This window comes from Embiotoca jacksoni, unplaced genomic scaffold (assembly GCF_022577435.1).
Source record: "Embiotoca jacksoni isolate LCO1_2020_lvr unplaced genomic scaffold, fEmbJac1.0.p SCAF_24, whole genome shotgun sequence".
In the NCBI taxonomy this organism is placed as follows: domain Eukaryota; kingdom Metazoa; phylum Chordata; class Actinopteri; family Embiotocidae; genus Embiotoca; species Embiotoca jacksoni.
This window is the reverse complement of record NW_027185375.1, coordinates 7769014-8057371: the sequence shown is the minus strand read 5'-3', so window position 1 is coordinate 8057371 and position 288358 is coordinate 7769014. Positions and strand designations below refer to the sequence as shown.

The following is a 288358-nucleotide window of genomic DNA, read 5'->3' as shown; positions in this document are numbered from 1 at the left end:
TAAAGCTGACATGTCGGATATGTTAATTGGTGCAATATGATGGCTTAAATGCATGTGTGTGACGATAGGTCTGTTGTGAACCCACACACACACACTCTGAGATGAACACTTCACACACCCAACAGTGTTTTGTTTAAACAGACCCTTCTGGTGGTCTCTCTCTCTCTCTCTCTCTCTCTCTCTCTCTCTCTCACCCCATCACTCCTCTCAATCTCTTGATCGCCCTCTCCTCCTTTTTCCAGCTCTCGCTGTTTCTAACCTCCCCCCTCTCTCTCTTCCTCGCTTGCTGCGTCATCGCCCCCTCACTCTCTCTCCCTCTCCCTCTCTCCATGTCTGTCTGTCCATTCCTTTCTTCTCTGCCTTCACTCTTCAGAGGGCTCTTCATTTCACTGGAACGATGGATGAGAGGCTGGGGCCATCTGCAAGAGCTGATAAAACCACCCTCAAACACACACACACACACACACACGTAGAGACACACACACACACACACACACACACACACACACACACACGTAGAGACACACGCGCACACACACACAGATACTGACATACATACATACAGATGCAGAAACAAGGAAACAAACTCGTACCGAGATGCAGATGCATCACTAAACCTGTAAAACGCACACACCGCAACGCAGACACACTCCAGCGAACACACATAGGAAAAACCGAGTGTAAACACAGCAGTAGACACAAGCACACGCACACACAACCTGACTGCAGCCAGACAGTGGTTATGTAGGACACATGCGCTGAAACGCCTTGGACGTACTCTGCATGTCAGGGGGAGAGAAAGAAAAGAAAGAGAGGGGAGAGACGAGATGAAAGGAGATGCAAAAGAGTGTAAAATTTATTAGATGAGAGATGGAATAAAGATGAGCAGGGAAAGAGCTGAGGAATCGCGGGGGTCGGGAGGGAGCGTTAAAAAAGAAAAAAGATGTGGGAGAGGGAAGACGGGGAAGAGGAGCGGTTGATGAAGATGCAGCAGGAGCGAGAGGTGGGAAGTAAATGAGGAGTGGACGCGGACAGCCTGGAGGACAGATTATGCAAATAAAGAGAGAGATGAGAAGGAGAGATGAAGGGAAAGTTGAAGGGTTGGTCGGCAGGTCGGAAGGTGAAAACACACACACACACACACACACACACACACACACACACACACACACACACACAAAACTTCCTAAACTGAACCGCTTAACCTGAGCTGAAGAAAACACACAGAAGCACATTTGCATACATTGAGGAGCTAACTGCTTTGGTTTCTGTGGAACCAAACTCTCAACTAGGCTCATTAGCAGCGTATACACAGCATCTATGCTCTGAGTCCCCAGCCATTGATTGATAATATATTCTATCTGCATTTGTAACCCACATGATAAATAATGATAAATGTCATGTGTTCTGCAGAATCAGTGAGCCATTGAAGCTGCAGTTCTTTCTAACTGAATGAGGATTCTAGTCCAACACACACAATTAATTCAGTGTAATTCTCCTTTTCAGTCATCAGAAAGCCCACTGACTGATGTGCGAGCTGCTGCACGAACAGACACTTGCTCTGCATTATAATACGCCTGCTCGTTTCAACTTTTGAGAAAGAAGGACGTGCTCAGGCTCCTGTCGTACTAATGCAGGGCCACTGAAGGACACGTGGGGCCCTTTACGATGGCTATCGGAGAAAATAATCCACGGGGCCCTGTTCTGCTGCGCCATTAGCATGCAGAGAATCACTCGTCTGCCAGTCCGACTCGTTTGCTACGCTCTCAGAGGAAGCACGTGGCTGTTGTCACTAATACCAATTAAAAGTTGTGACTTTGCCTAAGAAAATGAGGTCAAATTCACGTTGTGATTAGGCTGGCTTTTCTCTGTTCTGCCTTGGCAACCATGGGTCACAGAATGTAAAACTGGCCTCAGGAGGAATTACTTTAAACCGGCCAACTTGGTCGGTTTACTGGTACAAAGTGCCGCTGTGCCAGATGTGGCCGGATGTGCTGCACAACATTTGGATTTTGCGGCTGTATCCAACAGCATTCAAAGTCTTTCATCTTACGTAAAATCACTCATAAATGTAAGTCATTGTTTACCATCTAGTTATTTAAATCTCACATATTTACTAGAAAGTCATGCTTCAGATGGCGCTGGATGATATTTGTTGTTATGCTGCTTTAATATAAATAATTAAGTCTCAAAGTAAAACTAATGCTTGCCTTGTCCTATGTAAAGCACTAGTAATGCTCATTTGATATGGATCATTACTACAGCAGACTTTCAGTGTAGGTGTCTCATTTCATGCCATTTTAGAGCGTGTTGTTTCCACTAAGTGTGATCTTATCTCCCAGTATCACCACGTATTCATCTCCCTTTTAAAACAAACCACTTTTACAACAGCCTCATCATCACAATGCAGCAAAAATATTATTGGTAGAAACGTCAACTTTCTTCAACTTAATCTTGACCAACTTTTTGTTCATCACAAATTAGATCAGAGTTCAATATCTTGAAATCCATAAATGAAACTGTCACTCAAGTAGTCGGGGGGAGGCAGTTTCTAAAAAAACTACAAGAACAAATTTTGACTATTTCTATTGAAGGATGTTTATATTTCATCAAATAGATCCACCTGATATTTCTTCAGTCAGTCATAATCATTCTTATTAGAGTGACGTAACATTATAAATCTCCTCGGAGATACAAAATAAATTTGAAAAGGTTCTTAGTTTTTGTCACTTCAAGGAGGATTTAATAATGTCCTCAAAAACTTATTGTTAAAACAGGATGCTGAGAAACCAGCAGTGTCTGCTTGGAGAATTCAGGGACACTTCCTCCCTCCCGTTAGCTTGCTGCCTCATATAACTCCAGCCCAAGAAAAAACAACTAATGGGGCACGTATACAACTGAGAATTGTTTCTAAATTAAACGCAGCCATTATGCGCATAGGGCGCACAAAACCCTGACTTGCAAAGAGGCAAACCTTTCCCACTGTACAAGGATTGATTAAACTCCACACACAGCGCAGACATGGCAAGTCATCATTAATGTAACTGTTGTGTATTGTGTTGTTAATGCATGCTAGCATGTAATCTTCCAGTTTATCTGTGAAACAGTTTGAAAAAAATACAGACTAGAACTGTGAATATGAGGACAGAGAAAGAAAAACAGAGAGGAGGACAGAGGAAATGTCAGACAGGTATAAAAAGCAAAGCAAGAGAATGACAAATAGGGCAATGCTGGCAACAAAAAAAAAGAGGGAGGTATATTGTAAAAAAGAGGAAACAGGGGACCAGGTGTACACAAAGAGGAGGGAGAGAAGGGAGGAATCCAATTGAGAAATAAACAAGTTGGGGAGGGGCAAGCAGGATGGAGGAATGGGAGACTAAGAAGTAATAAATAAGGAGATTTCCATGGAGACAATGAAAGTCAGGAGAATGAGAGAGGGGAAGGATGTAAGGGGAGTCTATCGAAGATGTACCAATGAATGAAAAGGGGAGGGAGGAATAAGAAAGGAAATGACAGAACAAGAGTGTAAAAATTAGATGAAAGGTGGAGAAAAAAAGCAGAAAGTGAAGGAAAACCTGCAAAAACAAATCAGTAACACGAGAACAAGGGAGGCAGAAATCAGGGAGGGGAGCGAGGAAGAGGAGACAACGATGTGAAAATAGGGTGAACGCAAACATGGAAAGAAATATGAAACTGCAAAAACAAATCAACTAACGGCACGCGGAGAGACGGAACAGGGTGCACAAGGGAAAGATGAGAAATGACAGAGAGAAAGAGTGAATAATAACTAGAAGGAAAACTAGCGTGGAAGAAAATATGAAATGGAAGAGGGGAGATGGGAGGGAGATAGCGACGGAACAGATAGAAAACAGAGGAGGAATGATAAATGAGAAGAGTTAGGAGAAAAGGGAGGAGAGCGCGGATCAGCTGGAAAAACAACATGAACGACGTGAATATGAGGCTGCGAGGAGGCTTGTCAACAAGCAGGCACATTCAATTATGGGCACGCTATAACACACACACACACACACACGCTGCACATCTCCGTGCACGTGGAGACTCAGACTCCAACACACCTGGATTGAAAGCAGCACCCACATACATAAACATAGACACAGGAAAAAAAACAGGAGGAAATTGATTGTGACAGCAGGAAGTGGAGAGGGCAGATGGAAATGGCTCCAGAGAAAAGGCTTTTAGGGATAACAGGAGGGAAAAGATATAGAATGGCAGAGGAAGAGACGGTATGGAGGAGAATAGGATGGCCATTACTGTACATTCACTTATACTGACGGAGGATGAAATATGGGCACATGTGTAGCTGGTGGTCTTGTCAGTTTTCTCTTTATGACAGTCAGCAGGATGCGTTTTTTTAAAAAAAACACATTTTCACTTTGTCATTATCAGCTAATGTGTGTAAACTAATGAAAAATACTAAATGTATCTATATTAAATTGAGTCTCCCACACAGTGGAGAAAATGAAGGGGTCTGAATACTTTGGTGGTGGAGCAGGTGCAACAGCCTGCAGCTATGGACTCTACTGGTAGTCTCCGGTTAATTTTTCAATTGTTTTCCAATTTATCGTTCCTCCAAATGATGAGTTCTGCTCGGAAAATACTGACACGCAACTCATTTGTTTTCTATTATATTCCTCTGGGATGCATCCATTTACTATTCCCTTCTGCAATAGACCAATTTACCAACAGGAATTATTTAACTTGTCTCTAATATTCTCTCCAAGAAATGGAAGTAGGTAATCGTTAATGCTCATCATTACTGGGAGGAGTTGGACTTCATCGCATGTGAAAGAACAAACAGCAAAGATCCATTTAATCGGTGTCATCGATTGTCCGTAATAGTTGGGATTTCCTGTACAACATGAGGAATCTGGAGCAGTTCAGCTGAAAATTGAGAGTGTGACAGACCATTTCAGAGTGTGCACTCATGCATGTTTCCCCAATTTTCAATAAGCTTTGGTCTTTGAATGACAATAGATTTCTCCTGGATGAGCAGCAGGAACAAAGCAAAGCAATTAGGATGCTCAAACACTGACCATCTCTCAGCACGTTCCACTGTTGAGTATCTGTTATTAAAAATCTCTGACTCATTATATTAATGATTTCTATATGGGGAATATATTATTAGCAATGATTTTTGTCTGGCTGTTATGATGAATTGAATTACCAACGACGGTGAGAAGAAGCGTCAAAGAGGCAGAGAGCGGGAAAGAAAGTGAGACAGTAAATGGACAATACCACCCAATGCATGAGCGGAGAATTGAGTGGAGGGTGAACTAATAGAAGAATTGGAGAAATGTCACCATAAAATACTGGGCCAGTTTGGGCCCATAATTACCACGGCGATGAGTGTGAGACGGAGCGGGGAGGAGGGGGAGGGGAGCATTGGGTCTTACTGAATACATGAGATGTACCCAGAGATTATGCGGACAAAAAGATACACAAAGGACAAATGTGATCGTGATGTGTTCTTTCTGTCAAACAATATACACTCACTCTGCATAGACAAACACACACACAAGCACTGCATGAGTAAGTCAGATAACACTGGTAAAAAAAAATAAAAAATAACACGCACGACCTTCTCACGGTCAAAGATTATTTTGTTGGAAATTACACCCTGTACAGCTGCGCGCGTGTCTGAACCTGCGATGCTGCAGGTTTGCCCCCCCCCCCCCGCAGGTCTGTGTTTCAGGTGTGCAAGAGGTCCGAGATGTTACAAGGGGGCAGGTGAACTGTGCACGCCCCTAACTTTCTCGATAGTTCTGCATTCTGTGTATATTCTTTCAAAGCTTTAGCGTTTGTGCTTTTACTTCTATATAAGCAAAAGAAATCCTTCATACACACGTATTGCCATGGTTGCAACGTTACCTTTCACTTTCTTAATTAAAAAGTATGGATTAAAGTATGGAATAAAATACTAAAAAAAAAAAAAACAGGTCAAGTCCAGATCATACGAACAGCGTATGACAAAGAAAAATCCTAAATAAATTTAGGAAAAAATGCTTTTTATTGATATCGACTTTTAAGTTGGGATTCAAACTGAACAAACACGGGGCGTCTCTCCTCACCGATTACATGGTGACTGACAGTATTGGTAATGGCAAAGAAAATAAATTAGATTATAATAGTGATGACTCTGCCAATGAGGGAGAACCGGTGTGGAGTACAGGATGTTTATGGTGTGCAGTTGAAGGTATTTTTATAATGACAGGCGAGACAAACACATTTCCTCTAATTAGGCCCCAACCTATTTTTATAATCAGAATTCTTCTTTCAAGGGATGAGGGATCACACACACACGCGCACGCGCGCACACACACACACACACACACACACACACACACACACACACACACACGCACACAGCGAGACAGGCAAGCGTTCACACCCGTACATCCACAGCAGCATTGTAAAACATATTATTAATACATTGAGTGACGCATGCAAATGTGTTCCAATAAGAGAAACAAAATAGAGAAGGATGCATGTTGGGGAGGGGTGGTGGAGAGAGGAGACAGATGTGAGTAAAGCCGGTTGACACGTTCAGAAAACGAGACAACTGATTTATGGGATGAATTATGGGATGACGGTTAAATCCTTTTCTGATATTCAAATTTGGACCGATAAGGAAATGAAAGCGAGACGAGAGGATGAAGTGCGTTCTTGTAGCTCCCTGCAGGATAAGAATACTGTAAGGGTTTTCCATTCCCTTGGCGCTAAATGGTTTGGATTATATAAAAAAGAAAAAGTCCACAGAAGAGCACACGACAGCGGGAAGGAAGGAAAGGGAGGAGGCAAAGTAGGTGAGAGGAAAAGGAAGGAGGGAAACGAGGTGGCACGTAACAGGAGGAGGTGGAATAATAGGAACACTGGAAGGAGACAGGAACAACAGGATTTGGCCTCATTAGATGCATTCTGTTTGTGGAGCAGGAGAACGAGGAAGTAAGATAGAAGGAAGAGGATGACAGGCATGTAAAGAGGCTGAAAAGATGATTGACAGATGGACGAGTGAACTGATTGAGGGAGGAAAAAAATGTGGAAATGAGGTACTAACAAGAGAGACATTAGGCAATCCCTCCAGGAAAACGAACAATTCAAGGCAAATTCAAGAGATATTTGCAGGAACTCGCCGTTTTTTTAATTCCCGCGATTCGCCCACAAAAAAGGCCGTCAACAGAAGCGTTGCTATGCTCCCCTCCCTTCCCCATATTGTCACTTTTATTAGGTTTTTGTAACTTTGTGCCCTGTGTTTATTATAAATTACATTTATTAATTAATAATAATTAATATTTCTATGATGTGCAGCATAATTAGTATCACAGGAACTGATTACATATCATTGTTTATCAGGTAGTGCTTAAAAATTAAAAAAAAAAAAAATAAATAAATAAAAACATTTCCTCTTGCAAATTTCTTCACACAATTTTACGCAAAAAAAAAAAAAAAAAAAAAAAAAAAACACTTCAAACTTTGCAAACAACATCGCAACTTTTGAGGAAATCTGCCAAAAAAAAAAACCTAACATTTTTGATCACAACAATAACAAAATAAACTCCGTGAAATCCTGGAGGGACTGATTAGGGGAACAGTGTGATGTTGGCACTGGAGGAAGGAGGAGAGCTTTGGGAAGATGGAAATACACGAATGAGAAAGAGACGGTTGGCGATGACGGAGTGATTCATTAAATACAAATGGAGATGTCTGAAGAGATTGATGGATAGATCAGCAGGTAAATGGAGAGACAAGCAGGGTGATCGCTGCTCCCTTGTTAATGCTTTCAGATAAACATCACTTTCTTCATTCACTCCTTCACTTCTGAAGCACAGTATGAAGAGAGATCAGATTCCCCCCAGCTGTGCACAACAAAGTCATATTCCACACCCCCATCTTTATTTTACAGGAGTAACGTGATTTCAGGCTTCAGTAAATTGTCTTCATCATCCACTTATCGCACTATGGGAGTAAAAGGCTTTTCCACTGGTGCTTCTTGGAATCACCTTCACATCGCACAAAGCTAAACTGATCACCCAGCTTATGCGCCGAAAAAGGCTGGTGGATACGGCGATTGTGACGAGTGCCCGCTGAAGAAAAATAGATCAAAATACAAAATGTCAAGTTGCTGCTTTAATACTCTCCCTCTCGCCTTCCTTCCCTCCCTGCCTGCTTGATCCCAAAGCATGCACTCCATTCCTCGCTGTCATCTTGTCGACAGCTGCTGCTACCCCCGAATAACGACATCCATCACTCCTCGTCACTGCCTTCCCTTCAAACCTTTATTTTCCTTCGATGTACCTCCTCTCGCTGTGCGATCCCGTTTGCCTAAACACTGCATTTTCTTTGCGTTGTGCTACGTAGGTTAAAGCATTGACATCTTTTTCCAGCCTGTTCCACCTGAGTTTAAGTGAAGAATGTGAAGCACAGGAACATTTTCAACCACAGATATTACAGCATAGTCGAGTAAATTATCTTACTTTAAAGGTGACATGAAACTACATACTACCCGCAGCTAAGACATTTCTAATGTGATTTACACTGTTTGAATCTTTCTGCAGCGTTTCCACACAGTGTTTTGCTCCCAGAGCAGCAAAGCTCCTTCACACACACACCGCCAATTAAAAAACGTCTCCGCCTTTCTGGTCCTGAGTATTGCATGAAGCTGGTTAATATTATATAGAATTTGTCATATTCATATACATGTTTAATCAAACTTAATTATAAAATGTAATTATTGACTGTAAAACAGCCTAAAATATATCTAGAATTATAATTATCAAACATTATATGAAACCAAACGTTTTTTTCTGTGAAAATATACTTATATACCGGTGTTCTGGTGGCCTATTTAATTCATTGGTAAATCCCAGTGTCTCCATTATGCACCAGCAAACAGATCTATGAGGCATCTAGATCAGAAACCTGCCTGAGAGGGACTGTGGTGGTGAGGAGACAAACTGCAAAGACCAGCAGGGTTCAGTTGTAATTTCGTTCTATTAATAGCAAAACACTGCACACAGATTTTTAGTTTACACGTTTTGCTCTACGTAGGAGCTGTTATATTCCTGTTTTCATTGCTTCTCCATCTACATTCAGAGTTTACTTAGTACACAGTCAGAAATAACTGATGAAGTTTGAGTAGTTACACAATGGAAAACTGACTGCAATGCGATGAACAGAAGCAGACATTCACAGTACAGACACGGTGCAACAACAGGGGGTGCAACACTGCAAATGCGTGTCATGTGTATCCTCTTTGCTTTCCGGCCAAATGGCAAACCACCCCTTGGTGTGTGAACTGCTGTTTTGAAGCCTCCAGTCTGGCATTTTGGCTCTCACCGTTGTGCTGTTTTGGACTTAGAAATTACCATATTTGGACAAGAGGGTGACGCTGGAGAGGACGAGGGGTGGATCTGACAAAGAATCCAAGGACAATATTTCCTCCCACTTGTCCCTGCGGCCTAACTGCAGCCCAGGCATGTCAATCAAACCAGGTAGGCCCCAGACATCTCTCTGTTTGAGGCCTAATATCTGTATCTATGTTTCCAACTCATGTCCAGTTCCTTCACCTGCTCTAGAAGCTCCATTAAAAGACAAGAAAACAAGATAGAAAATAGGGAAGGGGTATTTCAAGCAAAAGTACTATTCAAAATTCACACGTAACTAAGTTTACATTTAGTTTCATCTTTGAAATGATGGCCGTTGTTTGTGCTGCACATCAAACTTACTTCGTCTGGCCATTGATTATTGATCAGTGGATGGAACGTCTGCTGTGTGTTTCACTCTGGAACTGTTTGACGGCTGTAGTCGTCCTTATGTTGTTTAATGGCGGCTGGCAGACAGCTTATAGGCAAATCACCGCCACTCCCTGACGGGAGTAACGCATTACAGCCAGTTGCCGGTAAAAACAGGGGAAATAAGAAAGAATGATAATCGCACAATTGTTATATTCGTATTACAATGACTATTAGAATATTTGAAAATCATGTCCCATCTCTAATAGAAAACTGTCACATGATTGTTTCCGCTTCTTTTTTCTCCGCAGATACCGAGTCGACCTGTTGGATCTCTGCTTCAGTTTCACTCACCCCTCACTCTGCTCTCTCTACATAAAGAAGGAAAAACTGGTTCCGTGTGTTGTGCTCTTCCATTTCTACCAATTTCATCTCTTTTCCTCACCTCTCCTATTTCTAATCTTTACAGCGAGGTGTATGACCTCTCCTGTCTGATATGCTGTAATTTTTTTTTTCCATGCTTTTCTAAGCTGGAAACATATCTGATACTCCGTCGCTGCACACAGGATAGATGATTTTGGTGCTTTACGGAAGTAGCCTCCTCTACCAGTGCAGTTTGTGACTCCTGCTGCCACACAGCAGCTCTTTCACAGAAATTAACACATTGAGCGAGTGACAGGCAGCTATTTCAGCGCTAACGCCATGTGAGTTTCAGTTCAAAGTTTGGTGCCACTGCAGATTCGCACAACAATCTGCTGAGTGAAGCTGTTTTGGGCGTCATGTTGCGGGGTACCTGTATCAGCTCTAGAAAACAGCACAGGAGCTTCTCAGCCAAATTATCCAACTCGTCTCAGGCACCTGAAATGTCTAAAAGCCTGTAACGGGGCAGCGTTGTCCTCCTGCCCTCCACCTTTCACTGCACCACTCCATTTCTGACCTTGTCCTAGCTCGCCACTGATAATTTATTCATGTCTCTCAAATGTGGCATTCCTCCACCCAAGCTTTTCTGTGCCGATTGTGTTTGCTTCATTCATATTGCATGGTGATGGTGGAAGGGTTGTTGCAGTGTTGACCTGTGTATGCGATGTTTCCAAGCTCAACAGTACAGATAAATGGAGCAGGAAGGCGATAAGAAAACAGACGGTGAGGAAGGGTTAAATGGATGGAAGAGGGATAAGGATGTGAGATATGTACTTTATTTTAAGATGAGTGGTAGGTGTGAGGGAGGAGCCACGCGGGGCGAGCTCACGACAGAAAAATACTGGGTGGAAAAGAGATAGAAAGTCCTTGAAGTGGAAAGGTCACAAGCTACTCTAGAGCTATTCCTCCTGGACAGTTTGCAAAGTGAGAAGTGATGCACTCAGAGTGAGAATGCCACATAATGGGATGTTATTTGAACAGCTTTTATGTTTTGGCCTGTGAACCCACAATAGATGTGAATTTAAAATGTATGCTGCGTATTTCAATAGAGCTAAAAAAAAAAAAAAAGAAGCTGATTTGTTAAATAAATGTGTTAATAAATTTGGTCTGATTGTTAAGCCACATATACTGTTAATAAACTAAAACAACTTCCCCAGGGAGGTAAATTGATGGACTCAAATCCAATTTAAATGAATCCATGTGCACAACAAAAGCGATCTTTTCCTCCCCCCCTCCATTATAACCATGACACAAATGATTTGTTTGATTAGAAAGCCACTGGTGCAAGTCCAATTCGATCACATTCAAGGAGTCAAAAATCGCTGTGTTAGGTCATCAGGCAGCACTGGCAGTGTTTTATTCACAGCAGCCTCGACAAGTTGGGCGAACAGAAACCAGAGAGTCCAGGAAGTTGCAGCTTCCAGCTGCAGTAAATTTGACATGCAATCAATAATATCACAGTGATCAGCTTCCCTTGTGCTTTTGTGCACTACTCTTCTACGGATTTCTGAAGGAAACGGCGCACTTCGCATTCCTTGGTTTTCAGCCTCTCTGTATTGTCGAAGAATTAACTTGTAAGCAGAATCCACTTGTGTTTGCCAGTCTTGGCTGCACCATGCTGCGCTGATGTCAACATCAACTGATTCTCTTAAGATTATCCATTTGCAAATCAAAGGTTTAATTTGTTTTTAGCAGTGTTTTTATTAAACATCGGTTCAATTCTAATCGGCCAATTTAGAGATCTAAATTGTTTTTCATTACGATTTCATTATTTGTAAAGCACTTTCTAACACTGTTAGGGCCAATAAAAACTAATAGACAATCAGCAAGGAAGCACATAAAAGAAAAGGAAAGGATAGAGGATGGGAGAAGAAGAGATACACGAGGAGAGGAGTGAGTGGGTGTACAGTCCAGGGTGAAGGGCGAAAGGACCCGACAGCAAAAGCAGCCTGGAATCAGACCTCATCAGCCACAGGGAGATTTGTAGAGTCACAATAAACAATGGCTTATATGGTGCGTGGATGTACAGGATGTGTGCCTGTTGATGGATACACACAGCACTAATATTGTGACCTTTGTGTCCTCTCATGTGTGAACACTGTCAGAGTCACTGGTCCTCTCACACACGAGCACACGGACACACTTTCCGTATTCGTTGCCACGCCGAGTCTATACAAAGACCACTGCGGATATGCAAACGCGCAAAAACATTTATAAATTAAATATAACCTAATGCATGAATAATAACATGTATGCACCCCGAGGAATAACACAATTGAATAAACAAAGTTATGCAGAAACCCGCATGCACACAGGGACATCATTTAGAGACCTCACCTGACAGTAAGTGTGTCGACATGGACATGTGTATCACAGTTATGAGACCTGGTGTGGTCTGGTGTCATATTACAGATATGACATTTGCATGCCACAGAAAGATCTGGACATGCTGGATACATGAGAAATACACATGTCCTTGTTACTAGTACAGAGTTGCATTTGTCCATTTTACAGCTATAATTCAAATTACCAGGTATGTTTAACTGTCATTACCGAAAGACTTGTATGCGTTTCTGTCACATCACTTCACAACAAGTACTCTCAGAAATGTGGATTTATCAAAGAGAGAATAAGGAATTGTTTATTCAGGGTTCTGAAATTGTGAGATGGCGACCGACACCCACACACACACACACACACACACACACACACACACAGAATGTGTTGCACTTGTTCAAATACACACAAATAGATGAGGACATTCTTGTAACATTCATTTCATAAAGCTCCATTATGTGAATTATTTTTTATATCAAGACTGATTGAAATGGCTGCATGCCATGATAAATAGACACTTGTAGTCCAGATCCCACTGAGAATCACCATCTCTCTGGGACTCTGCAACTCTCAGCCCATTGTTTGGATTTTTGTTAGTATGGATGTCTTATACACCCATATAAAGAAGCCTAAATGGAAGAAGTAGACTATGTTGGATATTTCTTTATAAATGCGGAGTCTACATGTGGCAACAAAGACAACTCAAATGTATCACCATGTTGTATCATGAGCCAAGTGTATGCCATATAGTTTAAGCTACAGTATTAAACCTACATACAAGGTAATTATGATTTAGAATATATTTTCACAAAGTCGTCTTAACTTGCAGACAATCTCCAGACCTTGGATGGAGTACTGACCACAGTACAGCAAAGGCCTTCAAGTCATTTCAAGATAAAAGTCTACCTCAATCCTGCCGGTGTCTGGCTGGAAGCCTCTGGATGGGTCTTCGGTCGTCACTCTGCACTGGATCGCACAGCCGTTCACCCGGATCTTGTCTTGTTTGAGGCCGAGCTCTGGCAGGCTACGACCTTCGCACACGTGCAGCTGGGCATGCACCAGGTCCACACTGTCAAAGAGAGGGAGGCGAAGAGGCGAGTAAATTTACTGGGAACCTGAATATGGTGTGAATAGCCCTTATTTTACCACGATGTCACTGCGGAGGACATATTTTTCCACTAACACAAAAAAAAGACCAAAGGGCCATTTATTAGATATCAAGATTATTTGGCTGTTCTTGGCCTGAATATCCAATACCTCTTAAACTTTAGTCATATAATGATCATAAAAAAATGATTTTATAAAATCAAAAAAATATCACAAGACAATATGTTCGCTGCTACACATTAAGCGCAAAACATTTTATTCACACAAATCTAGAAATGCATTTTCACCCAGGACCAAATGCATACACCCACACAAATAGCAGTACATTATGTAAATTTATATTCAGTAATTACCCAATGTAAGAAGGACCCTAAACGTAGGCGGGACAGAGAGACTATATTTTCTTCCATCTCCATGAGCTGTAACCCTTAACACTGATTTTGCCTCATTTGTATGCATTTATTTAAATGTAAAGCTCAAATGAGACTCGCTGGGTTATGCTTCACGACCTTGCACAGTCTGACGCACAGCTGAAATGTATAAAACTACTTTGTCCTTTTTGGGCCCATTTTAAATGCAGCAGTGGACAGACACAGTGGGAGAGAACCCATAATTCTTAAATGGCTCTTCTCAGGCGACCCACCCGCTGCCAGACATGAACACACTCAGACAACTGGGAGACCTCTTTGCCTTGAAGGGTGAATGAGAGACAGAAGGAGCACACATTAGCAAACAAGCTTATATTCTGGACACTGTCTTGGCATCTGTCTCCTAAATGTCTCAATTATTTTGTATCCACATTCTGGACAAACAGAAGGACAATTATGCATCAACCTGGTGTGAAATGTGTTGGTGGAAAGCGCAGATTCTCCGTTGATAACTTGGAACGGTTCGAACGTCATGTTTTTGTTACGGTTTCATGAATATGTCGGAATTTTTGAAAAGGGACAGCTCCACTCGCGTCTTGAAATAATGAAAGGATGAAATGAAATGAGCCACTTTATAAGATATGCCCCCCAACAGTAATGATGGAAATTGTTCTCAGTTTCACAGTATTATATTATCTAATTAGGGATACCAATCTGTAACCAGGCTGAGAATAGTAACTAGTGTTCATGGGGTTCGCCACTTTGCCAGCTCCTTGGGGCTATAGCACATTCATAGGCAGAGCATATGGTAAGATTTGTCTGCCTTTCCTTCTCTGTTGTGAGAAACGTGAAAGTGTTAAATATTTTGGAATAAAATCATGTCATGTATGTCACTTGTAACAACACAATGCTTCATTTGGATTTACTCATCCACTCATGCAAATTTGCCGACAATAATAAAGAACACATCGTAAAACATGGTCAAAGTATTTGTTGTTCATCATTATATTCTGTTTGCAGTCCAATAAAAGTAACACAGTATTTGCATATTCATGAAAAACGGCACTTAAAAGACAAATATAGGTGGCAAATTAGTGTGTTGTGATGGAAGTACTTTAATATCATGCAAATAAACACATTTCAATGGCAAACGAGACAACAGCAGATTTTCTGAGTTCAGAGTCAAACATTTGCCATCCATACTTAGATTTTCTTTTATTACATATGAATCAAGTTTGGCCTAGTTTTTCTTCCCCTTGCATAATTCTTCTACTTTGAAAACATAAGGCAACACTGATTGAATGAGGCCCCTGGAGGGCTTATGAAATACATTGTATACTAATTTGACTGAAACAAATTAAAGGGCCTGCAGCAACATCTGTCCCTCAGTGCAGCCAGTTACAGCAAAAAAAAAAAAAAAAAAGTCCCTTGTATCATTAGCAAGTTCCTCAAAAAGGCCAAGCTACACACAGGAAGAGGATGAGTGTGATTTGCCTTTGGTAAAGTAAGACTTGCACTACAGCAGATGAACACACTCGTCTACAACGTGAATGTGATGACAGTAAATGTTGCTGGTTGTAACCGCTGGCAAAAGTCAGAGGATTACCCAAAGACGGTGATTAGGATTGACCTGAAACATCTGTAGAGAAGCAGAGCTGGGTGGCATCAGCACGGATGAGACTTGGCAACTGAGACACGGGAATAATGTAGTTAGCTCCACAGTGTGACCTGATACAGTTCTAGATTATATAACTGGGATGTCACAATCTCAGAAAAGATTATACTTCCTCATTTCCATTCTTCAAATTACATTACCATGTCTGAGAATCAGCATTTCTTCCACAAGAAGTAAATCCTCCCACTGCTATCCAAACATCAAAACTGATATACAGTATTTCTGAAACATTAAACCATTCAAGATGAACATGAGGACAGTTTTTGAAGTTGTTCTATGCTTTAGGATCCTTCACTTTCCTCTTTTGTTGGAGAAAGATTGTTTCCTGCTGCTAGAAGGCAAGACAGACCAAGAACGAATGACCACTCAACCTACATCTAGCTTTACTGACTTAAACATGTTATATATGCCATGTCAGAGATTTATTCACGTGTTTCGAACGAGAAGAAAATCAGGTTAAATATACTGCATATGAACAAAACAGAAATCGAAGGGCAAAGACAATTTACATTATTATTCTACGGATCATAATCAATGGTCCACGCTCTAAAGACGCTGGAGTCCTCTTGGAACGCTCTGGACTGTAGTATGTATTATTTATGACTAAAAGTATTGGGTCTTGGAGATTTCAAGATCTTCAGCAACAACTGAACTATGCTGAGATATTAGCAACTTTTGGAATATATTATTTACACACACCATGAATAATAACTATAGCGACTATGAAAGATAGTTTTCCTTCCAAGCCAAAGTGAAGACAACTAGACACCAATATCAAAGTGTTCTCTTATTCCTTCTCATACAGATCTTAAATGTTTATTTAATTAATTGCTCCAATAAAGTTAGTATTTCATTTTGATTGTATATTTTAAATCAAATCAATCAAAGAAATGGACATCAAGAGAAACACAATAGCTCGGTGTTTAATCCCAGATTCATTCTCGAGTGTTTTACTGTAAACTGAGTTTCCTTTTCTTTATGTTTTGTATTCTCAAACAGTTGATCTTAACTAAAGTTTACAAAATCTGAAAGTTATCGACCTCCACTTCCTTCTCCATATTGTTTATGTATCCTGTCGTCACACACTCTGCACACAACAGACCGCACATGGCAGTTTAATTATGTTTTGCCTGGAGCCCCACAAACTAAGAAGCACTCCTGAGCTGCGACACAACCTCGCCCAAGGTTTGCTGTGTCAATTAGTTGTTTGGAAATTTGATTAAAAAGAAATTTAGTTAGGAACATGCAGCATGTAAATGTGAAATAATGAAGGTCTTAAAACTAGATTCAGCATCTCTACAGTGCCGAGCCTCAAGACAGCATTAGGTAATAATGCACATTGTGCCTTAAGGGCCTTGTCATTATTGTTGATATGTAAGTTTGGCAGTGCATATATTCCAAGAATTAGCATATAATCAAATTACAACAAACCAAATGCAACACAGTGGAAAAGCTTCCACCTTTTTCTATTATGCAAGAGGGCAAGAAGTCATGGAAGTACAACTTGTAGCAGGTTTTAAATTTGTTTTTGAAATTTCATTTGTTTGCAACTGTTTATTTAGGGTGCACTGCTTCTGAATATTTAACAAAAGTCTCTTCTTTCCTTTGAATAACAATGATCATATTCGATATAACTGCATGTTTATCCCAACCTTATTTAATGTTTTCCTAAAAAACTGATAGAAACTCAAAAATGTCAAACTAAATATTGTGTCTATTATTTGCCTTCAACTTTTTCAGTGTCTCCTACGAAGGCGCCGCAGTGTCTCACTTTGCGGTTTTGATGTGTCAGGGGTGTGAACTTATTCTTTATTTCTGACAATGCTAAAGAAAAAATAACTCCTTTAAGATGCCAAACCCAATATTGCATGTCTTCCTTCCTGCCTGGCACCTCTGACTGTTTGCCAGCTGTGCCTTTGCCTAGCTGAGGGTGTCTGAATAGCTGCCAAATTCAGATTTGATCTCTGACAATCTGAAAGAAAAATGGAAAACCCTCAAGTGTCATCCAGTCTGCTGTTTGAATGTCTTTCAGTAGCTTTTACCTCACAGCCAAATACATTATTTGGCAACAACCTTGCTTTAGGCTACTGATGTGCTCGTAAATATCTTGCATTTACTCCCCGATGAGATCTGCAATCTGCTGGAGATACACGCACTAAACTGCAGAACCACATGGAGGTCCAAATTATTCACAGCCCAGCATTGGCTCAAGTCCCATATTTTATTAGTCGGATTTTATAGTAGCAAGGAAAATATCTTTTCAGGAAATAAGCAGCGTAAACCCTTTCCTGTCTGACTGACGTGTGTTGAGAAAAAAATATTTCAACATGGAGACCGCAGATAGCCAAAACAGTCTAGACTATTAAGGCAGGCAAAAACTCGCACAACCAATCTTATATTTCGGTTTAGATGGCTTATCACACATCTTGTGGCACCTTGAAATTGAATGAGGGAGTATGTTATAGTTCTTTCCGACTAGTATGTTTCTGTGTGTTCAATGGCTGTATACCATTTCTGTTTATATCCTTAAGAAAAGAAAAAAAGATTTAATCCAAAAACAAAAAATGTTGTGTTTAAATGTCATTCTTAAGTCGGCCTTATGTTTTGAAGAAAAGTCCTGGTAGAAGAAATCTCAGTGCTAAATCCCTACTTTATGGACACCAAGACAAATCAGCTCACATGGTCTTGGCAAAAGTCTAAACTCCGACTGAACTCACCAGGTCTCCCTTCCAGCAGCTTCAAAGATGAGGAAAACCCTTTCATCTGAGGTCCAGGTCAAGGCCATGCACATATTGTTTATCCACCGATGCAAATCTTTTATGCAAGCTAAAGAAAGTCTTCACGGTCTAACATACTCAAACTGACAGAGGATTTCGTCGTGGCAGAACATGACATTGACATTAACTGGGTCAACTTTAACATCTGATTATCAACATGTCATGTTGGATAGTGTAAAATATTCTCATCAAAGACAATGCAGCCCCTTCTTTTTCCAAGACAACCAGCACTATAACTGAGAGAGGCTTGGCTGTGTCAAGTCATATTATGAAGCCACGAACGTTTAGATGATGTACTGAGGGAATTGTGGTTGCTTTTAATCTCATCTGTGTTCGTTTCCTCTGTCTATTAAATGATATGCCAGTCATGTCAGAGCTAGAGATGCTACGCCTCTTTAACAGGTCACAGTTGAAAGACAAATGTTTTTATGATAAGTGTTATGCATATGTAATGCCACTCAAACATAAAAACAATTCAACAGCAAAAACAACTTGGGATTTTGCATGCACAGCAGTGTTTTCCAAATGTTTGTCAAAACCACAGCGGGCGTCCACAGTTATTCATTTATTGTCTACCTAGAAAACGTACACCCTAAAGTGCTTTGTGTTACTATGACAACCTGCAACTATGAGCTGTCATGTCATTAGCTGTACCCTACTGCATTATTATTTATATTTAATGAAGTGATATTATAATTTTTTTCCTTACATTTGGATATATTTGATCATGTATAAATATTAGGGTTTTGAATAATATTTAACATATTTGCGGCGCTAGTCTAGCTTTTGCAACTCGTGCTTTAAATGAACTTGCATTAAAGATTGCTGCTACAAAAAAAAGGGAATGAGCTAAAATCCCTTTGTATCACAGTAGGCTGATCAAAAAAAAGGCTTCCATATGACCCAAGGACGGATATGCATTTCAAAAGGAGAAATTTAAATTCTCCTTTAAGAGGCGATCATGGCGGAATAACTGCAGGTCATCTCCAGAGTCAAGAGAGCAATGAAGCTTTCATTAAAATGTGATTCTATTAAAATGAATTATCGTGTCTGCCCTGAGTCAGGTTAGATTGCCAGGGTTGAGGAGATCAGAAAAGAGGATGTATAGTGGACTGACCTGTGACTGAGGGGTGAATACCTGCACACACACACACACACACACACACACTCCTTCTCATTCCATTAAAGTCTCTGATATGTTCTTAAAAATCTGTAAGCATCGACAAATACCTGAGAAAGTACTCATAGTGTTTCCTCCATGCATGCACGCACAGACATGCATGACTTCCCCTCACTGGACACACCATTAGCACAGTACACGGAAAGTACATTAAGCTAATACTGGAACCCGAGAACACGCACCATCTTTGCACACAAAAACTGTCTCAATCTGTCACGTGTGCACACACACACACACAGAGAGAGAGAGAGAGAGAGAGAGAGAGAGAGGGAGAGAGGGACCATGAAGGCTGAGTCCTAATTGCATATCATTTTCGGTGGTTTCACTCAGAGCTCGTTAGCGAGGGAGAAGGGGGTGGCTGTGCGCCCAGAACTAAAAGTGGGAGAGGAAGAAAGAACGAGCAGAGCGAGGGAAGGAAAGCAGCTTGTTGTGGGAAGAAGAGATGAGGAAAGAACGACGGAACAATACGAGCAAATATGACAAACAGGATGGGAGGTAAAGAAAATGCTCTCCTCCACTCTCGAGATCCAAAAGGAGGAAGGGAATTGAGAGATAAATTATTTTTAAAAAAAATTTAAAAAAAGAAGACACTATGAAAGCTATACTTTGCCTAGTCACGGTAAGAGAGTGAAAAATGAAGTGAGGGGAAGCACAGAGAGTGGGAGTATGTTAAAGGATGAAAAGCTGGATGCTAAAACTGAAAGAGCGAGTGGGAAAAGTGGGAGTGTGGAAGAGATTGGATTTGGCCTTGCTCAAAAGGAAAGAGGGAACGAAGGCGAAGAGGAGGTGGACGCGAGCGAAGGTGGCGGGCAGAGGCAGAGCATAGAGGGAGGGAAGTCAGGATCGGAGTGGGAAGAAGGAATGGAGGGATAAGATGGATAAATGAGCGGGTGGAACGAGAGGGATAAGAAGGGGGAGGTCCATGTCGAATTAAAAAGGGGGCCGCGGGAGCGAGGAGAAAGGAATGACTCAGCGTACGGGGTGGAAGATGGTGAAACAGGGAGAGAGATAATAAGGACCGAAGGAGAGGAGGAGGAGGTGGTGGTGTAAAAAGAAAGAACTTCTTGCGGCAAAATGAATGTTTAAGGAGGAAAAAGCAGCTTAAAGGAATTGGTCGACATTTACAGTAGGTAAATACGCTTAACGGCTTTCTTACTGAGACGAAGATAAGATTGCTACCACTTTGATGTCTGGATGCTGAATATGAAGCCAAAGATACAGCCGCAGCTGGTCAGTCGAGCTTATCACAAGGACTGGCAACATTGAAAAACAGATACCCTGCCCATATTCAATGCATTTGAAGTGAACAAACAAAACGATATGTGAGCTTTAGAGGTACTTTGAGGCACATTTTTCTACTTTTGAACCGTCTAGCTGCCTCTCCATGCGAGGCTAACGGCCTCCTGGCTATAGTTTCAGATTTAAAGAAAAGAGATGAGATCAATCTTCTTATCACAGCTATACGAGCCCATTTCCCAAAGTGTGAAACTACTCCTTTAAGTTTAATGTAATTAGAAGTGAAAGGGAGTGTTGAGGAGGGAAGTGAGAGCCAAATGCAGAGATGGTATCCTGTTTACCTCTGTTGCATTTTAGTTTCACTTTCTTCCTTTCTTACAAATTCTGCCTCTTTCCTTCCATTACTGTTTTCCTATTCGCTTCTTTCCTTTTCGTCCTTCTCCTTCCTCCTGTTCTTTCATCTCCCATTGTATTTATGTGGCCTCCACATGCAAAACATTTACTCTTTTTGAAGTGAACACTTGATTTTATAACTTCATTAGTGCGCTTGTGTTAGTCCACACTGTCTGTGTCTGTGTGTGTGTGTGTGTGTGTGTGTGTGTGTGTGTGTGTGTGTGTGTGTGTGTGTGTGTGTGTGTGTGTGTGCGTGTGTGTGTGTGTGTGTGCTCATGTTCCGTGCAAACCACGTCTCCGGTAAATACATTTTTCAAGATGGCTCCGGGGCAAGTGGTAGAAAGCAAAGTAGAAAAATATTTCTCATTTCGGCAAAACTAATGCAGACTCTTGTCTACTAAATGTGCACACACATATCGCACACACACAAACAAACATGCACACAAAGACTCCTTGTCTAAATAAATGACTGGAAAAATAGCCAACACGCTTCCGAGTGAGGCCTGCAGGAATGGAAATGCAGAAAAACAGAGTGTAACAGAGAAAGTGGTTGCAATGGATGGCGAGGGAATAGCCAGACTGATAAACACATACAAAAGGCAACAGAAGAAATCAAGAGGGAGAAAAAGAAGAATAGGACCTGGGAAAAAAGGAGATCCAGAGAGAGAAGGGACGAGGACAAAGAGAGATCGAGGAAAGTACGAAGGACAGATGGAAAGGACAATAAAGAGGGGGGAAACGGAGCGAGAGAGAATATGAAAGAAAAACAAACGAAGATGAAGCAAAAGACAGGCAGAGAGGACAGCGAGGAGGAAGCCATCAAGCCTCACATCTTATTTTGTGTGAATTTCATTAGACGGTTTTAGACAGCAAACAAGAGGAAAAAGAACAGCCTGGGCAGAGGAGGTGAGATATGGAGAGTGAGACAGGGGGGATGAGATGATAAATTTGAATGTTTGTGGCATGAGGATGGCATTTTGATATCAATTTAACTGGCAGCCACAAGACTATGCTGCTTGTTCGATACATAAATGAAAACAGAACATGGCTGGAGTTGGAGGGCGACATTATATTATTATATGATAATCACAATTTGTCAGTGCGGGGAGAGGGAGGGGGGAAAAAATGAGGAGGAGGAGGGATGAAGAGGAGAGACAACAGAGGAGAATTGACTCAAAAAGAAAAGAGTTTCCCCAATTAAAGTAGAAATCGAGCTCATTAAATATATGTGTGAAGAATTGTTTTGTATGCAGGGAAATATAAAGAGGAGAGAAACAGTCGGAGTACATAAGTTGACGAGGACGAGGCAAGGAGGCAGTAGGGAGGGGGGGAGTGGCAATATGGCCCGACACAAACACACTGCCCCGGCGTGCGCACACACACACACACACACACACACACACACAGGATCCTATCTGATTAGATTCCCTCTCCTTTTCTCCCCTATTTTCTCAGGCCTCACTATCAGCCTATTAATTAATTCCTGCTTTCCTTGTTACGAAGCAGATGGAGGAGTGAGGAGAGGAATGCAAAATAACTCCAGCGTCCAGACGGCAGCGAGGAGCAAGATGAGAAAGGCCAAAAGGAGAGAGAGACAGTGCATGCAGATAAGAGAAGGTGGAAGACGAGCAGGAAGGTAGACGGAGAGGAATTCAAAACCGACGGCAGAGAGGGGAAAAAATATACGATATTTTTAACAATACTGATGCCTATAGAATATATAACTATGTGAGGTCAAACTATAGAAATGGTCTCATGTCAACTTATACCTGCAGTACATAATATAACAACACGGTTATTCCAAAGAATGAAACTAATTATCTAATAAGCTTCCTCTATTCAGTCGTAGAAGCATGTCAGGGACATTTGAGGAGCTTCAGAAACTTTCACAATGCACTTTACATGACTTGCAATCATCTATTGTTTTGTGGGACCAAACTGCAAGATGGTTCCTATTGTCTATGTTGTGTTTCTGGGGCAAGCAGAGCAAGTAGTAATGTCAGCAGCACAGGCTTTACGGGATATGAGGCCTTCACTTTGTTATTAAGATACACATTACTGTCATTCAGTAATTTAAACAATTATTATATATTGAATCACTTACTTATCAGAAGTCGGTTTATACTTATTGACTCATGGCTGATTACTCATGAACGGATTGTTTAGTCTATAAAAACTTAAAGGAGTCAAGAGCCCATCAAAATTCCCCTGAGCTCAAAGTCTAAAGCTAGCACGTCTGAAAGATAAAAAATTTCAATAGATGTTATTTATTACATGTGAAACCTTCAAAAGTCCTCAGATTTTACTTCTTGTAACATGAAACCTATCAATAGATTAATGAGTCTCTTCGTGGCAAATGGTTGACCTCCCCGAGAAACCTTTTTATTTTATGATTAAATAAAAGAAAATGCATTGATATTCAAATTATTTCAAAAATATTTTCAGCCTCGATTTGACAGCCATGCATCTTTAGAGAAAGTTGCTGTTGTGTCTCCGGTCACGTCCCTCACACTTCCCCTCTTTTACACTTAAGATTTTAAGAAAATGGATGCAGAAAATCTAAATTACATTTAATACTCCTTTTTTTCAAACATAAAGTGTCACCGTTGGCGAGATCACAAATCTAATTACAATACATCGTGGATTTTGCTTGGCTACATGTAAAAAAATCAGTAGCCTCCTCAAGTAGAAGGTTTACGTGCAGCACCGTAAGTTGCTACGGTGCTGCACACAAACCTCTCCATATGTCACAGCAGGTGTTTGGACCATCAGCTATCAAAAGCATCAGATTTGATATCACTGACTATTTAAGTTTCTGCAAGCAGCACATCGAGAGACAAGAGTCTCTCTTTATTTACATCGGACTTGTATCTTAACATTTAACTTTGCAGTGCACTGTGCTTGAAGGTCCTTTTGGGGTCTAGTATGAGTGCGAGCCTGAGCACATACTGCCCAGATTGATGTGTAAAATTGATGTGCTGAGGAGCATTCAAAGACACCACGCAGGTTGATTAAAGTTAGATATTGACCTGATGTCTATGTCCGCACCTCCATATTGACTCAACTGTGTTGGTGCTCCTGGGTCAGAATCTGATTTGAAATGAAACCCTGCCAGAAACTTCATTTACTAAGGTGGTCTTGTGCAGGAGAGGTTAAAACCTGACCCAAGTCTCCTCTACATTAAGCATTGAGTCGTCAAGTGGGCTACTCCAATCACAGATTTTACTGCGAGTTGGGTCAAAAACACAGCCATAGGGCTAAACATAATACTCTGAAGTCCCAGCAGCCCTCATGAACCCTGAGAAAAAAAAACACTCGCACACCTACACAACACTGGAACGTGTATTTATACTGTGAGGTTATCTGTACTCAAGGTATTGCATCGTAGAGCGAAAGGCAACCATATAATAGCATCCATGTTATTCTTGTAACCTTGGAAAGAATCATCTCGTGTAGATGAACATACTAAAACAAATCCTCCTCTCCTTGTAGCTCCTACTGCTTTAGGGAGACGCATGTTATTTTCCAATTCATTATTACTGATTAACTGCTGCAGAGTTAAGGGTCAGAAACGTAATATGATGGTATTTGTTACTGGAGTAATCCTCCAAGTCTGAAACCAAAAGAAAAGTAGTTTAATAATTTGTCCAGGAACTTATTTGAATACTGTGAACAGTTTCTAGATGGGTAAAATATTATATAAATCGCATACATGAAACCACAAAATGTTTTGAGCTGTTCAACATATTTAACTAACTTGCTGCATTTATCACTCAGAAATACATTTTAAAATAACTGATTATTCTTTGGCCTTGAAATATAATTTTTTTTTTTTTTTTTTTAAATCACTAAACCTCTAATAGAGGGTTGGACCATTTAAATGAAGAGTTTAATTTCAGAGTTGACAGGGATCTGCAAGAGAACAGCTCAATAAATGCACACCAGCAGACACACAAACCAAAAACAAATGCAAAAGTTCATACAGGCCTGATAAAATGCAATCCAAGTTCTCTCACTCGGAAAATTGCACAGTGGAAGTCACAAATAGAGAGAGAAAGGCAGAGGGAAGACAGATAAATAAGGCCCCCCTCAACAACACACACACACACACACACACACACACACACAGAGAGAGAGAGACAATATATACAGGACATACACACAATCATGGATATGTGCATCAACACACTAAATACACATGTAGTTAAAAATGCATCGGCTGCCACGCTGCTTATTGGCACACCCACAGAGATATCCGACAAGAAGCACACACAAAATGTTTGTTATGAAACCCACACAAATACACAGAGATATACACAAAGAGACAGAAGGCTATGACTCACAGACCAGCCCAGATAAGGTGATAAGTATAAAATATGAGCTTGTGGTGGGGGGGGGGGGGGGAGAAATGGTAGGGAATGAATTCGATATGAAAGAGAAGAAAGAGGAGAAGAGAGTGGAAAAAGTGAAGCATGTGTACATAATTTAACAGAGAACCACAAGACAACATGGTAATATATCGGGGGGGGGGGGGGGGGGGGGATGATGGTGAGGAAAGAAGGATGAGTGTGAGGAGAGAAAGAGAACAATGAAAGAAATGTAAAAGAGAGGTTGAACCCTGTTTGAACCATTTTTAAGGAAAAGCATACTCATCTCATGACACTGGGTCATACAAAAGTATATTCGTTAAGCCGTTAATAGTTCAAAATTACATATTTGTGACGGCAAGACAAATTGATCCGAGATGTGGGGGGGGCGGGGGAATTTGGTCGCAAATGTATGGTTTCATTATGAAACAAGAATTACTGCTTCTGCTCTCGAAGTTGCAGCTTATATGCATATCTCTCAAAACTCAGATGTTGCTGCAAAGAAGCTATAAATTCTAAAATGTGGACGCTTCACACAACTTCAATCCGGACACAAACATTCACTCGGCATTAAGTTAATGTTTTTGCCAGGTTTGAAGAAATTCCCTCAAGACATTCTTGCGATATCACGTTCACGAGAACAGATGAGAGAAATGTGAGGTCAAAGTGACCTTGAGCTGCAGTGCAGTGTGGGATTCACTCAAAATAAACTACACTGGCAAACTGATGTGTTTTTCATCGTATTTGGTTTTGGATGAATTCACCATGAAACAGGACAGTATGAAGGTATTGGGGTCACATGGGATTCTTCTACAAGTATCAAAGCTCAGCAGGAAGTCATCCTAATTAAACCCAGTGCTGTAAAATGTGCCTTCAATGTAAATGTGTACTTCATGTAGCCTCATGAGAGAAGTCTCTCTCGCCACACGAAAAGGAGATGGAGGCACACGAGACAATTTATGTTCAAGCCTTATTAAATGAAATGATCTTCTCAACAGGGCTCCCAGCGTGATACACCAGTAGGTAGGCCTGCTGCATGTGAGACAGCCCGGCAAAGCAGCAAAGCTTCCTTTATGTCTAGCTGGGAGGGATTTCATCTGTCATTTCACCCCATTATATTCCACTCACAGCTCTCTGAGTAACAGGCCGGTGAATCATTTGAATGCAAGCAGTGGAGCTTGGCATCCAGTCTGCTAGTTGGTGTGTGGGAGTGACAACCTAACAATATTGACAAACATAACCTGTGATTGGTCGGTTCAAAGAGACAACACTCCGGCACCTCCTAGCAGGCTTCAGTGGGTCGAATGTACAGTGTCACACAATGTGAATCAGTGCTTTGACAAATCCCTCGTGGTTCGTGGCAGCACAGTCAAGTCAGAAATTAAACTGACGTCTTCATTAGGGAGTATTCAGCTCCATCCAAGCAGCTTTTGCTTCTCCTCTTTTGGTGGCAGACTCGACATTTGAAGCTCAGAAAATAAGTAGTATAGTTGCTTGTGTTTCCAGCTTGCGAGAAGAGTGATGTACCCCGAGCTCCGCACCCCGCTGCTATCCCCCAACGCACGTCTGTCCCTGGGCCTTACCCAGAATACGCCTCCTTTTGATGCTGAATCCTTTGGTTTTAGTCAACTCTTTGATAGGAGTCGGCTAGGAGGCCCCAAGCCTGTGGAAAAGGCTTAGGAGGAAACCAACGGGGATTACTGGACGAAACATATGGAAATTACAGTTTAATTTATCATTTAGGTTATGGTAATTAATGCAAATTACTATTTTATTAATTCCAGCCTCGGGTTTAAATGGTGTTGCTCCTGTACGGGTGTGCAGCCTTGTCACGATCATATGTGAAAAGGATAGTGAGGTGGCACGGGGAGGGTACAGTAATTTGTATAAAATTTTAACACAAAAGGTCATCGCTATAAAAACACCTTCTGAGACATTAAAATGTGTCTACATGAGAAAAAAAAAAAATACAGGACTGTGTTGTGCTGATATATTGGAAGTAAGTCTGAATCGCAAACGTGGCGAAACCTCCGGGGACACAAGTACCTATGATTTCTATCGGAGTTCATGTCCTCAATCTGTTTAGAAATCACAGAAAAACAACACTGGTGAAAACAAAAACAAAAAAAAGCATTTAAGAATATATATATTTATTTATTTATTTTTACCTAAAAGGCCATATAATAGTACTAAAATGCAAGGGAAAAGGGAGCTTAAAGTGAGCAAGAACGCCTCGGGCTCCAAGGGCTTCTAGGTCTCACATCCTGCTGCCGTGTCTAACACCTCCTTATTGTCCTTTGATGCTCAGGTGATTTAAGTGGTGCAGTTCTGCTCTGCCCAACTAAGCAGGATCAGGCCATTCCTTTCCTCGGCAGACTTAGTAAAGGTCACACATGCTTTTATCTCTTTCAGACTTGGCTGTAGCGGTGCACATTATTATGGTATCAGCAGGCGAAGCATCCAAAGACTGCAGTTGATACAAAACACTGCTGCTGGGCTTTTAACTCGTGCAAAGAGAAGCGACCACACTGGCTACCTTTGAGTTTTAGAATTGATTTAAAGAGTTTGCTGCTTGTTTTTAAAGCCTTCAAAAGTTTGTCTTCTGGCTATATCTGCTAACTCCCAATGAGCATGATCGCTGCCTGAGCTGCTCTAACAGGGCCCTAATTTACTAATTGATTACCTTTATTTTTATGTCATTTTTATTGCTTTGCCTGCACCTGTATATGCTGCTGTAGCGTAACAATTTCCCTTTGAGGGATTGATAAAGTATCTATCCAACCATCCATCCATCTAACAGTGGCTCCAACATTGCAACACGTCACAAAAGGTGAGGAAGCCTTCGCTTTTCGGGCACTTAAACTGTGGAAAACTCAGTATCGTCCTTTAAATATCTTTTTAGGAACAACCGGCAACCACACAGTAACAGTAACATCACAGATTTGAAATGCCATTCTCAAGCCTCAGGTAGGTAATTTTGTCCAACACCATTTTGTTATTTCGGAACAGCAAGTGACCATATTTAAATGAGCTGGGGAGGACTGAGCAGAGGATCTGATGCGATCTCAGAGGACGCTACGCTGCCCACCTATAGTGAAAACCTGAATGCACCACAGACCTGTCAATCAAACAGATATGCCCCCAAAAATACCTAATGCATTACTTACGTATTTACTTTTTGAGGCCTAATATCAAATTATGGATGGAATTAATTTCAGATGGACCGCTGGAAAACTAAAACAAGGAGTCACTTTGGCGAATAACATCATAACGAGTTGAGGAAAATATTGATCTGCTTTGTATTTCATGAGAAGTTTAATGGGAGTCTATGGAGCCAGAGCCTTTCTGGAGCCAACCCCTCGTGGCACTCGGTGGTATTGCACTTCAAGACACTTAATTTTCTATGGTTAAGAGACTCACTTTTATCATGTGGGTTTTTCATAAGTGACGACATTTTTTGTGATTATTCAAATGATTTTAATTTGTTCATATCTTAAGGTCTGGATCCCATTTTCTTCCTATTTTTTTATAGAGCGGCACTTTATAACCTTGTTTGTCAAATGTGAAATATAAATAAAGCTATTAATGCTATTATTATTTCCTTGTTCCTAACAATTACCTCCATTCATAAATGATGATCTGTTTATGCTTCGTTTTACTGTACAATCCAAATCTATTAAAGCTAAGAAATGTCATGTTCAAGGCTTTAATGTGACGAAAAGCTCCAGTTTGACCGTGTGCATAAAAAAACATTTCGTACAGCTACAAACAATGACGGCTGTGATTATAATAGTGATAAGCTATTATCATAAATAGCCTCCACTCACTCACAGAAATGAGGTTCTCCTAAGTGTCAAGACACAGACGTACACACATGCATACAGCTACATTCCTCATTCTTATTCATCTGCTCACTTCTCAATCACACACTGTACGCTTCGCTGCACAATTATAATCACCTTAAAATGATTTTATGACGTGCTCACAAAACCAAACAAAACTCCTCAGAGTGCATGCACACACACACACAGACACTTTTACAAAGACACGGGAGTACGCTTTAACACACACAAACAAACTGCACAAAATGGCTGGATTCAGACGTATACTGCAGTGCTTACAGACACGCATTCATTGGAATTTTTTTATAACAACATCAAAGCATACTGTAATATAAAATCCTGATTCAGGTAATCACCATTATACACACAATTTACTGCAACATACACATAATTATTAGAACCCTTATCTGGCATATTGCAGAGAATCCAGGCATGTCATCTATGTAGCTCAGCAGATTTTCCTTGGCAATGGTTATTTTATGGACACGTGCACACACACATGTTTGTACAGCTATCTTTGTGAGGACATTCAGTGATATAATGCATTGTCTAGTCGCTTACCCTAACAACAACCATCACAACTCTGTGCCGAACTCTAACCTTCACCCTAAAAACATGTCTTAACTTTAAAATTGCACTTTAAAGTTGCGGGAACTAGCCTAAATGTCCTCACAACGTATGCTGGTCTTTAGAAATATGTTTGTTTGTTTTTTAACCAAAATTGGTCCTAACAACTATAAAAAGGCACACAAACAAACTCTGTGGCCAAAGAAAGTGTCACCTTGGATTGTTTACCTCTACATGTGTTTCCATGTGGTGTTGAGGAAGACAAAGGTGGACAGGAGAAAACGGAGAGGACAAAGGAAAGGAAGAGGAGGAGGTAAAGGAAAGAGAGGAAAGATCAGGATAACGGGCAATAAGAATACAAAGACAATATGATATGATACAAATATATGGATGAACTCCAAAGGAAGAAGAGAGCAGGAGGGAAAGAGGTTAAAAGAGGACAAGCAGAAGAGGAAAGTGATGACAGGAAGAAATGCTGGGACAATAAAATGGGGAGAATTTCTACAGAAGATGAAGGAGAAGAGGAGATGAGAGGATCAGAGCGAAGGGAGGAAGAAATGAAGAAGAGATGATAGTAGCCATTTAAAAAAAAAAAAAGCATGCAGCTTGGTTTCAGTACATTGAACTAAAAAAGCAAATGTATAATGACCCTGAGATGACCTTCTCTTGAATATCTTTCTATACTATATATGCCAAGAAACACTAACAAGCGTGAAAGGGCTGGGAAAACTAAAGCGGGAGATGGTGGAGGGGGTTGGGGTGGGGTGGGGAGGGGCGGGGGGATTATTGCTGATGTGGCAGCAACTTCTCCAACTCCCACGTCGAGAGAGGAAATCAAAGCCAAGAGCGGAGGAGCTGGAGATGCTGGCTGCTGCATGCAACATTCAACAAGGAGGAAATGAAAAGGAAGAAAGGAGACGACCGAAAGAGGGAACAACAGGAAGAAACGACTTGATTAAACTGAAATAAAGGATTGTATGACAAAAAAATGAGGAAAGAAAGACAAAACAAAAGGGGCACGACGACAAACTGAAGGACAGAAAAAGGTTATTATTATGCATCGCAGCAAACGGCTTTATGGTCAAATAAATTAATGCAGAAATTCTCCTTCGACTCAAACATATCTAACCAATGCAGACCTCACACTTTGGTCCAGCAGGCTGCTGTGCTTTATTCGTATGGCAGCTCTGGGTCGCTCTACTCATCTTTTAATTCACCTCATGTCCCTCTCCCTTCTCTGCATTTCCAGCCCTCGTTTGTCAGACCCTTCTGTCAATTAATGCGAGCCATTGTTTCTTTCCGTCTTTCCCACTCTCGCTCCCTCTCTGTCACTCTTTCTCAGCCTGATGAAGATGGAGAGTGCTCATTTAAGACTAATTAGCTCGCCTAAACAGACAAATAACCAGGTGCAGCGCACACATTTTCTCTTCAGCACCGATATATTAATGCATGCACACATTTCTGCACATTAAAGAGGCGAGAACAAACGGTGGAGCACTTTCTCTCCAGCACACATGCAGGCACACACGATCCAAAGCAATAAAGCCCAAAAATATTGCTAACTCGGTTTCTCTGACGCACACACTCTTAATTCCTCTATCTTTGTCTGCAGAATTGTCAAAATAGAAGCAATAACATCCAGATAATGTTCTTGTTTTCGGCTTTAACAGACAGCCACAATCTTGTTGCAGCACTTCTACATGGCAGCCTCTTCATCTGCTCATCTCATTGCTGCATTTACTGTACAGCTAAATGTAATGAAGGGGCCCCTCTGAAGCACTGCCTCTCATTCTCTCTCTCTCTCACTCTCAAACGGCAATACTGCATGGCAGGCAATTTATATAGTGATCGCAATTTTTTTTCTTTCCTGGCACAAATCAGCATTAAACATGAAGTATGAGATAATATGAGGGTCTGATTTTATTCCTCACTTACACTGAACACTGCAGTAGATTCACAGTATTAGTTTGACATCACTGAAACAACCTGAGCTAATGTCATTCAGTATGGTCAGCCTTCACTGTGATGGATTTTATGCAGCTTATGTAATAATATTACCATTTAAGTGATCAATAATACATTGTCAAAGCGATGGATGCCTGCTGCCTATACAAGCTATTAACTTGAAATGATTCACATGTGAGACCGAATCACAGCCAACACAAGCATGCACGGACAGGTTTATTATGGTCTGCACTGTGGTGTAAATGTAGATCACACTAGAGTCTGCCATTAGTCTGTCAATACTGTACATCTGTGCGCTATTGGATTTTTGTTTAAAAATGAGCATCGACCACGCCGAGGTCTCCATGATGGATCTGATGCAGTTTGTTTAATGACCTCAGAGATTTTTCTTTCAATATTCTACTGACTGTCTGTGGGAACAAGTTGTTCAGTAGTATCTCACAATGAGGGACATTTTATTGTCTCTTCCTGTGGCTTCAAAGCTGTTTCAAAACTTTTTTTTTTTCTTTTTATGCCAAAAATGGAAAACTGGCTGAAATAAAAGATGCTCGACCAAATATAAAGGCTTCAATCCAAAGTTTTGTTAGCACGCTTTCGAAAGCCCTCGTCAGTCTAACCATACTGCTGATATTTAGTAATGTGTATTTTAAATCATGACCCATCACTCTCATATGAAACATAGTACACACGAGTGCACAGTACACCACTTTTTATACAGCTCAGTATGTGCTGGTATCCTTTATTGGCAGAAAAGTGTACAAACACTACACCCTGTATTCTGAGATGCATTAAAGGTGGGCATCAGTGTATTAAAGACACATTGGTCTGGGTTGCTTTAGTTTATGGATTTGGATGTTGAAATTATGGCCAAATCATTATATCGGTCTGGCCAGTTAGCTGCTTTTCACTTTTGTTGTTTAAAGGAAAAATGTCAACAACAAAAAAAAACTGTTGAGCAGATTCAGCAGTTTTGCCGTTCTCTGATAGAATATTGCAGATAAAAATGCAGCAACTGCAGCAGCAAAAACTGCAGCACAATTTCAGAATCGTTTGGAGCCATTTCGCAGTTTAGTGATGAAGACTATGAGATACAGAAAAGCTCGTAAATCGACCTTGAGCTTAACATATGTTTTCCTCACATTCTGCATATTTTCTTTAAAGCTGTCTTTTTAGATGTTGTGTCCTGGAGGTTCTGGAGGTAAGACCAATCAATATGAGACCGGGGAGAAGGGCGAGTAAACAAAACAGCCCTCATTTTATTTTTTTTAACTAAAACAATTAATGCATTTAGCACTAAAACTAGAAATTAGAGCCTCAATACACACTCAAAGAACAGCCACATCTCATTTCTTATTTTAGCATCATTTAAAAGTGGGGGCAGGAAAATATAGCTTTTCAAATGAATCTCACAGACCATTTAGTAGCTGTTCTGCAGCTATCAATTATATCATGAGTTCAGTTGTCACTGAACTGTAGAAGTGTAAATGTGCATTTTATTCTTATCACTTCATGGACTTTTTGTCCATATTTTTTAATAAATTGAGTTTCAAAGCTCATTTTTGTCCTTGGAAAAAGGGGCCGACAGAGACCTTCGAGGTGAAAGGTCAAGAGTGAATTTTGAAGCTCAACTTTAAACTATAATAACAAATTACACAATAAAAGATCTGAAGCATAAAATTAAAGCGTACTCCATTCAACAGTGCAATTACCTGAGCGTTAATGAGTCCAGTCGGTGAATGTTTCTGTGTTCATCAGTAGCTACAGGAAGTGGAACATTTGCGATTTTTTTTTTTTTTTTCTTCCATATTGGACCCAGAAGCCGGTGCTTATTGTACCCCAAACATGCTCCAAAAATCAAATAGTTAGTCTTATTAAAGGTTAGACACGGTCCAGGTATAAATTTAGAAATTGTATTCTGACATTTAAATTGAGGCAGCTTGACGGGGCGATGCAAAACCTGGGAACATGGGTGGGAGCACCGACGGAAAATTAAATATTTCGGGGGAAAGAAATGTTTGTGGTTCATTTGTCAGAATTTCTTCCACACTGGAAAGTTTTGCAAATTATCCAACAGCTGTTAGAATTTGTTTTTGTAAATTCCTGGAGGGCTAGGACTGAAAATTTGGACTTGACATGCAAACATAGAAATTAAGGAAGTCTTTACCCCCCCTGACATTTGTCACTGATATGTGGTCTCTGTTAGTTTAAAACATTTTCTCCTCATGTTGTTTAATCCAAACACACCCACAACCCTTCGCTGTCCCCGCAGCATACACTTATACACACATTGCACCGTGAGCCTGGGGGTATAATTACATCACTTTAGGATCTAAAGGACTCCTGTCCACCAATCTACCAAATGTGCAATGTCCCTGCGGAGCGTGCATGCGTGCGTGCGTACACACAGGCTCTGTGATATATATATATATATATATATATATCTCAGTGGCGCACACACACACACACACACACACACACACACTGAGAAACACACACTCGACGCACAAGGGAAAGATCATTTACAACTAAATTATAGACAAATTGAACCTTGCGAGAGAAGTTCAATGGCAGAACTGGAGCTGAATGCAAAGGCGGTCTCCCTGTTCCTCACAAACACTCTGTCCTTTGAGACAGATAAGCGTCTTCACACAAGCATCACCCCCCCCCCACCCCCCACACTCCCCAACCCACCCTCATACACATACACACAGGCTTTGCCTCCAGGACAAAATACATGTTCCATGTATCTCACATTTTGTCTGCCGCATACAGTCTGACGCATCAGATAGAAGTGCCTCTATTGTGTAGGAATTCAGTAAAGCAGGAGGACAGATGAATAGATATTCACATAATGTTACCGTGCAATGCTTTCTGCTTGTGTGTAGTCTTTCTCGATGCCTTTGGACATCCAAATTGTTATATATGGGGGCGTGTTCTTTTGTGCATCTATGAATGAGAGTGTGTGTGTGTGTGTGTGTGTGTGTGTGTGTGTGTGTGTGTGTGTGTGTGTGTGTGTGTGTGTGTGTGTGTGTGTGTGTGTGTGTATCCTTTCTGATTACCGATTATGGTATTCCACCTCCACACTGACACTTGTCTATACACAGAGAAGAAGCGAGAGAAGCAGTGAAAAGTTAAAGGATGCTTTCGCAGTCAAAAAAGATACCACCTTGTCACAAAAGGTGACGAGATAAGACAACAATCAAGGCAGTATGGTGAGAAGGTGGAGGAGGAAGAGCAGCAGAGGTGGGAGGACACATGGAAAGGAGACAAAACACGTTTTAAAATGGGTTTGTTTTAAGTTTATGGTGTTGACATCAGACTTGTAAATGCTATTCTTCTCTGCAGAGACAGACCGTGTTTGGAATAACAACCTGACTTAACACATATTCATTAGTATTAGCCGAACCACAAACCTGACCTGCAGAAATGCCAAAAACCTATTTAAAGTGCAGGTTTTCATGATTTTAATCTCTACGAAGTATCACAAACAAAACTTAGGTTGGTCTGATTGGATTGGTTCATGCCTCCCTGTGTTGCTGTGTCCCCATCCGTTACTACCAATATTGACCTCCACAGACGACAACTGTTTGGAGGTGTTGATTGAAATGAGGGATTTCCCAACCTGATCTCAAACATGGGTATCAGGGCCGTTAAAGGCATTTTTAAATGGATCGCTGTCGGCTATATTCAGCTCTGATCCTATGTTTTATGTCAACTGTCACGCAGGTGTCATAAACCCGAGAGCACAGTTTGTGGCAATATGTAGAAATGTAATGTGGCATACGTGCAGCTAAAATGTCTGCAGTGTGTTTAAACAACAGCCATTTGTAATGTCTGCAATGCAGCATTTTGTGAGGTGGCAGTAACAGAGCCTACAACTAACTTCATACGGCACCTAAAAAATAAACACTGAATAAAATGCAGTGAGTTGAGTCAGGTAACTGTGACAAAGTGTAATTGTGATTTTGATTTGTTGTGACCAGTAATGTTAAGTCCAGTCAGACCATTCAAGACAAAACTGATTTAGATTGCTGCAGGGAAAGGTTGCAGCGGCTATACTGGCTCGACTCAGCTCGACTCAAGCCAGCTGAGTCACCTGTGAGTCACCAGTGGAGCAGTTTTACAACGCAAGGCACGATCGGGGTTTTGTTTTTTTTCCTCTAAATGACAGAAGGGCTCCAGAAAAAGACAGAAGAAAGCTGCACAATTTGCATAAGGGTATTCAGTCGAAGCACCCATGGGTGGCTCCAAACTCTCAACCCTTACCATCACCCTGCTCGTTACAGGATTTAAGACGCTACAGATTACATACAGCTACTAAGAAGCCTAAAAACCCAGACACGTAAAACGGAAGTACAGATAGTCGTTACAGAGAGTAGTTGCACTGTAGATGTCTGAACTTGTGTATTTTATTAAGAATCAGTCTTGCACTATAGAAATGTCAAAAAAGTATTCGTACAAACAGCTTGGGTGCCAGCAATTCTTTTATAATGCTTTACAGACCTTTTCAACTGTCCGGATTTGCAATATTTATTTTAATAATACGAACAAAAACTAAGTGCACACTGTGCAGCTGTATTATATATTATAAAGGACAATACAAGTGTTGTAAATATTAAGACAATATTAAATTGAATTAGGAAGAGGAGCAAACGGCCTTATTGTGATATCCCAAATTCAAAAATATGGCATTTTCTGGGATGTAATTTGCAGTTGTGTTTCACTGACTGACTGTTTTCATTAGTTTGTCCATTGTATTTACTGAATATCAAAGAATGTGCTAAATACCAGAAACAGAAAATACCAGAAAATTTGTAAAATGTTATCTTGTCCTTCGCCCTCATTGAAAAATCAAGCATCAGTAATCATACAAGTATGTGTTATTTGAAAAAGCAGAGTGAAAGCTTCCCTCTTTGACAGATGAGTGTGAAAACACCCTTAGCTTCAGACTCTGCACGTGCATCCTCCTGAACAGTGAAGGTCAGACGTTAAGTTGATTTAACTAAATTTTTCAGAGGTGTTATTAAAGATTTTGCCCTACTGTATACAGAACGAGCTCCTCCAGCAGCTCCTGTATTTCCTTTATGTATTGCATATAAGCACAACCCCAGCAGCAAACACAGAAAAAAAAAATAGCCTTTCTCCAAATGTTAATGCACTGCTTGCACTTTACCTTATAAACATAAAAAAGGAACAAGCTGAACAGTGTTTGTGGTGTGTTTAAAAACTGAGGGCACTCTACTATGTCAGATGTCAGTACTTAGTAACCAACGCATCAGTCAGTGGGTTTATTTCAACCTGATGGCTTGTCTGTCTGCATATATACAAAGCTACAAATCTGAGCTAATTCACAGATAAAATAAAAGTCCTTAATTTATCTCTGGGAAAGTTTGTTGTTGTTTTTTTGTAAGTGCCTGATCATTAGCCTGGCCCCACTGGACTTGCTTCAGTTTTCTTTGTTGTGCAAAAGCCACTCTAAATTACAATGACGTCAAGGGTTGTTCTTTTGTTCCTTCATGTAGTTGCAGCAGTGGCGCATATGGTGGTCAATGCCAATTGGTCAAAGGCTGCTGCAATAGCTTTAAAAGTAGCCGTGGTCTACGTCCAGTAGGATACAATGAACCATATATTAATGCAGTGAATTTGGGTCACCAGACTTTATAAGCAGCCATAGTATCAAAAAACAAAGGAAAGGTTGAAGGGATCGAGTGGCTGAGGTATGCATATTCTGCTTTGGAAGTATCGCCAGTGTCCCCTGGACCACCCAATTGCCACAGGGTATTTCGCACACAGAGTGGAGGCTGGTGCTGTCAGTCTGCTATTGCAGTGTCATTGCAGCATAAAAGTCTCTCGCAGATAATCCGATAGCCGCTGGGAAGAAACTGTTGAGGAGGCGCTTTGTTAAGGTAGACACCAGCTGAGATACTACTGACCAGAGAGCACGAGAACAAACACAGAGAGTGTCCAGGGTGATGTGGGTCTCTGAGAAAGGCCTGCAGTTTGTTCCTGTAGCAAACAGCGGGCCATTCTCAGAGACCCTTGATGTGTAAATGTGCTTTAATTATTTCAAAGTCACTCTTTCAAGCCGTTTAATTTTTTCTGTCACCTGCACTAACACATGAAGGGATGGAGCCAGAGACAAACGGAGGTGGAGAGCGACAACTCGGCAGAGGGCAGATGGTGGGCGCGACGACACAAAAGGACAAGTTCATAAAGAGACAAAGGAAAGATGAGTCACAGTGGATGAGGCAAAGGTGAGGTAAAGGACAGAGAGGAGGAGAGATGAATGAATGGACAGGGTTGAATGCGAATGAGAGGAGAAGATGACAAAGATGAGATGGATGAGAGGGAGGAGAGAGGAATGAGAGTGGAGGAGAGGGAGGGTTGGAGAGGGGTAGAGATGGAGTGATGGGGCTGACAGAGTGAGAGGAAGACACAGAGGGAGAAACTGACAGTGCTGAAAGGATGGTGGAGGGAAAGAGGGAGACAGAACAGGAGGCAATGGTGCGAGGAAGAAAGAAAGACAGGGAGGATGAAGAAATGGACAGAGGTGGAGAGATGGATTCACCGAGTTGGCTGAGGACAGACGGATGAAGGGAAGTGCTTGAGTGAGGGATGGCGGATGACATAGATGGGTGTGAAGGAAGAAGGGATGGATTAAGGAGAGAGAAAGAGTGGGTACTTTGATACCTGAATGCGTGTATTACATTGACCCTCACTGCAGATAACATCCTATTACCTATTACAGATCAGCATCTAATCACAGCGAAAACAAGGCGACGTGTCCATTTACAGCTGGTATTAGAATGTAATCTGTAACTAAATATCTTATCTGGGTAATGACATTTGTTCACTGCCCTTTGCATTTAGACGTGACACCGGAGTTATTTCATTTCAGCTTGCACGGTGGATTGCTTCTTCCTATCTGGGAGTCTTTCAGGCAACTTTAGAAACGCATCCCTGGTGAACGTAAGCAATTCAGGTGTATCGGTTCTACTTAGTTTGCCTTTGAAGAGGAGCGAGAGGTCGATAGCTTTTTGCTCGAGAAAGCAGGAGGAAGAGGAGATGGGTGGATTTTTCTGACCAAACTGCACATTTAATTTTCCCCAACCCATTATCAGATCGCTGTCAGAGCCAGGAAACCTCCAGATGTGCTCGGACTAATCTCATATGCAGATCTGTTGGGAATATCTACTTTTCCAGGCATTTGGTCAAAAACCAAAATGGTCCAATTTTGAGACATTTCACTCCGAGACAAAAATGTCAACCTGCTGGTGGCAACAGAGAAGACGTCAGGGGATAACCAACGTAATTTCTATACACCATTTGAGAACCTTGAATGTCTGCTCCAAACCTCTAGCCAATTTACCCCAAATTAGACAAAAGACACAACATTAATGCCCAGTATTGTTTTTTAGCCACTCTACTGTTTCTAAAAACCAAGAGAAGTAAGAGAAAGAGTTGTCCAGAGACAAGCCAGTTTCACGAGCAAACATGTGATAGCTACATATTAGTGACAGAATAATGGCCTGCAGCCACATCAAATGACTGTCCAACAAAACTTTCTGGTGTCTAAGACACACTCACAAGGTGCCAAAAGTTTAGGGATTAAAACAATGGGGTTGGTTTTAGGAAAAGATCATTGAAACTATTGGAGTAGCATTTAAACAGTTGGCACTGACCACCATAAAGTCTGTGTTGCACCAAAATTTATTTAAGCTGCAAACAATGGAAACCCTCCCCCAATTTGAGAAGATGCATCAGCATATCAGTAAATAGCCACATAAGACTTTGAAAACTCTGGCTTCAATTCCTTGATATTTGCTAGACTCGTATCGCTCCATCTAACTCTACCACGACAATCATCATTAGAACATATCAAAGCAAATGCCTGACTTCAATGTCTTTCCTACCGATAACTTCTTTCTCTGATTTACATGTCAAATGTAAATATCTCACAATTTTGGATCCATTAGTGAAATTGTGTTTTGCACTGTTGACCAACCTAGCTATTAGACTATTTTGACATCAGACTGGGCTACAAGAAAAGGAGGGGAAGAACTACAAGTGTAGAAAGAAAAAGGCTAATAAAATCATAAACAAAGTGACAGATGTTAAACAAATAAAGCAGAGCAAAGAGAGGAAGTTTGAGGTAAAGAAACAAGTACTTAAACACTAAGGGTGGGCTTTCCTGGTTTGGCAGCCACTGGAACTAAATAAAAAAAAATTTAAAAAAAATGTTGAATTTAAGTCTATGAGCCACCTGTGAAAAAGAATTAAAGTAAAAAAATAACAAGGTCAGCTGCAAGTCGTTTGTATAAAGAGTTAGCAAACTGAATGGGGAATTAGGAAAATGACTGATGACAAAAGGAATACAACAGAAGAGATGAAAGTGAGGGGAGGAGTGTTCGGGAATGAACAGCAAGTTTAGAGTTTCACAACTCGGTAGAAAAAAAAAAAAAAAACTCCCTGACAAGTCTATTAGTAGAACAATCTGTTTGAAGCGTATGAAAACGAGAATAAATGTGCTCACACACCTCAGAGAATGGAAGTGCAGTCGAGTGAAACAGAAAGCTCAAAGACTAATGGACATAATGTTCAAATACAACCACAATACAGTTTTCACTTTCGTCATTTGCGCTCAAATGTAATACTCCTTGTAACGAGTACAATTCCCCTACAATTTAGATGGATGCACGTTGGGTTTCTTTTCCTGAGATCTGTTCTCTTTCCAGGCGTCATCTGTGGCTGCTTGGAGCTAAACCTCAGCCCGACATGAAAGCTGCGCTTGTGACAGCTGAAACTTTCAACATGTGTCATTTCACGCAGGACGCTGCCCAGATTCAAGTAATTACTGCACTACTGCCAATTCAAATGACCCCAATTCCCCAAAATGTCAGCGATGTGCGGTTTACTCTGCAGGATCAGGAGGATATGACAAACTAGAGCATTGCTGGATTGGAAGGGATCTGTAATACATGAGGATGCCGTTCTGTCAATTTACTGTCTTGCTGGTTGAAACAGAGGGAAGGTGGATGTGGTGCTGGCACAAAGTTGTTTGGGAAGGATTTTGACTGTTTCTTTATTCTGTCTGTGTTCTCACAAATAACACAGCCTGACATCCTTGGTGACTTGCAACTCGATGAAAATATTAATGTGATATTGCCAGAGCCTCCATTTTAGCCCCGTTTAATTTTTACATGTATTACACATGACACTGCATTCAACAGCAGTGATAGAAGAGAAAGGAAATAATGGAAAGTTTACATTATAGGAATATCTGTTCTGTGCACAATAAATACACGAGTTATGATACATATCCATCTTCAACCTACATTATTGCTTTTTAAAGCCATCCCGGTTGCATATGCGATAGCAAAACTGAAAATATTACATGGAAAAAGCATAAAATATCAGACTTTTAAAACAAACAAAATACTGAAATTAAGATTTGTTAATTAAAGGCCTCTTTCAGCTTTTTATTCTCTTAATACCCTCTACACTGTGCTAATTTTCCTTTTAAAATATGATCTTTGTGTCAAAGCCTTGAGGAGCTTTTAGCCACTAGCACTTACTGATTTTATTTGTGTTTTACACTGCACTCCACACCGAAATTTAACTGTTCAATAAGCCAAAGACAATGGAGTGTATGTGTGCACTGTGAGTAGTAAGGAGCCTTAAGCCACAAACAATTTAGGTAATAACATGTTTCATCAACTGGGCTCCACTGTTGGCACACTGACCAGCTCGGCCATGGCAGGTGTACCTCTTCTCATAGATGAGAAAAACATGGAAAACTACATTCCAACAGAGAAACACAAATTGATGTTTTCACCTAAATTATGGCAAATTTGTACTGAAGACAGATGTCATGCTGTTACATTTGTCTTTTAGATAATCATAATCATTACACACATTTTAGGGCTGACATAAATATCTAAAATCTAAAATGATTTGAAGGCAGACAGTTTTGCTCAAAATAACCAATTTATGGTTTTAAAAAACGACTTATTTGTCGTGAGTGATGGTTGTTTGACTTAATGATCGCACGGCCCAACGTTTACTGATGAGTTGTTTTTACTCATGCAGAGTTGATTTAGTTTACTGCGGTACAATGCAAATATTTCAGGTTGATCAAAGAGCTTCTTTGAGAAAAAATACAATGCCATTTAAAAAAAAAGAGAGAAGAGATGAAGAGAGCTAAGACTGATCAGGATAGCGAGAGAAGACAGACGAAATTGTCATTCATGTTCAGTTGCCATAGGAACAGGTGATTTTGTTTCCATGCAGAGCTCCCCACTGCCAATAACTTGCTGTATTAATTGCATTAGTTTGTTTGTGGTTTGTTAGTCTCTCAGCTTAATTCATTAATTAAGCAAATTATTCAGGATATCCAAATATGAATTAGTGTAATTGTGGTTTTGTGCGTGTACACAGATCAGCGCTGAACAAAGATTTATGGGTGCGGGTGTGACTGACAGCCTATACATCTGTGTCTTTTTATGTGTGTTGATGCCTTGTGTACGAGTCAGAGACCCATCTGTGTTGTTTCAGCCGAGCAAATCTCACAGGTCATCAGCGGAGCGGAGTGCTATTTATATCTTTCATTATCCTCTCTCTCTTTCTCACCTCTCTGCTTCAGTCCTGGTGTCTTTCACCCACTCTGACCTCATCTTTCAGTTTCTCTCATCACTGAGTCCACCTGTTTGGGCTCCCTTCTGATTCCCAATCTCATGTCTCTTTGATCTTGTCATCTTTCTATCTCTTCTTTATGCTCTTTTTTTTTTTTCCTCACCCTGTCCATTTCTCCATCTTTCCTCCTCTCTGTCCATTTTTGCTTCTGTCTTACATTATTCACATCACCTGCACTGTTTTCGTGATGCCGTACAGACTCCTCAAACCTTCTAACCTTTAAGCTGCACACCTGTAAGAGGACAGATGATACCAAATAGATCCACATGCAAAATGACAAGCGCCCCAACTACACTGCTGCCCACCAGCCTAAATCCATCTGTAAACATGTGCTACTTACTCAGTGATTTCTTCGGTGACCGTGTGTTCAACCTGGAGTCGGGAATTGACTTCGATGAAGTAGTGTTTGCCGTGTTTGTCCACCAAGAACTCCACGGTCCCTGCATTCTCGTATCCCACCTGCAGCAAATAAACAAGGCAGGAAAGCAGTTTTATAACTGACTTATCTATGTAGTCCTGTTTTTATGTACAAAAAAAAAATATCAAGAAGAAGCATTAATTAATCTTAATGAGCCATGAAACTAAAAGAAGAAGAAAAAACCTGCCCCCTCTCTACGAGCAAATATGACTCCATAAAATGGGTAAAGACTAAGCCTTGTGTATTATTTCGTGAGAGAGGTGGGCAGTTTTCATCATTTTTGTGGAATGCAAAATGAGATCATTAATCAAGGAAGATTAACTGAAATCTCATCATAAAAGAACCATTTTCTCCACCACCTTTCAGCTTCAAGACAGCTATTAGAATCACAATCAGTGTCATGTACAACAAATAAACAGGAATTTGTCTGTGTTGTTGGTGCAGGGCTGTTAATATGACCTCTGAATGATGCAACATATGGCACAAGGAAAACTGTCTTTATATATTGGTGTATAATTAGCACAAAATAGACAAAAGGCTAAACTGTATGTGTTGCTCTGCAGACAATATACAGTGTATTAGACCCTGTTACCTAAAAGGTAGACTAAAACATAATATTTACTATGCAAATCAAGCTTTGTCGGATGACTTTTAAATTATAAAAATAAGGCAAGGAGTTTATTTTGCCAAACAATTTGTAATTCACTCAAAATAATCTCAAACATCCATTTACACAATTTCGGAGTTTTCAGCAGCATTTCATAATCTTAACCCTTTCTCAAGTTAAGTGCCAATTTATTCTGATCGCCCAAAATCATACATTTAACTTCAAGGGTTTTATGGTTTGTACAGGCTGTGACATACTCTCTGTGTACTTACACCCACAGTTTAGTTAAGATTTTCTTTTTTTTTTAAACATAACTAATAAAATAGCTAAAATGTCTCTTCTTGTACAGATACAAACTTTAATAAATATATACAGTGTGGGCAGAAATAGCATTGAAATATTTACAGCTTATAAAATGGAGGGACAATATTCTGTAAATGATAAAAATATAAATCAGAGCAGACAAGCTAAACATCCACAGGCATATGTGCAAACTGTTCATTACTTTTGTCTCCACTAAATAATCTCCACAATAAATCATAATTAAGATGTTTGTAGTAACGCTTAAAAATGCGGTTAAAGAGAGGAGATCACGGTTAAATAATGAAAATATAAAAGAGTGGGATGGAATATATTGAACAATACACATCACATCTTTGAAGCTACAGCTGTACAGCGCTCAGAATGGTGGCAGATATAATTTAGTTTTTAATGTCCATTTTAAGTTTTAATTAGGGCTCTTACGGTGGTAGCTTTTTCATTATTTTTTCTCATTTGTCTCCACATGGAGCTGCTCTGCCTGCAACACTTTGATGGAATTTAATTCTTAGTGAGTTGATCCTTATAACTGCATTAAAATAAAATACCAGTATATAATCACCAAGAATAATTAGCATACTTTCATAAGATTGTAACACCCTGTATGGACTGTGCATTTGATTTGTACATGGCAGCATTCAGGGTAAAACATGATAACTGTGAGGGGAAATAAGCATGTTAGTAGACCAACATCAGCACTTTCCATACTCATCCTTCAACACTCCAGTTAGGGTTGTCTCCCGTGTAATTTCACCCAGTGGGAGCTGCATGCACAGTGTAATTACTATATAAATAAACTTTATATTTATCATCATAATTTAGAGACTAGGCAGGTTTACACAAATTACACTCATGATTTAAGCAAAGCAATCTGATTGGTGTTCCCACCATGTTCACCAATTTAACCAATCAGGACAGCTCATTCCGAGTTCCTCAGATCAGATCCAGCCACATCGCTGATTATTCCAATAATCAAAACATTGCCATATTACGAAACACACCCCATTTTGAGGAGAGAAAATATTGGAAGAAAACAGCATCCAAACATTAGAATGAAATTAGAGGGCTGCCAGCAATCAAATGTCCAAAACACAAGCTGCAAAGCCGTAAATGGAATTTCCCCAGAGGGCGCAGATGTGAGAACCCAAGAAGAGGCAAGAGCTCCATCTACATCTGAAAAAAATCTGTCGAAACCAATTTGATGAACAGACAGTTTGTGTTTTGGGTTTCTTCCCTTTTTGTGGAAATCAGACAAGGTGAACAAATCCGGAGGTAGTTTATGATCTAAACCAATGCTTTCAGTCCTGTCTTCAAACAGAAACATGCATTTGTAGTTCTTAATTGTTAAACCAGCCAAGTGCCTTCAGGATTGATTTGATTTCCATTTGGCGAGCATAAATATTAAGACTTTCCGATGGACAGAGGAGAAGCCAGGGATGAATTGCACAGACAAAGATTGCCCAAAGCTAAAACAGCAGCAATTAGGATTTGGCAATTAAACAAGCACAAAAATATTCCGTTTTTTTAGAGATGCAGTTAGAGTGAAAAACCCATCATGCATAACACGCAGGCATGTAAACAACTGGTTTACATGAGTCAAACTACACCTGTTCAGAGGTTCTCTTGTCAAACCCAGAACTATAAGGTCTGAGTGAGGAAAAGTCATGTTAAGAGGCATTTGGACACAGATCAGGAGCACAGTAAACACCCACATGCAACACGTGTATTAATATTGACTTTCAACCTATAAAAGATTATCTGTATAAAATATCCAGACGGTCTGCAGAGTTTTCTCTGCAGAGAAATTAGTCCCATTTACAGCATCTGCAGCTCCTCACAGTTTCAACCAAAGGGAATCATTAAAGGGATCAAATGCACAACTCATTGCTCAGCCTGACTACACGTACGGTGCACACTTCAACAAATGAAACTGTATGAGGTCTCACACACACACACACACACACACACACACACACACACACACAGGAAACCTACGGACAAAAAACCCCATCGACACTCAGTTCTGTAGTCTCGTTGTCCCAGCGGACATGAAATAGAGTCTGGCTGAAATGGAACAATTCACATGTGCGTGTGGTGTGCGTGTGTGTGTGTGTGTGTGTGTTACCTGTGCTGAGCTCCTATTACCCAACTGCTGGGATGATAAATACAGACCCAATGACCTACACAGAATTCTCCCGAGAATCAGACAAGACAATCTCACAAATGTACACCAGACAGTTGCAAACCCATATGCATGCATGCATGCATGCATACACATATACGATACACGCATGCAATGTCTTCAACCCTGCATACACTGCCCTTAACCCTAACCCACTGACTGTACAATTTAGGCTTGCAGCGAGGCTATTCAGTTCTGTGCACGCACATGCACTCGCACACAAATTCACAAAATGCCAATTTTCAGCCCGAGTCTCTTAACCTTCTGTGTATAGCACACAAGGCCTCGCTGATAAACAGAGAAAGACAGAACCACAGTGGAAGAGACAGCCTTCACACATAGGAACAATAATGCACAGACACCTCCATGCACTTCAAGGATCCACTAATTCACACACATAATGCACCAATATGTGTCTCTCCATATTGCACTCAGCCTGTCTCACTAACACACACTGAGTCAGTGAGTGAAGCAGCAGCCAGTGTAACAGATTGAGTGGTCAGTGTTTTATAAGGTCTGGCAGCCAAGTCAATGGACTGTACTACTAGCACAAGGACAGGTCACTGGGTTGCTGAACACACACACACACACACACACACACACACACACACAGAGAGAGAGAGAGAGAGAGACACACTTTTAGGGCTATTTCAAAGAGCATAAAGTCGACTTTAGCTCCCTGCTGCTGTCCACTGTGTGAGTCCGATTGTGCTTAAATGATCCCAACACTGATGAATGTACACTGGTGTATAGCTTTGAATAGAAAGTGACAGAGATAGATAGCCGGTACTGTACGGCACAGAAAGAGCCAGAGCGCGAAACAAAAATGCATTAAGAACAATTGAGGACTACAGGGAGAAAACGGGTGAGCTTAGACGGATGGATGAAGGGAGGGAGGGGAAGAGTTAAAGAAAGACTGATGGATGGATCTCATGAGGACAGAGATGAAGGAATCAGAGTGTTCAGTGGGAGTGGGGAGAGAGGACAAAGACACACACACATACAGAGTGAAAGAGTGGATTAGATGGAGTAATCAGGGAGTGGTAGAACAGCAGAGAGCGTTAATGATGGAGGGACTGTCACTGGGTTTTCTCTCTCTATAAGCACTTCAGCTTGAAACCATTTGCAGCGTTGTTACAAGATGTCAAAATTCTAATTCAACAAGGGCTCTTGACAGTCTTTTTTTCCCTCCCTTGCTGCTCTGCAGTGCCTCACTGTGGCAGAAAGTCCCCTAAAGAGTACACAGCAGTGGAATCAAGAAGATGGAGTGAAGTAAAAGCAGCATAAAGACCCAGAATGCAAAGGGTCATTTTTCCCCAACACAAAGCATCGGATAAAAAATGTCTCTTCTTTGGCCTCTGTGAGAGTGTGTGTGTGTATGTGTGTGTGTGTGTGTGTGTGTGTGTGTGTGTGTGTGTGTGTGTGTGTGTGTGTGTGTGTGTGTGTGTGTGTGTGTGTGTGTGTGTGTGTGTGCGTGCGAGCGAGCGTGCGTGCGTGCGTGCGTGTGTGTGTGTGTGTGTCCCGTGTCCACCAAGCTGCCTCAAACCCTCAAGGATAGAACAGCTTTTTTTCATGTCTACGGAGGACAGGGAAATTGGTTGAAGGTAAAAGGCAAACTACAAGCTCGGAGGAAGCAGTTTAGGACCAGCTGTGGTCCACATGAAGTACAAGCATCCTGGGACAAACAAAATGATTTGCTCTTTAGTGACTGGATACCAGGCCACAGCAGATTTCACTCCTGTCTGCACAAAGGGGAGGCTGCAGCAGGAACGTAACTGCCAGAACTGGTGGACTCGAGGAAAGACAAAATTACTTCTTGATCTTACTGCTGCAGGATCTGTGGGAAGGTCAGAATGGGGGGGAATATGTGGGCTTTCAAAATATGACGGTGCAGTGACATGATGTGACGAATTTTTTTCTCGGTATATGTCAGGACACAAATGCTATTAATAATAATGTTAGTGTTTCACAAAAAAAAAAATACATATTACGGAACATTTAAAAATAAAGAAAAGAAATGAAATGCATAGAACAGATCAAATACAGGGATCAAATTAAAGGTGAGGCTGTGGCTCAGACGGTAGAGTGGGTTGCACACTTATCGGAAGGTTGGTGGTTCGATCCCCAGCTCCTCCTGTCCACATGCCTCAGTGTCCTTGAGCAAGACACTGAACCCTAAGTTGCTCGTGTGTGAATGTGCTCCTGATGGCAGCACCTTGCATGGTGATCTGTCTCATCAGTGTGTGTGAATGGGAAAAAAGCAACATGCATATTAGGCGCTGTAGTGCAAAGTGCAGGCAAGTGTAAGAGAGCTTCAGGAGTTGCTAGTTAAAGGCTGAAATAAAGAGGTAGTTTTAAGCTTTCTTTACTATTTACTTAGCTTCCCAGATATGTACAGGTAGTGTGTTTCATAGATTTGGCGCATAACTGACAAAAGCTGAATCCCCAATTTTCTTTTACCGTACACTTGTCAAATGACACCGTCTGGAAAGATTTCAAGGTCAAAACACAAGATGTAATGCATTATGTATTTTTGCACTTTTATACATATTGTTTTTGTAATCAAGTCTCACCTTCTTCCCACTTTTTAATTGTGATTTGAGCCCAAATCAGGTCTGTAACAATGTTAGTCACATTCGGGTTATTCTAAGGATATCAGCCACTGGGTAACATTTACACCTTCTGCATTTTGAGAGAAGACAAGTAACAGAGTGCAGTTCATACAGTAATTGGTTGCTGAGGGCTACTTTACGATTGTCTTCTGTAACTCAAAAAAAAAGTCTTGAGCTGGCAGTATTGACAACTGCTCTCAGCATCCTTCGGTTTTTTTGTGAGCATTTCGTATGAGGGCCGTGTTTTCTGCTGCCACTGCACATTGTGTTAAACTGTTATCTTCTTTGCCTAAGCAGAGTGATGTTTGGGATTCAACTTGTACTGACTCCAAAGTGCAGACGTATTACCACTGTGATCCCTTGTGGCTCCCGAAACCACAGTATGTTTGATTAAGCAATTTGTGATGAATAAGTGCTATTTAAGTTCATTGCTTTGTTGTGCTGCGGAATAAACATACATTCGGTGAGAGCGTTCCACAGATGACACTGTTCTCAAATTATTCTATAAAATAACATGGAGTTTTTTCATTTGTCACATAATACTATTTAAAACGTTGCATTAAATAGCCATTTCCTGAGAGGTGGGTTTTCTCGGACCAAGGTGTCTATAATCTACTGCATGCTGACAGTTATCAGACGAGTTTTTATTATGTGTGGAACCTCTTCTTTATTTGAGGACTTTACTGTAGTTTCATTTCTGCAAGGAAAATAAAATAAAATAAAAAAAACAGCCGATGAAGGTTCATTGCACAGAACAGAAATACTGTTTGATTTTGAACTCAAAGAAACCTTGACAAGTAATTACCTGGTTTGGGTTTGTCATTTGTCTTTTTCCCCCCCAAGATCTTTTTTTCCCTCAGATTTTCAATTGAGATGAGCCCTTGTTCAAAAATTTAAAATACCACTACTTTCACTTCAATGCCAGTTCCCGAATAGTACCTTTTTACATACCAACTTTATAAACTCCATTTTAGGAAAAAGAAAATTAGAGTTTAGAGGGGGAGAGTGTTAACCAGGTGGTTTTCTGTTGCTACAATTCACACGTCACTTATACACTGCCTAAACTCATTTAACGGTAAAAACTCTGAAGCAAAAATGATGTTTTAAAAGAAAAAATTATTTGTATGGATGTAGCTTATTGGTGTCAGTGTCAACGCATTTTTTTATTTTTTTTTTTTTAAACTTGTTGAAGCAATTCGGTCGGTGCCATAAAGCTATTGCAGCTCCACTCAGTGATCATCAGATCTGCACTCATGCTACACTCACACTGTCCAAAAACAAACCGTGTGTATTTCTCTCGAGGTTGTTACTGCCAGATTACTGTTATGACATGCAAATCCCGCAAGGAACAGCAATACTGATGATTCACTGTACACCTCACACAAAGCCCTCCAATCACCTGCCATCTCCCCCATACCCCAAGTCCACCAGTCAGAAAGCAGTGCATGCTGGGTCATGGAAGGTCCAGGGCCAGTCAGAGTAATGTGGTACAAAGCTCCTCAGCTTTATGTGTGATGTACATCACATAGCAGAGGGAACAAAACAATCAATTGCTCAATCGATGGTACTGAGCTGTTAAATGGTTATGTCTGGTAGTGTGTGTGTGTGTGTGTGTGTGTGTGTGTGTGTGTGTGTGTGTCTAGGTTGCAGCGCTGCATGTCAATTTACTGCAGTGTGACTAACAGAAGCAGTGAGTTTAACTGTTTTTTTAAACACACAATCAATGCATTGCTGTTATGACGCTGCCTTCACATGTAAACAAAAAACTATTTTAAAATTCCTTCAGGAAATCTGTAGAAGATGCAGAAAAGAAGGTTTCAAGACAAAACAAACTTGATCTGATGTGCACAGCAGTTCAGCTGCCTTCAGGGGTTTTTTTTGTTTTACAACTAAAATTATTTAGATTTTTAGAAGATCTGATGTAGTAAAATGAAAACAACATCTCTAACCTTGTATTGAATTATTGAGAAAATGAATCAAAGAATATCGAGAATGCAGCCATTACTCAAGAAAAGTCTTCAGTCAAAGTGGGAAGCTGGCCACATCTGAACCTAATTCATCTTGTGATCAAGTTACTTTGATGCTTTGCGTGAATCAGTGCCACTGTACTTTCTTATTTTAAGATTAACGTTTCATTTAATAAAGTTTGATTTTGATAATGAATGCGGTGGTGGTATTTCCTTTTAAACTCTTCTATGACTAACCAGATTCAAAGCTGTAAAACTGCTTACACTCGGTCCAGGAAAAGTTCAAGTCAGGCCATAGTGAAGTCGTCTAACTCCGCCTTGACTATTGCTCACAGCTTCAGTTTTCACTGTAATCATACTCTGAAAGGTGGACTAATCAGCGACCAGTGGGGGTGGCTCAGTGTGATGACATTGGAGTGACGTGTTTGTTTGGAAATGTCATTCCAACAATGGGAGCAACTGTAGAGCCTGACGAAGCAGTTGTAGCAACACTAGTGAAATAATGTCTAAAATAAAAAAAATAAAAAAGGTCTGCATGGCCATTTATCGACATGGCGTTGCACAAATTTTTTTATATTTTTCACAGCTTTGTGAGTTTTGGGGCACAACATACGGTGTATGGTGGTCAATGCTAATGAGTTAAATGCTGCTCCAAAACTTTAAAAGAACCATTAGGGTCTACATGCCCATTAGGGTGGAGACAAACACCCATGGAGTGTGGCCAGATCCACATATTCATGCAGTAAATTTGGGACTGGGAATATTAGGCTAATAGTGGAGTCCGGCGCTGCCAAAAAGTCTCCGGCGACTGAGCTTGAACTAGGGTTTATTCAACATCCCCTGCTGGGTGACTTCACATCCCCAAACTGTGGGAGCGTTCACTTCTTTCAAAACAAAATATGCTAAGGCAAAGCTTCTGGCGTTGCCAAAAGGGTGGAAGGAGAAAAACGGGTGAAAAAAAAATATCACTACATTTTCATTTCCGGTAAATCCCAAGAGAAGACACGCAGAGACAACAGAGACGAGGAGGAGAGGAGTGCTACCGTCTTTGGTTTTTAGCAAATGTGAGCCTCATGTTGAAACCAGCAACACTAACAGTCGATGCCATGAGACAGATCATATAGAGTGATTCTTCTGCAGGTTTTCTTTTTGAATAATACACAGGGGCATCATGATCTGGAAATAAGAAGCTGTTTAAAGGTACTCCACACAGCAACTTTAGAGGCACACAGTCATGTCACAGTCAGCACTTATTACATAAGCAGATCCCACAACACATCTCACTCTACCCTCATCTCATCTAGACGTTGTTGCTGCTTGTTCTCTTCAACTGCAGCTCTCTCCTCTCTTTCATTTCTGTCCTCTCTTGTGGGGATTGGAGTTAATCTGGTGCCAAGATGTTTTCTGTAATCTGATCCAATTCCCGTTCAGACTCGCGACACACACACAAGTCTCATCCGATTCATAGCCGATACGACCGCAGAGGAACACCACCAGGCGCGCGCATGCACTCACAAGTAGATCAGCTCCATTTCAGTGGTGCCACCTCTCTAATCCTTTTGCTGCAGGCAGCTGCCAGAGCAGCGCAGCTCACCCACCCAAACACACAATGCACGACCAAAACGCAAAACACACACACACACACGTAAAGTACTGCACACATATCACATAACATGCCAGCAGTCACACAGGACTCCTGATCATAATGAACACTAACATATTTACACACACACACACACACACACACACAGTCCTATATGCATTCATGTTCATCCGAGCCGTAATGGAAAAGAGCTTGACTACTATCCGTCCATCCATTTTCTGATTCATGTATTCACCCCTTCATTCCAGCTGCTTCTCAAGTGATGCCTGTCCATATTCACACTGCTCTCGTCTGCCTCTAATTAAAATTCAGGTCAACCTCCCTCCTTCTCCATTTCCTACCACTCGCAGCTTCATTTTTATGCCAAATCATTTGCGAAATATAAAGAGGACAACAAGTTTGGTCTTCAGCGGGAAAACAAGCATACTTCAGGGCAAGTGTGAGGGATGCAAGCACCATTACAGATCTGTATGGGGGGGATAGAGCAATTGGAAATTGAAACTAATTGCTATTTTCATGAGAATTTAACTCAAGACTTCCCTCTATTTGAAAATTGTACTTGTATTTGATTCTGATGGAGTATTGAGCTGTGATAAGGCTCCCTCCTAAATTGATGCCCAAATTACCCAGAGTCCTGAGCGTGGTCGTTGTATTGTGTGATGTAGACTTTGTAGGTTTTCAATTTGAGAGGAGAACATCCAAGCTCTGCTGAAAATGTGTTTGCTTCTGTGGCCTTATATGCTATTTAAATTCTGGGGGGCTTCTCCACACACAATGACAATGCTGATGTTTACAACCTTAGTTTATAGCATGCAACAATTTCCTGATTATAAATAAGCACACAGTGCAGCTGAGGTTGATAAGAAATGTCATTCGTTTAGTCATATTACTCCAAAGTGTTGGTCAGTTTGTCCAGAGGGACACAAATGTCTGTTTTTAGTCAAATGCCTTGACAGTTAATTGCCATTAAATCTGGTACAAATGTCAACCTCAGACACAAGAGGAAAAGTTTGGGGAACACCAACGTCAGCAGAAATCAGCCTCTGCACACCATGTTGATATCTGTACTAAACTTTATTGCAATCTATCCGAAAGCTATTCAGTCATTTCAATCTGCACCAAAATGGTGGACTGATCCCTCGAGCTACGTTGCTAAAGACTACTAAAACTAAATTATTAAAGCTATATAATAAGTCCATGTATCATACCTCCTCCAGCTACTTATTCTACATCGATCTCTGCTCCAGTTTACAAATTAACTGACAGGTCAGAGGTGAGGGCTTAGAAACTAAATCCGGTGGAGACTTAATGACATTCTCAAGGACACTTTAGCAGCAGAGCTGAATGCTAAGACAGAAGGTCCTTCATTTGGAGGGATGCATCCTCTCTTAATAGACCACTCTAATGCCAACCACCATGGTTATTCAGTGGAAGACGAGGATGACACCTCCATCTAGTCTACCTATAAGAGGCAAAACGCTCACTTCCTTCTGAAGTGTGAGCTGTTCACTTCTCTGGCAGCCTCCCTCTGATCTTTACCTTTGCTTTCATCTCTTCATCATTTTTCTTTTCTTCTCCATGGCAACAAGTAAAAAGAGTAACTTTACCCCAACTGTCATCTCTCTATGAGGCTATTGTACTGTGTACTGTGGTCCCCTTTCATCGCTCTCTTCGTCCTCTGCCTTTATGGTTATAAAGCCTTCAGAACTTAAGTCTTCCCAATTTCAAAAATGTAAGAAAATCTGAAGAAGAAAAAGTGTTGAGTGACAAAGGGCCGCAGAGTCAAAGATGGGCAGATGGCAGGAAAACAATGGACAGGGCAGCGGAACAACAAAGGCCTAGGAAAAAAAATGAGGTCAGGTAGACGGTGAACAGAGCAGATGGCTGGACAACGAACAGAAACGGAGGGAGAAAAGAAGATCTATAAGCACAAATCAAAGCACCTGTAGATTTACAGAAAGAGAAGCTGACAGGGTGGTAGCAGGCCCGGGGATGAATAACGACGCGTGATGTAAGAGTGATGAAAGAAAAGGCCACAGCAAGAAGCAGCGTTAAAGTGTTTCAAGCTACACGTACGGTACATGATATACGTGACTAATGAAGCAAAAATGACAGTTTAGAGAAACTGAAGCTGGTTTTAGACATGAACGAAGTAGCACTGCTGTTTTTGACTGTTAACAGCTATCAGACAAAGGTGTCAGTTGCATAAATGTTCACTGCGGCTTTATTTAGACATGACTGTTCCGTGTTCGCTCACCGGCTGCATCCGTGAAGGTTTATGAAACATACTAGAGCCTCAGTAACCAGTCAGTGGAAAGGATGTGTCACACGCATCGGTTTCATAATTTATCCATTTATTTTGTAATGTCTATTTTATTCTTCTGCCTAGTTTGTAACACTCCACACAGCCTGAGAGTAGAATGAAAAGACACATGCTGTATGCAGGTTTTTATAAATAAAAAATATTCATGTAATTCTGGTGTCTGTACTTTTAAGATGGGTACTAGACAATCAAAATAAACATCAGTATAGAACGTCAGACACAAAACATATAGTATGTGGCCACTAGAACATATTTTTAGATGCACTGATAAAAGGTTAAAGAGCTGCAATGACTCTACCTGCATCCTTTCAAGTAGCTATTTGTATGACAAACAAATTAGCCATTCTGTACCTGCAAACAGTTTCAGCCTGATTTCACAGTCATGACACCACAACAGTGATGTGGATGCAAAAAAAAAAAAAAAAAAGGAAATCGATCTACTGGTTTTTCCTCACATTACGGAGGGATCCTGTGAAGCGAATAGAAGCTGGAAGGCCAGCAGCGTAATGGGAGCTGGATGTAGCCTGGAAGCAATGCAGCTATAAAGTGCACATGCAGAAGCTAGAGAGAGAAGGAACGGTAGAGGAAGAGGAAAGGCAATACGGACAGATTTTAAATCAATACAACCACAGAAGACAACTAACAGGAATTTACAGTCCACGTGTGGATACGCAGCATTGTGGGCTCGTAAAATCTGATGTTTATTGTCAATTATTAAAAAAAATCAAAAGACATAAAAGTGCAACGTGAAGCATTAACTTTAGATATACTGAAGGGGCAGAAAGGAAGACTTCCAAAAAAGTTTCTATGGGTTCATTCGCTGTCAGTGAGGTAACCCAGACTGTCACATTTTATGACACTAAAAAATAAACTGCCATACAGTGAGACTATATATTTGTGTGCATGCTGCATATTGTTTTATTTCCTCTACTTTTCCTTTACCTCTTTTGCCATATAACCTTTACCTGTCCAGCTGGGTTTCCTACAGTATCTAGGGTACCTTCCAGTTTCTTGCTGAAATCCCATTTGGCCTTTTATGAAATGTCACTAAGAGCAGGCTTAAAAATGTTTCTCTTTGGAAACATCATCATCTCTGTGTGTTAGGATAAAAAAAAAATTAACTGCAACAAATCTACAGCTTTATTTTATGGCTTCCATTAAGTCATTTCAAAGAAAAGTATTAAAGAACCAACAGAACAATATACATATAATGAATTAAGCAATTTTTTTTTTTTTTTTAAAACAATAAAAAAGCAAAGTAATACAGCTTCAAAACATCTACCAGGTAACTCCCCTCTTTCATCTTTCTGTCCCGCATCTCTCTCAGACAGCTGCGATATACAGTTTGAAGCCATAACATTTTATAAGCGTCTTTGAAAAACTCTCTCTTCCATTGCAGGTATCCGAAACCCCACACCCGCTAAGATAATTTCAGAAATGTTTTGGTACATTTTAAGAACAATCTTTGAAAACACAGTCAAAATAAGTGTCGTGCTTTCTGATCAATAAATGTGGTATTGCATCAAGAAAATAAAGATAAAAGATTTCTATCAACCAAACATTCTCTCCAAACAAACAAAGTCACATTTGTCGGCTATTGAAGACACACATTATGTGTTTTGGTGGGAAATAGTGGATACAAACTTACAAACATCTGCAAACTCTATCTTTGAGAAATGGGACCTAATGGACTCTAACTTCCTGGAAAACTGAAATCACCCTTAGGTCATGCTGCACAGTCGGCATTAACATACAACCTAAACATTCAAACCATTTGCTTTTTAAAAGCAGACGTTTTGTCAAAGCACAGGTGTAACTACTTACATCGACAATGGCCAGGATCTAAGACAGAGACACAGTGAGCCAGCTTGCACGATGCAAGGGCCGTGGAAACATAGACTACATACAAAAATCGACAAGTCTGCAGGTCTGAAAAGTGAAGGCAATGTGGAAGTGCAATACCACTAAGTGGAACTCGGGACTGGCTCCACTTGGACTAAGTCAGAGTCGCCCCTCATTCCTTCAAAAACAAGATGGAGCTTTTGTTATTAATGACGCCAAAATGTCTGCTGAAAAAGTGTCTGCTGGTTTACAGCTTAGATTAAGTTTATGTTCTGTTAGGATAAATGCCATTTTATTGTGTCTTTCAAATGTAATAACTCACATTTGGTAATGCTGAGGTCATTCAAATTAAGCTTGTAATCAGATGTCGGTAGTGAATTATATTTTGTCAGTAATCCTTTCTCATCATGTTTGCTCAATGCTGATTCTGCAGAGAAAAAAAAAAAAAAAAAAAAAACGGAGGAGGGGGGGGATTGTTGAGACTTGCTAAAAAGTTGAAACTTTATATCCTATAAAGTGATGAGTGAGTGGAATTCAAATTGTTACACGCGTTCCAGGTCAAAATGTTAACAGTCCTATTCTCAAAGTCGTACGCTACACCTCCATCTGAATTCACCCTCTTTTCTCAAATCCCTCTTTTCAAATCTTACTTAGATCCTGCTACAATTTAAGACTTCACCTTTTTCTACACTGCCCCCCCCCACCCCACCCCATCTCATATCTCTTTTCACCACATCCAACCGCTCCTCCTCTCCACTCCTTCCCTATTTCCAAATCGTTTTTAATATCCTGCATTATCCATCAATTTTTGGGTAAGTCAGCTTGTTAACCCCCCCCCCTCCACTTTGCTTTTATTTCTCTCATTCAGTCCCCTCTTGTCTTTCATTCTGCCCTCAATCACCCTTCGCTCTGTCAGCACTTAGTGGAAGCATAATGAGCTTGTTGTCTATAAAATGATGAGGAGTAGGAATGAATACAGCTGCCTAATGATCAAAGAGAACAGGGCAAAAAACACAGCCGCACAAAGGAGGGTACACACATGCCTTATACACAAATGTACACACGGGTAACACGCACAGCCTTTAAAGATCAATGCCCACTGAATCACAGACACAAACACACAATTCTCTGCGGAGATACACTTTTAGCAACTTAGACCTAAAATCATTCGCACTCCTTTCACAGGGTAGTTGGGACAGAAATGTGTTTTCTACTTCATAAGACTGCAGTTGTGTGTCAGCCTGAGATTTGGCTGTAGTCCGTGCGACAACACCCACACTAGCATTTGACACAGCCGGAGGGAGAGACGAGCTGAGGACAGAGAGAGAAAGGAGGAAACAAGGAAAGCAGAGATGACAAGAGTGGAAAAAAAAAATGCAATGCAGAGGGACAATTTTCAGTTTGACACCAATTATCCACGTGTGTGTGTGTGTGTGTGTGTTTTTCTTGTCTCGATCCACTTCCATGTTGTTGAAAAATGTATGTTATCTTGTGTCACTTCAAATTTGTCTCGGCGTAATATATTCCATACGTGTGCAATATGCATGCGTTATGTCTGCATCCTGCTCCGAGGATATGTTATTGTGCATCTACAGCTGCACGCACAAATATGCCATCACAACCCTTCTTTTTGTCCTCTATATGTGCGAGTATAATTTTCAACCCAACAGCCAAAACGAATGCAGAGCTAAAAATCCGTTTTACATTCCCACAAACATGATATCAGACTCAAATACATAGAAATGTCATGGTAACGGATGTAAACACATGGGAGGTAAAAACAAATATGGTACATTTCACTTAAAAAAAAAAAAAAAAAAGGCTAATATCATAAGTAGAGCTTCGTTTCCACAAAGATGGCTCATCTTAGCTGATGTCCAATCAGTTCTGTATGCATCCCAAAGCTCTGGTTTGTTGGTTTTACTGATGGACATGCAGCTTCCTTTTTCTCTGCTGGTACCGGCTTTACTCTACTCACTCATGGCACCAGGTATTTCTGGATTTTGGTTTCCACAGCGGATAGTACCCCCTCAAAATGTTGTCTTTACTATGCCACAGAAAACTGCCATAGCCTCATCTTCAACAGACACTTGCTGAATCCTTTCATCAGCAGCCAGACACCTCCTCAATTAACCACCGTGTGGTTTTATGGGTGGTAATTAATTAAATGGTCCAGTGACTAAGAAATTATTATTGTATTTTTTGATATGCTACTGCTGTAGTTGCTTGGCTATTTAACAATGGCAGGGTTATGTCCTGTTTTGTGCTCACAGAGGCACAATGATGACAATTCTCTCTGACTGTTTAGCATCAGATCAGCTTCCTTGGACCCTCAGTGGAGGTGATACCAAACGTAGTGCCGGGTACTAACCACAGATTTTGCCCACTGGAAAACAAAACAAAAAAAAGCAAGTAGAGCCGAGCTGAGCCAACATCAGCAGTAAAAAAGACAATTAATTTAAATGAAACAGGTTCAAATCAATGTTATGCAAATATGCACAAAATAAATCTCATGTATATCCATCTACAGATATGCCGATATGATGTAATATGCACGAATGTGAATAATTCATTTTGCTTTGCTTTTAATTAATGTAAATAACCTCATTTTATGAAACAAAACATTAAATAAGAATATGATTTCACTGAAAGTTGACAAAGGAGTAGAGAATTTAAATGTGTTGAAATCAATTTACTCCCAATATATTTCATACAAAAACATTAGTTTTAGAAAACACAACCAATTAACTTAAAATACGGACACACTCTGGCACCATATAGAACACATTTGCTGGTGTAATACAATGTGTTAATTGCTTATCTACACTGGAATTAATTCACAATTAATAGCGCGCTTTCAGAAATATGCAGCAAAGCTTCAGCTGGAAACTTAGAAAACAATGTAAACAAACTAAATAATAATAAGAAAAATAGCACGTGTTTTTAATGGGAAAGACGGAGCACTGAGAAGTATAGTTTGTGCACAGACAGTGACAGTCCAACAGAACTGGATAGAATAAGCACACAAGAAAAATTAAAAAAAATAAAAAACATTTAAAGTGAGCTCAAGTTTAAAAAAAAAAAAAAAAAAAAAAAAAGGTAGAGTGGGGATATGAAAAAGAAAATGAGGAGTACCGAGAAGAAGGTCGAGTAAATTGACTGAAGTATTGTATTGTCCTACATGCATAATAGAAAACTGCTGATGCCACTGATTTGTGCGTGTGTGCGCACACACACGTGTCCAGGCCTCTCTACATTGAGATTTCCACTTTTATTCTGCACCAACCATAGATGGACCAAAATGGCTTGTGTAGTTGACAGAATATTCACGCAGTGATTTGTCTGTGAAAGAACGGAGAAATTGCTCGCCTACAGTTCGTTCGGTAAAGACACTTAAAAACTTTTCCTGTCTTTCCAATTTAATTTCCCCATAGGCATTGTTTTTCTTCTATCGCTCCTCATCAGAGATATTCCACTTTTCACTGCATGCAGCAGCACGCATGGCTACGATTCCTCTGCCCGCGTGAGGAGACTTGAATGGAAAAGTTGTTTTTTTTTCCATTTCTCGTTTCGGTCTTTACAAGGCGGAGCTGGCAGAAAGCAGGAAGGACAGTTGTGCACCAGGGCAGACATATTTAGACATACTGTACATCATTAGGATGCTAAGTAAGGGGTAATGTAGCGCGAGCTCGTCAGTACTGCAAAATGAGGTCTGACAAGGAAACACCCCAATGTGACGCTGATGATTTCATTACAAGCGAAAGTGTAATTTACAAGCTTCTGCCAAAAAGTAGCCCGGAACGCCTGTCGGGGACTAATGTCTTTCTGGCAAAAGCTGTCCCTCATTAATTAAATTAGAAATTAACCGAATAAATGGACTCCCTGACTGCAGAGTTTAATGTCAAACTGTGGATCACTGCGCTCCACTAACCGCCTCAGAATATGATCAGTAGAGATGTGTCGCTAAAGGCTGCTCCTCGTGCTTTATCTTCCAAAAACAACTTAATCCAGACTGCAACCATACAACATTGAATGTTTACGGGTAGCATATGTGGCTTAAGTGCAGCTACAGAACAGTGGAAACAAAAACAAAGTCACCAAAAATCACACCCAGCCTCCCACAAGCAGTACAAAGTTCTGTCCTTCCTCTCATAAAAGAATCTGCATTAACTGAGGTCATTCGTTATCTTGTGCTGTAACTTGGTTGATTTAAAATTTAAAATTATGGTTTTAGTTTTTTACTAAATATAATATATATATGTAATGCGAGTGTCAAAATGCACACAGCCCGTATTTAGCGGCTGTGCCATTTGGACAAACCGTTTAGACTTCCTTAAGCGGTCATTCTGTCGCAGAGATAACAAGCTACAAGACTGAAGAAACCTGTGGTAGGTGTGGGCGTGTGTCACTCAGAAAAGAGTCAGTCAATCGGAGGGGAGGGTTAGTAATATAAACGCACATTAAAGACAAACAAAATAGCATGTCCTTGGTAGAGCTCCAAGAAAAAGCTTAAGAGGAGATGGGAAAACAATATTGAGATGAAATATCGTTTTAGGGATTTGCAAATAAAACACCTGAAAAGTGTGAAATATATTTAGCATTCTAAAAGCTCCTGTATATCTTGCGTCTCGTTTCTGTCTAAACGGGTTGGTCAGACTGGAAATTTCCCAGGTAAAATTTACATTTCACTCGTGGTGTGGCAAAAAGCAAGTTGCGAATTACAACTTAAATAGCTTCTTATCGAACACTTCCTCGGTTACTGTCCTTGAACTCACAACAACCAAGCACTACCTCTCCTCTGCAACCTGTGTAGTTTTACCAACAAGAATTTAAACAAATATTTGTAAAAAAAAATTAAAAAAAAGATGATTTTCACCCCACTCTCAAACTGGCTGACGACTGGAGAACATTGCAGCTTCCCATGAAACAAACAGCTACTTATACTTTTAACAATGGCTCCATTTCTTCAGTGAATCAGTATTCACGACGTGAGCAAAGTGGAACGGCCTCATTCCAATGTGACCGTTATTGATGCTCTTAACTACACCTGTGTTTTTCCTGATGTCACATTACAATCAGACATGTGGTTTGCCAATTGCAGCACTAACCCATTCGCTCTTTAATGTGTTATTATTTTATCTATCGTTTGATTGTCTTTTGAGCCGTTGTACCTTTCCATTCCCGGAGTTGTTTTATGGGTAATTCAGTGAAGGTTTTCCAAATGATCTCATCTTTGTTTGCTGTCTGCCGTGTGTCAAATGTTTGGATGGTCTCATCGTTGAAGTGTTTTCATTGCTAGTTTTGATCTCTCCGGTGTAAATTAACTGCATCTATGTTTCTGTTGTCATCATTTCCTCCAACACTTTAACATCCTGCAGCTTTTCACAAACAATTGAATATTTGAGGGTTTTTTTTAGAAGTATAATCAAAATCAAAATGAGCTGCTTCAGTCACTCGGCACCTGTACCAGGCACTGCTGTGACTATTTATTATTCATAAGCACTTACTTTTGTCTCGTGTTATTATTATACATTGTGACACACACACACACACACACGGAGCCAAATGCTGGCTTTCTGCTCTCTCCCACCATTTTCTCCTGCATCCTCCAACCTTCCATTGGCTCTAATTTCAGAAAATCACAGTTGGCTTGAGTTTCCCCCCCAGCTGGCGGAAACAATCAATACCTCTTCACTTTTGTCTTCCCCTCACTTCCTCTCGTCTCGGTCCCTGCAACATCTGAACACCTCACTTGGTTTCTGTATGAGTCCATTTTTTTAAAGTCTTCCTCCTCCTTTCTCTTTATACGCTTTCACCCTGCACCCTATTTTTTGCTTTGTTTGCCTCCAATCTCCTTCGATACCTCTTTTCCTACCATCCCTCCATCTTTGTTTCCTCTGTAGACCGTCTCAGATCACCGACTTTCCTGTGTGGGAGATTCTATTCTCAACAGGCTTTACGTGTTCATCCTAACACACAGACACACTTCTATTCATAATGATCAATAACACAAGGCACTGTCTGTTTCTGTGTGTTAAATGTACAAACGCATGCAGAGCACACAGACGTGAAGAGTCTGCTGGTATGCAGAGATACGAGCCACGGGTGCTGAAAATAGCACCCATCCAATGACGAGGGACAATGTCACCCTGACATGCAAGATCCCTGCACTACTTCATGCATCTGACATTACACACACCACAGCAGAATCTGTCTTGGGTCTCTGCACACAATGCACACCGTCCTTACACGTGGACGTGGACTAAACTAGAAGAAAAAGGAGGAAAGCAGAGAGTTTTAAAGAAACGAGAAGAACTATTTACTACTTATTTTTGATTATAATAAAACCATTTAGTGTTAGCTTTTGGCTACAGCTTCCATTTTCCACATTGAATTGTTTTTTTATTTTCTGTTGTGCTTCTGCAGTGAGCATCCATCAGACCACTTGTCAGTCAGATACTGTGGGTGGTACTTTGACTCTTTATTTTCCAGAGGCTTTCGGAGACACTTTCCATCGATATTTTTAAAGAAAAATAGCTCCCAGACACGGGGTGTTTACAGCAGCTCTCGTGAGGGGTTACACATTGAATGGCTGGCTTACAACAACAGAAAGGATCAAAAATAAGTTTATTCATATGTAAATTGAAGCTAAATACTGGCACTGATCTTACAATTCAATTCATTTTAATCTAATTTGATTATGGGAGAGAGACAATAAATATGAGCTCACTTATTGAACTTAAACGTCTTTTCTTCCCACATGCACAAAGCTTCCAAATGTTGATAATCTTTGTTTATCTTTAAATGTAATCTTCATTTATGTGGGAATAAATTGGATTGTTCACACTGCAGTGCCCTAGTTATATAATTATGAACACAAAACATTTACTGCTAATGAACTGGTTCCCAACGGGAGAATTTGAGGCCCCGCGGAGGGTGACGAGGTCATAGGATGAATAGCAGAAAAATTATATTCTTTATCTATTCAGGCCTCTAAAAACTTTGGAAATGCATGAACCCACTTTGGTTAAATTGCATACAAACATACGCAAACACTGACCAGTGCAAACATATTCACTGAGAAAGGCTCTGAAGGACAGGTTATCTGGAAATGTTCAGAATTGAAAGTGGATATATTTAATCATCATGACTGATCATATAATTTCTGTCTTTGATACACAAAGATTGTTCATTTTTGTATATTCTTCAGCAATGTTGACCTTCTAATATTAATTGTGAGAGTGCAGAGGAAACAAAGGTTGAAAGAGAGCAAATAAGTTTAGCAACAAAGTGGAAAGAACCAAATTTGTTTAGATCCTAACGAGTATTTAACGTCAAAGAGAGAGACAGAACAAAGACAAAAAAAAGCACAGCAGTAAAAGAAAGATGAACAACAAAGAAGAAGTTGAGACAAATGAAGAAAGATAGAAAAACATGACAAAACTTAAATAAACGAGTGAAAATAAACAAGATGGAAACTGACTGATGTATGAGCTCACTGGGAAAAAGAGCTGGATATTTTCATCTACCCCATTTCCAAATGCTTCTTTGCCTGATTGAATATCTAAGTATGCTTTCAGGGCAAATCATACTGGAGGTTTGGAAGTCAAAAAATAGAGACACAGAGTGTGTGTGTGTGTGTGTGTGTGTGTGTAATACTTACAGTGCACTGACCACCTCCAGAGACAGAGTGTCAATCGGAGGTCCTCCTGTGTATGTGCGTGTCTACGGGGGACATGATTCGTCTGAGCGAGAGCGTGTCGTCTCTTCGCTCACCGTCGCTGTGGTGATTGACAGCAGAACTAATTCCATGTTTAACACCCTCAGTGGATTGACAGACACGTGTGTGTGTGTGTGTGTGTGTGTGTACACACAAACAGAGCTTTACAGAAGGACACGGAGGGAGAGGCCTGACAAAACAAAACATACAAGACGACACGGCAGAAGGCCCCAGCGGGCGCTCCTCGTCCACACCGCGGCCATTTCTGACTCTTAGCCCGAACATCTCACTGTAAACTCTATATTGTAGTGACATCCTGCATTCGTTCGGCTAAACCTATATTTATACAGAAAACAGTGTTATAGCATGTAATCTTCACATTTACAGCATTTCACCATTATATTGTTATATCATTTCGCAAAGCAAGGCACATATGGCACTTTATCCACGCTAGAAGTGTGAACTGTCTTTTACTGTGCCTATTGTCCTGTTAGATATTTTTGTACAGTCTTTCACTGTTTGCTTTGTACACTTGTTGTTATGTTGTTATGCCCAAAATGCAAAATTCTATCATTTGCCCAAAAAAGATGTCTCAATAAAGGGTACAATAAAGTATATTGATTGCATCGCAGGTAAGTGTATGTAGGTCTGTGTAATCTTAGTTGATGTATTATCATGTAGTTTTGAAGCACCATGTTCCTGAAGGAACTGTGTCTCATTGTGTACTAGCTGCAGTAGCTGAGTGTGGTTGACATGAAAATAAGGCCCCTCATTCAGATGGTAGCAAAGACAAATTCACTCAGAAGAAGCATTTCATGTCACAGACACAAACGTTCCTCTCGAAAACTCAGACACACGAGGTGCTATTATTTAAGGATGACAGGCTGCAGACACTTTCATACCAAACATTCAAGACACACAGAGGAGGAGGAGGAGGAGGTAGAACTGGGAATCCTTCTGTCTCTTAAATGAATGTGCATCCTACAAACAAACAACTCCATGTATTTTTAGAGCTTCAGTGTTGTTGGAAAGCACATATGTACGATATACAAAGTTGTAGATATGCATTAAAAAAATTGTCACAGAAGTCAGTGATGCTTTAAGTTACCACTATCTACAGTGCATCCAGACAGTATTCACAGCGCTTCACTTTTTCCACATTTTGTGATGTTAGTTATTCCAAAATGGATTAAATTCATTTTTTTTCGTCAAAATCGCAATCAGGAAACAATTGCAAATATAGTACAATGTCCTGCTGTTGCAAATACCCATTAAAGCAACAAATGTGCATTAATTTGTGACTGAAATTTCACATTATACTTCACACTACACATATTTGTGACCCAATTTTGAATGATTCTCATCCCCAGCGGGTTTGGGGATGAAAGCTGCACGTTAGAGTAGGGAAGATGAAAAGAACTGAATCTTTTTGTGGGATTTTCTTTCAGAAGAAAAATATAGAACAACATGAGAGTTACTCGAAAGTATTTTTCAAAAACAAAATCTCTAATTCAAACCGTTTAAGTTTGATTGCATAGTACATATATACGGGACTCTGTTTCACAGAAAAATATGCACTTGTGTTCTGGTGCTGAGTTGTGAACATATTTGTGACTCTGAGTAGTAGTTCTCTCCGGTTATAAAGGAAAAACAAGTAGGCAAACAAACAAATTACTGAACACACTTATTTCCCCCCCCCCCCTTTTCTCCAATACTATCCACAAATGATGCTCCTCTTCAAATCTTTGTCACCTGATCTCCTTCTCTAACTCGCACTTAAAACACAGCAGAAAATTCTACTCTTCCACTCAAATAAAGTTAATATTGTTTGCTCATTTCTGCCAAGAAAAAAAAAAAAATCATCTCCCATCTTTCCACTAAGAGAAAAAAGCACAGTAACAAAACTGAGTGGGTGAGGCTGCATCATGCACAGAGTAAAATGCAACAAAGTCGTAATCGTCGACACTGCGCATCCACACAAGTGCCAGACTTGAATTCCTAATTACAGCTGCACAAAATATCTGACCATAACCATGTCTCCTCCCCGTCTTAAACCGATAAATACACCATGAAACAAAAACGGCAGACGGCAAGGTCTCGCTGGCATTAAAGTCACTGACAAATGTACACCTACTTGTGTTTTCCCTCATACACACCGTGACAAATGTTTAGCTAATTAGACGGATACTTTTGTCGCCCGCAGACATCCAAGTTGAGCTTGGCGTGCATACTAAAATGAGATCATTTAGCTTCCAATCATTCCAGGAACTGTTAACTGCTTCTCATTTTGATGTTACATGTCCTCTGCGAGACACATTTTGTCCTTCACACCTACGGTCTCATTCACTAAGATCTCAAATAAAGGCTACTAAATTGTGTGTGTATTACACTCAGATGTCCTGAGGGCAAGCGTACAGTTTCGAAAGAGTCGAGATAATCTGCAACTTTTTGATTCCAAGGGGAGACTTTTAAGAGAGAATATTACAAACAATTGATTGTAAAAATAAGAAACCATGCTCTCAAACTGAAAGAGCATGCTCTTGACTTATGGCAGTGATACAGCCCCATACGAGTGCTCGTGAACCTTATGAAGCTACCTGTGAGTTCCACGGGACACGACATTCAGGACCTGTGACAGCACACCTGAATAACAGGACTGGGTGGGATATCCAAGCAGCGATACATTGGAATGACCCAGAGACATGAAAATATCACAAGATATTTTTTAGTTGTTGGTGTTTCGTGGCTCCTCCTTGTTGTTGGCTGTCAATCATTCAATTCATTCAATATCTCAGAAATGCCATCGCTGGACAGACGAGATGTCTAAATAACCTTTGCCTCTGACACTAAAAATTTTTCCACGGGTATAAAACCACATTCTCTGCGTCTCCGTCTCACCACAATAAGAGCAACCGTCTCTCCAGATTTGCGCACCTGATCAATACGTGCCTTTCAGTCCTACTAAAATACACAACAATCACTTCTCCTATTTTCTACTTTCAGGTTTAGTAAATGTCATTGTAGGTACTAAATGTATCTATTTGCATTTCCCCTCCCAGTATGGACAATGTGTGTTAAATTGCACATTTGAAAGACGTAATCCTCACTGCACGTCGTCAGTAGATCAGCTTGGACATGGTTTTGAGGGTGGTGTGAAGTTTGCATGTGATTTTACAGATGCAGACTTTTAGTAAATCAGCCCCTTACAGCGTTAATGCACTGGTGTGCCTGGGAGCAAGTTCACACTGACGAATCAAGTGAACCACATTTATTCTACCAGCTTGAAATGCTTTATCATCACTGATCACACACTTGCATTTTCTCATTTGCTTGTACTCCTTCACAGCGGCTACCCCTGCCAAGCCCCTAATATGATAGAGAGGCCTGAAAACAGAGCCGAGCCCGGCTGCCAAACTGCAACATGAAGATAGCTCAAAGATTCACTGGAAAAAAGCCAAAAGTGAGCAAGAAACTGTGCAGCACAATACAGAAAAAAAGTATGTAACATGACAAAAGGCAGGTTCAGTTGTATTAATATATCTGGACACAAACAGAGAAACACATCTTCACAGTAAAGGTCACCACAAGAACCAGCCAAGTTAAAAAACCTTAGGAACTGTTGCCATTATTAAGCAACATTATGGCAAAGCCCACCAAAATCTTCTCTCAAACATCCCCGCAGTTAAAATTGGAGTGAAATTTATTTCCTATACAGAACTTGAAACATTACGAACCTGTCAACAATTCGATGGCACAGTGAGATACTGGAAAAGTTCAACGATATTGAACCATTTCTTTCCTTGCTCCATAATTCTACAGAGGTGACGGAGCTCTTTTGTAGTTTCACTTGTTATTCAGTAACAGTTACACTAAATCAGTTTGAAGCAGTCCATGTTTGCACCATGGTAGAAAGTGATAAAGGGATTGGAGCAAAGGGAAAAGGAGAAAATATACTAACTTTCTAAAAGGGCAATGTTCCAAATAAAAAAAAGTAATATGAAAAGAAACCAGACAAGCTTCCCCCTTGCAGAAAGAAGCCGCAGCGCCAGCCGAAGGCTTTATGGCAATGAATGACTCTGGACCGTTTTCACACTTCAGTTTTACAAGGGGCAAACACTCCTCTGAAAGAACGAAGGAGAGGACATCCAGTATTGAGCCCTTCCTGCTCAGTCATCCAGCAAAACCAAATGGGAACTAATCTGTTGTCAAACAACAGTAAACATCTCACACATGATTTATGCACAGCCGATCAGCAACAAGTACACCACTTTGTCTTCGCTTGTTATTGACATAAATGTCTTGTGGCAGTCAGTGCAACTTTGTAAGTATGAGAGCACAAAAAGATGTGTCAAGTGTAATGTGCAGTGTCTGAGCCTTGTTATTTCATGTCTACCCCCTTATATATATCACAGGATTGTGGAGCATAGGTGTAGAAAACGACATCCCATTTGTTTCCACATGTTGGATACTTACAAACAACACAACAACCTGTTGATGGTTGAGAAAGGAGGAAGACGCGTGCATATTCAACCTCACTTCCGGTCATCAAAAGCAGCTCTGTTGACTGTATTCAAACTTTATCAACCCACTGAAGATTGAAAATTACCCAAGACAGCAGCTGCAGATCAACACGGATATTAAAGAGGCCAAAATTAGCACATGGAGCAGATCAATGAGTGAGCAAGCAAGGACGCAGCCAATCAGGAGACCAATCATTTAAATATCACACTGCTATCATGACATGCATCATTCATCAAACCAATCAGGACGGACTGAGATTTTGCGCGTGTTGGTTAAATGAAATGTCAGCCACCGTCCTCCCACTGAAAGACAACAAAGCATCAACATGGCAGCCAGACAATCACAGATGAAAAGATTTTTTTTTTTTTCCAAACGAGTCAACAAAATCATCCGTTTCAGCAGCAGATAACAAATAACAGCACAGTGGGCCTTTTGACAACATCTCTTATGTGAGGTCTGGCTTCCTTTCCACTCTGAGCTCAAATCCTTTTTTTTTTTTTTCCCTCTGAGAGAGCAACTTCCTGTAGCCGTCACTGTTGCCAGGCAACTTTGTTCTCTAGTACACTCTATCAGGAAATGTTGTGGCCTGCAGTGAGTTCAGACAGCGTTGCTTCTCTGAGAGACTCAGATGGAGGCTGCTGATAATGCGATACGTACAGATGGCGAGATGAAGGGGGACAAAGCAGACAGCGCCATTAAGACCACATAAGAGCCGAGAAACAGCAGGTGTGTGAAGGAGTAGGAGAACCCCCTCCTGATTTCTTCTATTTTTGTGTGTCACGTTCTAATATCTGTCAGAAAAGCAAGCTAAATTTAACAACAAAGGCACCAGAGAAAACACAGTGAAGGTTTGAAATAGTCATTCTGTTTACTGAAGAAAAAAAACCAATGTGAAAGAGTAACTTCTGTTACAAAACAGTTACATTTGACTTCAACTCAGACTCATGATCCGATGTTCTTCTTCAGGATTTTCTGGTAGCGAGAAGAATTGAATGTTTCCCTCAATTATGACAAGTTGCCCTGAAGCCACAAAGCATCCTCACAAAATGAATCCACCTCTGCCATGTTTGACCACACGTATCACCTTCTTTTTGTGGATCTCTGTGTTTGGTCTACGTCAGATGTAACATCTCACAAACAGGTTGGGTCATCAGGGTGGGTTGTGGCAAAATTCAGCAGTTTCTTAATCTCCTTTTAAATTAACAGTGTTTGTTAGTCTCACTGCTGTCCCAGGGATGTCTTTCAGATAAGGATTGATGAACACTCAAATTTATTAAGGAAGATCTGAGAACGGTCTGCAGTTCCTTGGGTGTTTTATTTAGATCTTTTGAGACTTCCTGGATGATTTGTCACTGTAGTCTTGGATCAATCTGGAAGGTCAGACACTTTAGGGAAACTTTACTATTGTAAGTCTTCTCTGTCTGTAGATAATGTCGCTCAACGTGGGTCTGTGTCACAAAGTTTGTAATCCTTTTTCCAACTCTTTTATCATCAGGGAAAGCACAGGTGTATTCATGATGGCTCAGTTCCATTAAGTGTCCCATTAAGCCATGACAGTGAACCAACATCCACAAAAGCAGGACCTCCCCTAAGTGGGATGCAGCCATCATTAATACGCTGTGCTTACACTTCACTGACCAGACAGAATGTCTGCCGTGAGAAAGCGCTATGTACTCTGCCATTAGATGTCAGTGAGCTGCTGATTACAATGATACAGACTGAAATAACACTGCAAATTGAACTCATTAAGGTGTCTGAGTGCTACCTTTCAGGGCAGGACTGAAAGACTTTGAATGTCTCATCAAGAATAGCAAAGGAGACAAAAGTGAAAGGGAGAAAAAGCACATGCAATGTGTAAAGTGTGTGGGGAAAAAAACATGGCTATGTGCAACACATGTGCTGCTCAGGTGTACCATTGTCTGAGATTTTCTGTTCTAGAAGGACCATATAAAAATGAATAATAAGTGTTGCTTTGCATCATCTCTTGCTTTTATACTCATAAATGCACAGGTTGTAACAAACACACACGTACGTACGTACAAACACACACACACACACACACCAAAACACATTAATCATCCCAAAATAAGTAGCAAAGTTCATCCTCTGCGCTGCTTAGGGAGCATGTTTCAATACCTGCGGTGAGAGCTGGGCTCAGCTCTGAAGTGGAAGCCTTCACTGTGGGGACTGACTCAGTAAAATGCAGGCACACATAGCAGGGAAATGGAGGGAGATGGATGGAGGGAGGGGGATGGAGGGAGGGAGAGAAGGGTCTGGAACTAGAAAAATGAAAGATGAAGCCGGGAGAAAGTGAGACCCCTGGTGATACTGTGCAAATGCTGCAGGTTTGATCCCTCAGCTGTGTGAGACTTCATGTACATGTTTGTACTACCATATTTTCCATTTACTATACTTGTGAGGGCTTATCCAGTGACTGCTTTTACTGTCAGGGTAGAGCGAAAACCACAACATTTACACATTCCTGTAATTTAAAGAGGATACTCTCTCACTCTTTTGTTCGAATGTGGAAATACCATCCGGTAGAAAAACATTACCATGAAATGATTCTTAAAGTACAGATTTTATACTTAAAGTAGGAACATTTCCAGCTGTACTTTCATCAAATGTGAAATTGGTTTTCATCTCCTCATCCAGCTCATGTCATGAGAGCAAATAAGAAAATTACTGCAAATCAAGCTGTTCTTTTAATGTTGATAAAAACTAGAGAGATCACTATTTATATTTTCACTGTCAGTACTATTATCACTCATATGGCTACCATCCTTTTATGACTGTTTACATGTATATTTATGATAATCTTTCTTTTCCTCACTTGATGTGCCAGTGATAGCTTCCGCTCTCTGCCATATTTTTCTGAGCATGGAACATGCTGCCGTCCTGTGCCAGACTCAAATCATCTGTTGCTAATCATCACTCGTCAGCAGTAAGTATGTTTGCATTCATACTTGTAATCAGTACTTTAATATGTAAAAACAGGGATTTTTCTTTCGTCTCTATGTTGCACAGCCTTGACAAGTAGAAATGGACTTTTTTTTTTTTAACTGATATATGCAATTATGCCAAACTGGTGCCTACTGTATGTGAACTAAACACTGAAATCTGACTGCAAGTAGCGTTTGACACTGAAATCATTTACTTAAACTCAAGGTGTATAGACCAAAGAGAGTTCTTCTCCTGCATGCAATCTCAACAGTAAGTGATCTCACACAGACAGCCTGGTAATGGACCTCAAATGTGTCCTTGTGCTCGAGTCAGTAGATGTCCCTCTCAAGAACAGTAAATGGATATGTGCCTGAGCATTCATGGTGTACTGTTGTCGGTACCCGTCATCAGCATGCCTTCATTTAAAGAGCAGCATCACTCTTGTTTCCAATGATAATATGCGCAGTGAAGTCATGGACTCGAGCTCGCCTCTGCTGCTCTTAAGCACACACAAAGAGATGCGGTTTGTGACTCTGAGCAGACGAGCTGCGTGATATGATCATTGCAGAAAAGAAAGCAAGGTCACATCACGAGTCTCACATCAACTTTCTATCTCTCTCCCTGTCTTACATAACCATCACTATCACCAAGGTCATTTCTATAGCAAATCACCATCCTTGTTTCACTCCTCCCTCCCCTCTCCTATTCATTCCTCAACTGGGCCATTACCTGAAAAGGCCATTTCTTGAAATCTCCTCTGAGAGATGAGGCTTGACTTCTAAGTGATGCTGTCACAGTTGAGCCAACTTGTCGGCAACGCTGAAGCCAGAAAAATTATTTTAAAAGGCTAAATACAAGGTGAACTCTCCCTTTGTCGGGAATGTTTTTTTCCTTTTTTGCCAGAGCAGAATGCACAATTGGTAACAATAATCATAAAATTGTCATCAACAAACGCACTCAAAAACTGTTCAAACACTCATTTCCAGAATTGCAGTCACTGTCTGCACTGTTGACATCTATTCCCAGCCACTTCACAAATTACATTTTCATTTCCACAGTTTGGCAAAGCAATAATGCTCCCCTCATTTGAATTGCAGGTAGATAGCACATTAAAATTCCTGGGGAGAATCTAGTTGTTTTGCAGACCAATTATAGATGGAAGAATGAAGAGCACTGGGAATTTGCTCAGACTTACGAAAATACAACCCAGGGCTCGAGAGTCGTCGCCAGCAAAGCCGTTTCAGTTTGCCATTTCTGGTCCAGTCTGCCAACTTTTCTTAACAAGTGGTTCAAACTCCAAAACGGCAAATTCAACATGCTGACACCCGCTACGACAACGTTGAGGAAATACTGCTTCCTCCTGAATAAGCTGCTTTAACAGTAGGCTACAGCCACATGAATATTTTAAATTATTTTAATACAAACCTATTAATTTTGTCCGCTCAGTGATTAAAAAATGATTAAGTAGGGTTTTCTGTCATAATTCCTTCTTTCCATTTATTCGGCCACATTTCCCCTCATGTAATGATACGGTCTGGTTAACCTGAGTTTTGGGGTCAAGACAAACTAAAGAAAACTAGGAGAACGGGAGAGCAGAGGTCACAAGAGGTTTGTGGCTGGTTGTTAGTGGCTTTCACACCAAACACAGAACAGTACCTGTCTGGCGAGGGTGACAGCATCGGCGTGAAGTCGGTCTCTGAGATGGGGGTCCAGCTGGAAGGCGGGCGCGATCTCCACAACCTTCAGCACAACAACAGATTTCAGTCATACTGACAATGTCAGGGTAGCAACAGTTGCACAATTTAACTTCATGATCGACACATTACATACAAGGCTGAGTTGCTGATTGGTTGTAATAATTCATCAAGACACTTGTGGTGCAATCTAAAAACACTAAATTGCAGCACTCGGTTCCGTTTCATTTAACCCGACATTAAGCCTGAAAATGTGCCTCTCCAAACTCACTTGGATATTAGTGCTGCTTTTGACACACTAGATATTCAACTGATTTTATTAATGTACCCCTGATGTTTCATTTAAAACTCAAACAGTGTTTAAAGATAGAATAGTTATTAATTCTGGAAAGTCATGCTATGCTACCTTGAATCTATTTCATCTCACTGATGATAGATTATTTAAGGGATCTTTAGAAACAAAGTTAGGAGAATGGCCACTGTATTCTCCAACATACAACTTGATCATTGTAGAACATGATCTATTAGGTTGACCTCTTCTGAAAGCCATTTGGTGCTAGGCGGGTAATGTGCAGAAGATTTATTTTCATGGTGAAACTGGTGTTGAGTGAGTGTGGACCCAACAATAAAGCTGTGAGCAGTAAAACCAAAACAATGAGCTAAAAGATGCTAAAACGCTACATCGGGCTGCAGGGGACCACAAAGTTAGCAGCTACAGTTATTGTGTACTACAAGTGGCTCTCTTCCCATAATGCAGCCATTTGATTCATTGTTTATATAAAAGGGTGCTCCTTGAATTTTATTACTCCGCAAATTTCGCAACTGAAACCGACAGTACCACTTCACCTATTAACGTTTACTCAATGCTATACTTTGTTTGATACTTCAACTTTAGTAAAATAAATAATTTCTAGTTACAATCAGCCTTCTATTTAATCTGGCTGTGGCTGCTGGGTGGGTGGGGTTCAATGTGTTTGAAGCTGATCTGCTTCGTTCCACTATGTCCAACAAGTCACCCAATCCAAGAAAAATACCAGAAATCAGCTCAAAACAACATGACCCGTGTCCGATTGAACTCAGTTAAAAAAAATTTAATCAAATCTTATCCCCTTCTAGTATGAATAGCAATTCCACGACATAGAGAAAACTAAAAATATCCCATCAGTGCTCCACCACCCCAAATCTATTTCAATGAGCGGCTATTCTTGTTTCGGAGATTCAAAGAGATCTTAGATTAAGGGCGAAGGCAGATTAAGTCTCGCAGAATCAAAGACCTGCAGCTCTGGCATGAACAGAGCCACTAATATGATTATCATCTATAATTTGATTAAAGGGAGAGGAAGAAAAGTGATGAAAACACATGATTAAAACTGCTCTGAGGTGACAATATGTAATGAAATATTACACGATAATCAGCTTCCTCTGATGAAAACATTGTTACATTGAGTGACGATAAGATGACAATTTCTATTCTCTCTTTCATGTCATAACACAATTTGGTTATTTTGACAAGCAGGTGCTGCTGTAGGACCTCATTTCGTTTCAGTAACAGCACCAGGAATCTGGGAGAAAATGCTCTGCCTAATGACTGAGAATCAATTCAAACACTCAGAGAAACTGATATGTTTGATCCAAGTTGATTTAGAGGAGGATTATGTAGTTACTGCAGTTGCTGCTAAGACTCTCATTCACACGCCATTAGCTGTGGCCAATTTGTATTGGAATAATGTCGTTTTACCTCGTGCAGCTCCGAGCACTCTGATGCTCAGGGCCACCTGCGCTTAATAACCATTCTTATAATCAGAACCGTAATCACCTTATTTATTATTGTATTGCTATTAATTGGCCCGTTTGCCTAAATTGATGAGAAATAAAACACTTGGGTCATCTGAATATTCAGCACACAGCAGTGCTTGCAGGTGTGATTCCTGCGAATGACCATTGTTTCATGTCTGCCCAACATTACCATCCACTTCATGCTAATCTGGGTAAAGCACAAGAAATGCCATTAAGATAATCTTAAATACATTCAAACATTACATTGGCCTGGATGACTTTGAAAATGAGGACTTCACCTTTTGGTGTCTCCGCTGAATGGAGCAGTCTCTCTCGTAGAGGTGGATGACATTACCATATTTATCGCCTGAGGAAAGACAAAGAGAAGTAGGTGAGGAAATGACAGCGGGAGAAACAAAGAGAATTAGATGATGAGCAGGAGGATGAAGAGGACTGGCTGAATAGTGAAGTTGTATTCAAGTACAGGAGAATAGACAGAGACTTTCTTTGTCCCCGGGGGTCAGTGTCCAGTAATAGATGATTTAGAGCAACCGAACACAGCCGGTGTCAAAATTCTGAGTAACCTTTTTCACACCTGGCATTAATATCTGTCCCGGGTGATCGGATCGCAAGTGGTCAGCTAAAAGTACAGGTGTGAACACTGTGCTGGGTTCCAAATGACATACTTCCTGTAGTACCCTAACAAATAGTGCTCTGCCATGTTATAGGACTCTTACTTGTATAGAGCAGGAATTTTGACAGAGTAGTGTTGTTTCAATCCGTACAATGCTGTTCTGCACTCACAGCAAATGACCTCATCACGTGAACACATCACCCGCCAAAATATCTGCAGTTTAAATTATTTTACAATGCAATGGCATATTGTAACTTTCCAGCTCACCTCCAACACTTCTATCAGTGTATGGGGTGCTTGCTCAGCTATGTCTAGTGAAGAAGGAATCCAGTATATGCTCAAAGTGCAGACCCACTTTCTGGAAGTGTCGGAGTTGGATATCAGTGTTTGCAGAGTTACATTCACTATAATAAGAAATGATAGCTGGAGAATCCTCAGCTGGCCAATAAATCTCTTTCACTCTCATTGTTCATCTGTCTCTCTTCCTCCCACAGAGCTGCTACCGAGTTCAAGGATCTCTGTGCAGTTTGCTTTCTTAATGAAACCCGGTCAATTCACAAACATAAAACAGAGAAATAGTTGGCAAGGCAAACGCAAAGGAAGTGGTAGAGTGCACTTACCAAGGATCTGCACTTCAATGTGTCTTGGCTTTTCAATAAATTTCTCAACAAACAGGGCTCCGTTCCCAAACGCCGTCAGCGCTTCAGAGTAGGCCCGCTGGTAATTCTCTTCCAGTTCCTGACAAACACACAAGGAAAATCCATACATGTTAGAGTTGCTGCAACCATTCAAGAGGCAAGAGAGCCACAGCAAAGAATCTGAAGGCTTTCAAAGAGTTTTGCTGCTGTACATACTTCTTCTCCAAGTCTTGTAATCTATGAATTATGCATGTTTTATTTAGTAAACTCTTATTTTCTGTTATTTATTTCTTCTTCCCTTCCCTGTCATTCACATGTGACATTTTCTTCTTGTTTTCTACATTTCTTTTGACACAAATGTCTACATGCCCGGAGGGAGCAAGATGCTGCACAAGATCTCTGGGAGATCATGACCCTGCATGTTGAAGGTCAGGACTCAATCTGTGTTTGTCAGTCTGTGACATGTTGCCAAGCCCATCCATTCTTCTCTCCTGGAAAAAGACTGAGTCACGACCATGGCCCCTTCTCCTGAGCCTCAGGAAAGAAAACTGGAGCCCATTCTCAGCTGTCATCTTAAAGCCTTGAGAAATTATGCTCTCTGCGGAAAACCTAGCAGGTTTTTGGGGCGACTGCAGACCACATCAGCATGTCCAAAAAGGGCTCACGCTTTTGTGAAAGCGGCAGCTCAGAAATCAGTGCAAGCAGGCACCTATGAATTTGACAGAAATCCACCAACTGTGTGAAAATCTCTAACATTGTCTGTTCTACATCTGGTCAAATTACATGAATCACACCAATAAGGAGCCAATCGTAAGATTTATCATGATCAGGGTTCACCAATTGGCATGTGTTTCACACACGGGGGAAATCACCCTTCAATTACACAAGGATCACATGATTATGTTCCACAAATCCAGTAATTTTAAGACAGGAAGAACCCTCGAACAGAGCTCTGCTTTGATAGTTCAGTTCTTACCTACAGCATCACAACCTATATTATCATTGTACATTGTAAGAAAAAAAAGGACTTCTGTTGCTGCGTTATCTTCCACATACCAGAACTAAAGAAATAACTGGATCTCAAACATCTCATCGAGGACGTGATTTGTTATTTGTTAACTGGGGGTTTGGCCCAATGGGAGCACTTGTCAATACAAGGCACAGATAGGCCATTGACATTTCAGAGCCATAGAATTCTACCTGTATAAACCTCTGCCAGATAAAGGATCAATGAGTCAGGCAGACTAGACAAACATATTCAACTAAACTGCCACTCTGACCTAAACTTCAAAAGGAACATAAAGACAAAAGGAAAATCAGCTTACTACTAACCTAAAAACACTGCAAGAATTTAAGAATTTCTGCCAAAACAAGACAGAGAAAAACTTGTTGACTGGACTATTGTAATGGTGCCTTAGTTAAGAAAAAAAAGAAAGAAAGAAAAAGAATCAACCACAGCCGCCAGAATTCAGCTGCCAGAGTCTCTCCTATTATCAAGAAAGCAGAGCACATTACACAACTCCTTAAATCGCTGCAATGGCTTCCTGTGAGTCAAAGGATAGGTTTTAAAATCCTATTACTCATCTATAAAGCATTAAATGGTATTGGGCCTAAAAACATCTTTGATTCACTTGTACATTCAGAAGCAACCAGACCTCTCAGGTCACGTGGGACAGGTTTACTCAGTGCTCCCAGAATCAAAACCAAGCAAGTGAGGCAGCTTTTAGCTTCTATGCTCCCATCCTCGGGACTTGACTTTTAATTGTAATTTAAATTTGTCATTCTCTACAGCCTTTTAGATTGTGTCGAATGCTAATGTGTAAATAGACTTGCCTTGTTTCTCTCTGCCAGCAGGGGCTAGAGAGGTAGGTTAACAAGGGGGACGCACTTTGATCAGTTTGCTGATGAGGGAAATGGGGAAATGCCACCTGCTAGTCTTAGCTTGTAAAAAACATAATTGTAACCAATATCCTACAACAGAAAAAGATGAAAACTACCGTGACAAATAAGGTTCAAAATAAAAAGTCACTGACATTTATACTGATGTAGAACTTGCACTGAATTATACATGTTAAGAAAGGGAATTCAAAGTCACAGACCTTGGAAAGTTGTCAAATCATTTTTGCACCTGTAGTTCTGTAAATGACAGAAGACTTTTGAAAGACTAAAAGTTCGGAGGATTCCATTTGTACTCCCCCCACATCACTTCAGTCTGTCTGTCAGCTCTGGCCACTGGAGCTTTGATGCGTGCTGTTCTCCTTTTTTCCTTTCTACACTTTCTGAAAGCACATCACGTCAAATTTTGAGGGAAAGAAAAAGCCCTACAATCTGGTTACGCATCTCGTTCTACAATATGTTGAGAGTTCGCCTCACTCTGTTAATTCAGCATACAAATGACCAACAAGCTGGCCTTAATGGAATTATAAATCAACCTCCGCGTTGTTGCTTGGGGCCCCAATAGTACGGAGAAATCTCTTTACAATTTACCTCACATCTTATCTGCTGAAGCTGCTGCGGCCCCAGTGACTCAACTGAATAACTAGAAATGTCAACAGCTAATTAATTAGACTGGGGTACAACTCAGAAAAGGTCAAACTTTCCAATGGATTGCGGACCTGTGAGGCTCAATGACTACAGTACAACACAACACTGCCATTTCATGTGTAGATCAGTGAGTAAGGCTTGAAACTGCTGTGGTCATTTGGTCACCAAGTAATTTCAAATGTGATGTGTTTCTCTGGGTTCAGTGAACGTGATGTGCAGTGGGGCTGCCCTGACAATAAAATGACAACAAGAGAAAGAAAGTAGAGCTGGTAATCAATTAGTCAACTAATAGAAAATCCATCTGCAACTACTTTTTAAGCAAAACATTCTGTGGTTCCAGGGAAGCAATAACTTCTGAGTAAGTGACGTTGCTTCGATCAACATCAGCGTCTTCGCTGAACATCGCTTTGACCACAAGTGCACGTGCATCAGCAATTTCACCATGAACCTGATACTTAAGCAGAGAGGCTACATCAAATTTTGTGTCCGATTTTTGGGCAACAGAAAGAAGGTGCAGGGGGCAAAATCCGGCGTGAAATTTGTGCGGTAAGCATGCGTGTTGTCATATAGGAAACCCAATGTGCCATTGTGGCACAGTTCAGGAAGTTTGCACTGAAGGTTTTCCCTCGCACACCTCCGAAATGTCACACTTGAACTCCGTGTTGACAGTCTGACCCTGAGGGACAAATTCACAGTGCACAAACCCGTGAATGTTAAAGAAAACCCAGCTGGTTGCTCCGGACATGCGGCTCCTTCTTTGGCCTTGGAGAGTAACGTTCTGCCCCTCTTCAAATGCCACTCAAACCACATCACCCAGCTCATTGCTTTATTGCTGTAGACTTTCAGGCATTTCAAGTGTTTTCAGAGCTTTAAACGCATTTTGATGTGCTCTCTGCTTAAATCCATGGTGAAATCATAAATGCGCACGTGCCAGTGGTCACAAAAATACATGCTACACAGGTGCTGATGTTGATCAAGCAATGCAAACTTGGAATACTTAGTCACAAAGGTTATTGCTTCCCCCTGCAACTTACTACTGCTGCGCTTCATTCGTGAACAACAGGAACAGTCTCTGAACATTTTGATCCACCCTCAATTATTTCAATAAATACAGTTTGACATGGTCTAATTTGTGAGGCAAAAGTAAGGAGGAGGGGCTGTGGTCCCTCTTAGGGTAAGCAACCACACACTCCCCTCCAGTGCCCCGATGCTGCAGCAAGCAAAGCTGCCGCCAGGCCCACGCTGAAATAAACAGGGGTGACACCTTGCCACTTCCTGGTGTGACAGTTTTCCCTTTGAGACACATCATTTGAATTGAATCATCCACTAAAGGACTTCTCAGAGGATCCCGTTAGTTTTATTTCACCATTAATAATTTCCATCATTTTGTAATGAAAAAAGAAAAGAAAAAAAAACAATTACCCTGCCGTTGAACCATGGAAACTTCAACTGTATTAGTGGCCCTGCCTGGCCCAGCTTCCAATAACAATCAATTGAGGTAAATAGTGTTTTCCTTCAGGAGGTTAAAATACAACTATTCCGAATTTTCTACAAGCATTTCCCAAAACAGCCCTTACACTGTTGAGCGGCCATGTTGAAAAGCGTAATGAACATAACTTGGCTGTGCGTTTAACTGTCTGTAACTAACACACAACATCACTGAATACAGATGAAACAAACAACAGAAGCATAATATATGCAGACTATTACCACACTTATTCAATTATGAATGACCAATTATATTGCTGAATATGTAAAAGCTAATAGACAGTCTGTTTATACTTTTCTGGACTTTATACTGTGACTGTCGAAGTGTGAAGATGAAGTACAATAATATGAGAAAAGTGATCTTGTTTGAGGTTACTCAGTCATAAAAATGTCACCAGTCTTTTTTAGCCAAGACAAAAGCCCACATACACACACAGTAAAGCTAACAAGATAAAGATAAAGATCTGGAAAATGAAATCTTAAAATGAAAAAGTGCCATGTTGACCAGACAACAAAAAATGAATTGTTTACTACACTCCAGAGGCATTGCTGTCTGGGTGAGGGCGGCCTTTAAATGGCTGAGGAAGATGTTGACAGTCACTGCATGACCAATATCAAAGTATTAATGATATTCCTTTAAAAAAAAAAAAAGAATTTCCCATCTAAAGCTTCCCACCTCTTTTAATATATACATACAGACCAATAGATTTTTTTTTCATGTGGGTATTTTACAATTTAAAAGGTGGCACATGATGGAAACATGACGTACATGTATGGTGCACAAAAGATGATTTTATGATCACCTTCACATTGAGATGACTTTTGGAAAAGAACACCGTGGACAGTTACAATATGGAAAGACGTTTTCTAATTACGCTCAACTGATGGAAAAAAAAAAAAATGTGTGTCAGATAAACACCAAAATCATTCAGGCTTCACTAAGTGACAGAGGCAATTTCAGAACACGCAGCCTAAAACACACAGAGTGACTGGCAGCCGGAGAGATAAATGACCAGGTTGTAATTTACAAGCAATTTCACCTTGATTCAACACAAACTGAAAATTAATGAATATGAAAACCAAAATTTGTCATGAGGCCTGCCAGTCAACGGGGTGGGTTTGTTTTCTCTTTGCCGGACAAGACGTTCGTCGTCAGAGCAAGCGGTTAAATTACACCTGGTAGAAGCGCTCACCTCGTACTCTTTGACCACCCTCATGCCGCGACCGCCTCCTCCGTAGGCTGCTTTGAAGATGATTGGGAAGCCGTATGTTTGGGCGAACACCTTCGCCTCGTGCATGCTGGCGATGGGGGAATCTGTTCCTGGGACCACCGGTACACCTACACAGTGGGAGTTAGTGAGAAATATGTGACTTTAATGTACTTGTACTTATGAAAGGGAGAGTGCATGATATACTCATAAATGAGACCATCAAAAGGTTGGCAGCCAGTACTACAGACAACAAGGAACTCTCACAAAATCGGATTTAGTTTAAAAACATTGTCAATCACATTGTTTCGTGTGAAGAGGTTTCTCTTCATCTTGAACAAAGAGAGCATCATTTTTCACAGATTCTTGCAGTGGCAGATGGAACAAGTAAATCATGAAAAAAAAATAATAATAATAATAATTGGGGAAAATGTTCATTCAGTAAAGACAAAAAGAAAGCTCAAATGCCCTGCTAGCAAATGCTAACAAAGCAATGCCAGGGTGAGAGGCGGAGGGAAGAGAGGGAATGAGTCATCGTCGCGGCAACAAGTACCAGGGCAAACGTTGTCTAAACTTTAATTACAGTAACTAATAACACCACAAGTGTCTGATACATATTAGCAATCTTTTGGCATTTTATCACAGTAAATAATAAACTACAAGTATTTAATGGTTATAAAAGTAATAACTAAACATACTTTAGTACTGTAACCGATATTTAAATCAGGATTCTTCCCTCTGAAACGACTTTTCTACGGTCTCTTCAGTACCTGCACTGATGGCCAGGGAGCGAGCCTCCACCTTATCTCCCATCTTGCGGACCGTTTCTGGGGATGGTCCAATAAACCTCACCCCGGCATCCAAACAGGCCTGGGCGAAGTCGGACCGCTCAGAGAGGAAGCCGTAGCCGGGGTGGATGGCATCCACTTTGTTGTCCTAGGAAGTGAGAGAAAGATGGACGGAGAAAGAAAGAAAATAAAAAAAAAAAAAAAGGGTCTGCTTATCAACTTACCTAAACCCATTTTTACAAGTTTGGGCTAAAATACTTTCAAGTGGAGCCCATGGAAAGTTAATTTAGTCCAGCTAAGCAACAAGAGCTCTGTTAAACAGGGAGCCACTGCGGGGCCCCAGTTAATACTTGGCTGATTGTTAGTGAGAAAATCCAAGAGTGATGACACACACTAACCGGCCTGCTTTAGCACACACTGTCCTGTGGCCACTGCAGACGATTTATGCGTCACTTACAGCGAAGGGATTGTGAGCTAATGACGTATTTTATTCTCATTCTATCTTAGCTACAATCGCCCTAATCATCATCTGCTAGATGGACATCAGTAGGAGACTCGGTGAACAGACCAGCACACTTAATTTGAGGGTCAGGGGGAAGGTACCCCCCCCCCCCCCCCCACACACACACACACAGGGTAACAGACAGATACAGTAGCTGCCGAGTCTGACAGATAGAGCCATCTCTGGATCAGTATTTGCCATCTGCTCTCGGATACAAGGCAGACTATAATTATGGGCTGTCCCGTTGTTAAGGGAGCTGTTACTGGCAGACCAGAGGAGGTATTGAGCCACCCACCCACCCACCCACACACACACACACACACACACACACACACACACACACACGAGCAGGTACGATCAAATGCACAGAGACACAGACAGTAGATGAAGGTTCACACACAGACTAACACAACACCCCAGGGTGCACACACTTTCATAGAAGCGAGATCATACACTCGCACACGCATCCAACATAGCTATAAAAACACAGAAAGTACTGGGACAGAAACGGATGGTTATTTTGTTCACACAGTAAAGAGAGACACAGTGGGAACAAGAGGTAAATATACTCTGAATTTAAAATAGTGAGAAGAGGAGAGAAAACACACACACAAACACACAAACACTTCTCCCTAGCATGGGGTGGCTGGGCTCCCAGATAGGCAGACGGATTTTGAGAAATGAGTTGGATGGCAAAGGCTCCCTGACTTGGCTGGCTGACCACGTGCCCAAGTGGAGAATTATAAATCGTGGGAGATTGATCAGAAAAAATGATAGTGATCAACTGGCAGTGCATCCTGGAGGGAGGACAGAAAGGAAAGGAGGTAACAAGGAGCAGATTTGTTCCACACAGTGATAAGTGGCAGAGGGAAGAGAAGGAAGATGGAGGATGAGGAAGGAAGGGAGGACAGAGGCGGGAAACAGAAAGATGACCAGGAGGTGTTTGAGGGAAGTAAGGCTTCTTTTTTCAAAATCCACATTTAGGGTGAGCAGAGAGGACTAAAAGGGATTTGTCTGTCCTGTACTAATGACAGCAAAGGACAAAACGAGACCAACTTCAGGAAGGAAGCAGGACTTTTATAAAAGTTTAATAGTCAGATGAACCGCCTGAGAATATTTTTTTCAGCTACTGAAAACTCTTACACAAAAGATCAGGAAAACACCAGTGCACATCATTTTTTTTCTTTCTCTACCGGTTAAATAAATGAGATGCAACAGTATTCCATGAACTTCACAAGTGTTGCTAGAGATATGTTTTTCCTCTGAACACAGCCAGACAAGCCTCGCCTTTAATTACCAGGCACAGCCATGTTACTCAAAGCAAAGTAGCAAAATGTTGAACTTTTCCTTTAAATGATGAATTAATTGTCCTTACAACTCAACTACTCCACACAAAAAGTAGCCGGGTGCTTATTTCAGAGCACCACTTTTGTAACAGTATATTCAAGATTCTGCCAATAAGACAACACAGCAATTTTCATGACATGTTATGTTGTCTGGAGAGGAGCCAGGGCTCTAGATTTTTATTACTGAAACGCAGCGTTGACATTTCAATGTGCATGAAGTCTGCGAATACCTGAAATAGTTTTTTTCATTTCTGTTAGATGAGATTCAAAGGTGCACCACAGGAATGCAGTATTAAACTTGTATAAAGTTCAGGCACCAGCAAGACCGATTTAAAAAATAATATATATTTTTCCGTCCCCTAATATCAGTAGACTTTCAAAGGTGCTGCACGTCAAGAAGATTCCTCATCTCTGTCCACAACCCTGAGTTTGTGATGTTTGGTTTCTAATAAAGAAAACTGCAGTCTTAAAAGCTCAAGCAGAGGAAGTCCTAATGGTTCATCCAAGGCCAACTTAAAGCTCCTTTCATAAGCAGAGTACTACAGTACTGACCGTGACGAGTTAAGTTGGAACCAGTTTCCTGTTAAAGTGTTATTCTTTAGTAGCAAGTTTACTTTTTTTATACGGAGAATTTAGTGGTGAATGTGCTTACCTTGGCGACTTTGATGATGTCTGGAATGTGCAGGTACGCCGCTACAGGTGGCAGACCTTTCCCTATCAGGTAAGCCTCATCTGCCTTCTGCCTGCGAAGACAAGAGTAAAAGATTTCCTTTAGCAAGATGGACGAAAGCCAGAAAATTCAGACAAAACAATCAGATGTGCACACACTATTACTGCTTTACTTGCATTTACAAGCTTAGCATTGACTAGAGAGGAGTACTCAAGTCACATGATAATTATCTAAATCACTATTGCAACCAGCCGTTTTCAGTCTCATGTTATACTGCAAATGAAGAGGGGAAGATTGAAATAAGGGGAAGGTGGCGTAGAGGCAAAAGAATAAAGGAGGAGAGGCATCTTAAAAAACAAAAACATTAAAGAGTTAAAGTGGAATAAAAAAAAAAAGCTCAATGTTTGGCAGATAAGCAGTGTGATTGCCTGAATGTTTGTAATGTCGATACAACTATACTTATGTCTACATCTAATACAAAGTGTGAAACAAAGAAGGGACCCAAAGAGTCAGAGAGAAGAAAATTGCTCCCAGGCTTCCTTTAATTACTCAAATCAGCTGTTAGTATTCGATATCTAACAGTTGAGTTGTGTAGCAAAGAGGTCCACCCGCTGTGCTTCTTTTATTTCACCCACTGTGGTCCTTGTTTTAATGTGATGCGGCAGAGATTATCACCTGTGCATCTGACCGGTGTCCTGTTCGGAATAAACGGCCACGGTTCGAATCCCCAGCTCGGTGCAGGCTCTGAACACTCGGATAGCGATCTCACCTGGAAGACAAGAGGAGGAAACATACACTGCTCAAAAAAATAAAGGGAACACTTAAACAACACAATGTAACTCCAAGTCAATCGCACTTCTGGGAAATCAACCTGTCCAGTTAGGAAGCAACACTGATTGTGAATCAATTTCACCTGCTGTTGTGCAAATGGGAACAGACAACAGGTGGAAATGAGAGGAAATTAGCAAGACAACCCCTAGAAAGGAATGTTTCTGCTCAAACTGTCAGAAACAGACTCCATTAGGGTGGTACAAGGGCCCGACGTCCACAAGTGGGGTCCGTGCTTACAGCCCAACACCGTGCAGGGCGACTGGCATTTGCCAAAGAACACCAAGATTGGCAGCTTCTCCGTCGGCGCCCTGTGCTCTTCACGGATGAGAGCAGGTTCACACTGAGCACATGTGACAGACGTGACAGAGTCTGGAGACGCCGTGGAGAACGTTCTGCTGCCTGCAACATCCTCCAGCGTGACCGGTTTGGCGGTGGGTCAGCGACGGTCTGGGGAGGCATTTCTTTGGAGGGCCGCACAGCCCTCCATGTGCTAGCCAGAGGTGCCCTGACTGCCATTAGGTACCGGGATGAGATCCTCAGACCCATTGGAAGACCACATGCTGGTGCAGTGGGCCCTGGGTTCCTTCTGATGCATGACGATGCTCGGCCTCATGTGGCTGGAGTGTGTCAGCAGTTCCTGCATGATGAAGGCATCGATGCTATGGACCAGCCTGCCCGTTCCCCAGACCTGAATCCAATCCAGCACATCTGGGACATCGTGTCTCGTTCCGTCCACCAAACGCCACGTCACACCACAGACTGTTCAGGAGTGGACTGATGCTTTGATCCAGGTCTGGGAGGAGATCCCTCAGGAGAACATCCGTGGTCTCATCAGGAGCATGCCCAGGAGTTGTAGGGAGTGATACAGGCACGTGGAGGCCACACACACTACTGAGCCTCATTCTGACTTGTCTTGAGGAATTTCCACAGAAGTTGGATCAGCCTGTGATCTTGATTTTTCCACTTTTATTTTGAGTGTGATTCTGAATCCAGACCTCCATGGGATAATGATTTTGATTTCCATTGATTATTCCTATGATATTTTGTTCTCAACACATTCCACTATGTAATAAATAAAGATTTTCAACTGGAATACTTCATTCATTGAGATCTAGGATGTGTTGTTTAAGTGTTCCCTTTATTTTTTTTGAGCGGTGTATACAAGAGATGGATGGTGAAAGTGGCTTTGTTTCCATCCCTTCCTTCCTTTCTTCAATCTTATACCCTTAATGTCTTTCTTTTTGATGTATAATTTAGCAGATTGCGCGTTACATGTGTGTAGCGGGAGGCTGTAGTTCTCGCTCTTTCATCATAAGCACACACCTTATAGCACTCTATCAACATCCTGTGGCCCTATTTTGCTACTACTAATGCCTCCGCTGAGAGCAGAAAATAAACTTTGAATTTTTCATGCCATACCACATGCCATGTGAAAACAAGACAAATCCATCTGGTGTACTTCATCACACTGTGCACAAAAATACAGCGACAACAACAACACACTGCAACAAGTCAACTGATTTTTTTTTTTCTTTTTCTAAACGCAGTGTAAAATCTCAGCTTTAGACAAACAAAACATTCCACGACTTTTATCTTCCTGTCATGAGAACCAAATGCTTGTTTTCCAAGCAGAACGGTATTTTGGGGAGAAATAAAAAAAAAGTTTAGTTCCTTGAAGAGGAGGACAGCATGCAGCTTTGAAAAATGGAAAACACAACAATATGAACATACTGTAGATGGCATGAAAATATGAGAAAGGACAAGGAGGAGAGAATGAGATGGTCTGAGAAAAGAAACGGATGAAAAGCAGCTGATTTAAAAGGAGAAATGCAAAAAGAAGATTTGAGAACAGAGGAACACAGTTTGACAAAGTGACAAATAAGTGGAGAGGGGGCAATAGCGGTGGAGGGAAATGAGGTAAGGAATAAAAAAAAAAAAAAAATTTAAAAGAGTGAAAGGGACCAAAGTCACGGGGTGGGGGGGGGGTTGGGGGGGGAGAGGCCAGTGGCTTAGAGGAAAATCACATCTGACAAGTGCTGCAAAAGACAGGGGGAGGTGAGGGAGAGAAGGTGGTGAGGGGGGGGAGAGAGGGAGAGAAGAACGCAGAAATGAAAATAAAAGGAGGAGAATATTAGTGGAGGAGCAGAGAAGCAATGGCAGAGAGGGGATGTGCTTGGTGAAGTGGAATCTGGGTTGATATGATATAATGGTCCAGCTCCTCATCTCCACACACACACACACACACACACAGAGAGAGAGAGAGAGAGAGAGAGAGAGAGAGTCCCAGTGCACTCCAGTGTGATGAATATGATCTAATGTGATGTTGATATCACATCAGTCTGCGTGCGAGTCTGCGTGCGAGTACGAAGCCGAGACCGCGACCTATTTGAATCAAACTGATGGATTAAAGCAGCTTGGTAAAGACTCTACAGGTGATCAGGGTAAACATTTCAACTAGCAGACATCCCCATCAAACTTCTTCAGATGATTACTTGGGTTCGGAAAACAGTTCTTGTTTTTTTTATTATTATTACAAGTTTTCTGAAATGCTGTGCTTTGATATGCAAATGAGTGCTTAGCTGATTAAATATGAACCATTTTGCATACATTTCGAGAACAAAAATCTGAACACCGTATAAAGCCAGATTTAAAATTCTTCTTTCATTTTTGACATATTTGAGTCAAAGATTTTTACTGAGGGAATTTTAGATATCTCTTACGGTCAAAAGCCATACAAAAATTCAATTTTCATCATATTTTTTTGAAATAATATGTCATACAGGAGACTATGAATGATATGTGAACAAACCCGTCTGTAAAACCTTCAATTGGGAATAAAACTGAAAAAGCTTAAGTGCTATTGAAGTGGAGATTTCTGGCTCAAAGTACAAGAAAAAAAACTCATTTTGAAGAAACGGTTACATGTATTGTAAAGGCTATTTCTTTAAAAGGAGTTTTTTTCTCCTACTCTGAGACAGAAATCTCCATTTCAGTAGCACCTACACACACACACACCAAACTTTGCAGTTGCATCTGTATCTATATTCTGAAGGGTTTTACAGAGGGGTTTGTTCACATCATTCATATAGTATTTTATATAGGCTATCTTTTTGTGATTTTAGGAGGCATCTATAAACACAGTGTAGTAAAATAAACACCCAAATGTGTATTATGGATATTTTCTTTACACTATTCTGGAAGAAGACATGCTATGGAAGCATATGTGGAAGTGTATATTTTTACCTGCAGTGTCTCACCTTATGAGAGGGTGGCGGTGAATCCAAGATAGTAGGGCTGGGCAATAAATCTATATTATACTGATATTGTGATATGAGACTGGATGTTGTCTTAAATTTTGGACATCGTAAATATTTTCTTTTTCCTGGTTTTAAAGGCAGCATTGCGTGTTTGAGCTTGCCAGACTGTTCTAGCTGTTCTATTATTAGCCTTTAGCCACTTAATCATTACATCTACATTACTTGTATTTATTTATCAAAAACGTCATTGTGCAAATATTTTGTGATAGCATTAGTAGTCATCTCTAAACTATCGTCAGAATCGCAATATCAAGGAATTGAAACCAAAAATATCAACATTGATTTTGTCCATGTCACCCATCCCTGTATGCGTGCATGCAGCAGGGAGCCTATAGAGCCCCACATGTGTCCAGAATAGAAACAGTACTGAAAGCCAATGCACCAATCAAACTGGAATAATTAAACGATGAACCAAATTCGGCTTTTTAAATGTGTCCACACGAATGGATCGAATGGGAGGCTCTAAAAAGTAATTAGGATAAAAGGCGTGAATACATTTATTTATCACTCAAACACTCAGTGTCAACTGACAGAGCTAATAATTGCACCCTGACGGCCTTTCTGGACAGCATTAGCATTAAGAGGAAGGGGTCCTGTGATAAGAAGTATTGCCAGAGTACATCAGTGATGTTTATGCTGCGTGTAACAACCACTGCTTTGTGTTTAGAAAAGTACCGGCTTCTCTATAATTATATTCCCATTCAAACCCAGAGAGGAAGAAATAAATACCTTCTACTTTCATGCCAATTTTTATTTAGCTTTGAAAACCTGTTTATCTCTGTGACTGTGTGTGGAGCATAAAATTAAAAAGTAGTTCAGTACACAGCTCCTGGTAGAACAGTGGTGGTGGCGGCTCCACATCGGTTCCCACTATTTTCTGCCAGCCCACTGCTAGGTAGCGTAGCCGCCCCTATAAAATGTGTGCTTAAATATTAGCACGTGTCAAGACAAACTGAAAACTTGGCATTCAAAATTTAGACATCCGGGAGTCTTTGTGTCCCTCAGGAAGCTTTTTCCTTCCATTATAAATGAAATGGTATTAAACTATTTAATTTAATGGTGCTGTCTGGATTGCTCGTCTTCTTCCGGAGGTGAATTATTACAGTTATGGTGGGAGATGAAGGTTTTTACCTCTGTTGGCCACCATGACTTTCTTGATTGGTTGATACTCGTTGTGCGGGGCGGAGTGGGCGGATCGGGAGAGAACACATGCCCTCCTGACGGCCAACAGGCCGAGTCCACCTCGGACTGCAGCAAACCTCAGCATCCTGAGAGGAAGAAAAAAAACACCATGTTTAGTACACACGAACGATGTCTCTATATGATTCAAACTTAACAGCAATAGGTGAGGTAATAGGTACAGAGATTATATACATTATGTCACGCTCTTAAGCAACATCACATTCAATGAATCAAACATGTAAATCTACAATTCATACTTTCCCTACAGTGTCTATGTAGTAAATTTGCTAAGTTTAATTTCTCATGTGACTAAAGACGTTTTTAAGGAAAATAAGAGGATAATAATGCTTTGAAGAACCAGGTGTGAGCCTTGTTTGGAGAGATTAAATCTACAAAAGCGCCGCTTAAGCTGCTGCCGAAGCTTGTGTACTCCTTTCAGCTTTGAAAATGTTACCTGGCCTTGTGCTGATATTTACAAGGAATCCTGGATTTATTGTGGTAATAAGGAGGAAAGAGCTGTATTATTCACAAATGGTTTGACGCCCGTTGCTATGGAAGTTCGTGACAACAGTGTTACCATCTAATACACATTTGGGTATAAGCAATTTGCTATCAGGATGACTGGAAGTATTATAGATAGAGAAACGATTAAAATAATAAAGATTTCAGCCCTATAATCACAGCATGATGAACACTAACATGGGTCAGAATCTATACATACATGTAACACTTGTCTTTGGTAAGATATGTAAAAAAAAAATGGCCAATTTTCATTAACAGAAATGATGATCGCTGATCATTACATGATAAAAGGGCTCTGTAATCACACCAAGTGGTCTTAAAATAAAAAGTTATGCATTAAGGCAAATTATGGGACTTGTGGTATACTTTGAGGTCGTGATTATAGTTTGAAAAAACACTCATAAAAGAGTTTAGTACGGCGGGAAGGAAAGCTTACGGCTGACTGAGAAACAAAAAAGTTACACCCAAACAGGCTCCAAGACAGCAGCGTTAGATATTCATAAAAAGGAATGAGGGAGTTAGACAGCCAATCAGCTGCTGCTGCTCCGCTTACCGGCAGCCAATCAGCTCCAAGCGCGCCCAATTAAAAGAAATGAGTTTCCGGTGTGTTCGTTTCACAACACGAAGGCACAAATTGCCAAAGTTACATACAACCATACGAACTGGCACCATTACTAATCCTCCGAGACTTCAGTTGTAGAAGAAGAAACAAAGAACGTGCACAATTTTTATCTTTCAAAATAAACAACCTGTTTTATACATAATACTAACATCACAGTTCGGTGGCAACATTTTACATCAACAATTCCCCAAATGTAATTATCGAACTAAAACGAAGCACACTGCTACCAACAAGCTGACAACATGTAACAGCCACATAGCACAGGTGCCCAAATATATACTTGTACATTAACGCATAGGCACGCGTGTGAAAGTGCAAAAAAAATTCAACTATACTCATTTAACGTGGGGAAACTGGCAGGTGGTGCTCCAGAGAGGATGCTGCTTCTTCTGCTCTGACTATAAACCTGCACTTCACTGGCAGTCCTTGGCTGCCCCGCTGTGGTCAAACACCGGTACTGCAGTCAATTGAAGCTAACCAGGAATCCTTGAATTTGGAAATAATTAAATAAACCAAACTAAACACATTTACCACATTGTATTTAAGACTACATTTATCTTATTATACGCTTCAGGACTAAAGCAAAAACAAGCCAAAAAAAAAACTACACAAGCCAGGTCCTAAAATCAAACTTTAATCCTTCTTCAAACACTCAGCTTTTCACAGATACACAACAAAAAGTCCTTCTCTGAGCCATGCACAGTCATTTCCTGTTTTTGACTCATGGTTGCAGAGTTTCACTTAAAGATGCATTATGTCCAGTATTAATGTAAAGGTAATGAACACTACTATTTGTCTATTGTACTTAAAATCAACTAACAGCATCAACAAACATCAATTCAAATGTATACCGATGTATTAGACCATCTAGTTTTAAACTTTTTAGCATATGATAAGATAAAATTCAACCTATCCCATCATTCTCTGGGTGAAATGCAGGGAGATACTGTGGGCAAGTGTCAGGCAAGTGACATATTCACAGATATTTAGAATTATGTAAAGAAATTAAACAGAAATCACACTGATTTAGTTACATGAAACTAGGAGGGGGTTCCCGTTTATTACTGCTGTGTTAGAAGGCATATTCAGTGTCTCACACAGGAAGAGGTGAATAGTCTGACTTGTGGAAAGAATGTGGACAGACGGCTGAGACATTAGATCACCCAGATTGGATGGCATTTGAATGGCAAGTCAACACGGCAAAGGTACTTTTTCTACTCAAGTTCTCCTTTTCAGGAGGAACTTTTATTCCGACTGACAGCGTTTTAAATGGGTCTGGGAAATTAAAAAAACAAATTAAGAATCAACTGAGAAGAACCGAGTCAAGAATCAATGAATCGATGCATTTGCCCTGAAACTGTCTGAACACAGCACGCAGTGGAAACTCAGGCTGAAACAATATACTGTAGCTACACAAAAGCACCAGTGTCACAGTGAAACAGATACAGTTTCCCTGATTACAACAGGGACACAACAGCAGACAAGAGCCAGACACACATTCAAAATGAGCCTTTCTTCAAAAGTTATTGCACTTTTGCTTTTTATATTGTGAACTTTAAAGAAAAAGAAAATCGACTATAATTTGTAGCATGTGCAAAAAGATCATCCACCATTCTTCTTGAAGTCTAATGTCTCAATGTCAATAAATCATGAGGCCTTATTGGACCTGTCCTGACTGGTAAGCAGTGCAAGAACTATCATTAAGAATTCAGCAGCCATTCAGAGCTTTATACATTTTGTGACTCTTTAAATCTTGTGATAACCTTAAACGTTTTGCTGCCATGTCTTTAAAAAACAAGATCTGGAAGACAGAGAATGTAAAGTGTATTTGTATAGCACCTTTCACAGATATAAAATCACAAAGTGCCTCACAATAATAAAACAGCCCACACGCAGCATGATTTTGAACAGTTAAAATCACTACAAATGACAAAACACGCGAGGACACAAGATGGGAGATAAGCCAGTAAAAGGTTAATAAATAAAAGAAGCTATTTATACAGGCTAACTAAAAGCCTGTCTTAATAAAACTGTTTTTCACTGTCTTTTAAAAAATGTCGCATGAGTCGAGAGATCATAGTGGCAGGGGGAGAGCGTTCCAAAAGCACCACAACCACTCACAGTAGAGTTGGGTTGGGGCGGGACTTCAAGTTGGCTCTGCAGAGCCCCTCTGAGAGAGTGAAACTAAGAAGATACTGGCTTCTGCAACAGAACGAAGATCCAAAGCAGACTTCAAAATCCACCATGAATTACTTCCAGAACTGAAAGCTGGGGCTGCTGGAGCGGCTGTCACAGTCCACTGACCAGAACATCATCCCTGGTAATCTGCATGGGGATCTTAAAACATGCTACGTGTGAAGTACAGCCTAAAAATATGCCAGAACTGAAAGTGATCTGCAAAGATCATAAATCAAGGATAGAAACTCTCAGCTGGCTGAGTCTGAATGCTTCTGCCATCTGCCAAAGGGGGGGTCACTAAGTACACTACTGACCGCTGTGGGATATGCCTACTGTGTAATGCCAAGTGCCATGAAATAACCTATGTTGTGATTTGGCGCTATATAAATAAAGTTGAATTGAATAATGTTCATGCACTAAATAGTGAAATAAATAGTGCATTACCATGAACATTTGAGGACAGGCTCATTTTAATGTGTCTTCACTGCAGGGGTCGTTTTATTTCTGATTTCCCACTTCGAAAATCAACGAAATGTGCAATTTGCCTGCGGGTGCCCAAACCTCTGCATACATCTGTATATATTGTAAAAGCAACGTGGATATGATGGCCAAAGAATAAATTCAGTAGAGGTATTATTGGCTGCCAATTTCTCTCAACAGAAACAGAGATCTGCAATAAATTCTTTAAGGACCCATGAATGATATTTTAAGGATGTTACAATGAAATGATCAAATCTGTGCACAGCTCCTCTATAATCAACCCAAACTACTGCAGGGACGTCACTAAACATTTCTATTAGTTTTATCGGTTTCCTGGTGGGTTTTGTAGAAAAATAACCAATAACAAAATCAGTCACAACCCCAGCAGGCATTGATTCAGGACCATAAATGACATGTACAGGCAACAACATTAAAATATTATTAGCTGGCAGCCCGATGATGGTTAATTAGAAATGTGATCCGTCATCTAAAATTTTCTTTGATCTCCAAAATGTCTGGAAATCTATAAGGAGGTGACGGGGACGTGCGGAGGAGAGGAACGTCCTGACCTGGAATAAGTACAGCGTGAAGCTTCCACAGATCATAAACGAACCGAGGTGTTGTAAATGACAGTTGATTTAAATCAACCCAAACCACAAGTTATCCTGCTCCTCCTAGAATATGGAGCAGAGTGACGCTGAGTGACGCTGACAGACGAGACAAGTGGAAGTGTGACACCAATGATCAGGCCTCTATCTCAGGTAATACGGATACACTAGTGTTTTTAACTGCTCATAACCATCCGCTGTAGTGATTACCATGCATGTACTCCCGCAAGACCACCAACCTCCCCTTTAGCTCCATCTTCAGCATCCTTCTCCTGATATACGCAGCCTCTCCTCTCACAACCTGACCTGCATCTCCTCATTACTGCCGACAAAATATCTTTGCATCTTCAGCTCTTCACCTCCAGCTCCACCTACTGACTTTTAATCAGTACGGCAGCCTGCAAACAACCTACTGATACTACTATCTTGGAAACCCTCCCTCGCACTTTTGCTGGTCCCTTTCTGTCGTAAATCACTCTTAAAACTTTTACCCCGCCCTGCCGCCGCCCTCCTCTTTGAAGCACTCTTTCCTTTCTGCGTTACACTCCACGTGTTTGTAATAGTATAAATCGGTACTTGAGACAAATGTAGCTCCCTGTTTTGATTCAACAAAAGAACGGCATCATTCAAGGTTTCACTCGAACAAACAGAAAACAAACATCATCATTCTCTGTTTGTCATCTCATCACTTCTGTCCTCTCACATCATTCTCTCATTCTGAGATCTTGTCAGTATCTTTACTGTCAACTCTCTCTGCACTTACGGATGCGTCCAAAAATAAAAACAGCCTCAGGAAGTGATTGACAGGTTGTGTGATTCACATTGCCAGAACACAATAGATTGTGGTATAAGAGAAATGTCAGATGGCGGAAAAGTCCAGCTGTGACGCTACAATTTGAGTGTCATTTTTGGTTTGGGCACCCGAGTGTCATTTTGCTCATTTTGCTCCAGATCTGACTATAAATACTACACAGATACAACTGGTCATGGAAAGGATTAGTGTTTGGGTTAGCTGCTAACTTACTGCCAAAGTCTTGACAGCTGAAAGATCACTGAAGGTGTGTGTATGCTTTGAAAATGTCCACGCTTGAACACCTTCACAAACAACTGGTGAAAATAAAACGTAAGGCTGTGCAGTGATTCCCCTTTTTCACAGTTAATGTAGATAATGAAAACTGTTGAATGTGCAAGTGACCACAACATTTTTTTTTTTTTTAAATATGAGCTATACGATGATGAAAACATTTTACAGCAGGACGTCTTGGTCTATTCTGAGGTCTGAGTCATAGTTTAACTAACAGAGAGGGAGTTTGGACTTGTAACACTTCAAAATTAAAGAGCACTCTTAAAATGCTGTTTAGAAAGTTGTGTGAAAGCCTCAAGGGTTTTCACCTACCAATGACTGACTGACTGATCATTTTTGGAATAAAGACAGCGATGAATAATTTCTTACAGGACGGTAAATTTAAATCAGGAAAGTTTAAAGGAAAGGAAAACAGAACTAACAGAAATTAAAATGTCATTATTGAGCAACAAGACATAAGCATGTGATCAACAGCGAGACACTCCAGACAACATTTGTTGTTGACTCATGTCCAGTAATTGGACAGAAGGATGCAACACAACAGCCTGCCGTCTTTTCATGAGCAGTTTCTGTTGCTCTCACTGTCACTGTAAATCCAGGTTCAATCAGTGTGACCAGACAAAACGGCATCATTGCCTTTTCTAAAGTCCAAACAAACATTAACAAAGTGTCTCCATCCTGCGGCCAACACAAGAACAAAGTCCACTTACAGTCATGTACTTTAATCATGCCTTAAAATAATCCAAATTATTCCAGCGTGTCATCAAATATTACCCGAGTGAATACAGTAAAATGCAACGTATATTTGAAACAGCTCCGTCTGACATGGAATGAATACACTGCAATGCTCCAATAAATACATCTTCAGTCAACAGTGGAGTTACTGCCATCAATTTCCACTTGGTGTCTGAAACACTGAAGCAATGCCGATCAGATATATTGATGGAGTGACGTATAAATGGGTCAATGTCTTATAATCAGTTATTGTTGATCTGAATGGCTGACAGCTGTAATGTTGTCAAACAGTCTGACTCATGTCAAACATTAACTGTATTTTTTTGACACTCTGTTCAAACTCCACCTGATACTTAAACAGCCCAACACACACAGAGATACATAAAGAGTGGACAAAATAACAGGAACATTTTGCAGTTTTACCCACACTGAAACAATTCTTGCGAAATGCACTTCATCGAGAGACTGTCCTTCTGAAGAGGATATGTGAACATGCACGGATTGCATTAAACGGTTTTGTTATGTGCATACTGTGTGGAGGAGAAAATGAGAGAAGGATCTACAGTGATTTAATTAACGGAAGCAGAATATCCAAATAACCTTTACAAACTGAACTGTTTCCGAAAGCTCACATCGGGATGGGTTTCGTAACAAGATCACAGATCAGAGAACTCACGTGATCAAAAGGTCACAGTAATTTATCACAGTAGTTTATGTGAGGTATAATAAACGGGTTAATACGCTTTCTTGTGATAGCAGCTGCAGTTTAAAAAAGCTTCAGTATCACCCATAAACAAACAGTGGATTAACACCCTGTTTCAGCGGATCGTAAAGTACCTGTTTGTTTTAATGAATAAGAATCATTTCTAAATTCTTGTTTATATTTTCCATTTAGAAAGTAATGGAGTTGTTAAGTTTAAAGATAACTATAAATAATCCTTTGGTAAATATTCCACTGGCCCCGATTACAACACAGGAATTCAACCATTGCCTTTTACCAAGTCCAAGAAATAGTGGAAACGTGTTAGTTTAACTTCAAAAGTTAATTTAGTTCACCTCCAGGTATCAATATGTAATTGTTGAAGCATCAATGCTTTCGGTCTGTAATTGAAGTCAATGAGCAATGCTGTTTGACATTTATTACAAGAACGGCACTGTGAAGCTGTCCGATACCATAAAAACTCCTCACCAGCCAAACCCTGAATGTCACAAGGCAACACAAGGCCTGAAAGAAATTATAGCTGGAGAGGAAAATGGAATGTAGATATTTTTAAGCCAAACGTACTCCATGACCTTCTGTCTTTCTGTTGTCAGTCTCTAAATCTTCCTCACACCAAACACAAACAGGCACAAACAATTCCAAGTCTCCCTAAAAGCAAACCGAATGACCAAAACCTTCTTTAGTTTTCAGTTTATATCTTTCAGCACAGCAAAATCACTTAAAATAAGCACTCCCACTGGCGTGCACCCGACACTCCTCTGTCCGAGGTCAAACGTCAGAGGCTACTGAGAGCAACTGCTGCGTACCCGGCAGCTTTAAGAGGACCACAGTTCATACATTAACTTCTTACAGATCAAAGTTCTGCTCTGTTTTGATGCACACCGTCTGCGATATTGTGACACACAAACACACATTAGTCGCTTCACAGTTTCAACTTTGGCCTATTTGACGGGTTACAGGGAAAGTCCCAGCACTTGTGCAATAACACAGAGTCCAGCTTTTCACACCTTTACAGCACCTGTCTGGTCATTCAGAATTATCACCGCAGGAAAAACTCATCATGGACTGTATGCGAGTTAATCTTGAAAGTATGAGATGATACTACCTCTCCTACAAAGGGTGAACATTAGATCCTTTGGGACAGGTTTTTGTGGGCCCTTCCCTTCCTTATATACAAAGCCCTGAATGAGACAGCTCCATCACATCTTAAAGACCTCATAGTACCATGTTACATGTATTGTGGTTCACAGTTTCCAAAAGTAGGCTGGGAAGCAGAGCCGTCAGCTGTCAGGCTCCATGTCCTGCTGAATCAGCTCCCAGTTTAGGTTAGAGAGACAGACACCCGCCTTTCAAGATTACAACTTTCCTTTTTGATAAATCATATAGTTAGAGACATCCTGTAGTTATGCTGCTATAAGCCTCGGTTGCTTTAGCATTGCTGTTTTAATGTGACTGTTTATTATTTTATTAGCTTGCTGTAAGCTCTTGAGTGTTGGGACCATGTTGAATGGTGATTGTACAATATAAAACAAATTCTATTGAAACACACTGGTTATCTACAGCTTCCTTTATTACTTTAACCTTCCTTCCTGGTGTATTTATATTCCATGGTGCAGCTCATAATTCAAACTAAAAGGGCACTCGGAGAGCTCCAGTGCACTCTTCTATGATCTGACCAGTTTCTCTTCTCACCAATGAGACGTTGTCCCCGAGTGCTATAATGACTGCTTGCCGTGTTAAGTTTTGGCAAGTACATGTGTAGACAATTACTGGTACTCATGAATGTGGATTGAGATGCAGTCATCATATTTATGGAATGGCCTGTGTTTTGGCTCTATTAATCTTTACTGCTATCTGTTGGATTTCACCATGTGTCCTACCTCCCAAATTTAATGAAAGTGAAAAAGTATCACTGATTCAGATCCGCTTCAGAAAGTAAAGAGGTCCTGAAGTGCTTCATCCTTCCACTAGGTTTTATGAAAATCGGAATCGCTAGTTTTCCGGTAAACCTGCTGACTGACAAACAAACAAACAAACAAACAAACAAACACGCATAACCTCCTTGACGGAAGTAACTAGAGAGCCAATAAACAAAAAAATGCTTTTAATATAAGACACCAAAATGCACAAGTTCTATCAAATAGCTTCAAAGCACAGCATATACTTTTTCTCTTTGCTGCTGTTATACTGTATGACCATGATATTGTGACTTTGGAAACCTTGGATCGAGATGTAATTTGCTGATTATATTCTGCTGGCTTAAATTATGCATATAATGAGCCCACCAGTGGGTCAGATAGAGTTAAACTGTGAATCCAGTGCATGTCTTTAGCTTCCTAGTGTAGAGAAACAGTTAGGAACACTTTCTCAGACGAGACAAGAATTATAGGACTCTCACTTTACTTCGAATATACAAGACAATACATTGCAGACAGCTGTGAAAATGCACTCTCAACATGCAAGATGACAAAGAAGTCTGGCCTACAAAAGTTTAACAAATCAATCTGACACACATAAATCTTTTTCTGCAGACTGGCTAGAGATAAAAGTAATTTCACTTCAGTCCAAATGCTTCCTACAAAATCGTTTTTCATTAGGAGAGAGAGTGAACAACAACAACAAATGGAAAATAGATGTGCATCCATCCACGCTCCCTTCCTTCCTCTCTCCTTCCAGCTCAGCAGTTTCCTCTTCTAACCTACCTGCCTCTGAGCCTGATGGGCAGAAGTGATGTGACTCGGAGTGTGTAAACTGGGACAAAACAAATCTCTTCGAACATGAAAGCAGACAACATTTCTCTAATGGTTCTATTAAAGGTTTTGAGCCATAATCTGAATCTGAAAAATGCAAACAGGCAGCCAGGATGTTTGTGTCCTCGCTCTCTTACACTTAAAAAGAACTTTAGCCTTAGCCTCTCCAAGACTGTGCAATAAAAAACTGAGTAAAGAAATATAAATCAGACTTTAAGCTGCCTGAAGGCGGTTATCCTTCCACAAAACCAACCAGGGATAAAAGTTTAACGTAACACAAACTCACACAGTTGGAACAAGGTTACTACCAAAGCTCACTGAGCAGACAAAACAAATACTTGTCACTTGACTAAAAAAGTGGGCATGTGGAGCCAGACAGGTTAGAACATATCGAGCTTGTGGAAAGATAGATTACCGCATTGAATTCACAAGCGGAAACAAGAAACACTCCCATCCTCCAACAGCACCTGGAAAAAAGTTGCTCTAAAATGTACTATTCAAAAGACATTTCACTGACTTTACACTTGTCAACTCTAATTCTAAATATTAACAAACCCACAGAGATGCCGTTACTTATTTGAACGTATCAAAGTCAACAAATACACCAAATGGTGTTGGACTATAACAAAGTGTTCCCTTTTGACTTTCCCTGTCACGCAGCATCTGCCGCTTTAGCAGCTGTATCAACATGATGCTCCATCCTCCTGCTGCGGCAGACGTCCCCTTTCGGACACACTATAAGTTGGAAAAACAAAATTTCTTGAAAACAAATGTTACTTTTTTTCTTATTTGCACTGAACTGCAGCAGTTTAGTAGAAGCCAGGAATTAATTAGTCCCGTTTTCCATTTTGAGGATCTGGACCGTATCAAAAACATGCAGTTGTTCTCCAGCTGTTTTAAGAGAGAGAGCTGTGATTTGTAGGGTTTCTATTGTTAAGACAAGTCTTTAAATTGTGTGTTGTAACGGGAGCAGCAGTAAAAAAGAATCGTTAGCTTATAAAGACAATATGGAGGAGAAAACTAGGAACCCAAGATGATCTTAATATCACATCCCTCAGAGGTTAATTGGTAGAATCAGAGTTACTGTTGGTTCAATGGCACCACTTGTCCCACATTCTTCTTCTGGCAGTACGAAAAGAAGGTCCAGTGTTTCTGAAAAAACTATAAATAATGCCACTTTTCAGTCTTCATTTCTTGGGAGCTCTTCAATAAAAGGTCACGACCCCAATTAACTGAGAGGTCTGAAGGACCAAGAAAAATGCTGAGGGCATCCTGAACTGTCGTCTTTGCAATCTATTCTATTTTCGTGACAACTATTGTCTACATTAGGGAACATTATGTTACCATTAGCACATGTTGTTTACAACATCCATCTCTTATCGAGCCTACAGGGTTTGTTAACAAAATGTTCCAGGTAAAACATGACATATCATGGAATGAAAAATATGTTTTTATGATTCAGATATATAAGATGAGGCAAGAAGACAATGCGAATGTGCAGCATCCTAAACCAGACACCCAGGTACACCAACATGGATGAATGTCCTTTTTAAGTGCACTTGTTGGTACCACTTTTGATGCAAAACACTCCAGTTGTCTCTGCACTTTTCCCCAACAGCGAGAGCTCCATCATTTCATTTATACTGAAAACCATTTCAGGAAATAAGATTTAAATGGCTTTTTTAAAACATGACATACAAATCAGTGAAGCCTCGCTTCTTGAAATAGAATATTCTCTGACCATCCCAGATCTCCTTGCATCCTGCCAGAGAAAATCTAAACTTAAGGGCTACTGCGGCAACAAACACAAACTCCTGATGGTAGCAACACCATACAACAAGTATTGTCAAATAATAAAGTACCCGGTGTGACGGTCGAAGGTGTAGCTGATCGTTCAAAGGGGCTACAGTGACTTTGCAGCGCAACAACTCCTGTTTTAGCCCCGTCTAAAGCAGTGGTCTCCAACCAGAAGATCGTGATCTTCCCAGTAGATGATGGACCTCTCAAGAGGAAAAAAAGGCTGGAGACCCAATTTAAAGGGTTTGTTTTTGCCACTGACAGGTTCAGACCTTTAATATAATCGTGTGGCAACATTTTGAAAATGATCCCTAACCCGAAACAGAAGTCCCACTCAATTCTCCCTCAACACAACAACTTAAGCTGCAGCATCACCTCCACTTTATGTGCAGGAACAGTACTTGCTATTGGAAAAAGCTCTTTTGTAAAAGATTTCTTCTCTTTGTAGCCAGAGTTGGTCATTCCAGTCAAAATAGTCATTAAAGCCCCAACGGTCTGCACGGTGCAGTCTATGGACAGGACTGTTTGCACCTATTTTGTATCCTAACAAGCCGCAGCTTCAGTGTATGCCTGTCCAGCTCAGGTAGTCTATGAAAGCTGCACAAAGTGTTGCGCGATATTTGGTTGGCACAATTTGAAAAATGCACAAACCACTTTCACCACAATTTCTTCCCGGCACTCCTCTCTCTCTAACCCTCATCTCTTCAACATTATCTTCCATTCAGTGGATGTACGGCGACAGGACAAAGTATTACATTAACAGGCCATATTGTAGCTGCAGACTGATGCGCTGTCGTTCAGCAGTGGACCAAATTCAAGAGTTTTTGTCCCCTTTTCCTTGCGTTTCATGCGTCAAACGAGCATCGTTGTAGTTCCAAGAGCACCTCGTGTTTTTGCGTTCTCCGTGTGAAATGGAAATAAAGTAAGTTTGCCTGTGCACGTCAAGAAACCTCTGCATCATTAACTTAGGCATCATTGCAACGAGAAACGCCATCAAGGTGAACGAGCGAACGTGCATCAAACATACGAGGCCGCGGCGGTCACTTTAGGAGGCCTCAGACATCCGCCTGCATGTTTCTGCTCGAGAATAAACTGCACGTTCTGCTGATGACTGCATTAAAGTGACGGTCCTGCGCATGATCACTGCACAGCTCCCACTGTGCCTCGCTGAAATCCGGGACGGGACAGCTGTTCGTGTACATCAGGGGTGTCAAACATGCGGCCCGTGGGCCGGATGCGGCCCCCCAGGGGGACAAGCTCGGCTCGCCGGATGACTTTGCTAAGTGTGAAAATTACAGAAAGACATGAAATTGCATTTCTATGAGAATATGGAGGTTTATGAGTACAAACGTTTTGTAATTTTTTTTTTTTTTTTTTTAAATCGATCCAGTAATTGCTTCAAAAACAGCGTAAATGCTCCGGAGGCAGCAGCGCTCGCTGCTCGCTTTGTGACGCGTTTGACGTGAAACGCGTCACAAAGAGATCCCAGGCAGATAAACAGTGGGCTGATGTCTTGAGTTTTTGGTCTTTATGTTTCTAGTTTATTGTAGAAAATACCTTAAAATAGGGTTTATCATCCAAAAACCTTCACCAATGATTTAAACACAGAGAGATATTGTCGTTATGTATGCGTTATTGTTAAGAGAAATTACTCAAGAGGCTTGCTTCAAAATCAAAACACATCGGACATTTTATTCTTGCAAGAAGGAGCAACTACATGCACCCTCAAAGAGAGGTGTGCAGCAACGCTCCCAGATCTCCTGCTTTCATAACAGTGTGACAAAACAGTTGACAGTCACCCCCTTATTCCCTTTGTATCTGCTTTCGTATGGTAATTCGCAAGATAAGGACACAGGGGAGTCAATTAGATGCGGAAAGTAAAACAAAAAGGAACCACTTGCAAATAAGAGAGAAAACAGAAGAGACTTTCCGGAGCCACAATGCAAACGAGAGGAAGAGACAAATCTTTTTTTTTTTTCCCATCAGTTATTACGCTATGATTTTACTGGTCTGGCCCACTTGAGATCAAAGTGTGTGTAGTATGTGGCCCCTTAACTAAAATGAGTTTGACACCCCTGGTGTACATGCTTGTTTGATGTGGGGTAGAAAAAAAAAAAAAAAAGTTGCTTGGAGGATGGCACAACGGTGAAAGAGCAGAAACCGAATTTCTGCATTCACAGAACCAAGGAGAACGATTATTTACACACAGTCGCAAAGCTCCCTTTTATGCGTGGTTTACAAGTAAACAAGCATTTTTATGCAATCTGCAAGTTTCAGTTTGCAAACAGCTAATTCCCCTCCTGTACACGAGCACGCCGGGAAATGTAGTCCTCCCTATTGGTACGCTACCTACCTTCTGGTACGAGAGCTCCACCGTTCACGTTTCATTTTAAACGCTGCAGGTGTGTAACAGCAGCTGAGGGGAGCAGTGCTGACCAACACCACAGCATGCCACGAAATAAATGGCGAGTTAAACGTTTCTGTGTGCACATTATAGTCAAAGTAAACAATGACATAAATCCTGTATAGCTAAAAAAAAAAAAAAAAAAAAAACTTTCATGAATAAAATACATTTTCTAACAGTATATATATATATATATATATACACACACACATAAAGAAAAATGTAAGTTCCCGACTGTAAATACCAACACAAATAACTCGACTTAAAGAACTCGGCGTGTACTTTGTGGACAAGTTTTGTTTGGTTCAGGTTTGGTCACACGCAAAGTTGCACGTTTCCTTCTGCAGCCGTGACAGTTCACTTACACTTTCAACACCTTGACAGCAAGAACACACACACACACCTGACGGTGTCCTCCCGTCCAGCTACTCTGGACGAAAAGGGAAATGCTTTCATTTTTTTTTTTTAAGTCAAATGCATTCAATGGCAGCCACACACACGTTGTCCATCAGTACTCACATGCTGGTGCTCTGCCGGTATCAGTAAACGCTGCGAATCCGCTGCCAAGTAATCGGACACCGACTGTAACCGGTCGACAATCAAGAGAGTGTTTATAGGTGTGCGTTTTCCTTTTTTGCTTGCCAACCTCACACACACACACACAACTGCAAGACACGCTGCTCGGAAGAGGAAGAGGGAGATAAGTGGGTTTATATGTACACACGAACACACGGAGCCACTTCGGGATGGCGGAGCGGGCGCTCAAAGCGTCGACACGCACGCTGTCACGCACACGCACGCACACGCACGCTGTCTCTCTCTCTCTTGTTCAGTCCCTCATATGTAGTAAAGGCGCTAAGGGCTTGAAGCTCGTTGCTAACTGTCTACTGTGGCTAACTGAGCTAACAGCTGGCACCGTCTGCGTCCGTCTGGCGGATGTAGGAGTCTGCTGCTGCGCCTGCCTCCCACTGCTAATCTCTCTCTCTCTCTCTCTCTCCCGCTCTCTCTCATGCTCTCTCGCTCCGTAAAGGTTTCATCCCTCTCTTTGGACGTGACGCAATCAGACACGCCCCCCGCCCCCTCCTCTTCCCCCGCCCCTCTCCGCTCTCAGCCAATCACAGAGGATGACACGGCAGCACGCAAGTGAGCGGCACGATTTAAAGAACTCCAGATTTAAGGAGGACCCCCAACGCAGCATGACGTAATTACAACGCCACAATGTAATAAATAGCAGGTACGGTGTGGTAACAACATGAAAGGGACGCCTCTGCATTGTGAAGTCTGAGTAAATGCTGTTTCTCAGTTATTAACCCTTATAAAACACGCCCTTTTCACTGCGGACGTTTGACTCGTCAAATTATGAAAAGCACAGGGGTTTGAAATTATATTAATGAGGGGCCTGTATTAAAGTGCACAAGACAAGGGGCTTGAAACTAAAAGATTCTGAGAAATTCTAAGAGAAACAGAACTTGCACTTGTTTGTTTCTGGTCCTGTAAACCTTCAATATACACTACAGCGGATGATAGCAAGGTGTACTGACTTAATTTTGTCAGGTTTCTAGAAATAGAATCCAGGTAAAGTACTCTAACTCGTAGATGTTGTATTTTACTGAATCCATGTCGGTGTGAAAGAAGCAGTGGCGCTGAAAGAGTGATATAACCCACCTTCTGTCAAAAAGTGATGGATGGTGACCTTTGACCTGACCTGTCAAGTGATTTATGAAGTAAGGTGTTTATGGTGGATGACCTCACCATCCATCACTTTTTTGACAGAAGGTGGGTTATATCACTCTCTGTGCTGTCTCATACTAACACAAAATTCTGTTGTAAAGTCGAAAAAGTGAAATTTTCATATGCACATTTTACAATTTATTTACATTTTACAATGGAGCTGAGAAAGAAAGTAAGTGAACGTGTATACTTTAAACAAGTCTTGTTTGTTTCAGGTATACACACTAGTTTTATGTATATATATATATTGTATGCTGCTGTAGCGAAAACATTTCGGGGATTAATAAAGTAACTACCTAACCTAACCTAACCTAGTTGCAAATGTCTTGAAACAACTGTGCATTTAGAGAAAATAAATAGGTAAATATTTACTATTATACAAATATGTATTGGGTACTTTTCTACAGAGAAACATGCAGTACAACTGAAGAAAAATCAATTTTCCAGTCATAAATGAGTAACAAATTCATGTTTATACTGGCTCATGTGAGGGGAAAAAAATCATCAGAAAAGTCTGCTTCAAAGCTCAATAGAGATAACTCAAACATCTGCCCCATTATTAACCCTGTAGTTATTACAAAATTATACAGATTTCTCTAACATGCTTTCTTTTAAATAATTCTGAAAAGTTAAGCTGACCACTAAAAGAATGGTGGTGAGTCTGTTTTTTGTCTTTCAAAATTGTTGCAGTTATGGTAGTAAAGTCTGGGTGTGTTTAAATAAGCACTGACGAAAGAAAGAAAGGAAACTTCATACTCACTTTTTTTTTCTTTTTTTTTTAATATACCAGTTTGATGTATTAATGTGTTTATTCTTCCATTCATTTTATGTTCGAGAAACATCCGTTTCTTCTCTTTGTACTTGTGTTTAACTTTCATATCTGAGGTAACTGGTGAACATTTGAAAACTAAGCACTTATGCCAGGTTAAAAAGTTGGATGAAAAGAAGAAGCTCAGAGTTTATGTGAAAGGAGAGAAAATCTCTGGATCAGGGAACAACTGAAAGGGACAGGATTTGATTACAGACTCCTAAAATGGTTCTTTGTAGTCCTGCTTTGTAAAGCAGACAATAGACTATCGTTTTATCTCAAGAATCATGCAGTATACTGACAAAACTGTGAGGACGTTGAATTAAAGCAATCCATTCATTACCTCTTTTATCCCAACATATAAAGGCTCGATCCTCCTCTAATTTAAAGGGGAAAGACAGAAACACTAAAAACTTATTATTGTGATATTTTGATGACAATTAACAGTGAAGTGTTAGAAAAATTACTCAAGAGGCTTGCTTCAAAATCAAACATATCAGACATTTTATTCTTGCAAGAAGGAGCAACTACATGCACCCTCAAAGAGAGGTGTGCAGCAATGCTCCCAGATCTCCTCCGTAGGGCAGCTTTCATACAGTGTGACAAAACAGTTGACAGTCACCCCCTTATTCCCTTTGTATCTGCTTTCGTATGATAATACTGAGTTGGTTGTAGGTCACAAGATAAGGACACAGGGGAGTCGTCAATTAGATGCGGAAAGTAAAACAAAAAGGAATCACTTGCAAATAAGAGAGAAAACAGGAGAGACTTTCCGGAGCCACAATGCAAACGAGAGGAAGAGACAAATCTTTTTTTTCCATCATTAAGTCAGGAAGAAATACAACCAACACTCTCCTCAAGAAAACCAGAAGATCAAAAATTGATTTTCCTCTTAATTTCCTTCAAAGTATAAACATACTCAACATCTATACGTGGTGACGTGAGGACAGAAGTTCACTAACTCTCACACACACACACACACACACACACACACACACACACACACACACACACACACACACACACGCAATTACATCCAAGGCCCTGACACAGTTACACACATAGATGATTGTTTCTCAACTTCTGTTTGCTCTGTTATCAGCTCCAGAAAACACAGTCTGTGTCAATGACATTTAATGACTGAACTAGCAGGGGCAGCAATTAATGTGCACATCAGTGATGTAGTCATAGCACTTAATTAGCGAATCCAACGTAACACTACGCAACAAACATCAACTCAGTTGCAGTGAGACTGGGATTCCTGATCCGTTCATATGACCTACCATTTGTCTTTGCGTTGACCTACTTTTTTTCTGAGCCACAGGATGCCAAAGTGTTGCATCAGCAAGCGCTGGTGTAGTCAGGCTACACTGGGCCCCGCTATAGGAATTTCTATGGGGTCCCTTTCTTCTTTAACAGACTCTCAGTATGGAGTCTATCTTCATGTCGGGCAGTATTTATCATTGTCACCTTTTACTTGAATGGGCAGTTCGTTTCTGGAGAAAAAATGTTCAAAGTGATTAAAGCAACCTGCTTTCGTAAAGTAAGACATGCTGAAAGAATGTTGATATTTGACATTAAATGTTAACGAGACAGCTTTCAGTAAGTACAGCAACTAATGTGATCAATATCAATACACTATTAAAGGTCCCATATCTTACATTTTTCGGTTGTTTTACTTGTAGTCTTGATATCCAGAAAAATATATTTATGTGCTTTTAAAGATTAAAAACCATCTCTATATATTTCTACATGTCCACTCTTGAGATTCTTTCTGAAGTTCTAACAACAACAACAGGTTGTTTTGTGTCTGTATATTTAAGGCACATTGATATCAATGGCCTTCTCTTCTGATTGACTGACTCTTTCCTGAGTAGCGCACGCCCAGGCCAACCAGAGGCTTTCTTTGGTCTCACAGCTTGCTGGTTCTGCTGTGTTTTCTCCTTCACATAAAAGGTAAGACAATAGGCCATGCTGAGGGCGGAAATATGATATGAGCATGAGTTTGTGACATCACAAACAAATGGAAGTCTAAACGACACAGTTGCTGATAATGGGCTGTGTGCATTTCTCTGGCGACTGAACATTTTGAAACTTACTTATACATTTTGACGCTTTCACACTATTTACAAAGCACCTAGACCTGCCTTATTGTCAAAAAATTAAAGGAAATCTGAATTTATACAATATGGTACCTTTAAGTGCCAGCAGTGGATGGAAAGTGAAGAAAAAGTTCTCAGGTTTTTTTTCATGATAATGTGATGGCTCTTCTGCCAGATATTACACAGCCAACCTTCGAACGGTGTTCGACAGACTCTGTCCCGTGTGTATTATTCCACAAGTGATAAAACTTTAAGTTTTAAAGCTTTGTTCTCATTTGTCCAAGAAGGGCAAAGCAAGTTCTCACTTCTCTCCTTTCATGAAAAGGGACTGAATCATTATGTCAGCTGTCCAAGCAATTTAAAGTCACTTTCTTTTGCAGTTCTACAAGTTCGGCTTTTCTAGTGTTCGTGAAGGACAGCTACTTTACACTCAGAGCACACTTTACATAGCATTGCCTCTCAGTGAGATGCATACATAACAGTGTTACACGCATTCCTGCTATTGTACATGCAGTCTTGTGTTTTTTAAGTGGAAAAAGAGATAATGTCTTTGACAGAAGCTGTGATCAAAGATTGTTGCCTCACAAACACAAGGGACTGCCGTGTTTTGCATTACATGTAAAGCATATGAGTGTTTGTTGATAGGACATACAAACTGTCAATTTTTCATATGAAAAATATATTATGTTTTCTTTTGTTGTCACTTGTTTTCTTGTTTAGCACTTTCTGTTTGGGCTCTTGCAGTTATATCTGATTGGCGTATTCATTGTCAACATTACTTCTGAGTATGACAATAAAAGTGCATTCCTTTGCATGTCACAACAGTGAGCTGACTAAACAGGCTGTTATTATTTCCTGTTTTGGATCAGGCCTGGGAAACACAGGAGAGCAGCACATAAGAGAAAGTGGGGATGGTTTGTGGTGGTGGTGGGGGGGGGCACATGCTCAGTCAACTGTCAAAGAGCTGCCCGCTATGAATAGGTGAATGGCCACTGCTCTGTAACTTCTCTGTTTGCTCTCTCCCTGGTCCCGCCCCCCACCCCCTTCCCATTGGTCTGGTCTCCCTCTCCCTCTTTATGCTTGTGCTGTCTCTCTCTTCTTATTATTCTTCTCTCTTTGAAAAATGTCAACATTAAACTCTGCTAGTTGCTCCTGTCCCTGTGCAAAACCAAAAACCTGGTACGAGAGCAACGGCACACCTTCACACAGGGATGGGATTTCAAGTTCACCAGTCTGACTGCAGCAGAAGTTCAAATCAGTGCAGGCTCAGTCTGTGTGGGAGGAAATTAACACTTCTTGTGCACATTTATGAAGCAGCACCAGTTCAGAAGTGGGAGGTTTAGACATCACGCAGAAAAGAGGGCAGACAAACTTTTGTCAAGGGGAAGAGCCACTTTTTAAGACCATTGTTCACTTTTATCAGGTGCGCACGATGCTGCCACATGCATGCATGCAGACGGACACATAAAATCCTACATGAAGAAAGCTTACTTACATGTTATCTTTTCAAGGCCACCAAGACGGACCGCTTTCACATTATACAATAGTTGCATCAATGAAGGAGCATACATACCACACCTATACAAACACCGTTATCACTATCATAACTCTCAGGAAGATATAGGATCAAAGAAGATTTACCAGCTTAAGAAATGCTGCCAGATAAAAGTACATATCTCAAAATACATCTTCTCTACAGCATGCAAATTAACTTGTCCTACAGTTTAGCACAGGATAAATAATAAGAACAAGTGAATGAAGTGAACAAAATAAAGATTTTCTTTAGATTGATACATTTTGTAGCAGGTTTTTGTCTTTATAAATCATTTTTAGCTGACCTGCTACACACTAATCCTCCACAAACTCAAAATGCCCATTTACTGGCATCTTACACACGCATGCGCAAACACACACACACACACACACACACACACACACACACACACACACACACACACACACACACACACACACACACACACACACACACACACACACTGCACAATTACTGTAGTTAACCATCAACAAGATTATTGAGCACTCAGACAGGCTGTAAGTGAGAAGATGGTCTCCCAAGGTCAATATTAGCCCATTATGGTGTCATATTGAAACCTTTGGACAACATGTGTGTGTGCCAGTCTTTGTGGATGTGTGTCATTATGAATTTGTATCTATGTGGGGTCAATTTACCTGAGCTTTCTTCTTCAAGGGCATTAGAAATTATTTGTATTATGATTACTTTAAGAAATACCGTTTTTGTTGTTCCAACAGCTATACGGAGTTGAATTAGTTGATATTATCAATAAGCTCATGTTCTCCTGTTAAATATGAAGCTACAACTTGACATTCTTTAGCGTAGCACAAAGGCTGTTTGTTTAATCCAGGTAACCAAGCTCAGAAACATAAAAAAAAAAGTGTCAAATGTATAAGAAACATTTAAATATGTTACATATTTAGGTACAAAATTTACAACAAAAAAAACCTTTACAAAATTACCATCTTTTCTGAGAACGTTTGAGGAAAAGTACTGAAGTTTGAGTTTGAATAACAACACGCAGTTTGAAAGGTTTTCATTGGCAGTAATGCTTTTGAGAGGGCTGAGCACTACTGCCAGTTGATTGGCTCTTTTCTCTCCACTGTCCCACCTCCTACATCCTCTTTGCTCTCTGGGTTGCAGTAGAATGTAGCTGGGTCTGGAGCGTGTCCAAAAGAGGCCCATGACTGGTGGAAAGGTATCCCAGCGGTGGACTCTGACTCACCGCCATCAATGTTGGCGATTACATGAGAGTCTGGAAGAGCGATGTTGCCATATGAAACAGCTGTGCGGAGATTTAGGACAATGGCATTGCTAGGAGCGATGGGGTTGCTATTGGTTACGGAGTTGTGGACACTGTCTGCATTGCTGCTTGACGTTCCTGAGAGACCAGAGGGGGGAAATGTCAGAGCTGGAGCCTGAGTTGGGAGCACATTACCGCCCAGGATGGGCATGAGGCTGGTGGGACGGCTGGCGGTCAAACGCTGGTTGAGGAGGTGCTGCTGCAGCCGCCGGCTGCTCCAGTCCTCCTGAGGCTGCCGGTGGATCTTCATGTGAGCGTTACGGGACTTGATTTTATAGAACATTCTGGAGCAAACAAAGAGGAAAAACACAAATGAAAAAGAAGACTCGGAAATCTAAGCCATCTCTTGGCTCGCCCTGCGGCCAATCACAGAGAGAGTGTTTGTGTTGGGAGCTTCCTTCTATTGTTTACTGGTCCTACTCACTTGCCACACAGCTTACAGGGGAAGAAGCTGGCCAATGAGGGCACAGGAACTGCCTCCTCCAGTCCAAAGTGCCTCTCCACTGGCTCACGGATGGGCGTCACCTATAAAAACAGGACCGCTTATATGCGAGCACGCTGTAATCGACTTGTTGAGCTGCATTCCACACGGGATAATCATGTCGTGCATTTAAGTCATTACACAAGAGTACTCAAATACTCCAAATACAACATATTATTTCCCTCAGGAAGCACACTCTTCTGTTCTTTTAGTTTCTATTGAATATAATCTGTGATCTGAGTGCTTCACAGTGGAGTCCACAGAATATCAAAAGCATTTTTAAACCACCAAAGGACAACAAGAGGAAAACAAACACAAAAAGACAGAGAAAGAATGATTTCTAAAGCAAAAGGTGGATATTTAAACACACTAAAGGAAACGTCAGGGGCATCAGTGGGATACAAGTGTCAGATAGGACGTCTCAACAAGTGGAAAGAGTTAAACGTTTAGTTCTTGACTGCCCCTTCCAGAGTATTCTTACACTTTTCTGCTGCTCCAGCTCTCCATCTCTTTTCTCCTCATCTAGCTGCTTCTTCTGCTTGTCCAGCAGCTTTTTGCTCAGGTAGTAAATCTCCACACACTGGCGTATCTTCTTTGTCCTCACCTGCAACATACACACACGGGCCACTCTCGATTTATTGCACTACAGCGTTTACAGGGTGTTTAAATGTCTGACAGTGATACACAGTTAAAAATACCTGTAATTGTTTAATTACAATTGTTTAATCTAATAAATAATGTATTGATCAACATGTTTAATGAAAGCTGACACATTCAGTTGCACCAACCAATTTTTTTTCCATCCTTTCAGGGGGTTGGTGAATACCCAACCGCTAAATCAAGTTGCAACATGTAGTTATTTCCCCACTATGCCTGAAGATGTGGTATTTCTTAATAGGTGCTAAGTTTTAATCAATGCACTTTCAGAGTCTGATTCCACAAATTAACCACACATGCAGTAACCACCACTTTCAGATCACACTGAAAGGGAGGGTCCTCGTTGGTGCTGGATCACAAAGAGATTTTTTTCCATCTTCTGTGGGTGACTCAAAGTTTTAATCTGTTTAATTCAGTGTGTCACTGTCCTCTCACTGAGGTTCACAGTGAGTCACCAAAAGCTGAACAGGTTCAAGAAAGAAAAAAAACACTGCACATACTACGCCACAGATCAATACTTCTTCACCTTTATGTAATGATCCAGCAGAAAAAAAGAAACTTTTACATTAGGATGAGCTCAGAATAAACAACCAACGAGTGGTGTCGTGGTCGAACATGCTGCAAAAAATGTCACTTTAAGGTCACATTGAGAGGGTCACCATTAAATGAATGAAGTCTAAAATGCGTGAGTGATTGTTTTACCGTTTTCTCTAGAAGTTTAAAGTCTTTTCCATAAGTCCCAAGAGCTGCAGTGAAGAGACTCTTTTCAGTGTCTGTCCAAAAATCACAGCCTTGCATAGAGACAGAGAGGGAAGAGGAGGGGGAAGAGAAACAATAGCAATTAATACGCCTGAAATGCATGAAATGCACTGGGATGGGATGCAGCCACTGCAGTGTGTAGCAATTTCATAGAAACTATTTGAAAAAAAGAGGAGCCAATGAATGTGAGGACTGTTATTGTGAATTATGACTGCCCACTTTAACAAAGCTACATGCCATGTATCTATGTATTTGTGTAAAATTGTTACAGGTATGTGTGGAATGATTGAGAGCTGCTAAATTACACAGAATTTAGTTTGCTTAGAGGACACACACACACACTTCACACACACACACACACACACACACACACACACACACACACACACACACACACACACACACACACACATACACACACACACACACACACACACACACAGACTTAATTCAGCGAGCATCAGGCAGACCGGGGGTCTTTGTTGGCAACGATGAACCTGCAGTGATTCAGACTGTTAACGCTGGAGGGATCTGGTTTCTGGAACATATCGGGAATCCGAGACATCTTAATAATGGTAAGCTGTTGTCAGGGGGGGTTGAAACATGCAGCAGAACCTGTTTACAGGAATACGGTGGACTCTACTCTGCAGAACAATATCTGCTCTGTGCTTTACACGGTGCTCTGTGGATTTAAATGCATGTGATGAAAAAGTAGGAGGAAGTTTGTGTTTACACAAAGCCTTCTATTGTACATACAGTGGGAATGTATTGTTCTTTGCTGACTCATTTTTCACAAGCATACAAATGCTGACTGTTGCAGAGAAACATTAAAGAGAAACTTTTCACTGCAACACTGTTTTTGTTCATTTTTCTTTCCTTTTTTTGGACTTTTTAATTTGACAAAGTTAATGGTATTCGCAGTCGTACGCCTACACCAACCTGTCAAGTTGCAGGTTACAACCATATCTGCGCAGACTCATATGATATATGTGGATATATATTATAATAATATACATTTTAAAATATAAACACATTGAAGGAATTCTGCCAATGAATCTGATTCTGATAGATCACAAAGTTGTAGCCATGACAGTAGAAAATGCTTCAAGTGTAGTTGTGCAAAGAAGCAACAAATTCTGCAAACTGGAAGCCTCACACACATTTTTCAGCCTGCCAGCAGAGATTATCCATCCGATCAGCACAGTTTCAAGGTGGACACCAACCATTAATCTCACCAATTTACTATCTGAATAAATGTTAAATACACCCAGAAAAGTGTTTATGGTGTCACAGTGAAGTTGACCTCAAACCTTTTGGATATTAAATGTCATCATGTATGTACAGATAATCAATGAACCTAAAGTTCTTTTGCTCGTCAAAAATGTCAACGTAATAAGCCGAAAGTAGGCTCATACCATTTAAATGAGGATCAAGTTATTTAGAGAGAGTGATTTAACTTTAGCTAAAAACTCAAGAGTCATAGGACCATCAGGTCAAATTTGAGGAAACCCAAGAGCTAGAGTGAGGGCAAAGGTACCAGAGTAGTGGTAGTCTCCTGTTGGTAAGGGCTGTGAGAACAACAGCATCTCCAGTGTAGCCTGCACAGGAAGGAGTGAGAGAACAAACAGATGAAGCATGCAAAGGTGCTGAAGGCAATGCACTGGATATGAATGGTCGTATGACTTCTCACCATTGTGTTCCCCTGACAGTAGTGCAGACAGTGCAGAGCCAGCTCTGTGTTACTGCCCCCTCCTGGCAGACAGCTGGAACTACACATGGACAACAGCTTCTCCACTGTGAAAGAGCACACAAAATATGAGCAGTTGGGGCAGTCAGTATAAGAGACAATTTGTTCATTATAGAGAAACCAACACATCACGACCTTTTACTGGCTGTTTGTAATGTTAAAGGTCAGAGAGTTCACCGACTTTTATGTGTGGAATCATTCTGAGCGGGCCTTGGCTACAGGTTTCGGGGACGACTACTGTATTTTTGTTGCGTTGTTTACCTTGGGCTTGTACGTTATCACTCTCCTCGTCCCACGGTTTCCACAGTAACTGTTCCCTGGGGGATTCTTCCTCTGGTGACCAAACCTCTGACCATTCGCCACCAGCAAAGCATGGAGGAAGATCTGCCTGGAAATCAGGACCCACGTTTACGTACCTGAAGAGAGGGAAGCAGAAAGAGAAACAATATTAAAGTGAGTGTGAAAATAGTAAAATGTAAACTCGAAAGTATCTAAAGCTCCACTGATGTGCTGGTGCTTTCTGAATACTGAAATATCTGTAGATCTATCACCATTTCTTTTCTTCTGTATTTGGCCATCAGTTACTCCGTATTACCATCAGCCTATTTAATTATTGCTTTACTATCTTCACTCTAACCTATTTCCTCTACAGTCCACTGATGTTCAGTAATCACAGTCTTTCTTTATTAAATCTTCTGGATCTTCGAGCTTTTCTTACGGTAACACTCTGCAGTCCTCCTCCTCTTCTTCCGCACATGCTGGTTCTTCCTCTCTGTGATGGGGAGATGAGATGGAGGAGTAGAGCCCCGCGCCCTTGCGGACCGGATTGAGGAGTGGCAAAGGAGTGTAGTGGACCCTGTTCTGAACCCGGCTAGAGTGAAGGATGCTGGGAAATGGTCTTCCAGTGTAGACTGGAGTGGTTTGTTGCTGCAAGAACGAAAGGAAATGTTGTACCGTTATTCCTAGCCAGCATGGATTAATACACAGTACAAAACAAAAACCTGTGAAATAACTGAACAACTGAAGACGTGAAAGCTGCAATGTTTAGACAGTGACGGCAAACACATTTTTGGGTGGTTTGAGGCATCTGCACGTCCATCTAAATGAGGAGTGATGGGATCAAAATAAAACGGCATGAGCCGAGGAGCAACACAAAATCTGACTCTTTCACACACTTCATCTATTCAACGTGTCTAAAAATAAAAACCCAGACTCTGGCTGTGGTTTTAGAAGCAGTAATGCAGTTGGAGCTACCGTAATTTCTTGACAAACAACCATTTAAGCATCCGCCCACTGCAGAACATCTGCACAGCTGTACCGCTTACCAGCCACCTGTTGATGGTAGAGTGACGACAAACCTGGCAACACAATGGCACTTTTGAAACATTGGTTGTTTACAAAGAAGAGCTCCAAAAGCACAGTCGCAATTTGACATTTAATTATTCATCATTATTATTTATTTTAGTCTCAACTCTATAATAAGACATGAAATTAAACTTATTTTTTAGTAACGTGTTGTACAGATATTATTCAGTTTTCTGCAAAAAGTACAGGTTAAGTAAAGAGTAACAAAGACTACCAAAACTAAAAGTCGACCATGTTTACTATTTTAGCATGTTAGCATGCCGTCATTTGCCAGTTAGCAATGAACACCAAGCAAATTTGGTCATAAATCGAAGTACTATAGAGATCATATTGGAAAGCTAAAATCATATCAAGCTAATTGGGGAAATGCATTATCTTCTCTTACGTACATATTATCACAACCTGGCAAAAAGGGATTAGCCTTGATTTTGACCTTGAAGCAGGACCTCATAGTTCTGGATGCATAAAGACAAAACTACCATTGGTTTTCTCGTCTCACAACCAAGCAAGTTGAAATAAACCAGAACAATTCCCCAAACTGTTCTCCAATTGTTTCCTGTGGCGATAAAACTGTACCTGTAGGTGTGATTGGTTCTGATTGGCTGGACCGTTCTTTACTTTCTGGATTACTGCATGACCAACTGTCTTTTCCGCTGCCTCGTGATGTTGGACAAAGAAGTGAGACGGAAGTGAGGGAAGATGGAAAGATGGATGGAGGGAAGGGCTGCTGGGGGGACAGAGGGCTCTGGACGGGTGGAGGGACGTGGATGTGTGGAAGGATGGTTCAGGAGTCTGAAGGATGTCGTGATTGGCTGTAAAAATTAAAGCAGGTGGAAATGGAAAGTCGAGGATAAAAGAAAGTCAGGATAAATCAGCATTTTAACACTTGATATTGTCCATAATTCACTGTTTTGTTTGACTGTTTTGTTCTGTGGCACGTAGGCAACAAAAAACTAATGAAAGTGAAACTGTCATTTGCATATGGGAAATGGGAAACTACACGAGCACACCTACGAAAACTCACATGTCCCGTAAATTTAAATGTGGGTAATCACCTGTGGTTTTTATAAGGAGGGAAAATAAAGATCATCTAAATAATTTAATGTCTGCACTACAGTCTGTTTCATTTACATTCACAAACAGCTATGACAGACTGGATAAACATCAAGTTTTACATCATTCTTTCATATTTTCAGTCACTAAATCACACAGGCGATACCTTACCTGTTATGTTGCCAAAGTCGTCACCATGGGCGGATGTGAGGTTGCAGTCGGTGTTGCCGGCGTCGCCTGACGACGGCTGAAAGCCGTGAGACGTCAGCAGTGGAAGCGTCCATAACATCCCGGGCGAGTGGACAGATGGCACAGACTGAAGGTGGGACGTGAAAAACTGCAGCACACCAAGAGATTCTCCTCCCTGAGAAAACGAATGTCCGGAGCTCGTGAATGCACCGGGAGAGTCCATCTTGGAGGGCGAGTGTAAAGGAGGAGGTAAAGGTGTAGGAGGAGGACTAAGAACTGAAGACATGAGGTGAGGAGACGATGTAGGAGGAGAGGGGAAAGGTGGGAGACAGGGATGAGCGGGCGAAGAAGAGGAGGATGAATGAGGCAGGTAGGAGTCTGAGTCAAAAGCACAACTTTGCCTTAACTTGACCAACTCGGGCGTTTCTCCTCTCCCTGCTCCAAATTCCCAGATTTGTCCGGAGGAATCTCCACTGGGAGTCACAGGGAATCGTCTCTTCCGCTGGGAGAGGAAAGCCTCTGAGAAGGAGTCCAGTTTCTGAGTGTAGGTCCTGCTGTTGAGGCCAATAAGTGATCTCTGGGGTAAACCAGCGTCTGCTGCGGCTTCCCTCCACCTCCCTTCGCTCTGACTCGAGGGAGACACGCTGAGCCAAGGCCCTTCAACCTCTGCTGCTTGAACCGGCTCCTCACCCGAGCCACAGCCGGACCCATAATCCTCTTCTCTTCCTAAATAATGATCACCCACTCTTGAATCCGTCCTACAATAATCCACACCGCCGTCATTAAAGCTTCCTGCTCCACTTGTGTTGTAGGAAGCCGTTTGTTTCGTAAGGTGGCTCACGTTAGCCTCCCCGTTGTAAGCGCTTTCACTTTTAGCCTCACAGCCGACACGTGTGTAGGTATTATGGTTTGCTCTGACTCGACACCTCGCTCCTTCCTCGCTGGTACAGTTAGCTGCGTAAAAAACATCATTTGCGTTACCGTAGCAATCACCGTTGGCATGAAAATCGTCTGCAGGGCTTTCGCAACTCTCCCCATCATCCCAAGCTTCCTTTTTGCCACCGCCATACCAAGAGTCATCAAAATGGCCGCCTAACCCAGCCTCTCCATCCAAACTGCTGGCACTGGTGTTCAGGAAGACTCTGTCACCCCCACTGCTGCTCCTTCTTGCCCCAGAAGAGGTGTTTGATGTCAAGAATGTGATTGTGGATTCTTCCCTTTGACTTTCATGCAGCTCCAGTGAACCCTGTGCAGGCTGAGAGGACGGATATCCCTCTTCAGAGCTTTGAAAGCTGGGCAAGGTGATGGGAAAGAATGGGCGGTGGCGATGGTGGTGGAGGTTGGAGAAGGATTGTGTGGATGAATGATCCTCCATGATGGCTCGATGGGTTTTGCTAGACTGCCTAGAGAAGACAGGAACAAAGCGTTAGTTTTTAGTGCTTCAACAGTTGACACTACAGAGTGTGTGTTACACCAGATCCTGTGACGTGGGCATTTTTTAGAGCTGTTTCCAAACATATTGCCTCCATACGACTGACACTACAGCTCATGATAACACAACTATTAACGTTTTAAACTTTTACTGATGCCATATATTTATGGGGTAAATTTATATCTTTTTGGCTGTGACTTTACCTATTAGTTTGTGAAGTGCTATTTTGAAGCCTCAAGTCTGGCAAGTTGGCCATCAAAGCCACAAATGACCACATACGAAACCTGACTGCACCCCAGATATGTCATTCAAACCAGGCCCGCCCCCAAACATATCTCTCATTATTGCCTAATATCTAATTAATGATGGAATTTCATTCAGATGAACACTGATCAGAAGGAGAGACTTTAGAGAATGACACCATAATGACTTGTGGAAAAAATTTCATTCACTTTGCATTTTACGAGAGGTTTTTGGGAGTCTATTGGAGTCTTTTGGAGCCAGCCCCTTGTGGCCCTCAGTGATATTGCACTTTAAGGCACTTCCACGTTTGCTTAACTTTTCAGATCTGGAGACCGTACGACCATTTTTATATAGGTGGCAGAATTTTTGCTACAATCAACACAAAGTAAGTGATAAAGTGTAACAAAGTATTTACAGCAGTAATTTAGCTGGCTCATTTAAATTGGAATGCAATAGGTCACAGCATTAAGTGTGTAAAATCACTTCAACTCAGGACAATAACTTACTCTATAACACCATTTTAACCCTTAACAGTCTCATGATTTGTCACATTACTGTTGGTAAAATTCAGCTGTTTGACTCACTAAATGGTGACTTCAAATTAAAAACTATTATGCACAATTCATGACACTAAGGGCTGCATGTCCACAACATGCAGGCTCGGATCACTGGTGCCTTTTTTAAATCCCAAATCAAGCACTTTTTTTAGCATTAATATTTCAGTTGAGCCTTCATGCTAAAACAATCTCATGCCATTAGATTTAGTTTGGCATCTTCAAAACAGCGGCAGAGTATCCGAGGACCAGCGAGTGTAACATAGTCTGAAGAAAAATGCATGAACTCCTTCTGCAGGAGAAACGAAGAGACTGGCGAGAAGGTCATTTTGCAAACAACACAACGCTCCGATCAACAAAACTAAATGTACAATTTCACAAATGTTAGATGAAGCCCTTTCTTTTTCTGTCTTTACTGAGTGACAGTATGATTTTCATAAATTCAAAAAAACAAGTTTTTAAATTCACATAAGGACGTTTACATTTTGTCACATAAAATCTTTGCACCTTCATTGGTTTTTCTTCCATCTTTCTTGAAACCTCATTCTGCTCTTGATAGAACACTGAATGAGTCACCAAGAGAAAAAAAACAAGATGAAGAGACAAATAGACATTATACATTTTGAGGTTGTTGTTTTTTTTTACCAGTCATTGCCGCTTAGTTTTCTTTTCACATATGTTCATCCTCTGTCGTTCATGTTTTCGGGTTCTTATTGTTCCTGAGTCTCCTCATCCTTCTTTTTGACCTTTCAGCTCTTTTGCGCTCCACTGCCTCGACTGTTCGTCTAATTATTTCCCCCTTCAAATTTTCAACCTCTCATTTAGTCCTTCCTATTTGTATCTCTCTCTTTACTGTGCATCCTTTGACAGCACACGAGCACACACACACACACACACACACACACACACACACACACACACTGCTTGTCGCACGTAACGCAAAATGGACACACATAACCTTCCATAAGCAGACCGCATACATTGTTTTAGGTTACACACACACAGACACACACACTCATTTACTCACTTATTTACTGACTGAAACGCACACAAACACACGCACAATCTGTGACTTTCATAGTCACACACACTTGCAGGTGTCAAAGAGGACCAGCGGGTAGTAATGTTACCTCTGCCTTTTCGTCGTCGTGGTAACCACATCCTGAGGAAACAAACGCTGACGGATCTCCCTCCTTTCAGCTATCTTTATCTCTCTGCCCCCCTCCTCCATCTCTGTCTCTCTTTCCGTCTCTTTGCCTAGCTTCATCTCTCGCTGAGTCTCTTTTTGTCACTGAGCGCCCGACTTTTTGGTCTCAGTTCCGTCTTTGTTCTTCTGCTTGTTCTTTTAATCTCTTTGCTTTTCTTTCTCTATGTTTTATCATTTGTTTTCTACATCTGCTGTTTCCCACCCACTTTTTGGCAATCTCCTCCATTGGTTGCAGTTTTTTTTTTTTTCCCACAGTTCGTTTCTTTTCTCACATAACTATGCTGATGCTGAGTTCTAAAACACATTGAGGTGTGTATAAAATGCATTCAGTTCCAGATACGTTCTGATCTGCAATTTAAATAAATACATTTTTCACTTTTTATTATACACATGCCGCAGTGATGTATGCCTGTACATCTACACAGACAGTGGCCTGTGTGGCTGTACAGGCATACATCATTGCTGCTACATACACAACACTTTATAAGTATGTGTGTGTGTCGGTGTGTGTGTGTGTGTGTGTGTGTGTGTCCATGCGTGTGCAGAGGCAGCAGCATAGATGTTTACCAGATCAAGATTCTCTGGCTGAGTCAGCTGACAGGAAGTGATACAGGAAGAAAGACGGCGACAAAAGATGAGGTTCAGGGAACCCTCTAAACACACTTTAGCCCCGCCCACTCACCCACCCACTTACCCACCTCAAACGCATACACACACACATACAGTAAAGAACGCACCTTTAACATGCCAATATTTTGTTACCTTTGTTTTGTCCTTAAAACACCCACTTAGCCCTAATGACAGGTCCACAAGTTAAATTACACTTTGCTACTTGCACACACACGCTCTCTCACACACACACACACACACACACACACACACACACACACACACACATACACACACACACACACACGCACGCACGCACACACACACGCGCATGGACGTCTTAATACAGATGAGACAGGGAGCGATCAAAGAGCTTCAATTACTTTTGTAATACTACACTTAAGTGCACACTTGCAGACTTTCTGTCTGCCAACTTTCAAGGTGAAAAATATTTGTATTTGCTGCACAGTTATAAAAAATAAAACAGAAGGAATTTTAGGTTTTAGGTTTTAGTCTGGTGTTTTTTTTGTGAAGTTTGGCTTTTAAAGCAAGAGAAGATCACATTTTCTTAAATATTGGCCGTATTTACAAAAAAAAAAAAAAGGTTCATTGTATCCTAGAAATGTGGTGAAGTAAAAGGTACAAAGCGGAATACTATATATGTATATTTATACATACAGTATATCTACTATTACATTATATCAAGTATAAGATGTGCATCGTGTATATGATCAGCTGTAAAATGTAAAAAGTTCATAAAAATGTGTAAAATCTTAATGGAAATACACAGGGGAGAGACAGTGCCTGGCAACAACACTACTTGTGTCAATGTACTTTATTATTTTAAACGTCTCGAAAGCTGTAACTATTGCATGAAAACTGGCAGCATCTGTTGTGAAGAACTGTAGCATGCATGAACATCTTACTGATGATCAAATCAGCAATATCGTTGTTAAACATTCATTTTCTGAGAAGCAACCGTCTGCTTTGAAAATGTTGTGCTCGTTGACTTGATGTCAAACTGGTAAAGAGATTTGCTTCCTGGGATCTGATCTTGCAAATCAGATCATTTTTATCTCACTCAAAATAACGTTAGACTCCGAAAACAAAAAGGCTCTACTTGATCCTGCGAGATTCACAAATCGATTTGCAATTTGTGGGTGGAGGTTGTTTGTGAAACGTGACGCTGCAACTGTTTACGATCTCGCGACTTTAATCATTTTTGTGAGGTGGGTTGAATAAAGTCCTAAAAGTGTTCACCAATTAAATTAGAATCTTAAATATAATCCTCGGCGAGGAAACTGATTGAAAATAAATAATTACTGTTAGAAGTAGTGCATGAAACTTATTTTGTTGTTTATGATCCGATAAGAAAAAAGTGCGCGTGTGTCAGAGTCTCTGTGTCAGTGTGTGTGTGTGTGTGTGTCAGTGTGTGTGTGTGTGTGTCAGTGTGTGTGTGTGTGTCAGTGTGTGTGTGTGTCAGTGTATGTGTGTGTCAGTGTGTGTGTCAGTATGTGTGTGTCAGTATGTGTGTGTCAGTATGTGTGTGTGTCAGTATGTGTGTGTCAGTGTGTGTGTGTGTGTGTCAGTATGTGTGTGTCAGTATGTGTGTGTCAGTGTGTGTGTGTGTCAGTATGTGTGTGTCAGTGTGTGTCAGTGTGTGTAGGTGATCATGTTAATGCTGAGGTCACTTGTACAGTGTGACTACATCTCATAGCTGGAAACCTCAGTATTAACATGCATTACAAATAATAATTTAGACAATATGTGCCTGACATTAACTTCAATATTCGTATATACTGTACAAAAGCTTTGTCAATATTTCATTATTACATCACATGGTGTTCTTTGAAATAAACTGAACCCTCATCATAGCACATTGTACTTCATGTGCAGAGAGTTTCAGCTCCTGTTAAACATTTACTTGTGTTATTACAATACATATTGTGGATGTGGATATCAAAGTCATCTTCACATTGCTGTGGGTCACTATCGAGAACCAGGAAGACGACAGAATTCCCTTTTTTCTCTATTAACACTTTCAACCAAACAGCATGCAGTTGACCGATGGCCTGAGTGACATTCTGCTGCTCACAAAAAAGTTCATAAAAATAATCAGATATCATAAAAATATACACTTAAAGGGACTTAACACATCATATTTCTCTTTACATGCTCACTTAATGTTTTTCTTTACTTGGCCCTACTTTATTGAATTCGAAGCACCGACTGTAAATTCTCTAATCTCTCATTAAAATTGTGTTAAACAGGAGTAAAAATGCAGGAAATTAAATATATAGCCGTATAAAGAAAATAAGAATATTTATCGTTTTAAATAAAGCTTTTTATTTTTTTGTTTTGCAAAGTTTAATTCTGCACCTCAGGATGGTCTTCAGTGTTGCCTTCAAAAGCCTACGTTGAAGGAACCTCGAAGAAGCTTCTTTAACATGTTTTGAATATTTTTTATCGTCGTCCGTAAGTTTGCCTGCGTCTCCCGTGTGCGAACATTTGCACACATTCATGTTTGTGTGTGCACAAAAACCTTGAGGCAACAGCCGAATAAAACATGCATGAATGAAAAGTCGTGAGAGGATGGAAGGGGAGCGCGGAGGAGTGCATGTACGGGGGAGACGCTTCTCTAGTTTTCTCTCAAATTCACCATAAAAAAAACCTGCGGGAGCAGAGGAGGGGGAAAGAGACGAGCACTTCTGGACTTTTTCGCTCAAGTTTTTTTTTTTTTTTTCGTCTCGCCGTCTGTCGTCCTTCTCTGAGACGAAAAAGTGATGACTGGCGGGAACGGAGGAAGAGAATGGTTGAAAGACCTGTGAGCGGCAAAGGACATGAAACTTTATTTCAAAAAGTTCTGCTTCTTGTTTGCCAGCAGTGAAACAATTATTCAAATGTGTTTGTGGAACAAGTGATTCACCCTCGATAACCTCGTGCTACGGTTAGACTTAATGGACGGTATAGCAAAAAGCATGACGGTGTAATAAAATGAACACAAAGAAGTGGCCGACTTTTCTTTTAATGCTCTTTCATACATGAAACAGACATGGAAGAACATCTCAGAAGTGTCTACTTGTGTCAAAATGATGTCCTTTGTCGAGAGTTGAGGGAAAAGCCGTCAAAGGTTTCTGAAACATTGTTTTAAACATTGTCAACCAGCACAGCACCGTTTTATAGAATTAAAGCTAAAAAGAAGACAGAGGGTTTCCTTTATCTCAATTGGACTTTTACAATATATTAGGATTTTTTTTTTTTTTCACAGATTCAGCGCAATGACATTCATGACGTATTTTCCTTTTAGTGTATTTTGCACTCCCGCCATGCTTCTATAACGGAATAAAAGCAACGTGAAAAGTAGCATGACAGCTTGACTATTGTTCAAAAACAAGATCAGAGGCCTGAAAATGTTCAGAGCCCGCTGTGCACACACTTGCTGCAGTACAGACTTCTAAAGACCCCTTACAGACGTGAAACGTTTGTAATTTCTGTCGGCTCAACAGGCGGACCCACCTGAAAAATGTTTTGAAAAGTATCTAAAAGATTGGAAACAATAATTATTCATTGTCTCATAGTATGTGTTGCCACGGCTAATGTCAAGTGATTAGTTTGATTCGTTTGTTTTCAGTCATTAGAGGCCTTCATTTATCAGTACAGATGGTAAAATGTGCTTAGAGGTGGGTATTGCAGTCCTGTGGAAGCTCAGGATATAGGTGACGATAGTAACCCAGAACACAAAGCAGCACTGATTGAGTAAAACTGCCTAAAACTGTTGACTGCAATGTCCCGATACGATAAGTCGACTTTTCAAGAGCTACGAAGGTTGACAAACTCAGTTTAAGAGTAACAAAACTTGCACACAGTGTTTTAGCGAAGCAGTTCGCACACTGAACTCTAACTCCAGATTTTCTGCTACAGGGTCTTAGATGTCCATAAGTACACAGACTAATGGCAGCTTTACAGTGCTGTCCATTTAAAGTCAACTGAAACACATCAACAACAACTACTCGACACCGCTGGTACAGTATGTTACTGATAATATGATCATTTCATTCATCGTCCCCGTATTCAATGACGTAAGAACACCAGGAATCATGCTTCAAAGTAGCGAAGGACTGAATTTTAAACTACTTCTATTTAAATAAAGGTCACAGAGGTCAACTGAAGGTGAAGCGAAAAGAATCCGCACAATGTTGTTTAGAGAGCTTCTTAGACGATAGAAACAGAATTATCTTCCTTTTCTTTAACCCCTTAAGCCCGAGGCCTTTTAATAAAACAATTCCACCAGATAAAGCATTCACAAATGAAGTCAGTAACAGCCGTTCGTCCTTAAGAAACCGGAGAACGTTGTTCGTGTCGTCCTTACAGTCGCAAGAATGATATGAACAACCTTGGACTCGATAGACGGGAGAATTCCCCACCACCAGGCCAGAAAAACAGTTTCGCCTTCACCTAATCAAAACTACAAATTAGATAGAAAAACCGCCGTCATTAAACACATGCAATGACCCTTTTCTAAAAATCCTCAACTGCAACTCAAACCAAACTGGATGCAGGAAAAATAAAGTTCAACAATGATGCAGCCATTTTAATCACAATACTAAAAGGTGGCCTCTTTGTTAAAAGTGCCACAATCTGTGTTGTGTTTTAATAACAGATCCAGTCTGGTGCTGGTAATAGGACCTCCAGAGTGGAACGGATTCAGCTATAGCAGAGTTAAAAACTAAGAATGGACTTACAGTACTGAACATATGTAATAAAATACACTTAATTTATTATTTTCGCGTGTGGAAAATATTTAGCATGTTACTACATATCGAATCCAACAGGGATTTACTGACAAACATGTTAAATATTCTGACGAGTGAAGTGACTACGCTGATAAAAAAAAAAAAAAAAAAAACGTAGTATCACGGAATCATTTTTGAAAAGCTGTCATGTCAAGTAATCGAACTATTTTGTAAAGTTTGCTCAAGGTTCAGGAGCTATCCTCTAATTTCACTGGAACAAACACAGCACAGAAGAACAGATGAATATCAGCCCGGTCAATGGAAACAGATCACAGGTAGTACACGAATGATGAATACATATCAGACAAAATCAACTGTGAGGAAGCACCTTGAGTTCACATCTTCCCACAATTTGTCTGCTTTTTATTTGATGGATGTATTTCAGTATTTATTTCTGACGAATGATAGATATAACTTCTTATAACCCCGCCTCTGCACGACTGGCTCATTCCTACGTTTTCTTGCTGTTTTACACTCGACAATGACTTTGGTGTTTGCATGACTACAATAACATCACAAAGCAGCACAAAGTAATCTGAAATAGCTAAAATGTTTCATGTCCTATTTTTTTTTTTTTTTTTAAACTTGAAATCACTGTGGGTGTAACTCGGATTTTCGGCAGTGAACTGAAAGAATGGTGAAAAAAAAAATACCCAGTATGAAAACATATATCTCTACAAACTGGTCAAATTAATTTGAATTGTATAACGCTGAAAATGTTAATAATCTCCGCAGCCAGTGAATTTAGAAGTTGTCTAATAATTTGAATGGAGATGATCTGAGTGTAATGAAAGTGTTATAAGTGAACTTAAGTTGCATGCGCACACACACACACACACACACGCACACACACACACACACACACACACACACACACACACACACACACACACACACACACAAGCACACACACACACACACACACACACACACACACACACACACACACTCTCAGAAGTACAGTACTATGGTAAAGGAGCATTCTGAACTATGATACATATTGGTTACTAAAAAGTACCTGTCAGGGGAAGAAAATAAGGTCATTTGAAAAAAAACATGGCAGTGATCTGCCTGAAGTAAGTAATGATGTTCGAAACACTGTACAATAGGCCACCACAGGGAGTGACAGGTTTCCATGCTTGACGAGGGAGACACTGTGCATACGACGAGTGCTTTCCGGATGCTTCACCAGCCACAGCTTCATGGCAAAGCGAAAACCGCTGCCGAAAAATACATCACATGATATGAGGTAAAGCTTTTGAAAGGAAACGAAGTTGTACAAGGTTCAACAATGGGACCGAAACAAATTTGGTCTTTTAACTAAAACCTGTGCCTAATGTGGCGGAATGTCCCCATTTGCCCCCAAGGTGGAGGAGAATGTGGATGAAGCAAAATGCAGAGAAAACCTGCTTTTTGCAGAAGAAATGACTGCAGAGAAGATTTGTTTTACAGCAGAAAAATGATCGTAAGCTCAAAACTACATGCAAATGATGAGACTTGTGTTAATGGTGCGCAGAGGCCAAGTCGAGACGTCCAACCTATACAGAAAATACAGCAAGTCTAAAAGTCTCTGTTCACTCGCAGACCCCCATGCAGCTTAATAAACCCTTTGCAAAGAAGATCGGGGAAATATTGGAGCAACATGATGTTTAAAGCTGATTCCAACCTTTTACAAAGACTTCCACTGCTGCCAAAGGCACCTCAACTGCAGAGGAGTGAGGAGAATGAATTTGTATGCAGTAATTTAGTTTTGGCCCATTGGGAAGTGTTGAATACTTTTTTTTCTGGTTGTAAAAGCCGCCTAAAGGACCTTAAATGAACGATGGGACATTTGTTTGAATCCTCCTGAACTGTTCCTCACTTCGTTCCTTCTGCCAGACCGAGACGGCCATAGCAATGCTAGTAAAGCCATTTAAAGATTAACTTAAAGATGAGTCCTGTTGGAACGGGACAGCGACTTTACCCAGTTCTGGTTCCTCAAGCTTTGGTTTTCATGCTCGAGCAGTTAAAAAGTTCGAAACAGATGTTTTTAATTGAGGCCTGCGTTGGCACCGAAGTTGAAGTTTGACTTCCTAACGTTAAAAAAAACAAAAACACAAAAGCAGTTGTTGTCCCCGTTCTGTCTGCAGATGTCAAAGAAGGTCACAAGATCGAAGGAAGTCAAAAACAGTAACAACAACAACAAACTCTTCATCTAATGTTTTGTCCACTTCCTTTAAATCAACGGAGACAGACTGAAAAACTATAGAGTCAGAAATACCATGTCCTAATATCGTCCTGTCAACGCCTCGCCAAAGCAGCTTCACAAAAATTGTTTGTATTGGAAAATTGACAGTGAACTGAATCACACTGTTATACAATCAGTGATGAACATGATCAGGTCCAATAGTTCAAATCCATGCACAATAATGACCTGAATATGTCTGACTGTAAGCTGAGGCCTGATTTATTTGATGGTTTTAAGGTTTTGCATGTTTTGTGTGAACACCAACATGTTGCAGGGAACATCGCTCAAACGCTGCAAGTAACATTGATGATTTGGGGATTCGTCATTACAGAAAAAAGTATGATTTTTGTCATTATTTGTCCAATATGCATTTTTTTTTTTAAACATGTTTTGTACATAGATTTAACAGTCTGATTGAGATATTCAACGTAAGCCTATTTTTTTTTTTTTAATCAAATGATGCTTTCATGGCAAAACAAAACAAAACAAAAAAACAATATTGGTCCAAGTAGTGAGTGCAATTAATGTACGAAATAATATTAGTCGCTTTCTAATATGGATTTGAAGCTTCTTATTCAAGTAAAATGCACATCTCAGTGCCCTCATTACAAAAATGTCTTTTATGATTTAAAAGGGCAAAATGAGAAGTACAAATCAAATTTCAAAAATGCGCACCTTTAATTTACATTTGGCTGCCTTGTATATAAGTAACTGTTAAATGATGCCAGATGAACTGGCAGATGAGGACAGGTGGGTTTCAGTTGTGTGTGTGTGTGTGTGTGTGTGTGTTGCTAACAATGCTAATGTTTGATCCCTGGGTGAAGTTCGAGTTTCTCTAGATGTGCTCGGGTAAACTCTGGCCTTCTTTGTGTTCTGCTTTAACAAACACAAGACATTGGAACAGGAATAAAAAAAATTTAAAAAAAAAATGTATTCGTACCTGTGCAGTTGTCATTACCAGGAGAGATGTGTCAGCGGCAGTGAATTTCATGAGTGCGAACTGCTGGTAGGAAGATGTGTGTGAGAAAAGGGGAGGAGAGTGAACGAGACAGAGATGCAGTTTCACGCAAGATGTTCGGCCCTGTCGCTCTTTCACTTGTTCTTTTAGTCTTTTATCTACCTTGTCATAACGCCACTCTGTGTGTGTGTGCGCGCGCGCGCGTGTGTGTGTGTGTGTGTGTGTGTGTGTGTGTGTGTGTGTCACAAGCTGTGTCATAATGATGCTGGAAACAAGACAAAAACACCCGAGTGTGGCTTCAACCTCACTCACACACACACACACACACACACACACACACACACACACACACCACACAAACACACACACACACATACACACACACACACACACACACACACACACACACACACACACACACACACACTCACACTCACACTCAGACACACTCACACACTTTCAGTTTGAGTGAGTGTTTTTTTTTTATCTCATCCCTTATTCTCTCTTAGTTTTTAAAGGGACACACAAACACACACACACAAACTTGCTAACATCTTAAAGTGCGTGCAGCAGATAGAAAAAGAATAATTGTTATAACCAATTTTTTTTTTTTTAACGGCACATGCGAGATATCCCGTTGCTGGCTGGCTAACTGGAAGAAATAGGCTACGGCCTATTTTAGCCAGAAAGCGGTACATTAAAATCGTGTTATCAAAGAAGGTAAAACCATACTGTGATAATTACATATCAAACCAATGTAAAAAGTAGCCCTGTTAAACTGTCTTGACTTCGACCAGACAGTTTCAAAAACAAGTCTTCCACATGCTGACATTAACTGGCTAACTAACTAGCCAGCTATTTAGTCTTTTTTGGGGTTTTTTTTTTTCTTAAGAAAAACTCATAAAAAATTAATAAACAATAACGATACGTAGAATTGTGGCGATTCTCACCTTTATATTGTTCTCGCTTCTTGCTTGCGCTGCTTCCCGCCGAACTATTTTGTCAAAACTCCACGGCGGACCGAGAAACTCGTGCTGTGTTCCAGATGTTGTACTTGTGCACTGACGCTCACTATTTTGAGTGCATCGGTACAGAAACATGCAGCGCACGACGAGCATCAGGACGATGCACTCAAAACACCCCGAAATAAGAAGTGTGAAATGCTGGACACTTTCCGCTCTTGAACGGTCGACATCTTGGAGGAAGGGGCGGGGCGTGAAGAATTTTTGAAATTAAGGCTCTGGGGGACGCTGCAAATGTTCCTTTTCCAATGCTGCTGCTGGAAAACAGAGTGTTAGACAGAGAAAATAAAAACAGGTTCATTTCTGAGTGAAATGGATTGAAGCTGCCGATATTTCGGCAGGTGATGTGTTCACCTGACGAGGTCATTTCCGGTCAGAGCAGAACGGCAAGTGTGCGATTTGAAACAACACTACTGTGTCAAAATTCCTGCTCTACGCAAGTAAGAGTCCTAAAAATGTAAGAGTGCTATTTGTTTGGGCACTGCGGGAAGTACGTCAACTGGAACACAGCATTAGTGTTGGGTTAGTGTGTAATATCATGCATGCTATCCTGTACTAGTTACATATATCGCGTATAGAGAGCAGGCAGTGCTTATTCCATCATGTTGGCAATTTTTCAGGGGGCGCAGTGCGTTTATTACTGCAATTAAACTGCAGTTGATAATGTTGTTGCTTTAACCATGTTTAAATGAAAGTAGTTAAAATTGACACATCCTGCTGCACCAGAAAAAGGACAGTGACACGATTCTGTTGCTGTATGCTTCCAAGAAAAAAATATGTCAAGAAAAAAATATGTCAAGAAAAAAAATGAAATAAAACGTGAATAACTAACTGGCTGCTGGCTGTAGCTTCAAACTTACTCTACATGTACAAACGAGCGGTATCAATCTTTTCATCTTATTTTCTATAAAAAAAAAAAAAAATTTAAAAAAAGCAAATACATGCTGCATGTTGACATATTCCATGTACTGTATATGATATATGAAGTTTTGTCAATGTATTTGTATTATTGTATTTGTATAGTTGTGATACAATTATATTTGCACTGATAAGGCCAGGGACTCATTACTGCCCAAGGGCCCCGCTGCCGTGTTAATCAGGCCCTGGGACAGTAAGAGTAATTAAAGTCAGAGGCAAATGAGTCAATAGGTAAATGGGTATCGCTCTCCTCTCTGAGCTTTAAACGCCCTTGAACAGAACCTCAAAATATCCCAGAAGACATGAAATGTGGTTTTGGAGAACATAGACGTCTTCTCAAAGTGAGATATTTGTTCAGTATAAATGGAGCAGACTTTCTCAGAGTCATTGATCATTAATCAGAGGGAAATAAAAAATGTATTTGGTCATAAAGCTTACCAAATTAAATGCAGCTAGGGGTGTCTTTCATACAGTATATATACATATTTGACAGAATTGTTCCGTTTTCAGGCTTTCTGAGCTCTTTTCTACAGAAATCAGAGTGCACATCATCATCTCTGTCCCGACAGTGTTCCATGAAAGCCGATGAAAGGTCATGTAACTGCATGTCACTGTGATGTAAAAGCTGCATGTGTGTATGTGTATATGTCAGACTCAGACTGAGAGTCAGTCATGAGTGTGCATGGCGGTGGTTTGGTTTCGCAGCGGCGTGGGGTGCACCCATAGACGGGCTCTGATTCCCGGTATCATCAACTTCAAACCTCCCCTGTGATACCGCAGTGAAACGGCGGCCCTGTATTGTATGAAGACCCTGAAACTCTTCTGAGTTGAATAACGTTGTCAGAGTAGCTGTTTGACATTTCTATGAGAGGAGTGGGTTTAAAACTGGTTTTCCTCCAGAAATGGACAGTTTTTATGGCATTTTATTACACACTTCAAATTGAGAGCGTCTGTGTAGTTACTTGCATCATTTTTTTAATTGACTAATTCATGTATTTTGTACCAAATCCAACATTTTACCAATCCCACGTAGAAATGCATGACACCTTTAAAGAGGAAAAATCCAAATTTAAAGGATCATAAAGTACCACACATTCACAATGTAAGGAATAACTTGAACCATATAGTGTCACGTTATACGACGTATTTTCATCATTAACACTGAAAGCAGTGTTATAAAACGAAAAGATAAAACACAGCTACTTAAATTAAGTAGATGAAAGAAAAATGCTTTTAAAAAGGATATTGAAAACACGATAGTCATTTTTTTGTGTTTCAGGTGGGTTGTCACAAAGTCTAAATTCTTTTATTTTAATTATTAAAAGAAGTCCCTTGACTTAAATCGACTCAAGTAAATATAAAACAAAAGAGTAAAAACTCAAAATTTTGCTCAAATAAAACAGATTTATTATCACTAATGGTGGACTGTAGCTAAATACAATTATTTACTCACTGTATTTGAATACAAGTTTGAGGTAATTTTGAGTATTTCTTTCTGCTTTATACTTTAATTTTACTACATTAAAGAGGCAAATATTACACTTTTTACCCCACAAATAAAATCTAAATGCAATGCATTTGATAGACTGATGAAACATGAAGCACTGTTAAAGATTGATCTTGACAATATAACGTGGTTAAAATTTGCCAAACCCTAAAATAAGACATTAATATTGATAAAAGATTAACGTAATATGTAATGGTAAAATATCCTCTGCTTTGAGTAAATTTACTTTTGATACATAATAAGCACATAATGGTAATTATTTGTCAACCTTTTCAACGCAGGACTTTTAAGAGTATTTGTTCAGTTATGTAGTGCTGCTTATACTTAAGTAAAAGCTCTTTCTTCACCACTATTTGCTAGCAAACTTTGCATAAAATATAGATATATGCAAAAACCGTACTGAGTAATAATATAAACAGCAGTACCAACTGATACTGTTGAGTTGTTTAATTAAAAAAATCTATAGACAGTATTGAGTAAATGTAGTTCTCATGAATGAAAAGTAGTTTAAAAGTACGTTTAAAGTCGGGTCACAGACTGGAATGGTTCGCCCAGAGACGTAGCTCGATTCCAGTTCATTTCAAGTACAGTGTGATTAACGGCATAGTGATATTGTAATCCGGAGTTTTTCTCAAACAACACGTGTAATTGTAAAATAAAGTCAAACAACGACTGCCAGACAATGTAAAGAGCAAAACCACAACGGCTGATGATAAAGACACATCACCTTAATGGAGACAAGAAACCGTCTTCTCCACGATCCTTGTTTTGCTTTCCTTCTGTGCCTGAACATGTTAATACTTAGAACAACACAGAAAATCAATTGTGCAGAAAAATGTAAGAAAAAAACTTGTTTTACCGTTTGGCTCTGTTCATCTTGTATCAATGTTTTAGTCAAAATAAGACTACTGCTTATGAACCTGATTCTGCAGCCATCATATAAAACATCCAAAATAAATCATTTAGGCAGCAAAAACCATGTCAGGTTTTTATTCACAAGTCCACAGTTTTTCTCTCAAAAAGTGTCCTTTCAAGTTTTGTGTACATAAACCTCACAATATACGTGGGATATATATATATATATAGATATATATATACCTATATATATATCTATATATATGGGAAATACGGTACGTACAGTAAGAAGGCGAGTATCTCTAATTTCTCATCCATCTTGCTCATTTTGTCACTGCTGATTCATCCATCAGAAAATCATTAGCAACATTTTTTTTTTTTTATTTAAGGAGGATACTTTCAGACAACGATGAAACATGCTGTACTGAGAAACACTTGTATTTTTGTCCAAAGTATTTTACGTGTTGTGTTGCAAAGTCCAAGGTCAATGTGTTGCCCAGCATTAAAAGTTTAAGGGCGTTTTGCAATTTGAAATTGTGATAGTTTATAGGGGACTTTATGTTACTTTAACAGACAGGTGTATGATTCATTTAATGAAACGATGTATATTTTAGAGTCGAATATCATGTCCCTATAAAACCTTTGTGAGGATGGTGATAAAATAAACGTCTCCTCTGCAAACATCTGTGACACACTTTCACACACCTGTACGCACTGAAAACAGCGAACGGCTCATCTGATATCATCTTCGCCATGAAGACGGCGAACATCTCATCTGATAAAAAAAAATGTCGTCACGCACACACAAAATAGGAAGAGCACACGGGATTCAGAGCAGAACTTTCTATTTATTCATTTCCAATTCAGTTCACTTGACGAACTCGAGTCACCACAAATCTCCAAAGTCAGCTTGGTTTTTTTTTTCCCCCCGTCTTTCAGTGAGCCCACAACACAAAGTAAAACAGTCGCTAAAAATGAATGTCTTCGAATTTATAAAAGAAAAAACCCACCAGGACTGCTAAAGAAATGCCCAAACAACAGGGATGGAATGTCTTTCACAATAAAAGTTCACAAAAGGCTCATGTCCCGAGTGCCGATCTGAGGCTGTTGTATCTTTTCGTAACACAGAAAAATGGCAAAAGTCAACAAAAATAGAAAAATGTGGCAAGTTTTTAAAAACCTCATCCTGAACAATGTTGTGCTTTAGCAGATTTTCTGTGACTCCGTTAATTTTTATTTTGGCTTGAGAAAGTTCTACTTGCAACTGTAAAAAGAAACGTCCTGTATCTTTTCAGTACATCATTTCATTCCTACGGATTAGGACTGACCTCTGTATCTTTAAAAAAAAAAAAAATCTGATCTAATCTGTAAGTGGCTGACCTATACGTCAGCGCCATCTTTAGCCTGTATAGGGGAACTGCAGGAGGACAGCTTGTCCTGGTGCTACAGTGACTTTGTCCAGGCTGATGGTAGAGTCTACCACCAGGGTTTCATCCGTTGACATCCTCACCTTGGCTTCCTCTGGCAGCTTGACTCCATCTGCATGAACAAAGGTCATTATGGTTAATAAAAAAAAAAAATTTTTTTAAATGGACAGAAGGAACCAACTACAGTTAATGTTTCGTTGCATCTTAAAACTGGATATTTCTGTTGAACTGCAACTTGCCTTCAGATGTCAGTTTGAGTGTCAGTGTCTCAGGAGCTGCTCCCCAGTTCATAGCTGTTATGTATCTGTCGCTCTGGTCCCACAGGCGGAGGAACGAGAGGGAGGAGGCGGAGGAGTGCAGAGGGTAGTAATCGCCGTGGAGGAGAGAGCGCTCTTTGCCTCGCAGGTCGCTGAGCGATTTGAACCACTTTCTTAAAGCGACGCGCTCCTTACGCACAGCCTGTAAATGTGAGGTTTAAAAAGGATTTTAAAGGACACTGAAAGCAAATGGACGCTTGCTGACGGACTCTCCTTTCCACGCCGTGAACACACTCGTACCTCGGCAGCCTCATCGACGGCGTCTTCTTTCGAAGGTTCCTTCTCTACGTCCCAAAACATTTTAGTGGAGTTTGTGCCCTGTGAGGGGAAACGCAAGCGGGTTACACTCTGTACCAGCTGGACGGTCGTTTCAATATTTGACCATCTGGTTGGCTTTATGGCTGACCTGCGCTGCCGCGAGGCCAATCTCATCTCCGTAGGTAAACACCGGGGTTCCCGGCATGGTGAAGAGGAGAAGCTGGTAGAGATGAATCAGGCCCGAAGTGGCTGCCAGTTTAGACAGATGGTCGTGTTTGGCTGCACCGAGACTCCAACCCACACTTCTCTGCTGAGAGTGAAGGGCGTCTATGGCCCTAATGCGCTCCACACCTGCAGATAAACAGGGAATATTATCACCTGCTGTGCACCCCCTCCCCCCCTGAATTGTACAATTTTAAGAAAAATTAACACCGCAGCATAAGCCTCATTACTATGCAGGACTGAATAAAGTTCACCAAGAAACCAGTCAACAATTATTTATTTTTTGAAATGTTTAAAAAAAAAAAAAAAAAAAAATGGAGAAAATAAAACCCAAGTACAGCGGGACAAACAAGCTACACCAGCTTACCGTCAGTTTTGCTGCTGAGCACGTCAGACAGGAGAAGATCAACACCAGTGGTATTGACCAGCTGAGACACCTCTGCAGCTGCCAGACCTTCAACCACACCCACCAGAGCCCTGAGAGAAAGAGTCGGTTCACGTCAGAACAGGGAGGGAGATGGACTGTGCTGCCGACGCCATTTAAAAAACGGATTCACGTGGAGAATTGAAGGTTATACCGGAGTTAATTCTGACTGCGTTGTTCCTCAAACCCTCCACAAGGTGTCGTTTTACCACTAGAGAGTGGAAAAAACGCCACTGGCCTGTGGAGGCTTTTCTTGCTGACCTGTCTTTTACTTAACCCTCCGGCACTGGAATGCTTTTGATCTCCGTGTTCGCTCAGTAAACATAATATTGTCAGCTGAAAGCTAAAAATGACTTGACTGAGAAAATCCAGTCCTACAACAAGTTTCAAATCTCCCAGTCCCAGCTTTTATTTTTGAGCTTCACAGCAAGAAAACACCGAATGAAGCTTCTCGCAACTAATAAATCATCCTTATATCAGGCCGGTTTCAGTATTTTTGTTCAAAATAACTTTTACCGCAACTGCAATAGCTAAATAATATAATACAGCTCAAATATTCTGTATGCTGAATCCCACCGAGTCAGAAAATGGCAGCCATATTTACTTCCTCTTGGTGTCCTCCTCAGTGCGGTTGCCCTGGACAGCAGCTAGCAGTTTGGACCAATGCTGAGAGTTGGAGGCCACAGTGAAGTCCGATATCTTAATGCCATCGACTCCCAAATTCAGCCAGTGCTCTGCTGCAGCCTGGAAGAAAACATACGAGCGCTTCAGCGACAAAAAGCAGCAAAGACCAGTCAACTGACACAGAGTCAGTGGATGAAGCACGCAGTTGGAGTTTTAATGGCGAACTTAACATCAGGCCCGGGGGACATCAGGCTGTCACTGGTACATTTACACTGATGCTGATTAATGTGCATTGCACATAAAAAAATTAAAGTAAATAAATAAATAAATGATGTGTCTGTTTCCTACCCTGACTTTCTCCACAATGTCATCATGGTCGGCGCTGAACCAGGGAGCAGATCCCAGGTAGTTTGGAGTCAGGTCGAGCACCACAGAAATACCTAAAACAGACAGGAAACAAACTTTTGCTTACTGAAAAGCCTAAAACTCCACAAAAATCCATCAACAAATAAGGTGTTGCTGTGGAACTGCTGACGATAAACGAGTCAAGCGTTCGTTTTACCTTAAACAACTCATCTCACTTACCCTTCTTGTGGGCCTTTTCCATCATGGCAACCAGGTCTTCCTTTGTTCCCTTTTCCGGGTCGATCTCTTCGAGTTTCAAAGCCACCGGCTGGTCCTCCTGGAGAACGTGAAAAGGGCCGAGAACCAGGCCTTTCACCTTCAACTGGTTTAGGTCGTCCAACTTTTCCTTAACACCTAGCAGAAAAGAAAAAAAAAAAAAAAAAAAAAAAAACAGACAGACAGGGAAGAAGAATGAAATGCTGTGTTAGTGTGAAATTTCACGTCGGACAAAAAACGACCAGGAGCTGATGTGTGAAATGTAACCGGGTCGGGGAGGTGTGTGTGTGTGTGTGTGTGTGTGTGTGTGTGTGTTCGGGGGGGGGGGCAGAAGGCTAGAGAGACATTTTGATCGTTTATAACACAGCAAAGCACAAAATGAGGAAGGCCGAGGGCTGTTTTAGCGAGGTATTGGCTCAAGAAAGGAGCATGTGAATGATGAAATCCACACCCTCTGCTGGCCGTGAGCGGTCCGAGCACAAGGGGGTCCTTCATGTGGGAACAATGCCGGGTCACGTGTGGTTTTTGGAATTCCACCCCAAGGCCGTTGGAAACTGGAGTGCTCACTACTAATTCACTTTAAGAACAACAGCACAATGTGGACTTCCTTCCTGTCTCCTATAAATGACTGATATATAATGAAAATAAAAGCTTGAAAGTAAATAAGTTGTTTTGATCATGCAAAATATCTGGAAAAAAACCCAACAACAAAAAACACTTGTATGTCTTTACACCATTAAAATGTACAAGCAGCTCAACTTCAACTCAAATATGAAAAAAAAAAAAAGAGATATGAAAGAAATGACTCATTCATTTCCTAATGTCCTTTAGACCTTTGGTTACTCTGTATCTGCCCTGTCAGCAGTTTGGTATCTAGCCAGCCTACACGGGCCAGGCAGGACTGAGGAAACCCAAGACGCTGTCACAAGACATCTCTCGTGTGCAGGTTAACCAAAAGAAGGTCAGAGCAATTTAAAAAAAAAAAAAAAAAAAAAAGTAACCTCTCAATCTTATTTTGGGAACGAGGATGTCAGCGTAAGCAAAAAGGTGCAAAGAGCAGCAAGAAATGTCATCAAATATCAAGAAAGATACACGTTTATTTTAAAACCTCAAAAATACTCTACCTTTTATTCCATCATTGAAGGCATCGAGGTCAGAGATCTGGTACAGAGGCCCTTCGTTCCACCAGTTCATCTCGGGGATGGGCTTGCAGCGAGGGGCCTGGACTATGATGACTATGGCTCCGGCCAGCATGCCGACCCAGCCCAGCCAAAACAGGATGAGAAGCACCCAACGGGTTCGCACCCATCTGAACACCAAGACGAGTGTGGAGGGAGAGATGTTAAAATGAGTTCAAGTGACGCATCAATACAAGTTCTGTTGCTCTGCGCAGGTGTTTTTTTTTTTATTGTAACTTGTTTTCAGTTGTGCTCACCCTTGAGTGCCGGCCACCTTCATCAGCTCCTCTTTAGACAGGCCGGTGAATGTCACCTCGTCCTCGGGGACCTTTAACTTGACGCTGCCATTTTTCTCTCCACCTGCAGCCGGGCCGTCGTCCGTCATGGGCTGCTTCTCGGGGTCCAGCTCGTTGAGCTCCACTTCTTTCATGTCGATCTCCGTTTCCTTATTCATGGTTTAATCTGATTTCTGTAGGAGGTGGAAAACAGGGAGGATGATGATGATGATGTCCTCAGCAGCTTTGTTTCACTGGATTAATACTCGAGAGCTAAAAGAGACCAAAAGCTCTGAAAGAGTTGGGACATATCTTCACGTGTTTAACATTGTGTTCTCCTCGACAGCACATGCAAACACAAAGGCTGGACTCCTTAAAACGGATTTTGTGCCAAAAGCAGAACTGAAAAGGGTTTGAACTCGGCACGAACCTTTGTTTGCGCAAGACTTTTGGACAAGTACAAATTAAACTTAACACGCTGTAAAAATGAATGAGTTGTACTACTACGTGTTTATAATAGGTGGTTTCTGTAACACACTGTCGAAATACTGTAATCCGTATTTATAATGTAGTCAACAGCTGTTACAGCCGTAAAGATTCATTCAGCTTTAATCGACGGAAACAATGCAGCAAACTTTCACAATAAGAGTGAGTTCGCTTTATTAAAGAAAGAAGAGCAAAAAAAAAAAAAAAAAAAAAAGACGTCGTTGCAAGCTTTAAGAGGACGGAAATTAGCGTTTACGGTTCATTACTTCTGCTTTATAACGAGTTTTCAGGCACAATATTAGATATCTATAGACGACGATGAACTTTTATTTGTTCGCTCTACCGGAAGTCTAATAGTGGATTAACTTGTTCTTGTTCGTTTTAACGTTAATTTAATTTAAACTCGTAAAAAGGCGAATAATTTAAATACCCGCTTACCTTTAATCGAGGTGCGTCAAGTTATAAAATCGACCGAATACAAAAACTACCCTGAAAAGAAGTTTGATGTCGTGAAATCGGTCTTCTATGAGGCTGATGAAATCAAACGCGTCACTACGTCATTTAACCGACACGATGCAACGTGCTCTTCACTCCCCTGTCAAAGTCCCTTCTTTTCAAGCAAACAGGGCCATTTTAACTTGGTCAGCGGCGACGGAGAGGAGGAAGTAAATTCAGTATTATCTGTAAAAAAAATAAAAATAAAAAAAACCCACCAACAATGTAAAATCCGTCCGTATTTGTTTCCCTCCGTCGTTTATCCTACGGTGTGCTTCTCCTCCAGAGACTCGGAGCGCGTATTTGTAGCTGCCTCTGATTCTCCGCCTCCTGAGGGACGACCCAATAATCTCTCTCTCTCTCTCTCTCTTTCTCTCTCTCTGAACCAACCAACAAACAAACAAACAAACAAACAAACATTATTAATAAACCAATATAACTTCATCTCAAGGGCGTGTCAAGGGCGTGCCCATGTTCCCCCGTGATGAAATCACTCTCCCTTCTCCCACCCAAAAGTCTGGGGTTTTGCACCGTTTTCTGTCAAGGGAATCCACGTTTTATAAGATTAATTTAGTTGACTAGTTATTCTAACTTGATATGAGTGTAGAGTGTAATTTCTGGTTTGTGTTGATATTATAATTCTATATGCTTCGCCCTCCAACGGGCCGCACTCATATGTCCAAAATGCCATGTTGGTTATTATTAATTTGTACCAAAAAAAATAATTGATGTGATATAAGTAACAAAGAATATATTATGGAATCCGAGGCGCGTTGAAAAGGCTGTACAAGTTAATACAAAGGTTAAAATACTATATTATAGTTTATAATGTAAAGCATAGCCTATTGTGATGTCATATCAGATATTCATATAAGATCAGCCAAGGAATCATTAATGAGTCTATCAAATTCCAGTTTAAATGCATCATCATAAATCACTGGTAAATATAAAAATGCATTAATATCTGACTAAAAAAAAAAGATTTAGTTGCTGTCGAGCACATTAGATAACTGCCTAAAACTTCTCCTACAGATAATATAATCAATCTTATGAGCAAAGCCAATTAATATTGATTATCCAAGCTCCTGGTAAGACTTTTTATCTTTTCCTCAGTGGCGACTGCTACTCTGTTCATAACTGATCTAATTTAACTATCTATCACCCCCTTCTGTTTTAACATACATACTTCATTTACATCACTTAACACATGATAAACATCCTCTGAGTATCTGGTCAGAGTTTCACACATGCTCACACATCAGTACAACAAAATAAAGTAAAATCCCCTCAGGACTGAAGTGGAATTTTCTCTTCTTAGCCGAGTTTAAGAAAGTTTAAATGCTCCTCCGTAAGTGTATAAACAGCTTGTTTACCCGCTCTCCAGGATGTAGGGTTGTTGTTGACGGATCTGATGTTTATGTGAACGTTTTTGATTCAAGTTGACCAGATTCATGTTACTGATAGATTAAGTCATAACTTTGTAATGTTTAAAGTAAATCAGAGAGGATATTTGTGAACAGCTACTCGAAAAAAAAAAAAACAAGAACCTCCTCTCCCTGCTGCTCTACAGAATTCACCAGCTGTTGCTGACCTTCCTAGAGTTACAGTAACGACACACTTCTAGGAAAAGCCAAATCAAATCTGAACGTCATGTACATCATGAGGTGGCGTGTTTCTGGCCTTGTTTTGTAGAGTTTGTTGTTGTCTATTATTAAGATATATAATAACGTTGTTAGAAGGTATGCAGTGCAGGTACTTGGATATGGTTGTTGATATTACCAACATTAATCCTATTTCTCTGCGTTCCGTCTGTTGTAATGGTTGGGAGGTTTTTGACTCACAGATTTGGACTCAAACTCAAATTCAAGATTTGCATTTACATAATAAAGACTAATTGGATTTGCTGGCACAGCAAAGAGTCTTTAATGAAAGAAGTCAGAGGACAAAAACAAAAAATGTTCATGACTGACTAATGGCAGAATGATATGGATGATTTCCTTACTATTTAATGTTAAATACTTCCCTCATCTTTTCCCACTTTGTTGTTGTTTCATCTCCGCCATATCTGTGTTGTCTTTTTGTCCTTTACCCACCTGTTGAGCTTCTTTTTTTTTAGATCTCTCTGTCTGTATGTAAAGACAAGTAAACCTCGTCATCGTGCAGTGACAGGTGACTGTAGCAACACACCACACCACTTTGCTCTGGTGTGCCTCTGCATGTGTGAGCTTGATCTGTGCATGTATGTGTTTTCATTCTACTCTATTTACAGTGACATAAAGTGCTTTGACATTTTTTTTTTTTGTGCTATTTTTCTATGACAAATCAAAAACTACAGAAATTGCAATTTTGCTAAAAACTATTTTAAAATAATTTTGACATTTTGGTGAGCATTAATATGTCTGTTCTTAGGCTAATCGTGTACATCATACATATAATTCAGGTTTTGCTCCTGCTACACACTCACAACAACTTTTTATGGTCTGACTGTAGCTGGGTCTCAATCTTAATCAAAGGGGGTCTCACATAGTGCTGTGTGTCTATTTTTGCTTGTGTGAGATTATAACCATTTATAACTGTGCTCTAATTTAACATCGGTTATTGTGCCGGGCTTCTGAAAGTGTTGCTACATGATACCACCGGCAGCACAGCAGAAATTTAGACCTTGAATCTTAGAAAAAGTCATTTGATGGCGAGAATAAAATATGGGGATTAAAAACCTGAGTTTGGCTTCTGTATGTCTTCATGTAGGGATGGTGATATGATAGAAACCATCTTCAGACAGACGCTAATTAACACGCTCTCTCCTTATAACTCGGTATATACGTTGAGTCGTTGGTATCTTACGATATCAGCTTTAAAATGAAATATCTGCATCGGCCCAAAATGAAAGTCTCTGCCAATATGATAGGCCAAGAAACGATGCTTTAATTTTGCCGAAATGTTCAATGTGTGACTAAATGCATGTCCGTAGCGCAAGGGTGCTGTTGCGTCTCCTGGGTCAAGTGTTAAAGAGGGTGCAACAATATGTCTGGAGTTTTTTTTTTTTCTAAGTGTCTGACACACATAGCAAAGTTGCTATTTGCAGTGATTGCTCAGCATTGGTCATGCCAGGAGGAGCCACATTACGTTCCTTCAACGCTACAAAATTTGACTGTCCATCTTAAAAAAAAACGTCATCCCATTCAATTACACAAATTTGTGAAGAATAAAGAGAATATGTGCATGCATCGGCATTGGCAATCAGTCAAAAGAAAAACCAGCGTGTCAGATATCAATGAATGAAATATCGTGCAACACCATCTGTTTCTGTTATTACCTCGGCCTCCTGAACATGTGTGCGTTTGGCCGAGTCAGCTTGTAACAAAACTGCTGTGTGTTGCTGATTGTGAACACTGTGCTGTCGGTCTGGGAAGGATGTGGAGGACATGAGGAAAAAGGGATAGGAGGACATTTGAGTGGGGGGGGGGGGATGAGGAAAGAGGAATGAGGGGGGAGTGGTTAGATCAGGAAACAACAGTAAGAAGGAGGGAGGAACTGGAGGAATGAGGGGAAAGGGCAGGCAGTGGAGGAGGACGGGGCCGGGATGAGTAAACATGTTTATGAACTGAGGGTGCTGAAAAGTTTGGAACAGGTATTAATGGAAAGCCAGCGCTGAGCTACAGAAACCCTGCTCAGGTCTTTTCCAAAGTCTGTTCCCACATGTTGTCTCACACAAGGAGTCCTCATGTCTGTTACGAGCAGAATTGACAGAATAAACAGCTCCAAGTAGCAATTCAGTCTTTGTGACTCTGAATCTTTTGCAAAATGGCGGCAATGTCAGCCACCAAACAGTAGAGATCACAAGTTCATGGAGGGCACAGATGAAATTAAAACTGCAAGCCGTGATACGTGGGCCCTGGCACGCTGCACGTCAGGGATCGAGCTGGTCGGGGCCGCCGGCTCCCCGACGTGCAGCACGCGAGGGTCCACATATTCCCCCTTGCAGTTTACTTTTTTTTTTTTCGATCTCATTCCTTCTTATTCTTGAAAAAAAAATTGCCTTTTTTTTTGGAGGCTTTGAACATCTTCAAAAACTCATGATAGTCGGTACCTGACGCAAGTTTCGTGAGGTTTGGAGCATCGTTTGACCTTAAACATCAACTTCCTGTGTCATGGCAAAACATCAAACGCCCTGGCTACACTATATACAAAAGTGACTTTTGGGTCACATGCTACAGTATGACTTTTTATGGACGACATACAGTATGAATTTTGTATTATTTTTTGGAGTATGACCTTTTTTTGAACTGACATGCAGGGATCGATCAAGTGGGGATCGAACCCAGTTACATCTCACTGTGAGGAAACTGCTCCAAACACGGCACCACTGTGGCATGTTGTCTGAAATATGATTTAAAATTTTTTTTTAAAAAAAGTCTTAGTATGTCATCCAAATTATGGAAAAAAAATTCATATTATACCATTAAAATGTATTATTGTAATATATTAACCTTTATTTTTTGTTATTGCTTTTTATTTGAGTTTTTGTATAAGGGTTTTGTTTTGTATTGCTGTTGACCTTTGGTTTTAGTATGACTTTACAACGCAAACCCGAACCAACCATGTGCCTTTGATATAAGTTTTAAAAAAAAATCATACTATGGCATGTCATCCAAGTTATGAAAAAAAAGTCATACTATCGCAAAAATGACCCAAAAATGACTTTAGGGTCACTTTTTTAACGACAGTATGACTTTTTAATCACATTTTGGATGACATGCTATAGATAGATAGATAGATAGATAGATAGTTACTTTATTAATCCCACAAGGGGACATTGTTTTGCTACAGCAGCATTATAGATACAGGTAAAGCAATAAAAGCAGTAAAAAATATTAAATATAAATATAAAAATGCACAGTAAAGTATGAAATAGTATGACTTTTGGGTCACTTTTTGGCAACCACGCCACGGGAACACTGATCTACAAAAACTATTTCTTTTGATAACTTTTAATTCCAAACGTGTTAAGAGTGCACAGACTACATTTCAAGTCGGTCCGACAAAATCTGTAGGAGTTCGTTAAAGTACAACATGTGTGAATCACCAAAATGGTGACTAAATTAAAAATGGCGGACTTCCTGTTGAGTTGATGTAATGCTGCGTTGGACCTTTTTTGTACATCTCGGTGTGATACACATGTCCACCGAATTTCGTGCGTGCGGAGAATAATGGTAATCGCTTGAATAACAATATGGCTTTTGCAGCATCGGCGCTCAAGCCCTAATAATTCACTCCTAGACTTGTCCTGTTGTGGGGCCTGTGTTCTTTGTTTATGCCTTTGGCAGGAGAGGAGCGGACAGTATCACAGTCTGAGTCTGTAAGCCTGCACACACACTCACAGAGAAAGGAAATAGAGGAAAGTTGCTGCAGAATTTGTCTGTGTTCTCTAAGGCGGGAGCCGAACAAGCAGACAGGACTCGTGGTTCAGGGTCACAGTTTCAGAGACATGTCATAAAATGTTGTGCGATCAGATCCGAGTATGCCATTCAGGTGAGACACAAATTTAGTGCGACGTACTTCATTCATTGAGTGTATTCTCAATGAGTTTACAGAGCACAAAAGTCACTCAAAAAAAAAAAAACAGGCTGTGCTTGAAATACAGATAAAGTTCAGAGCAATTCATCTGGGCTGGAGGGACGTTCACATGAGCGCACACACACAAACACACACAGGGCCTCACTATAAATCCTCATCTGATCCTTGTGAGAGAGTTTATTTTGCAAGACAGCGGGAGCTTGGAGGAAAAACAAGCAGCAGAGCAGACCGTGGACCAGTTCAGACCAGTCTGGCTAAGCACTTTTCAGAGCTTTCATCTCATTGTTTCAGGATCACTGCAAAGAGCAGTCTCATTTTACAGGTTAGACTTCTGTCCAGGCTTTCATTTCTTTAAAAAAAAACAAAAAAAAAACACACACACCCAGCAAGACATGTAGAAAGATGATTTATTTTAGTTTCCTGCAGACTGTAAAGTGTAGACGTATTGGACTAAAAGAAGAATCCACATTTCATAAGTTCTTGCTCTACACGTGCATTCAATCATGTCAGATTGCACTTGGACTTTGAGTCACTCTGTACCACTGATATCTTGCAGGTGCACATTAACCTACTGCTCATAAATTGTTCTGCTACCTCTTCCATTAGTATTTCCTCCCGTTTTGTTTTTTTTAAGTTCTCCTTTTTCTCTGTGGAAAAGCATGTGGCCTAGTTTTCACTCTGAGACAATGAGGAGCCTGTTCAAGGCCCCATCACTAATGATTGGGCATGAATGGAGCGATAATATGGACAAAGCAAACACAGAAGACAAAAAAAGAACACACATAATGCTGTTAACACGTGAAGAGTTTATGTAGTATTCCTTGGTTACGGCACATTAAGGTAAATGAGTCTTAGCTTCTATTACAGTACTTCTTTTCTGTATTTTACATCTCCCTCTTTCCTGTTACAGCCTTTTTTTTCCCTCTCTCTCCTTTCCACTCTCTCCCCTCCTCTGAGCCTCTCGATCTACCATCACCTCCTTTCAACAATGGCTGCACATTATGTAAGAACGCTCCTTTCTGTGAGGAGAATGTAAAACGGCTCTGTTCATGGTTGATGAGGGTTTTCTGCAGCGTGACTTCACATCTGAGCAGAGTGGCGCAGCGGAAGCGTGCTGGGCCCATAACCCAGAGGTCGATGGATCGAAACCATCCTCTGCTATTTTGACTGTAATATTGTCTCCATGTCGTTTACCTATGACACAGTTTGACGTGTCTTTCTAAAAATCTGCAAAAGACGCTTTACGCGGACATGAACGCTTGCAGCATGGGCACAATACTGTTTGACCTGCTGCTGTCGTTGAGCCTGTTTAGTGGCTCGTAGGTAAATGTTAAACCAGACTAACTGGTCATCTCATTAAATATTTACCTCATTTGTGTCTGCTGCACGTTTTCCCTTCAATTTAACAGGCAATTACCAGAGAGGAGAGCAGCACCGGGAATCGTGAACACTGAACTTTGAACTGGAGGCTTTAATTGCATCACATAAAAACACATGACACGGGGATCCTCTGAATATTTTAACAGTTTCAGTGCTCCTTGTCAGTCTGTGAATGAGTAAATGAGGCAAAAAAAAAAAAAAAATCAAATTGATATTGTGCAGCATGTTCCTGTGGCCATTGATCTATCATATCGTAGAGTTTTAATGGTGGAAGGGAACGTTGCACAATATGCACAGCTGGAGCTTCCTCCGCTTTGTACTGATGTCTGTTGTTGCATTCTTTGTTCTATTGTTTCAAACAGGGCATGTCCACGACTTGTATGTGCTTCACATTGTCAGTTTATTTGATGCAGTGTGAACACAGATTCACGTGAGAGGAAAAAGTATCACGTTGTCAAAAAAAACGTAAGTTGTTTCAAAAGCTGTGTTGTTAAAATCGTAGAGGCTAAATCCATGACCGTAGAGCACCCCCTGGAGTCTTCCACTGCTCACTACATTTCTCAGACGAGAGTTTTGAAGAGTCAATGACCAATTTTAATTTGGATGAAATAAAGATGTGGACAAAAAAACAAATCGAGATAGGTTAGAGCGGGTGGTCCGAGTGACATTATAAATGTTTATGGCTTCATGTGTGCACAAAAAAAAATCATTGTCATGTCATTATATTGGCTCTGTTTTTGTAAAGTTTTAAAAGAAACAGAAACTCTTTAAGATTCAAATTATAGTCACACTGAAGGTAGTTGTTTTTTTTTAAATACTTTGGTGCCAAATTCAAATGTAATTGAACTTTATTTATAAGTATTTGGGTGAAGAACTATACTGGAGATGCCTAGAGGAAAAAAAAAAATAAAAAAAAAATCACTATTTGGTGGAGCTGTTAACAACTCATAAACATCTGAAATATGGCTCTGAAGTATAAAGCACTGTCAAATAGAAATACTCAAGTAAAGTACAAGTAGGCTCACTCAAAACTTGACTTCAATACTTTGGGAATAATGTTATCACAGCCTTGGTGAATTTAAACAACTACTAACCTAAATGATAAGAGAGAAGAGAGGAGAAAACGAACCTAAACTACTTCAACGTCGCTTCTATCAGACGTAATCACGCATTCGCCCGCGTCACCAACCAGGAAATTAGTGCATCTACAGAGCGAAGCGGGACTGGAGAGTCACAACAAGAGCGGCTCGCCGTCAAAGCTCCAGATAGTTCTGTTCTGTGTCCGCTAGAAAACGCGTCGTTTTCCCCCTGTTATTACCGAGAACTGACATGTCACGGAAACCCAAAGAAGAATACTACCGCTTCTTCACGGTTACCGAGCCACGCGCCCACGAGAAGGGCCACACCGAGTACAAAGTAACAGCGAGGGTCAGTTCACTCTCTCCATCTCTCTTCGGCCACATTGTCTTTGAATTGAAACGCTAACTTTAGTTGCAATTATGTCGCCGTGCCTTGTAGCTATTTTTTTTTTTTTGCTTTGTTGAATTTCGATTTGAATACATAACACGTGTTTTGTAACATTTACCCCCGGTTTGGTCAGTGACGTCAGTTTAAAGTAGCGAAGTGACTTTGTTTTGTTCCTCGATTTATGACACGGTGAAATCACAAAAGGCCCAGACACAGATACATATACAATGGGCCTTTTGTTATCGGAGGCAGTGGTGCCCGGTGATCGCTGGGGTGATACAGACAGAACATGTGGCACCCCCATGACCACATTAATGCCCCGTGGCCGAGACAGGCATGCGCACAAAATCAAAGAGAATTCATCTCCTTCACTCATATATATCAACAAACAATACCTCTCAAAACCTTTCCCCCCCAAAACATACCACCGCCATTGATTTCTACTTTGATACGTGTTAAAACAAACCCCTCCTTCTCTTCTCCTCTGTGGTTTGCAGTTTGTGTCCAAGTGTCATCCAGAAGATGTGAAGGAAGTGGTGGTGTGGAGGAGGTTCTCAGAGCTGAAGAAGCTCCACGGCGAGCTGGCCTACACGCACAGGAACCTGTTCAGGAGGCAGGAGGAGTTTCCACCTTTTCCTCGTGCTCAAGTTTTCGGTAAAAGACGGGAGACCGACCCGTAAACATCCCCAATTGAATTGGGTTGCGTAATGTGCTGTGGGGAATATATGAATGACAGAAGTAAATCATCGTAGTCTGCTGGCGTTTCTTTACATGATCAGAACTGTTAATTTACCCTCAAATGATTTATAGTGTTTTTATGCAATCGGCCTGTTGAGTGTGTTTTAAGTCATTTCTGGTGACGATCTGCTTATTCCAGATTATTGTGACATTTCTTCTCAACACGTGGCCTAATTTTTCAGTCGTTACAACTGCAAAGGCACCAACAGAGTGGAGCTGCATCATTTCACGTTGATGGCAGTCAATCAAAGCTGACTTGCTGCATCTGAAGACAAACTGCTTGACAAAGAGTGGCAGCAGTTGTAAACCTCATTATTGTTAACACCACTTCCTCTATTACAGCCTCACGAATGTTTATTTATGCTGTCGTTTTTTTCATTATTTTTTAGCACCATCATCTGCAACGACAACCCATATATACACGTTTTAATGTGTTATTATGTTGTGTGCTTCTGTTTTAGGAAGGTTTGACGAGGCTGTGATCGAGGAGAGGAGAAAGGCTGCAGAAACGATGCTTCTGTTTACCACCACAATCCCTGCTCTCTACAACAGCCCACAGCTCAAGGACTTCTTCAGGGTAAACCAGATGTGTAATAGCCACACATAGAAACACACATGCTGGACCAGGAGTTGTTAGGTTTCTGGACCCTTCCTCCTTCTACCCCACAACCTCTCCTTCCTGTCCAACTTCTTCTCAGGGCGGCGAGGTCACGAGGCCTCTGGATCCCACCCCTCTGTCCTCCGCTGGGCCTCTCCCGCCGCCTCTCATCCCCCTCCCCAAGCGGAGGGCCTCAGACTGTGAGCCCGCTGAAGAAGAGGAAGGGAGGGAGGCGCCCACGTTACCCCAGGATTTGGGCAACAACCTGAGCTTAGAGGTGGGAGAACCAGAGGTGGCAGCCGAGGCTTACAGCGAGATCGGAGGATCACCGAGAGAGGAGGAGCGAGAGGAGCTTAGCGACGTAGAACTCGACGACAGAGGTACCGCTGCCAGAATTCGCATGGGTGTGTGCTTTAAAAAAAAAAATTTAAAAGTCATTCTTATCCTTCTTCTTACTTTTTGGTCCATGTTTCCACCTCCAGTTCCATCCCCGTACCTATCCCCAGCCAGGAACCACCAATCAGAAGAGACCCAGGAAGAATTTGATTCGCTGTTCGACTCTGTGGCAGAAGAGCAGCTTCCATCCCCAAAAGAAGAATGTCCTCCGCCATTAACTGATAATGACCTGGCTGCCTTTGATCCCTGCTACAAAGGTGATGTGTAAATAAATATGAATTTGAATCATATACAGTAAAACTGCTTTTCCTGCTCCCACATCTCTTACTCTAATATCTTAGAACAGACTGGTTATTCTATGTGGGGTAATTTGATCTAAAAGAATAAATCAACACTTTGACATAATCTCCCTTCCCCATTTAACATTTTTACTCTGGCTTTGTTTTGTTTTAATATTTCCCATGTTTAGTATCGCAGAACTTCCTGCCAAAGATGGATGTCTGATGGATGAGAGTATCTGTATGATAAGCAATGTTTAATAATGTTGAGGCCTCCTGATTGAACTTCTCTTACTTGTATTGATCAGGCTGCAGTGAGGCTAAGTGGCTTTACATAGAGTTGATATTAGCACATTGTGACCGTATGCCGTGTAATATAATATGAAAGTCAAACGTTTATCTCTCTTGAATCGACCTGGTAAGATAATATAAAAAAAAATTAGTAATCAAAAATAAATAAAGACACAATAAAATGGAGCATATAGTTAGTGCTTCCTTAGCATCTATATTTTGGGGATACTTTTTTTCATTCACCCAATTGAAATATTTTTCTGATAGTGGTTCTCTTGTTGTGAGTGGTAGCGTGGCCGAGCGGTCTAAGGCGCTGGATTAAGGCTCCAGTCTCTTCGGGGGCGTGGGTTCGAATCCCACCGCTGCCAGTGAGAAGTTTTCAATCACACGACTCAGGCCACCTGTTCCTCACGGTGATTGTAGTCTGCAACCCAATGCTGTATTTCAAATTGCATTTTTTACGTTAGTACGCTCAGATATAATTATTCACATATCAAAATGACATGTTCATTGTGCTTGTTTTGTTCAACCAGTAGTCTCAAACCGGAAACTTTCCACAAACATATTATATCAGCCAAAGGGCATTAGAATTTTTTTTTTTACATCTAAGCAGCTGGAACCAGACGCATTTTAAGACATTGTATTTTGATTGTTACAAATAGGAAATGGAATTTATTTTGAACCTGCTGGAAATTTTCTCCTTTCTCAGATAGAACATCTCCTTTTCTCTCCATTTCAGACAGATCCAATTCCTCCACCGACCACTCAGAATTGTTCTCCCTGCCACCGTCCGGTCTAGATGGAGGGGACACGGGTTACTTGAACCAAGCAGCCATTGAGCTGACAGCTGCCATGAAGCGGGAGAAGGAGGGAGAGTTTAGTTCTGCCATCCGTGGATACAGGACAGCGGTGGACATACTGATCACTGGAGTACAGGGTGAGTAAGACTGACCTGGATGTACAAAAGGATGGATGGGTGGATGGATAAAGATGAAGAGAGGGGAGTATTTAGTTCAGCAACACTCCAGTAATAAATATAAGCCCCAAAAATACTGATCACAGAACCGCATGCTTGGAAAACAGCAAAAAAAAAAAGATGAGTGCACTGTTATCGGTTCTCTCTACTTACTTTTATCATGCAATGATGTGAGTTCATTTTAAATATAGCATTTTACCTGAATGCACTCTGTCCTGTCCATTACTGGATGAATTATGAACCAGCTTTGTTGCTATAGCGACAGACAATGAAGTCACGTCTTCAAATGCAAAAACGACAGTCTGCGTGACGGTGCAGATCAAAATCATACAGTCCCCTCAGTGTTTACAGTTGTGTTGACATTATTTACTCAGCCACTACACATTTTCAGTGCTGATGAATGCAGTGTAAATAACTGATACCCACACTTGCACGCATGCGGGAAAATAAAAGGCACAGCAAATCAAATATGGGATGTCAGCATGTGATCTCATCTTAAAATCAACCCTGCTATTTCAATCAGAATTTACAGTCCTGCTTTCGAAAGGGTCAACGATGTGTTATGTGGACATAAATCTGTTGTTCACCGCTAATAGGTGTCTCGTCAGGTCAGTTGCAGCTATTGTCCATTTAGGAAAGGTAGTATGGCCCTTTCTGATGTCACAAATGGCAGCCTAAGTAGACGTAGACATAACAGTATGTGCAGATATCAAAATGTTGACTGGACATTAATATGTACGTGTAAGTGCACTATTTGCAGTTTTCCCCTCTGAGTACATAGTATTGATCCTTTTTTTTTTTCCCCCTCCGCAATAGAGACACAAACATTCATTTGGATTTAGGAATGAACTGGTTAGATTTTGGTGGTCATGGGTCAAAGGTCATTGTGGCCTCACTAAACATGTTTGTGTGTGGCTATAACTCGAGCATTCACACACTGATGATGAAAACTTTCACACAAGGAATGAGGAATCCATTTTTAGAATTTGTTGCTTCTTTGCAGCAACAAGATCGATATTTGAAACGTTGTCTGCTGTCACAGCTACTGTAAACAGCAACTTGTAAACTTAACCACACAGGCCAACACAAGTATGTGTCTGACGCTGTAATGGGTTGTCTTTGGTTACCATGAACCGATATCCAGAAGGGTGACGTTGGGCAACCCTCTCCTATTACACGTCTGACAGGCACGGTATGTGGTAGCGTGGCCGAGCGGTCTAAGGCGCTGGATTAAGGCTCCAGTCTCTATGGAGGCGTGGGTTCGAATCCCACCGCTGCCAATGTAGAGTTTTTCAGTTCAGCAGCTTTCTGGGGGGGATTTAATCTCACTGTGATTGTTCTCTGGGAACCCAGTGCTCAATCCTGTGGGAATCCTGTCCTGTCCTCTCGTCTTCTCACCTTTGTCTGATTGTCTGTCCACCTGCGTCCAATTGTCTTCCCTCCCTCGTGTGTGTTTTCCTTTGCATAAAAGGAAAAAAAAAGTGGGCCATGCTGACATGAATGAGTTTGTGACATCACAAACTTACAGAAGTCCAAACAGCACAAATCCAGGCTCTGTGCATTTTTACGTGGAGTGAGCCATTTGCCACTTTTCCCAGTATTTATCGAAAAAACAACTGGAAGTCAGAATTCCTTCAATATGGGACTTTTAAATTGTTCAATTAGTTAATCAGTTTTTTTTCCTTATTAGAAGGGAAACGTTTCAGAATCACACCGCTTTTCTTTTCCCATCTCCTTTGCACGCCGTTTTAAGACAATAGCAACATATTTACACTGTTGAGTAATGACACTAATCTTTTTCATCACTTTGTGTCTCCTCAGGAGACCCAGATCCGGTACGCAGGGAGTCTGTGATGAGAAGGACAGCTCAGTATCTGAAGCACGCTGAGCTGTTGGTCGACAGGCACTCCTCACCCAGTCACACTCACATGCCTGAACACACACACGCACAGCGCCCGTAGACGCACAACATATAAAAACAAATCAAAGACAAAGAAGCTCAGGGTTGTGGAATCCACGTAAGTCACCCAAAGTCATAGGAATACTCACGAAAACACACAAATACAGTGGACACGCACACATGTGCACATCTGGTCATATAGAGCACGCCGTTCCCGAATACAATCACATCGAGGTAGTAAACTACTACTGTTTATGGCACGCGCACACACACACACACACACACACACACACACACATATAAACACATACTCCTGAGGTACACACTACACTGTAGACTTCTCCTTTAGTTGCCTTTGTTTAGTGAAAAATATGTGATTTATAAAATCTAAATATATGAAAACTGAAGGTAACTGTTAATGGACAAATAATCCTTCTACATTTCTCTCTATCTTGTTTTTACAATGTTTCTTGAATACATTAATGTCTATGTATATCAGTGATTTGCATTTTGCACAATGTTTTGTTAATAAATATGATTTTAATTTAAGTCAAAAAGAAATGCTGTTTCCTTGGTTACATTTTGAAAAAGCAGTTTGCTCCAACCAACAGAGGTCAGCTCTTTTAAACGCAGCTGCTCAGATTCACTTGCTCAACATGTAGAACAGAAATGCACATGATTTCTTTCACCGGCAAATGATATCATGCTACTGTAGCACAGGAACTGCTGGTACACTTCTACTTTACAAGGGCAATAAGCTTCCAATTGGAGGTGTTTGTCAGGTGTAAAAACAATGAATAGAATAGGAACACCATTCAATAAGCTTTGATGGTGTAATCTAAAATCAGCTTCTGTAGTGATTTCAGATAGTCAGTCTAAGTCACTCGTTGCAGTAAGTACACAATAATGGCTCAAGTAGCTCAGTAGTTCTTTTGCATTGTTGCATATTTGCAGTAACGAGGCAGTGCCTCTCGGAGGCACTGTTGGCTATTGGATAGTAACTATAACTCATCTTCGGCACTTGTTTTCCTCAGCTGGGCGACTTTAAGCACAAAGCAATAAACTGTGGAAGAAACTACAACTTGACAGTTGATGAGCTCTTCTGCCTTCAGCTGCAGCACTCATAAAAACAGCTGCCACTAGTTCTGTTTTTTCTCATCGTAAATGTACCGTAGGAAACACACGAGAGAGTCGACGGCTGCAAAATGGACCTTTAAATGGATGATATACATTTGACACATAATTCACCTCGCTGCTATCTTTTGTTTACTGATTTGTGTTTAGCCCACCTTATGGTTATTCCCATACCGCTGGGCTCCCTTTTCCATGCTTTACACTACAACTGGTGAAATAATAGCTACAAGATGTTTTAAAGCAGTAATTTACACCATGTCTAATATACATTACATGTATTCCAGATAACATATTGTGCTAATTCACGCATATTTTGTGCATCATAATACTTCTTTATATCATGGTTTCAATGTGTATGCTTGAATCAGACCTAGCAGCTTTATTAGGTTAAGTTTTGGTATTTTCAACACTGTATGAAAGAGGACAGCGGTTGGTTGGTTAGTTGAGGAAAAAGAGGAGGAAGTGGCAGCGCGAAAAAGAGGAGAAAAGAGGAAAGAGCTCACCGCCATACAGCAGAATCCCTTCTCTGGAGAGGAGAGAGGGATGGACGGAGGACTGGAAGGACAAACAGATGGAGAGGCGACAAAAAAAAGGAGGAGGGGGAGGCCGGAGAGAGGAAAAGGCTACCCTTCCTCTCAGCAGATGAGAAAATGAGGGGTTGCAGGGAGTGAGAGATAACAGAGAGGATAGAGGAGAGGGGAAAAAAGAAGGGATGCGATTAGAGAATAAACAGAGATCATCCCTCCATTGTTGAAGGGATGGAAAAAAATGGACCCTGCCTCTTCCTCTATTTTCTGTACCTCTTTTTTTTTTTTTTTTTTTTGCATGCTTTGTTTTGACCATTGTGGGGAGCTTGAAGTGGATGGAGGGATGGTGGAGAAAGCAAGAGATAGCATTGCTCCATCCTGTTACATATCCCTCTTTTTGCTCTCATCTCTCCACCTCTCTACCTCCATCCCCCCTCCCCCCCGAACCACCCCACCTCATTCTAGCACTCCACCTGTGAAAGGCAGAGGATGTGAGATAGAGAGGAAGATGGAGAGACAAAGAGTTGGAGGGAGGGAGAGAGGAGAGGTTTGAAATCACTGAGAGGAGGAGGGGTTGGGGTGAGGGGGGAGAGTGTGTGTGTGTGGGGGGGGGGGGGTAGAGCCTCACAACATTAGCATGCTGAGAGTGTCAGCACTCTCCTCTTTTTTCCTCTCCCTCCATCCCCATCCCTCTTTCCACCCCTCCCTCTGTCTCTTTCTCCTCACTGGTCACTGCAATTATACCATCAAAACACTCCAGCCTGAGAGCATAATAGCTTCCCTCTGTGTGTGTGTATGTGTGTGTGTGTCTGTGTGGTTGTGTTGTCATGAGAGATCAAAAGAAAGATGTGTATGTGTGTGTGTATTTGTGCATAATTTAGTACCATACATGGTGCATTACGTGTGCATGTATGACAGGGAGGGCAGCTGTTGGTGTGTGAGTGTGTATGCCAAAAACTGGATCTCCAGCATGTGTGGGTGCACATGAGTGTGTGTGTGTGTGTGTGTGTGTGTGTGTGTGTGTGTGTGTGTGTGTTTAAGTATCTTTTTGAGTCCCACCGAGTAGAAAAACTGCTTCTCCAACCTCTGACCAAACACACTCTTAAATGCACTCTAAGAGACCCACTTTACATGTGTGTGTCGAGTGAGTTTCTATTTACACACACACATACACACACACACACACACACACACACACACACACACACACACACACACACACACACACACAGGCGCTCGCGCTAATGGAGGCACATGGGCATACAGTCATGGCTTGGAGACACAAACCGTTATGACCTACATGCCCAGTGGGTCATCATTAAGCCAAACAGCACACTGTGACACCTTTGGCTGTCTACACACACACACACACACACACACACACACACACATACACACACGCACACACACACTCTCTCTTTGTTTTTATTTTTGTTCTCTCAACTTCCTCTATCCCTCTTCCCTTCCGCCCTCTGTCTTCCTTTTTTTTTCTCTCTAACACACACATCCCCCCTCCATGAGCTTGTTATCCCTCTGCGTCCGTTCGTTTCTCTCTGTCACCTTGCCCTCAGCTATTTGAGTACACTTCTGTCTCTCATACTCCCTCCCATCTCTCTCTCTCTCTCTCACACACACATAAACACATTCATTCTCTCTCTGTCTATCTGCCTCACGCTCTGGTCCAACTTGTCTCTCTCTCTCTCTCTCTCTTTTTCTGTTTCTGTCTGTCTTGACATGTGCGATCATTCTCTCAGTGTCTTCTTCGCTTTAGCTCCGGGCCTGAGTGATATGTGAGGAGCATCACTGAAAGCATAATTAGAAAATTAAAGGGCAGCTCCAACAATTTTACACATTGAGCTAAGTTCTTTTTTATTGTGAGGAGTGCTACACAGCCTGTGACAGCAGTAATATTTTTTGCTCTGGCTTTGTAGGGAGCTTTCCAAAGTCTGAAAAAAAAAAAACGTCAACCCACTGTGACATCATTATTCATCACTAAGGCAGAAAGCCTTGCAAACTGGAAGTATGCAGTTTCAAATAAGAAGGTGTTAAGGGCCAGCTAGTGTCTAATTAAAAACGCTTCTGAGTTGCATCATGGGAAATGTGGGATTCAGTGTTTTGCATGTGTTTTGGTAAATTTGGTTGACAGTTAAGAGAGCGGATCAAAGCAGTTGTAAAATATGGAAACCAAATAAGCTCCAATATTTGTCTTGTAAAACACATTTTATAACACAGTGCACACATGCATGCTGCAGAGATGTTCATCATGGATACCACCCTCGTGAATCATCACATGTTGTTGCCTCACATTAGAGCCCAAATTACTGCTACCCAGAGTTCAAGGGGCAGACACATCTCAACACTGAGCTCGAGGCGCACTTAACCATTATCTAGTTTGTGCTTATAGCGGGACCATCATTTGATAATGACCCAAAACATCCTTCAGGTTCTGAGGAGTTTTGACAAAGAAGTGAAGGAAAAGCAGCCAACGAATGCTCAGCATATGTGGGAACTCATCACTTCAAAAGCATTGTACTGTGTCTCGCTGAGAGAAAAGCCAAGTGTACAAAGCACAAGGTGGCTCCTTAAAAGAATCTCAAATTCAAAACATATGGTACTTTGTTTTCTCATTTTTGTGGTTATGACATCATTCATTTGTGTTATGGTGTATTCAGTACTGATCTAGAATACAGAAAACAATTAAAAATATACCCTTGAATGTACTTTTTATTGGTACTGTATGTATGTGACTTGTTCACAAGTCATCCAGGATGGCCAAAAAGAAAAATATAAAAAGGTAACAATACGATAACCAAACCGACATCACGCCAAAGCCTGCAATACACCTGACAGTCAGCTAGAGATTAGCATACCAGTGTCACGTGTTTGCCTCGCGGTGACCCGAAAAACCATGTGGTTAGCGGTTAGGGGAAAAGAACAAAGCCCATTTAGACATTCTGCAGATACATAACAGCATTTGGATACGTGATTCTCGCCACTTGATTAAGTCCAATAATCACTCTTTTTAGCTACGTTTTTGGCCTCCACCACCTCCAAAAGAAAACATCTGACTCTTCAGTGGCTAAATTTTCCACAAACTAGTTGCTGAGTTTGTCTCTCAGCCAGTCAGTGCTCATATGAGAAGTGATCAGTGGGTTTATTCAAGATTTTTCACTGAAAATTTGTTGCCAGAAAAAAAAACTATTTGAGTTCGCGCGTTCGAAAATCAAAACAACGAGCTAACAGAGGCTTAAAGCACACCACAGAGCTGACGGAAACTTGCCACTATGAGTTGACCTCTTTCACACTGAAAATACTCATTTGACCCACTGTTAATATGAAAGTATTGATTAACTTTAATTGGGTTTTCATATCTATTTCTTCCTTCCCCTCGCACTCGCTGCCTCTCTCAGCTCCGTGTTTTGTCCGTCCTCTCTTCCACACCCATCTCTCTCTCTCGCGCTGTAAGTAAATCAATGAGCATACACTTTATGCCATTTATTGATCCGTTCATATCTAGCTGCCCTCACCCCCTCCTGTTCTTGCCCTCTCCCTTTCTCCCACTTTAACACTCCACTCCCCCCCCCCTCCCCCCGCCCATCCTATTTCTCGCCCCTTTCCGCCTCCCCTTTGAACTGATAATCTCTTTTCCCTCTCTTTCTCTCTCTCTGTCAGACCCTTTCTCTTTATATCTCTCGCTCTGGGATATCCTATTTATATGGCTGGCACCTTCATGCTTCTACTGAAGTGTGTGCGTGTGTGTGTGTGTGTGTGCGAGAGTGAGAGAGAGTGTTTGATGTTAGTCTAAGTGGTTAACATAATATGAGCCCTCGGAGAGATGACGTTCAGGCACTCACACTCACACATACACAGTTTCAGGCTTTTTGTAGGCTTTTTTTTCTGTGAGCAATTTGTGCTTTTTAGTATTCTCCAGCTTGTGCAGCAGATCCATGTATTATCTATCAATTGCATTCTCCCACTCTGTCCAAACACACACCTTTGTTCCTCGACCGACTTCCTCGAACGAGAAAAAAACCCAGAATTATCTTTTGTTGTTTATTATTGCAGATGGAGCCATCATTTCATGACCTCGCTGTCTCCTGTCCTCCTCGCTCTGCATATGTTTTTATTTATTCAGACCTCTCTCCCTCTTTCCTGCCCTCTCCTCCTCTCTGCATGTTTATGTTTATTCAGACAAATCTCCCTCTTTCCCCCCCCCCCCTCCATCTCTCCCCCTTTTCTCTCCTCTCTGTACCCATGTGTCCAGCTTTTGTTACCAGCCTTGTTTCCATAACAACTGCGACCTTTCACTCAGTGCATAACCATTTTTAATCAGAAGTAGAGAAAGAAAGAGATGAAATGAGACACAGAAAGAGAGAGAGGAGGGAGCGAATCATAAGGGGAATGTGATGCACTAGATAGATGAAAAAAAACAACAAATGATCCCCAGGAAGAGATAAGAGAAGGAAGCAACACAGTGAAGTGAGGATTGGAAACAGGCTTTGGTCTCACGGTGAGATCATGTGAACAGTTTGGAAACATTCAGCAACAGTGAACAGTGCTGCTCAAGTTCAAGCCTCTACTTAAATGTTTTCATGGATTCAGGACATCTGTGACTACAGAAACACGGATGAAGCAGATCAAGGACAGCATTAAAAAGACCATTGTGGTGCACTGACCATGGGTATTTTTGATCTGTTGCTTCCAAATGGTAGACCTTATAAAACCCTAGTGGTCATATATTACTCAATGAAACTGTAGTGCTTTAAATCATTAAGATACAGAATATATATTTCACATCTCTGTAAATTTGAGTCATGTTATCTTAAAGTTATCAATAAATCTGTTGAAATGTGATTTACACTTGACTCATAATTTGACATTTATTAAACCTAATAAAGACTCCCTGTTCTGGAATCAGATGTGATTTGTTAACTTATTTATAATAATTAAAAAAAATTTAAAAATTTAAGATTTTGGTTTTTAAAATTGTACTGTAATTGTCAGTTCTGTGTTTAGTCTCAGTAGCCAGTTTCAGTGTTGGATCTAAAAAAAATATTCCTGTGGTGAGATTAGACAGGTAATGAATGACTAAGAGACCGCAACTCCACTTTTATAATGCAGTTTTAGTCATGGCTCGCAGTAGAAAAGAAGAAGAGCCAGCTGCCTTTTTCACGTGCTGGCGTGTGCATCAGCCAGTATCAGCAAATCATTAGATGTTACATTCTGAATTTCTACAGGGAATAAAAGATACGATATTGCTGATGTTCAAGGTGTATTTAATCACAGGGAAAGCCATTTTAATTATTATCGTAACCAGCGGGTACAAATTTAGGCTGTATCTCAAATTGTGTGCTTATACTACAAGTCCAATCACACTGTCAAGGATGGAAGCATGTGGTGCACTAGTACCCGGACGGTGAGCTCTTATTGGTCCACAAAATTCATGTATGAAACACTGGACACTTTTCCAGCCAACCGTCACCACCGTGGCTTCTTAAGTGAAAAAGAGGGATCGCCATTTTGGAGGCCGAGGAAGCTGCAGCTGTCGTAGAATACCAGGCTATACAAATACTTTGCATACGTTCACACAAAAGTGTTTATTTTTCACAAAGTATAAATATACTGTTGTTGGATAGAAGCCATCGTACGTTTATTGTCTGTGTGCAACAGAGGGCACAATAACATGTTCATTTTTAAGTACATTCACCAAATTAAACCAGCAGATATCGTAGCAGGCGTTGCATTTAATTGTTAACGGTTATGTGTGACATGTGCAAGACGGCAGTTTGCAATTTGAACTAATCCTACACTGTCAAAATTCACGCGCTGCACATGTAAGTGCACTAACATGTTTGACTATATGTAAGTGCAGAAGTATGTCAATTGAGACATTACAGCGGAAGTGTATGGCTGGAGGCGTACAAAACAGCATAAAGGGATTTTAATTTGAAACGGATCACATAATGACATTCAGACAAACACTGGTAACCTCAGACATTTGCTTTTAAAAAAGACAATCAGCTTGAATAGTTCATGCTTGTGTATATTTACCAAGCACAAGACATTTTTTTGTTTTTTTTGGGGGGGGGTGGGCAATAAGTACCATTATTCATGAGTAAGATGTTGACATATTTATAGTAATATTCTGGGGTTGAACTGAAATGTAACGGCAGCTGTTTTGCTGACGCTAATGTTACACCAACAGATTTGTCTGCTGGTTGCACAGGTGCTGACGTCGCTGCTCCTGGCCTGCATCCACCAGTCCAGGCCACCGGTTGGGTTTGACTTCGAAGTTGTCCTGTGTCATCATCTGACCTTTTGGAGTGAGCCCAACATCGTTGTGAGGTTGACGTGACGTTGACTACAAACAGAGAACATACAGGAAGTGACAGCTGGAACAAGTGAGCACCGCGTAGTGTCCCCTGGGCAGTTTACTTAGTATCATTATCAGTCATACAAATAACCCGGCGTTGACTGGGAGGAGTGTCATTTTAAAGAAACGTCACGGTTAACACCCCGGACTCCAGAGTAAAAAAGCGCCAGTAGGCCTGTCAGTGAGGACAGGTTTCAGCTCTAATTGAAAATGCTCCTCAGTCTCGGTCAGAGTAGGCTTCTCACGTACGAATGTGCCTCTGCGGCGCAGAAGAAGCCATCTGTAATAAACTGTTGCTATCATGAATAATCAACTATCAATTATGTGTACGTGCGCGCGCGAGACCGCTTGTGTGTGTGTGTGTGTGTGTGTGTGCGCGCGCACACCAACCGGGGGTCATGCCAACATGGGAGGGACCGGACCGTCAAGTGGACAGCTCTCCTGACCGCCCGCCCACCGCGCGCACCACTCTGCACAGGGAGCAGCGCGTGAGATTTGATGCCAGCCGGAGATAGATGGATTGGCGAGGGAGGTAAAAAAAAACCTGCACAGTGACACAACTCGAGTAAAGAGGAGGCGTTTGATGAGTGAGAGTAAAACTGAGAGAGTTACGGAACACGGGACAAAATACAGAGGAGGAGGAGGAGGAGGGGGGGAGGGAGGGAGGGAGCGGGAAATAGGCGGAATCCTGCTGCTGGCCGGTGTCTTTCTGTCCGCACCGATGTCTGAGGCCCTTCTGGTGCCAGTCAGCCGGAGTCAGCCCGAGACGGAGCGCACAGGAACGGCCGCTGGAGTCGAAAGCTTCGGGGGAGCGGACACCGTTGGAGCTCTTTCTCTGTGACTGAGGGTGAGTTAATTTTTAAACTTCACACACAGCGTAATGTTTGAAAAATTCCACGTTAAATAAGCTTCGAAGGTCAGTGTTTGCTCTTCTCGTGTCTGTGTTTATTTTTTCTTTCATACTGCGACATTAGTCCACCGCTGCCAATTAGTCACAGGACGCACCGCGGGCACGCGCGCACACTCGCACACACACACACAAACTGACAGCTCGCGCGTCAGAATGGCCAAAGCGGATTCCTCTCGCGTGGCAGAACCGGCAGATGTTGCCACGAGGAGGCTTCAAACGTTATATGATTTATTCAAAGTAACGTAATTATACCATAGATAGATAGATAGATAGATAGATAGATATGAAGATAGATAGATAGATAGATAGATCACAGGATAACCATGAAATAAAAAAAATAAAATAAAAATAACTTAAACCAAAGTTAGCTTTTAAACAAGACAAAAAAAAAAAAGTATATGTATATATATATATATATATATATATATATATATATATATAGCTGACTCAAATGTATTCAGAAATAGCCTACTGTATATTTTAGATCTTGTTGAAAGACAGTGCGTACTTTCATCGCTGACCATATGTGCAGTTAGGGTTTATATTTATATCCTTATGTAATTCAGTTTGATCACAAAAACAGTTTTTTGATAAATGTGTACTGCATCCAACAATATAGGCCTGCAACTATGAGCAAATTCTTTTTTTTTTTTTAACACATGTGGATAACCTGTTGGTCTATGTGATATTTTGTCCCCAAATGTTAGAATATGCTGTTTAATTAATTTGGATATAAATTTCCAAAACCTTTCATGCATTAACACCAGTGATTTATGTGTGCTTTATTTCATTTGCGTTTCTCGCTGGTCAGTTTTACCAGTGACAGCTCCAGCCGTCCAAGAGCACCATCCTTAAGCCTAATCTAGTGGTTAATATCTTTCATTTTCATTGCGCAGTGTTCATATTTTGTGCAGCTTTCCACTGGCTTTGAAAAGCTAATCTGTCCCTGATATAAGCGCATTGGTTGGCTTGCCATCTGGGCTGTATTATAGTAGAGGAGAGGGCATTTGAATAATTGATATTTAGCTATTTATAGGAGGATTATTCTCTTCATGTTGCACAAGGGGAACTGTGATCTATCTATCTATCTATCTATCTATCTATCTATCTATCTATCTATCTGTCTGTCTGTCTGTCTGTCTGTCTGTCTATCTATCTATCTATCTATCTATCTATCTATCTATCTATCTATCTATCTATCTATCTATCTATCTATCTATCTATCTATCTATCTATCTATCTATCTATCGTTCGTTCTTAATGCTCAACAGTGACGATCAAGTGACTCATTTGGTCTCGGATGTAAAACTCTGAGATTGTTCATGTTTTCATTTTTTTTTTTTGTCCAACTACCGTCCCTCTGTCAGTCTGTACTTACATCTGTCCATTTATCATCTGTCCATCTTTCTGTTCAGTGAGCTGTAGTGTATCCATCTGAAGTGGATTAGGGGTGTTATCAAAGCTAAGTAGGACTACTGTTCACACACACACATACACACAGTACACACACACACACACACACACACATATACACACACATATACACACACACACTACACACACACACACACACACACACACCACACACATACATACATGCTGCTCTCACTCCATTTCACTCCACAAGGACCATTGACCATTGTTAGCCCTCTCTCAAGCCTCTTTTGCTTTTGTGTGTGCATGTGTGTGTGCGTGTGCATGTGTGTGTGTGCGTGTGCATGTGTGTGTTTGACGGTAAACACTCTGATCAAACAGTGCTTAACAAGCTGCCTGAACTGATAACAGAGAGAGAGGAGGAAGAGAGGATGAGAGAGGAATAGAGAGGAAGGAAAAAGGGGCATCGGCAGGGAGAGGAGGTTACATAGTGAAAAAAAAAAGAAAAGGGAATGGGGATGTGTGTTTTTGATCCTGATTAAATAGTGAAATGTAGTGCTGTTATTCATTAGCCCAGTGTTCACAGTTCTCCACTTTACAAGCTTTTCCAGGTATTGTCAGGAATTTCATGTAGAATTGCATACTGTGAGTGTTGCAAGTACCCAAAGTTTGCAGCACAGGTAAATAAAAGAAACGCAGCAAACAAATGGTCTGTAATTTTTCTCACACTTTTATTTTTGTGCTCTGCGCAAAGATTCATGTCAAAGTACAATTGTCTTCCTCCGTTTTGTCATATATTTAAATGACGTTTGTGCTGTCTTGGAAGCACACATTCAAGAGCAACAGGAAGGACAGTATGAAGAGAGGAGGGTGATAGGTGATATGTGACAAAGATCACAGGCCACATGTTAACCCAAAACACAAGCAGCATGTAGCCTGATCCCCAGTCTGTAGACTTGCACTGACATCCTCTTTCTCTCCGTCTTCCACTGAATTTTTGTTCTGAGCTGCAATGTTTTTTTTTTTTCTATGATGCGTTAGAAAGTCGTGGAAAATAATATCAACCCAACTGAGCAGCTGACCGTCTGAGAATTCATCTGTTCTGTGCATAGTTAAATGTACTCTCTTGAACACTGTCACAATGGATGCTTATATTTTTCAGCTTTGTGCAAGGACGGTGCAGCTCATTGTTGTCCCTGTCAAAGTGGAAGTGGCTGTGTTCTGTGATAAACCGGTGACCTGTTTTGCTGTCCAGGTAAGCGTAAGTCATGTTTCAGTCACGTTGTGATGGCCATCTATTCCCAGTGTAGTCACGAAGGCCGTGGAGAGACAATTAAAGAGACCGATTTAAAACCAACGTCAGTGGTCAGTTCACACAAATGACCTCAATTACAAATCCTCATACCGATTTCCTCATAGGTCGATTTCAACTGACTCCCAATACGATACGACGGTTTTTAGCGACCTCTATAGGACTAACACGTCCACGCGCGGAAGAAGCAACTTGACCATTGGCTGCCAGACTTTTGTCGTCATAGTAACAATTATAAACACGCGGGTGATGCTCTGACATCGTCACAGTTAGGTTTAGGGAAAATATCATTGTTTTGAGTAATATAACCATTTCTACGTACTTGATGTAACTTATATTATGTACGTGACATAAATTACGTTATGCGGGGTGCGCGCATTAAATGGATCGCACAAGAGGAAATGAGCCAACGTTGATTTTTGTTTTCGCACAGGATACAGACAGTTCTGTGTTTTTTTTCCATCCAACCACTCCTAACATGTCTCCCTTTGTTCCTCCCATTTTCACTCTTTACATTTCGTCAGCTGACTTCCTCCATTCCTCCCATTATAATTACTACGTACACGAGAGGTCGTAATAAATGTCAATATGGGTCGTTTTAACACCCTTCAACAATCGACCAGTGTGTTCATTTTCAGTATGTGGACGGTCTCTGCCTTTTACTTCAATACAGTGGAGCTGAATGGAATCTCATTGAAAATGACATTGAAAACAAATTAAAAGCCACTTCGCTCAGATTTTTGTTTTGCTGGGTAATCCACAGAAAACACTATCAGCCATTTTAAAAAGGCCTGTTTTCTTCTGCATAGAGTGGTTCCGTTCAGTAACGTTTCCATTGATTTTTTTGAATGTCATTTTTCAGAGCTTTGAGCACTACCAACAAAACTCCATTATATACACACAGGTCTTTTTTTTTAAGTGTAAGCTAGTACAACCTGGCCATACCAATGGAAATGTGCTGTTTATGTAATCATTTACAAAACACTCAAAACCTATTAAAAACAAAACGCACACATCAGCAGCAATAATGCTCATTGTCTCTGTCTTTTTCTGTCTCTCTGCAGTGATGGATTCACCCACAGATCTTTTCGAGGATTCTGCTCCCCAGATACATACTTTTCCTCCCACTCTCAACTCAACAGATCTGCCCGGAGTTCATCCTCAGGCCAGCGCCGGTCGCCCGAATCCTGCCTTCAGACCCCCTGGCTTCCCCCTCATCCACCACCTCTTCCAGCCGGGTGGAGGCGCCAGGAGGATCGCAGGGCTACTCAACACCAACCTGAGCACGCACAGACACCTGGAAGACAGAAACCTGGAGGAAGACGAAGGAGAGAGGGATGGACAGGTGGATCAAGGGATGGAAGGAGGAGAGGAGGAAGTGATGGAGAGAGAGGACAACCTGTTGGGGGTTAGGAAGAGGCACAGTGAAGCCGCTCTCACGGCCGAGTGGAGTCAGGACGTCCTGAAAGTGAAGAGGATGAAGATGGAGAGCCGACAGAGAGATGGGGATTTAGAAGAAGGAGGCAAGAGGCGTGAGGGAGGGAGGGAAGGGAGAAAAAGAGAGCGGGAGGAGCTGAAAGAACAGCTGGAGGAGGCCAGAGAGAGACTGCAGGCTCTGCAGGAGAAAGTGTGGAGGGCTTTTGGGGAAAAGCACTTAGTGCAGGAGGAGAAAAAAAGGAAGCGCAGAAATGGAAACAGTGGTGGAGGTGATGGAGGAGAAGGAGATGTGGGGATGATGGAGGAGGAGGACATCACAGAAGGGATGTATGATGAAGAGGACATTGATGGTGGAGAGATGGAGAAGGAGTCTTTATCCCTCCTTTCTGCTTCCCCTTTTGACAACTTCCACAAACGGAAAGAGGAGTTGCAGAAAGACAGAGATGGGAGGATGGAGAAGGGAAGAGGAGGAGGGTTGCACTTGGAGGGCGTGATGGAGGGATCTGGGTTGTGGTTGGACTGCGGCGGGCTGGCGAGAGGAGACTGGGATGGAGGGATAGAAGAGGAGGGCGAGGAAGGAGGGCAGAAGTTTGCTCAGGCTCTGAAGCTGGAGCTCGGCAGCGCCGTGGCCCGAGTCATCGACCGAGTCCTTCGCCTTTACACCGAGATGACGGATTTCACTCCGTCCTCGCCTCCGGCCGCCGTCTCTTTTCTCCCATCTGATGCAGGGAATGCTGGCGGGAAGGAAAGAGGAGTGTGGATGGGGTTGCTAACGAGAGGAAGACGGGTGGACATGACAAGAGGGAAGGAGGAGAAAACAGGAGGGCAGGACGGAGAACGACAGAAGCAGCTCCAAAAGATGAGCAACAGCAGCACTCTGCCTCCTGGACCGCCGCATCGCGCTGAACCATCAGACCTGACGATGCCATTGGCTGTTCAGAGGTCACCTGACACACGAAAGGCCTACCCACTCCTGGGCCCACATCTCTCTGCTCACCTGAACCCCTCCCACCCAAACCTCTCCCTGCATCACCCCTCTTTAGCTCGTCCTCCCCCTCTTTCTCACCCACCCCTCTTACCTCCAGCTTCACAACCCAAGGACCCCTCCTCCTCCTCCTTCCACCCATCCTCATCCTCCTCTTCCTCTTCCTCCTCTTCCTTCCCCGCGCCTCCCCCTCCTCCTCCTCCTCCGCCTCCGCCTCTCCCTCTCCCGCTGCTCCACTACTCCATGCAGCAGCTCTTCTCCCGCTCGCTTCACCACCACCAACTCCCCCACCTCCCCCCGTCCCGCAAGGACTATTTGAACTCTGACCCTTTCCTGGAGTTCTCGTCTCACCCCTCCTTCCCCCCGCTGCCGTTGCTCGGTCACCTGGACCCGTCGCTGGCACGCCACGCGCACGGAGGCCGGGAGAGGGGAATGAGAGGAGACGGCGGCATGAGAGGAGGAGGGATGGATGGAGGAGAGCTCTACCTGACAGCTGGGGGGATATCCTTTTGTCAGCATGCTGGAGGGAATGAGGGAGTGTGTGTGTGTTTATGTGTGTTCATGACACAATTATCACCTTAACTGGCCTCGTGTACGCCCAAGAGGGCTTGTCCCCCTGCCACCTGAAGAAAGCCAAGCTTATGTTCTTCTACGCGCGCTATCCCAGCTCCAACACGCTCAAGACGTACTTCCCTGATGTCAAGGTGTGTGTACCCCATCACAGTGCTGGAACAAAACTTTGTCAGCTGTTTAACAACATTGAAGTCAAAATCACGTGACAGACCTACTATTACAAAAGGCTAGTCACGCATATCCACCGCTTTCTTCTCCGTTCACGAGGGTTAAGTCTGCACCAGCCATTTTTAATATTTAATAGGGCTTGACTGACGCTATTGTGACAGTAAATAAAGTCTGATAATGATATATCGGCCAAAATTAATGGTTTTACATGAGTTACAGAGACATTGAAATTACTTTATTTCATGGAAATGATCACTCAAATTTGTCATGAATAGTTATGGTAAAAAAAAAAAAAGACTGTGTATACCAGTCAAAGGTTTGGGTACACCCACTCATTCAACTGACTACTTTTTGCATTGGAAGGCAAAAATGAAGACATGCAAACCATAAAATAGCAAACAGGCCTAATGGACAAATTCTTAGAAGGTCAATCAGTCCAGGAAATTTCAAGAACTTTGGAAGTTTTCTTAAGTGCAAAACCATTAAATCCTGTGATGAAAAAGGCTCACGCCGCAGAGTTCCCAGCCTCAGAAATTTACAATAAACAGCACTTCAGATTAGTGCCCACATCAATTCTTCCCAGAGTTTAAGGAGCAGACGCATATTACCATCAACTGCTCGGAGGATACCGGATAAAAAAAAAAGGCCTTCATGGTCGAAAGAAAACACTGCTGAGGGAGACCAAGAAAAAAGGAGAATAGCTTAGACCAAGAAACACAAGGGATGGACATTAGACCAGTGGAAATCTGGACATTGGTCCAATTAATCCGAAACTTTTTTGTTCCAACCGGTATAATGGTATCTGCATGTTGTTGCTTCAACCATGGAGGAAGAGTTTTGACGGTGTGACCAGGCTTTGCTGATGACGCTGCTGTCAGAATTCAAGGCAACACTTAACCAGCATCTGATTTTCACTGAGAGGAACCAATAATCCAAAATGCACTTCCAGGCTCTGTAAGGTCTATTAGACCAAGATACACAGTGATGAGTGCTTCGCAATTTCACCTCGCCTCAAAATTGACCCAACTTGAGTGAGTTGAACTACATAGTGAAGCAAAAGCAGCCAACAAGTGCTCAGCATATGTGGGAACTCCTTCAAAAGTAGTCAGGTGACGACCTCATGTAGCTGGTTGAAAGCAAGCCAAGAGTGTGCAAAGCTGTTGTCAAAGCAAACCGTGGCTACTTTGAGGAATCTAAATTAAAAACACGTTTACTTTCTTCAGTTCTTTATTTTCTTCACTGTTTTTGACCACTACATAAAAATATATCCATATTTCATAGTTTGGAAGAAAAACCCTTGAATGAGTTGTTATGTCCAAATGTTTGACTGGTACCGTACTTAGGAAGATTATTTTACATTTGAACAACAAACTGCAAAAGGTCACAGTAACTGTAAATCTGTTTATCAGTTATTTAAGTTGATTTAAAAAAAAGTTACCACTTTTAAATAATGACTTTTGACGACCTTCTAACCAGTGAAACAACACAATATCCAATATACAGTGGATTGACTCCATAACCAAAGCATGAATGAAGAGGTGCTCCTTATTTGCTTCAGGCTCCTCCCCAGGTAATCTTTTTTTTAAAGCTTATATTACGCACAAGTCAAAGTGAAGATTTTTTTTTTTAAAGATTTATGTAGGAAATATTCAGAAAGTTCCTCAGAACTAGCATTGTGTTTACTGTGCTGAAGCCTTGATTGGCCGTGAGATCCCATGACTTAAGAGTTTCGTAGAGGTTATTTAAAAGCAGTATTGGCCCGTACGGGGATCGAACCCGTGACCTTGGCGTTATTAGCACCATGCTCTAACCAGCTGAGCTAACCGGCCATGTTTAATAGGCAATTATGTATTATTAATTCTGCAAAATGAGTCCAGAAATGGTAAATATGAAAAACTCTGTAACCATTTCTGAACTAATTTTGCAGAATTAATAATTCATAATTGATTGATGTTCACTCTCAGCTGAACTAGCATTATGTTTACTGTGCTAAAGCCTTGACTGGCCATCCCATAACTTAAGAGTTTTGCAGAGGTTATTTAAAAGCCGTATCGGCCTGTACGGGGATCGAACCCATGACCTTGGCATTGTTAGCACCACACTCTAACCAGCTGAGCTAACCAACTATGACTTGCTAATAGGAACATGGTGCATTTTTGTGCAATAATAGCCATCATCATTACTTGACGTGTTTTTTTTTTATTTTTATTGACAATCAGTACAGCCAGTACACTCTCGATAAGAATCATATTAGAAGTGGACCTTTCAAATATGCATGCAATGCAACTATTTTAATTTATGTTGTGTTGTGTATCCCTAATTAGCTGATATGTTCAGCCAGTCAATATTATATTTGTGAGGCATACGCATTAGGGAAACACAACTGGAGTTTCCATCAACTATTAGATTAGATAGGACACACTTTTATTGCCCTCAAAGGGAGAAACTACAATTGATGCTCAAACTAAACACAAGCAGAAGTTCTGTTGGCAGTCAAATGTGTATCGTCATTGTAAATGGTAAAAAAAACTGTTTTTTATCAAATATTCACGTCTTCACCTTCTCACTTCCTCTCCTGTTGTCCAGTTCAACCGCTGTGTGACTTCCCAGATGATTAAATGGTTCAGTAACTTCAGAGAGTTCTTCTACATCCAGATGGAGCGCTTTGCACGCCAGGCTGTCCGTGAGGCTCTCACCCGGTTGGTTTGAGTTGACGCTGGTTCACGTTCAACTCATTGTATTTGCAAGACTTTCATTGTGTGACTGGGTCTGGAAGGAGCTGGCACGTTGGCATAGGAGATTTACATCCAGTTGGATTCATGCATCAGATGCTGTCCATATATTTTTTTTCTGCATATTTGATCTATTGTAGACAGAAATAATGACTAAATGCAGAACGACAGTAATTTGTTGTATCATGCCCAAACCCTTTCCGGTTTCATGCATCACTACAGCTTCCTCCCCGACAGTCATCCACTTCTGCTATAATAAACTATAACAAAGAACCTGCAGATGAAAGCGGTTAATAATTTACATGGTATCTAGATCTTTTTTTTTTTAATGTTGAAGGAAACTTTTAATAATTTGGTAGGACGTTTGGGAAACAGCTTATGAATCATTTCTGATGTGAATTTGTGTGTATTCAAAGAATTTGCTGATTTCTTGGTAATTACTAGAACTGTTCACATCTACCACTCCTTTCTTCTGCTGCACGTGTTCTGCTATGACTCATCATTCGCCACCCATCATTTAACCGAGTCTATCTGTGTGTCTGTGTAACCCAGGGATGGTGCACCTCGTCTGGGCAGAGAGACTCAGCTGCGAGTGGGTCGTGACACGGAGCTGTACCGCATACTGAACATGCACTACAATAAAAGTAACATCTACCAGGTGAGGAGAGCATGTCAGTGTGCACATGGTCTGTTTTGCACTTCAGCTGTAGCTTTCAGCCTGATAATTGTCTAACTACATATAGTGCGTGGGTGGGTGCTTTTGTTATAGTTTGAGGACCTTGAGTCTGATTGGCTCTCAGTTTTCCCTCATGTCACATTTTGGTAATACAGGAGCAACACAGGGCCACATGAATGATTTATAATGCATAGATTCATATATAAATAGGGAATACATCTCAATCCACTGCCTGTAATGATGTGACCTCGGTAAGTATGCAATGCAAGATGACTCCTGCTCTGCTGTATTTTCGCTATGTGAATTAGATGATGAGCAGAAGCCAGAGCATGCCTTTAGAGAGACTGTAAAACCAACAAGATAAAAGAGGTGGTCATCTGCTGCCTTTTTAAATATACGAGGGTAGATCATAAAGTTCAGAGACGGCTCCTGTTGCTCCTCTTGTGTTGTTTGATCAACATCAGCGCCTGTGTTTCACGTGTTTTATTGATGTATCTGCGATTGTCACCGTGGACTTGATCAGAGAGTGCGCGTCAAACTTCGTGTCAAACGCTGGAAATCGACAATGGAGACCCTTGAAATGCTACAGGAAGCCTGCAGTGATGAAGCAATGAACCAGGAGGGGGGTTATGAGTGACAATTGTGTTTCAAGAAGGGCAGAACGTCACTGTCCAAGACTGAAAAAGGAGCGTCAGGGCCGGAGCCAGCAGGTGGGTTTCCTTTGATATTGGCTGAGATATGCACCGTGAATTTGTCCCCAAGGTAAAAAAAAAAAAAAAAAAAAAAAAGATCAAATATGCATCTCTTCACCTTCTCACTTCCTCTCCTGTTGTCCAGTTCAACTGCTGTGTGACTTCCCAGATGATTAAATGGTTCAGTAAGACTGTCAGCACAGAGTTCCACTGTGGCGTTCTGAGGCGTCTGAAGGAAAAACCGGTGGCTCTCCGGTTCTCCAACCTGACAACATGGCCGCTCACAGTGGGTTAAAAACGTGGAGGTTTCTCACCCCTACTCGCTGGATTTGGTTCCCTCCGACTTTCTTTCTGTTCCCCAAAAATGTGTCACATACTTTGATATGCTCTCAAGTTTCAGCTCCATGATGACATTGTAAATACGCACACACCCGTGCTCACAAAAATGTGTGTAACTCCGGTGCTGATGTTGATCAAACAATGGAATCCTTACTCGCGAGGGTTACAGCTTCCCCCGGCTCCGGTCACATCACGCTGCTGCGCTCCATTCGCACGCAACAGGAGCCGTCACTCAACGTTCTGATCGCCATTCAAATACAGCTCCACCGACACAATGAGCACCTTCTCCTGCTGAGGTTGAATGTCTTTACTTTTACCGTTTTCTCCATTGCAAAACACTGAAGACATCAAAACAATTGAAACCCTCATATAATTCTGTAGTCAGCAAGTATGAAACAAATCCAAAATCTGTCGTGAATTTTAGATTCTTCAAAGCAGCCACCTTTTGCTTTGCGAGATGTCTCGCGGCCAGCTTCGTGAGGTCGTTGCCTGGAACGCCTTTCATGGGTTTACCGCATATGCTGAGCGCTTGCCGGCTGCTCTTTCTTCACTCTGTGGTTCAAGCTCATTCCAAACGGTCTCGCTTTGGTTTTAGTCGGATGGTTGTGACAGAGTCCAGGTGATCTGAAGCAGCACTCCATCGCTCTCCTTCTTGGTCAAACGGCCCTCACCGAGCCTGCAGGAGGTTTTTTTTTAGTCGTTGTCCCGTAGAATAGTCTCTGACAGTGCACCTTTTTAAGCGAATTAATCGCCGTAGCGACCCAAGTCTTGGCAGTGTCTTCAGATTTATTTCAAGGACTCAAACCCTAATAAACTTTACCTGTTGTGTGAGTATATGAGTGAATACAATACTCATGTCCCGACCCAACTCTTCCTATTAGTGGACACTCAGCCAGCCAAATAGTTCGGCACCGGTCACTGAGCGCAAAGCAGAAGGGTGTTGCTGCAGCATGTTGTGGTTTGTTTCACAGTTGCCTTGAATTCTGAATAAATCACCAAATGTTTCTGCCACTTGAACTCTGAAGCTCTAATGTGACATGTTGTTAATTGTCCATCTCTGAGACTGGTCCCTCTCAGCAGCCACTGCAGCAGTAACTCTGTTCCCTTTACTTATCTGAGCAGTTCTTTGTCATTGTACGGATCACGACAGCAGCTGTACAGAACCTCTTTGCTATATGCCAACACACTCTCTGCACTACACACTTCCATTACCTTCTCGAATGGCAAGATAATACCAACATAGTGCAAAGCTGCAATAAAAACAAACGGTGGCATATTTTGGTGTGTTTGTTTTCGGTTTACTACTTAATCACATATGTAGACATGTTTGATGCCTTCAGTATTGTTCGACAATGTAGAACAATCTTTCTCCAACAACAGCAGTCATAAAAACAAAGAGAAACCCCTGAATGAGCAGGTGTTCCCAAACCTGGGACTGGTACACCGTATTTGAGACATGCATGTAGGCGGGGTTTGGATTTTTGGTTCCTACAATAGTGTTCAGAAATGTCGACCTGTGAGTGATGGGGACTGAGTGTATGGCTGAGCTTCTCAATATTACAGTTGACTACGGATGAACCTAAATACGTCATTGTGGCGGGAAAATCAGTCACAGCTTAAATGAAAAGATCTCGTCTTATGTAGAAATGAAAATGAGGTTCATTTTCTCTTTCTTGAAATGAAATATGCTGAGATTTTTTTTTCCTTTATTTAGTGCAAAATGCTCCCAACTATTCGGGTGCATTCAATCATTTTCACTTGTGAGAGGTTGTGCAGGAGAAAGACACTTGAAGTGGCGTAATATCTCGCTGACCTTCTGAGGGGGGGGAACGTATGAAAACAACCATCTGTTATTAAGTCTCATTGGATTTATATACATCAAATTCTCCAGATGATCTGTGGTCAGTGAAGCTTCAGTTGGTTTCATGAGGAATTAAAAAATACGATCAATTCTGTAGCTGCAAAAGAAAATGTCAAAGCCATGTCAGGATTAAACACAAACTAAACTGCCTCTGTGTTGTTCTCACACACACACACACACACGCACACGCGTGTTGTGAGTTTATTAGTTGTTTGTGTCTCACCTAAATTGAACCTGTGCAGATCTATGCACTGGCCTCCTCAGGTCGCTGCCATCGTACATGCTGGCTCACCGGTCCGCCTCGCTTTAATGTTTATCAATGTAAGCGAGTCATTATGTAAGGTTTTAATTTAGACCCGTCTTGTTCTCAGTACAGTACAATAAGTCAGAGCACTGTTCTGTCATTACTCCCCGCAATGATGAAGCTGTAAAGTTCTCCGCTTGGACAGGAGCAATAAAACCAACGGGAGCTTCAAGGACATTACAACCATACACAGAGATCAAATCAGACAATTCGGTGAAAACACCTGCGTGGATGCTCTGAATGGTAATTATAAAATGCAACGATAGTATTGCGCTTCGTATGAAGGCGTACAAAAAATGATTTACTGCTCAGAAATGAAGAGATAAAACCCCGTCGATACTAAAACACAGGTTTATACCGAATTTCCCCAGCGTGGGATTAATAAAGTCAAATCTGATCTAATGTAATCTAATGAGAACCTCCCAACCACACACACAATTTACTGAAAACGGCTCCTCCCGACTTTGACTAAATCTTTTCTGACAATAGCAGCAAACTGGAGAAAATACAAGAACGTATTTCTTGTAATATTAAAACAAATCGTGGTCATACAGTTTAGGATTAAATTGCTGCTTACAGTTATGATTACACGTGGTGGCTGAGTTAGTTGTTCGGCATCATTTCTGCTTTTTCAGTCGAGCGCATTTGTAAAGTTGATTTTCAAAAGCATCCGCAGTTTGAAAGATGTAAACGTTTACACCTACAAACATTTCATCCTGAGAACATATCTTTGTGCGCAGGTCCCGGAGAGGTTCATCGAGGTGTCCGAGGTGGCTCTGAGAGAGTTTTACTCAGCCATTTGGAGCGGGAGAGACAGCGACCCCTGCTGGAAGAAAGGAATATACAAGATCATCTGTAAACTGGACAGTCCCCTGCCTGACGCTTTCAGACTGCCTGGTTGTCCAGTCGGCTGATGACTGAGCCTCCTTTCATCTGCTGCAGATACACAGATGCATGCTCAAACATGATTTTACTAAAAGAAAGGGAACTCTATTAGAGCATTTATAAAGTGGTCTGAGGCAGCCCAGTTTAGATCTACAATTCAGTTCAGTCGCTTCAAAAAGGGGGAGTGGGGGGATATTTGGGAAATTAAAAGCATTTTTATTTCTTGGCTTAGTTTGCCGAGGACGACACATAAACGCCGAAAGCGACAGTTTCACGGGCTCAACGGTCGACTGACGCACTCGAGCAAGCAGCTGCCATACGAGTCTTGTGAACGCACTTATGGAGGAACGTGACCGTACCATCGATTCAATATGGACGGAACAGAAACTCCCTCTCCAAACATTCCTGAGGCAGTCAGTTGACTTGTGAAATCACGGCGCTTTGACACAGGTCTGATAAAACTATCACCAAATTTTTTTTTATTTTTTTTTTAAATAAATAAAAACCAGAGAGCTGAAATTTCAACGTCACGAAATTTATGCATCGCTGCTGTGGGCGGTTTGTCACCAAGACCGTAAGGTGGCTGCGTTTCCAGATGCGCCGGCCACACAATGTTTATCCACGTGACAATATAATGTGCATTCCCTGACAATCCGGTGCGAATTACTGCAATTCATGGAACAAAAACACACACACACACACACTGTGCATCCATTCAGTGGGAAAAGTACACGTTTCAAATACTTTCAGACAAAGAGTCCACGACCTGAGTCCACACCAAGTTTCTCCGATTAGATAATTGACCTGGTTGCCCTCAACACCACAGCGAGCAGCGTTCCCGCTCAAAATATTCCCGATTCGTCTCTCGCAGTAGTCTCCCTCAGGGGTGCTCATCATTAAACGTGAAATATTATTGTTTCACTCGAAATGACCTTTTTATTGTTGCCTTGTGTGGCCGCCGGGATGATTTTCTTTTTCTTCCTCCGACAACGCGAGGCTCGTTTGTAACGTCAAATAATGTGTTTGGTTAATCGTGCAATTTTTAAAAGATGGAAGTTGTTTCATAGCACAATCTGGTCGGTGGGTTTCTTCTGCTTGTAATATCCATCTCTCTGTTCAGTATGAAATTATTATAGAGCTTTTGTACATGACAGCACAATGTAATTACAATTCTGCCAAGAGGGAAAATATATTGAATTCAAAATAGTAAAATTAATGTTTCGTCGTTTCCTCGGTGTACTCTTATTGTTGAAATATTTACTTACGTTTTTGTATTCTTTTAATGTGACGCTGATAAATAGGCCACTTGCACAACGAGTATATATATCAACATGTGTTTTCCCAAAGAAGGGAAACTTTCACTCTGTATATCATGACTCTTTTTGACTGGAAGAAACCTTCATGAAAACGGTGGTGAGCAGCCCAGAACTCTTTGTGACGTGTTTCCAGGTGCATGTTTCCTAGATTTGCATTTTGTATCGTGATCTCTTCTGTTTCTCTCACCGCTCTCTCTCTTTTATACATATTGTATTCTTTAGATCTGTGCCTCGTTCAAAACTTTTGGTGAATTTTGATGTTTCAACTTATCGGCGAATTAAAGTGATACCGGGCTTGTGTCCATAACTTCTGGTTACCTGCTCGACACACACACACACACACACACACACACACACACACACACACACAGTTTCTCTGGCCTTTTTTTTTTATTACTCACAAGCTGGACAAAGACTCCTGTTAAGTGAAGATACATGTTCCACACGGCAGGTTTAGTTTGGTATTTTGAGGGAATGAAGAGGTTGCTCTCGGGAACAATAGACACAGGATGCACATTTCAATATAAATGTCCCTGAAGTGTCTTCTTTTGGGACTTTCTGCGTCCACATTTGAGAGCCACTTGGGATCGTAAGACATTTGAAAAGAGCGCATCAGTTTCACTCCTTGAAACACAAAGTACTGACAGGTTTTTTTGGGGATGGGGGACTCAGCAGCACCCGAGTGTGTTTTTAACAGACACATTTGAGGGTTTGTCAGATTTCGGCCAGTCAACAAAATACGTTCTCGCCGTTATTATCTGTCCAGGTATTAAATTAAGAATTAAGCTTTATTTCCATTTTAAATCATTCAGTCCTCTATCCATCTATCAGTTTATCACCCTCAGCTACAAGCTTCTTGTTCACATGCACATGCTCTAAACAGCTGCCTCTTATCTTTCGCAAATGTGTTTATATATTTGCATTTATATCTTTAAAAAAAAAAAGTATTTGTGTAAAACTTACCACTTTTATGTGTCACAAGTACAACTAAAGGAGTCTGCAGTGGTCTGACAGAGTCAAGAGACTGCATACAGCCAGCTGTGTGAATTATACTAACACACAAAAAAAAATGCTGATTACTTCTAAACGGAAACTCCAACAGCAAAAACTTTAGGTTTCATGTAGTGCAATCTGATGGGATTTCCTTTAAAACACGAATGATGTAACAGTGGATCTGTGTCGGGAAGGAGTGAATGGATTTATAGTGCAGAGGTAAATTTGACGGTCAGATGACATATGTCACAAGGTTTGATCAAGCATGCTGGAAAGGAAGTAGCAGCAACACACACCCACATGCACAGAGAGAGGCAAAGTCTAATTGCAGGATGACATGCCTCACCCTCCAGGAGCTCAAACCTTTGACTAAGTCTAACCACCTGATCCTGCATTAGGGGCGAAACACGTACTTTTAAAACGATCGTAACTGATACATCGTGATCAAAACTATAAATAAGCTACTGCAGGATACAACAAGTGTGCAAAAGTGAGTGCAAAAAAAAATAAGTCAGCAGAGTTGCGTAATGGCGGATTGATCGTTATCGTCCCTCTGATCTCTTGCTTGCTTCCCGCAGCCTTCACTTGATCTTTCTGGGTCATCAAGTTGAAACTACGGACCGCGTCCGGAGAAAATCCACCCGTATGACAAGTTGATCAACCCCGCGGTGTGACGGGTAAACGATGTGTCACGCATTTTGTGTATAGATGTGCTCAAATATGCGGCGGGGCTCCAAAGAAGCGGTGGACATTGGCACGACACACGCGTGGATCTCGAACGCGGGATTGTCGCTTTCTTTTTTTTTCTTTTTTTTTTGTCCGAATGAAAATTAATTAAGTTTATAGTTCTTATAGCAAAATATCACCGGAAATCAATCACTCTTACCTTCAAAATATAGGCGTGGCGCTTATCCCGTCGCTGGAAGAACAAGCAGGTGAGTTAACAACGCGGGAATCTGTCTTAGTAATTGCAGCTTTACAGAAAGTTAAACGATGCGTTTGCAATTTAAGACGAGGAGAAAATCAGTGGCGTTGTTTTTCCTTTTTTTAAATTTATTTATTTTTTATTTTTTGGATTACAGGCTGCTTATTCCAACAGTAATTTAGGGATTTTCAGATACTTAGTTGTCCACGATATGTCTGTTAAACTATAATCTTGACCTTCAATTCGGCGGCGCTTCACACAAACACTTAGCGGTAATCGTAAATCCTTCTCAACATGAAAAATTAACCGGAGTGCTTTTTTTTTTTTTTTTTTTTTAATTGATTTATCCCTCTGCACGTGACACACAAATTTGCCTTGTTTTTTTTTTTGTTTTTTTTTACCACGCACTTCACGCTCATTATTTTCACACGAGCACACGTCGGTTAAAACTAATACCGAAGCGACACAGGGATTCTTCGGTGAGCCTTTTATTTTGAAAGACTCTGTCGGAAGCTGTTGGTCTCACTGCGGCTGCCTTTCAGCTGGTCTCCCTCCGGACTTGGGGGGGGGAAGCTGCCTGTCGGATGATGGCGTTAACGGGGCTGCTGCTGCTGGAGTTGGGTCTGTACGCCAGCTGTTTCGTCTGCGGGATCGTCACCGCCGCGTCCATCACCATCGTCCAGGTGACTTTACTCAGTAAACTATTTCACCAACGTCGTCGCTACTGTTTACCTCCATCCTCTTCCGGGTACACTCACTTTTTTTTTTTAAATTTTTTTTTAAATTTTTTTTTAGTGCGCGTGTCTCAGAAAGTTTCCCAAAGACAGAAAAAAAAGCAGGTTTTTTCCTTTATTTGTGGTGTTCTTTTGTTACTACCGAGTTTAACTTTTTATTTTCCTTGAATTAATTAATTGACAGTGTCATAAAATTACCATTTGGTCTATAAATGGCTTGTTTTTTCCTTTTTTTTTTTATTCGACACACGCGCATATGTTTCTGGGTGTTTGCCAAAAGCAGGAGCGCGAGGAGCTTAAAAGAAGACGCGTGCTTTCACTTTTTTTTTTTCTCCCCCCCCCCCTCCGACGAGTTCCTGCTACATTTCCGAGCTGAAGTCCCATTTTATTGTATTTATGTGTTTTCGGATGAATACTTTTTTTTTTTTTTTTACTTTTTCAAACGCTCCATCGACTTTACTCGGTGTAATAAGCGCAAACGAGTGTAAACGTGTTGACTAACGCTGCCGTGAACACTTAACGTTCATTTGGAGACTTTGTCCTGATAAAAAAAAAACACAAAAACAAATCCGGGAATGAGCGCGTGCGGCGCGCGTGCGGCGCGAGCGCGCGCGCGTAATAAGAGAATCTCGTGTCCAGATGCTGCCGCGCGTCATGTGAGCCAGACGCTCCTCGTGCCCCAATTTATTCCCCCCCCCCCCCCGCCTCTTTTATAGAAGTCAGTTTATACGGGCTTGTTCGTGTGCACGCCGTCACCTTTATGTCCCCGTTCAAGGTTAAACGGTGTAACCAAAAAAAAAAAAAAAATTCAACCAGCAATCGAAACAATAACTGTCTCAAATAAGAAGAACAACGAGTTCACCTGTTGCTCTTCTCCCTCTTTTTTGTTTGTTTGTTTCCCCCCCTCCCAGGGTAACTTCGGAGGTGTGTGTATGTTGTACGGCCTCGTCAGCTACAATGCCACGTCGGACCTCATCAGAGTCCAGTCGTCCAGCGCGTCGTCGCTGTGTTATTTTGTGTCGGCCGTATCCATCACGGTGGCCGTGGTGTGTTTCTCGCTGTCTCTGTACTGGACGTACACTTTCTGCATCGACGGGGAGATCAGAAGGTGACCGACCGTCTTTCTACAGGGTGGGGGGTGGGGGGTTGGGGGGGTGTTTTATGTCATGATTGAATTGTCCTCGCTTGTAAAATCGGCTGCGGTTTATTTACAGCCACTGAGCCCCAAAGCAAATTGTGCCGTGTTTATCCTCCAGCTGGACTGAGGTTGTCCACGCTCGTCCGCTAACTTTTGATTAATGATTAATCTTGAACTTAACTATTTAATGGCTACTTGAAAGCGAACTTTTACGCAGCCGGCAGAAGGTCAAACCAGGATTTGGCTGACTTTTGGATTCGGGGATAGATTTTGAACACACACGGGGAAATATTAAGGCTTCTTAAATAGCCGCGCAGCTATTTCTAACAAGCGCGCGTCAACAAACGACTAACTGAGCAAACATGAACTAATGCTGCGTTCAAATAGTGTCGTACTTATTAATGCCTACATGACATGAGCCCGCGTGAACGGCGCTCAGACGTATTGTACCTTATTTAAAGGGAAATATAACCGTTTTTCCTTTTGTGTGAGATGTTACGTGCAGGTGCGAATAACATTCGGGCTCTCGAGCTTTCTAAATAGACCTGTCTGAAAGAGTTGTGAATCATAACTGTTGTAAAACAAAACAAAAAAATGGCACAATTAAAGCGAGAACTAAAGAAAAGAGGAAGCTGAACTTGCAGCAATATATTTCACGCGAGCGGTTGTGCCGGCGTTCTCCTTCGGTGCGAAACGGCGTCGGGGGACGCTCGGCGGACAACGATAAAAGTCCTTTTTGTTTCGCAACGGCTCATCGTCGTTCCTGCGCGCTCTCTCTCCGTTTTTGTTTTCTGCCCCCCCCCCCCCCTCCACCCCCCCACAGGGAGCGCCTGTGGATGAACCTGATCGTGGCCGTGTGTGGCGTCTTCCTGTTCTTCCTGCTCATCTCGGGCTGCGTGTTGAAGATCGGACGCGACTCGCTCTGCAACTCGGTCATAGGAAGCGTTCCCAACATCACCAGGTGGCACGCACGCACACACACACACACACACACACACACACACACACACAAACACAAACAAGCACATGCACAGACGTGCCCACACAGAACCAAAACCTTTCACAAATGAAACTAAAAACAACATTTGAAACCCAGTGAGCTGCACTTTGTGTTTCCCTGCCCTCTTGATTTCTCCTTGTTTGTGTGTCTTGGCTACGCAAATCTTGTTTTCATCTCTTTTCCGCCAGCCTCATTTATCACTATTAGAAATACCTCCCCTTTTAGTCGTAGCATCAATATGAATGCAGATGCATGAAATGTCATTTCGTTCCCGCATTCACGTTCCGCTCATCCCGTGACTGCCGCGGCCTGTTTGGAAGCTGTCCCTTTCTTTTGCAAAACAAAAAAATGTCATCAGCTCTGTGGAAGCTAAAAAAAAAAAAAAACTGAAACAACTGCAGTTTTTTTTCATTTAGAAATGACTCGGCCTACTTTGTAACGCTCTGAAAGGGTCGCCACTTAAACGCAGACTCGTGTGAGGTTGTTGGCTTTTAATTGCTTGTTCGGAGCTCCGCTAACCTTCATGTTATTTATATACAGTAGCTGCAGCGCGCCATTGTTCATCCTCTGAGCAAATCGGCTTCGGTTGCTTTTTAGTTCAGCGACTCGATGAACACTTAAACGCCATTTCAAGTTAACAAATTTGTCGCCCGTTTTATAAATCCGGAGTCAAAATGGATGGAAAGAGTATTTTTTTTTTTTATGACGGCTTTAAAGGAACTTTGGCGGCTTAGAAATCGCCTGTTTGACACGGAAGATTACATGAAACGCAATCTTTTCTGTTTTCTATCAACTGTCTGAAATAAAGTCTTGTTTGTTTCCGTCTGTTCAGATGTGACGAGGCCCAAACTAAACAGTGGGCCAGCCCTCTTAAAGGAGGACGGTTCTTCAACAGTCTACAAAAAGCTGAGGTCAGTATTTCATTTCAGTCATTGGACTTGTTCCTTCCGGTATCACGTAGAAGAATGATTGGTTTGGTCCCAGATTCATTCCTGTCATGTAAGCGGGACGTCGCAAATTTACTCTGATCGCAGACACACGGAAGGAACATTCACGTCAGGAACCATCTGATCTGTGGCGTAGCTCATTCAGCCAGCCTCACTGTTAATTCTTCATTTCAGAGTTTCCTTACGCAGCAGCGGCAGCTGTAAAGCTTTATTTAGCCGGGGAAAGTCGGTTCAAATGTAACGGCGCACTCTCCCCCCTGACTCCTCCCCGCAGATGTCGGTGTGGGTCAACTTCTTCTTCTGGCTCATCATCGGGGTTCTGGTGTTTGTGCAGCGGCGTCAGAGTTCGGGATCGAAGGTGATCGTCGGCGGGCCGGCCGGAGGGCTCTTCGGCGACCCGGGGGTGACGGCCGCAGAAACGGAGCCGTTTTTCAACCGACCCGCGAGGCTGCAGTGAGAGCGGGAGGGGGGGGGGGGGGTTGCAGATGCACATACGCGACGCGATTGCGTGGGAGTGAATGTGGAAAAGGGGTAAATGCTTCTGTAGCGTACACCGACTCGAGCTCCAGGTATTGAAGTGAGCTGGTTTTTTTTGTGTTTTTTTTGATGTAACGTATGAGAGCGGTTGCGGCGCGTGGAATTTAATCAGATTCGCCTTCAGCACAGACGCAATAGGATTGAGCACCGACGAGGATGGGATTCGAACCCACGCGTGCAGAGCACAATGGATTAGCAGTCCATCGCCTTAACCACTCGGCCACCTCGTCGGCTGGACGGTGCTCGATAAAACCAACGACTCGCGGAACGTCTGGGCGTCTTGTCCGCTCGCGTCCCGACACGCCCGCCGTGTAATCCACGGAGCAGAGTCTGACATGTGCATTTACCCGTTTCCCACATTTCCCACTTCTCGCCTACCGAAGCCATCTCGCATGTAACTGCAGATCACACAGAACTGCGGATCTGTTCAATCGCAGCGCGCCTCTGCTTGTTTACACGACCAACAAACGGGAGCGTGTGTACTGCAGGCATTCAGTGTGGATTTCAACCGATGCACAGTCTTTTCCTTCTCACTCATTTTACAAATTATTAACTTCATTATTTTTGAAATGTCAGAAACTAAACAGGCCTCAGCATCTCAAGAGTCATATTTTGTAAACCTGCTGAAAAGACGGAGGTCTCTTCAGATTCAGCGGGATTCAGAGGGATGTCTTTATTCTGTATTTATGATGAATTATTTTATTTCACTTTGAAGCTGTTGGGTTTTTTTTTGTTTTGTTTTTTCATTTTGTCTTGAAAGATTTGTCATTCGATCTCTGGTGTTCACAACAGCGATAACAAACGACGAATTGTCCACCACGACCTTCTCTAATATGGCGTCCAGTCAGAGGTGTTTATCAGACACAGCTCCTGTGTTTTGGGACGCCTTCCTCCTCCCATACCTTAAAAGGCTGAACGTAGAGACATCAACCACTTTGGTTAGTGGTGCTGTTACCAGACACACACTGTGCATGCTCCTGTCTATAAGAGGGAACGGACAAACAAATGTTGAACAATGTCTCCCCCTGCTGACTGTCTCATTTGTACCAGATATACATTTATAACTTTTTTTTTTTTTTTCTTTTTCAATTTTAAATCCTTACAAAAGTGCCGTTTTCATAGCTATTTGCAGAAAGGTGTATGTTGTGTAATGCTGCATACTTTAATTTTTTTCATTTTTAATAAAGCCACGGTCCATCGGGTCAATTTTTACGGCTAACGATTACGATGAAAAAAAAAATCCTGTTTTGTCTTTATTCTTCATCCTGTAAAATCAAGTGTCTTCATCCCCATGCAAGTCATGAGCAACGATGATTCAAACCAGAACAGCATCCCAAAGAGACCAGACGGGGCCATTAGGAAGAACACTGTCCGTCGTGTTTACTGGTTATTGAACCACTTAGTCTCACCACACTTGAGAACATCATTCTCGACGCCAAGCTGAAAATCCTTTCAGACCGTTGTTGTTCAGAACAATCGTTGGTTAAAACTTGGCCCAAGTAATAATAATAATAATAATAATCATAAATAAATCGGCAAACGTCTTTTTCCACAGCCGACGTTTTTAACATTTTCACCCGTTTCAGCAGGAAAAGCCAACAATGGACCTCTTCCATTGAATGTCCCAGTAAACCGTGACGGTGAGGAAGACGGCACAGTTTCAGGATCCTTCAGCCGTCTCGCCTAAATGGGATGCGGATGCTTTTCGCGTCACGAATCGCAGTTTTCCTGCTGAACCCAATCCAGAACATCAGCCGCGAAAAAGATCTATTCATAGAACGTGACTTCAAGCGACACTCGTTCCCCATCCGGTGACCCGACGGATTAAAATAGTCCTTCTCCCGTCCCTTGACTGACTTAATCTCCGCGGATTACTTGACCTCACTTTGAGCCCCGAGGAAGAAGATAACTGTCGCCGAGGAGAGAAACGGAAGGAAGAGACGCGACACCGGTGGGGAAGAACTGAAGGGAACGCCGGAATCGTTTTTGGACATTTTAAAGGAAGAAAAACACTTCGCCGGTCCTGTAAGTAAAACCTCTAACCGTCTTTTTATTTTTTTTTTTTCACCATCTACACCTGAAGGTGGACTCCTCCCTTGGAGTTACCGTCTCTTGTTTGTCTTTTTTTTTTTTTTTTGTACACAGGACAGCAGCAGACAGACGGTGGGGGGACGGGGACAGAGGGTTCGCTCCGGAGAACCTCCAGCGCTGCTCTCAACTCGACTCTCGGAAGACGACCGCGCGGCTCGAGATCAGTTTGACGATGGAGGCGAGTGAGACGTCGTCGCGTGTCGCTCGGCTGTCACTCTGTGACTGCTGATTAGAAGTGTGGGGGGGGGGGGGAGAAGAAGAAGTATGGGTATAAATCGGCGTGTAAAGAAACGCGGAGAGACCGGCTGGTGTTGAGGATAAAAAGAGAAGCGGCGGACACTGTAGACCGAGCTAAGCCATGAAAAGCCCCTTTAAGCTACTTCACTCTCCGCAGATCAGATGTTCTGTTTTTAAACCTGTTGATCTGCGCTGCACTTCTGACGGTCAGCTATTGATTCACTTTTATCTGCTGTTTTTGGCAGGAGGGCTCCGGTCCGCCGCCAAATCAGACAGACGCTGCAGAGAACGCATTTGAATCACAAAAGAGCTCTTCAGCTGGGATATTTTAACCTTTTATTGTCCTCGTCAAGAACAAAGCGATTGAAAAAAAATAAAAATAATTGTCTTTGTAGTTTTTAGTTCTATTGTGGCAATAATGACAACAATCAACGTTTTTTGGGGTTTTTTTGGTTGTTGTTTTTTTAACAGACCCCACATGTTTTGAAAAATTGGCATTGAGAAGTCACTTTATGATGAAAGGTTTTTATGCTCTTTAACTCAGACTTGCTCTTCTGTGTGTTTGTGCAACAGCAAACGTGGTTCTGTGCAGTCGATTCCACTTTAGTTTTGATTTCTGACGTTATCTAAAAAACAAAAAGGAAAACAAAATGCATGTGCTGCTGCAAGGCTGGCAGTATGTTAGTATACCAGTATATGTCGGTTTGTCACACATGACAAATATTTATTCTGGGTTTTTACCATAACTGCAGCACTTGACAAATCATGCCAATTCCATTTTTTTTTCCACTTTTGATTAAATAAAACAATCGAATAACTGAATATATTCAGAACAGTGAACGCCTTTTCATCTCATACATTTTGTTTTACCTTTATTATCATAGCATCATTATTTTCCCCCAAAATGACAGTTCAACTGTTCAATTTTTTTTTGACAGCATAATATCAACGCTCATCAAATTATTTCAGCATATGTATACTGGAATAAAAATATATATATAATATCTTAACAATAATGAATAACCAGAAGCTTTTTTTTTTATTGTGGAGTAAATACTTACTTTTAATTACATGTGCCACGCTTCACTGCTTTTACCATCGAGAGACAAACCAACCGTTTGGTGGCGCATGTGTTTAGAAAATTCTTGGGACACTGTGATTTGATTCAATTTCCTCCAAACACCATTCTCATTTCTGGAGGACCTATTTTGTTGCTGACTTCTGGTAAGGGATACCCGGACACTCAAAAGGCGCAGTATTCGGAGACGTGTTTACAGCGGCAGGTAGCGATGGATCAGTTCGGTGAAATTCAACACGTATTTTAATAAGATTATGGGGGACTCAAAATGCGCTCCACCAAATGGTGGAGCAGAACATTAAAGGGTCAAAGCTCTATTTCAATCATCTGTCTGCTTCGGTGTCCCGTTCAGCTTTGACCTCTGACCTCCGTCCGTCCGCCCCTCCGTCATCTCTGTCCAGGACCTGTCAAGTGACCAGTGTGACTCGGTGGCGGTGAGCGTGGAGTCCCTCCTCAACGACGCCAGGAGGATGCAGTTGCAGTGCCGCGAGCGCAGCGAGCAGCTCTCCGTGGCCGGCACGCAGCTGAGGGTGGAGTCGTCCGCCCTGAGGGAGCAGTGTGAGACCGCCCAGCTCGACATGGCCCGAATCCGCCGGCAGCTGGACGAGCTCCTGGACACCAAGGCCGCCTTCGAGGCCCGGGAGAGGCAGGCCCGTAAACTTAGCAAGCAGCTGTGAGGGGGTGAGGAAGATGCCGGTGTCGTGAACTGCGATGCAGCTCCCCGGTCAAACTGCTTGATTGGCACCCAAGACAAAGGAGAGGAGGAGGAGGAGGAGGAGGGTTTGATCTTTAGAGATTTCGGGAAGTGGGTGAGGGGAGGAAAAGAAGATTAAATTAAAAAAAATAAAATAAAAAAAAAACCAGAAAGGAAGGAGGGGAACGATGAGGAGAGTGTATAAAAACTAAATGAAGAAATGAGATACAATTTGGTTTTGAAAAACGGTCACTTGAAAAACTGCCGTCACCCTTAACACATCCAAGAATGAAGTTCAGGACAGAATATTGGTTAGACTAGATAATTGACCTCGAAATGATTTTGCTGAGACAAGTAAGAAGCCAAAGAAAAAGGAAATCTCTGTGGTGTGTGTCATTTATCCAGGAGGTGAAAGATGGGGGGGGGGGGGACTTTATCAACATCCTCAACTCTGTCTTGTTCCTCTTGGCATTTGCTGCTATGTCAAACGTTAACATGTCTATACGCACATTCCTCCTATTTCCAACATTCAAATAAACCCTTTCCAAACTCAGTCATGTCTCCTCATGCCCGCCGGTGATCTGACTTGTTTTTTTTTTTCCTTTCTCTTGAGGTAAGCCCTACCGTATCGGGTGTATGTGAGGTTTTAGTTGTTAAAAATAGTGCCGAGTCTGAAGGTGACCGAGCGGGAGATTTATCTGTGCGATAAGAGGACTGCTTCTTAATCCACGGGTGCTCTTTTCTCTCTGAGAAGTAATTCTTGAAACAAAACAAAAGATCAGATTTAGTCCGTGGCTGTGACGTGGCATTCTTCCCAACTCCAAATTAAATCGTGTTTTAATTGAAAGTTTAAAAAAGAAAAAAGAAGAAGTTGCAGATTGCAACCATACCGAACACCCCTCACTTTTTACCTTTTAGATGTGGGAGACAAATCTACGGGCGGCCGCTGTAGGAGCCAAATACCACAACGCAGTTGTTATTCCCCGTGTGTACACCGGGGGTCGCTGTTCTCATTTACAACGCTTTGTGCATAAAGGGGTATAGAGGTCGCTGTTGTCGACAAAGGTGTTTGACCCCGGAAGGGCAAAAGGTTTATTTGAGCGCTTTGGCGCTGAAGTTTGTCCCCCCCCCCCCCCCCCAGCTGGGAGTCGTGCGCTGCGTATTATCGCAAGAAACTGGATATTTATGCGACGTGGGAGAAAAAAAAAACACACACAGAGAGAGGTATGTGCAAAAACTACACTTTGTAATAGCCGTTTTAAATTGTGTGCACACGTGACTGGATATAAATTTAAAAACACGTGTTCACGTGTGTGGACTGCTTGCAAACCCCCCCCGCCCCCTCTCGTGCGCCTTGAAACGCATAAACAGCACTTGCTGATAAACTTGCAAAAAAAAAAAAAAAAATCAAAGTTAAACAAATCAAGCAACATATTTCAAATCAAGTCTAAGTTAAATGTTCAAGACTGACACCTGCTGTCGGCTACTTGACTAAATCTTGGTGCTGGAGCGTCAAAATAATGAGGCACAGCTGCACACCAGCAACACAACTCACGTTTTCACAGAGGACTTGTGAACATAAGACACAAGTGTGTAGGTTGAGGATTAACAGATTAATAATAAATCACTCGATTGCGTCATTGATGTGCGCTGGGGGGTGGGGGGGGGGGCTTTTTGTTTTGGTCTTTTTGTTTTGTGTGGCTTTTGCAATCTGTTGTGGTTTTTTTTATATTGTTGTTGAGTTAGTGAATGACTTGGTGAGATCAAGTAGGTGAAGCAGATTGTCTCTTGTTTTTGTTTTATGTTCCGGTGGCTCAATTTAAATGTTGTGTTTTGCTGTGAAGAGAAACTGGGTTCATCAAATGTTTCTTACTTCATTAGCGTACTTTTTTTTTTTTTTTTTTTTGTCAGAGTTGCTTCTTGGAAGACCGCAGCCTGAGTGTGCATCAGTGTTTCCACACCCTTAAAAGGCCCTTTTAAAAAAAAAAAATATTATTATTGCTGCACGAAACCCTACCACTGCAGCCACAGCCAGCTTTACCCAGCCTCAGCTGGAGAGTCGCCGTCCATCACAAACCGTAGCAGTGAGAGAGGCTTTCAAACAGCAAACCGCATCCAAAGAAGAACCTGAAATCTGCAGCCTTCGTGAGAAGTACTTCCCGCTATCTTCACCAGTTCACCAGCAGACAATTCACACCGGAGGGAAACCGTCGTATACGAAATGGATTGTGATATTGTGCCTGGAGCCACACACACACACACACAAATAAAATAAATAAATAAATCCCAGTAAACATGGAGTAGAAACAAAACACCACGGAGGACCTGCTGTTTGTGCAGCGCTTGTGTTCACAACAGACGTCTGGGGTTCTCGGTCAACTTATTTCTTGGCTACTGCCTTAAAGTCAGACACAGTGATCAAACAAAGTGTCTGGTTTATATTACAGACAGGTCAGTATGTTTCAGTGATTCAAGAAAGGCGCAGACAAAACACTTGTGTCATAAAAGATTAAAATTTTAATCAGCATTATAAATCATTCTATAAATACATGGTTGTCATATCATTAAGAATTTATTTTAAATAGTAATAGATAACAAACAAGCAGTGGGGTGGTTGGCGGTTTGGGGGGGGGGGGTCAAAGGCGAAGGGAAAAAAACAACTCGACAGTCTGCCGGGTTTTAGAGGGAGAAGCCGGGAATGTGAGTGCGTGTTGAGTTTGGTGTCTTTGCTGCCAGGATACTCCTCTTATCACCGCTCTGGAAGACAAAAAAGGAGACAAGTTGGAGACGAACCCCGGCAGTATGCTGTGTTTACACTTTCGGCGAGAAGTGGACCTACTTTCAACTTTCTTTTTTAGAGGTGTCAGAGCCGCTTTGGCCTGGAAAACACACAGAAAATGATGACGGGACTATATTTGCTGCAGATATCTTTAAAGCAAAGTCTTCTCAAACTGGAGAAATTTGCAGAATAAAACAGAAACGCAGGTGCTACCTTCTTAATAGCGGTCCAGTCTTCAAGGATGTCGATGTCTCTCAGCATGTAGACGATAAAAGGACCTGCGGCACAGAGTCGGTTATCAAATCAGCTCAACATATTGCTTTGTTAGTCACAACGCGAATTACCTTCGCGGAAGCATGTCTGTCGGATTAACATCAACGAAACGGAGACGGGAAGCTCGACGCGTGACCGAACTACCGCTCGGCGTATTTTTATATATTTTTTTTACCTGAAACCAGAGCGACTTTCTTCTTTCTCTCGGAGCGCCCCAGCAGGTTCTTTCTTTTACACTTCTTGCCTCTAATCTCATCGCTCCACTCTGGAAGCAGAAACAACAGACCATCTAATCTCGGTTAAAAAAAAACAACAACAACCCGTGCGCTGCCGTGCGTCTCTCTTTCAAATGATGTGCCCCAGCCCCCTCCCTCATAGTGCCAGTGGTCAGTGATTTACCCGAGGTGAGGTCTATATTCTGTCTGTCCTCCTCCAGCCTCCTGATCTTTTCCAGCAGCTCCGTCTTCATGGCGTCAAGCAGTAACGTCCGCTCACTCTGCAGCACGCGCAGCCGCGCAAACGCAAGTCCGTTAGATTGGGTGCCATTTTGTGGGGCGACGCTGGTTTAAGTGTGTGTTTTATATCACCTCCAGGTGCTGCCTCGCTCCTTGTACTTCACATTCGTGCTTGTGCTTGATCACCTGCAGACACAGCTCTCTGTACACTCCTGCAGACGGAGACAAGACAGACAGACAGACTTTACTTTCAGAAGCGACGTGGGGCTTTACGACGTCCCACGACCTCCTTAATTGTGTCCAAACGCCGACCGGAGACCACGTTCATTATTAATTACAAGCATGAAGTGCACAATGTTTGCTCACAGCACCTGGCGTGTTTTTATTCCACTGTATCGTTAAGTCTCGGCCTTTTTAAAGGCCACTCGTGTGTCAGGAGTGCGCCGACCGAAACGCGCTCATCTGCACCTACGACGTACGTCTCCCTAGAAAACACAGCAGGACAGCACTTTAGTACTCGCCAACTTCTAGCAATTTTAGCATAACTCCTGTCCTGACCCGTGTCATTTATAATACATTGTTAAGGCTGCACAAACGTCCAGACGTGTCCGTCATCCCACCGGAGAGGTGCAAGCTGGGTAAACGGCTCCACCCGGTGGCGAGAGGAGTCACATCACGACAAGTGCATCGCCCAGCAAATTTCTGTCATTTAACTCGCCGTCAAGAATCGCATGCAGGATACGGAGCGAGGTGGTTTACAGCAGACTGGTCAGGGCGCGTATCCCCAGACCGAGCGGACGTTTACTGCGCGTCATTCCCCTTCTCTCTTTCCCAACATTTCCTGTCAACCGCCACTCTTGCTGTCATACAAAGGCATAAATATGACCCAAAACATAATCATTATTTTTAATAGTCATTTTAAAAAAAACAACCGCATTTAAACAAATGTGCAGCTGCTGAATATCAGTAGCAGAGGTGAAATTTTAGCACGAGTCCAGCACTGCAGCAATTTGGAGCAAAACCCGGCTGCGATTTCCTTGTGCCGTCGTTCAGACGAGGTGATATCAGCATGAAAGTAGCCCGACCAGAAAGACGCAGGACGTCACAACTGCAGTCTGTTGTTTTTTTTATTTATCTAAATTATGAAAATGACCATTTTAAGTGTCATCTGTTTTGAGTATATCGTATTTATCTGCAGCCACTGTTTCAAAGAGGATCAAATGTTTGCTTGTTCAGTTTTCCTGAAAAAGTCAACAGGTTCCATGAGATGAACTTGTTTTTTTTTCAGATGACATGCCTATAATATTTTCAACTGCATAACACAATGTAGTGTACTATGAGGCTTTGTATTAAGAGTTGTGTTGTTGTTGAGATGCAGCGCCCGCCTGTAGAAAAGGTTTCTAAAAACGTGAACCGTTCCCTTCCTCTCTCTTAAGCGCCGTGTGTTTTCCTCACCGGCCACTTGTGTTCGTATCTGCATGCTGTTCTGCAGAGCGGCCAGCGGCTCTCTGTACTCGCCAGCCTTCCCCGTCAGCACCTCGTCCAGCTTCACCTTCACCTGGTTGAGGCGCTCCCGGAACAACCTGCAATCACACGCTGCAGTCAGACTTCCCTTCTCTTTTAAAAATTTTTTTTTTTTTTTTTTTACATCTATTAAGACTTCTGAAAGACGCGGCGTGTAGCTTCAAGGTACTTCTCTTTCAGATCCTGAAATTGTTTCTCCAGGTCCAACATCTCATCGAGACACTCCCCCCTCCTCCGCTCACAGTCTTCGTCGTCCATCTCTGCACGGAGCGGAGAAATAAAACCAACCGGTTACCGACTGCGTCCTGATCTCTCCTTTGCTTTTATACAATCGGCGAACAAGGCAGAGCACTTGGGCTGATTTTTCCACCTGAACTCTCCTCCTCTTCCTCCTCCTCCTCCTCCTCCTCCTCTTCTTCCTCTTCGCTGTCTTCCAAGTCGCTCTCCCTCTCCTCCGTACTTTCCTCCATGGTCTCCTCGCCTGCCCCACCTCCACCTCCTCCTCCTCCGCCTCCTCCTCTTCCTTCATTCTCTCTCAGCTCCTCCACCTCTCCGTTGGCCTCGGGGAGCTGCGACTCTCCCTCTGCCTCCATCTCCTCCTCCGGCTCCCTCACGGGGGGTTGGGCGGGCATGGCAGGCTGGAGACACAAAGTACAATATCACCAGACGCTGGACGTCAGCAAATCAAGGGACTGTTTGTTTTGGATCACTAAACATGCGAACCACGTTTCGCACGATTACAACATTTTCGTATGTTTTTTTTTTTTTTTGCGTCAACGTGTTGGAGGAGTATCTTGATGTGAAGAATTCGAATCACTTGATAAGCTGAAGTCAGCGCTCCCGTCCTGTTTCTGTTCATCCACAAACACATTCTCAAGTTTTTTTTTTCTCCCCAAGAACATTTATTACATCACCATATTGATATTGTCATAAAATGACATTGAGTTAAGACAATTTGATCAATATCACCCGATCCTATTTTGTGAGTTTCAAAATAATATGTTTAATATCACAGCTATAATACTATTCAAATAGGAAACTTTATATGCATTCACCGCTGAACAAAACACATTACCATTATTGCATCAGACAGTGTCGCTACCAAAGCTGCTACACTGTCGCTTCGACCGTTCAGTCCGGTCTCAGAAACAGAGGTGTCATATTTGACCAGGCGAGGAAACGTAAAACACCCGACCCGTACACGTCCTTTCATTTCGGGAACGGTGCCAAGCTCGTCCGTTGTATCGCACCTCGAGCAGCGAAAGATCAATACACTCTTTTATATCGTCCCGGCCAGACTACTGCAATTCTCTTTTCATCTGCCTCAGCAAATCCTCCCTGGAGCGTCTGCAAATGGTCCCGAGCGCTGCTGCTGCTGCTGCTGCTGCAAGTCAGCATGCCGTCTCCACACTGGCATCCCATCAACTTCAGGATTCGGCCCACGGTTCCCTCTCCTCACCGTACAGCGCAGAGCCCCGCGTGGTCGGGCAGCTGTGCACGTCGGCGACCAGCTCCGTCCTTACTTCACCTGCAGGCGACTGGGCGTCCCTCGGGCTCGACTAAAAACACGGTCGTACCTTTTGAAGTTGCGGGTCAAACACTGCGGGACGCTCCTCCTATAGATGTTTGATGCGGTCCCTGTTGGCTCCTTTTTTAAAAAAAAAAAAAGACTGGGCTTATTCTCGCCTCATGCTGCCTAGTATTTGTGGTTTTAAGGGTTTTAAGTTGTTTATGTTTGATATGTATATATATATATTTTTTTAACTGTTTTCTAATGTGCTCACATTTTTTTTAATGATGGTTACCGTCTTCATTTTTCATAATTGTAATACTGTGAAGCGCTTTGTTATCCTAGATGTTATACTTTATTATTTTTACTTTCTAAAAAAAAAAAAAAGTATCACTTTAAAAAAACAAAACACAAAAAGCGGACACGGAATAAAACACGTGACACTTCGGGTAGAGCAGACACCCGCCGTGGTTCACAGTAAAGTAGAGTACACCTTATTCTGCAGAACCAGCAGAATGGGATTGAATGGCAGACTGGGATCGTGGGACACAAGTCACCGTGTGGCTTCAATAATCTGTAAAGCGAGCTGCAAAAACACAGCACGGCACCGGAAGTCCCCCGGTTTGGCTTCACGAAATGCTGAATATAACAAAGTGGGGGGGGGAGGGGGGGGGGGGGGGACTAAATTATTTTCCTTAAACTGCACTACAAACGCGTTTAATGAAATTGTTGTGATATCAAACATCACCTTAAAACGTCTTCTACCATTTGGATTCATCTGTTATTACCGCTTTCGTTTTGTTTTTTTAATTTTATTTTCGTACCGGAAGTCGCGTCCCCCCCCAAAATCTGCCCAACTTGACTTCTGGAAGCTTCCGTGATGTCATAAAGTGAAATGATAAAACGTTGCGAGGGCGACGGCGTTTATTTAGACTTAAAATAAAAAAAAAGACCGGAAATCAGTCTGAAGCACGTTTTTTTTTTAATTTTTTTTATTACGTTTTTTTTTTTTTTACAACCGTTTACTTTCCAACCCTGCTGCCGAAACTTAAACCGAGACTCGTCGTCGCGGTTTTCTCTTTCAAATAAGCGACACACTTGTGAAGTCAAGTGCAACCATAGCGAACAACTGAAGTCCCACACGGCGACACCGTCCCGACCACTTTTATTCACCGCTATATTTAAACAAAAAACAACAACAACAATATAATCCAGAGTAGCTTTCACACTGACCCCGTCTCCCTGTTTGCCCGCACGGATTATAACGCGTAACGTCTGTGCAAAGCGGGCGATGCTGTTTTGTAAACAAACAAACAAACAAACCTCAGCTTGCACGTGACAGCAACCATTTAAAAGACGGCTTACCTCGTCCCTTTTGTTCAGCGGAAGAAAGTTGAAGTATGATTTCCTATATTCCCATTTTTTTTTTTTTTTTTTTTAAAGTGCTTCCTCTTCGCCTTTCAGTCTTCTTCACTTCGACACTTTGCCGGACTCTACGATCCGTAATTCCAGCCAATCAGCGACCGGACATACTCTTGGGTTATCCAATGAGGGCGAAGATACTGCAAGTCACCCGACCAATCACATAACTAACACGGGTTTAGTAAGCCAATCAAAATCCAGTGTGTTATATACTTGACATACACAGAACTTTTATTTTTTTTTTAATGAGATACACAGTTTACAAAAGACAATAAAACCATGAAGTCCCTCACTATAAACAACTTTAAAAAGATGAAAATCTACATAATATTTGCACATGATATTTAGTTATTATTTTGTGTTTATAGAAAGCTGACCTAATAATACAATTCAAGCTCTGTGATGTACACAAAATGTTTTTTTGTTGAATTTTTGTACATCATGTAGAATGGTATTGTCATTATACTGTGTAGTGAAGCCTAGTATATGGTGCCATATAGTGGAACAATTGAAAATAGAATTAAAAAAAAACACTAAACTACTTACTGTTGTTTTATTGTATTTTCAATTATTCTTACCCCGTCGGCTTTTTACAGAAGCTTTGGCATTACTCTACTCAATTACAATCTTACCAGTATAATACCTTTGAATTTGTAAGACACTGTGACTCAAGGCTGTGTTGTAATATTGTAGTTATACCCCAAACATTAGAGGAAGGATCAAACCTTTCCTTCAACTCCTGCTGAGGAGTTGTCATCAGCATGCTTGCTGCGATGTGACATGGATCGTTCGCCCTTAACTGACTGTCCTTGAACATGGCATGGCTTACATTAACCTCCCTGCAAAGACTATAAAATATAATTCGCTTTTGCTGCTTCTGAGGATGTAAAATGTAGTCGTCATATTACAATCCACCACAAGATGGCACCAGAGTAATGCAGAACGTTTGAAGAGCCACGCAACCCGGTAATAGAGGGAATTTGGTCAAATATAGTCCAATAAACTGGTGTATCATTTCTAAAAAAAAATCTTCTGAAGAGAAAAACAGTCAACAAAGACAGAAAAAAACCCTCCATTTTACATGTTTTTATTAAAGTTGCATAAAAGTGTAACAAAATTGGGCAAAAACAAGACCTGTTGTTGATATTGCTACATTTGTTTGTTGGCTTGATCTAATCATTGTCCAAAAAAACTCCAAACAAAACACTCCTCCGATCTGCATGGTTTTAGCTCTTGTATTTAGCCTCGATGATAATAATCAGTGTATATATATATTTTTTTTTTTGCAATTTTCCCCAACAGTAAAAAAACAAGACTTCTCAATAACAGTCTCAGAAGGTAGAATCCAAACCTGGATTTAAAAATGAAAATCCACTCAAATTCAGCATCTGATTGAACTTGCCTGGAACAATCGGACCAATGAGAGTGTCTCCAGAACCGGCTGCCGGTGCTCAATTTGGAAACACCGGCAGGAAGGCAAAAAGCAATCGCACCAACATGTATCTGAATGGATTTTTGTTCAACTACACGTTAACCCAAGGCCTGGCATCAAGAAGTGTTATGATCACAATAAAAACAGACCGGTATTCAAATGGTAAATGTAAAGAACATTATCTAAACAGAATCACTGTATCAAGGCCTAAGTATTAAACACTCACTTCTAAAAAAAAAAAAAAAAAACTCCAACAGAATCTCAGTTTGTTTTCCAAAAAAAGAAGGAGCGACAAAAGATCCAAGGTTCTCCTCACGCCGCAGTTCTGCTCAGTAACGCGTGTTTTTAGCAGTTTGCGTTACCTTTTTTTTTTTTTTAAAATGAATGTCTCCTGTTTTTTTGTTTGTTTTTTTTGGTTTGTGTAACATAAATAATACCTAAGGCAACATCTGTTTAAAAAAAAAAAAAAAAAAAAAAAAAAAAAGGAAAGCAATGAAAGGAGAGAGAGAGAGAGAGAAAGGGTGGACAGAAGGATGGAAATGGATGTGAGGGGGGGGGAGAGAGGGGAGATGCCAGGGAGAGATGACAGAGCAGCGAGATGAAAATGGGCCAGTGTGTGCGTTTGTGTGTCTTTGCATACGTGCGTGTCGGTGCCGAGAGAGAACGAGGCAGACAGGTCTGCTGTCACCGCAGGTGTTAGGAATTGGTCACAGGAACCGCAGCAAATGTTCCCACTTCTCCCGTCGGCCAATGGGCCGCGGTCTCTGATCTGATTGGCCCAGGATCAGAAACAGATGGCTTGCTCTCGGAGATGATTGGCAGCTGCAGCGGCACCTGACAACTGTGGACCAGCGTCCCTCTCCGTTCTCTCTCGACTGTGCCGTGAGTGAGTGAGGAAAAAGACGAGTGAATGCTTTTAAAACTGCTTCAATTTGAAACGGCGGCCCACCGCCCATTCAGGCGTCTTATTGGCTGACACGGCGGGCGGGGGGGGACGGAGTTCAAGGATGTGACCGCTCTGAATCGATGACTGCAACAAAAAAAAACAAAAAAAACAAAAAAAAAGCAATGTGGTAATCTAAATAATTTCTTAGGAAAAAAGGAGAAACAGTGGAAAAGAGAAGGAAAAACAACAAAAAAAGGCAGCTTTGTTCTGGGTCCCCCATTTTGGACTGTGTGTGTGTGTGTGTGCGTGCGAGTGTGCGCATGTGACAAAATGCATCCAGAAAAAGAGAACAAAATAGGAACCAGTCCTCTACTAAAAATCTAACTCGTCGTACAGAACAGCAGAATATACAGGCCCAAAAAACACTCCTAAAACAGATGTTGCTGTACATTATGTAGCAACAAACACACCTAGCATTTAGCAACACAGACATACACCCAGTATGTATGTGCAGGCTGGACAGCAGCGGCTTCTGCGGAGCCTCTCTCGTCACTGCGCTACGCATTCGAGGGAAGAAAAACACACCCTTTTTTTTTTTTTGCTCCTGCAAGAATTGCAACTTTCGTGTTATGCGCATCCAGCCTTCAAAAGAAGATCAGCGTTTTTAAGTCTAAAATTAGCTCCCGGCCGTACGACCACTACAGCCAACCAGTGACTTTTAATTTTTTTTAAGCTTCAACCGCTATTTCCAGGCATCAAATTTTCCTCTTTGCTGGACTAAAGATACACCGTACTTTATTCTTTGTGGTCACAGGGTCACGTTTTCTTCCCCAAAATGACATGGCGCAGATTTGTTTTCAACAGACACACAAAAAAACCCAACAGTCTTTAAATGCACCACTGCAGCAATGGCTCTGATTAAAATGGGGGGGGGGATTAGCAAAGACTGTACTGACCCCTTACCCCCCCCCCAAAAAAAAAGTTAATTCATTAAAAAAAGAAAAGAAAAAGGTATCCCTATGTTCTCAAACAGAACCAGGAAATAGCAGAAGAATTATGATTGGTAGCTGGGTCCAAGTTTAAACCCATTATAAAAAGAACAACATAGGGAATCTCATTGGTGGAGACATAAGCAATGATTAGGCCCTGCTTCAAGCTGATTGGCTGCGTCCTCCTTTATCGTTCCACTCTTCTTCTTCTTCTTTTTTTTTTCTTTTCTTTTTTTTTTTTTTGGGGGGGGGGGGTGTGTGTGCTCTTTCTCTTGTTCTTCTTCCCACTCGCAGCTGCTCAGTAATTACGGGAATCATCTCAACTCCTCTTCCTCCTCAGACAGATGGAGGGCGGTGCAGGGGAGGGTGGGAGGAAGAAGAGCAGGATGAGGAAGAGGAGCGGAGGCAAATGATGGCCAAAGGAGGTGCAGGGGGTAGAAAAGGAGAGGGAAGGAGAGCACCTGGATTGAGGCTCATGTGTCGCTTTTATAATTATTTTTGCTTTTGCTTTTTTGCTGACCGTTTTTATGAACGAGGTCCGACAAACAATGAGGACCAATCAGGACAAAACAAAAAAAAAAAGAAAAGAAAAGCGACACACGAGGCTCAGTCCAAGTGACTAGAGGGAGGTTCAGCTCCAACATTTCATGATCTTCAATGGAAGAAAACTGACATCAAAATAAAAGAGTGGGGTGTGGGAGGAAGACGAGGGGTGAGGGCTGAGGTGGGAGGGAAGAAGAAGAAGACGAGGAGGACGAGGGGATGCCATCATTTCTTCTGAGGCGTGGAGAGCTTCTGCATCCCTCGGATCTTGTCGAGCAGCTCTGAGATGAAGTCCTACGAGGACACAGGGAGGACAGAACAGATGAGGGGGACTCAGTATGAACAATGCACACTTCATATGTGTGGAGTCGGGAGAAGGAGGGAGTGAAGGGTGAAAAGTGTCCGTTTACCTCGGTGGGTTTAAAACAGTCAACCAGTAAGTCCTGCAAAACGACAAAACACAGCGTGAAATGAAGCTTAGTGTGTGTGTGTGTGTGTGTGTGTGTGTGTGTGTGTGTGTGTGTGTGTGTGTGTGTGTGTGTGTGTGTCCTACCTTGACCCTGGCTGCCCGCTCAACGTCACTGGGCATATCAAGCAGTTCGTCCACGTCTATCTCCAGCTCTGGGATGGCCTCCTCCTACAAGAGACGAGAGCACGGTAAGAGAACTGGCTGCCAACGCACACACACACACACACACACACACACACACACACACACACACACACACACACACACACACACGCGCACACACACACTGATCGGTGGACCTCTTTTCCCTGACGTGGAAAGAAAGGCTCATCATCCTTTCTATTCTTGGTGCCTGTGTTTATGTTATGTGGCTGTCTGCAAATAGACCACCGAGCTACAGGCGTTCCTCTCTGCATGACGTCCTAATGGCTCGTTACCGTAGTGAACACTAGAGGGCGCTGCGCTCCCACCATCCCACACGTTGAGGGACAAAGAGAAAACCGGCCGTTTTTTTTTGTGGACACGGTATCTTGAGCATATAGACTTTTTAAGGACGGTAAACAGACGAAAAGAAAACGTGTTTGCCTTTGAGCTCACGCTGTCCTGCGTGCACAGGGCACTTCTGCATTTGTTCATGACCAACCAGCGTTGACGGTACAAAGCACAAGTTCAAATGCTTAAATCTTGCAGGACATAATGGAGAAGCAGCAGCAGTGGGATGACGGTGTTTCAACAGCAGGCGCTACGCTGTAGAGGAAAAACATAAGAGGCATCACATAAGAGGCCGACTTCAAACATAACCTGGTAACAGAAGAACAGCATGTGGCCAACACTGATACAACACGTGTCTGAATTCATTTCCACGTCCACTCTTCTGTTTTTAAAATCTCACGTTTAATACGACCTACATGTTTTTAAAATCGAGGATGGAGCTGGGATGCAGGTCAGTACGTGGCTGGATTTACTGCTATGAACCACGTGTGACTGTGTGTATTAGAGATGAGCAGGAACACTGTGGGTGGGAATCACCAGAGGGCCAACAATACAATGTTATCACGATAAATAAGTCGGGATATGATAATATCGCAACTTCAACCATTTTAATTATTTTTGCGTCAGCATATACTGCGATTTATTAACTTGTTTCAACTGCATAATATGTCCTGAAAAAAATGTTAAACATGTTTCATCTGATTTATACAGTCAAATATTGATACTTGGCAACTGTGCAGCAATATAATATTTCCATTCAAAATATGGGAATACCGTTAGCTCTAACAAAAAAACCTTAAATCTGCTGTGAAAAATTGGTTCAAAAAGATTTATTTTAAAAAGACGCATTCATTGCTGTTATTAAATGTTTTTCCTCAGAGTTTGACACCGACTGTCACTGTTGCCTCGAGTGAGAACTGAAATCTGCTCCTTTAACTCATCAGCGTTGGATAAATTGAATCTGTTTAAAATTGGCCTGGAGTTCACATTTACACTGAAATAACTACAGACACATATTTTTATGCTTTTAATTTAAGCAAATCGATTATTGCCCGCCTCTGACAGGCTGACTGCTAATGTGAACGCACGCTCGCCTCCAGGAAGGACAATCATTGTTAAATAAAGAGCAGAAAACCGAGTTCACCGCCAGTTCATGTTTGTCGCACTCCTCCTCTCCTCATCCAATCAATTTGATTTTCTGATTAATGTCGTCACTCTATAAAACGTGGTTTCACAGTCTCCCTCGCTTTCAATGTTTCTCTATCTGGCGCACACACACACACACACACACACACACACGCACGCACGCTCGCTCGCTCGCTCAATGTGTTCAATCAAAGTGCTTCACCACTGGTGACAAGAGCACACACCCGTACAACCACTCGTTTCCTGCTCTCTTCTGCAGCTCCCCGATATTCATGTCGTTCTCGAGGAATCTCTCCCTCGCTCTCGTCCTCCCCCTCGGTTACAGTTGCCCACACCAGCTGTCTCTGCACCTGCCCAAATGCCCCCTATCACATCTCACTCACACTACACACTACACACTACACACACACACACACACACACCACACACACCACACACACGTCATGTAGACTCACACACACAGACAGACAGGCACATCATGCTGCGTGTGCACATTAACTGAACGGTAGGTTTTTTTCTGTCGTGAAAACTCCCTCTCTCTCTCACACACACACACACACACACACACACACACACACACACACACACACACACACACACACGGATTAAAGAATTATAAAAATGGGCAGTAGTAAGACTGAGCTGAAGTGTGTGTGTGTGTGTGTGTGTGTGTGGTTGTGGATTTAATTCAGAGCAGGACAGCCTGTATGTGTGAGATAGAGACTGGAAGTGACAGACTTACTGTCAGCATATCAACACACACACACACACACACACACACACACACAGACATACTACAAGCATTAACGCAGACGACATTGTGCAAAAAAGACTGACACATGACACACTAAATAAGACGGAGGAAAAGTCTGCACTGCTTACACACTTACTCACTTAAGCACACACACGCACACACACACACACACATACTGTGATTCTCACCGATTTTCAAAATTAAAGCTCAAAGACAGACACCAATGTACACGCACACTCATAAATACACTAATGGTTTCACTGCAGACATATTAAAGCTGTCTGTGACGCATACACACACACACACACACACACACACACACACACACACACACACTGTGAAGTGTGACACAAAGACTGATCTGCACATGTGGGCTCCATGTGCTCCTACATGCAGTAAAAACAGCACGAAAGAAAAAGGATGAAGAACAATTCATCAGTGGATACTTTTGTCATCCACTGATGACATGAATCTACTTTGGGTGTGTAATTTATGAAACTTGGTATCTTTGCGAGCCTCTTGTTGTAAATGTAGCGTGCGAGGGCTGAAAAGGAGAAATGATCCTTGTTAATTGCAGCTTACTTGAAAATGATTTTAAATGTGTGAGGGGGAAGGGAACGCCAAGAGGAAGGAAGGCAAGAGGTTAAGGAGCACATGGAGGAGAGGGAGCAGCTGAGTGGAGCCGACTGAAAGAGGGAGGACGAGGAGGGGGGGAGAGGAGAGATGGGAGGGAGATGTCGAAAAAGGCCGGAAGACAGGCTTCACAGAGGAGACACAAAGAAAGCGGGGAATCACAAGGGAGGATTTCCAAAACAAGCCTCCAGACTGACTTACTGAACCAGCGTGGAGTCTGGAGGGGGTTTTACTGCTGGCTGCAGATGTGCTCTGGAAGAAAAGGTGGCTGCAAGATATTGGCACACACTGCCGGTTCGTAAACAAGGCAGCGCACTCTGCAACAATTCAGAGAGGTCTGGAGGGAAAGGAAGGAAGACGTGCTTTCATCCCGGACTCTTTTCAGTACAGAGAACATTCGGATCCATGTCTGGGTGTTTGATTCAGGTGGCTGTGAAATGAAGCTTAAAAACCGAACAACAGAACGTCTCCGTCGGGTGTCGGGCTGCCGGGATGAGCTTCACCGCTCCTCCATACAGACGGTACAGGTGTCTGACCTTGAATGTCCTAAATGGCCGCTGCTGTAGGTGTTAGCGGGAGATCCGATGACGCTCAGGGCCGTACTGATGAGTCACATATGTGAACATCGCTGTCTCCTACACAGATATTAAACTAATGTACAACAGTATATATATACATCGTGTAGGACACTGAATGCTGCCTGTATTGCCATTACTGTAATGTAGAATAAGGAAGGGTTGCTGTATTTGCCAGAATCAAGGCAGCAGTTCATCTCCTGCTGGAGTAGCAAATGTACAGTAGGGCTGGCCAATATATTGATATCATTATAAGACTCCTGATATTGTCTTAGATTTTGGATATTTTATTGTCCTACCTGTTCTCATTCTAGGACATAAAACACTGCTGTTTTTTTGTCCCAAACAGCTGCCGTCTCAGAAATGCACAAAGTGCTTTTTGGTTGAGGCACCATGAGGGTTAGGAAATGATCACAGTGCGAGTTGATATAATTCATTTCATGTGAATAATCTTGCGTACGTCATGTATAAGTCACATTACTTTAAAGAAACCCTCGTTGTCGACTCACCGACTCGAACAACAGTTTCATTGGTGAAAATTCAGTGTTTATTCCTTCCAACCATCTCTGCTCGCCGCCCTGCGTGAACTCTGTCAGTCTCTCTGCTCCGTCACATGACCTCCTTCCTTCTTTGACCCTGGTGGTCACAGTGCCAACGCCGAAAGGGCACTCGGTGCATTTCTCTGTGACGCCAACGGCTCGGACGAAACGGCAGCGTTTGACGCCCTGGGAATGAGAACGGGCTGACTATCATATGACGGATCGTCTTTTCCTGGTTTTAAAGCCTGCGGCCCAGTAAAGTGATGTCATTGGCTGTACTTATTCAACTTTACGAGCTGTTCTATTTTGAGGCTTTACCTACTTAGTCAAATATCCACATTACTGATGATTATTTATCAAAAAAAAAATCTCATTGTGTGAATGTTGTACGAGCACCAGCAGTCATCCCTACAATGTTGTCTCGGGATCGATACCGAGGTATTCGATCAAAGATATCGTGATGTTTGATTTTGTTGTTAAGCCGCAGCCCAGCCCTCATGTGCACTAAGTTTTTAGTTGCACCGTAGTTAAACGGCAACCTTTTTCTGAGTCATCGCCAGCATTACCTGGAACACAAACAGATGCTGTGTTGCGTATTGTTCTGTTGTGTTCTCGTGCTCTTAAAAACTTTTACTACACTCCTCCTGACACCGCCAGGCCGAGAGAGAGAGCGAGCAACAGACAAGACGCCCTGTTCGTCTGGGGGGCTTCCTGCAGAACGGAGCCGAATGAGATGTGACAGTATGAGAGCGTTCTGTGTGTGTGTGTGTGTGTGTGTGTGTGTGTGTGTGTGTGTGTGTGTGTGTGTGTGTGTGTATAGGTCGTAGTACAATTTCTCTCGCAGGGCGGGGTGGAGGTTGGAGAGCTGTGTAGCTGCTGCAGGCTCGGACAGATCACATGACAGATACAGCTCCCTCACCGGAAAAACATAAGCCCCACACACACACACACACACACACACACACACACACACACACACACACACACACACACACACACACACACACACACCCAAGTGGGTCAGTGTCCTCACATTACAACAAAAAGGCTAATCATGGCTGCTGGAAATAATCTGCGGAGAGACAAGTAATGAACATCGCAGAGGCAAAGTCAGTTTTCATTTTGGCCTTGGTTGATTTCATTCGACTCGAACTGACCTAAAATCTGATTCCGATTAAAACTTCCGACACTGTGACTCTGATTTACTTTTATCTGTAAAGAGTTCAAACTAATGCAATTATGGGGAATCTCAACTGTGGAGAATTTACAGTAAAAAGACGAATCAGGATTCTCCACAGCTGCCCGTCAAATGTACGACGGAGTATCGGGGCCACATGAAGGACAACAAAAAACAAAGAGGAGGAAGATTTGTTTTTTAATTGAGAGAATGAAGTCAAAATGTCTGGAATAACTTATAGTAATGTAAGTTATTAATGTAAATTATAAGGAGTATGGTAATAATTCAAGAACTCAAGTCAAAATGTTGAGAATAAAGTCGACATTTCAAGATTAAAGTCTAACTTTTGAGAATAAATCAAACTGCTATGGTGCCTTCAGTGTATATATGCTTCTACATAATGCCTTGTGCCCGGTGAAATTATACTTCAGAAAGGATGTTATTTAATTTTTAAGGCAGAGACCACAGTATGGTGATAAGTATTTTGAGTTTGAAGAAATTGTGCAGAAAATTGCATCTCTTCTGAAGGAGAAACCAAACAAACTTGAGGTGGCAGCCACATTTGTGCAAACTGAAATGGATGCAGAAGTATCACTGATTGCACCCGTGTGCAATACAGAGAGGATATGCTGTGCCTATTCCCCATGCCTCTTGTCAGTGTGCAGTTGCACCCGGCATCCTCCCAAGCCCACAATGGATGTGATGACAATAGACAAAAAAAAAAAAAAAAAAATGTCCTTATCACTAAAACTGATTCTGATGTACAATTTCAGCGATTCATCTGCGCAAGGCGTTTTGTACGAGTATGCTTTAAAGCTGGTTGTTGGATTCAGAGTGCAACTTTAATCTTGAAATGTCGACTTTCAAAATGCAAATAAAAAAAATGATAATAATAATAATTCTCCTGAATGTGGCCCTGATTCCCCGTCGTACAAATGCAAGTAAAACTGTACCGTTAGTGCCTTTAGACACATGGCTGATTAAATGACAAAGCAGGTCTATAATGAAGGTGCATGTCCTGTAAGTCAATGCCTCGTCTGTGGAAAGCTTCATGTAGGTCACAGGCGCTACCTACAAGGATTACACAGCATGTGCTCCAGTGATAACACGCCACAGAACTGGTGTATTTGATGGGATCTGTGTACACTGTGTGTTAGAGATGTAAATGTAAAGAAGTACAGAAAGGCTTAAGTTTACGAAAGGCTGGATGACGAACAGCCACTTTTCCTTTTCTACTGACTCGGTAACAAACTGGGATAAAAATAACTCCACTTCAGGATGGCCAACTGCCCGTCCTGCTACAAAACACAAAAACAATGTTTTGGCTGGGTATGATACAGGGAGACCGAGAGAGAGAGGGGTTAAAAGGAAGATGGAAACAGGGAAGTGATGGAGGAAGGGAGGAAAGGGAAGAAGTAGAAGTAGGCTGCGTGGCACAAAACAATGACACTCACTCCGGTTTCCTTGTGTGTGTTTGGACTTGTCGGGCTAACTGACACTTCATGCATCCATCAGGTCAAAATTCATCATTTTTATTCTGTTGACTGCTTCTTTTATGGGCTGCTCTTGTTGAAATCTTTCTCGGTGGTGCAGAGACAGGAAATACAGATGGACAGAGAGGTTGACATGTGATCTGCATGTTCCAACTGCCTAGCAAACACTAGTGCCTCTGCTTTGCAATTCTACCTACGAGGACTCTTTGTATTGAGGTCAGTCCGAGCAGGAAAGTGTTTTGCTAAGTGTTTAACTCTGTGTGTGCATTAGAGAGAGGGCGAGCGAGCGTGTGTGTGTGTGTGTGTGTGTACTCCATTAGAACTATTACCCTATGCTGACTCGGCACAGTGACACGGGTAGAAAATGTGCGCGAACGCTGAAAGTGACAAGCTGCACACCAACTCTGCAGGCAACGTGAGCTCAGGCGCTGTTGAAATGATTTGACCGTTCCTGCGTGTTTTGGTTCTCTCACTGGTTTTAGAGCTCTGCATCACCAACACACGAGCAGTTTCAACTGGTCCAGAGCTGAGAGTGAAGTGGCTGAAACACTGTATTTTTAAAAGGCCAGAAAAGTTGTGCATGGAGGCTAAAACATGATCCTGAAAAGATTCACTTAATTATATTGAAATAAGGAGGTACAGTAGCAGTTCTACAGGCACCACAGTTCACTAAGTCCCACACATGAACCAATAAGCAGACCTTCACACGCCTACATGTGATGCGTATGTCTACTTGGACGGCCCGGGTAGATTAAGATCCACTCGATGGGTAAAATCACTCAGTTTTAACTTGGGTAAATCTTACATTAGAGTGGCTTATTTTACTCTCTTTAAACTAACTTATTTTTGGCCACATACCTGTCTGAGTTGTATGCACTGCAGTAACTGAGTGAAGACTAGTAACTACAAACGATAACCTTAATGAAGAGCTAATATCGCTCACATGCAGCACCATCCACCACCACAATTAAATTTCCGCCTGTTGAAAGCACTGAAGGATATGAAGTGGAATTACGGTCGAGCCAAAATCAAACATAGACTGTAACACAGAAACTAAAGACAAAGGCCCTCTTTCCTCCCAGAACTCAACACTAAGAACACTAAGCTTCGTCTGCAATTATGAAACTCATCCGTTATACTAAGTGGAGAAATTAAGGTAATCTTGGTAGATAAGAGTGGAAATATTTGCAGACGATTCTTGTGCATGGTCATGGATATGCTAATATAGACCCATGTAAATGTATAAAATTACCAACTAGCCCATTTAAAAATAAGGACCAGCACAAAAGTTACAATATCTCCCTTTCCAAACTAACAGACAAGAAGCTGGATGCTAAAAAAAAAGCTGCCTGGAAGCCATTTTGAGGCGGTACTTCATGACACCCTTGTGACTGATTTGGTAATTTGGTCATCTGATTTACACACACACACACACACACACACACACACACACACACACACACACATGCGCACACAAACAAACACAGGATGAGGCGAGCATGGAAACAGTGGAAAAAAATCCTGGGATCGAACCTCTTTCCTGCCTTTCTCTCCCTCCGTCCCTTTCTCTTTACATCTCCTTTGATGCCCTTCCTCTCCAGTTGGCATCGCCTCTCAGTGCTGCTCTGGTACACAGATTCACCCGCGGTGTGTTTATAATTCAGCGGCTCATAGCATTATGGGCCACCTTACTGCAGCATGAAACCATTTGTGAGAGAATGAGGGTAGAGAGGGTGTCACCGAGAGGGCAACAGAGGTGTAGGGACCAGGGATGCATTGTGTCCGTCATCACCTGCTGCTTTCCATCTCCCTCATATCTCCTTCTGTCTCACACGCGTGGTCGCTTATCAGGCTTCTGCAGGTCTTACAATAACAAGCACACTAGAATAGTCAGCTTCCTTTTTAGCATCTCCTCTCTGTTCAGTCAAATAAACATGTGTTGAAAATGTGGGAGCAGAAAACATGGCTTTATAAACGGTCTCTTGTTCTCTTCAACACTGAAGGGGTTAAACCACCAGAGGACCCGGCTACTTCCTGTCTCGGTCTCCTGACCTTGGGAGATAACGGGGAGGGGAGGGGAGGTCTAATGATATCCGTGTGTGTGTGTGTGTGTGTGTGTGTGTGTGTGTGTGTGTGTGTGAGAGACAGAAACACTGTAGGAGGGCAGAGTTGACTGAGCGACATTAGCAGTACAAGTGTGTGTGCTCAATTAATCTAAGTGGTGACTGGCTGCTGCAATGAGTATGCGGCCTCACACACAACCATGAACCATAAACCACAGTGATCCACAATCAATGCAACGTACTTAATCCAATCTTCTGTGTGTGTGTGTGTGTGTGTGTGTGTGTGTGTGTGTGTGTGTGTGTGTGTGTGTGTGATACTGTGTACCTTTTGTTTGTGTGTGTGTGCTGTTGATCTTCATCTCTATTGCACATCTAATCAGTTGGATGTACTTCCTCCCAGGAAGAATCTGATGTCCTGTTTTGGATCATAGGAAAAACAGGGAAAAAGACCTGCAGGCAAAACAGATGAAGAAAAGCAGCCTCTTTATGGGCAACAGAGAGTAGAAAATATATTTTAATGGTCTTAAAAAGTCAGATTTTCTTTATTTTCTCCCACTTTGTAATTGAGCCTGCAGTGTGGATTTGTTCCTTTTACAAACCGTGCAGATTTCTTTATAAAAATGAACTCGTTAAGTCTTCCCTACATGCTTGTCTTGGTCCTTAATGATACTGTTCCATAAAACGTCTCCTAAAACAACACGTACCCCTCATTTAGCACATCCTACCACTGCTTCCGTCTGTTTTGACTCTGCTGCCCTGTCAGCCTTCCTCCTATCCGACTACCAGATAAAAATGCAAATGGCTCTGTCATGTAAAGTGAAAAGAAGCAGAGCCTCTGGAGTCTGCTGATAGTGATGTGGGCATGCTAGTGCGGGTCCCGGCGCTGTGTGGGTTGTTTCAGACTTCTTGCGGGAGAAAGCCAAACCAAACCGGCTCCAAGTACACCGAGCGAATCTTCATATAAAGCCAGGAAACATTCATCACTGTAATTAGGACTGAGCCACGGTGGTTTTTATTGCACTAACACTGCAATTAAGTGACAATAGAATAGATATAGCAGCAGTAGAAAGACAGACACACACCATAATAAACAGTAAAGTGATATATGCTGCCTTCAAATGACCCTCGGAGACTTGTGGATACAACATGGGATGTCGTGTGCATGGTATTCTTGCTGTTCAAGTGGTTAAATCACGAGAACGCTGCTGCCAGGCAACAGCAACATTGATTGCTTCCAGAAAGCCACAGAGGCTAACAATTTAGCAAACTAGCAGGCAGGCAACGTAATGAAAAGGCATAATGAGAGAAGGAAGAGATGAGGCTGTTAAGAACATCATTATTTTACTCGGATGTGAAATTAGATGACAAAAGAAACCATGCGACTGAATTTACCGCTGCTAGACAACAGCAACAATTAGACAACAGGAAGAAAAAAAAAATAATAATTACAACTGAAATGACAAAATAATAACTACCATCCAACAAAAAAGGAAATTAAATGGCCTCTGCCATTTCCAAAAAAAGTCAGCAAACACGTCACAACTTGTGAAATCAGAGTTTTCACAAAATGAAAGGTACTCTAATGGACTCTTCTCCTGAACATGGCAAATAAACCTCAATTTGAAGGCAGCATTATCAAAGAAGGTTTAAACCAGAGCCTACTGATAAGACATGGGTTGGCCCAGCCAGTCGGTACAAGAAGTAGCATTGTCCTCCATGTTGTCATCACAGCAATGAAGCATCTCGCATATCTACAGACAAATCAGTATTTTCTTTTTAAGCAGCTATCGCGATTCAAAGCAAAATTCAAACACTCTTGTTTGTCAAAACTGCCACGAGGCGAAACTGGTTCAAGTTTAATGTTCTCTCGCTCGCTCAGATTCCACCCAAAGCGCGCGCACGCACACACACACACACACACACACACACACACACACACACACACACACACACACACACACAGATAAAAATCTATTTACAGAGTGCAGTGTTAAAATGTCTGTCACCCAACCTTGACCCCCCCCCCCCCCCCCCCCCCCCCCCCCCCCCCAAAAAAAAAAAAAAAAAAAAAAAATCTGCCTCCACTCAGGGCTGCTCTCTGCACGGTTGAATGATTCACACATCGGCTTGTTTGGCCTGAGTGAACGCTTCGCTGCTTTCTGTGTGTTGACTGGACGTGTCTGTGCTGCAGCCACTGCTGGGAGACACTCTGCGGTCCCTCGGGGTCACAACCAGCCCCGGGTGGACGTGCACTGGGGAGCGTGCGGCGCTGCCAGGGCTGGAGCTCTGCCGCTGTGAAATGCTTTCTAATAACTACATGAGGGCTCAATTTGTCACTTCTGTTTACATCCAACAGTCGAGCAAATTCAGGCAGAGATCTGAAACATATTCACATAAATCAATGCTCATCTGCTCAGCACAAGTAGAACAGCGGGCATTTAACCTTTGGATTCTTCATGAAATCTTTTATCACAATACGAAGACTTCCAAGTTATTTTACTTTGTCACTGGTGGTTTGTTTGGAGTAAATATAATGATGAAATAGTTAGAGCTGTGATTACCGACAGAAACTTTGAAGAATTTTTTTTTTTTTTTTTTTTTTTTTAAAGATACCAAAGCACAGCAATTTGATTGACAGCTGATCAGAAGTAAGTGGAGAGCAGCAAAGAGGAACAAATGGTTTGCACCAAAATGTTGAATTAAAACTGAGGGTAACCCAAAGATTGTGTGTGTGATAGCATGAACACATCTGAGTTAGCAGTAAACACAGCTAAGGCTAATTAAGAATGTTGTTTGGACGATAAACCAAAGCTCTGGAAAAGTTTGATCATGGCAAAGTATTAAAAGTTAAAAGATAACCAAAGTCAACAGAATTCATCCTCTGACACCATCAACATTTGTAAAAAAAAAAAAATAAAAAAAATGATGGCAATCCACCTGGTAGTTGTTGATATTTCAGTGGACAAAGTGTCAGATCGACCAAAGGACAAATTGACATCAGAGAAATGTCACACAAAAAAAGAAAATCTGTTTTTTTCCCAGTGAGCTGAGTAAAAGTAAATATTACGTTAGACGACCACAGCTGGGAGTTTGGAAACAGCCAGAAGTGCGAAACTAACTTTTAGCTGCAAACTTCCCATGTTGCTTCTGTCTCTGTGTGTCACAGCTGGGGTTGGGCCATTTCTTTTTGTTCTCGATAATATCAATCCAATTTTTAATATGATTTCTGTGCGTGTGTGTGTGTGTGTGTGTGTGTGTGTGTATGTGTGTGTGTGTGTGTGTGTGTGTATGTGTGTGTGTGTGTGTGTGTGTGTGTGTTTCACCGAATAGATTTGTCCTTATTCTTCAGTCAATTACTAATTGTCATTGTTACAAATAAGTAATAATACAAGATACAGGCAATAAAGAGAGGAAAGAGACACGCACGCACACACCATCTAGAGGCCAGAAGAGTCATTACCACTACAAATGGACAGAAAAACGAGATTACGTGCAGATTGAAATGAGAATGCATACAAACGAGGATTACAGCAGATTATCATTATGTCACTCTTGGCTGGTACTACTAACACAACCGAAGGGCTTAACGTTTACTCGTTCATTTGCCGTGTCTTTCACTGAATGAGTTTTCTTTGAATGTCTTTTACGCCGGTAGTTTCTGGCAGGAGGGGACGGAACAAGGTCGTAAATCATTCTTTCACATCAGTTTTCTGCCACTTTTACACAGCAAACTCCAGGTTTACTTGTGCAGCCTTTTATTTCAATCCGCCATTATTCAGATTTAATCCATATGGATTTCAAAAGGGATTGGAGAACATTATTATGATTTATGAACAAGCTTTGACCTGTCCAACACTGGCAACACGTCGGGTAATCCGTTAATGCTTTTCCCCGTTTCCATATTCCGTCAATCAGCTCCAGGATATAAAACTCAATGTGGGACGCGGCATGATCCAAAACATATAGAAACATATTTCTTTCTGTTGTACCGACAATTCATGACCCATGAAACATCTTACAAACTGTCACAAAGAACAACTTGACCAATCAGTAATGTGTTTAAGATTAAAATATAGTTTATAAACGGGTAAAATAGAAAAACTAAATCTGTCACTTTCACCGTCCAATGAATGGCCTGTTTTACTTTCATCTTCCTTCAGTTTGGACGATGGTTTTGCTGAGTGATAGAGATACTATGTGTGTCCCCACATTGACATTCATTCATGTGTGACTCATCTCTGAGGTTTGAGGTTTCACTATGGTTTTGGTGGCACAGAAACCAACAGTAATTAACCAAAGTCTTCCCCCGTCGGCTTTAACGGCGGCTGGAGAGGAAGATTCTTTTTTTTTTTTTTTTGGCCTTCAATACATGTTGCTGGTTAGAGTCCACTGTACCTGTATGCTTGAGTCGACCATAGCGGCTGAGGGTCTCTCATTGTACTGAAGCACCTAACTTGCATGTATTCTGTTCCCCCTTTCCTTGATCTTTGTAGTATCGTCGTCAGATTTTTTTTTTTTGAAAATGTGACAGAAACAACAGGTGAATGATTGAACTCTTACTCTGAAGTTCAACATCACAAGAATGTGTAGCAGAGTGAGGGAGAGACTTGCTCACTTCCTGATGAATCGACTAGTAATCATTCCCGTGTCTTGGAAACATTGCCCAAATATGGTCAGTCGTTCCTTCCTGCTCGGGAACTAAATGCAAATTCAAAGTAAGAGTTTTAAAAAAAGATGACAAGGAAATAGTGGACCATCTATTCATGATGAATTTGAAATCTAACGACATCCCTCCATCTTTATTGCCAGTCTATTTGTCTATCTGCGTACCAGCTGTCTGTCCATCTGTCCAAACATCTTTCATCCATCTATTTCTTGCCACAGACATGAGCAGTTTTTATAACAGCCCAAGAATCCAGACAATGTCTTCCACACAGGACGCAAGAGGCCAACATGGCACCTGCTCTCAAACAGGAACGGTCTGCCAGCCTGAGACGGACGTCAGGTCAGGAAGTCACTGGCAGTTCTAACACTGTCCTACAGCTCTGAACTATTTAATATTAAAAAAATCACATCCCAAGTCTGACATCATGTTATGTATACAGGGAGGACATCGTCTCCTGGACAGTCTGTAATTGGCATACAAACATTATAATAAAGACACTGTGCACACATACACAGACACACACACACACACACACACACACACACAGACACACACACACACACACACACACACACACACACACACACACACACACACACACAGTCAGACTCTGTTTAATAAAGACATAAACTTACTTACGGTTCTGTGCTGCCAACCAACAGTTCGCCTGGCATCTGCTCTAATGCACCTCCTGGGACTAAAATGCCCCCGAGTGGATCAGTGTTACTGCACTCAAACCTCTAGGCAATTGGCATCACTCACAAAGAGACTTCATGATAGTACGACTCCACATTGATGCTACATGTTCGTCGACTCCCGACTGTTACACATATTAAGACAGCGATTTGACCGTTGAATTGTTTTAATATGGTTTAAACGTGGAGGCCGATAAACACGCATCGCCAGAAACTCATATTCACCTCTCATTTCAAAGCACTGTTACAAAAACAACCCCCCCGGGGCCACATACGGTACGAACACGAGCCTGCGTACCAAACTGCATCACCATTATGCTCCCTTTAAAAAGCCTCCTCGGTGCAGGAGCTCTCAGAGCAGCTATCAAAAGCACATGTATAGTCTTAAACTGATTTAATAACTAATAGCAGTTTGGTGAAGACCAATAGGATCACTTGTTTGAATCTCAGTGAATGATATTGTAGATCATTCAAAATAATGAGCAGGGAAGCAAAGGGGTACTTCAACATGAATTATGTTTACAAAAGCAAAGACATTAACAGCTTGCGTGGTTTACTGGGTGGCTCTTAAATGCGCATATACAACAGCAACAATTGTTTCACAGGAAGATATGAATAGATAACAAGCTTTCTCATGACAATGAACAGGCAACTGCCAGCTATTAAATCTATTAAGTTTCATAATCAAACAATGAAAGTAGTCCTGCTTGACTTTTAGCTAAAATGGGTTTGTTGAAGTCTTTATTCTTTTAAAGTCTTCACTTGGCTGACAACCAAACCCGCAGTATGTGACGGAGGCTAGAATGACGAGCTCATCAAGTTGAACAGAAACATGATGCATCAGGGTTTACATGGTGTTTGGCAATCGGTTTATAAAAGCTACTGTGGCTGACGCATGACGGAACACATGCCGAGGATCGAGACAAAGCAGGGCAATAAACAAAGAGAGAGTCTGCAAAAACTCACACACACTTACTGTATACACACACACTGTTTATTAGGGCTGTTCATCACCGACATGCTTCTCAAGTTTTTACGACTTTGGCACATTGGTCAGCTTCAAAGTTAAAAGTATTTGTTTGAGTCTCTGTTAAACAACGATTACTCTACGAGCACAGAAACAAACTACAGCTCCCAAGAAAGAACTACAAGCACGGCAGCGCGGCTACTTGCGTCACTGTGACGAACATTCCCATCCGTAAGACTCACCAGCGCTCTCTTCTAAAAGCATTTTCCAGCTTTCCAGTTGTAAACTCAACACTGAAGTGTTCACTTCTCTCTGTCCCGCTGTTTTACAGACACGTCTGAAACAACTGCGTCCACTCGACTTGCTCGCGAACCTCTGTAGAGTTGTGAAGTTCAGCCTGCAGATGTCGAGGGATTGTGGGAAATAATGACCAACAAAGGCCGCTAAACATCGTGTGCATATTTGAGGCCTGACAAATGTAAATTCATTTCAGTTCTCAAAACATTTTATGAGTCAATTTTTTTTTGTATTTCAGAAACATCATTTGCAGTCTTTTTTCATGCCTTTTTTTTTTTTTCCCCCCTGTGTATTGCTACGTTTCTTGTTACCACCACCAACTGTCAACAAGTGGAAAGGCATTTAACACATCACCAGAAATCTAAATCCAAACGTACACGTTGTGGACATTCATGCCTGTCTGTATGTTAGACAAAACAGCTCTTCTAATATCTGCCCATTAGTAAAAGTTCCATTAGGCATCTTTAAGTAATAAATACCGAGGATATTATAAATATTAGGCACCTGGCTGCCAAATTATTGCTTCCTTTCCTACTTTGCTTGTATGTTGGAATAGATATGAGTGACAAATGATTAGCGTGATCAAAAGCAATGTTGTTATTACGTGGAGATGAGTCGGGTTGACATTTTCCTCTTCAAAGGATTTACACCCAAACAGTTGTCTCTTGATAACTCAGAAACATTCTTCTCCACGTTACACTAAAATAGTCGCATATATAGTTTTAAAAGTACAATTTTACTTTGTGACACCAAGTTGTGACTGTGTGTGTGTGTGACTCATCAGGTGTGTGCTGATGTGGGTGGTTTTGAGGGAAAGTAGTGTGTTAATGTTGTTATCTTTTCTATGTACTGTGTGTTTGTCGCACTCCTTCCTTCTCACACACACTTCCCGTGACAACATTTATAAACATTCCTCTGAATGACTCGCATCCCTCGTCTTCCTCTCTCTTCACATCCCTCTCTTTTCTTCACCGCTGCCTTCTCTTATTTGGTATTCTTAACTTCCTTCCGGTCGTACTCGCGCACTAACCAAGGCACACGCTTGGTCCCCCCCACCCCCCACCCCACCCCACCCCACTCCCCTCGAACACGGCTGATTTATTCACTCGCTGCTTTCAAAATGTCCACATAGTCAGTCAGTGGGTCAGGCTACAGTACACCCCGATCAAACACTAAATCAACTGTGTTTCAACATGTAGAACCACGTGTAATCTATTAACAAGATGTGTGTAGGTCCATCAGTGTGCATGTGTGTGTGTGTGTGCGCACTGGTGTGTGTGTGGCGGGGGGTGTTTACAAAGACACAGTGGAGTCTTTCACTCATGCTGTGTAACAACCACTCTTTGTAGTCTCTCCCACACACACACACACACACACACACACACACACACACACACACACACACACACACACACAGAGTGAAACAGGGTATCGCTGATTGGTATTCAGACTTGAACGTATACCGTTTAAAGAAATGTTGCACACTCTGTGTGTGTGTGTGTGTGTGTGTGTGTGTGTGTGTGTGTGTGTATATGTGTGTATATGTGTGTATGTGTGTGTCCTTATACAGTGCGAAGGGAGTGACTTAATCCTTGGCTGGGAAAGCTATGAAATTGCAGCTGTTCCCACAAAGTGTTTCTCTTGCGCAGACACACAACTCCAGGATGTGTTTTGTGTATTTACTGTCCTGACTCTAACCGTCGCTTCTCTTATTGTCTGAGCGCACAACAGACTCAAAGTGAAAATCAGTTGACATGATTAAGGAACAATCCACATACAAACTTCCTCATGAGTACAAAATATGGCCAGATAAGTAGGTAATTTAAATACAATGTGGAGTGTGTATGTTGCTATGCTAAATAATGAACAGGGTTTTAAAGTCCGACATTGTCCCGTAGATTTTGCAGATGCTTTTATTTTAAAGAGTACAGATAAACTACTTTTCACGTGTTATTTTGTTTTTAACGCAAGTAAATAAGCTTTAACGTTGAATCAGTACATTTTCTATGGAAACAGAACATTTTAACAAGGAGAGCAACTGTTTTATTTTTGGATTTGTGATGTAACGCACACAGCGAGCACCATTTCCTCTTTCACTGGAGACATTTCCATGGAAGAGTCACATTTTTAAGGTCTTGTTTACTTCAGGTGCTTTTGTGTATGTAGTGTATGGGGTGTTACACTACCTTTTAAACAAATGTAAATATATTTCATGCCTAAATATTTAAATTGTTTTGTCTACTAGGCAACACGGCACAGAGTGATGTCATCTATATTAGCCAATGTTTCGTTCCAACAGATCAGATAGTCGTTACGAAACAAAGAAATCCAAAAACACCACCATAAAACATTCAATAGCTGATGAATGACTGAAAACATATTTCATCAGAGATTCAATATTACAAATCTAACATGCTCAAACAGGATTTCTAAATTCTTTAAACTGGCAATCATCTGAGACTTGTGAGCAGGTCTTGTTTTGTCTCAGTTTTACAGAACAAGCACTGGGGTTGAAAACTGCTTTTTGACATATTCAAGCAGGATATACGCTGAACTGGGCTGCCGGGCTTGTGATATATGTGGGGAATCCCTGAGTGATAACTGCAACACCATGCTCGGGGAAAATGAGACATGGGCGCCGTTTCCTCAGACATATGCGATCTGACCACAGGTGGCCAGCAAAAGTACAGGTGGAAACACACCCAAGAAGCATTGAGCTCCAATCACAGCCAGGTCGCATATGTCCGGATTGAAATGGCCAAATCTCAGTAGTTTGGCTCATCAACTCATTTACTGCTTCCTAACAGCTTTAATTTCAGGTGTGAAAAAGCACTCCTTTTGTTTATTCAGCTGTTTGCAGTGCCTGAGCCTACAATTAGAAGGAGAACTTTAATGGTCATCTCACTTTGGCAGTGTGTATAACGTGCAATAACAGGGGATACATGTTGTAAAAACACTTTCCCCCTGTCCGACCTCCCTGCCTACTACTTTTTCCTTCTCCTCTTGCCATCCCGTCTGTTTTTTTTTTTCCCCTGCCCCCGTTTATTGCATTCCTGCTCACCAATCTTGCCTCTGTTCTCACTTGTGTGTGTGTGTGTGTGTGTGTGTGTGTGTGTGTGTGTGTGTGTGTGTGTGTGTGTGTGTGTGTGTGTGTGTGTGGCCACGTTGGACCCTGGAGTTTGGGGATTGGTCCGCCCACTCGCTGCACTGTTAACGCTGTAGCTGCCGGTCAGCTCCAGCAAACTTGAGGAGAAAACACGGTGAACTGCGGGAAAACGAGGCTTTGCTGACAAATGCAAATTTAGCAGGACAGTAACCATGGAAATGATACCATGACTGGAGTGAGATTTGATTGTTTTACTAAAAGCGCAGCTGCGGGTAACCAACACTTTTCTTTCCCCCCAGAGAAGGCTCAAACTCACTTAGTACCTCATACACAGAGCCGCTAACAGAGTGGAGCCTCAATAACAACACAGAAAAAGTAGACCATTTTTAAAAAGCACCGAGGTTTGAAGACACTCTCCCTGATTGTGTTATGTGCAACATAACACCCTTAAATCTTATATTTACTGCCAGTTTAATGTTTATGTTTTCACCACAGTTGGGTTTAAAACATAAACTGTGAGATGGGGATTGTGGGCCCAATCACATATTTAAACGATTTATCCATCAGTTTTACCCCAGTGTTTGGATTTGGAACTTTGTGGAAGAGTGGAGCCAGCAAAGAACCCATAAACTTTTAAAGCAGATCTGAATCACGGGGCAAATCCACAAATTATTTTTCACCTGAATTAATTTTGCAAAACATAGTGCCTTTGGCCTGCTACATGCGACACAATTTAAAGTCCAGTCGATGGCAGTAAAGTTCAGTAGTGACAAAACATAGGCCATTCTAGAAATAGGATGGTTCTGTGTCACCAGTAATCCTCTGTGATACACATGTACTTTCTCAAACTGAACACAGTAAGCAGTCGTTTTGAAGCACTCGGGCACAGTGGTTTCCTGGGTGAGAACCAGAACTGGTACAACTGTACCGACACCACAGCTGTTGCATATGATAAGAGTGGACTAATGGCCTTGGTGGAGGTGTGCGCTCTCCGACTGCCCTTCTTATATCAATTAGAATTGCACTGCTTATTTCACTATTTCCCCACGTTCCCTCTCACGACTACAGAAGTGAGTATAAGTAACCTTGGTTGAGAATAACTTCTCTATTGAGTACCCTTATAAAGCCAAGTAGTGTTTCCTCAACAAGCAAATAGCGCCAACATCAACTGCAGGTATTCACTAAAGCTGCTAATCATAACTGAAAGGTTCCAATTTTAATCTTGCACTCATGAAAACGGGCTTTTTGGAAATGAGGCAATTTAACGTTGTTTTCTTTTACTAAATGGCCGCAACCTTTTTTTTTTTTTTTTTTTTTTACCAATGCACGGTTAACCAACATAAACCCTTAACAAGCCTTGTTGCCATGGAATCATACTAAGACTCGGCTCCTCACTATTACCCATAGAAACTCTGACTGATAGGCGGACTAAGTGGCTGCATGAATATCTGACAAGCTGGCTGGCAGAAATGACTGGCTGACTGCTTGTCAGTTTAAAGGGTTTATGTTTAAAGGGATTATATGAATGGGAAAATAGCTCCTAACTAATTCCCTGCTGAACAAACTCTATGTGGTTATATTACAAGTCGAAGTATGCGTCAACAAAAGGAGGAGGAGAAAAGGGGATGTTGAGTAATAGGAAATAATGAAGGAAAATATGGATCATGAATCTAGTCAGAAACAAAAAGAGAGACAAGGTAAGATAAATAAGGAAAGATGAGGTGAAAAAGGAGAAAATCCCAGGCATGCTCCGTGTCTTTGTCTGCGAGAAGGGTTCTCCCCGTAGCCGCTCGGCTCCCTGACCGGTTAAAGCTGCCTCTCCAGTTACACTGTTTAGGAGCACGTGCTCCACATCTCGCCATCTAAATGAGCCCAATGTGTCTCTATCAGAGAACCGACTGTAAATTAATCTCTTTGTTGTCTAACAGCCCAGGCAGGGACTGGATCGGGACAATGAAAAGAGGGAACTACTGTGGGTGGGAGCCAAAATGAAGCACCATCATTAGAGATGAATGAGGTACGCGCGTCCAAAAATGTGAAATAAATCATTGATATCCCATTTACATGAGTATAACCTGATACGCCCCGCAAGCTGACCATGACCGAGGATTTATCCTTGCAGGGCTCAGGTCTTACTGTCTAGAAACAACAGAGATTGTCATTGTGCATCCAGTGATGTTGTTTTGTTTTTTTTGTTTGTTTTTTTTACTCTTGGTGAACCTATATACACAGTTGAAAAGCAGACTAACTACAAATCATCAGTGCAGTAAAGCATGCATGACTGAAAGACATGGCAGTTTGGGGAATGAGAGACAGACATGGGATGGTTGAAAAACAAGTCTACACCGAGAGAGAAATGTCTGTCTGCTATCAGTCATTAGTATCCTGGGGCACATAATGGATGAAAAATATGTCCAAACAGATCTGCATTTAAAAAAAAAAACCACTTTATCTAATCATAATAAAAAAAAGTCCTACTAGGAACACAGTAGTGCGAGGCTTTTCCCCTGAGCGCATTTACTCAGATTTGTTGGACTCTGCAAGGTCTACATAAAGCATATTAAGCCAGTATTGGCAGTTAATCAAAGCACATTGATTTCAAAATCCTCTCTTGGGCCTTTAATCACCTCGGCTGGCTTTTTATAACTCTGCGGAGTCATTTCTCATAAGATATCCCCGTCACAATGTCCGTCAAGAGAAATCCTCTGTTGACAGGATGAAGAAATTAAGTAGAAACAAAAGGCGTGGCTGACAGCAATCTGTTTTTTTGGAATCGCATGATTAGTTTATGACATTCCCTGAGTGCATTTATACTCGTGCTTAACTGTGGCTTGGTACAATATCTTGTTGCAGCTTGTCAGTGCATTTGATTTTGGACTGCTTGGTGTAAATACAAAGAGAGCCCTGAGGAGCCACCAGTGTTGATGACACAACCTGTCTGCAACCTGACAGCAACTCCACCATTAAGGCAACCTCAGTATGTTTGTATGTGTGTGTGTGTGTTAGAGACAGCTTTGAGAAGAGAGGTCGGTTAAATGTAGGAAAGGGCAGTAACAATTAAAAGACCATAACTTTCCCCCCATTAAATAAAGACTGGGAAAGCATCTCCTTTCGGTTTGCCTACTAGGAATTCTCCGAACCTGTTAAGTCGTTGTATTCCTCACGCTAGGAATAGAATGTGGGTCAATGTCAGCTCAGCAGCGTTGACATGAGCTTACCAACTACTGACGCCAGCAGCTACACCAGAGCTGCCGCCAGGTTACATTGCAGCCGCACGCCTCTTCGTGTGTCACCATGAGCAAGGGGTTTGATGTGTGCTGGTGTACTGAGCCGAGAGACATCACTTCAGACAGGGAGTTCAGCACAAGGAGTCGGGACGCACACGTTTCTCAGGCGCCTGCAATGTTTAAGACGGGCTGCAGTGACAGTGTTGGCCAGTCTTTCTGCTTGACAATCCTATTTATTTTTGCAATAGAATGACCAGAGTGAGATGAACTGACCGAACACTTTATTTTATGAGAGGAAACGGATTTAAAGTTTTCCTTTTGAAGACAAAACCTGCATCATGATAATATCGTATCACGGGGCCTCCAGTGATTCTCACCCTCAATAAGGAGAATGAATGACTAGACACCCCCAACCCCACACACACACTTACTTATCAGTATCACCTGGTGTGTCTCTTGTTTGCCACCTTGCCTCATGAACGGTTCCCCCTCACCCTCGCTCACCCTTTGATTTATTTAAAAGTCCACAAAAGACACTAAAAGCTGAGCTGGTACATGCAATAAGCTTTGCTTGTGAACCAAACCAGACACAAGACAGAAAGTCTCTTTTTTTTTTTTAATCCTAATTACTTTATTGAATTATTGCTGTTATAAACTCATGGTCCTGAATTATTTTTCCAGCCAAAACAGTTCCCGCACAGCAGCTAACCAGGGCAGCTGGCGACAAGGATATCAAATAAGTGGTCGTTTCCGGTCATTAATAATTAAATTAATTCACAGGTGTGCTTTAAAGCGCTTCAGCCAATCAGAACAAAGAGCCTGTGCATTTCACGGTGAGGCTATAAAGATGCATGTGCTACATTTAGCCTACCTGTGGACGAGGGCATAAAGTTTAACCACGAGGCTTTTATGTGACCGCTATAAATGGTTAATTGGTTGTAATGTTCACTCTCTTATTGAATATCTGTCTGCATACTTGCATATGGCCCAGACAGACTACTATGGGCTGTAGAACAAGAGAAGCTAGGCCAAAAGCACCGACAAAGGGCCCGGTAATGTTTCTTTATCAACAGTTTGCTTTCGGGTCGGACGGACAGACGCAGCTGACAGACAGACTTATTGGGCTTGTGCCGTAGAGCCTATTACTGAGCAGAGCCGCCTGATCGATGGGTTCGATCGGCTCCGAGGCCGGTTATTGTTTGGGGGGGGGGGGGTCTTTACCTCACAGTCGTAGAGGTCCGTTAGCTGGTCGATAATCCACTCCTCCAGGTTGAGTCTCTTCCTCAGCTCCTTACGGTCGTATTTGACGGTAACGCGCCCCTGCTTCCGAACGGGTGTCTCCGGTTCCTCCGCGGTGCCGGCCGGCGTCTGGAAATATACCCGGGGTTGAGGGCTCGTCTCCGGGCTCGTTACAGCTGCCATTGTCGCTCAGCTTTTGGGGGAGAAAAAAAAAAAATCCCCCTCCAAAGGTGTGGAAGTGAAAAAGGGGAGACGGAAAGCAGGCGGAAAGCAGTCGGCGGAACGTGCGGCTGGTTCGCTTTTTCCACACTAAAAAAAACAAACAAACAAAACCGGCTGATGAATGTTGTGACTTGAAATCCCACGAAGAGACGACGCTGCCTGGACCTGATGAGCTTTTGTTGTCCAAAATCGCTCAAGGGGACATTGGCAGTCCCTGGCCGCTTCCACGACACAAAACGGGGACCGACGATGCGTACTGTGAAGTGTAACCGGCTTATTGGGCTATTTACAGCATGCAAACTCTGCTTATATAAAAAAAAAAGGCAGTAACAGCAGCAGTGGAACCGGCCTCAACTCTTCATTCAGTACAAAGAGAAATCCCACGTCTCTCTCTCTCTCTCTCTCTCTCTCTCTCTGTCCCCACGAGAGCTGCGTGCGCGCTCTCTGACTGGTCTGGAGCGCATCCGACGTTGCGCTACTGAAAAAAAAAAAGCAACCCCCCCCCAACCCCTCATCCCCCACCCACCCCTCCACAAATGTTGAATTTCCCATCACTTTTTAGTTCTCCAATTCTCCTAACTTCGAGCCCACTTTTCTTAACATTTGCACGGTTCTACACTCTTGGCACTCAAATCCAAACATTCAAGTTTACTCGTGTCTCGGTACTTTTCCAGCAACGTTCAAAGACTTGTGTCTTTGCCCTCAGTGACCTATTAAGTCCAACAGCCTAACCTTTGACAAAACTGTTTAACTTTCTAAATAGCCTGTTGTCATTGTGTATCAACATGTTGCCAAAAGCAAACCGCTTAATTCGGTGCTTTGTGCAGCACAATGTTTACTTACACATTATATGTAGGAATTTCCTGTTTTCCCAGAGGCCTAACTGCTTCAAACACTAACAAGGGCTATTTGATTTTCACAAAACGTCTCCTCTTGAATGTGTGAAATGCATATGGGCAAAAGTTTCACACCTACATCTCGCACTTTATGAAAATATAAGCCTGCATTTCTAAAATAATATCCAGCAATGGGGCCGTATCCCGTGTTTGGAGAGGGGGCAGAAGCGGCTGGAGCAGCTGGATTTTCTAGTTTGCAGTCGCTTTGGAAATGTGACTTTGCTGCTTCGTCTGCAGGCGATTGCAGTGATAAAGCCACCGGAGGTGTTCCATTAATAAGAAAGCGGTCACATCTCTTCACAGTGCGTCCATTGTGCCGTAACAGCAGGGAAGCCCACACTCCGGCTAAGAGTTTTAATAATAATAATAGGAGTGTGACGTAAAGGGGGGGGGGTGTGAATTCATAATGTCTGTGTCTTGCTCCCTCCTTTGGTGCGAGTACGGGGGTGTTCACATCTGTCAACATGCTCATATTAAAGTGTGTGTGTGTGTGTGTGTGTGTGTGTGTGTGTGTGTGTGTGTGTGTGTGTCATACTGGCCCAAGCAACCATCTCACGGACAGCCATGGCAACAAGACATAAAAACCTGAATTATTCAGTGAGTATGTCTGAAACTTACAGTTGAGTAAGCACAGACAGACCGACACAGACACACACTCTGACAACAACTTGAACATTCACGCGTGCTTGCAGATAAAAACACATGCAATCTCTTTCTTATAAGCAATACTGGACACGAACCATAACCAGGTAGAGGAATAAAGGGCCTTCAAACTGTCTGTGTGCACCAGTGCACCCGCTCGCTGACTTGTGGGACCTGTCTGTGACATTTGGGTATTTTGACTTGATGTCAGACACAGACCTGTGAGAAGGAGGTCGGCATGATGTTAGCGTGTAATAATTACATTTTGCAGGCCTCGGTGAGCATGAACAGGCACATTGCATGTCATGAGCTCAAATAATCCAACTTAAAATCTCAAGCTTGCAAAATAGCCATATAACTGAGATCATTAGATTTATAGAGGGAGTAAAAAGGGGACATTGGGGGACTGTTGCAAGAAGTTCACCTGTTATCTGAGAAGGACTTAAGCAGCGTGGGAAACCTACCTCACGCAGATCTGTTGTTATCTGAAACTTATTTACAGTCGCTGTATTTTGCACAGCAGTCCAGCCGCTGGTAACATGGTTTTCTTTCCCTAACAACACATTGTTAAAGAACCAAACAAACCAGTGGATCCAAACCTTTTTCATTTGTGAGAGCTCTCAAAAAAAACAAGAGTCAAGAGTCTTGATTGCCCAGTAGTTTGTAAAGAGGTAAAAGTATTCGGTTTTCCCACAAATATAAGATCAGAGAAACGATTTTACTTTTGTCCTACTTTTATTAGTCATATCATAATCCCCTAATACTGATGATTACTTATCTAATAATGTGATATACTATAATACACGAGAGTATATAGTTTTAATTTAGATTCATACATTATTGGTTCAAATTGCTGGATCAGCACTTTCTTTCATTCATGTCTCTTTCCAGAATGAACATGTGCAACCACTCCAAACTCACACCTGACCCGACTGATTAAATCATTTACTGACTTCCATACATGGACTGATAGTTGTGGAAATGCACGCTCGTCTGATTTTGTTTCCTGCAAGGGGTCGGGCGCTTTCTATCCACATGGAGGAGCTGTTGATCTGCTCCCCTGTGTGTTGGCAGCTTTGTGACAGAAAACAGAGAAGGAGCAACAGGAGAAGCAATCTGGATGGGATTGTGTTGTTTCAGTACATCTGTGTGAGAGCAGCCCCTCTGGAGGAGTTTTCAGTAAAATAAGGTCCCTTCTCTTATTTCCATGATCTCAGGGTACAATTCCTCATCCCTCTCTGCCTGCACGGCTGCCTTCCCTCAAAGCAATAAATCAAAGTGTTGCTGTGATTGATGGGTGTGCCCATGTTCAAGTAGACTACACCAACCGTAGGACAACTAAAGCAGAGCTGAAACTCGTGCGGCCACATTCCTATCTGTTGCGCAATCAAAAGGGGGGGGAGTAGGGGGCGAGGGGGAGTAGTGTCGCCATGCAGCCAGTAGATGGCAGCATAGGATTAAATTGTAGTCACGTGGCAGCAGTGTGAATTAGTCCAGATGATGGATGGTCAGCGCGAGTACTTTCCCCTCTCTGAAACACTTTGAGGGAAAGGGATTGGCAGCCAGCACTAAACGTTTTTGAACAGAGTAGACTGAACTATCTTTGGTCATGTGCATCTGCATTGTGCATGAATACCTCTTGTGGGGGAAAGCTGCAATCAGTGCTTTGCCTGCACGCCCACATGATAGCTTCTCTCCAAAACACATCGACAATAATCCTGCAGTGTTATGGAGACGGATGAGTGCAGGCGACGGTGAACTGTCAGGTCCAAACATCTCTCTGCACCGCAGCAGGGAGAGTAATCTGATGGAGCTTTTATTGCTACTGTTGACTGAGTCAGGCCTTTTCCCTTAAAACTAGTGTACTGTACATGCTGGTGTGTGTGTGTGCACGTGTGTGTGTGTGTGTGTGTGTGTGTGTGTGTGTGTGTATGTGTGTGTGTGTGTGGGTGGGGGGGGGGGACAGTGAATACGTCTGTGTGTCTTTACACAATGTGTCTTTGTGAGTCCGTGGCATTGGTTGGAGAGAAGGATCCGGCTGTTACTAGACAGGGAGACAGAGGGACAGATCTCTCACGGAGTGGTCGGGGGTCTTCCCTTTCTCCACATCATCTTTTCCATGTGTCCCTCACTTTGTTCCATTTTTAACCTCCTCTGTCCCCCCCCCCCCTTTTGTCTCTTTTCTTAACAGGCCACTATGACCCGTCCTTTTTGATCTGAGTTCGCTCTTATTCTATCCCTCTTTCTTTATCCCTCTTCTATCTCTCTGTCTTACTTACTCCTTCTCCACCACTGAGCTCTCACTGGGTGAAAGACGAAAGATCTTCCTTGTTGCACGAAATGCCTGAACACAATTAGATCTCGCTGCAGTTACATTTCCAATAAATGAGCTCTATTTCTGTCCCTTTCATTCCTCTCCTTCTCCCCTAAAGTCCCACTCTTTTTTCTTCTTCTATCTCTCATTATATGACACTTCCTTTTGCTCGGCTCGTCCTCTTCAGCTTCATCAGCAATGAATAGTATGTTGAGTAATCTAACAGTTGGTGAGAGAATTCAGTCTGGACTGAAGCACTGGATTTACAGACCAGGAAAGCACCCTCAACAGATCTGGATCTTATTCTGAGTAGAGTTTAAAAACCAGCTCAGACATTTGTCTGGACTAAAAAAGGTCCGTAAAGTTGAGCTGTAAAGGATAACTAACAGTTAATCCTGAGAACACAAAAAACACTCTTGTAGTAGATTGACAAACGTTTTTTCACCTCATTTATTGAAAGGCGTCTTGCTGACCAATAGGAGGAGGACACCTGCAGGAATGAGAGATGAGATGGAGACAGAAGATAAGGCGACCTAAAGAGAGAACAGTTTGTTAGGAGATATGGAAGAAGCAGGAACTGAGAGTCGAGGAAGAGGAAGCGTTCTTTTGACACCGCAGGTGCCTGCTCTTTAAAATCAGCTCTCATCACACCATTGTTTGACTGAAACAAAGCTTGTGTGTGTGTGTGTGTGTGTGTGTGTGTATATGAGAGAGGAGAGATTGTGTGTGCATCTTATTATACACCAGGATGCACAATATCCCTGATTAAACATGCGTGCTGCACTATTGATGCTGCATGTGTCCATCTTGTTTTGTCATCTGAGAGGCCTCACACACACAGAGTGTATCTGCAAGTGTGTGTGCGTGTGCGTGTGTGTGTGTGTGTGTGTGTGTGTGTGTGTGTGTGTGTGTCCAGATCAGGTTAATCAGTCTACCTGGACTCAGTTACTGTCTGGATGCAAACAAGTTTAAATGTAAACCCCCCTCCACACCCACACACACACACACACACACACACACACTGGTGTAAATCTGTCCTAGCTGCTAAATTGTTTATCAATGTATCTCCTGCTGGATGTGTGTGCTCCCTCGTGGCTGTGTACCGCTGACACCAGCACTTCCCGGACACACGTGTGTTTGATAGATTCTCGTGTCTTTTTTTGGATCTGCTCTGCCTCACTCTGGTTCGGTCAAGGAAACACACACACACACACACACACACACACACACACACACAAGAGTCAGTCCCTCCCGTCGGTCAGCAGGCTGCAGCATAGCAGACATTCCTGCCGGGTGTAGTTAGGGGAGTTGGAGAATGGCAGCGGTTGCCAAAAAAAATCCGTTGCTCCTTTCGCATTTTTTTTTTTTTTTTTTTTTTTTTTTTTTTTTTTAACAAGAAGTCCAAGTTGTAATATTGCTTGGCAGCGGGACCTGGACGGGATCGGACCGGAGCCGTGCAGCCTCCTTTGCTCTCACGCTTCTTAAAACACGATACACCTGATGCCATCGATCTGGAGGAGGGGAAAGTTACCTGACGACTCTCGGAGTGCTTCAGTTACCTTCCCTCCCAAATCCTCTAAATAATTTCCGATTTTTGTGATGCAGATTATGTATCATCATTTATAAAACATGCCCTTAATCTCGCAATCGGACTGCCTTCGTAATAGAACCAGTTATTAATCCGAATCAGGCTGTTTGCTGTGTGTTTCCAATAACTGTGATAACCCTGTTTTAATAACACAACTGACTGAGCAAGCAATCCGCCACAGTCAACGCCGGGGGAAACGATTCAAAGCAATTAAAGGCAAAGGTAATCTGGAGATTTAAAAGAGCCCTGGGATTACTTCTGCACCCTGCAGTGGACTACAGGCAGGGCTGGAAGAAGTATTCAGGTCCTTTACTTCAGTAAAAGAACCAAGACCACACAGTGAAAAGACTACAAGTTAAAGTCCTGCTTTCAAAACCTTACTGAAGTTGAAGTATGCGAGTATTATCAGCAAAATGTACTTAAAGTATCAAAAGTAAAAGTACACACTATGCAGTAAATGCTTCCTGCCTGTGTTTTATGATTATATATTATGTTCTGGATTAATATTACTGTTTACTGTTAAGGTTGTGCTTATTTTACAACATACTTTATGCACTGTTGGTTAGTTTAATTTACAGCAATACATCATATTCCATAAGATTATTATATGTTTGTATTGTTTCTGTTCTGTAAGAGCATTATTTTTACTGGACAAGAAGGATATGAAAAACTGTAATCTTAAAAGTATTATGACAGATGTAGTGGAGTAAAAAGTATTTACCTCTGAGATGTTGTGGAATAGAAATATAAATCTACATAAAATAGAAAAACTCAAGTAAATCACAACCAACTCAAATTTGTACTTGCGTACAGTACATGTATGTAGTTACGCTCCACCACAGGACAGGAATATATGGAATATGTGTAATGTTGCGTAAAGTAGGACCACACTCCATTTGTTTCTCTTTTGTCAGTCGTTGCCAAACTTTTCTTTTGTCTTGTGGCCCCTCAAATGAATGGTTTGACATTTTGGGAGACACACTTGAGATTTAATGTTAATTACTTAACTGTCCGAAATGCATGTTTGTAACTCCTCGTACAGATTTTGCGGACATGAATTGTGAAAAAACATTGTTCCCTTTTTAGAGGAGTTTTGATGGTTGATGTGCACTCTTACAATATTTCCACATGGTTTTATATCTGTGTGTAGCACTGTGCTACAATTCAATCCGCTCAGCTCCCACGCAGATCTACTGAAGGCTGAAGCCCTCATTAACCGAACACCACTTATTTTACACATTAAGGTTAATTTAGTCTGCCTGAAAACAGCTGTACATTATCATCTGTGGAGTCTGATTGAAAGACACTTAAGAGTTGCATTATGGGAAGTGTAGGATCCATCTTATTTTGACGTTTGACCTCTTCTGCTCTGGTTTTGACCAATCTGTTCTTAAATCTGCTTCTTACAAGTCCCCCAGTGTTATAGAAATATAATATTAAATCACTGGAAAAGCGATGATTAAAAATGTGTCAGCTTCTAGTAGCAAATAATCACCATAAACAAGCTGTAGGGAAAAAAATCTAGAAAAAAGTATATAAATAACTTGTACATTGTCATATTCAGACTGGTTTTTAATGTACTGTACAGTTCAGAGGACAGAGACAGGCAGGCAGGGCAGAGGAACTGAATTAAAACACACCCATTTTACACAAACTCTGACTCCCCCTCCTCTCTCTCCTTTCTCATTCACTCAACGCTATCTGACGCCGTCCTTCTCACTCTCCTCTCCAAATCTCCTCTTATTTCCCCCTCAGAAAACATGCAGGGAGGAGAGGAGGAGGAGAAAAGAAGGAAGGCGACAGGAGAGAGAGGAAGCAGAGAAAGTTGGTAGAGGAGCGAGAGGACAGGGGTCGACCAGATGGGAGGAAGGAAGGAAAGGATCTCTCTGCGGGCTCAAGTGCGCGATTAAAGGATTCTGCATAAATAAACAAATATATGAATCAAAGATCATAATAAAATAGACAAAAGGGGGAGTTGTAGGCGCGCCACCGCGCAGCGTGGACGCGGACAGGACAAGACAGCGGCAGTGCGCGCTCAAACAGCCAAGTCCTGTCTTTCTCTCTGGATTTTACTCCTCATGTTCTTCAAACTCTCGGCGAGCTTCACGAACTTTTAAAGGACAGTGCCTGAAAGAAGTCCCTTCCTGCTCGGCCTGCAATTAACTCTCTCCCCGGAAAAGAAGAGAAAAGAAAGAAGAGACTGTGTGGTGAAAGTGGAGGAAAGAAAGAGCGATCTGTTCCTTCCGAGGAGACCAGCTCGCCGTTACCGGGGTTTAGGCGTTGGCACCCGGGCAGGGAGTCCCTCGTCATGGCCGGGGCCAAGCCGGGAGTCCACGCGCTGCAGCTCAAACCCTTGTCCGTTCACGAAGCGCTGAAGAAGGGGGGCAAATTCATCAAATGGGACGAGGTGAGCATGAAACGTGTTAAACTTAAACTTAAAAAGAAAAAGTAAAATAAATCAGACATTTATTGCTCCTGATGTCACTAACTTTGACTTGGACACATGACAGCCTGCTTCTGACAGTAGGCCCCTGCTGGGACGTGTGTGTGTGTGTGTGTGTGTGTGAGTGAGTGAGAGAGAGAGAGAGAGAGACACTGATCATGTGTGTCGTGTGCAGGTGTGTGCATCGCAGAGCACACCGAAGCCCACTAGATCTGCGGGAGTCTGTTAATCAGATACTCTGGTTTAAAAATAAATAAATAAATAAGTTCTCTTAGTGTCGCCAGCAGGCAGCGGCGCTTCAATGTCTGTGTTGTGCAGAATTCTTGTCGGACCGGTTTGGCTCGGGCACCGGTCCAGTTCAGACGCCCTCTTCCAGCCTCGTTTTTACCTCTTATGTGTCTTTCTGTACTTCCCCCTGTTTTCCCAGCGGATTAGAGAAGAAAGCACCTGTCTGAGTGGGAATCAGGAGAAGCTGCCTCTTGTTTCAGGGATCTTTAAGTGCACACCGCAAGAGCTGAAAATCAGCTCTGAAATATAACCTTTTCAAAAACCCACTTAGCATGTCTACCTTTGGTTTCATTTTCAGCACTTTAATCCCTTTAATTCATGCCAACACGCAGGTTTTTCTAATGGTTTTTGCGGCCCTGTATCCTTCCGCCTATTTGTAAAGCAGCGCTCTGGCAACATAGATCAGTGTCAGTGACCATCATAATTATGTGTGTGTGGGTGATTTGGGGTTTCCTGAGACACAGTGCAGAGAGTAGGTGTGTGTCCATGTGCCCAGCAATCATTAACCCAGTGGTTGACTGAAGGGGTCAAACTTTAGGCCTGTGTGGTGGATTTACAACACGTGTGTGTGCGCAACATCTTGTACTAGGAAAGGTGAGTATAGTTCCAATCAAGCCAAGTGTACTTTGGAGATAGGAGATCAGGTGTGGTGATGAGTCTTACACACACACACACACACACACACTGAAGAGAATTGGACAACATGAGGGTTTGAAAGCAGGGCAGTATAGTAACAACATGATGTGTGTGTGTGTGTGTGTGTGTCCTCCGAAAGAAGGGTTTTGTTCCACAAAAAAGTGAATGCCACGTCCCTTTGATTTTCTTTCCTTCTCACACTAACTTTCTCTGTTTCTGTCTTTCAAAGGGAATTCCCAGGAAATGGTTATGCTGGTGATTAAGTGTGTGAACGCTCAAAAAACATGTGCATGCTTTGTTCTTGATGCCTCTCAGTCCCTGTTCTCCCCTATTTGCTGCTTCCCCCTAGAGTCAACAAATGAATCATGGGGAATAAAGAGATGGAGGAGATGAGAGAGAAGAAAAAAAGCCTGATTTCTGTGATAGGCAGAATTAACAAATAACGTATGTTTACGATGGAGATGTCAAAGATGTTCCATTGTTAAAACCAGCATCATAAAATGAGTTTAGATTATACTGATTCATTCTGCAACCGATTAGTGCTGCTATTCTTCTGATTAAGTCCAGGAGTGTAAAAAAAAAGATCTATTCCAAGGTTTATTCAGTCCACTTCTGCCATTCTTACTGTTGCTTCTATTTGACTTAAAGAAACTCACTGAAGAAGCTGAATTTCTGCTGTTGATACTGTATGTCAGACCAGATAAACGTTTTACACCCCAAACGTCCCAAATAATGACGTAGGCTGACAACACTATTGAAGTGAGAAGTAAGCTGGTAATATGTGATCTAGACTCCTGCATATCTTCTCTGTTTATCAAGGCAGTGCTGAAACAATTTTCTTAATTGTCAAAAATTCTTTGATTAATCATTTAAAGGGGCAGTAAGTGCTAACAGCATTTTGACGAACTTCCTGTGTGTTTTTGCAGTTAGCGCTCCCTTCCTCCCCACATCAACCTTGATGTCGGCACGGGAACGAGCAGCGGTCACGCATAACGACAGCTGATGTGCACCGAGTTAGCAGCAAGCCTCACTGCGATCATTAGTGAAACAAGTCGAAGTTAACTAAAATTGACGAGTGCCCGGGCAGCTATAAACTAACGTTAGCTGCCAGGGTTAAAACCACCAACAAACTGAGCCGTATTATACATTTCTCGAAAGCTATTCTGCAGTAAAATATAGCTTGCCTGTCCAGAAGCAGTACGGCTCGCTGGCCGTCACTTTAAAACCTTTAGATTTTTCCACCAATAGAAGACCACAGTGATATAAACGCTGCTTTTGCATGACTCCTGGCCGCTTTCTTCTTCCTTCGCTTCAGCCGTCCTAATCCGCTCGATGTGGTTCGTCGTGTAAGTCGAGTTGGTAGCTTTTCTTTCTTAGGCATGGTCACTGAAATTCTGCTGCCTTTCTGAGAACTCACGAAGATGATCATTCACTCTCCTGATTTGATCAAGTAGGAACATGATACTATAAAATCTATTCTTTGATTACTGTGGAGTGCAGTGTCTGGAAGAGCCACATTACTGACTGAGTACTCTATTGGAGATGGCTGCTGGACTCTATAGCTATTTATGAATTATTTTATGATAAAGAAATTATGTCTTACCGTACCATTAAGTTATTTATCAAAGTCAAGTTCCTAATGTCCTCTGCTTCCAGCGTTGCAGTGTGAGAATCTGCTGCTCATATCTGTTGTCTATCATTGACAATTGAATATAATTGAGTTATAATAAGTGACTTGAATCTGGACATATTTTTTGCTGTAAATTTTATAGACTAAACAAGCAATGACTAATTTCCAGTTTTAATGCAGCTTTCCAGCTCTACTTTCAGTTGCTCTATTAAATGCGTAACAGCTATGTCGGTTCACAGCACAGAATGTATTAGTTTCACAATGATGGATCCCAAAATGAGAGATGTTGATGTTTTTTATGGTCTATTCTTTACTGATGGCCTGCCTCCACAACACGTAACTGTCCATCAAAGCCCGCTGACATACACACAATGTGCCTTTTGTTTAGACAGCAAGTAAATAATGTTACGTATGGAAGTTAAGATACAGTTTACTTGCTTATACTTCTTATAATGTATGTCCATGTTGATTTTTGCTTTCTCTCAGACTTGAACATCGCTCTCCTGGGTAAAAGTCACGTACTTGACTTCCCTGTGCGGACACTTTCACTCTTTCTCTACTTTGTCACTTGATTTCCTTCTCTGACATCCCAATCATTCACACAACTCTCTTTAAGAAAAGTATATGACAAAAACAAGAAGTTGTTGCAAGTGTGCAGCAAAATTTGCTTTGATCTATTTTGTTGAAGCCTCCTAAGTGTTGAGTAGTCAACACGGAGAGAAACTCAATGTACGACATTCACATCTAAACAAGAGAACATGACTGGCATTATAAGAGCCAGTTTTTCAAGTTCACAGTCTCTGGAGGACAATTAAGGGTTATCCTTTTTGAAATTCAGCACAAATCAATCCGGCTTGTTCGAGCAGGAAACAAAATGTAGCCAAATTGTACTGCCAAAGAAAACAACAGCCAGTAGCAATTGGTTTTGTTCTCATGAGGAGTCGCTTATCATTTATTAGGGTTAATATGTAAGATGCAATCTGAAAATAGATGGGTCATATAATCTCGGAGCAAGTCGGAGCTCAGTGTTGTAATGAGTTGACCAATCGGCCGCTGTCCCAATGTCTTCCATTAAGCACTTACACACGCACGCACACACACACGCACACGCACGCGCGCACACACACACACACACACACACACACACACACACACACACACACACACACACACACACACACACACACAGAAAGCCTGAGGGCAATGCAGTGTGTTTACATGAAACGCCCACTTCTGACCCCATCCCTCTCTTCCCCCCTCTTCCTCATCACCAAGTCTTTCCTCCACATGCCTCAGTTTTTTCATCTTCTGCTCTTCTGTCTCTTTTCCCACCGTCCCCTCAGCCTTCAGCATCTCTTTATTTCATTCATTCACCTCTCTCGTACTCCACACATGTCAGTCATTCAGCTGCTGCTGCTGCTGTCTCCCTATAGTTTTATTGTTTTTAACCATCTTTAGCTCTTTGGGAGTCTACAATAGGCACATTAAATGACACACACACACACACACACACACCATCTGACTCATGCACAAGGGAGGAGGAGGAGGAGGAATGCGTTCCATGTTGACCCCCTTTCCTCTGCATTTCGGCTTGTGTACACGTGTTCTTATGTGCGTGTGTGGTTGTTTTGTTCTGGGTGTGTGTTTTGCGTTGAATTACTTCCTGTTTGAGCTTGTTGGAAAGCTCCACAGCCAAACCATTTTCCTTCACTCTCCGTCCCTCCCTCTCTCCGTCTTTTGCCTCCTCAACTGCTGCTGCTGCCGCCGCTCTGCCCAGCTGCAGCCGGGCCGCAATTCAATTCACACGAATTCCAACTAGGATTTGGTTAGAATTCCTCCTAAATAACCAATTAGACAAACAGTTTGTCTGCAGAGCAGCTTGAGTCTCTGTTTTTGTGTCTTTATGAATCCTAAAAGTACACAAAAGTCTACTATATACATTTAGATTTGAGGTTTTGGCGCCATTTCAAATCCCTGTAAATTTAGCAAGGCATAATGGGACAGTAGAGTGTTGCATTTCAGGTTTGTTTCCTGCAATCTGGTTGAGATTATTTGATCAGACTTTAGAGACCGCACTGCAGTTCACTTAGAGAAGCCTAGATCTGTAATCTTGGCACCAGCTGAGGACACTAGAGACACATAATGTTGCTGTTGTCCTCCGTGTTTATAAGTACTGACAGCCAGCACTTCTTCCCTGTTCACAAATATTCTGTTTCTCCCATCAAGTTTCAAATTCATTTTTTTGTGCTTTGTATCTGTATCCCGGTGTTAACTTGCATGGATACACATGACCATTTCCATTTTTTTTTTTTTTTTTTTTTTTTTTCAGTTTTTCCATTCCTCCTATAGCAGTTTTCAGAATGAAGGTGTGTAAGTTATATTCAACTGCTAAACTTAATAACTTAGATGTTATGTTTTTGATAATTTTTTTTCAACATATCATCCTTAACCACTCATGATTTATAATTCAACGCAAAAAATTGATTTAGAATTGATCGAAAGCAGCTTTTTGGAATTAAATTCATGTCAGTCAAGCCCTCGTAAATTTTCTTCATCATATTTTTTTAGCTTTGCATTTCAGCTTGGCTTTAGCCAGGCACTTTTTTTTTTTTTTAAATCAGCAGCAACAGCTCTGATAAAGAAATATCTATAGTTGCAGCCTTTAATGATGATTTCTCTCTTAAAAGATCATCAGATATTTTCAGGAAATGCTTAAATGCAGTTTTGTAATGAACACTGAGCTGTTCATGTCAGTATTAATTTCTTCCAGTAAATTTGCTGTCTGACATGACTGGCTCTAAGTTTCATGTTAACGTTTCCCATCTGAAATGTGACCGCCCGTCTTTACAATGAACTCGTTTCTATCCTTAGAATGACCTCTCTTGTGAGCAGAGGTGCTGTGTCATCCTGCCTTTTACAGGAGAGCACATTAGGCTCCACTTCTAAACCACTTGTTGCTGTGTGCCAGTATTTTCAGAAAGTGGATGTCTTGGTTTTTCATTAGATTGATGCGTGGAAACAACAAGCCACAAATTGCCATGAAGTGTTTGAGAGATGAGAGCGAAGAAATAAGAAGAAACACATGATGGTGTGAAGGTCTGACGCCACGTCGAGAAACAGCGCTGACATGCTGACAGAGTGGTGAGAAACGAGGGCCGGATGGACAGAAGGAGGGAGGTGGAAGGTCAACCACAGCCACATGTGAAGTGTGGGACTGACATCTGGACTGCTCCGTCCTCCCCTTTGACTCTACTAATGATTTTGCCTTCACTCATTCACAGCACATATAGCCTCCCTGTCTCTGTATCCTCTAGTTCATCTCTTCCCCATTCATTCTTTTATCATCCTTTATATCTGTTCCTCTATTCATGTGTCTTTTTTCTTTGTTTCGTTTCCTCCATGACTTTTAGTTCGGTCTCTTCGTTCTCTCCTTTTGTCCATCTCATTTTAAGATTTGATTTCTGTATTCACACCACTAACCTCCTACACAAGTTTGTCAAACAGCCACTTTAAATATTTGGTCTCAATGATCTATATTTGGTTTCTTAGTAGAATTAATAGAGGTCTCGTTTGTTACTATACACTTTTCTGCTTTTTGTCCTGTGAAAGCTCCTTTATTTCCATATATCAGATTTTCTCTGTATCTTCTATTTCATCTCTTCCCCATTCATTCTTTTATCATCCTTTATCACCGTTCTTCTATTCATTGGTGTCCTTCTTCTTTGTTCTGTTTCCTCCATGACTTTTAGTTCTGTCTCTTCGTTCTTTCCTTCTGTCCATCTCATCTTAAGATTGGATTTCTGTATTAACACCATTAACCTCCTACACAAGTTCGTGCCACTTTAAATATTTGGTCTAAATGATCTATATTTGGTTTCTTAGTACAATTAATAGAGATCTTGTTTGTTACCATATACACTCTTCTGCTTTTTGTCCTGTGAAAGCTACTTATTTTCAAAATATCAGATTTTTAATCAGAGAATGCTTTTCTTTTCAGCCTATTGCCATTTCTTCCCCCTTGAGCTGCATGAGATAATTAACGTGAGATTCTCAATGATGAGACATATTGTTAATGCTACAATATTGCTCAGCAAGGTTTCTTGGAGATTTATAGTCGAGGCATTGTTACAATGGACTCTCAAAAATGCATTTTGGAGTGTGGTTGTTCTGAACAGCTTCAAACACGTTAATCTTTAGACAAACACAACTTTCAACCAGTTAGTTTTAAGCATATCCGGGCTCTCGCTAGCAAACCATCATGTGCACCCAACACGCTTGTCTTGTATTGTTTCGAAGCAGTGTAGCTGGTGAAAGTTGCTGTTAAGGCCACACATTAGTGAGCTGCAGTATTTTGCAAGTCCACAGTGGAGTTGGCAGTACAGGGAAATTTGACATTTCCAATAAGTGGGAAAAATCTGAAAAATGCATTTCACCACTTCATTCAGCTTTTTGAAACCTGTATACACTGTAGTATTTTTCAGGATGTAGAACATGGTGCTACCAAGGCCCGGCTTAGTGGGTCATTACCTGTGTATACGGCCTGATCAGATGAAAGTTAAATGAACCTTGTGGAGAAATTAAATGGTGCAGCAGCTGCTAACAGGATAAGAATAGGATGCATAGAAAAGTCCTCGGGGTTAATACAAGCAAATCACACTAAGCAAGAAACTGATAAGACTTCCAGAGTGAGCTCAAAAGCTGAATATGTTTACACCTGAATTAATAATGCTGTTGGATAAATACATATCTGTTAGATGCCCTCTATACTGATACTAAAGATAATTAAAATCTGCTAGTTTCTTTCGGGACCACATTCAATAGCTTATTTTCACTTCTGCTGCTCCGCTCCACTCCCTCGAGTCCAAAGGTTACCTGCTGTCATCAACTTTTTACCATGTTGCCAAAGCAGCAGCTGAAACACACTCATATGCTCAGTGCACACTGGCCTTCTTTTTCACACACACACACACACACACACACACACACACACACACACACACACACACACACACACACACACAGAGAGGCTGTAGGGCTGAGCAAAGGTGCACTTGGAGCGGCCACTTTTATCAGTTCCACACTAATGGTTTTTCTCCTGACTGGATTATACAACACACACACACACACACACACACACACACACACACACACACACACACACACAACACACAAATTTGTGGTGAGCACAGTGCGTAAGAAGAGAAGCATGCGTTTGCCTTTCTACATGCGTGCCCTTTATAGATTGGGATGTTTGAGAGGTGCTCATTAGCTGCTCCATGTAAGCTTCAGGGGGTGGTCCCTCCACTCTGTGTGTTTGACATTATGCTCAGGTAATGAAGGTGTTAGTCAGAGGGTCAGGGCCTCTGGAGGGGCTCTGGAGAAAGAGACTTGGCCTTCAATAATTGAGGCAGGAATAGAGGAACTAGAGCAGTGGTTCTTAACCTGGGTTCGATCGAACCCCAGGGGTTCGATGAGTCACTCTCAGGGGTTCGGCAGGCACACACTGCGGTCAAGTGAGCCGCCGCTTTAAAAATTAATGACCGTCTATTCCTTAAGGTGCGTTCATACCGAGCGCCCCGTTCGGTATGAACGCAGCATAACGGTACGGTGGCTTGGATAGCCCTATGGTGGCTTGGGTAGCCCAAAAAGCACGGAGAAAGCTAAAACTTATGCTGCGTTCACACCGAACGGGGGCGCTCGGTATGAACGCACCTTAAGGAATAGACGGTCATTAATTTTTAAAGCGGCGGCTCACTTGATCGCAGTGTGTGTCTGCCGAACCCCTCGGCAGACACACACTGCGAGGTAGTTTACATGTAAAGTCAATGCACAGACGTGAATGGTTGCAAATGATGCGAATTTCTGCCGGGCAGCGCGAATGACGCTGGAAGCGGCCGTCATTCAGACGCAGTTGTGCGACTACGGATAATATTATGAACCCAGACACAACAAGTATAAAACAGAACTAGTGGTTAGTTCAATGGTGGATGAAGGAAACGGTACTGTTTTTAGGGAGATAAAGCACGGAGATAAGCCCCGCCCCCTTTCAGGCGCACCTTACGAAGGGTCCGGTGAATGCACTGATGAAGCTCGCAGGGTTCAGTACCTCCAATAAGGTTAAGAACCACTGAACTAGAGGCTTGGAAAGGGAGTGAAGCGAAGCCATGATTGACACGCAGAGAACAAGCCAGACATGAAAGGAAGGAATCAAGGCGAGACTTAAGAAGCCTTCTACATATGGTGCTTAATTAGTGAGTGGGGCGAGGTCCAATTATAGACCTACCACCCGCTCTCACGCAGAAACACACGACAGGGTGCATGTTTATGGTAAACAAAGTGTGTGTTTGAGGAGAACGTCTAGTATAATGATTTACTAGTTAGGTTTTTAACCTCTAACCTTATTTTGAGCTGGAAACTGAAGTTACCTTTCGGGCTTTGAAAAACACTTTGAGAGTGATGACCTTGAGCAAGAAAAAGTAGATAAAAGCAAAAACTATTTTCATTATTTATGAAACTGTTTTTTTAATAGTTGCTACTCTAAATTGCCAAATGCAATTCAAATCAACAGTCGTAAGATATTCAATTAAAAGTGATCTACAAGCAGCAAATCCTCAAAAGGTGGACAAATCATGAACGAAACAAGTGTGTGTGTGTGTGTGTGAGAGAAAGGCATTACTAGAAAGCAACTGACAGTTATGTAAAACTGAGCAGGGTTAACATGCAAATACATGTGACATGTGTGTATGTGTGTGTGTGTGGGACGGGGGGGGGGGGGGGGGGGGGGTGTCTTTATCCTGCAGCTCGAAAGCTACATGGGTGATGTTGTTGTATTTCTGGTCACATGAGCCTGTAGGTCAAACCCGTCTGGGTAAGTGTGTGTTTGTGTGTCTGCTCCTATTGGAATTCCCCGTCTATGGCCAGGTGTGTATTGACACTGCATACAAAAAGGTCAAAAAGGAAACAAATGTACGAACAACAACTATATTAGAAAAGTCGTATCCAGTGCTACAAATCAGCTCAGAACATTTGGACGTTTTTAATATATGGTTACAAAACAATGCAGCCAATAGAAAGTGTTGAAGAATTTTGACCTGATTTGATCTCTTTGGATACAGCTCTTGCTCATTACTCATTTTATCACTGGGAATCTGTACGATGGGATTTCTGTTTAAATACATTGCAGAGCTAGTACTTGCAATTTCATTCTCTTCCCCTGTGTTTAATATAAGATGAAAACATTGATTTCTCAATAAAACGCAAGTTTTCTTGGCGTGCACGCTGAGGAAGACCCACCGCTTTGTTGATATTAAAGTGGTGACGACAGGTTTCTATTACATCTACTGCATTATTGCTATTGAACTATGAAAAGAATACTGTTACACAACAATGCAATGACTTCTGTCTGTCTAAACTACGAAGATGGTCTATCAAGCTCAAACATATGGTTTTAGTAGTGACTGGGTATTTACCCATAACCAAATGTGTGGTACCAATGGGTCAAACTCATTATTACAGAGTAATCACTGGGTTTATGTGTGAAGTAGAGATTTCTGTCTCCTCGGTTTATTTCTGCTGAACATTATTATGACCTTTTATCGTCTCTATGGATATTTTTCTCTCCTTTGTTTCTCTATTCCTTCGATTTCCTCTTGAATCTACCGTACTTATTCTACATGTTGGTCATGCCGCATCTAGTTTGTGTCTGTTATCTTCTCGCAATTAACGAGTGGTTGCTGCAAAACAGCGTCACCCTCCATATTGTCTTCATCTAACAATATTAAGATCAGTTTCAATGCTTTGATTAGCAGCAGCAGTGTTGTTTAGACGGGCAGTGGAGCATTAACAACTGAAAAGAATGTAATGTGACGTTGCTCACACTGTTCCACTTTAGCTGTCATCGCCATTTTAAATTGAAGGCAGTGAAGCGCAATAGAAACTTGTTGGTTTTGAAAAACCTTAAATCTGTCTGACTTTATGGAGCGTTTAAGATGGTTAAATTTGTGAGAGCAGTGTGTACAACCATGGGCCTTTCTTTGTGTGTTAAACCAGAGTAACAATACTCTCATTTGCCTTCAGCGTTTTGATTTGCATATGCTTCCCTGTATGAGCCGCTAGTAGAAAGGACAGTTGTCTTTACAAATAGTTCTTTGTGTTTTCACACTACATTTGACTGTTATATTGAAAAGGCAGTTAGCATCACAAATCTGTCCATAATATATGGACTGGTGTCCAACCTACTAACCTACTAGTAGCTTTCAGGAGGCTGTTTTTATTGACATATAATGTATGGCAGTTGGACAGTATCAGGACCTTTGTTATCATGGTAACAACAGGCAAGTCACATTTCAACAACAAGGCAATTCAAAGTTCTCTACATAAAACCATTAAAAGCATCAAAACATCAGGCCAAAGAAAAGGACATTTAAAAAGAATTGAAAATAGCGATTAAAACATTAAAAACAGCGATTATGACATTAAGCAAGCTAAAAAATAGGATAAAAGTTACAGTGCAGTTTAAGGCATAAAATACAGAAATGCAAGAAATTAATCAATATCTTTAAATCTGGTTCAGTGAAAGGCAGCAGCAAACAGAAAAGTCTTCAGTCTTGATTTAAAGCGGGTGAGGGTCGCAGCAAATCACAAATGTATTTTGGCCCTAACCCGTGCAATGCTTTATATACCAACAGCAGGACTTTAAAGTTGATAATTTGTTGGACAGGAAGCCGGTGTAAAGAACTCAGAACTGGACTGATGTGATCCACTTTCTTGGTCTTAGTGAGGACTCCAGCTGCAGCATTTTGAATCAGCAGCAGCTGTCTCATGGACTTTGTAGTTTTCAGCTCTCGGGCAGTCAGAACAGCTTGACTTTCCAAACACACTTTTAGTTTGCATTATATGCAGTTCTGTTGTCCTGAAAACCCAACCTAGCGTACAAAAAATAAACTATACGGGTATCTGGCCGAGCTGCCAACTCGGGTTTCGCTGCAAATTGAAAAAACTGTTCAACGTTGATGTTTGCGGCATCCAGTTACAACTGAAATGGAGCATCTGACATCATGTCACATCTTTAAAGTGGTAATCACAGCGTGGAATTGGGGTTATGTAGCTTTCCATTTGTACCAGTGAGTAAAGACAGTTCACAAATTCAGTGCTTTACAGTGCAGAGTCGACTTTGCATTTGAAGTTCTTACGTGACTGCGTGTTGTGTGAAAGCACTGCAGTACATCCTGGTAACTTTGCCGTTGGTTGGTGCTTCAGAGTGACGTGCGTTGTTGTGTCAAAGCTGCCTAACAATTAGTAAGTCTAAGCTAACGATGCACACTTTAAAAAGACAACATTTACTGTTGCTTATCATGATGTGGTTGGACACAAGATTTCAATCACCCCCTTACTTACACAATGTCAGATTTACTGTCTTCTTCCTCTTCTCCTGACAATTCTTTTCTTTTTCTTTTTCAACCCTTTTCCAACTCCACTCCTTCACACCACCCTTCAACCCTCTCATTCTTAAACCTGCTCTCTTTTTCTATTTCCATTCCTCCAATCCAAACATTTACTTCCCCTTCTCACCCTTTCTTCATTAGCCGACTTTGGAGCCTAAACTCAAGGTATGTTCAGTTTGAAATGCCGTAACAATGTACAGTTTTCAGACAGCTCGTCTGATTCTGTCCAAAGGTAACAATATGTGAGATAACAATATATCACGTGATGTATTTAATTAAGAGGTTCTCAAACTTTTCAGACCCTTTACCACTATGTACCAAACCAAATTTGCACACAGCGACTTTTTTTTTCTCCATGAAATCAAATGTAGTAATTTAACCATAGCCTCATAAAGATGAAGTAACAGAACCACCTCTACATCTCGTACTTCCCAGTTCAACTGCTGACTTCTCTTCAGCATTAATAGGTTTCTCTGAGTTGTCAGGTCCAGTGTTATCACTGTCCTCTCAACCTTTTTAGGACCTATCAGCCATTTCAAAATCACATTTCGCTTTCAATCAACAACTGAGGAGTCTGAATTATAACCCCTGAAGCTAATGTTAGCATTGTGTCGAAAGTGATGTGACATCACCCTACATGGCTAACCACAGGCAAAATATTTGATTAATAAAAAACACATTTTTACATTATTGTAATGTTATGTATATACTTAATAATTGTTGTCCGTCATAAAATGAAATGAAAGTGACAACTTTCCTTACCTGGGTGCAATAGTTTGGCCTATTTTTATGTTTTATACCCACTTTATAACTGCTGAGGAATTAGCTCTCTTTTTAGTATAAGTATTATGAGTATAAAGTTTAGTTATCTTTGCTTCAGCGACTCATTGAGGTCATTGTGAACTCAACTGGCATCAATTGTTTGATGCCCGGATTCTGTTTGTTATGCAGAATTTCATCCTTGTGTTCAAAGGTTCCATTTTATTAGTTTTTGTGTTTTCACATTTGTGTGTTAAACATGAAACTGCGACCATTAATGTTTCAGCTTTGTTCAAGTCATATGGTAACTGTTTTATTTGTCCAGCCGCACATTATAAAATTCCTTCTGTATGTGGTCACTGGTTAGTTGTTTGTGTGTTACATTTTTGTAAACCTATTTCCCCTGACAGTATGTCGGTGGGAAAGTTTTATGTGCGTTGGCCGAAGATCTTTCTCCCATCTGATGTCAAAGCTGATACGGATGCTCATGACGGAAAGCGTCCATGAGTCATCTGTCACCTTTAATAACAATCTGGGGCATCGTGGGTTTTTTTTTTCCCCAGGATGTCTGGACAGTGTGTTTGTCTGCTGGACTGGAGTAAGACTGTAATTACAGAGCCAGAAGCTGTGTGTGCGTGTGGTCGCGGTATCATGCGTTTGACCGCCGTAATGATGATGCTAATGACATGTTGATTCAGGCTCTTGTGCCGTCATTATGCTGCACATGAATGAGAGATCTTCAAGCTGGCCGAAGTGTGTGGTTTCCAGCATCAAAACAGCTGTTGCACAATATGTGACACAAATGACCAATGTGCCTTTCTGTCTTTTTGTCTGTCTAAACCGAATAATATCCAGGCATCATAAAACAGCAGGTGCTGCCACTTCTGCCATAAAAAGCTCGTCTCAGATCATGTCCTTCTGTATAGATACATGAGATTTAGGTGTAACCGCTGCTTTTATTCGGTTTTAAACCATAGTATGGTTTCATACAACTTATTTTTGACTTTGGCCATATTTCTGTTGGTAGTATCAGTTTTACAAGAAATCCAATTTCAACAAATTTCGAGTCAACACTTAATCCCTCTGAATGCAATCCATATAGATATACCCTAAACGTCTATGATTTGGTGTCATGATTATCTTTTAGGTGGGTTTGCTAACGTTCTTGTTCTCGCATTAATGAAGTGTAAAACAATATAACAATAGATGAGTTCACTGATAGGGAAATCAGGCGTTTAGTGGGTCAAATGAGCAATGCTTTTCTTTGAAGCACTCCCTGGTGACAGCCCTACAGTCATTTACTCCCCGAGTAAGTGGTGAAGAATCAGTTCGACATGCAGACAGGTTGGAGCCAAACCTATTTTGGAGAGAAAATTATGGCAAGTGACAAATTGTTTTACCCAAAATGTTCTTCGAATAAACCCTTAGCCTTTTACGGACTGGTTCATGGTTCAGTTTTCACCAACTGTACTTCATAGTTGTACGATGAGAGATTACATTGACAATTCAGGTGTGCCCACTTTCAGTTATACCTCCTAAATAAAGTAGTTTAGATCATCTGGCTAAACTGCTTTTTGTAAAATCTCCTGATCATCCAAACTGTCTTTTTTTTTCGTCCAGTCAGACTTTACTGTAGCAAATTTGTCACTGTCCAAAACATCAACATCAACAAATTGGATAAGACAATGTTATATTTCCCAATAGAACTAATGGCCAAAGCTGTAAAAACACAAGCTAAGTTGTTATAAACCCAAAAGTTCCAGGAGTGCACTGGCTCTACTGGTTATCTCTTCTTGTCGCTCTGTGTTTGTTTGTGTGTGTGTGTGCGTGAGTGATGGATATTGTTGTGTGTGTCTGTCTCTAACATCTCTATTTCTGTTGTCGCCCAGGAGCCCAACAGCGGACCCCCCACGCTGGTAACCCTGAAAGTTGACCCAGATGGATTCTATCTCTACTGGACTGGAGGGTCCAACCTGGTAAGACACACACACACACACACACACACACACACACACACACACACACACACACAGAAGCACATGCTGGTTGGTCTCAAAGACTGTCGCCCATCTCACAAAGTACTCATGAAAACAGATCAAACACAAATGGGCCACTCTAAAGCAAACCACAATGGATTTTTAATGCATGAACGTAAGTGCCAATATGGATATTGCACTCCCTATTTGTTTACTTTAACACCACTACGACGCTACACTCCCTCTTCTCCCAGATATTTCAGTTGTCTTCCTAAATCACTGTTTCTTCCTCCTCTCTCCTCGAGTTTCTTATTGCGGTTAGATCCAGTCCATTAATTCCACCAAAATGGGTTTCATCAATTTGTCGTGGTCTTGTTTGTCTCTTCTTATCTCTCCCGTTGCCTTTGTGGTCTTCATCAATCCGCCATCTCTATCTATTAGTACTTCTTAACTTTCTTCCTCCCCTCCATGTATTTGGTGGCTGAGTTTAAGCCATTAGTTTAGTGATATTGGATTTGACCTTTTAGACATTTAGCTGACATTATTAGCCAGATGTAAGAATCAGTGAGTCAGCAGGATTGTGTAGGGTTGTGTAGTGCAGCTGCTTTAAAGGTGTTTGATCAACACCACATAGAAAGAATTCTCTATTTTCTTCAGATTATGCACAAATGTTCAGCTGATCCTATGGGTTTACAGATATTTTTGGGGATCAAAGGTCAAAGTCACAATGACTTAACGACTGTCCCATCCGTCCGTCCCATTGTTGTGAAAGCGAAATCTCAAGAACGCCTCAAGGGAATTTCTTCAAATTTGGTACAAATGTTCACTCGGTACCAAGGATGAACTGGTTGGATTTTATTGGTCAAAAGTTAAATGTTTTTTATGACTGGTAAAGCATGTGAGGATGCCTTCAAAGTCTTCACTAAATATGTATATCGTATGAGGTTGGATAAACATGAATGCAAGGCAAGGCAAGTCTATTTGTATAGCACATTTCAACAACAAGGCAATTCAAAGTGCTTCACATAAAACCATTAAAAGCATCAAAACATCAGGCAAAAACAAAAACAAATTTAAAAACAATTAAGAACATTAAAAACAGTCATTAAACAAGCTAAAACTAGAATAAAAGTTGCAGTGCAGTTTAAGAAATATCAACATCCTTGAGTCTGGTTCAATTAAAGGCAGCAGCAAACAGAAAATGACAGAAAGGAGACCCGTCCCAGATGACCTGCGGCGTCTGGATGCTTCATGAGGAGCAGGAGATTAGAAATGTATTTTGGCCCTAAACCATTCAGTGCTTTGTAAACCAACAGCAGGGTTTTAAAGTCAATTATTTGTTGGACAGGAAGCCAGTGTAAAGACTTCAGAACTGGAGGGATGTGATCCACTTTCCTGATCTTAGTGAGGACTCGAGCTGCGGCGTTCTGAATCAGCTGCAGCTTTCTGATTGACTTTTTAGAGAGACCTGTGAAAAACACCGTTACAATAGTCGAGTCTACTGAAGATGAATGCATGGACAAGTTTTTCCAGATCCTGTTGAGACTGTTGAATCCTTGATATATTCTTCAGGTGATGTAAACATACAACCGTATATATAATACAATATACAATATATAAAAATATATATATATATATATATGTGTGTCTTGTTGCTTGTTGTTGTCTGTGATGTCGTTCTTGTCCCAACATTTTTAGAGGCCTCTTAGATCAAATAACATTTCAGCTCAATCCCCCCCCCCCCCCCCCCCCCACACACACACACACACACACACATACACACACACACACCCAAAAGGCATGTATGGAATGGCCTGTTGATAACCCGTATTATCGCTGCGTTGTGTCTATGTTTTGGAGAGTGAGCGCTACATGTGCGTACATATCTGGGTCAGAGGACACGTCACCCTGCAGGTCTGCACGTGTGTCAGCATGTGTTCACATAACAGAAAGAAGCTTTAAATACTCACTTTATCCTGATGTCTTACTTGTACTTATGCCTGCACATGCGCGCGTGTGGTATTGAGATAATAGGCCGTTTATTGCCTGAGGCGCAACTGTGACACTGTTAAGTGGAGAGTCACACTGTCAGTCATTGAATTGTTTCAACAGGATGGTAAAGCCTCTCTGCCGCTCTGACTGCTAATAGTTTTACGGAGACGCACAACTTGACAGAGGAGATTGTTCAATTGTCGCCTTAGTTGTTGCAGAGATGTAAGTTGGCGAGAGAAGAGCAGATAAAGAAAGAAAAAGAAGAAGCAAACATCGTGGAGTGAATATAACCACTGTGTATTCCACTGTGGAGACAGCAGTGAGTTTCCAGTTCAATTCTTGGCATAGGACAGAGACAGACAGATGTCAGGCCCTGTGAGTGTGATTACAGAAATCTAGGTAAATTTTCTTTGAAGCTGATCTTGAATTGTTTGCTTACTTGTCTCCAGCAATGCAAATGATTAATTTTCATAATACAGTGCCAGATTTTATCTTAAAGCTACAACAATACCGTAGTCAGGGCAGCTACCGGCTGCCTCCCTGGGAAGGTCAGAAAAGAGCTGTTAGAGCACCACCTCATTTGCCTTATGCTCTGCAATATTTGGCTTTTCTGTCACCACTGCTTTTCATCTATGTTAATGCCTGAGCCTGAGCTGGACTGTGACCACTATTCCTAATTCAGTAGCGGGAATGCAGCTCGCAGACGGTCATGGCCACAAAAAAATGAAATATGCCTCAAAACCTTCAAACCACCAAGGCTAATTACAAGGAATTGTGGGTATTTAGACATGAATAGGGGCAGCAATTGGTAGTGACTAATAACCGTAGTTCATTTATGTTATGTTCAAAAAGTTCTATATTCTTGCCTTCTTTGCAAGGTGGTGTTTTTGAACTGCACTTCCCAGAGTTCACTTGTCAGACAAACTGCGGCCAGCACGGTGACGTCTGCTTCTTCAACTTTTCTTTGTATTAAGTTTCTCCAGTGACGCAGGTTTGAACCTGGCTCAGAAAATCTAGACTGTAGAAATAAAAAGATGTGCCGGTCTGCTCCTCTGCAAACCTTCTTATGGTCACATGACGCTCCTCTGCGCTGCTCCAAGTTGAAAATAGGCTCATCTGAATGTAAAAAGTCCTATTTCAAAGTGACTGTGTAGTCATGTCAGGGATCCCAGAGTGAAGCTTTAATTCAGCGTTGTGGATCCCCAGGAGATTTCCAAGCAAAGCTGAAAAGAAAGAGGACACGGCAACACACATATCCAACGAGTATTAATGAGAACAGTTAATACGCCTTTACACAGATGGCAAGGGTATTCTGGATGGAACCCATTTCTCTGAATAGAGGCACCCAAAATATTGGATCGCCACTTATTATTTCTGCTCCTCTTATTACAGGAAATGTCCGAGTTTTAAACCAAAGACATCAATAACTTTACAGAGAGTCTTTCCAGTTGGACATGATGAAGTTCTGCTTAGATAATGCTGCGAAGATAATTCAGGGTGGTCGATGAGTGAAACTGGATCACATTCACAAAGTCATTTTAGAGGCTTAACAAAGACATCCAAAGACGTCCAAAAGTCTGCAGCCCCAAAATGTCAAAATTACATTTCAAACAGGGCTCAACGTGTACAATAAAGGTAACATTGCATTTTATTCAGGACAGTCAGGTACACATGCGTAAAGTCTCAGCCCCTGTGGATTTGAGTTCATAAGGGCTCGGCACACGCTGGGACTTTTCAAACACACACTCTCTTTTACCCCCAACAGTCAGCTCCAAATGGCTCCACAGTAATGTCAGGAATTATAGTGACATGAAATAAAGTCTTTTGATCACTGTGTGTTTTCTACTACAACCTAATGTAGTGACAACAAAAACTCCAGCTTATCTTTAGTGATTTAGAAAATGTTTTTAGTCCTTCACCAAATGAAAGCGGTTATCTGTGGGGATTTTAGAAAATACGCTCGCGTTGTCTGCAGCTGCATATCTTTCAAACTGTTTGTTCCCGATACCTTGACATGGAACCCAGTTAGGAACGATACTTTTTATTTTTTAATACCATTTTTATAAAATCCAATTTAGGAAAAAGAAAATTATATCACACAGTATGGTACAAATCTCTACTTTTCATGCAGCTTGGAGGTGGACAGTGTAACCCAGGTTGTTTTCTCTAGCTACATTTAACAGAGCATCTCATATGCAAAATATTGGTAGATGTTTCAATCTACTAATGTTCCTAAAACACCTTACATGCCATCAGTAGATGCCTTGAAGCCTCCAGCTGCTGCACAGACACAGACAGGTCTGTGGGTAAAGTACTGTATTAGTAGTAAAATAAGGTATTCTAATGTCAGATTTACTTGCCCACGTTGAGTGATTGTAAATATTTGGCTGGCATATACGCTACGTATGGAAAACGCTGTGGCTCACTGATGCAAATTATATTTACTCTTGAGTAAACACATCATAAACTGATGCATTTTAAAATAAAAATGTGTTCATGGGACTATAGCCCTGGTGTTGAAATTTGGTACCCAATGACAGGCCATTTTTCGACGGTAGTACTGAAGCAACGTCTTGCATGTTGGCCTACGTGCAGCCTGTTTCCAGCCTTCCCTCTTGCTCCATCCATCATCCTTCTATTAGCCTTTTTTTTTTTCCATTCTTCTCTGACTTTATTTGGATTATCTGCCTCCTTCTTCTCACCTTTTCTTGTAGACTTAACTTTTCTTTGAAATCTGGTTTATCTCAATCTCTTTCCTCCACCTTTTGTATATCCATCTTAATATATGTCCTTCCACCTTTTCCCCTGGTATTCCTCCTCATGCTGTCTTATCTCCATCTGTTTCACATCAGCTTCTTCTCAAGTTTCACTTTTGTTTGACACTTTCCTTTAAATATCTTTATACTTTTCTCTCTTTTTTTCCAATGTCTCATTCATCTCTCTCTCAGATATGACACCTTTTCTGGAGAACAATATTCTTCCTGCAGATATTTTCTTTCTCCTTCCTTCTATAGTAATCTTTCACGTCTCTCGCTCTGCCCCCCCCCCCACTCCCCCACCCCTCTCCTCCATCCCTCTCCGTTATGTCCCTCTCGCCATCTTTGTGTAATGTTTCGGAGGTTCAGCTTATGAGACCTCTGACATTTGTATTTGTGAGCGCATGTGTGTGTACACAAAGCCCAGAATTTCCCATAATGCTTGAGTCCAGCGTCAATAACAGCCAACTGTTGCTATCACACACACACACACACACACACACACACACACACACACAGACACCCCAACATGTACTGCTCTGCACTGTTTGTGCTTCTTTCTTTCTTCTCTTTCCATCCCCAACTCTTTCCATCTGTCCGATCTTTGAGATAAAGTAACATCATCTGTAACAAATTTTTACTGGAAGTAGTTCACTTCAACCGACCGAAGAACAACTTCACTCCTGGGATTTGGGTTGCTTATTATTTCCTGGGTGTTCTGCAGGCATAAATTGAGTTGGGTGCAAAATGGGGGGAATTTTCTAAAGCAGGACTCCCTAACATAACATAAAGTTCACAGTAAGTGTTTGTGTAACATGGGCGAGAGTGTTTGATGAAGCGCCTTGATGATATACTGACACTGTGCTAATTTATGTCATCCAAAGAGCAGTAGCTTTAATGAAAAGGTACATATAGAACAAGGAATATCTTTTTTTTATGTTCAAATTTCAAACCCCTGCTGTAACTCCCTGGACACCCTTTGGATCCACTTTGATAACCAAGTCCCCATTACGTTCTCCCTGTAGGTTGGTGGGTTATATGCTGAGGCTAAATGCTTGAATGCAAAGTGCATGCCAGTAGCCTGCGGGTTACACAAGATCGACATGCACATCTCAAACCCGCACATCTCAAACCCACACATCTGTTCCAACATATGCTCTGAACTTCCTGCTAATCCTGCTGTGTCCTTTTTCTGTCCTCTGGCCAAACTCGCCTCCTCCTTTAAAGATAGAGAAGAGGGGTCAAAGAATTAAAAATAAAAATGTCGCGACTCGAGATGCATGTTGAAATAGAGCTGTTGGATCATTTCACAAAGGTCTTAAAAGTTTGCTTGTTCTGATGTGGTGGCAGAAGTTGCAGCTGCTTTAAATTCAGATAGCGACCAAAAGTCCTCAAAATGTCCAGAGAAATTTGTTCACTGCGGTAACATCCACTTCTCTGCCATTCGGAGGGAAATTTCTGTGCAAATTTATAATATTTTCACTCCTGACTGTCCGGAAGAAGGACTGAACCAGGTTGAATGTTTTCGTTAGATTCAATACATTTGATCCAGTTCGTTTTGGTTTCACATTGCAATTTTGCCAGCGCACCAAAAAAACTTTACATGACATACATTGGTGCTGTCGTCATGACTATGTGGACTGTATCTCCCTGTACCTGGCTGTTAATTGGTTTGTAGACATCAGCACAATGTCAATTTGGCCAGGAAACATTTTCCATTTGAGCAAACCCATGTTGTCCCCACTTGTTTTTAATATAGCATTACTACAGCTCTTATTTTGCTCAGAAAATGAATTAAAAGTTTTAGGATTTTAATGGATTTCTTTGTCAGACCGAATTACAAAGAAATACTTTATCTCCTCCTTTCCCCATCTGCTACTGCTGCTCATTTTTACTCTTTTTCTGGTTCTTTTTCACGACACATTTAGATTCGTACTCTTAGAAACCATCCTCTGTGAAACATGCTGACAAATTACCATCAAAATAAAGGAAAATCTGCTAGAAAAAGGGGTTTGCCACATTAAAGTCCCTCTGGGTTCAGACGGTGACGGCCGGATTCCGGATACATTTAATTATTTATGCAGTTTTGCGCAGCCAAACTACATGAGGCCAAACCAGACCTGACATCACTCATGGCACCGTGTTTCGTTTACGAACATTTCTGTACTTCTCCACGCTGTCGCTGCCAGCACAGATGATTTGTCAGCTAAAATGTAGCTCCCAATAAAAATAAACAGGAGCGTTTTGATGAAGTGCAGTCGAGCTGATCCTGGCGGAGTGTGGCCTCACCTGCCTGCAGGGGGATGAGCTGAAATTCACCTGGCCCCCGCTGCTCAACCTCCCTGCCGCTCTGTTGGCTATCCTCTCTTTCACACTCTGGCCGCTGCTCTGTTTGCACACCGCCAATCCACCTTCAATTTGTCTTTCTCTCCCCCCCGTTTCCCTTCCCCATGTCTCCCTGCGTCGGGGCAGCTGGTAGCCGTCGGAAAGATGAGGCAACCGTTGTTCCTCCTAAACGGAAGGATGACATTTCCTCCCTCTCAGCTTCTCCATCTCTTTTTCTTGCTCTTCCAACTCGACATCCACCTTCTTCTCTTCCCTCCCTCTGTTCCCGTCTTCCTCATTTCATCAATGCATCAATTTTCTCACGTGGTCCCTTCTCTCCGGAGTTATTGCGCCTTAATTTCTTGCAACAACACAGTCTAATTGCTCTCATTCTCTCTCTTGGCGTGGGAAAGTGGGCAGGAAGTTGCTCAGACGGGGGACATGGGGGTTCTGGGGAATTTTGTTGCCCTCTCTTCCTCCTCCTCCTCCCTTTCTTCCTCCTCCTCCTCCCACTTTTCCTCCTCTAAATTTCCCCTTTTTTTTTTTCCAGGAATCCTTCTCCCTCCCTTCAGTCCTCCATCCTTTCGTTTTCTTCCTTCTCTCCGTCCTTCCTGTAAGGTGTACACAGGTCATGTCAATAACACCTGGGCTCTAAGACATTTGCCCCGAGGGATGTAATAGAGTCGCCACTGACCTCCAATTTAGCCTCTAATGATGTGGTAATGTTTTCACATACCTCCACCAGATGATGATGATGATAATAATAATAAACTTTATTTGTATAGTACCTTTCATACAAGAAATGCAGCTCAAAGTGCTTCACAGCAAAAGAATAACATAGTGTTTCACATAAAAACAGATATAAAGGAACCATTAAAAATATAGAAAGGAAATTAGATAAAACCGATAAAATGCATCAGAAACAGATAAAAGCAATATGCATTTCAAGGCGCTTCAAGAGCATCTAGTTAAAGGCTGATATGAAGAGGATATGTTTTGAGCTTTCTTTTGAAAGTATTAACTGAGCTAGCTTCCTTGATCTCTACTGTAGCTGACAAAATCTGAATCCCCAATTTTCTTTTGGCTGTTGCTGTGTAGATAAGAAACAAGGAAGCACAAACAAAAATGTACTATGGTGTGTCAGGTGATGGGATTTTAAGAAACCACCTGGAGGTGTGAAAGTGATTTGATCCATGTAAATCCAACCTGACTAGAAGTAGATGTGGTGAGTCAGTGGATTAGAGTTAAAATAACACTGAGAACAGAGTTGTTATTTCATTTTCATGATTAATTCTTGTGTTGGTTTGTGTATTCATTATTTTGAGTTGCTTCTCTGCCCTCTGTTGACTCACCAGAATACCCAACTCAACCCTGTGTGTGTGTGTGTGTGTGTGTGTGTGTGTGTGTGTGTGTGTGTGTGTGTGTGTGTGTAAGTGTGTCCGTCCGTCTGTCTGAGTTGCAATGACACGTGTGCATGTTTAAATGAGCCAGCTGAATTGTATGATTGTTGGCCGGTACAAGTAGAGATCTAGCAGAGATTATCTCCCCGGGTCAAAGTCAAACATCCACAAGGAATTAACTTGAAATAAAGGCTTTACATAAAGCACTCTTGGTGATTCTTGCGCACACACTGGCAGCTCGCAGGGGAAGTTGAGTGTGTCATTTGATAATGTGACAACTTCCTCCTGCTTTCTATTCTGTGTTGGTTTCTTTAGTTTGCTTGGTCACATTTTTTATTTTCTGTCGACATTATCTGTTAGTGCACATGGCGGGGTCTTCATTTCAACTCAGACAAACAGACTGACACACACACACACACACACACACACACACACACACATAGACACACCTACGTACCGACACTAGAAAAGTCTAGAAAATGAGTTCTTTATTCCTGAAAGAACAGAGATGTTACATGATATGGAATCCATTGTGTGAGCAGATGCTTCCTGTACTGTGTGTGTGTGTGTGTGTGTGTGCGTGCGTGTGTGTGTGTGTGCGTGCGCGCGTGTGCGTGTGTGCGTGTGCTACATCGAGTCCTATTGTTCTTTCTGATCAGCTAATGAAGTTATATACACTGTGTATCAGTGTATGTAACTTTAAAGGGATAATTCAGTTTGTTACTGCTTGGATCTTGATTTTGTTGTGTTATTGATCATTTCTAACAAAAAATAATAACATGTTTCTTATACATTTAGTTGCTAAGATCTGGAAACAAGGCAGCATTGAGAAAAAAGCTGCTGAATGGGACAAAACAAATCAGGCCTTAGATAATTGTACAGACCCACTGGCCAATCAGAGGCAGTGGAAGGTGGATCATGTTGTCGCCGTACCTGTAAAGAAACATGCAGGGGAAAAAAAATCTGGTTTCCGGTGAGAATTGGGCAGTGACAGTACCGACTCTTATGTTTGTTTACTTATTACTGCAGTGTAAAATCTTTCAGAAACAAGTGTAAAAACGTATGACATTTCTTAACCTGGGTGCTTTGACTTCCTCAATTGTTGTTGTCACTGTGCTATTGTTGCTTTCAGTCTTTATGCTGTCTATAGCTTCCTATTGAGTGCACGGGCATGTGGAAGGTCTTCTGGATAAGAAAGTGAAAAAGTGTACTCAAAACATTTCAAGCTACACACACGGTCATACAAGTCTTCTATCTTTCAGCCTTCCCTGTCTACTTTTCATGTTTTGTCTTTCTCTCTGTGTGTGTGTGTGTGTGTGTGTGTGTGTGTGTGTGCGTGTGTGACTGCACATGCGGGTTTGTATTTTGAGTTCACCCCCAATGATCCAAGTATGTTTTTGTTTTATGAGTTTTGATTACTCCATTTCTTTTTTTAGTGTGTGTGTGTGTGTGTGTGTGTGTGTGTGTGTGTGTGCGTGTGTGTGTGTGTGTTCGGCATAGTTCAGCCTGTATTCATTTACGTTTTGAGACATTCGTTATGACAGTGTTGTTTATGTGCGTGTTCATTTTATTGATGTTCCTTTTGCTTTTCTTCTCCATAAAAGATTATGTTTTCCAGCCTCTGAATGGACTTAATTTCTCTTTCATGTTTTATTGTCTCTCTCTTTTTCTTAATGTTTTCCATGTATTGAGCATCTTTCCTCTTTCACTGTGGATCACACACATCATAAATAAGTGCTGATCCGATGCCAAGTGGCTAAAACATACATTTCAACATACTCACTCGAATGTTCACTCTCTCTGCATTTTCTCCTTTTCCTGACCACAGAAATATGAAACAAATGAGGGAGATAGAAGGCCAAGGAGTGCGATAAAGAAGGGAAGGAAAGAGGATGATGGGGAGAGTGGGAGAGTGAGATCTCATTGATATACACAGAGGAAATATATCAAGATGACACAGAGTTATAGAGCTGCCCAATGCTTCACAGGGGTATAAAGTGTCCCCCCCTTTCTCTCTTCTTCTTCTCCTTCTCTAAACATCTTGCCAACTCTCCCATCACAGCCATAAAACAGTTGGAAGTTCTCTTTGTTCTAGTTCACTGCTGTTTCTGTTTCCTTTAAAGTCTTCTGCTGTCGAGACCTCCTCTCCTCTCCTCTCCTCTCCTCTCTTCTCCTCTTAATGTTCAGGAGGATCGATTTAATCGCAGCCGTGATTGGTCATTGGAGGCATATTAAGCAGCGTTGCTCTTTCAAACGCACACCCAGGCGCGTCACAGGAAAGGAGTGGTGCTCTCTTGATTGTTTAGTTGCCCTTTCATATTTTTCTAATCTTGAGAAAATGCATGGAAGAGGATGGCAGTGCAGGAGAGAGGAGGGGAAGTGGAGTCAATCAAAGAAATGAAGGAAGGAAAGGAGTAAGTGGACTAGGCCCTAATCACAACACATCAACATTAGCTGTACTTGTTTCGGTGCCTAAATTTAACTGACCTAATAACTACTGAAGGATAAACTCACCGTCTGTACTGTATGCACGCAAACAGAAAAATCATTGAAAGGTTAAGCTAAAGTTAGCACCTTTCAGCTTAGCTGAATGACTGGACGCAGGGGGAAACCGATAGCCCGGCTTAATGCAAACTCTCCCTACCAGCACCTCTAAAGCTCACCTAATTATATATCATATCTCACTTATTTAATCCACAAAAAAAAAAAAGCTAGTTGTAAAACCGTAGAGTTGCGTTTTCACAAAGGTTGTGTGTGGGACTATTTCTTGGTGGTTCATGGCGTAGGGAAATGTCAACTTATCATTTTCACACATCTTTTTGTGCTGATTAAACAAACAACATTTCTTTTAGTGAGCCTGAGGACATTGGTGGGCAGATTTTGTTGCTGGTAGACAGAGCCAGACTGTTTTCCCCGTTTCCTGTGTTTGAGCTAAACTAAGCCAATGAGGTGAATGTTTAATGTTTAAAACGGCAAAATTCACATTTCCAGATCCACAGCTATTTAACCTCAGTCCGTCAAATCAGTGCTTTTGTGGTTGACAGCGACAGAACCTGTTTTAATACCACGTCTTTCGGCTCAACAGACCAGAATGCTTTGCAGCAAAACAAGGTTTGTTCTGAGTAAAGGGTGCGACTCACTGATAAAAGCTCTACTGTCAGCTGCCTGCCCTTGTAACGCACAGCTGAGTGCAACAAGTTCACAACAATCTACAAGAGGTGTCGCAATGCATTCTGGCAAATGTAGGAAATCACTAACTGAGGCAGAAGTGCTCGAGGCAGGCTGAAGGAAAGTTCTTTAGTCTGGCAAAAACAGTAAATTACAGTAAATTGTGGCACTTTATCTCAACATGACTGCAGGAAAACTCTCACCCAGACTCATTTGAAGCAGTAATGAGCCTGCAGCTGGATCTGACATGATAAATAGAGTGAGCTGTGTTTGGACTGAGCGCAGAGAGATGAATGGAGCGCTGCAGCTGCCATTACTGGCTAAATATTACACTCTGAAACACACATTAACTGAGCAGAAGGCTGGAATATGTCAGGAATGTGCTCTCGGAGATGACCGACCTTCACACGGACACACGCACCTCGTCATGCGCTCGGATACACAACTATGTGGCAAAACATACATTTCACCTCACCACACTTTTCTGACCACATGCTGACACTTTTGCACTTCTGTTAAATTACAATTTTCTCGCACAGACTTGCTTCTGTGTCACGCACATTTACATGGCTTTTCCACACACACACACACACACACACACACACACACACACACACACACACACACACACACACACACATACATTCACACACTCATAGATACACACCCTGTCTTGCTCAACAGGTCAGGATGTTTGGCAAGTTGGGACCTGCAAATCGAGGATATGTCTGCATGCATATGACTAGCCTTGTGTGCGTTTTACAAGTCGGTAGGAAAATGTTACCCGTCAGAGAGACACACACACACACACACACACACACTCACACTGGCTGCAGACAAACTTGTAGTCTCATTACTGCGGCCTCCCAGGAATCACCATGGCGATGGCAGAATGAAACCATGGCCTGTGGGAGAGGAGGTGTGTGTGTGTGTGTGTGTGTGAGTGAGTGCGTGTGTGTGTGTGTGTGTGTGTGTGTGTGTGTGTGTGTGTGTCTGTCCTACAGACCCAGAAGTGGTTTATTCCCCCAGGAAGGAAGTTATTCTCCACAGGCCAATCAGAGGACAAAGTTTGAGACAGCGTTTAATCCAATTGGTCCAACTCTTCTGACCTTTATTACTCACAACCAATCCCGAGGGAGCAGACAGCCCTGCAGGGCGGTGACATCACAGCCAGAGTGAAACTATGAAAGAGGAATGAAGAAAACATGAGCTTCAATACTTCAGGCAGCGATACTGGCTTCGAGTGCGTCTTTGTTGTTGTTTATGGAAAGACAGTATGGGTAGGAGATAGAAAAACAAGGTCAAGGACAAACTGGCAAAAGCTCATGCAAAGAATAAAAGGAAGAAAGACTGAAACATTTGATATTTTATTTATTAATGAAACCTCTTAAGATCGAGGGAAAATTGTAAATTGAACATAAAAAAAAGGTACAAATTTATGGGAATGACATAACAAAGCTACACAGAGCCAGTGGGAAAGAAGATGAGTTACTTGGAAATGAAGCGTAGGGAATGAGTGCGGGGCTAAACAAATATTTACACAGGAGGATGCATCCATCCTTCTCCGTGTTTATGACCACGCTCTCCTCCTCATGTCCAGCTCTCCCATTTTCGTCTTCCCTTTCTCATCTCTTCTTCAAGACAACAGTGTCCTCCAAGTTTAGGGAGCTGTTCATCTGTTTCTGTTTACTGTCTGCTTGATTGCATGTGTGGGCTCGCATACATGTGTGTATTTGTACCGCTGCGTGCAAATGTACTCCAAACATGTGTTACTGTGTGTGTGTGTGTGTGTGTGTGTGTGTGTGTGTGTGTGTGTGTGTGTGTGTGTGGGAGGGGGGGGGGGGGGGGGGGTTGGCTATATCTCTGTGTTCTCCACTGTCTTGCACACTCACTTGGACTTAATATGTCACCGGGTGTGTTTTGTGTCTAGAGAAGCAGGGAGTCTGAAAAAAGATAAATAAAAGAGGATTTAATGGAAGGAGGAGAGAGACTAGACAGAGCATAAGCTTTTAGCCCGAGGAGTTAATTTCTACACGGGCCTCTATTCAAGTTTTCTTCTTTTTTCCCATCCATCCAAAAGCAGACTTTTGTTCCATCAGCATCTCTGCTGCCGGCTTCTTACGTAAACTGCAAATAGCCATAAATAATGTCTATATAAAACTGGAGCGTCACGTCACCGTAGTGCGTAACCGTGCTTATTAGTTTATTCCCATTTCTTTTTGTTTTGTGTGACAATTTCATAAATTATCTAAATACTATTTATCTTATGATTCAGTTCGGAATAAGAGGTGCCAAAACAAGGGTGACGGTTTCATCTTCATTTCACCTGCCTATCTAGTCATCTGACGAATGGATACACTTTAAATCCTATCAGTCCAGCTGTCTACAGAGACAGTGTAATGGCCCATATTTCAATCCTGCCATATGACCATATGTTAACACAATAAACATCTTATTTTTTATTCATTAAGTCCATTTTCCATTCATAGATAGAATGATTGTGCATTGAGCTCTGAGTCTACTGCACGCCTCCTCTGAAAGTACTCCAGTCTGCAGCCATATCAGTGGCTGTGAGGCCGAACTAAATATATCCTAGAATATGCTTCCAATAACATGTTAATCAGGTTTAATGTTTACCATATTCACATTTGTAGTTTAATGTGTTGGAGTTTTAGTTTTTTAATTTGCATGTAACACAAAGTGATGCTTCAGTCAAGGGGCCGTGAATCTCATGGCAGTCCAGCCAATAGTTCTTGATTTCAACCTCATGGTGACACCAAAAACTAAAGTCAGGTGATCTTCGAAGTCTCCAAAGTAATGCTGATAGTGTGGTTAACAATATGACGTGTACATAATGTTTGTAAAAGCAGATGAACTCTTCCCCCTTACGGCTGATGTCTTCATTTCTCTGATGGGTAAAGATTACTGATTACATGTCCTGTACACACACTTCCACTTATAGAAATATCTCTGTCTTTTAGGAGGTTGAGATTCTTGACATCAGCACCATCAGGGACACCAGAACTGGAAAGTACGCCAAACAACCAAAGGTCAGTGATGTGTGTGTGTGTCTGTGTGTAAGTGTGGGAGAAAGAAGCTGCCGCCTCCTGCTGTCGATGACTTCTGTCCCGTAACCACAAATGTGATGCTCAAGTGTGACCAGTGTCACCAAAAGTGGTGTGTGTGTGTGTGTGTGTGTGTGTGTGTGTGTGTGTGTGTCTGCTGTACGCGCGTGTTCCCTCTCAGCTGATGGTGCAAAGGTGACGGAGCGTTAATGAGCCTGCTGACAGATGGACTGTCAGGCAGGAAGTGATATAACCAGTGACTGTTGGTGAGGAAGTCATTGTGTAAGAGCGTAGATCTGGCAGACGCAGAGAGAGTTATAGAAAGCAGAGTATTGATGGTAAACAATACAAATATGTTGACATGGTGCAGATGTGGGACTCAGTTTGGTAACAACTAAAATTGTTTGCCACACTGAGCCAATATGTAGCAGTGTAAGAGCTTTTAGACTATAACTTTGGTTATTATCTGAAATTAAAGTACTAAAGACAAAATGGTTTCTCTTTCTAATTTATCGTTATTGTGCAACAAAAGCTTCTTATTGAGGATTGTTGTGTATTGAATGCATCCAGCTATGCAGGTATTTTTTGTTTGAAATATATATGAGACTTTTGCCTTCACACCAATTGTCTGTGGTCATGGCGTTCAAATCTTTTAAAGCTGCTGTAATCAGTTTATTTATTTTTAAATCTTAACAATAGATCAAATCAAGTTCATTCGTCACTCACGGATTTGAACCCACCCAGAGGTGTTACGAGACGGCAGCTCACAGCTCTATGGAGCATTGTAGCATCTTTTACCTTCATTATTTTTGATGTACATCCCATAACATAAGTGTTTTATTTTTCTTACTCTAGCCAGTAAAACACATTTATTAGAGAGCCTGACTGATAAATCAGCCGACCACATTTACTGGCCGATATTGGCTTATTACAGAATTATTGGTATAGGCTGTATGTTGGCCGATATTTTTCAATATTTAAACTTAATGCAGAAAAAGATACATAAGGTAAATTAGAAATTGTTCTAATTGGCTTCTACTTTTTTTTTTTTTTTTTTTTTTTTTTTTTTTTTTTAATAGTTATTGTTTGTAGTAATTAATTTCAAGTGAACTTTACTGTTTCAGTCATGTCACTGTGGACAATAAACCGTAAAATATTATGCTTCCAGTTAAGAGTTAAGTGTTCGATACCACTTTTGAGGTACTATTTCAAAAACTCTATTTATATAAAATGTATTTACAGTATATAAATAAAGAATATTGACCAATGTATTGATATCAGAATTTTTCTACTCCAAAGAATGAGGTACGTCTCACAAGAGCTAAAACAAGAGTCGATGTTGTATATTCACCAGGTGGGCATGAAGCAATGCTCGTGTTGCTGTGGGTCCTTTGGACGTGTAAATAACTGTCTGTCAATATCTGTTTACTAGTGAGTGTTGTGTTTACAGCTTGTTAATGCAGTGTTTCAAAATTGCACTACATTTACTGTATGCCCAGGAACAATGGTGCTGCCAGTCTTGAAACTGCACAGATCACACTGTGAAAGTAATTCCAAAGGAAACTGTCCCTAGTGAGGTCTGTGAAGCATCTTTAGTGGCATGGACGCTGTCTCTGGAAATCCTTTTAAACTCTTCCTGCTTGTTAACGGAGGACATTTTGTACGTTGCTCTGGCAGCATGTTTCTTCATAAACAGTCCTTCTGGCTAATTTCTCTAATTGAAATGAGAGAGAGAGAAGTGATGGAGAAAAAGTGATGTCTAATTGACAGAAAGAAATATGAGCGATATGAGTGTCAGAGAGGTTTGGTGGTCGAGAGAGCGGGTGGACTAAAAAGGGAGGAAAGAGTCATTTGGCTAATTGGATCAGAGCGCTGCACCGCATGCATCACATGCATCACAGTTACTGTTCTCAGGAGACGGAGACATGGACGAGTTTTCGTCAACTCGCGTCAGACCAATGGTGAGTTCAATATGTTGAGTCTGTTGGATGAAACATCCTTTAAAAAAAACTGTCTATATGTGTGTGTCAGGAGCCGAAGGTGCGGGAGGTGCTGGGCTTCGGGAAAGCAAATGTAGTAGGGAAGCTGGTAACCGTCGTCCATGGCAATGACCTGGTCAACATCTCCTTCCTCAACTTCCAGGCTATGCAGGAGGATACAGCGAAGGTAATCGTGGAAACCGCCATCCTGTAATCTATTTCCTAAGATATTCCTCCCTTTCGTCCTTCCTTAAGTTCCTTCCTCCAGTCCAGTTGACCTTCTCTATCCAAGCTGATTACTCACTTTACAATATTGACATCATTTGTGTGTTTGGAGTTGTAAAGAGGGATTATTTCCTCTGTGTAGGTGTGTGTTTAAACATTGTCTATAGCAACTGTTTCACTTCGTTTTGACATCAGATTTCAAACAACCCTGTTTTATCCTCTGATTCTTGTCGGTGTGTGTGTTTTCCAGATTTGGACAGATGAACTGTTCACGTTGGCCACAAACATACTTTCTCAGAATGCATCTCGGAACACCTTCCTTTTCAAAGCGTAAGACTTTGTGTGTCTTGTTTTGACAGTAAACGGATTATAGATTATAGATCCTAAAAAGGTCTTTGTGTCTGTTTCAGGTACACCAGATTAAAGTTACAAGTGAACCAGGATGGGAAGATTCCAGTGAAGAAGTGAGTAAACCACTCGCCAACCACTTTTTAAACTCTTACGTAGACTCTAAAGCGGTAGCGCTCTTCACTTCTTCTTTCTTTTCCTCTTCCAATTTCTCTCTCGCCTCCTGTCATGCTCACCCCGAGTTTGTCTCTCCTTAGAGTTGATGTTTGACTCTTTGTGTTCGGCCCTGTCACTCATGGAAAGCTGAGCTTTTTCTTCTGACTTGAGTTTCACGTTGTGAATAAACTTAGCATAATTGTTTTAGTGCAGTTCTGACTAAAAAGCTGACTGTTCCGTTCAAACTGTGTCTTTCAGTATTCTCAAGATGTTTTCAGATAAAAAGAAAGTGGAGACGGCCCTGGAGCAGTGCGGCCTCGTCAATAACAGGGTAATCATCAAATGCAATCGCTGATCACATAATCAAGATACTGTATGTGTGTATTGTGTTGGTTTATACACAACAATAGGTTGAAATAGTCAGAAGTCAGTCTCCTACCCCGGGGTGCTGCATACAGTTTCATTCTTGGCATGCCTTTGCAATGTAAGGAGGGCAATAAATAGACCGCAGGCCTTTAGAAGAGCTGCCTTTAAAATGTGATCAACATGCAGATTTTTTTTACATTTTCAATAACTGTTTCAAAATCATTTTGAGTCATTACAAGTAGACTCACTTTTCCAGACATTTTTCAGTGTCTTATTTCTTTCTTATTAAAAGTAGGAGGAGTTATGTACATAACCCGAGATTCTTTTATTAAAAGCGTAGCTGTGGTTGCCCTGAGAGCCGTTGCAGTTTGGAGTTGTTGGATTTTTCCTCATAAATGTGGGGCATCTGTTGCTAAAATACATACATGGAATCATTCATTCTTCCGGTGAAAATATTGTGTTTCTCTCTATTGCATTCTTCAAATTTATTTGAATCTGCCGTGTAAGTTACAACAGGCTTGTGGTTTTGAGGTAAAACAAGGTTTATTTTGTCCTAATGAGTCACTACAATCTTTCCTAAAAATCAGTTTGGAGTCACAAGACGGTTCTTTTTCAAAGAGAGATCAGATTGTGCAAACTGTGCTGTCAGCATTTCTCTTCATATTGCTGTACTCTGGTGCCTCCTGCTGGTTACACAGAAGAAGACATGCTGTGGAAAAGATTTTAAAAAATGTTCGTGGATGCCACCTGTAAACCGTGGTGTCACCGAAGCTCATCAACATCCATCTCAAAGATTACAATACTTGACAGTGTACTCTAAGTATGTGTTTATTTTTGTAAAAGAAGAGTAAGTTGACTGAGTGTGTTGCTTGAGGCAGATTGCTACTGAAAGGCTGACTGGCTGTCAACAGCATCACACACTTCTGTCACTGCGTCGACCTCTACAGCTCCACAGTGACAAAATCTGTACATTTAACAACCTCAGTAAGAAAAAAATCTTGTAAAGGGGACAGGAAATTGCAGTTATTAGCTCCATTGCATTTGTTTAGAAAATTCTTCAACAAGGCAGGAGTTCAGAGAAGAACTACTCTGTTGTTTGAGGCAGTATTTGCATGTGTTAAACTTTGTATTGTATCTGCACTTTGGTCATTTTTCTCTCTTTCTCCTCCGTTCATATCTTCCCACACGATTCCCTGCGTTGCCTTTCTGCAGTCGGAGGGAATAAAGCCAGACGATCTCACGTGGGAGGCCTTCCAGAAGTTTCTAGACAGCCTCTGTCTCCGGCCTGAGATACAAAGCATCTTTGAGGAAAGGTATGCGACGCATAAATTACACTTTCACAAACTTGTGCTGTGATTTTCCATTATTACCTTTCCCTTCTGCCAGATTAAAAGCTCAACCCTCACCCTAAATCCCGGTGTAATGATGCTCTAGTTACATTTTAAGGATAGCTGCTGTAGAAGGTCACGCACATTTGTTACTTCTTTGTTTGCTCCAGCGGCTCCAAGAGGAAGCCGTTCATCTCTTTGGACCAGTTAATGGACTTCATCAACCGCAGGCAGCGAGACTCCAGACTGAACGAGGTGCTGTACCCCCCGCTGAAAAGAGAGCAGGTCCGACAGATCATGGAGAAATACGAGACCAACACCAGCCAGCTGGAGAGAGGTCGGTAACTCTGCTGAGATATTAGTCGTTGTTAATGCTTTTATCCACAGCTCCTTAACCCTCCGAACCCCAGAGAGTTTCTGGGTGTTTTTTTTTTTTTTTTTGCTCCCGTCACATTATTCCTCACTGTGGGCTCATTTTTTTTTTACTGCAGCAGCAAGTGCTGCACCTCTATGGAGTTTTTCTTGACAGCAAAGTTGTACAGCACAGGTTGTACTCTTCTGAAATTCTCGTCACGGATCCATTTCACTTCTGCTGTAAAACATCCACAGTATGGGAATCGTTTTCAAATCTGATTAGAAGTCCTCTACGTGTTGTGCTGCGGTCATCGCTGGATGAAATGTACAAAACCAGGGAACAAATGAAACCCTGAGCAGCTCTGCCAGGACTCTGCTAAGCCTCAGGCTGTAAGACGATCAACTCTCCAGCCCACAGAGTCCAAACCTAACCTGCAGCTGCCGTTAATGTCCGTCCTAAAACTCAGGAGTTTTGGCTCGTTTGGGCTGTTTTTGTCAAGCAGATGACGTACATTTAATGTGGAGACCTCCGGTTACTGCCCTTTTAAATCGAATCAATTATTTTGATCACCGTGTGCAGATGGATGTTGATCAGTCTCATTAAATTAACTGTCAAAAACGGGTTTGACTGTTTTCTAGTCAAAGTAACCCTCCTCTGTCCCGCTCTCCGTCTGTGTCTCACAGACCAGATCAGTTTGCAGGCTTTCACTCGGTATCTGGGAGGAGAAGAAAACAGCATCGCTCCTCCAGAGAGGCTGGACGTCATCGACGACATGAACCAGCCGCTGTCTCACTACTTCATCAACTCTTCGCACAACACCTACCTCACAGGTAAAACATTGGATGTAATTGGTTTTAGTTATTTTCAGTCCCTTCGTGGTTTGCTTTCAGCTGGTTTTTAGTTTGCTCTTTAAGAAGTCAGACTTTTATTTTGTTGCGTTTTGGTTACTTCATCTGTGTATGTAAGTACTTTGTTTTGCCTTATCTTCAGTTTTGTAAATATCTTTATGTATATATTATTGCTTTTATGTAAATAAAATATTATTAAATAAATATTTTTGATAATAAAAGCACACAAAATTTCAGACCTCACAGCACACATACAAGTTCAATGCTTCATTTTAATACCGAGCTTTGTATTCAGTCTTTTGGATTTGTTCCCGTTTCTGTCTTCCTGTCTGTCTCCCTGTCTGTATGTCTTCAGTGGGTCAGCTGACCGGTCTGTCGTCAGTGGAGTTGTACAGGCAAGTGCTGCTGACCGGCTGTCGCTGCGTCGAGCTGGATTGCTGGAAGGGCCGACCGCAGGACGAGGAACCCTACATCACCCACGGTTTCACCATGACCACTGAGATCCCCTTCAAAGTATGAGTCACTGCAGTCACGTGTTGTTTCCTCGTTCCATTCACTTGTTAAGTTTAATTTTGACAGCTTGACTGAGTTGAGTTTGTTTGAGTTATTGCTCTCATAAAACATTTACTGTTGCAGTTTTACAAACCATATTGAAATATATGTCAATGAATAAGTCCCCAATTTAGAAAGTTTTAGTATCTGCACACAAGCAGGGCAGCACGTTCATGGACACATTAACAGCAAGACGTCCATTCTACAGATTTACATATCTGCAGGCTTTTTTCTACATGTTAGAAATCCCTGACAATCCCTGAGATGCTGTTTGTCCTCCTCTAGCTGTTAAAATTATGAAAATAATGAAGGAAATTTGATGCGTGGGACTTTAACCTTGGTGTGTTAGAGCAGTTTGGTCAGTAAATCTTTGCTCTGTGGATTCAGAAGTGCACATTATGGAGGCTGCAGTCAGATAATGTTTGAACAGTCCTCTGTCCGCAGACATTCAGTGGTGTAGGCCGCTGAATTTTTCTCATTCCTTCCTGGTCTGCAGGAGGTGATTGAAGCGATAGCAGAAAGTGCGTTCAAGACCTCGCCGTACCCCGTCATCCTGTCCTTTGAAAACCACGTCGACTCGTAAGTCTTATCAACACATTTGTTACTGGCTGTGTGATTTTGAGCTCAGTGATTTAAACACTTCACTGTGTACTTAAGTTAATATTACCAAACCAAATATACCTTTCAAGGCTTTAATTAAGATACTTGCTCTGAAATAACGGTGGTTTCAGGACCCACATTTTTCCCTAGTCGACATGTGACCCAAATTTTTGACATTTTTGAGCCATTCAGAATTATTTCACAAAAAATAGTGTAGTAATTCAAATGCCTTCATGCACTGGTAACAAGAAGAAATAGCCAAAATAGTGCAACCATGGCTAAAAAGGGCTGAAATAATAATTTAAAAAAAGGGCAGATTTATCCTGAATTAAAGGCATATGTACTTTAAAAAAAAAAAAAAAAGTTTAAACTGGTGATGCTCATCAAGTTTCAATAATGTAAGTTGAACTGTATGAAATATAAAATTGTATATAATATATATAGATATATACTGTACTGTATATACTGTGCATTTTATATATTATATTTATATTTTATAGTTTTTACTGCTATTTTACTGCTATTTTATTGCTTTTCTATTGTTCTATTACTATCCATTGATTCTGTATGCTGCTGTAGCGAAAAAAATTTCCCCTCGGGGATTAATAAAGTAACTACCTAACCTAACCTAAAATAAAAAGACAGACTTATGTTGTCCTAACAATGTTTATTAATGCTCATTACTGCCATGACAACTAGCAATAAACCGCTACTGCACAGGCACTGCATCATGGGAAATCATCATCATGAAATATAGCGCTTCATTAGAAGTTCTGTAGACTTAAGATTATAAGTTTAACTTGTTTTTTCAATGCATACATCAACAACCCACTAAAGATGCCCCCATGACCCATTACTGGGCCACAACATTAAAATGGGAAACGGTGATTTGAATGCATGTTGAGTTTTAAGTTGTCCCATTGTGGTGTATCAAAGTAAAGCAGATTGTGTGTGTGTGTGTGTGTGTGTGTGTGTGTGTGTGTGTGTGTGTGTGTGTGTGTGTGTGTGTGTGTGTGTGTGTGTGTGTGTGTGTGTGTTCTCTGTCCTATCAGAGCCAAGCAGCAGGCCAAGATGGCGGAGTACTGCCGGACAATCTTCGGAGACGCTCTGCTCATTGATCCACTGGAGAAATATCCGGTAAGAGAGACATCCACAGTCAGATCTGACATGAACGTCACTTCCCTTCATTTATAATGTTTTCAGTCCGAGATAAATACATCTGAGGGAAGTCTCGGCGCTGTTCTGGAAGGAAAGTTAACCAAACACTAATATCTTTTCACTCTCATGGTATTAATCAGCCTGCAAACCATCAAATCTGATCAAACACCTCGTGACTCAGAATTTTGATGACTTTGTGCTCGGAGATAACTCATGATGCGTTCACAACACAGAACACATTTCTTTAAATGAAGCTTAACCCAGTCAGAACCAGACTGAGGGTTCAGTTAGCAGACATAACAAGAGTAAACTTTATAGTACAAATGAGGCAACTCAGGATACTACAAGTGAAAGTGGAGGCCAACAGGATAAAAAAAAAAAGAGAAGTGAGGTGATGTGATGTAACAGATTTACTTCCCCTGAAAATGTTTTGTATTCCAGTGAGACACATGTTTGTGCTTTATATTGACTGTGTATGCAGTGGCGAGAACCTGAATTTATATTTTTTAGTTTTGAGAGTTGTACTCTGTATAAGCCAAACCATAAAATATGACTGAACTAATAAAGACAGCAGCTTGAACTGGATTTTAATCAATCTCAGTTGTTGATTTCAAGGCGCAGTGCGACTGCGTTTGAACTAAACAGTAAAATTGTTGTTGACTTAGGCCGATTTCTGGGATTTTTAACTTCACGACTGAAACATAGCGGTCGGCCCTGTGACTCCTGTCACGCTGAAGCATGAAATTAAGATGATATGTTTTGGCTGTGAAACCACACATCAGTTGTGACCTTGTTCTCTGTACCTCATGATTACTGTTAGACAAGTAATTAATCTTTTCAGGGAGATTTTTTTATCTTTTGATCTGTTCTGTCAAAAGTTATCTAGTCACATTAAGCTTACTGTATGTCATCTCTGTGTTTTTAGCTGATCCCGGGTCAGGCACTCCCCACACCGCAGGAGATGCTGGGGAAGATTCTAATCAAAAACAAGAAGAAGCATCACCACCACCGACCCTCCGAGAGCAGCGGCAGCATACGACGCAAAGAGACGGGAGATCAGTCGTCACCCAACAACGGTAGGTGCAGACGACGACCTTCGTCTCCTGCACAGGTCCAGAGGGCAAGATCGGACTTCATTCAAACACAGAGGGCTCGATTTTACTCCCAGCACCAAGCACAATGCAAATGTGTCTTTGCTGGTTTCAGAGTGAGACAGTTCTCATTTTTTGGTCCAGCACCCATTTGGTTAAATAGCTAATGTGCTTATTTAAGCACCCGTGGGTATGTTGGCCTTAAAATGAGGCGGTGTCATGGGGTCATTGTTGACGCTGTGGAAAGCGAAGGCGTATTAGTTCATGGTTCAGCATTTTACTGTTATTTTGAGGATGCATTATAAAGACGGTAATATGCACCTACATATCCATACAAATCCACCGTTAGCAAACCACCAAAGTATAGACGGACTTGGCTCTTAAAGGGAATGGAAGACAACAGTCTGGTTTAGTTCATGTCGGGACCAAATCACACCTATGATTACTAAAGAGACTTAGTACAACCCCTTTGAACCATGTGCCTGACTTTGTCCTCCGATTATCCACCGTTAAACTGGCAAAAGTGGATTTGGACACGTCAAAAATGTTTTTTGCTTTAAAACGTGTGGTTAGATCGTTAAAATAGAGCCGACCCCTAAAGTGTCAGATCTCCTTCCAAACTCTTCCTCTGTGGTTGTAATAATAAAATGAAATTAGCTTGTGTTGTGTTTGGAGGCACAAAAGTTGTATAATCTCGGGGCCATGATGGCACAAGACTGAGAGTTATGACCAAGTTCGAAGTGTGGCTGTCATGGACCTTTTACTGCACATTTATATCCTTATTCAAAAGAAGCCATTGAAAAGTTTGCTGCTGTCTTTGTAGACTGTCCTCTGACGGACAACGAGGGCAGCCAGCTCCTGTCCAATGGGGAGGAGAAGCTTGCAGAGAGGATGGTCAAAGACTCGGAGCCTCGCAAGTCCCTCGGTGGGTTGAAGAATAATAAAATGAATGAGTGCCAGCATGTTGTACACTCATTACATTTTCAAGTTGTTTTTATTACGTCCCACCAGGAGGTGAAGGAGAAAGCGAGGACGAGGAAGAGGACGAACCGGTGACAGATCTGAAAAAGCCAAACTCAGACGAGGTAAGAGCCTTCAGGGAGGATTGATGGACTGTGTTAGCGGCTGATGGGCCGACTGATGGATTAGTGGTATCTGTGTCCTTCAGGGCACCGCCAGCAGTGAAGTGAACGCCACCGAGGAGATGTCCACCCTCGTCAACTACATCGAACCTGTCAAATTCAAGAGCTTCGAGGTGGCAAATAGTAAGTGTGCGTGTGTGCATGAAGAAGAGGGAGACAGAGACAGGAAGTTGCTCCGACTTAATGAGAGAAAAACTGTGTGTGTGGAGCAGACAAGCCTCATTGGCTCGAAGCACCTTTATTGTGTAGCTCATTAGGCAGACAGCTTTTCTGTGTGAACTTACTTATCGGTAATGATCGTTCTTGTTGCACATAGACCGTCCTAATACATTCCTGGACCCGTGTCAGTTATTGTAATTTTTTTTTTTCCCGCTGTCCGAGTTCTTTTATCGGTTTCTTTTCTGTTTCCGTCCACCAGAAAGGAGGAAGTATTTTGAGATGTCGTCGTTCGTGGAAACCAAAGGCATGGACACCCTGAAGAGCTCCCCGATTGAGTTTGTTGAGTATCCTTAAAAGCTCGTCTCTAATGTGCTGATATATCTCTTCGCTGGGTGTACTGACTTCCTCAAACCAAATGCAAGCGAATAATATGTTACTTGGTGGGCTGCTGGTAGGCCAGCTTTTCGATCTTTTGTTTGTCTAGTCTTTATGCTAAGCTAAGCTAACAGTCTGTTGGCTGACAGACTATTCTTTCATATCACTCTCTGCAGTAAAGCAATAAACTGAGTTTTAAATGTCAATTTATTGCTTTAAACTAGATTACCTGAGTTAATGACAGTGTGAGGGAAAAGTGTTCAACGCTGAAGAAACTGTTGGTCCCGACCTTCAACCAAATGTCAAGAAGTGATTTTTGTCTGCTCTGTTTACAACATAATAAATCTTCCCTGCACATGAACACGCCACCCGACATCTGTAGACAGAGTTAATCCTTGACAGAACTCCTTCAGGTACAATAAGAACCAGCTGAGCCGAATCTACCCGAAAGGAACGAGGGTGGACAGCTCCAACTACATGCCTCAGCTCTTCTGGAACGTTGGCTGCCAGATGGTGGCGCTGAACTTCCAGACTCTCGGTAAGTCCTGATGTTTGAGTCGTACGAAGACAAAGAACGAGATGGTTTCAGAAATAAAGTTGAATTGATGTCTTTTTACGTCTGTATTTTTATACACAGCTCATTTAAATTTGTACAATTCTCCCATATGATGTAGAATACTAAATAATAAAAGACAATAATTTTGGCCTTCTGAAGCTGGTAGATATCATGGTATAGATAATGATATAAATCGCCTCCTCTGCCATCACCACTCTCGGAAGCCAAGTTAAAGCATCTCGGTCTTCATCCTTCTCCCTCCATCTTCCCTCTCTTCTCCGTTCCCTTGCTTCTCTCGCCAAGACCTTCCCATGCAGCTGAACATTGGCGTGTTTGAGTATAACGGCCGCAGCGGCTACCTGCTGAAACCAGAGTTCATGAGAAGGACGGACAAACACTTCGACCCTTTTACAGAAAACATAGTGGACGGGATTGTCGCCAACACAGTCAAAATTAAGGTAAGAGCAAAATAAGTTCAATGGTCGCGTGATTCATGTTTTGTGGTGAAAAATGACTTCTTAAAGACTTGTTATAGTAAATGTGTACAACTTAACCTCCACCAGGTGATCTCAGGTCAGTTCCTGACAGATAAGAAGGTGGGTGTGTACGTGGAAGTGGACATGTTTGGACTTCCTGCCGACACAAAGAGGAAGTACAGAACCAAAACATCCAACGGGAACTCGCTGGACCCCGTGTGGGATGATGAAATGTTCGTCTTCAACAAGGTAACTCACCGACCAGGCGTCAGAGGTCTGTCAAGTCTCTCTTGACACGCTTCCTCTCCATACTTTAAGTCTCTAACGTCTATGGCGTGAACTATCTCCAGGTGGTCCTCCCAACGCTGGCCTCTCTGAGGATAGCTGTGTTTGAGGAAAACGGCAAGTTTATTGGACACCGGATCCTCCCCGTGTCGGCCATTAGACCTGGTAAGTACACACACAGAAACACCCCTGTGAACACACTCCTATTAAGCATTTACTTTAGTTTTCTGTGAGCTGAAAAAGAACCATCTCTTCCCCTGATGTACTGTTTGTCTATGATTAGTGGAGACATCATTCATGGTGCACCTTTTCCCGTCCTGCACCAAAGGGCTGTGCTCGGTAATTTATTTGTTTTGTTCCTTCCAGGCTACCACTACATCAACCTGAAGAATGAGCTGAACCAGCCGCTCCTGCTGCCCTCCCTGCTGGTCTACACGGAGGCTCAGGACTACATCCCCAATGAACACCAGGGTGAGAACACGACATTAAGTCATTTTCATTAACATTTTATTACTTACCACCTTTCAGCAACACATCGACTGTTTCAATAATACCTTTGCGTTTACATTTTAGCCTAATATTTTTTTCTTTATTAACTGCTGATGACAGCCGTGACCAGGTTAATTTTTCCAGATTATGTTTTCGGGTTGTCCGTTCGTCTGTCCCATTCCTGTGTGGTACACAAAATGTATTAAAGTTTGGCACAAACGTTGACTTTGACTCGGGGATTAAAATGATTAGAATTTGGTGATGAAAGGTCACTGCGAGGTCACAAAACATGTTTGTGTCCGTAACTCAAGAACTCATTCGCTTTTTATGACAAAATTTATCCAAAGGGTCAAAGGTCAACTTCACAGGGACAGCATAATAATGCAAAACTGCTTTTCTGTCCATTATTCAATGCCATAACTCAGGACCAGTAGGGGAGATTGTGACCATATTTCACATTTGGTCAGATACCGAGTTGGTGACTTTAATCTTCGGAGTCCACTTTGAAACTGTGTTGATTGTGCACATCTTCTGTGTTGTTGGACTGAAGATTGTTTGTGAAGCATCTACGTTTTAGAATTTGTTCCTTCATATTTGAAGCATTGTCTGCTGTCATGGCAATGACTTTTCAGAATCAACTCTGTCGGCAGAATTTCGTCAAAGTCTTTTCTACATACATTACATGAGTCTGTACAGACATGGATGTAAACTGCAACTTGAGTGGTTGGTGGACACATGCATCCACAAATTGGTAATTCTAGTTTTAAAAGTAAACTTTTATCATTATTTTAATCTAACTGTTTGAACAGTCTATCCATTACTTTTATCTATCCATTTTTTTTTTTTATTCAATTCTTCTCGTTTGCTAATGGAAACACTTAGTTCTAAAGGAATGTTTGTGTAAAAGTCATGTTGTGAAATCCACTTATTTTTTTCTCTGAAAATACATTGATGTCACTCACATCTGTACAGTAAATATAAAGTCAGCAGTCGATGAGAGCCTAGCATACCACAAAGAGTGGAAAAAAGAAGAAACGTCTGGCCTGCGTCTCGCACTGAAAATCAACTTCTCTTTGCAGTATTAAAGTTAGTCAGGTCAGTGCAGTTTGCTTTAAGATGTGTGACTTCGCTTGGACCATAAAACAGCTGAGTTTAGACCAGAATTTGTGACCCTGTAAATATTAGTCTGTAATGTTCCACTGTTTGCATTTCTACTGTCTTTTTTTTATCATCATGTCAGACACCTGTTAAACGTATGTGTGTGTGTGTATATTCTCAGAGTATGCAGAGGCTCTGACCAACCCCATTAAGCACATCAGTCAGTTGCACAAGAGAGAGACACAGCTGGCTGTTCTCATAGAAGACAACAGTGAGGTGAGACACGTCTGTGCATTCGCAACCAATTAAAAAGAAAACAAAAAAATGGTGTTGTTCTTTTTGCAGAGAGGTCAACAGATGAAGACGTCCCCCACAGTCTTATTTTGTCATCTGTCCCCCCCACCCTCCCTCAGTCAGTATTAATGCAGTAACTGTGTGTGTTACTTTTATCCAGCATGTCCCCAACCAGCCCAAAGATGGAGACATCAAGGGAGAGAGTGACGTCCCTCCAGGACTCTCCACCCCCTGCCACACCGCCCCCCCCCTCCTCACTGGATGAAGCCCCTGACATCATCAAGTTGCCGGCGCCAGGTAGAGACTTCCTCAAATGATTAGATACACAGACACAAAAACCGACGACTGAAGATCCCACTTGGCTGCACATGTCCTCACGTGTTGCCGCAAATCACTAGACAGTAAGACACTTTTAAGCCACTAGAGGTCATCTTTCTGAACATTTTTAAAGAGCCATTTTTATTGTGCCAAAAAAAAGATTATTGTCATTATGTCCAGAATTAGGATCTTGTTATATGAAAGGTTGTGTAACTTTCATAGATGCTTGAAATGCACTGTTGTTAACCACTCTTTGGTCAAATAAAATATTTTAGTGCAGCTGGACTTGAATGTTGCATTAGCCCTATATAATGTCTCCTAATGCTACCTGTTGATGTACTTGTTAGCAGCACAGCGGGCTAGTTTGTGTTAGTATTGTGTAAGCTCATCGCAAGAAGCTGTACTATATGCTGATATAGTATGGCCATTTATGTGTCTTCACTAAATAAATAGCACTCTATTTACAATGTGTTTAAACCAAGAGCAGCGCTTGTCGAAGAAACAACAATTTTTCTCTGTCGTGAAATTCATGCGTCTCCAAAATGTCAGCGTTTCATCAATTCAAATGTTGCGTTTTGTAGAAATCCAAGAGGATCTTACGAGTTCATCAAATTTCTTCTACTTATGACAAATATTAGCGTTTTAAATACAAGATTAAGTTACGTGTCAAACTTGCATTCAAGCTAATGTACAGTGTCTGTCAAGCTTTTTGCTGTTTGTGTCTGCTTTATTTTTGCGTCATCCATTTCACATGTTTGCGTGTGCGTGTGCGTGTGCGTGTGCGCGTGTGTGTGTGTAGCACAAACTCAGAGGGAGGACCTCATAGCCACTGTTCTGGCAGGTAAGGTCATCGCAGCACGTTCATTTCCACACGCAGAAATGTGTGAAATCATTTTGTTTGTCACGTGGAGATGTGTGTAGAAGATGTCTTTTATAAGTCACATAAATCAAATGCAAATCCTGCTGTGTGTGTGTGTGTGTGTGTGTGTGTCCGTGTGTGTCTCAGACATCCAGGTCCTTTCTATAGAGGAGTTGAAGCAGCAGAAGAGTTACATGAAGCTGCTAAAGAAACAAGGCAAAGAACTCAAAGTCCTGCGCAAGAAACACCAAAAGAAGGTAAATACGGAGTTGAAACACTCAAATTCACAGGAGGTTCTTATGTCATGAATTTTTCACTTTACATGTTTTTAACTCCGCACAACACCGGATGTAAAAACTCCCCTACGCTGGCACTACAGCCGATACGTACAAATCCTTTCCCGTTTGCTCGTGTGCTGCGAAACAAATGTGTGCAGGTGTGTAATCTGAGTAAGGAGCAGAAGGGCCGGAACACCCAGCTTCAGTCTGACACCCAGAGGAGACGCAGTCAGATGGAGAAACACCTCAAACACAGCATGAGGAAGAAGTAAGAAGGGGCTGATGGATGGGTGGTTTGGGGGGGGATGTGAGCAGGCTGAAAACAAGCCTGCTCTAAAACAGCTTTGGTTGGGGATGTGTAGGTGGGACATGAAATATGATCCTGGAAGTTCAGTCCAGATGTTTACAATACTGTATTTAACAAATGTGTAAAACTCTGATGGCTGTGATTTTATCTGTCGTTGTCAGTGTGGCCAAAATTTAGACTTGTTCAGCTTTTTTTTTTGCTCCTGTGTTGTTGTGTTGCTGCTGTCCTAAAATGGGGGCAAGTATCTTCACACATGTTGTTCTGGTCTGGAGGGGGTGGGGGTAAAAAAAAATCCCACATTTAAAAAAAAAAAAAAAAAGGCACCCATAGTGGAGGAAAATATACGGACGGATTCATAATTTAAGGATTGAGATGACTGTTAGAACAGATGGCGGTAGGAAACTGTTAAATCCAGTCAGGAAGTCTTGAGATGAAGAGAAGTAGCAGATGGCAGAGAGAAGCTCACGGTTAAACACAAGAGGATGCAGCGGTTGCAGCTGACTGAGCCTTCACCGCGTGTTTCAGTGAGCCGCACGAGCCGGTGCAGCACGAGTTGACCGCACTGGACCAGGAGCTGGAGAAGAAGAAACACCAGTTCCTGGAATGGCAGCTGCAGGAACTCCTCAAAGTTAGACAAGAGCTTCACTCGCTGGAGAGAGAGAAGCAGCATACACACCTGCAGGAGGTAACACACACACACACACACACACACACACACACACACACACACCTACACACATTCACCTACTGTGTGAGTGAAAGTCATCCCAATAACCCCCCCAATCTTAATGCACACTCACGGTGTCACACTCTCCCTCCTATGAATTCTTAAATATTCATCTCTAACCGACCTCGGAGAAACTTGGTGGCACTTCCGTACATCAGCGCGGTGATTCGCTGACAGGTCATCGTCTGCTCTGGTGTGTTTTTAGGCCTTCCAGAAGTTAAAGGAGACGACTCATGAATGCCAAGCAGCTCAGCTGAAGAAGCTCAAGGACACGTGCGAGAAGTAAGTGTAGACGTTTCACCTTGCACCGCCAAGTTTTTTTTTTTTTTTTTTTTTAAAGACAGAAGGACCTGTCAATGTGACTTTCTGCTCTCAGTTATGATTGCGGGATAATTAATTCTCCCCGAAACTTTCTTTTTGTTTTCGTATGGGTATATTGTTCCTGTGTAACCGTGTCTGCAGGGAGAAGAAAGAGCTCCAGAAGATCCTGGACAGGAAACGACAGAACAGCATCAGCGAAGCCAAGACCCGCGACAAAGAAAAGGCTGAAACGTAATGAACTTGTCTTTTTTTTTTTACTTGTGTGTCTGAGCAGAAGGTGAGAAGATTATTAGGTATGCGGGCGGACAGGCCTTATTCTGTTTCACACTTACTCTTCATCTTTTTATTTCTCTCTCCAGGGAACTGAATGAGATCAACAGGAAACATATTCAAGACTCTGTCGCCTTAATCCGCGGGGTAAACACACACACACACACACACACACACACACACACACACACACACACACACACACACTCCCTCTCTTATCACCAACAGTCCTTGAGGTTCTCCATTTATCTAGTTTATACATTTTTCTGCTATTGTCATCAACTTTACTCCTCTCTCACATGATCTTCTTTTCCCTGACTTTTCTTTTCTGACCGTCCCTCATTATTATATACTCTCTCTTTTATTTTGTTTTTTGAACTGGCTTCTCCTAAAACCTTCATTTCTTCTCTCCTCTCTGCGTCCTCCAGCTGGAGGACGCGCAGACTAGGAGGCAGGACAAGCTGATGCTGAGGCAGCGCGAGGTGCTGCAGCACATAGACGAGGAGCTTCCACTGGTGAGCGGAAGCACATCGACTCCCCACGGTCCAGTTAGCTTTACAAAGGACCAAAAAAAAAAACCAGCACTTACTGTGTCTGAGAAATAGACAACAACTGAAGCAACAGAGCCACAGCTCGCCACCACTCAACCTAAAGTAATAGCTAGAGTTAACGCTAAAACTACAGCTGGAGCTAAATTTACTTATTCGTTCTGTAATTCAGTTATTTGTGCTTCATGGCTAATAAGATACTTGTTTAAAAATACACAGAGCAACAGGTCGAAAGCTGACCTATCTCTTGTGTTTAATCTGTGCGCAGTAAGAAATGTCAAAATGACTTTTATTTACTTCACATTTTTAGCGGGAAGTGATGTGACCCACTGTTATATAGTTAGAGCACATAACTCCCATTATTTATTATTAACTACAAACTGTTGTTGAATGGTGGTAGGAGGCATATTTTTAAACTCAAACACTAGGACGTTTGTTCATATATTCCTGATGTTTTTTTTTTTTCCAGCTTCGGTCTCAGTTGCACCGGGACCTGGAGGAGGAGTACCAGCGACTGCCTGACGAAATCCGCCAGCACCTTCAGTTGGAAATCCACAACAAATGTCTCCAAAAGGACACCCGGCTCTTGGCCGTGTCCAATCACAGCAGCTCCAGCTCGGGCTCGGGCTCGCCCTCCAACTGCTCCACGCCCTCGTACCCGTCGACGCCCAATCGGAGCACCTGGAACAGGAGCATGGACAATAGCACCGTCTCGCTAGCCGATTCCACTTCCTCGTCCAACCCTCCCGTCCTGTCAGAGGCAGAGATTTCATTCAGTTAAAATCGTGACTTGTACAAAGGAAAACACATACAGGGGTCTATAATGATTTATAATGTGGGATAGTAATGATATAGATTATTGACTAATTTTATTCCTTTTTTTATTACAGACTGTTTTGTTCTTGTCTACAGAGCTATATTATTTTTTAGTTTGCGTTTTTTGTCAGATGACTCATCGCGGCTTTTGTTGGAATATTTCATACGAATCATAACCAAATTTATTTTAATTTTTTACATTTTATCATCTGTGTATTGCTTTTAATGCCATATCAACCCATTTTTCTTTTTGATGTGGTCAGTGAGCTTTGCTACTGTTCTGCCACAACTCAAGCTTCATATTCACGACGTATTTTCTGAAGCTTTTTGTTTGTAGCATCTTGAGCTTCTTTTTGACATTTCTGGAAAGCTTTGAATTGTGTAGAGAGGAGCAGATATGGTAAATGGCTGCCTTTGTCCATAAAAACTCTAACAGTAACATGACATTTACATACTGTTGGCTGAAGAACTAATTCTCACTGCAACGTTTTTTTTATATTTTGTTTGTAGCAACACTGGACCAATGCCATTGCTTTGTAATGGTCTTTGTAAAGTGTGAGTGCTACAAATACGTCAAAAACCACTCTTCTTAGTAAAAATGTTTAAAGTCATTGAAGTATTTTCCAGAAATGATAATCGATAGGGAATATGAATGGAAAAGAGGGGTGAATTTGGATTTTTTTCACATCTATTTTTAGTTGTATTGGGGGCAGCTGACCAACAGGCGGCGCTGCTGCCTTTCTGTTCTTTTTTTTTTCAATTGGTGGTTTGAGACCCTGTTCACTTAGTTTGATGATTTTATTGTACTGTACTCAAACACGCATGCACACACAGACGTACACCCGCACGCCTGTCTCACCGAGATTTGTAGGATCATCGGTCCAGATAAAGTCTGTCGGACCTTTAACCTCCAATCCATCTGGCAGGAAACTAGGAGAGTGAGTGTGTACGCTTGAAGTGAAAAGAACCCTCACTATCCAAATCACTTTTAACGCACAGACATAGGCCCTAAATCCTCATCCCATCCAATCTGCTCCCTGTTTGAAAAACTGAACACACACACACACACACACACACACACACACACACACACGATGAGGATGAACCTCAATAATTTTTTTAAATATCAGAGATTACTGGACTCTACAAGGATGTGTGTGTCTGTGTGTCTGTTTGTGTGTGTGTGTGTGTGTGGCCAGAAGTTAATCCCCTGAAGAGCATCTGCTCTCGGGACAGTAATACTTACTGCTAAATGGAAAGACTGCGTGTTGGTGCAGTTCGTTTGCCTCTTTGGCAGCCTGGTGATGGACATCACATGTTAAATTAGCAACACTACTGTAATGTTGACTTAAAGCTGCACTATGGCAAAAACTGCACTTATCTTTTGTTCTTTTTCTTCTTTTTTTTGGTCTAAATTACCAAGAGGATGCCTCTCTTGTATTTGAGATACGATATTGGTTTATTGTTCATTTTTTTTTCTGCTGTTTTACCTTCACTAAAGCCTCAAAAGTCCATCACCGCGTTCCATTTTTGTAAATAGAATTAAGAACGGTTTTAACTCGATCAATCTCACTGAATTGAATATGCCCTTTAAAATGTTCTGCACCCTTCCCCCGGTGTGTTGGATACTCCACTCGAGCCAAATATTGAATGTGGTGCACGACCTCAACGGTACATTGAGTTGAATATCTGTTGTTGTTTATACCAAAGCTTCCTATTTCTGCTGTATTTTGGTTTTTTTTGTGCTACTTTTCTCAGTTTAACAACAGCTTTTTTTTTTTTTTTTTCTTGCCTTGACCACTGAGGGGTGAAATGATGGTACTGTGTGTTTGAATTCTGTTTAGTTGTATGTGAATTTTACTACTGACCACAAGTGTTGGTGAGAGATGGAGGTCAGAGAGGTCAAAGAAGGCCGAAGGGACAAACGAGGGTTTCATTTTCTCAAAGGAAGATTTAAGGAGTCCTGTCTTGTCCTCTCCCACCTCCCTCCTCACATGAGCACTGGCTGCCTGTCTGTCTGATCCCCCCCCCCCCCCTCCTCCTTCCACTCTCACACACACACACACACCCACACTCGTGTAAACTATCATCTATTTGAAAGGAATTTTAAAACCTTTTTATTTTGTGGTTATTTAAGTTTTTTTGCTGGTGGAAGAAAGTTTCCAATCAGGCTGCTAAAAAAGTTACAAAAAAAAAAATGTCCCCATTATTTACCCTATAGGTGCATGTTTTTTTAAAAGCATTTTAATGTGCCTGAAATCATCATGGAGCTCCACTTTGTCTTACAAAGGTTTTTTTTTTTTTAAATTTTTTAAGCCAACTACAGTTGTGAATTTGTTGATTTAAATTATTGGTGACGCGTGCAGGAGTCAGCACTTTCTCTTGAGCCTTGATGATGTAACAGTTTAAGATGTTCACCTCTGTGCCACACTGCATACACTATGTTTGCGTTTTTGCTCAGCTTCCTCATGGTTGTCACTGAAGCATACGGTCATTTTTTTAAAGTGGACTCGGAGGTGAAACTGTCACCAGTCTTCTCAAATGAAATAATTCAATAGTGACACATTCCTCGCATGCCGTCTGTTTTTAGGGGCATTTTAGTCCGAGTCATTCCAAGTTAAGTGGCTATTATTCAAATTCATAACATCTGTTCTTTTGAATATGATTTATACGTAATCATTGGGTACTCAAGAGGTTTTTCTTATTCTTGTGGAGGAAAGCAAACATCCTTTTTACATCTTTTCATGTTTAAATGCACTTTTACCACTCTGTTTTTGATGTTTGTGAAAACGTTTTGTTTCTCAATACAACCACTTTCCAATGAGTTTTTCCTTGTTGTGTACATTATCAGTAGTTTTATTTTTACATTGTCATTAAGGCTCTAAGCAAAAGGGTTGACTTTGAATATATGACAAGACACAAAAAGGTTTTGCTCTTTGCACTTTGAGCTTGGATTTATTTGGTACTACTTTAAATAAGAAAATCTTTTGTTTGTTTATTTCTCGACGTAAAAACAGCACATCATATGTGAAAAGGAATTATTTTAACTCAGGAGAGCTTTAAATATTTAACAAAGTCATGCATCAATTGGCAAAAGTCGCATTTCCAAACCCAAGTTCAGGTTTTGTGCATAACTCCAGAGAAATGACTGCAACCACAGTAGTTACAGATGGTATTGTGCAGTTTATCAGTGGTAACGGGTGACAAAAGTGTAAGAAAGGACAAAAAAAATCAGACAAAAATGTCTCATACATTGAATTGTAAAATAATATTTATATATACATGTGTGTGTGTGTATGGAAAATACAAACAATTCACAAGTACTTCAAATTTCAAAAGTTTTTCAGGCTTTTAACCTGTAAACTCTTCTTCTACTATGAAAATACATGTTGTTGGCTCTAGATAGCAGCCAGTGGCTTCACAGTTCAACACACAGTTTCTTCCGAGAGCGGTAAAGACAAAAGATGACAGTTTACATGTGTAACTGACAAAATAATGTTCATTTATTGTACCTACTATAGGGAGTATGTGTTCACTTTGTGAGGCTTGGAGATGAAGAGGATGTCTTGTTTGAATCAGTCGAATATTGTAAAATGACTTCAAACTGTGAGTTTGGCTGGTCGTACCTGAGGACTGACAACAGATGGATATATCTGGTGACTCAGACTGCATAACGTTGGCCTGACAAGTGAAATGTGTGCTGCAGTGCTGAATTCGTCTCCCCCTTGTGGCACTGAGAGTAAAAAAAAAAGAAAAAAAAGCAGGCAACACGTGCTCACAGTATGTCATAGGCTCTGTGTAGTCGGCTCTGTTGCTGCTGTTTGGGCTGTAAAACTGGTTAAATGAACTGGCTTCACTGTCGGAAATGAATCCAGTTGAATAATATTTTGAAAATCTAGAGCACGACCTACACGGTAGATCAAGAAGAAGAAAATAAGGTTAAAGATCCCCGATCTAGAGGAACCACCTGATTTGAATTATTACAAGTTACAATTACAAGTTAACAATATAAGGCTAAGTTGAAATTTTGGCAGAAGATTGTGGTGCATTCATCCAGCTACAGAGGGGATGTCTCACCCAGACAGTACATTTAAAAGCTCAGTGATTCAGACGTTTATTTATATGTAAAAGTCCAGCAGCTTTAATACAGGATGGCTAGTTATTTTAACTTCTTGACTAGTTAGTAAAAACACACAAAATATCCAGTACTGTTCTGCAGAGCCACCAAACGATTGAGACTTTCAACGATTTTGGATGAATTACAATTATATATTACACACACGTTTATGTCATAATCGTCTTAACTTTTTATGTTGCACCATGCATGCATGTCAGGATGACCATTTTCAGCCTCAGCTGAATTGTGTCTAGTGCTAATTAGTAAGTATTTTAATACTGACAAGTTAAATGAATTTACTGAAGATAAGGTTCTTGTTAGCATGCTGATGCTGCTGCTATTTTTGTGCCTAATACAGCCTTACAGACTCCTTGACATAATTTTAAGATGACTATAAAAAAAAAATTTAAAAAAAAATTGGATTGGGTTTATTTGCTTCTCAACATACTGCGTGTTAATTAGCATGTGCACTATAACGAGCCTATCCGCTGGTCACAGTTACTGGAGTCAATGCTGTTGTCTGATTTTGTGCAAATTGGGTCAAACTTCCAAGAAGTCAGTCCCTTAAATATGAAAAAACGATTGTATATTATTCACGAAATGACTGATAATAATAATAATACCTTCCATTCCTAACCTTGACACTGTTTTAATTCATGCTTTGATTTTTGGCCTGTGCCGCTTTGGCACGCCGAGAGAAGCGAGAGAAGCGCAGTCGGTGTGCTAACGCCGTCGGCCAGTTTCCTTCCCACCAGAATGCAAGCCGGGGGTTGTTTCTCGTCAGCCGGGAGCTCTTAACCTCCGTTATTTCTGTCCTGTTCACGGTGGAAACCCTCAGTTCGACAGACACGCGCGATATCATCCACCGAGAACGAACCCAAGCAGCGCACCACCGGACGCTGCGCTCACTTGAGCGTCGCGCACGCAAACACTCCTCGACTTTGCTCTTATTAGACATTTGGTGTTGAGCGGTCTCCCTCAGGCCCGCCCCGAGGCCTCTGGCCGTCTTGTCTTCTTCTCCCTCTCCTCCTCGTCTTCCTCTCTCAGCCTCACTGTCCCATTTCCCTGCCTCCAGATTCACCCAGTAATGAGACCATCTTTTACTTTTGCGCTAGTTAAATGAATTAAAAGCAGCAGCTGCGTTTGTAATCTTCAGATAGTGAAAGACCGCATGCGATAGACATTAAACGACACGTGTAGCGTTTTCTTGACCCTGTATAGTGTATGTAGTGTATATGATTGTCGGATATAAAGGGAATACTATACAATGATCCAGATGTGATATTTTATTGTTCCTTCATAATTAATATAAAGTATATGACTGAACATTTGGTAATAAACTTCTCACTTCCTCCTACAGACCCTCTTAACCTCTGCTGTTTTTTTGAATGTCTATGTTTTTTTTTTTCTAAGATTTTGGGGCACTTACCTCCCATTCATTTGTAATGAAAAGTGTCTATTATTCAACACCTTTTGCTGTGTAATGGCTTCGGAGTTAATTCAATTTTACAGAATTGAATTTGAGGCAGCTTTGCCTTCATTAAATTCAGAGTATTGGAAGCAAGTAGACAGACTAGTTTTGAACTACGAAGCAACCTGCTTTGATAAGTACTGAACACAAACCTAATACACTACTAATACACTAATATGCGATATTACTGTAGTGTATGTAAACATATCAAGTCCAGCTTTAACTAGGGTTTTACAGACACTGACGTCATCAGTTCAAAGTCCCCCCAAACAGCATAAACAAACTAAATTATTTAGATCTTTCCTATTTTATCATTTAAGATGGTAGTTTCACAATGAATATTTTGTTCAAGAATTTTACTCTGAACACCATCCAGTGCAACTAAACTCTAACCAGTTGAAATAACTATAACCCTGTAACATGATCATGACAATGCTCTGGTCCGATGACATTTTCTAATCATACTTGAGACAATCTATAAGAGCAGCAGGGGGAGTCTGTCAAATCAAAGGTATGTTTTTATTTCTCACACTTGAATGTATATGCAATACACTGACGGTTTGAAGACACTCAGGAGAGACTAAGCGGGAATAAGATTTATCAAGCAATGATTTTAAAATATTTGCTACAATTACATGACAAGTTGAACAGAAATAGTAACCAGGCATGTACACTAAACTTTACTATTTCATGAAGTAGATAGTACAGTAGTTATTTTGGGCTGGGGGAGGTGATCCTGAATGATCCCTTAGTTATGCTGCTATACGCCTATATGCTTGAACTCCAATGATGCACTGTGCTCTTTTTTTTATTGTGCATTTATATGCCACTATTGCGTGTCATTAACATTGTGTCCTGTCTCTCCTGTGGTCCATGTGTCCTCCTCTCTGTCTTTCTGCAGGTGTCTCTGGCTCCGGAGCTGCACGATTCTGATCTGTAGTTAGCGACCCCACCAACCTACCCAGTGTTCATTAATTGTTGTCTGTGCTCTTCTTTTCTCTCTCCTCTCCGAGCCCGTTTCTCTCTGAAGGTTTCTACCTCTTAAAAGGGAGTTTTTCCTTCCAACCGTCACTCGTGGGAATTGTTGAATTGTTGAGTTTCTCTCTATAATGTTGTTTGGTCTCGACCCCTATGTTAAGTGCCCAGAGATGACTTTACGTTGTGATTATATTGATAAAATTGAATTATGGTCTTTATTCTGAAGAAATGGATTATAATTTATAAGCAGATCTGTATGTGTGTGGGTAAAATCTAAGAGAGCAGTAGCTACAGCTGTCAAATGAATGTGAAAATCCAATATTTGCCTCTGAAATGCAGTGATTGCAAGAGAAACAGAAAATAGAGTAAGCATGAACCACAGCCTTCCTTAATGTTCATTAAGGCTTCATTAGTGGTGTTGTGTTGCTCAGCCTGACTTTTGACCTTCATAATGATATCAATGTCATGATAACACCAATCAGAACAGATGGCAGCAGTAGTCTTCCCCTAAAGTCGCTGACTGCGTGAAAGTGTTTGGCTCCAGAAACGGCCTGAGAGGAATATGAATAACCTGGTGGTCTTGAAGGAGCACAAACGTCGGTCATTACTCTCACCGCCTCACTCAACGTGACGAACGGCAGTCATTGCTCTGATGTATCATTATGAGAGAGAGCCGCCCCGAAGCCTCGTCTCCTAACAAGAGTCGTTTTATGTATAATGGAGCCCACAGCAGCGCCGCGCTGTTACAGGGAATCAGCGGTGTGTGTTGTACTATATACGGTACTTCCTCTGTGTTGTACTACATGTGTGTGACCTCAAATCAATATGAGCATGACTTACTTAAAAAACACGCACACTTGTACACATTCTCGCACTCAATGGAGAAGAGATGGTGAGTATGCCTCATGTACACGTTACTCAGCAGAGAAAGGAGGTGACTCCATCGGCCGCTGTTGTCTCCAGCCGACAGCTTGTAAAGTCGAGGCGGCAGATTTATCCTCACTTTCTCTCACTTGTTTCCCGTCATCCCTCTCTCATCCTTGGCTGCTGCTGCTGCTGCTGCTGCTCGGCGGGGTCAGGAAGGTTGGTCTAAAAAATATAATCCAGCACTGATTACCTGCTGCAAATCCACAGTAATCAGCAACACAATGGAGTCTCCGAGGAGGCAATTGGTTTTGGGGGGGATTATGCATATTTTATTCAGAGTCTGTAAAGTATTCTGGTTTCAACCTGCGTCATTTCAAAATGTCCGTAACCTCATAAACAAATCGTGTCCTCTGTGAAATCTGCTCCAACTTCGTCTCTTTTCTTTCTACATCTCGAAAATAGTCGTCATCTCTCAACTACTTCCCTCCTTCTTTTTCTTCTCCTTCTCTCCATCTTCTTTGTTCACAAAATTCTTCCTGTTCCTCCTCCGGATTGTTTCCTTCTCTTCCTTCCCTCTTATTCAACAGTACTCCTCTTATTGTTTTTCTTCTACCTATCCCTCCATTTCACCCCGTCGATCTCATTTCCTCTCAAACCCCTTTATCCCTTCTGTGCATCTGTTTCTTTTTTTTTTTTTTTTTTTATCCCATCCCTCTCTGTGTCTCTTTATCCTCCTCATCCTCTCACCCCGGTCTGTCTGCCTCTCTTTCCTCTTCGCTGACCTTGTTGTTTGTTTTTATTCTTTTGTGAATCCATGAACTGCGCTGGACGTCCTCTTTCACTCTCTCACTTGCCGAAGATATATCAATATCAATATCAATGTCAAGTAATCTGATAATCATTTAGTTCTGCCTTTTCTTTTCTAGTCTTCTTAAAATGGCATTAATGGCAACATTTTCTTAAATTATTTGAACTACTATTTTATAAACGTAAACAAAGTAATACTCCAGTTAATATATTGTATAGATGAGTGGGTTTGCAACAACACTTCTTTCAGTCTAACATGCCAAAGTGTGTAATACACCCGTCAGTCCACTAGAGGATACGGTGTCAGTGTCGCGTTTTACTTTGCTTAGTTACAAGAAGTACACGCATATATGACGAGGGTTGAAGAAGGAGGCCATGTGAATAATTAGAACGACTGATAAAGTCTGCATGGGAAGGAGGTTCGGTCGCTTTCCACCTGGAAGACCAGTTTTATAATCTCAATAGCGATGTATAGCTGTTGGCTCGCACGCGGCCAAAATTGTTCTGAAAACTCTTTCCATCTTCCGCATCAAACAAACTACACTGAACAAAGCAAGCTGCTACATTTTTTCAGTCTGGACAGGCAGCATGCAGTTAATCATGTAATAGAAGCCGTAAAAATGTGCGCCGCAAGACAGACAGGGAACTAAAATCTTCCCAAAGTGTCAAAATACACATCATTCATCTTTAGTGTCA

At 41.6% G+C, this 288358-nt stretch overlaps 9 protein-coding genes and 6 non-coding genes across 17 annotated transcripts in view; 7 read left to right on the top strand and 8 right to left on the bottom strand.

The window, feature by feature from the left end:
- pcxb (pyruvate carboxylase b) overlaps positions 1-105242 on the bottom strand; it is a 283978-nt gene extending 178736 nt beyond the window's left edge. The window contains exons 1-11 of the mRNA XM_069159292.1: positions 104770-105242; positions 90299-90435; positions 85695-85788; positions 85002-85092; positions 82484-82649; positions 81699-81844; positions 76456-76573; positions 75501-75568; positions 73388-73471; positions 43016-43134; positions 13413-13575 (exon numbers count right to left, since the gene is read on the bottom strand). Of these exons, the coding sequence (XP_069015393.1) occupies positions 13413-13575; positions 43016-43134; positions 73388-73471; positions 75501-75568; positions 76456-76573; positions 81699-81844; positions 82484-82649; positions 85002-85092; positions 85695-85788; positions 90299-90435; positions 104770-104771 (1188 nt within the window). The 5' untranslated portion in view covers positions 104772-105242. The remainder of the gene's footprint in view (positions 1-13412; positions 13576-43015; positions 43135-73387; positions 73472-75500; positions 75569-76455; positions 76574-81698; positions 81845-82483; positions 82650-85001; positions 85093-85694; positions 85789-90298; positions 90436-104769) is intronic.
- A 5049-nt stretch (positions 105243-110291) lies between these two features.
- On the bottom strand, positions 110292-119354 carry LOC138203829 (uncharacterized). The gene is made up of 10 exons (XM_069158819.1): positions 117962-119354; positions 117314-117549; positions 116091-116299; positions 115634-115788; positions 115316-115419; positions 115163-115223; positions 113569-113657; positions 112691-112813; positions 112153-112253; positions 110292-112012 (listed from the first exon to the last, which is right to left on the bottom strand). The coding sequence occupies exons 1-10, from the start codon at positions 119352-119354 to the stop codon at positions 111496-111498; spliced, it is 2988 nt and encodes a 995-aa protein (XP_069014920.1). The 3' UTR covers positions 110292-111495.
- Positions 119355-135132: 15778 nt separating this feature from the next.
- Positions 135133-140957, bottom strand: slc3a2a (solute carrier family 3 member 2a). Of its 2 annotated transcripts, none has more exons than XM_069159288.1 (11): positions 140850-140957; positions 139633-139844; positions 139322-139506; positions 138162-138335; positions 137925-138016; positions 137557-137696; positions 136896-137005; positions 136455-136657; positions 136289-136366; positions 135971-136190; positions 135133-135843 (listed from the first exon to the last, which is right to left on the bottom strand). In XM_069159288.1, exons 2-11 carry the CDS (start codon positions 139827-139829, stop codon positions 135704-135706), a joined length of 1539 nt encoding a protein of 512 aa, XP_069015389.1. In that variant the 5' UTR covers positions 139830-139844; positions 140850-140957; the 3' UTR covers positions 135133-135703. The 2 variants fall into 2 exon arrangements, with proteins under 2 accessions (XP_069015389.1, XP_069015390.1); XM_069159289.1 differs by lacking the exon at positions 140850-140957 and adding an exon at positions 140575-140827.
- A 6340-nt stretch (positions 140958-147297) lies between these two features.
- Positions 147298-147369, top strand: trnam-cau (transfer RNA methionine (anticodon CAU)). Its single transcript has one exon. It is a non-coding gene; the product is annotated as a tRNA-Met (tRNA).
- A 1421-nt stretch (positions 147370-148790) lies between these two features.
- Positions 148791-154770, top strand: snx15 (sorting nexin 15). Its single transcript, XM_069159287.1, has 7 exons — positions 148791-149016; positions 149553-149709; positions 150255-150370; positions 150492-150771; positions 150874-151044; positions 152096-152293; positions 154154-154770. The coding sequence occupies exons 1-7, from the start codon at positions 148918-148920 to the stop codon at positions 154291-154293; spliced, it is 1161 nt and encodes a 386-aa protein (XP_069015388.1). The 5' UTR covers positions 148791-148917; the 3' UTR covers positions 154294-154770.
- On the top strand, positions 151643-151724 carry trnal-aag (transfer RNA leucine (anticodon AAG)). The gene has a single exon. It is a non-coding gene; the product is annotated as a tRNA-Leu (tRNA).
- trnal-aag (transfer RNA leucine (anticodon AAG)) lies at positions 153531-153612 on the top strand. Its single transcript has one exon. It is a non-coding gene; the product is annotated as a tRNA-Leu (tRNA).
- Positions 154771-162705: 7935 nt separating the features above from the next.
- Positions 162706-178137, top strand: prox3 (prospero homeobox 3). The gene is made up of 7 exons (XM_069159286.1): positions 162706-163113; positions 165713-165805; positions 166927-168785; positions 168881-168988; positions 171612-171724; positions 172310-172415; positions 176370-178137. The coding sequence occupies exons 3-7, from the start codon at positions 166929-166931 to the stop codon at positions 176541-176543; spliced, it is 2358 nt and encodes a 785-aa protein (XP_069015387.1). The 5' UTR covers positions 162706-163113; positions 165713-165805; positions 166927-166928; the 3' UTR covers positions 176544-178137.
- trnai-aau (transfer RNA isoleucine (anticodon AAU)) lies at positions 170781-170854 on the bottom strand. The gene has a single exon. It is a non-coding gene; the product is annotated as a tRNA-Ile (tRNA).
- On the bottom strand, positions 171078-171151 carry trnav-aac (transfer RNA valine (anticodon AAC)). Its single transcript has one exon. It is a non-coding gene; the product is annotated as a tRNA-Val (tRNA).
- A 2153-nt stretch (positions 178138-180290) lies between the features above and the next one.
- On the top strand, positions 180291-185340 carry tmem179ba (transmembrane protein 179Ba). The gene is made up of 5 exons (XM_069159285.1): positions 180291-180431; positions 181394-181590; positions 182444-182581; positions 183453-183531; positions 183842-185340. Exons 1-5 carry the CDS (start codon positions 180333-180335, stop codon positions 184022-184024), a joined length of 696 nt encoding a protein of 231 aa, XP_069015386.1. The 5' UTR covers positions 180291-180332; the 3' UTR covers positions 184025-185340.
- On the bottom strand, positions 184253-184334 carry trnas-gcu (transfer RNA serine (anticodon GCU)). The gene has a single exon. It is a non-coding gene; the product is annotated as a tRNA-Ser (tRNA).
- A 5358-nt stretch (positions 185341-190698) lies between the features above and the next one.
- Positions 190699-196251, bottom strand: brms1 (BRMS1 transcriptional repressor and anoikis regulator). Of its 2 annotated transcripts, XM_069159283.1 has the most exons (11): positions 196111-196251; positions 194813-194883; positions 193606-193873; positions 193405-193495; positions 193167-193294; positions 191844-191923; positions 191656-191752; positions 191432-191521; positions 191197-191261; positions 191044-191083; positions 190699-190961 (listed from the first exon to the last, which is right to left on the bottom strand). In XM_069159283.1, the coding sequence occupies exons 3-11, from the start codon at positions 193865-193867 to the stop codon at positions 190954-190956; spliced, it is 861 nt and encodes a 286-aa protein (XP_069015384.1). In that variant the 5' UTR covers positions 193868-193873; positions 194813-194883; positions 196111-196251; the 3' UTR covers positions 190699-190953. The 2 variants fall into 2 exon arrangements, with proteins under 2 accessions (XP_069015384.1, XP_069015383.1); XM_069159282.1 differs by lacking the exon at positions 194813-194883.
- A 987-nt stretch (positions 196252-197238) lies between these two features.
- ppp1r14bb (protein phosphatase 1, regulatory (inhibitor) subunit 14Bb) lies at positions 197239-224190 on the bottom strand. The gene is made up of 4 exons (XM_069159281.1): positions 223538-224190; positions 200571-200654; positions 200428-200460; positions 197239-200311 (listed from the first exon to the last, which is right to left on the bottom strand). Exons 1-4 carry the CDS (start codon positions 223736-223738, stop codon positions 200243-200245), a joined length of 387 nt encoding a protein of 128 aa, XP_069015382.1. The 5' UTR covers positions 223739-224190; the 3' UTR covers positions 197239-200242.
- plcb3 (phospholipase C, beta 3 (phosphatidylinositol-specific)) lies at positions 203984-284898 on the top strand. Its single transcript, XM_069159280.1, is given in 36 exon segments — positions 203984-204032; positions 230973-231624; positions 246306-246392; positions 261015-261083; positions 263130-263264; positions 263553-263632; positions 263713-263766; positions 264065-264137; positions 265385-265485; positions 265671-265837; positions 266539-266685; positions 267059-267216; positions 267752-267834; positions 268908-268992; positions 269939-270089; positions 270928-271029; positions 271116-271189; positions 271273-271369; positions 271665-271749; positions 272194-272318; positions 272640-272794; positions 272900-273061; positions 273163-273262; positions 273464-273568; positions 274866-274960; positions 275139-275222; positions 275224-275275; positions 276096-276137; positions 276303-276412; positions 276592-276701; positions 277266-277425; positions 277673-277749; positions 277930-278019; positions 278148-278205; positions 278487-278573; positions 279076-284898. Coding segments are annotated over 35 exon segments (3771 nt in total). The 5' UTR covers positions 203984-204032; positions 230973-231525; the 3' UTR covers positions 279388-284898.
- The last annotated feature ends 3460 nt before the right edge of the window (positions 284899-288358 follow it).

Bases quoted from the DNA above. Each gene is read 5' to 3' on its own strand.
- LOC138203829 (XM_069158819.1), bottom strand. From the start codon at position 119,354: ATGGAGGATCATTCATCCACACAATCCTTCTCCAACCTCCACCACCAT. The intron at 117,550-117,961 runs GTAAGGTATCGC...TAATTTTTACAG, and splicing joins CGACTTTGGCAACATAACAG to CCAATCACGACATCCTTCAG. The intron at 113,658-115,162 runs GTACCTTTGCCC...TCTCTATGCAAG, and splicing joins AGGAGACTACCACTACTCTG to GCTGTGATTTTTGGACAGAC.
- slc3a2a (XM_069159288.1), bottom strand. From the start codon at position 139,829: ATGAATAAGGAAACGGAGATCGACATGAAAGAAGTGGAGCTCAACGAG. The intron at 138,017-138,161 runs GTAAGTGAGATG...TGTCTGTTTTAG, and splicing joins GGAAAAGGCCCACAAGAAGG to GTATTTCTGTGGTGCTCGAC. The intron at 136,367-136,454 runs GTCAGCCATAAA...TTCCCCTCACAG, and splicing joins TTGGCCTCGCGGCAGCGCAG to GGCACAAACTCCACTAAAAT.
- snx15 (XM_069159287.1), top strand. From the start codon at position 148,918: ATGTCACGGAAACCCAAAGAAGAATACTACCGCTTCTTCACGGTTACC. The intron at 150,371-150,491 runs GTAAACCAGATG...ACTTCTTCTCAG, and splicing joins AGCTCAAGGACTTCTTCAGG to GGCGGCGAGGTCACGAGGCC. The intron at 150,772-150,873 runs GTACCGCTGCCA...TTCCACCTCCAG, and splicing joins CGTAGAACTCGACGACAGAG to TTCCATCCCCGTACCTATCC.
- prox3 (XM_069159286.1), top strand. From the start codon at position 166,929: ATGGATTCACCCACAGATCTTTTCGAGGATTCTGCTCCCCAGATACAT. The intron at 168,989-171,611 runs GTGTGTGTACCC...CCTGTTGTCCAG, and splicing joins CGTACTTCCCTGATGTCAAG to TTCAACCGCTGTGTGACTTC. The intron at 172,416-176,369 runs GTGAGGAGAGCA...CTTTGTGCGCAG, and splicing joins ATAAAAGTAACATCTACCAG to GTCCCGGAGAGGTTCATCGA.
- tmem179ba (XM_069159285.1), top strand. From the start codon at position 180,333: ATGATGGCGTTAACGGGGCTGCTGCTGCTGGAGTTGGGTCTGTACGCC. The intron at 182,582-183,452 runs GTGGCACGCACG...CCGTCTGTTCAG, and splicing joins AGCGTTCCCAACATCACCAG to ATGTGACGAGGCCCAAACTA. The intron at 183,532-183,841 runs GTCAGTATTTCA...TCCTCCCCGCAG, and splicing joins ACAGTCTACAAAAAGCTGAG to ATGTCGGTGTGGGTCAACTT.
- brms1 (XM_069159283.1), bottom strand. From the start codon at position 193,867: ATGCCCGCCCAACCCCCCGTGAGGGAGCCGGAGGAGGAGATGGAGGCA. The intron at 193,496-193,605 runs GTGGAAAAATCA...CGCTCCGTGCAG, and splicing joins GGAAGAGGAGGAGAGTTCAG to AGATGGACGACGAAGACTGT. The intron at 191,924-193,166 runs GTGAGGAAAACA...CTCCGTCTGCAG, and splicing joins GATACGAACACAAGTGGCCG to GAGTGTACAGAGAGCTGTGT.
- ppp1r14bb (XM_069159281.1), bottom strand. From the start codon at position 223,738: ATGGCAGCTGTAACGAGCCCGGAGACGAGCCCTCAACCCCGGGTATAT. The intron at 200,655-223,537 runs GTAAAGACCCCC...CGTCTCTTGTAG, and splicing joins CGGACCTCTACGACTGTGAG to GAGGAGGCCATCCCAGAGCT. The intron at 200,461-200,570 runs GTAGGACACACA...GTCGTTTTGCAG, and splicing joins AGCGGGCAGCCAGGGTCAAG to GACTTACTGGTTGACTGTTT.